General features: G+C 38.1%; 2 protein-coding genes across 2 annotated transcripts; one reads left to right on the forward strand and one right to left on the reverse strand.

Annotated features, from left to right (window-relative positions):
* The first annotated feature begins 83,261 nt into the window (after positions 1–83,261).
* Positions 83,262–145,840, forward strand: IMPG1 (interphotoreceptor matrix proteoglycan 1). The gene is given in 19 exon segments (XM_050894919.1): positions 83,262–83,328; positions 97,096–97,329; positions 100,939–101,105; positions 101,319–101,347; positions 103,739–103,806; positions 104,848–104,919; positions 104,922–104,938; positions 107,937–108,083; positions 111,126–111,184; positions 112,982–113,002; positions 114,403–114,656; positions 116,110–116,186; positions 116,691–117,228; positions 137,625–138,196; positions 138,939–139,158; positions 142,916–143,126; positions 145,019–145,195; positions 145,298–145,479; positions 145,809–145,840. Coding segments are annotated over 19 exon segments (3,144 nt in total).
* A 6,141-nt stretch (positions 145,841–151,981) lies between these two features.
* On the reverse strand, positions 151,982–237,043 carry MYO6 (myosin VI). Its single transcript, XM_050893805.1, is given in 36 exon segments — positions 151,982–155,429; positions 157,018–157,236; positions 159,446–159,472; positions 163,029–163,160; positions 164,511–164,614; positions 168,022–168,060; positions 168,527–168,556; positions 171,825–171,985; positions 174,221–174,299; positions 174,678–174,886; positions 176,249–176,399; positions 177,646–177,736; positions 179,531–179,660; positions 180,599–180,676; positions 180,826–180,956; positions 183,008–183,101; positions 184,724–184,762; positions 188,453–188,469; positions 188,472–188,625; positions 190,690–190,785; positions 191,853–191,980; positions 194,406–194,478; positions 194,954–195,045; positions 196,620–196,777; positions 204,938–205,082; positions 207,664–207,844; positions 208,755–208,763; positions 210,506–210,586; positions 216,937–217,101; positions 218,940–219,037; positions 221,254–221,309; positions 223,218–223,323; positions 224,327–224,456; positions 226,567–226,640; positions 230,622–230,691; positions 236,883–237,043. Coding segments are annotated over 36 exon segments (3,864 nt in total). The 5' UTR covers positions 237,000–237,043; the 3' UTR covers positions 151,982–155,229.
* Positions 237,044–280,343: the final 43,300 nt, after the last annotated feature.

The following is a 280,343-nucleotide window of genomic DNA, read 5'->3' on the forward strand; positions in this document are numbered from 1 at the left end:
TTACTGTGAAACACAGGCAATAGGAAAACCCCACTAGTTTCAATGCAGTCTGACATCACAGTATTTAGGGTTTGCTTAAGAGTCCTGGAAGCTTTAAAATACACACTCGACTGTTGCATTACTGAATAAATTAGGATGGCTGAATATATCTAAAAAAGTATTTGATGAACACTTAGAAACATCTATCCAATGTTAAGAAACAAAAACAGGAAAGGAGAATTTTTTTTTTCCACAAAGCAAAATAATTTACAAAACTGTCTTATTCCAAAGATGATTGCAATCTAACTCAGCTATAGGTGATACTAGAACAGTTGCACAGAATCGACATACATACTAGTAAATAAAATGGACTGGTGACCATTCTCTGGTGCTGAAGGCCAATTGGCACAGCACAGCTGGTACCCTGCAACTAAACCTTCCCCCAACCCAACACATGGTGGTTTCATCTACATAAACAATTAGAAGCACTACACTACTCCCCAAGAAATGCCCAGATATCCTTTGTGAAGATATAAGTAGTCAAAAGCCAAACCCATACCAAGGAGTATACTAACAACTCATCTGTATGGAGACTAATGGAAAAACACTTAAACATCCACCTTGTCATCTCAGTATAAACACAAGCAAAGGTCCCCAACCATGTTTTGGTTTGCTGAATAGTCTATGTTGTTAATATTGCAATCCCTTTTCTAATGCAAGAGCCAGCCTTCCTTCATCAGGCACCAGCAGAGGTGAAGTTCTCACCAGTTACTCCCCAAAGAGACACGTACTTTAAATGACAAGGGTGACTTGGGTTATCAACACTGATCTAGATGCTTCAAGACATAGTACATAGTCTACCTCTGCTTTTGGAAGCACAGCCTTGGTGTCAGGAAGCTTTTCCAAATATATTACTCTCAAAGGAGTTCTCAAGAATAATTTCTAGAGGAATAAACCAGCAAGCAAATTCTCCACTCTCTGCCATGACTCCTTCTCAAAGAGCATAATAAAACTAACTGTAACAGTGCATATAGGTTAGGATTTGTTAGCTCGGGTGTAGCTTTGTCTAACATGACCTCTCCACACACAGACATGAGTCCACGCAATATTTGCACAGCAAAGGTCTCTGCTAGGTTGGGGTCTTCGTACCACTCTCCATTTCGTGGTGTAGATTTTCCCTGGAGGTCGCAGCATCAGTAAGTACTGCTTCCTTGAGGAAACTGGCAAGGGTATCGCAAAAAAGTTTCTCTTAAGTCGTTGAGGTTTATAGTATTTTTCCACCTATGTAGAAGGCAATTTCAGCAATTGGTGATTGATTTTCAGGCAACTGCAGCAAGTAGTTTTGACCACTGAAATCAGGAGGGCAAAGACAGTGGAGTAAGCACAAGCATTGCAGAGAAAGTGGAAAAAGACTTTGTATGAAAGCAATAACAGAGTCCCCTGCTGGGTAAGCTCCTTTATTACCTTACCTAAGCTCAACTGCAATGTAACTGAAAGCAGGCCTGTTTTCTGCAGGCAAGGTTTTAGCTCCAGCCTGCCTCTTGCGTGATCTGCCCTGTATCTGTGAGACCACTTCATTCTTCAGCATTTTCCATACCTACCCATTTGCCATAGATCCCAGTTTTGAAAATCTTGCCTGTAGCCCTGCTCTCCATGAAAAGGGTCTAAGAGGTATTTTTGTCATTTATTAGTTTTAATGAATGGGTTAAGGACATTGTTTATACATTGTTTCCTGAGGAAAGCTTTCACACATGTGAGCAAACAACTTCCACTCTTGCATCTTAACATTCAAGCTATACAAAGGTGAGTTAATTGTCATAAGCTAACATACATTGTACTATAAAACACAACTATACCATCTTTTTCACAAATTCTGTCCTGCCTACTTGAAAAGAAGACACAAAAATGGGCTAGTTAATTTACAGTTTTATTATCTGCCTCTAATCACTCACACAGCTGTTGGTGAGAAATTTTATCTTTGGGACTGCCACAGGTATTGGCTTAAAAGGCTTTGGTCTATTTTCCCATTACTGTTCTTCAACAAGCTATTCATGGAATGAAACCAAATTTTACTGCCACTTACATCAATGGGCAGAATTTGAACAGGATGTTCCCCAGGGTCTTATTCCTATGTGCTTTGGACTTGTCATGTTATTCCAATCTCTTTATTCATCTATTGCTTTACATGTTTGGCAGTCTCCTGGCATGAATTGAACTTATTACTTTTTTCTCTTTTTTCCTTATTTTTCTTTCACTGTAATTAAAGTCTGCCATGAAACAGTCTTATTCTGCCTCCACTCTAAAGCCTTTAGATAGCCAGGTTCAAATCACCTTCTCTTTCCCTTCACCTGGGCTTGCCTTTTATTTCTTGGGCTGGCAGAAAATTATATAAGAATCTTTTCTTCTGCTCAGAAACATGGTATATTCTCATTTAATACACTTGTTGTTGACATATGTTGACACTATATTCAAAATCTGCAGTAAGCAGTGTTAATTACCTCTTAAAAATAATTTTGAAAGTGCTTTTCTTTATTTTCTGATGTCTGTAATGAAGATCTTGTGATCTTTTCTAGCTGTTTCTCTCTAGCCAGTTAAGAAAAGGGATGCAATGGAGAGCAGACAAAAATTATGTCCTTTAAATATATATTGACGTGTTGTAGACAAAAATCACTGTTATTTATTTCAGATATTTACTTTTCATTTATTTCATTCTTTACCACTTTCCCCACTTATCCTCCATGCTTCAGAGAATCATCTATGAAACTGTGCTTTGGCGTTCCCCCAAGGAATTCATACATATTTCATCTCTGCAGAAGTTGCCTAGCAAACGTAGCCCCCATATGTGAAAAATCCAAACTCTAAGTCCAGCAAGAGAACATAATAAAACCGTTAAGGACTGTTAAGAAATCAAATATGTGTGAAATTCATTCTGAAAAAGTGAGCAAATAAAGGTGCTAAGACTCGAAAAATGTGAATACACACCACTTGAGCATTGTACTGTTAGACATTCCCAGCAAGAAAAAGCCCACTGCTTTAGCCCTCTTCTATAACCTGCTCTCTTTCTCCCCTCAGAGCCAGTAGGTTACCTCCTCAGGACTCCACCGTAAACTAAAAGAACAAATCTGTTCTCCCAGGGAGCACCAGTGCTTGGGTTCATCTAACAGTGCTTGAAAACGGCATACTCACACTTTATTAGGATATGGATTTGGATAAGTTTAGTGTCTTCAGTAGATCATAATATTACAAGCTTTCAAATCTATATGTAGTCTAAGGTATCTTAATAGCTAAATTAAAGTCGGTAGTACAAATAAAGCCACATATCTCCACATGTGTTTATGAGGCTACAGCCTAAACAGCAATCCATGGTGCTTATTATTACTTTTTGATATGACTTTTGAACAGTTGGAACCCAGAGGAAGACTTTAGAAAGGTAAAAGTACCAGCCTTAAAGAGGGAATGAAGAGAAAGTATCATCTAATAAACATATCTTATTCTCTTAATGAAATAGTGGAGAAGATATTGAGATGAGTTATCAGTAAGTAAGCAAAAACTAACTGAACCATGTTTCTTAAACTGTGCAAAGTGGTGATGAATAAATCTTGCCAGGCAAATATGGTTAGTTCTTCTGATAAAATTAAATGGCCACTTACTACTATGTGGAGTACTTGTCTACTGATCAAAGCAGGGCCAAGGTATTAGGGAGCAAATATTGATACCGTAGATAAAAAAGATTTGATTGTTAAGTAAAGTATTGATACTGGATCAAAGCACTTTTTCACCATACTAGTTCATCTTAGTTGAAATTTTTATTTGCTTTAACAGCAGGAAAAATTAAAGTTCAAACTTGCAAAAGGCAAAGGATTACTGGAAAGTAATTGTGGATCTGAATGGCTACAATGTCCACATAAATTTGCCATAATCAGTGTTGAACCCAGCCTATTGCAGATTTTTTAGTAAGGATACACCAAGTGATGAAGTCATGCCTTTTGTTTATGAAAGTAAATGTAGATTAACTTGCCAGGACACACAAATGGTATACGGAGGTGAAATTACTTTGGTAGAAAATGCCAAAAAAAAGCTACAGCAACTAATGTCTTTCCCATTTTTCTGTTTAAATTCTTTTCACAAATGATTTGGCATATCGTTTTCTTCTCTGTGAAGTTCAACCTTTAGAACTCCAAGCATGAATATTGCTTGTTTGTAATTTCTTCTTTTTTCAAAAATTTAATCAAGTCTTGATCATTTGCACTTAAGTAATCACTTACTATTAGTTCTGTGAAAAAATATCTTCATCTGAATAAGAATTGAGTGCAAAGTTCTTGCCTGAAGAACTTGTCATTTAATTTTTTTTTTTACTTTCTAGAAAATTCCTAATACTAGCAGTATAAGCCCTCCTGAATATGTCGGCCAGATTAATGTTCTCCCTAATAATGGGTATTTTTTCCTGCTTCTTGTAGATGGGTGTTTAAATGATTGATCTTTCTGTTTTCCAGTCTGTGCTTTATCTATTAACACATTGATCTATGCACTTCTGAGATTATTTGCTTTAGAGTTGTCTGCAATTCTGGAACAGACAATGCTGTTTTGACATTCAGTGCCTCTACCCTTTTCTGTCTTGCCTGTTTGTCTATAAAGTCCTTCCCAGAAAAGGTTTACAAACTTTGAGTAATATTCCAGTGATGTTTGAAGATTTAGTGATAGCCAATAAGATCCACTTTACGCTAACAAAACATGAATTCCCACTCTGTTTAATGATTAGGTTTGTAATATTTATGAGAAAGTAAATAAAAATTTTCTTCCCTTCAGGACCATCAAAACCTTGATTTTCCTGTGACGTCTTGACTTTATCCTCCTTCTCTCATAGGATATAGATCATAGTTCCATAAAATCCTAAACTTTATATCAAGTACCATTAAGCTATTCACTTCTAGACTCTTCTTTCTTCCATACACTTGCTCCTAACCTAACGCAGGTACTAAAGTAAAGCTGTTTGTTTTGTGTTAATAATTGTTTCTAACTGCTTATCTATAGGCCTAATTTTCCTCTTCACAAATTAGGTATATTCCAGTGAATGCACCAGTGTCAAACAAGGGACTGAGAAGAATAAAGCCATTTATTTGATCCTAAATGGACAGAGGTTTGTATGCATATCCTAGGCACAGACAGAAGCAGAGGTGAGACAAATTTGGTTAGAAAAAATTTGTTTTGCATCTTCGTCTACCATGGCTGGGTCTAAGCAGTTATGATTTTCAAAACAAGAGTATGATGAAAATAATCATATTTGTATCCCTTCTCTGCAACAGTGTCGCTGGTTTTGGAGTCCAGAAGCACTGTGAAGCTATGGTCTCCAAGGTGAACCACAATGCAGCTGCAGAATCATCTTACAGACAGCTTGTAATGCAGCAGCATTAATTGCTGGTGTGTTAAATGGGCTGTTGCTTTATAGTAATGGAAAGGGGCTCAAACTAAAATAAAACAATGGTATAGAGAGGAATAAATACACTTAAAAGGGATCCTCTGAATGTACAATGCCCATGGCCATCTGAAAAATTGTAAAGCACAAATATAGACTTGCAACAGCAAGACAGAAACTGGTGGTTGGTGGTAGAACACTGAACAGCAGAGAAGTAAAATCCTATCATTGCAGCAACACATTTCCTAGCACTGCATTACATATTTATTAAAACTAACATTGCTTGTACTAAGGACTTCAATTCGTCACTAAGGAAACGTTTCCTGGCAGAAAGTCCCTCTTGTTTTCAGAAAGGCATGTTCATATCTTTCCTGACACTGTGCAATGAACATAGGCTGGAGCTGGTAATGGTTTGGGGTTTTTTTTTCACCATACAGTTTACCCTTCTGCAAGACATAATTGCCATCTACGTTTCGGTTTTACCCAAAGGTCGAAAGATTGAGGCTCCATTGTTCAAATGATGCACAAACACACAGGAATGGCTTCCGAATCCAGATGCTTATAATGTAAATATCCTGAAAGCTCTGGGTTTCCCCCTGCTGTGTCAGCAGTGCTCCAATGCAGGCTCACATTCAGCACATTCCCTGGCTTCAGGTGGTTGTACCCTCCACACCCTGAAAGTAGGGTGAGGCTAGATTTCAACTCAGGACTCCTCCCTTGATGATTCCCACTCTTTTTCTTCTTGCCTGGCAAAAGTTCCTCCACCTGTAAGCCATCGGGTTTGGTCTAGATTTGAATCAATCTGAAAACCAACACATAGACAGGAGGACCAGAAAGTCTGGACTCACATGGGACCTTAAGCAGCAAACTAAGATGACAACAGAAGGATACATCTACAGAGGCAGCAAGTAGCTGCCCCAATTGTCTTTTACTTCGTGCACTATTAAAGTGCACATGGTGCTGGGATGAGACAAGGGCCCCGCTGATGAATGCCCCTCAAAGCGAGAGGAGTGTTGAAGTCTCTTGCAAGAGAGGCCTGTTCCAGCTTATTCAAGGTGCCCTCAAAACCAGAGCTGCGGCACAGCCACCCTCCCTGCACCACTGACTGCAGCCCAGATGGACCAGAAAGCCTGGCTCAATTGGTAAACCTCTGGCTTTTCAGGAGAGGCTATATTTTGTGGCTTAGCTGTACCTTTCTATAAACAGGGAAGTCATTAATAAGATTAGCAGGCTTCTTGAGGAAAACAAACTGTGGTACCCAGGGGAAGAAAATAAATTAAGACATATGATAAAACTGGACAGGTAATAGGGAGGAATTCTCCCAGGAACATGAAGTAGCAAGCAGCATTGAAAAGAAGAGGCATCTACCTTTTCTTTTTATTTTTTATGTTCAACTATAGTAAGAATGTACTGCACAACTATCATGGACTGAGAAAATGAGATAGGTAGTTATAGTAAAAATCACTACTTTTCAAGAGTGATTGAACTCAAAACAAGAGCAAAAAAATGTTCATTACCAGTAAATCTGCTTCCTTGACTAAGGCTTTTATGTCAGAAGAAGAATTATCAGATTCTTTCATTTCATTCATCAGATTCATTGCTTTTCAAATATCAAACCTTTTTGATAACCATGAACATTTGAAAAATTTTCCACCTTTCTCTGATGATTTTTGCTGCTCGTGAATACTTCTGGATGTGTCCTTGCCTCTCAGACATCTTTTCTGTTCTTAATGACAGTCAGGTATCTGTCTTCCTCCTCTCCTGACATAGCCTTTTTCTTCCACAGTGTTACCAGATATTTAATATTTCATATACTGATATTTAATATACTGATTTATTTTTATTTCTGTGATAAAGAACATTTTAGAAAGAGTAATAAGAAAGATAGAAATTGTGCTTCTAGTTTCCTCATTCATGCTTTCATTTAATAATGCATCTGTTTGCTATACGTAAGCAAAGAAGAACAAAGACATTGAAAAGGAAGGCTCTTGTAGCATCTGGGATTACCTGCTAATTGGTTTGTCTCTTAGTATCCTATTGGTTAATCAGAACATTTGCACTCACTCTTCCTATCTGTGTGTTTTGGTTTTTTAAATAAAATTTTTACTATACAGGGAGAAGACCAAAATTCTCTCCCTTTGAAAAGATCTTGCTATTATTCTAGAAAGACTGGACTGATTTCTGTGCTGCAAGGTCAAAACTACAGTAGAAAGAATCATCCTCATTATAAAGTGATATCTTTGGGCTAGAAAATCATTAAATTCGGAAAATAAATGTCAATATGGTATTTAGTTAGTGAAATGTCTCACATTTCTAAGTGAAACATACTATATTTTTAAGTAACATACAGTATGCTACATTTGAAAAAATTATAATACAAATTTACAATAAGCACACAAAGTAGGATTGAAAATGTATGAAATTGTATGTATCCAAACTCATGAAAAAAAACACAGTGTAGAATTTTTTCATTTGTATTTATTTGATGTTGCAATCTGAACAGTACATTGCTATATGGTAATACAGAAATTTATTTACTAGGTTTGATGAACAACGGCAGTAATTGCATGAGGTGACTGTAGCAGGCACCTGACATATAACATGACAAACATAGTAGTATTTGCATTTGCAATGCAAAAACTCAGCTTTTGCCTCCAGCTAAATTTATTTTTTGAGCACAGAAGTATCTGAAAACATGACTTGGTCGTTCTAAGAGTAAAGTAAAATTGTATGTTAATTTTGAAGGATATTGATAATAGCTAAGCTATTGGGTAATCATTTAAGAAAATATCTGCTAAATCACCTTGTCCCTCCCAGCAGTGCAGCTGTTCAGTTCCTACAACTCCTGCAATTAGCCTGCCCCTGCTCCCTTTCTGTTCGTTAGTTTCTTGACACTGCAAGATACCATGGTCCAGCATGTGAAACGTCTTTTAGTTATGAGTAGATCAAACAGTCATCCAAAAAACAAATATGGAAGCTTACCTCAGTACCTTTGCTGTCATTTGGAATGCAGAATTGCTGCATATAATTGCTAGCAATTATTTCAGATAAATCAATTTGTGAAAATGAATATAATTTTCTCTCTGGCTCTGATATTCTTTCTCACTGTGTCTCTTTCTTACAAGACTGTTCATCTGCATAAAGACAGTTCATTTCTGTATCTGAGGGACTTCACAAACTGTTGTCACAGACATAATTTTAATTACTTTAACAACATAAAAACAAGATCAATACAGCACAGCAGGCAGAAATGCTATCTAACCTTTGAGCTCGTCTTGACAACAGTTAATGTCAGCATGCAGCTGGAGAAGGACCAAGCTTTGATGCTTTTATGCACTCTTAGCAAACACTGGGAGAGTCGTAATGAGGGTGAACGATGTGTGCCCTCTATACACAGGGCTGAATGCACTCCATGTTGCCTCACCTTCATCAGCAAACAGTGATGGTTTGCTACGTGCTTAATGGTGATATTTCCTAGAAAATCACAAGTCAAAGAATCACAATCATCAGCAACAACGGCACACCAGACCACAGACACCACCCTCCTGAAAAGGACAAGCCTTGTGCTTATGGCAATACCTGCTTTTGTGAATCCAAAAGTCACTTCCAAGCCCTCCAGCTCAGGTGTACATGCCACAGTTGAGACCTGGGGGGAACTCAGTCCCTGCCTGGGAAGGAAATGGCACATTCCCATCTCCATGGCTGGAAGACTAGGTAACACGGTCCAAAACCACTGAAAAGTTTCTGTGCACCCAGTCTTGCAGCTAAGCTGAGAGTTTGGAAGGAGGGAAAGGATACAGGAATGGGCAGCACTTTGACAACAAAGGATTAGCCATCCGAACTGAGACAAGGTGCAAAGAAAAGATAGCACAACTCCTTCTCTAGGAACCAAGGGGATGCAACATTTAATAAAAATTGGACCTAAACCCACCACTCTCTCACCCATATATTACACATTACCCCAACTTTTAGGGGAGCACCCAACTTCCACATCCATTTCCAATGCTTAGTGGAAAAACAGTGCAATGAAACTCCTACTTGTAAATGAATATTTGCTTAAGTATTAAAAAACCAAACTCTAAACCTGAGAACAAAAATGGCAATGTAAAGCTATATGAAGCTTATTCTGTCCCTTTAACAAAATTGATAACTTGCAGCTCTTGTTGCTCTACATGCCTGTTTCCAGTTATTTTTTCATTGCTCAAGTATTTTCCCAAATTAAAACTAGGCCATGCATTGTTACAACTGCTTACAACAGTAAACATGTCAACATATTTCTGCAAAATTTACATTTCTAATGCAAAACAAATCACCATAGTATCTAAAAGTTTTTTGCAAAACAAAAAGACTCACACTGAATCATTGCAACTATGTACAATATTCCTGAAATACAAATAAATTATTTTTACAAGTTAGATTTTCTTAAAATTAATGACCAAAATATTTACAGAAGAGAAAGAAATATGTATACACTTTCTACCTCAAAGCAAGAGGATTTTGATGAGTTTCTAGGATTTCTTGAGCTCAGAGAGGATCCTTGCTAATTTGCCAGCCATTATGTGGAAGCCCCAGAGGTGTGCTAATGTGCTGCTGTGCACACTCTCAACCACCTCCCAGATGAGACAAAGTTCTATATTTTCTTGTGGATATTCAACTGAAGAATTTCCTCCTGTCATTACTCGGGGTTTATTTGAATGACAGAAGTGGCCAAAAGGACTTTTATTTCCTTAATACTTTTTTCTAGTCATTTGGGTTTCACTTCATGTCACCTGTAATCAAAGACACGGCATGACTGTGGTTCCAGGAGGGAAGAAAAGAAAAAAAGCACCTGTCAGGTCATTTCATAAATAATAACCTTGAGCTTTTATATGCTTTTTTATTCATAAAATTTACAACATCATCTTTATTAGATGATGATTGCTTCCACTGCCAGACACTTTTAGTTGTTTTGCGGCACTACAGCAAGCTGTGCTGTGTTAGGCTCTTGTTTTAGCAGGGTCATCTCCTGGATTCACTTCAGACAAAATTTATTCACTATCTGCTCCAAATGATTCCAGGTTTTAGAATATATTTTACTGGTATCATGTCTGCAGTACTCTCAGCAAGTCAAATATGAAGTAGTTGTTGCTGCTTTTGTAATGTAGAAATATCAGTTTTTACTCTTGCCCAATGCACGTCTAAAATCTTATTCAGCTAATAGACAGAACAAATAACTGGTTACATATTTCTCAAAATCTTTGATGGTTAGAGAGGAAATATGTCTTGCAGTCACATGGGTCTCTGTGTCCTCAGTTTTCACTCATAATAATTATGTGTCTGATTATCTATCACCTTCAGCATCTAGCTGTAACAAGGATAAAATACTTTATTGAGTGATATTAAGTACCCTTAGTTTCTTGCTTAACATGACTTAGTTTCTCCTTAACTCAAAAGGGTGGAGACTTGATGCTTCAGTTCAATAATACAAAATCCATTCAAAGAGGCATTCAGGTTTGCTGCCCCATCTTAAACCAGCATTTACATTCTTTGTTAGATTGGAGTTTCAGTGCAGAATTTGGCAGCTTCATCCCCACTGACAAACATAGTGTCTGGCTGTGCAAGGTCTAAGTTAATCATTAAATACCGAATGTAAATGCAAAGAAGCATATGCCCAGTGGCTTCATGACAGCAACTGGGACAGACATAAGCTACTTAAAAAACACCCACTGGAATGAGAGCTATTTGTCTTCTGCTTTTCATCAACTTTTTTTCCTTTCAGGCAATTTTTTAAAAGATGCTGTAAGCTCAAGTGGCCTATTGAAAAGTTCTAAATTGCCTTAAGTAGGAAGATTTATCAGGCTCATGATTGACAGATGGTAACAAGTCTCAAAGGATTTATTGAGCGTGAAAGCCTTTGGTCTCCAAGAGCTCATTATATTATATTTAACATGTCAAGGGTACAGACTGCAAAGCAGGAAAATCTTTGAAGATTTTAATAAAAAAAAAAGTCCTGAATTGGAGCACTGAATGAATGAGACTGGACAACACTGGGGAAAGAAGGACACAGCGCACAGAAAGAACTTCTGCACATTATACAGTGTTCATTACTCCAGTGTCCAGCTTGCAACATTTTGCCTTTGCAGATGAATCTGCAGATGGGCTTTAGGTGATGAAGAGCACTCTAAAATTTATCACAGGAGGGGAGCAACAGAGACTACCTAAACTTAAACATAAGATGGTGTGTCCCCCTAATCCTGGGTCTCTCCAGACAGTAGGTATTTGAGGCTTCCCAGACCTGAACTCCCTCCTGAAAAAGGACATCTAAGTAATTTCTTCAAAAAGTGAGCCAGGTCTTTCATTCAAAGCTGTGTTTCCCTTTACCCAATCGATTTTATTCAGCCAGTGTTTGTGAGAGCTTCAGTTCTCTACTGATCTCAAGCAGATTTGGTCAAGCATTTCCAGTCTTTCAGGAGGGTGCAATAATTTCAGAGTATGGGGAATACCTGTTTGTTGACTCATGGAAACTATTTCCTCCCTCACAGTAAGGAAATGATTGAATGCTGCTACCCCACAATTCGTGCAGAAGGCTCTCATCATGAGGTTAATCAATGAAAGGGGGATGTAAGTAATTCTGGGAGAAATCAAATACATTGTAGGTGGACATGTCACCTAACCTCAGCTTTGTAAAAGTAATATTGTTATTTGAAAAGAAAAGATTATTAATATGACATAATACAACTTACCAGCAGTACAGTGTTCTTCAAACCTCACTGAATCCTTTGAGCGTGAAAGACAATTTTCTTTGGTCTTCTGTCAGCAATTGGAAATACCAGACAGTGGACATGAGAATGTGAATCATCTTTCCTCTCTCTTCCTCCACCCTATCAAAGATATATCTTTATGATTTTGATGCACTCCTACACTGCAATTTCCTATAGGCCACAAACGAGAGATAGGAGGTGGTCATCAATTGTTTGCATCTGCAGCTAGTGAATCCTAGCCAATATCCCAGTACAAAACCCATTAATTCTCAGCAAGGAGTAAATTCAAAGTTGCCTGGAGAAGTACAAAGGGGTGTTAGTACTACCACATTTTCTACAAGTATTCCACTGATTTCCTTCTTTTTCCTAGCTCTCTCTAGCCAAGAAGCATAGAAACTGTTTGTCCATGAGTGATGAAAATACATAAACTGAAAACAGTACTTTTTTTTAAATGAAAGAGGCAAAATCCCTGCAGATTTTGATTTTTTTCTCTGTGTGCTGGTATCAAAGCATAAATACACAGGCAGAAATTCTTAATTATGTATGACTGTTTCAATCCTTTTAAAGGTCTTTGTTGCTTCCAAGGCAGTGATTTCTGTTAAAAGCCAGTGACTGAACTAGAAGCCACAGGCCACGTAAATTGCTTATCTATTGATTAGTCAGTAGAAAGTGCAGAGTCACAAAGAGTGAATTGGTTTTGCATGGAGGCACCTTGAGTTTAACAATAAATGTCATGTGTAATTTGGGACTAAAAACAAAGAAGTGAGTGGCTGCCTTTAGACGCAATCTGACATCTCAAATATGTTTGTCAAACCAGAGGGAGCCTAATAACAACCTATTCAGGCAAATGTGACATTATCCGGCACAGAAATATGCTGGAAATGGTTCACTTTCTTTCCACACAAAAATGTTTTCACTGCCTTACTGATAGTCACTGGCAAATAATGTGGCAAACCTCTCCTTTCTTCAGATTTCTGCATTTTTTCTTTTTTATATAATATAATTATATAAAATTAATATAATAAAATTATATTCCATGCATGATATGATGAAATGGTTCTTATTTTTCAGTTGAAATATCCAGAATATTACAGTACTTCTTATTATACAGATAGTTATTGTGTGAAACTACAGCAGTCAAAAGTTAAGGCATTAATGTGTATTCTTGTCATCTTTTTTCTTACACAGACTTCACTTCTCTTATAAATGTTTCTGGTTTAATGGCTGATCAAAATAATGATGTTGTTAATTAATTTCAGACTGCGTCTACTCTTTACCTCCTGCCACATAGTGTTAATTCCTGGGTCTTTCCTGTCACCTCTGTCAAAATATATATGTCATGGTTTAACCCCAGCCAGCAACTAAGCATCATGCAGCCACTTGCTCACTCCTCCCTTCTCCCAGTAGGATGGGGAGGATAATCAAAAAAAAAGTAAAACTCGTGGATTGAGATAAGAACAGTTTAATAACTAAAGTAAAATAAAATATAATACTAACAATAATAATAATAAAAATTATAACAATAATAATTATTGTAATAAAATGAATATAACATTTAAAAAAAAAAAACAACAACCAAAGAACAGAAAAGACAAGTGATGCACAATGCAATTGCTCACCACCTGCTGACCGATGCCTGAGCAGCGATTCACCCCTCTCGGCCAACTCCCCCCACTTTATATACTGAGCATGACGTTCTATGGTATGGAATACCCTTTGGCTACTTCAGGTCAGCTGCCCGGCTCTGCTCCCTCCCAGCTTCTTGCACACCTGCTTGCTGGCAGAGCATGGGAAACTGAAAAGTCCTTGGCTTAAGATAAGCGCTACTTAGCAACAACTAAAACATCAGCGTGTTATCAACATCATTCTCACACTAAATCCAAAACACAGCACTGTACCAGCTACTAAGAAGAAAATTAACTCTATCCCAGCTGAAACCAGGACAATATAAATGTTGTATTTTATTGATAAGTATTATGGCACCGTACATGCTATCCCTGTAGTGCCCCTGTTCCACAAATCATGCGGAGCTGTACAATGTGTCTTATCCACTCTTGGAAAGCTACATTAAAACACAGTTAATATGTTTCTAGCTTGCAGGGCTGGAAATGGTTGTGACAGCTACAAGGCTGAGAAATACCATGTATAACTCAATATAGTAGATAGCGTTACATGTTTTTATATATCACTATGTACCACTCTGTTAAAATAAAATCACTGAAAATCTAGATGAGCATCTTTTGCTTGACCTTAGGCAAACCTCGAACACATATGCCTTGATTTCTTCCAGTAAAAAAACACTGCTTATGGCAGTTATTTGGCTGAAAATTATGGCTGTTGCATGGTTGCACTAATTCAGGTTTCTAACATGAGCAGCAAATGCCTGGGTTGTGGAAGATACTTTACAAATATAAAGCATCATTGTTGATACCTAGAAACCTTAATGCCGCTATTACATGCTCTAGTAACAAATTTTTAATTTCAGCTCTGTTCAATCTTGATGTATCTCTCTCCATTATGAACTGAGGGATAACCAACTGAAAATTCCTACTTATCAGCCTGATGTGAAGCAAGACTTGTCACCACAGCAGAGAGTCACGCCACAAGTTACTTTCAGGTCCTGTGCAGTCCTTTGCTATTTGCCCTGGCAACCCTTCACTTCCCCCTCTCTCCTACCAGGTGCTGCTGGAACTGCCCGTTCTTCTGCTGCAAGGACTGGCCTTGCCTCTCCTGGTGGAGATGGCAAAAGGAAGCTTTTGACTGGGAGAAAAACTACAGGGTGACGGGAAACAAAGTGACTGCGGTAGGGCTAGTGCAGGTCAGAGACAAAGCGACTGTAAATTCTCTAAAATCTGCTACTAAAGCAGCATCTGTAGGACTCCTGCTGCCTTGTTTCACAGCTGCAAGGTTGACAGGGAGAAACTGGAACTATGGCTTCATCCTGCTCCACGGCGAGGACTACACAGTGCTTCACAGCACCAGGCATTTTTCTCCTCTTGTGCTCAGAGGCCTGTAATTCCAGCACCCATGAGCTTGGTTTGGAAGACGTCAAGCACCCCTAATCCTACCAAAGTCAGTAAGAGCTGTGACCACTACCCTACCACTCCTCAGACTGGCCTTGTTAGTACAGATGGGCAAAATAAAAAGTTTGCGTTAAGAGCGAGTGTGTTATGGAGCAGGATTCAGAGCCCAGGTGCTATGACTCCCCATCTCACACCTTCCTTGCATGGTCACGCTTTCTTACTTCTTTCCGATCTTGAGGTTGAAGGCAGAGATTTCAGTAGCAGCAGTAGAAGAAAATGAACTCATGGAGGAGTCCAGCAACTAGGTTTGTGCAGGCTCAAATCACTGGCTACCACCACCAGGTGATAAATAAGAAGCTACCTGGATTTAGCTGAAGTGGAAAAGCAATACAGCAGCCAGGACACGTATAATAAAAGAAATTTTCTAGGCTGATATTGATCACCACCATCATTCTTTCTTGCTTTTGTTTCAAGCCAAATGAATTCTAGTAATTTCAAGCGTACTGACTTGATTTCTCTCTGGATTTTATTTTCTCTCCTTGCACTCAGATGGGTTTATTATGCAATAACTCTGCAATGAGTGCTAGGTGGGAAATAATGATTCATTTAATTATTTGTTTGCCTTTGATATAATAGCATTCTAGAATTTGTTTTGGAACATCACATTTCTCAAGAGTCTTAGCAATTATTTTAAGATTGTAATCCAGCAGGCGCTCAGATGGGGTGGGCTAGTAAAACCTGAACAAAAGCTTGGAAATAATGAATAACGATTTCCATTGAATAAATGTGAAACAAAATGGGCAGCTCTTTCTGTCCTTTTCTCCCTATGAAAAAAAATAAAGACCATTATTTATCTAAATAAAAAGCAAAAAGACTCCCAAATACCTCAGTCAGTACAGAAAGTTTTCAAATTAAAAAGTAACAGGCTTTGCATGATGTCAGCTGGTGACTTTAGTGTTAAGACTGACTTTACATGGGAACTTTCAATTGCAGTCTTCCCAAAGCAGCAGCAGAGAAGCAGCGTGCCATGCCTGTGCAATCCCGAACAGCAACTTCCAGCAGCCTCGTAGCAAAGCTAACAGAAAGATGATAAAGCCCACTGTGCTGGAGTCATGACCGAAATGAAAAGCAGGATCCTTCTTACATGGCTTTCTAGTTCTTCCAGCAAGAAACAGACAACTTCGTAAAATTCAGAATGATGACACTGCTCCTTGCAGAGCCAGCACTGCATTTTTGCGGGGATGGCCACGGTTACCATACTCACTGGGGTGTGAGGCTCACATTGGACCCAACTTCTCGTTGCCTGTTTTGGCAAGGAGGTCTCAGTCCCACTGTGCCATATCAGGCGTGAACGTCCTAAAACTCAGATGAATAGGCATGCAGTACAGAGACTCTCACCAGAAACACTGGCGTGTGGCGTTTTTTGTTGATAATTATTTTCCTGTGGCAGGAGAGCACCGCTCTAAAAATGCCCTTCTGAAGCCATTTCACTGTGTTCATGGTGCTTAACACTTTGTTTACTCTGGAAGAGTGGGAATGCCCTCAGAGCTCCTCAGAAGATCCTCACTCTCTCTCTGCCCAAGACAGAAAGGAGACCATGACCATATACAGTAAGCATTATTCAAAATGTAATTGATAAGAAAGATCCATGTGTGGTTTTAGAGCCAAAGAAAACAGTTTTTTCCTTATACCATAGCATGGATGATGGAAACTGTAACAATTTAAAAGTGGATAAAAAAATCAATAAACTTGCAAAATTACGTGCGAGAGAATAAAAATGGTAATTTTGCTTGGCAAAATCTGGGTATACATTTTTGGCTAGGTGCTAAAGTTTTAGAGACATAAGTAAGTTTGAAATAACTTAAAATAGCTATTTAATTTTGCCTAAGTCAGAACTATATTCATTACATTTTCTTTAGTACAAGAGATCATTGTTTTAAAAAGACTGCAATTGATTTTCATTATGCAAAGAGAATAATCTTCTGTAAGTGGAAAAGCTCTTGTGTACCACTGGTAAAAGTCACGTCAGAAAATGTTTCATACAAGAACCATATAATTGGTATATAAAAGTAATAAAATAAGAGGGTAAAATTGTAAGAGGGTAAAATCATCTCATCTGAGGAATATAAATGTGTATAGGAGAAATACATGCAGTATCTTTGGGAATAATCTACCATATCAGTCTAGGAGTCAATTCTGACAAGACCTTGTCATTCACAGTTTGGTATTTTTGTGAACATGAACATTTTTTGCTCTTCCTGCTTGAAAATCAGTGTGGACTTTTACTGCTTAAAGGACACTTCATAAAGCACTGGAAACAGAGAATCATATCCTTCCTGTTGTGAAGTTAACAGTTTAATCTCTGGCTTCAATAGGAGTGGAGACCTTCACACTTTTTTTTTTTTCTTAATTTAGCATTATCCCTTTTGTATGTAAACATATCCTGCCACATATCATTTTGGGAAGAATCTTCTTGTATTTATGACAGTTTAAGGTGATAAGAAAAACAAGGTTTGGAGGTGGAAGTAATTTCTTTTACAACACCAACTGGTACATTTGTAAAAAATAAGGGTCTTTCAGGCTCACAAGTCCTCCTTAAGGTCTTCATCACAATAAAATTGAGGGTTGAGTATGTAGTTATCAATAATAAAAAACCCCACAATATTGGCTTTTTAAAATTTCTTCAAAGTTTACTAATAAAAAGTAAAATATGAAAGTTGAATAAGCAGTATTATCAATATATTGCTTTTTAAATGCTTCTTGCCCCAAAGGATCATCCACTAAAATGATTAAAAAAAAAAAAGCAGAACAACTAAGTTTAGAACTTCATAGCTGTTCTATAGCATAAACTGACTGAGCATAAACTGACTGTGATGTGAACTAAGCCGGACCTTGCCCACAACTCTGAGAACACAGAACGACTCCAAAAGGAAGGCTGAAGTAGCTGGTTGTCTTTGCATGGTGATATATTTGTTTAAGAAAAGGGTATCACTCGGATTTGTAAACCTTTTTTAAAAAATTTTAATTCTAAATGTTTCAGTTTATTTTTTCAAAACCTCGTACAAAAATTATCTTAAAGAGCAATTGTTTTAATTAAGGATTTTCTCCAGAAAAAAAAAAAAATAAAACAAGCCTAAGCATTTTCAGCAAGAAAGAAATGTATACTTAACATTTTAACAATGATAAAATACTTTCACAATGAAACAAGTTACAAATTCCTGTCTGCACCCATTCATTTAAATCAGTGTCAGCTAGCAATAAGTTCGATAGGTACCATGGCTCACACAAAGGCAATAACACTGCTAGATGAGACCTATAGCCTTCACATGAATAAAACAGATAATATTGAAAACAAACTGCTGTTGGTTTGCCTAAAGCTATTTACAAATTCTTTTAGAACTATTTTTAATATTAATAACCCCATCTTCAGACACACTGAGATCAGAGTCCATGTGCAACTGCTCCAGGGAGAGCAAAAGGTCACTAAAAGCCTTGGCCGGTCTCAGGCCAGAAACCAAGTCTACTTCACACAGACTGGAATAATTCATAACATCATAGACATCCACTGGGGAACTTCTCCCTGCAGGACTGCACCAAGCACTGCAACCTGCATGACTGTATCTTGAGATGTTACCTACATCAGGCTTCCTTTCTTTAGGCATGAATATTAATCTGTACTCTAGTTCTGAGCAGCAGCTCTGCAAAACACATGCCATTTCCACCCCGGATCCAAAAAAAACCCCACTTGTCCTTCTTTTAGGAAGATATTCTAGCAAATATTTAACTTTAAGTACATGCTCAAGATGTACACAGACAACTAAAGGTTTCAGTATTTTCAGTAGAACGGAGAAGACGTGGAGCTCTAGTCAACAAAATCTAATCTGAACAAGTTAAATGTTCTTCTAGGGACTACTGGGTAAAACGATATGAGAATGATTTGACTTTGACATTGAAGACAATTTGTCTTTGTTCATTAGATAGAAGGGTAATGAGCCTGTTGTGTCATTTTGTTAGGACTGAAAGGTGTTTAGACTAAGTAGAATAAAGTAAGTTGATCTGATACTTTCAAATGATATTTATGAGACAAGTTGTTTTGACTTTGAAATAATTCAGTTGTAAGAATACAGTTAACTTTTTTCTTCCATAAATACAAATGTCTCTGTGCTTAAATCACCAGAATATGATGCCCTGCCTTTATCACGGAGTCATAATGGCCGTGTGCTATAATTTAACAAGTATATAGGCATGTTGGTGTGAAAATAAAAAGGAGTTAAGCACGATTCTTTGGAGATGTTCCCCAAAGTGACAACTGGATGAACTTTGTTCAACCTTTTGTTCTGTCATACCAAGATTTTGAACAATTTCACTGTTAAAACTGACTTTGGTTTAGCAAAGAGGAATACCTTTTATTTAGTTTGGTTTTTGCTGTGCAAACACAGGTCTCTACAAGGGATGTCAGGTAAGGTGTACATCTACTATTATTCCAAGCTAGAGAGTTGCTGAATTACTTTGGCTTGCTTGCTGCTAGCCTAGGACAGATAGATAACAGCCTCTAAGAGGCAGAACCAGGGGAGTTTCTGTTCAAAGCCATAAGGCAAGACTGCTTGGCACAGAGGACAGAAGAGTTTCGGGACCTGCAGAGAATACCTGTATCAAGATATCAGTGTCTGATGCAACTGTCGTCAGAGGACTGTCAGGACTGTGGATGAGATGGGGTGAGGCACTCAACTACACACTCAAGAGTAAATGGAGACTTATTTGGAAGTATAGTGCAAGTGTTCTCTGGTTTAAATGAAAGAACTTGAAAGGCAGGTGTTGGGAAATGGTGTCTCTAGTGCCTATCTTGTTAGCCTTTATGTAATTGATACTATCAAAAGCCAGCTGCCAGATTTTCACTCTCTCACTGACCAGAAAGGAAAACTTCCTTTTGTGAAACAATTAATAACGAGCACTAACTTTGCTTGAAGTCCCCCACTTTGGCTACCGTTCACCTCTCCATAACAGAAACATTCTTCTGGGCTAGTGTTGGAGTTTCTTTGGTATAAATCAAATGATGAGAATAAGGAGTCACACAAAGATTTAAACAAAGACACCAATAATGATACTTTTGCACCATCCACTACTTTCAAAAGTACTCATTATTGCTCCTCTAACTTATTCCGATTCAAAGACATACTTGCAATTAATTTATAGTGAGGCTTTGTTATGCTCACTATTCTCAGAGAAATATTTAAATTATATTCTTGTTCTTATAGCTTCCAAGGGCAGGATAACAAGGTGTATACACCAGTTGGGGAATCTTCTGCTAGTCATTAGAGATCCACTGATTAAAAGGATATTAAAATAAAAATCCTTCTTACAGTTGAATCAATCACTTGGTTTCTTTTTAAAGGTAGCTTTCTCTTCTTGATAATTATGAGAGGATTCAGATTTCTTATTCACAGTTTTCCAAATAGAAGATGTTTTTATTGGTTTGGCGTGCTACTAGAGAAGTAACACATACTATGTTGCACATTAGCAGAAGGAAAGAATGCAACAGAATGCAAAAGGAACTCCTTTAGATATGTTAAAAAAACCCAAACAGTTTAAGAACATCTAGAAAATTATGTTTGAGTATTCAGATAACATTTTGCCAGAATGCAAACTCCACTGAAGGACATATCTCCTTTAGAAAGAGTGTCCCCCTTCCCTGTCTGTAGAGGTGAACTGTTTCCTTCAAAGAACAAAAGCGAGTTTTGCTAAATTTTCCTTTCAGCATTATACGAAGATTGAAACAGCTGTTTGACCACAGGAAAAACCTGGTCCTTTTCTCTGTTGGACAACCCAAATTCATAAGATCAAAATCCAAGAAAAATCTACAAAAACTGCAAGGAAGTTTCTGGGTTCAGAACTGAATTTGAATCTCTAAGGACAAAATGACTGTTGTGTGCCAAAGAGAGCAGAAAAGGGTTATGATTTAGGATAGCATCTTCTATAAGGTCTTAAAATTGCATGTTTCTTAACCTTTTTTAAAGGGTCAGAACTAGTATGGAATTTTAAATGTGAAAATAGTTGAAAATGTGTATTTCTGTGATGACAACAGAAATACACATTTTGTGTATTCATCACAGAAATACACATTTTCAACCATCACAGAATGTCATCACAGAAATACACATTTTCAACCATTTTCACATTTTCCATAACGTAGTAGTTCTTTGAGGGAGCTCCGTAGAGAGCAGTGAAATGCGGAAACACTTGTGTCTGAGTGGACCAACAAGTGTAGGCTTTGAAAACATCTCAGAGCTACTGCTCTAGAACGCCTCTAATAGTCAATGGAGAGAGATTTCTGTGACCCTCTGACTCAGGTGTAAAAATTATGGGGGCAAACTATCCTATCCATTACCTATCTTTCCTCATTGATGTTAGGAGGTGCCTTGTCAAGAAGGGTAGGCAAGACACTTTTAGCTTTCAGATGGCTAAGCTAGGTGAAACTAATTTTTTCCTAAACAATGTGGAACATGTGCTTCCTATTTCCAGGTTTATCTGTTAAACTATGAGAAGCCACAGTAACCAATCAAAACTCAGAGATAATTCATTATAAGCTGTAATTATGTAGCAGTGGGGGAGTAAGTATACAAAAGGCTTTAAAACTCTAATTAACCCTAGGAAATAAAAAATGAAAACTGACTGAATGTGCATCGTAATAAATGCAGGATAAATTATGCTGCAGTGACAGCTCAGACAAAAGACTTCTTTTTCAGTTAAAAAAAAGATGATTTCACATTTAAACTGAACTCTCACTTTCTGAATACTAAGTTTGTAAAGGGAAATTAATATAGGATAGCTAAACTGGTAGTGAAATGCCCAGAGCTTTTATATTATTTTCTCCAGTCCAACACCTTCAAAATATTGTGACTCCTCCATCTGACAAAAGTCTGTTCACCTCTTGTTATCATGAAGGGAAAGATACTTAGGAGAATTCCAAGGTTTTCAACTGCAGTAGAAAAGCTCACCCTTATTCCTATTTTCCCATCTACCTACTCTCATCCCCACCTCCCAAAACAGGCACCTCCAGCTGCACCTGAATTTTGCTCTGTTTTTTAACTTCCTTAGTGAAATAAGAGGCAGTGCTCTGAGCTCCACCTCCACCACCTTGAAAAACTCCTCATTACAATAGCTCTCCCATCATTCATCATCTGCTAGTTTCCTATCTCCTGTGTGTCTAGGAGCACCAAGCTGGTTAGAGAGGTATAGCTTCTTTACCGTAGCATTCCTGCTTCACTCCATGTACCTAATGAATGGCATTCAGGGAAAGAAGCGAGATAATCTACTGCATTTTGGAAATGTTTCCAACTTAAATTGATCCTCGGCTCAGATTTTTCAAAATTCTTATGATTCATGGCAGCACCTGAATTCAGTGTGAAGAAATTTAATTTAACCTAAAACATCAAAATTCAAGTCCTAGGAACCACAAACCAGGAGATGAATTTAATAGAATGTGGTCTTCTGGATCAAGTTACTTGCCTATAAAATAGATATGTTCAGTTTCTGGAGTGGTGTCAATATGAAATCTTTTTGAAGCACTCAGATTTTATATGATGAACCATAAAGCTACTGAGAAAATGCATATTTTTTTATTTCATAGGACAGTTTGATTAGCATGCAGTAAATAATATATATACATGCATTATCAAAAAGCAAAATCAAGCATATGGAAATGTGTTTCCAGGCTTAATTTCAGCCTGTTTATATATATGTGTGTGTGTGTGTATATATAAAAGTAATACATATAAAATATATAAAAATATATATACGTTGTAATACACACATACATGTACTCTTAAGGTAAAAAAATTGTTTTGTTTGATCAAATATCTCATCACCATAATTTTTTGAGAGGAGCATTACCTACTTGGGAATTATGCAGGCAGTCCCAGAAAACGTTAAAAATAATTCTAATACAGTATTTTACATGTTTCGGGGGGGGGAAAAGCTATTCTAAAATGTTGGAACATTTTGGAGAGAAAATGGTTTATGAAAATCATTAGGCTTTTCTAACTGGAAAGAGCTTTGAGGAAAAGAAAATTACAGAAGATACATTTAAGCTATTTCTTAAAAAAAACCCCAAAACTCAAACAACTGATGTTTTCCTATTACAAACAACCCTGCTTACTGTTCCGTCTTTCAGGCTCTTACAGAAACAGAAGCGGAGTTGCATGGCCCTACTGGACATCCAGGAAATGTTACTGTCAAGAGATAAGAAGTCCATATTTTTTACTCTGAAGGGCTAATAGATACAAGATTTTAAGTTGTCACTTGTGCATGATTGAACAACGCCCTCCTGTACTCAGACCAGCTTCTTTTGGAGGTAAAATTCCTTAGCCGAGGGACAATCAAGTTTGATTTTTAAAAGATACGGCAGCTATTCAGAGCTGCTTAGAGACTTGGAGCACTAAAATTTTCCTAGCCGAGATAGGTTCGTACTCTTCTGTAGACTGATGAAGTGGATAAAATATTAGAGGCATAACAATTGCAGTTAATGATCTGACCCTGCAATTTATGATATATTTATTACTCTTGCCAATAGTCACTGTCTCTGTAATAGAAATAAGTAGTTGATCAGGCCAAAATCACAACAAGCCATTAAGCTGCATTCAGGGATTATTTTTAATGAACATACTTTTTTAAGATAAGGACACAAAAAAAAGTGGATGAACCACAATGTAAAAAAGATAGTTCTGACAAGTCTAAAAAGAGAATAGATCAGCTGACTTTGTTAGCACAGGAAAAGCCAGTCTGAACAGCTGATCTTTCTATTCCTACATTTTAAAAAAACTACCTGGATTTCAAGGAGACACACTGTGGTGGGTTGACCCTGGCTGGATGCCAGGTGCCCACCAAAGCTGCTCTATCACTCCCCTCCTCAGCTGCACAGGGGAGAGAAAATAATATAATGAAAGGCTCATGGGTCAAGATAAGGACAGGGACAGATCACTGACCAATTACCGTCATGGGCAAAACAGACTCGACTTGAGGGGGGGGGGGGGGGGGGGGGTTAATTTAATTTATTACCAGTCAAATCAGAGTAGGATAATGAGAAATAAAACCAAATCTTAAAAACACTTTCCACCCACCCCTCCCTTCTTCCTGGGCTCAACTTACTCCTGAATTCTTTACCTCCTCCCCTCCAGCAGCACAGGGGGATGGGAAATGGAGGTTGCAGTCAGTTCATCACACGTTGTTTCTGCCACTACTTCCTCCTCACACTCTTCCCCAGCTCCACCGTGGGGTCCCTCCCACGGGAGACAGTCCTCCATGAACTTCTCCAACGTGAGTCCTTCCCACAGGCTACAGTTCTTCACAAACTGCTCCAGCATGGGTCCCTTCCACGAGGTGCAGTCCTTCAGGAACAGACTGCTCCAGCGTGGGTCCCCCCACAGGGTCACAAGTCCTGCCAGCAAACCTGCTCCAGCGTGGGCTCCTGTCTCTCCATGGTCCACACGTCCTGCCAGGAGCCTGCTCCAGCGTGGGCTTCCCACAGGGTCACAGCCTCCTTTGGGCATCCACCTGCTCCGGCATGGGGTCCTCCACGGGCTGCAGGTGGATATCTGCTCCACCGTGGACCTCCATGGGCTGCAGGGGGACAGCCTGCCTCACCATGGTCTTCCCACGGGCTGCAGGGGAATCTCTGCTCCGATGCCTGGAGCACCTCCTCCCCCTCCTTCTTCACTGACCTTGGTGTCTGCAGAGTTGTTCCTCTCACATAGTCTCACTCCTCTCTCCGGCTGCAATTGCTGCTGCACAGTAACTTTTTCCCCTTCTTAAATATGCTATCCCAGAGGCACTACCACCATCGCTGATGGGCTCGGCCTTGGCCAGTGGTGGGTCCGTCTTGCAGCTGGCTGGAACTGGTTCTGTTGGACATAGGGGAAGCTTCTAACAGCTTCTCACAGAAGCCACCCCTGTAGCGCCCGCCAGCTACCAAAACCCCGCCATGCAAACCCAATGCACACACTGATTCTCATTTCTCCTTCTGAAGCAAAGATCAGGAAAACCCCACAATCTTAGTAAATGACATATTCATTATTGTAAATACTGATCAAATGTTTCTGACCTTTAAAACATACCAGGATATTAAAAAGCTAAATGGAGTGAGTTAATCTGAGTTTATGTAAGTGATTTAATTTAAGTTTGAACAATATGGATGCTACAAATCAAGAAATTCAGAAGTCGTTTGGTAAAGTCAAGTAGCAGACAAATCGTTAATCACCATCTCCCAGTAAATCAGTGTATTCAGTCCATTCTATCAATCCAGGGGAGAAAGCAAGTATAAGGTGCTGCACTCTCTTACACTCTCTTATGAAAAATAATTAGTTTATTTTACACTAGTTCCTAGAAGTCATAGTCCTAGACCAAGACCTGTACTAGAATCTGTGTGATACATAATGATAATAAACTTTTATTACATCTGTGCTTAAAAGTGCTAATCAGACTGAGGGCCTTCATTGCAGTCCATGTGGTACAAATGGAAAAAAGACAACATTGTTGTGGGTAACAACTATATGCCTGACTAGAAAGCACAGTGATTAACACATCGACAGAAGAAACTAACCAAGATCTTAAGAGCCTGAAACAATGGGAACACTAAAATGAAAGCTTCTCCTGGTACAGGGTCGGGAGTTGTAAGGAAGGCAGGAGGGAATCAGGAAATAGAAAAGGGAAAAAGAATGAACACAGCATTTGAAAAAGAAGATAAAATATGGAAAAACAGAACTAAAGCAGAAAAAAAAAAATGAAGAAAAGCAACATCATGTTGTCAGGTTCTCCAAAACTGCCTTCAAACTTTCCACCATCTTCTTTTATATTATTGATTTAACATACAGTAAGTTCAATCCTATAATTTTGAAGTACTCCAAAAGCCTCTTCCCATACATCTATGCCCATTTTTGCCTCATAAGAGATCAGTAAAGATAAAAACCACAAGGAGCCTTGGGAAAAGAGGCAGCTTGGGAAGAGAGAAGCAAAAGAGATGCTACGCACAACGCTGCTAAAAAGCTGCTAGGACTCTAAGAAAGGAGGTAATGAAGAGAGTGGACAAGAGTCACCTGGGCAAAAGAAAGGTCGGCTACAACCTGCAAGAGCAGAAAATATGGAGGCTACATACTCAGAGTAGCTGCCATCTACAAACACGGATAGTAAGCACTCTGTTGGCAAGAAATGAGCCTGAATTCCAGGTTCGCTCTAAAAGCTCCATTTTCCTTCCCTGACCTGTATTGTGGGACCTCAGGAACTCTATAAAAAAGGCAATGTCTTTTGAGTAGTATGGCAAAATTCAAGCTTAAGTCTGTTCAGATTATTTTAATTCTCTTACTCTGGTCTCTGTCCATATGCACAGTTCCTGCTGATGCAGAATATCAATTGATATTTACCATGCATATCTGTAAGCAGATTTATATTTAACATTTCTTATTTAACAGAAAGAAACACAGACACTAACACACTAACACAGTTTACTTGAAATATGCTCCTGCTACACAAATGACATGTTATTTATTCACCAACAACTTTTGCCTGTGATGTATTTCTGCACAAGGCAACCATCACTGTCTCGTGCCATGCAAGAGTGCTTCAGCCTGAAATGTTAGCTGTTAGCATCCTGACAGCAAAACACACAAGGCTGCCATGCCATTTTAAAAGGCATTTATCTGGTTGAGCAGCAATCACCAAATTTCCAGAAAGACCTTCTTAAAGCTAAGTATTATGTTAAGAACCAAAACTTTTAAGGAAAAAAAAAAAGATTATAGAAGAATATGCAGTCTATATGCATTTTTTAATTCCTTAAGGTTTACCAGGTCCTGCAACACTTACCATCATTACCAACTGCATCAAGTAACCTCTGCAAAGGTGTATGAAAAACTTCCTATTTCCTTCCTCTACAGAGAGTTTTCAACTATTTAGACTTCCTAACCTCCAAACTCACTTCAGATTAGAGTTTGGAAGTAAGCCACTGTCTATTATTTGCCCTCTCACATATGGTTGTTTCTCTTCTTCTCTCTCCAAGATGCTCTTATTAGGACAGACTATCACACTTCATAACAGAAAATGTAATAACCGTGTTCGATAATTTTACTTCACAGCCCATGCCATATGAAGTATTCATAAACCCAGTACAAACCAGCTTTACATTGCATAGCAGATCACACCTTAATTTCCTGCTTCTCTCCTTTTGCAAAGCATAGTCAACTTTCAAATGTAAGGAGGATGGTGGATCAAAGCCTTATACCCCTTCAGTATGAAAATTTGTATTTGTCGCCATTGTCCTTTTTCAAGCTGTCCAAACTGCCGTGCTTCTAAACAAAGGGTACCACAAGACAAACATATTCTCCAGAGGACAAACTCTTGGCTCAGCTGTTTCCACTACTGAGCCACTGAAAGACTTTTATATGGGCATGCAATCATCAGGATGAAAATATGTGACAAATGGGATTGTAGATAGGAGAATAAAGTTCTAAATGAGAAAGCACAAGATATAAATTTATTCCTGAAAATTCAAGTGTGTTAGTACAGGAAGAGTATTGTTTTCAGTTTAGTCCAAGATAGGTCATTTACAGATTGAATGAGTTTTAAAAACTCATTCCCAAAGGAAAAAGGTTTCCTTTGGGAAGGCTGTGCATATGTCAGCATTCTACCTGATCCTTTTTAATACTCAGGGAGAAGAAATGTATCAGTGGGTTAGGCAAGTAGATTATATAGCAGATAACAAGTTTGGTGAAGGCAGATTTTTCATGACAGTTGATGCAACACATCTGTAAGAGATATTACACATGAAAGTCCACACGCTGCTAGAATGTCTCATAAAGAAAAAGAAAAAAAAAGAAAGACTTTTCTCTAGCTTCTTTTTAGCATCTTATTTTATTTAGCATCTTATTATTGCAATTTATTTTTCATAAATAACTTGTCTAATTGTTTCACTTTTATTACTGAAGGCCAAATGGGATTGAAAAAAATACCTTATTAAATACAAAAACTAAAAGAAATGTGTCAGCCTGTTCACCAAGAATCTCCAGACAAGATGGTGACAATTTATTTACCAGTGCAAAGAAAAATATTTTCAGTGTAAACTTAGATCTTATAAAAACAGCTGTAAAAAACCTACCACATCAGTGTTACATCAGATAGATGTTGCATAAAAAGAACCTTTAAAATGGTTTGCAAATTAAATAATGTTCAATAACTGACAATAATATTAGGCATTAGTTGGTCGTTGTTGTTTTTTAAAGAGATACCTTTATCATGCCATGAAATCATAATGTAAGTGGCTACATGAATAATTTAATCTGAATTCATTGAAGACATCCAGTTTTATATGGCACATTTATTCTAAATCTAATATGTCTATATATATTTGCAATCAGTTATCACCACGGTTGGTTACCAGGGTTCTAATTTGGCCTTTATCTAGCTGCACATTTCCAAAGTATTATTTGTGAGTTGAAAACCTCAATTTTCTTATTTTAAAGTTCACTATTTAATATTCCAAATGTTGGTACACAGAGGATCGAAAAGTACAGCCTACAGGTCACATGGACTGTGAGAAGCATTTGTATGCAGGCGCATGCAAACACGTACCTTTTCTGGCCATCCTTCTGAAGCCATGCTTTTCTTATGCACCTTCATGTTACGTCCTAACAATTAAACAGTCTTTAATGAACAGAACCTCGAAGCCCACTCCATTAGCACTTGAATGACAACACATTCAACCAGCAAAATCCTATCTTTGCACCTGGCAGATAAGGCGTTATTTTTCAGGCATGCACACTCTTTGCCTCAAATGAAACAGAAAAAAGTCTTTCTGTATGCAGAGAGCATTCAAAACCAAGTACATTGACAGTAACACATTATTTTCATCCACAGAGCCCACACACGATGCCATACCCTTTTAGCTCACCTTCTATCACTGTACATCAGCTATCTCCTCACAGAAACAGTTCCCATCCTGCATCACATCTCAATGGCAAAATCCAGAACAAAAGCATATGAAGCACTATTACCCTCCTGCAAACTTTCTGGATAAAAGGAGCATGTATAGCAAAGGATGCACCTGACATTATTATTCCTAAAATACGGCAACTATGTATTTTGCAGTTTTGACGTGTGAGTGTTGGTGGATTCAACTTAGTGGCTAAAGATGCTCCTGCCACAAGATATCCACCCATATGTGTTCCTTGATTGCTGTTGCTAGACAGGAAGGTGGAATAGCCCCAAACCCACTGCAGCATAGTCATGTAAACTGGTATTCATGTTCAGTTACCTTAGCATGCTTGACTGTAAATGCTTCAGCTCAGGAACTGGTTCTTGTATGCTTCAGCTAGTACTGGCATTTCTAGCAGCAAGATCTGCTACAGAGCAAACAACAGAAAGCACCAGCTGCCTCAGACACACAACTTTAATCCACCTGTTTTCATCTGCATTTCATTAATATCTCACTAATGGATATAAATTCTCCCTTACTGCCATAAACAACAGAGAAGACATGTAATAGATGAAGAAATGCTGAATTCTATACATATGCAGTCTGAAAATAACATGAAAATCAGCAGAGTGCCAAGTAACAGTGTATAGAGCTGCTATGCACAGTAATCTGATTGTTCCAGAAGATATATTTTTTTGAAAACCATGCAATTTGCAGAGACAGAAACAAGATCTAAGAGCAAAATGGGAGACCACATTCTGAAATTCATTTACACTGAGAAAGATTCTGGGGTCATAGTAAATGAGCTAATTAAGCATGAACATTCAGCACAGTGCTACAGATAAGAAAATGACTGTGATTCCTGGATGCTTAAGCCAGCAAATGCTAAGATTACTGAATAGCTGGTATTTATCTCTGTAAAGAGTATTAGTGAGACCATTACCGGAATATTATGTCACGCTGTGCAGTGCACACTTCAAAAATTACTGGGTAAAAAGTTAGAAGGGATTCAAAAAAAGGTCTTCAAAATAACTTGTAATATGGAAAATCCATCTGTGAAAGTGTCAATAAACTCTAATCAGTTTATCAATTAGAAGGCTAAGATATGACTTGATAAGCATCTACAAATACATGTAAGTAAGTTTCCTGGCTTATAGCTCCTTACAATAACAATTTTTAAAATGTATAATGAGATCCAGTAACCAGAAAACAAAGATGAAGTTCAGGCTCAGGTTTACATTTCAACTGTGAGCCTAAAGAATCACAGGGAAAATATTAGGAGAGAGGTGCATTCTCAAGCATTTTTGTCTTTTTTAAATCATACCTATTTTTTCAACATATGCCATATCTTGTGCAGAAATTATGTGCAGCCTAGGGACTGTCACTAAATGAACACAATGGTCCCTTTTGCTCTTAAAATTCATGAAGCTCTGAGTATTCCTTAAATTGCATCGTTAAAACAATTTTTTTTAAAAAGCAAGGGAGTCCCCAGGAAAAATATGTTTATTTCCCTATATGTTTCTCAAGTGGATGTCATCTAGAACAGTATCTGATTGTATTTCAAAGTCTTCCACAGTCTATTCAGAACCTATTTGTCGTATTCAGTACTCAAAGATTAATTCCTAAAGACTTTTTAAAGAGGCATGTAAGCTGAGCATCAGGAATCACCAAAGACAATCGCAGACAACAGCAAGACCTGGAGCACACGGTGTAAGGCACTCACAGGCAGACTGAGTTCCAGCAGACTGTTTCTAATTAAACTCTTGTTTATAATGTTCTAAACAATGCCTCTGCTTTCACCATCCTAGAATAAAATCTTCCACTGCTATGCATAGATTGATTTTCAAAGCTTTGCACTTGTTCTTGTGAAGTCTCCCCTGTATAGGGTAGCAGCTGTCAACAGCTGGACAGCCACCCTGCTGCCTTCTTTCAAATTGCACCTGCGTGTCTGGGATGCTTACAAAAAGCTTGCGAACATTTAGGCTACTAAGACTCTGTAAAAATTTTCCTTTCTAGGTGAGCAGTTTTGTCTTAATGTACTATACTGCCCATTTATGATACCCCATTTTACCCATATGGTTAAACCCTATACTTCTGGGAACAAGGACTGCCTTTTTGCCTTAACTCTATACAGGCCTGGGCACATTGTACAATGTTTTTAAGTACTGTTGTTTCCAGCAAGTCAAGGAGTCTTTTCCTACAAGGAATACTATCCACTAAATATCACATTTAACAATTCAAAACAAACTTCTAATTTCTACTATCAATCTTCACTTTTTGTCCTTGCCTAGTTATTTGTACACCTCCTTTTCTCTAGGTTTCCCCTATTGCCATTTTTGTCAAGTTCATTGAGTCCAAGCATCTATTTCCTTACTTCACAGTCACCCCTTCCGCAAATACCTTTCCTGTCCTGGCATCACCATCTGCATCTGCTTCACATTCATTTCCTTGATTTTCAACACTCTGTATAGCTATGTTACTGCCCATATACTATTTTCAGTCACCTGCTACCCTTCTTTCCAATTTTCATGTTCCTCACATTCCTTCTGTTGACCTCTTTCAAAATCTCTTCCATTGTTTTTTGTCACCTGATCTCTGTATGCAGAAATGCTTTTGGAAATATGTATACACATAAAACTTCCACTACCCTCTATAATCTCTTCTCATTACCTGGCATTTTTCCTACAGTCTCCCCAGTAATAGTTTTCTGATTTCCTATAAACTGAAGAGTGCTGCCTTGTTCTTCCCTGATTCATGGCTCATAGCTCAAGAAATCTTGGTGTAATCATTTTTTTCGATCTGTAAGACCATGTCTAGTTCACTGATGTTTCTAAAGTTAATCCATCAAGATATATACCGTATGTAAATAACCATATGATATTGTTCCCACTATTTTCTTTTATTCTTACCTTGCATCTCAAATTATTTGTTATTCTTACTTGTTGCAGGATGTCAAAATTACACAGTAAGTCTTTGTAGATATCTCTATTCACTCTGTAATATGTTGTGTTCACTTTTGGCTGCCGCATAGGTGATGTAAGCAATGGAAGTTTGTATGAATAATATGAAAAGAATTTTGCTAATGTAAGGAGCGCTTTAAGAAAGCATAAATCCCAGAGGAAAAAAGAAATTTGAATAGTTCACTGCATTGGGAGAGGACTATGAGGTAGTAAAAAGAGACAGGTGGTTAATATCAAAAGCCTATTAGCCACTGATGATACAAAATATTATTTGGTAATATTCTCGTGCACACATGCATCCTCATTTTAAAGGAGTGAGCTATCACGAAGATACACAGTTGTGCTGTCAGCAAAAGGTAGCTATTATGCTCAACAACCAGACCAAAGTTGAAGTGGAATCTGACTCAGAACGTGAAAATATGAACAAACCAAAGTTGTGAAAAAAACATTTAAATTGGCCTTACAAGTTGAAGTACAAGAGATATTCCATTTAGTCTTTTATGTTTAAAAAGGCACTAACAAAAGTAATTAAAAAATGTATGACAGAGCATGTTAAGCTATTCACTATGTAAGGGGACATACTTTGGTACCCATATTTTACTGCTCACCTTTTCAAAAAGTGCTTTTGTGCATATAATTACGCTTGAGAAGCTAATGTGGGAAGTTTACATCTAGTGAGCCTTGTTGATTAGACATCTTCCTTTTACCCCTTGCATTCAACTTGTTAATCACGAAGCGTATTACCAATGCCATTCCCCCTTGGTGGTCACAAGCTTTCAGAACTTTTTTTCAAGTTACACAGTGCTGTAGCTTTGATAGATAATAACTGAGGTGAGCTCTTTGCACCATGTCCCTCATTTTCTTCTGTCTTTTGACCATTCTCCCACTGACATTAGGAATTTAGTTACAAATGCTATAACAAATATCAACACACTTGTTCTTTGTTTTAAAATTTGGTTTAACCAGACTTGATCTTGATAAGCACACTTTTAAGACTACAGGCTGCATAGCAGAGATGCATTAATCAAGCATGGTAAAAAAAGGTGATTTAACGTCAGTCTTGTTTTGCAAAAATAGGGGGCTCTTTAGACTCCCTGTTTATTTGCCACACGGAGCATTCAGCAAGACGGGGCTAATTCAGTGAAGGAAGGTTCTTTTTAGATGAACTGAAAGGAAAAAGAAGCTTTCAAGGGAAAACAACGCTCTACTCTTCATTCTGCACCAAATAACTGTGCAAATCTGGTTTAACTAACTTGCTAGTGCTACAAAAGTACAGCACACATAATAAAAGAAGAACTTATTTATTCATGGCTGTCTAGGGAAAGTAGGCAAAAAGCAATCTTTCTGAGTTCAGTTAAAATAAAGACAAAATTATTCATATATTAGTGTGCATTTCAAATAAATACTGAATTTATAAATAACATTATATCTCATTAGGTCTTCATCTTATTAATTCACTTCTGGTAAAAGATTTAGGGCCAAATTTTGAGAACCAACACCATCTGGACCTTAAGTTTATGTCCAGAAGGATAATTTCTGACATCAAATGTGTCTGGCATCACATGTGTCTTTATCTATCTTATCCCAGTATATTGAAAGTCAAAATCCTGTTATTTGTACCCACATCAATTATGTTCATCAGTGGATGGTGGCACAAAGTCAAAAACCTGGTTTTAAAACTTGTTCTAGAACTACTTTACATAAGCTGTTCTGTGAAAAGAGAAAAAAAGGGATAAACAAACAAAAAGCAAAACAGTTCTGCTACTTAGCACAGTCTAGATGAAATTACTTTCATATATAATTCATTAAAGCTCCAGTATTAAACAGGTTAAAGCATTTTTATTCAATGGATTTCAGTGCTATGAATCCTTCAGAATAGTAGTTAAAAATGGAATAATCTTGCATTATTTGTAACTATGGTGGAGATATGTGTTTTGGTTAATGCAGTTATAAAGGAACTTTCCTGAGCTGCAAATGTACTGTATTAAATTACCAGTTATTGCCATAGATGGATGTGCTGGGAAATGCTTGTTTTGCCCAGTCCATCCTGAGGACAGTGCAAATTAGAATCAATGAAGCAGCATGGTTCTTTTCAAGCTGCATCTCCACATTTCTCTTCTTGCTAATTCTGCAATCAAGAATATTCTAGACTATCTGCTGTACTATCTACTCTTCCTATCAAGAAATTAATTTCCCACACAAGCTTGTAAATCTATGATTCTGTCTCTTCAAGCAAATGATTTTTCATTTTAATGACAATTAAAAATCAGGTGGAAAAATTATGTATTTTGATCGGAAATGTAAATCTTTGTTTTCTTCAACAAAGAAAAAAAGCAGTGTTTTTTTATTATTTCAGGATGAATTAAGAGTCTCTCTTCTCCCATTTTTTTTAACACCTAAATATTAACAATCAATGGGATAGTCTAAGAAGACATTCACAGAATTGATGGGGAAGATGTGGCATCTTCTTTTTTTCCAAGCAGCCCAAAAGCAAGGCCTTTCAGTCAGATGTGGGACTCATGTTCAAACACATACCTGTTCTTTTTGATGGGATTTGAACCTTTATTTCCCAGGAGAGTATCTTTACCAACAGGTTTCAGTATATTTCTCAGTAAGTTGTTCTCAATACCTCTTCTTGACACCAACGCTTTTTATAGAAAAGTGCGATATATATTGCATTAGAAACCGAGTACAAACTATTTTACAGCTGATAGATAGCTTACTTGCAAAACCCAGTTTTCAGTCAGTGCCTCAACTAAGATGCATTTTCTGCAAGTGGAATAGCAGGAGAGACCATGAGAGATAGCATGCTTGCAATTAGCCTATGGAAAATTTGGACAAAAAATGCTACAGAAGAATCTTTGGTTAAAAAGTGCTGGAAAGCACTGCCTGCTTCTCATTTTTCTGAAATATTTCTTCTTCTAAACAATCAGAAAAATCCAATTCAAAAATCACAAACAGTTTTGCATTAAAGTAATTTTTAATATCTTAAATAAATAAAATCACCTTAAATTATCTACATCATGGATCCAAAGGCCATCCAGATATTTCTGAAAAAGCATTGTTATTTTGACAGTTGGAGCAAAACACTTGCAAAGCTGGATTTTAAGACACATCTATTTCACTGTCTTCAAATAGCAAGTTGGCTTAATACTGGCTCAGATATCTGAAAATATTACTGGTTTTAGTCAAAGTTTGCACTTGAAAAAACTTGTAAGGGTTTGCAGATGTCTGTCTTATGTTCAGCTATATTTTTTCCTCTTCTTGCTTGTTTTTCCTAGCAGACCCATATTAAATCAAACAAAAACAAACAAGAAACATTCCCACACCTTGGTCAATACACCACACTAGCAAAAGATTGCAGTGTGGCTCCAGATCAATTGTATAACCGACAGAGGCTACAGAAAGCTAATCACTCCTATTTTTCTGTTGAAGTGTGGAAGGAGCCAACATATTGACCAGCATGAATTAGCAGACAATATTTTAACTATCGAACTGAATCACATGATAAACTGCAGATGATGAAAAATTTGCAACTGCCAAAGGGGGCCTGTGAATGCAGAATAACGCAAGGCAGTGCAATCCCTGAAATAGCCCCAAGCCTCCCTGTATGGCAAAATGGCACAGGCAGACACAGTGAAATGATTTCAGCTACTGGTCCCAAAGGAGTACAGGGGTATCCCACTGACACTTGGTTAAGCAAATAAACTGTGCTTCATAAGCAAATAAACGATGCTTAACGTAAGTACTCCACTGCTGTGAGATGGCTACATTGCCTCCAGCTCCAGTTTGGTGGGAAGGAGTCAGGTGAGTACTAGTTCAGGATTACCTCTACTGGACTCCACCGCATGACATGGGCATGCTCCGAAGAGCTGAGGGACACAGCTCCCAGAGACTTTCAGTGGAGTTGCCATAGCCCACCCTTGTTTTCTAGGTGGCTGTGACTTAAAAGTAAATATTTTTGCATTGGTGCCACATTAGGTAGAACACATGTGAGATATACACACACATTTTAATAAAGAATGCTTCCCAAAGAGCTGAAGCAAGTATTAAAAAAGGAAAACATAAGCAGTACCTGTTGAAATTATTTCAGGGAATCATTCAAGAGTGCCCAAAAAGCAAGGCAACTCATCAAGACCCTAGCAAGAGAGCCAGCTGGCAAGCCCACCACATTTCCAAAGCAACAGCCAGAGTAGACTGTGGCAGCTGCCAGCTGATCAGATGTTGTTGCTGATGAGATACTATTTTCCATATATTTATATCTAACAACTCCACTACTATCTAAAACATACTTTTTGTTCACAAAAACAGAGCCTACAATGGAAAACTGATGTGAATAAGAAATTTAGAGGCAAAATTATATATTCGATGTTTAGATGGCAGTTAGACTCCATATTCCAAGAATGCACAGGGATCTGAACCATAGTTCACCACCTCTGCCCCAAATACTTCAAGGGATAAAATATATGAATAAACTTGAACCTTCAAAAAAAACCCCTTTATTCTACAGAAAGGCCTTGCACACTACCCACACAGAGCTCTGCAGAAGTGTTTTCAGGTACTGGTCATGGGAGCCCACCTGTGCAGATCAGATTATAAATTCAAAAGGAAACACTGACAGCTCTTGGGCTTGAAACCACCTTATGAGACAGCCTGAGAGCGGGTGCTTTAAGGTACAAAGTCAGGACTCCTGTGATAAAAGCAGCTCCTACCCTACCTCCCAAGCCAAAGTCCAAACTATTGCTTCCTCTGGCAAGGCCACCACAACTGCTTGAAGGCAAGGGCATGAATGAAAGGTGGCAACTCATGGTCTAAGTATGTTGTTCTAAAATCAGGTCCCTGAACTCTGCGCTGGCTCCTGGCCACTGAGCTACATGAACTTTTACACTGGCTAAAAATGGCATATTTGCACATTGTTAATTATATAAAGTGAACTAGCCTGTTTATACCAGCTGGTGGTGTTTGCAGTAATTTAAGCACTTCAGTGGCTTACTGGGCATTTATTTCTAAGCTTCTAGGAGGTGTACTAAGGAAAAGAAAACAGAAATACTGTAAAACACTAATCCTGTCTCTCAAGGCTATGAAATTCAAATGGCCACACAAGTCTTTTGATGCTGATGCTGTTTTACAGGCCATGATCAGGTAAAGGAAGTTAGCTAAAATCATGATGTCTTCAAAAAAGCATTACATGACAGCTTGACTGGAACGTTAGATGTGAACACCTCTTTTCCAAAGCTTTTATTAAAAATCTCAGTGTTCAAAGGCAACAAATTAAAAGTGCTACTCAAAGTTTATTTAAAGACAATTCAGCAGATGTGCACTTAGCCTCACAAGCACTTGAATGTGCAGCATAGGACAGGATACAAGACTCTTCAGCATAGTCATCCGAAGAGGTGAAGAATATGAAAGAAAAACTCTATTTAATTGAAACAAAAGATGATTAGAATTTCCTTGAATAGCAGCTGTCCCTGACAACACTGACTTAATTAGGCCCTAAGCAAGCTCTGTCACGGACCACTACTAAGACACTTCCCTCCCAAACTTCAGCATTCCCTGTACCACTGGTCCTCCCCTCTCCAATGCAACATGCAGTCTGTAAATCACACCAGCTACTGTGTTAGCTGTTTCATAATGTAAACAAACAGGGACTAGACGCTCAAGCTCTTATTTTTGTAGACAGGAGACAACATCCTGCTTAAATTGCATTCAGGGTGATTTTAGTGATCTTAATTCAAACCTCAGTTAAATCACAGAGCCACCTAATCCCATGATCTGTTTTTTTCTGTTGTACCTAATAGAATTTCTTCTGTTGCTCAGTCTGAAATTTTCACATCCAGAGTTGTTTCTCTGAAGTTGAAGTTCTCAAATTTTATCTCTTTGGAGAGGACAGCCTTCTGGAATGGTTCAAACTCTCAATCTATTGCTTCATCATATTTTTAATGCTATTTTCAGCTCTTCAGGATCTCCATGTCTACAGAATCTAAAAAGGCAATTCTGAGTTCAAGAGGATTTTCTTTTTTTCAAGGTCAAGTGCAACCCAATCGCCTTATTTCTTCCCCTTCCACACCCAAGGGATGGCACCTTATGGCACCTTAGGGAAAGAGAGCAAGTTACATAAGGAGGAACAAAGGAGTCTGAGATATTCCTACCTGTGTTTCTTGTAAGCCTCTGTTCTACTTTTGCAAAGATGAATATGCTATTTTGGCTATCTGTATTGTCAGAGCCTGCTCTGGAAGAGAGAGGGCGTGGGGAAGGGAGTGGAGAATAGTTCCTGCAGGGCTGCTTCTCACATCACATATGCCTGGAAAGATAGCAATGTATTGGAACAAGTGCAGAGAGAGAAACAAAGAGTTGGGGCAAATTATACTCCTCACCGAATGAAGAAGACAAAAGACACCAGATTAATCAGAAGCAGGTTCCCATCTTCTTGAAGCAAACTAAACAAATACATTGTCTCAGACTACAGCTAGACTGCAAAATTACAAATTAATGATACACAAAAGAATCTATGTTAAAAGAGCATTATTAAAGTTGCCATTCAAATGCTGGAATTCAGACTTAGGAAAAGACAGAACTGTCTGTACAGACATCATCATTCACCTCTCATCCGCTCCAAGAATATCTCATCTACAACAACATTTTGTTGCATAATCATACTCTGAGTGCCGACCTACCAAATCTCACAGACCAACAGTTAGACAAGGGGCTCACATCCCATTCTCTCCCACTGCAAGCTCTATACCTTTCAGCACAACATGGGACCTTCCTCTTGTCCTGTGACTTTGCATCAGGTTTCCCCAAGTGCATGGACCTGAGGCAGTCTGTGTGCAGCCCACAGATGAAGCACCGGGAGGAGTTGTGCCTGGTGGGTAATGTGCCACCCAGTGCTTCACCACTGTGGTCCACTTCATGTCATAGTGTCCAAATGTATCAGATTGAGTACACCGAGAGGGCAAAAAATTGAGGCATGCATCATTTCTTCAACTGCAGAACCTGTCTGATTTGATGTGCAGAATGGACTATGCTCAGCTAATGGGCTTGCCTATTTCCTGCACACTCTGCAAACCTTTTTACACAGGCAGTACGATTAACTTACTCACAGTTCTTCCTACAGAGGTCCTCAATAGAATTTCTGAAGACTTCCTGGGCATTCAGCCATCTTCCCAAAACACATCTATGAAAGAGGCTAGTGGCATTAACCTTGTACAGCTGAATCTGAAGCAGACAATAAAGTCATAGTTTTTCTCACACCATTCCCAGGCCTGGGATCCTGCCTCACTAAAGAGATCCCTCACTAGTAACCCTGTTCTATAAAATGGTTCCTGATGTACTTGGCCAGCCCACCTCATTCTTTGACTCTTCCACTCTAATTCCTGCTCTCATCATTCTGCTTTTGAACAGCTGATTCCCAGTTTCCCATTTCTTCCCCCTTCTCCAATCCTAACAGCAAGATCTCCATCATTCCTCACCTAGTTATCACAGTAAATTCCAATATTTTGTTTTCTTGTCCTAATTCATTACCAACTGCTTTTTCCAGTTCCTTCTCCAGTTTTCTTTTCTGACTCTCCTCCAGTCTCTGTCTCACCACACTTTGAATTTATTCCATTTCCCCCTTCTGCTTTTACTCTACTCCCCATAGCAAGAACAGACTACTTGCTCTCCTTGAGGAGACCAGGCTCACCAGAAATCAATTAAGGGGAAAGGCTTCTGAAACTCCTGTAGCCCTGACCTCGAGCATATTCAAATATTTTGTAGCAGCAACAGTTATTCAGCATGGTCATTTCTGAGCTACATGGACCATGTTCAGTTATTCTATAGAGATGATACAGATGTAGCTTGAGCATCTTTTTGGGATCTGTCTGTGGAAAATCAGTGTGAAGACAAATGGCGATTGAATTTTTTTGGCCATTTTAACTATGGAAATTCAAAAATTCTCCAGCTAGTATTTGCCAATTTCAGTTTTCACAGAGATTGCAAAAGGGTTCCCCCTGACAAAGAGAGAACCTTTTCTCCAAACATCTGGGAAGGCTAGAGAATTTTAAAGATATAATCTCAGAACATCACAGCATGGGCAAAACAAAATATCTTTCCTTTGATAGTATAACAGTGCGCAAGGAGCGAAGGAGAGAAAATGATAAAAGGAAGTGACTGAAAAAAATGACTGTATCATTTTGACTGAAATTTTCAAAAAAAAATTCAAACATGCAAAGTGAAAGTTTGAAAAGCTACATACCCATTAAGGTATCCTGCTCAGACCAGTTTCCAGTTGCCACTTATTGTAAGGAAATGCTGTAAAAGGTTTTATACAACTACACTTATGTACTTTTTAACTCCTGTGTTTCTGCGGGAATTAAATTATTTATTAGGAAAAATTTGTAACATTTTGCATACTATGTTTATAACTTAGATTATAAAACTAGAAACTCTATGTCTTTCTAGGTTCAACAAATATTGCTCAGGAATGGTTTGCATGCAGTTGTTCTTGACTTTGGACAGAAGGATGGATTCATGCTTTCCTAAGTTTTCTTTCAAATCTATTTTCTCTGATTGACATAACCCTTTTTACAAGTCCTACACCTACACACCCTTAAAACTACAAATACGGACATTCACATCATCAGTAGCCTAAAATAATCCCTTTTGCACCAGCAACATATAAAGAGAGGCACTGCTTGTGCTAACTGCAGCTAAATTTATCAAACTCTGAGTATTTTGCCTCTAGCCATTTCAGATACTACAAGTCATGCAAAGATACACAGAAATTAAAAAATCTGAGGACTGTTGAGGCTACATTTCCATTAGCAAGAGGTAGAGGTGCCAACAGAAGCAGATTTATAGGTGAAACTATTGGTGCTGAGGACCTACTGTTGGCAACAATAGACAAATACATATTTTGGGTGTTTTACTATGGACTAGCCCTACTCTGGTCCCATGGACAGTCAGTTAGCTGTTGGAGTGGAGCAGGTGAGTTCCTGGAGTGCATCTTCCGACTTTATTTCGTGAGAAAGGAGCTAGTTCCTGTCCAGTCTCTCCAACTGAGGGACTCACTTCAAAAGAGCACTCCTGGCCCAAACCAGGACCCTAATGTGGGCACATCTCGACAATGAGGTTTCTGAAGCTGTAGTACAAACCAAGACTGACCCTATTGAAGTTAGTGTTATGAAGGGACGTAAGCAAGATCTAAATCAGGACCCTGTAACAATATTACTGAGCTTTAAAACTGAATTACCAATGCTTACATAAAGGTTTATATTTGCCTACAAGGAAAAGGAAGGAAAGCAGACAGTTTGAGGTCTGAGCAGGTAAATTAGAGATGATGCTCATCAACATTTTAAAGAATTGCCAGGAACTGTTAGCTGGATAAGCTAGGTAGCCTGTAAATTCATTACTATCTTAGCTGAACTCTCCAGATATGCTGCAGGAAGAGAAAACCTACTTTACTTTTTGTTGGGGTCATGCAGGGCTGGATGCAGAGAATCTGGGTGGACTGTGTGACATGAGGAATTTACAAACTCTTGCAGGGTAGCCAGAAGCTACCAATTTCTAGATTCCCAGAAGTCCCTATTATAACTGAATTCTAAAAATTTAAGAGGAAACTGTGATGTAAACATTTGTATTGTTCTAGTTATAATGCCTGCAGCCCAAGTAACTCTTATCCAAATGAGGCATATAAATTAATTCTTCTGATGAGCAAGGGAGATTCTTTGCTTATTTATCCAGTGCAGGCGAAGGGACCTGTGTGTGTGTAAGAGTTTGGGGAGTTGTTTGTTTGATTTAATGAGTACAATTTCTGTATTGCATTTTCAAGCATACATGAAATTTCAAGTGGACCATTATTTCTATGCAGAGCCTCATGGAAGTATACCCTTACAGATCTTAAGAAAGAAAAGCACACTATATGGTTTGAGATGTTCCTCCCTCTACTTTTCCATAGAATGAAACAAAAAAAAAATCCTATAACAAAACCTGTAACTTTAAAAACCAGTATTCAGCAAATACGAAAAAAAATGAAGAAGATTCAGGCTCTTTCTCCATGACCAGCTTTTCTACCTTCTCGATTCAGCCAGCTAAGGTCAGTCCAATAAAAAGAAGTCAATGCTTGATCCAGATCCCAGGCCAGATATTATTTCTTTGACACATTTCCATCTCTGCCACAAAGGTTTGAAAGATTTTTCATTCTTCTGTTGTACCAGGGCCAGAAGACTCAAATGCCAAAAAAACTTACTCCAATAGTTAATCATCATTCATGATAAAAAGAAAATTGCACCTTGTTCATATTGTGTATTCTAATAATAAATGGAAAATCTCATGTTCTTTGTCTGTTAGGTTAAAAAGTTCCCTACTTCCCAGTATCTGCTCCCTTTCTTCCCTGTAGACTGTAGTCAAATAAATTCTTAACCTTTCCTTAAGATAGAAATAGATTAATTTCTTTAAATCCTATGAGTGTAATCCAGTTTTCCAGATGCCAAATCATTTCTCTGGTTCTTTCCTAAATATTCCCCAGTTTTTCAACTCATTTTTAAGTGTGAGCTCCAAAGCTAGACTTTAAACCAGAAGTTTAAAATATAGGTTTCAGAAGTGCCAAGTATGGGCAAAATGTTGTTATGTGAAGGCCTATATTGGGTTTGCGTGGCAAGGTTTGGGGGGGGGGCGGCGCTACAGGGGTGGCTTCTGTGAGAAGCTGTTAGAAGCTTCCCCATGTCCAACAGAGCCAATGCCAGCCAGCTCCAAGATGGATCCGCTGCTGGCCAAGGCCGAGCCCATCAGCGATGGTGGTAGTGCCTCTGGGATAGCATATTTAAGAAGGGGAAAAAGTTACTGCACAGCAGCAATTGCAGCCAGAGAGAGGAGTGAGAATATGTGAGAGGAACAACTCGCAGACACCAAGGTCAGTGAAGAAGGAGGGGGAGGAGGTGCTCCAGGCGCCGGAGCAGAGATTCCCCTGCAGCCCGTGGTGAAGACCATGGTGAGGCAGGCTGTCCCCCTGCAGCCCATGGAGGTCCACGGTAGAGCAGATATCCACCTGCAGCCTGTGGAGGACCCCACGCCAGAGCAGGTGGATGTGCCCTGGCAATGGCTGTGACCCCGTGGAGAGCCCACGCAGGAACAGGCTCCTGGCAGGACCTGTGGCCCATGGAGAGACAGGAGCCCACGCTGGAGCAAGTTTGCTGGCAGGACTTGTGACCCTGTGGGGGGACCCACGCTGGAGCAGTCTGTTCCTGAAGGACTGCACCTCGTGGAAGGACCCATGCTGGAGCAGTTTGTGAAGAACTGTAGCCTGTGGGAAGGACTCATGTTGGAGAAGTTCATGGAGGACTGTCTTCCATGAGAGGGACCCCATGCTGGAGCAGGGGAAGAGTGTAAGGCGTCCTGCCCCTAAGGAAGAAGGAATGGCAGAAACAACGTGTGATGAACTGACTGCAACCTCCATTTCCCATCCCCCTGTGCTGCTGGAGGGGACGAGGTAGAGAATTCAGGAGTAAAGTTGAGCCTGGGAAGAAGGGAGGGGTGGGTGGAAAGTGTTTTTAAGATTTGGTTTTATTTCTCATTTTCCTACTCTGATTTGATTGGTAATAAATTAAATTAATTTTTTTTCCCTAAGTCGAGTCTGTTTTGCCCATGACGGTAATTGGTGAGTGATCTGTCCCTGTCCTTATCTTGACCCATGAGCCTTTCATTATATTATTTTCTCTCCCCTGTGCAGCTGAGGAGGGGAGTGATAGAGCAGCTTTGGTGGGCACCTGGCATCCAGCCAGAGTCAACCCACCACAAGGCAGATCTTCTAAGTTGCCAGACTAGAAAAGAAAATCTGTCACCACTAAAATGAACCTGTTTATGAAAGTCAGACAAAGCCCAAGTGAAACAGAAAGGTACAAACTGTATGGTTTAAAAGCTCTCTGACAAAGGGGTCTCAAAAGCGCCTGGTATGGTTCTAGGTCAGCATGGTTCTGGTCTGAGGGATTCTACAAGCAAAAGGAGACATTTAGCATTGATGCCACTTACAGACACCTTTCCTGTACCTTGACAATGGGTTGATGCTGGCTATCCCTCTTGAAACTGATTATAAGGCACTCCTGTGTGGAAACACAGGAGATGACTGGAATTTACTGTGAGCTTTGTCATCATAGTTACCATACCCAAATCCTGAAACTCCTCAGCCCGGTTCATGCTTTTACAGACGTGGCCTTTCAGAGGCATTGACAGTAGGTCAGGTCAGACTGAGGAGAATGAAGCCAAGGCTTGTGACTAAATTATGGATGGTGTGCAGACTTGGGGTCCTGCTCTTAACATCTCCTGCCTATGTTTTTTCTATCCCTTTTCTGACCCTTTCTTTTCTTTGGCATACTTCTGTCTTCATTCAATAACATATTAGCTTAGCAGACCAGGAATATCCCTCTTGAAATTTCTTTTGAGGTCATGATTAGTGAAAAACTGGAAGTAATACTCAACAAAACATGTGACCAACATAAATTTGTTCAGCTTTGGAGTGTGCTATTGTAGCAATCTTCCAGCAATGAAGTTAAGAGTCATTATCATCCTCAGAACTACCTAAACCAAGTCAGCCAGGTGCATTTTTCTTCTAGAAGTACTCACTAGCTGAAGGAATAAAGAATTTTGTCTAAACCAGACTTGTATTTCACAGCTGTTGTTGAACTTGATGTATTCTTCAAGTGTTTTAACATCCATCCTAGCTGTATTAAGATGTAATGCTGGTCATCTACTATAAACCCTAAAAAAAAGTTAGTTTTTAAAGAGAAATCTCCTACCCCTTATGAGCGTTTACCACTGTACTGGCAGAATAGTCACTTTTTGACTCTCCAGCTCAAAAGGGGAGATGGGAAACTGGCTTCATATCCCAATGAACAGAGAGAGGAGTGCAGAGTTGTGCACATTCTGCAGAAGGGGACCATCAAGAAGAGAGGTGAGATAAGTTCAACTACAACCACATTGGAAGACCCCAATACAACTCCACTGGATCTCACACAGGGCCTGTGCTTTCTAGGACTACAATAAAAAGGGTTGGGTTTTTTTACCGTTTATAATTAGAATTGTTACATGTTACTAAAAACAACAGATTTCCACATAAAAATGTGTCATGGTTTAGGCCCAGCCAGCAACAAAGCAGCACACAGCCGCTCACTCACTCCTCCCCCCCCCGGCGGGATGGGGAGGAGAAAATACAACAAAAGGGCTCATGAGTCGAGACAAGGACAGGGAGGGATCACTCACCAATTATGGTCACAGGCAAAACAGACTCGACTTGGGGAAAAAGAAATCAATTTAATTTGTTACTAATCAAATCAGAATAGGATAATGAGGAATAGAACCATATCTTAAAAACACACCTTCCCCCCACCCCTCTCTTCTTCCTGGGCTCAGCTTTGCTCCCGATTCCTCTACCTCCTCCTCCCCCCAGCAGCACAGGGGGACGGGAACGGGGGTTGCAGTCACTTCATCACACGCTGTTTCTGCCACTCCTTCCTCCTCCGGGGGAGGACTCCTCACACTCTTCCCCTGCTCCAGCGTGGGGTCCCTCTCACGGGGTCAGCCCTCCATGAGCTTCTCCAACGTGAGTCCTGTCCACGCACTGCAGTCCTCCACGAACTGCTCCAGCGTGGGCTTTCCCTCGGAGTGACGGCCTTCTCCGGGCCCAGCCACCTGCTCCGGCGTGGGGTCCTCCACGGGCTGCAGGGGAATCTCTGCTCTGGCGCACCTCCTCCCTCTCCTTCTTCACTGATCTCGGTGTCTGCATGGTTGTTTCTCTCACATCCCACTCCTCTCTTCACTGCAGCTCTCCTCTTTCAGCAGTCCTTCCCCTTCTTCAATATGCCGTCACAGAGGCGCTACCACCATCGCTGATGGGCTTGGCCTTGGCCAGCAGCGGGTCCGACTTGGAGCCCGGGAAGCTTCTAGCAGCTTCTCACAGGAGCCACCCCTGTAGCCCCTCCCTGGCTACCAAAACCCCGCCACACAAACCCAACACAAAATGGCAGGCACGTACAGTCAGGAAGGACTATGTTGAGGCTTTTTGATAATTATCCATGAAACTTTCCAATTTCTCTTCTGTTTTCTCCCTCTTAACAAGAGGTACTTGACAAGTGGCTAAAAGCCAAAACTGTAACAATCAGTAAAAATATTTTTTCTCTTCTCAATCTCATTTTACCCAAAAGTATTTTGTTTTGTCTTTGGAACAACCTTTCAGTCAAAAAGCTACACAAAATCAATGGGTTTATTTTCTTTGTAAGGCACCATTTCTTGTTGCACATTGAAACCTTAATAACTTTAAAGCAACTCATCCTTCCCAGGGGAGGAGAACTTGTCAGCATCTTAAATCTACTACACGAGCTCTGTGCTGTATGATCTAGACGAGAAAACTGTTATACAATACAATGAAGTATAAATCTGTATTACATGAGCTTTGTTCAAGTGCAATTCTGTCAGGTTACCCTGAGATAGTCAGAAAGTCAGGGAGACCTCACCCAATACAGGAAAAAGAAGATTAATGGATAACAGTGTTGTCCAACTGGAGGCTTCTATCTGGGAACTTATGGAATAAGCACAAAAGTGTTAATAATTCTTGTTAAATTAGTTTGCAGGATCTCAGCCCTATCCCAAGGGGAGATCCCATGGCTGCACTTTTCATTCCATTTTGCTGTAACCTCCATATCCCCCACCTCATTTCAAAACCCGTCTTCTCCTAACCCTGTTGGCTGATCCACAGCTGACCTCCACTCCCTCTCCACTCCATAGCCCTACTTGTTCAGGCTCAGCCATGTGCTTTCATATAGGGGCCTACGATGATTGCACAATCATTAGAGCCCTTAAATGGCTTATGTCTGCAGGAGAGGTCACTCACATGCTACAAGCCCTCAGCAGGACCCTGAACCACTGAATCAACTATTTCCAGTCAGCACAGAGTGCTGTTGGAGCGCTTCAAGCTGTATCAGTGAGTGGTAATGGCCTGCATTGTATGGTATGAAGGGGAAGAAAACCCCTCTTTTTTAGACGACTTCTTTAGCCCAGACCATTACAGCACAGCTGCATGTCCTCCTCACACCCAGGCCTGTCCGCTCAGCTTTGTGAGGGGCCATTCACAGGAAAGACGTTTGGGTCTCAGGGCAGCCGTGTCCCTTCTAGTCCAAGGAAAGTGCCTCGCAGAGACATAAGCATTTTGAAATGTTTGGAAAAGCCTGTCTGGAAGCCTGCCGGTTTCTGACACTATGCAGCTTTGCCTTTTTACATATCCAAAGAGAAAGTCCTGTCAGAAAGATTTGTTCTGGCACAAGTTGTTTTGTAAGGAAGAACCTGGAAGCCCCATTTCAAGCATTCTTTCTTCTTTTATCTTTGTCTCGAGTACACTGACATGAAATTAATCTCATCTCAAAGTTTAAAGAACTTAATTCCATATTCTTTTGTGGCTGTTAAAAGAAAGAAGCAGCAGGCAAATTTAACTACAATGTGAGGTTCAATTATTTCAATTACCACCTCCTGCCTAAATGAAGTCTGTTCCTTCAAAGACATGTGCAATTTTACACTCATTTGCTCTTAAAATAGCATTAATTATAATAGTTTCACTGGAAATGATAAAAGAATACATGAACAAATTAAATAATTACTTACATTAAAAAGTTGCATACATGTTTAATTTATAAATTAGTTATTTACCTTACATAATTTATCATGCAGCCAAAAACAAGTCTAAACAAGTATCTCATGAATGTAACATAAGATTTTGTTCCCTTTTTTACACATATTGTAAGTCATATTAATATGGGATCCCAATCTGGAGGCCATTTCACAAAGCAGAATAGACAGATCTTAAGTGGTCGATACTTACAAAAAGCACAGTGAAGTGGTATAACTTACAAGGGAAACTATCATGCTATCACTTTGGTGCTTTTCTGGGATGGGGATGATAGGTGTTGGTGGGACTGTTCCTCTGTGTGGGATTTTGCTAGAGTGTGGATCAATGAAATGAAAGAACAAAGGGGGGAAAAAAGAGAGAAAAACAAAGCAGAGGAGGAGATAAGAGAACAAAAGATTGTTACACAGTCAGAAAAGGAGTGAAGTGACTGTGAAGCTGGCAATGGTGCTTCACACAGGGTCCCAGGACATCCACTGCAAAAAGCCTGCAAGGAAAAAGATGGATAAAGGCCCGCAGAGGAAGGAAGGCAGGTCTTCATGACATTTTCTGTAGGAAAACAGTATTTGTCAGTCTCTGTGTAAGGATTTTATTTCAGTTATGCGAAATGGTAGTGAATAAAGGCCTTACAGTGGAGAAAATACTTCAGTGTAGCAGTGAAGTGAGTTTTAGTTACAGACTACCCTGTTGTATGGTTGTTGTTACTGAATTTAGTCAGAACAGAAAATGAACTGACACAAAGGGGTATATTTCTGAACGATCCATTTTAAATCATAATCATGTTTTGTGTCTAATCCTAGGAAATTGTTTCTGCACCCAGAAAAGGCAGGTGCTGTAATTTTGAGGTGAATAAACAATAAAGTAATTTAATTTCTGCTTAGACTGCCAGATTCCATTCAACCTTACCTATGGAAATCACCCTCTATGTATCCAGACAGAAATGGAACAAAAGATGTATAATCCCAGCGTGAACAATCTGCATATCAAAAATTTCATTCCCAGACTTCAGCCAGAAAAACTACAGTGGGCATTGACAATAAAATAGTGCAAGGAACCTTTAATTTCTTTGCTCTTTTTACTGTTCTCCACAGCACAGATTGATGCCGCTGTTTTTCTGGGATCAGTGTCAAAGACACCCCTACTTATTTTCAGAATACTTCCGTGCAACATACTTACTGGCTTCCCAAGACACGTACATACCTAGGTACATACTGATTCTGCATTATTAGCTTGTAAGACTGAGTCAGGAAGACAGAGAAGAATATGCTTCATTTTTTTGCAAAACCATATTATTTGTCCTATTTAGATCTAAAGATGGAGTTTGTCATGATTCTGCAGTGGGTGTGGGTGACCAGGTTTAACAGGATGAATATTAATGGAACCAGACATTGAAATTCTCTGCACAATGTTGAAGAACCTCCTGTGTTAACATTGTACTAAACACAATGGCATCATTCAGCAAATAGTAATTAATCAGATCCCAGATGATTGCTTATCTCTAAATCAAAAACACATACATTGATTTTATTCCTCATCTGTAGAAAAATTCGCAATAATTTTATTCTGGAACCACAGTCTACATGTCCAGTTAGAACTCAGTGACTCTCTGTAGGACATGTGAAAGCAGGGACTGGACTTTTAAGAGTAAACCCTGAGTATGGTCAGCAGCATCATGGGCAAAGAAATTGTACACACATAATAAAGCTGACTTAAAACAGCTAGTGTATCTTGCCTATTATTTCAAGAAGTTAACTGGTAAGGGGGGCAGAAAATCTTAGCCTTGGGGACTCACTGAAGGCATATTTTCTTATTAGGATCTTGCTGAAGGAGGAGATTTAGTGCACCAGGGCCAGGAGATTACCCTTTCTGATTGAGTAGTGATTAATGAGTGATATAAAAAGTGGGTGGAAGCACTGTTGAAACTTGTGCTCCTCAGAGATGTTCTATCTGAATAGTGAGATTGCTAGATAATAAGAGGTGCTGGCTCCTTGTTCCTCTCCATCTCAAATAATTCCAGAAGTAAATCTTATATACAACAGCTCCCACTATCTGACCTCTGATCCGTTGATCCTCCTCTCTCTGTCTCTCCATTTTACTCTTTATCTTTCCTTGGTGCTTCTCCTTAGCTGTACATATCACAGTTGCTAAAATTCTGCAAGTGTGGCATGATAAAAACACCTAGACAAATAGCTATATGTTTAATCCTCAAACATTGCTATATTAAAAACATAATTTTGTTCATTGGACATTATTTCCCTCTGCTTAATCAGGCATTGGCAGAAATAGACAATGATTCCCAGAAACAAGAAAAGAACACTTTGTGCAAAAATCTGTCAGATTTTTTCCATGATTTTTTTTTACACAGATAAGGTAAAATTGTGGGGAAAAAACCTCAAATGCTTATCCCAGAATACCTTCATTCATTCTCCATAGTGATACAAACAGTTGTCTGTATGCCCTTAAAGTTATAGAATATAGTTTAAATAGTTTTAATATTTAAAAGGAACTTTCACAAATGGGAAAAATTTATAGAAACTGGTGATAGATTTATTTTCTGCTTTTCTTTTACTTTAAAGTTATAAAAGACACGGCATATTCCTTTATTAGTTGACAGCTTTTAAAATTGCATTTAAAAGCTCTGCCAATGATATCTAAGTAACTATCATGCAGAAATTGCTTTTTCCTGCATTGTCCTCATGAATGAACATTACTTCTAGACATGATTCTAATCCATGATAAGTTACGGATCTGAAATCTTGGACTGAAATACTGTGGCCCCAATTCTGTTGACACTTTTCAAGAATTACCAGTTCTGCTGTCACTGGAAACACTCATCTGAAATTTGCTGGCCAATAAGGGTGGACAGGAGTCTTCCTTCCTCTACTGTGGCATCACCATCTAAGTGACAGTGAATACCAGTGGTCCCAGGATAAAAGAGACTGGGATCTGAAGTGGTTCCCCTGGAAAATGGTCTTGTTGCCTCTTTCAGAGGACAGAGCAAATAGGATCTGGGGCCAGAGAAAGGCAAGAGCTAAATAAGCTATCTAAAGAGCCCAGCATTCATAGAGATACCTCCTTTGTCATTTTTAACCCATGATCCAGTGGTGAATTCCCTGATAAACTAATTTCAAAATTATCCTCTTGGCTACCTACATGAACAGCAGCACGACAGCTACATGGGCAACTTTAATTCTCACATGAATGCATGTGCTTCCAAAGATATGCCCACAGTATTTGCCCTTTCCCAGAATGACATGATGAGGTGGGAAGGCACAGGAATGGTGACAACATGAGGCTGACTGTTAACATCATATTTCAATAGAATATTTCTCCAGGGGCACACCAGCTGGCCTAACCTCCAGCATGCACCAGCAGATGTGGAGCAGAAAGAGGCATTCCCAGTAGGTATTCTTGGAGAATACCACTAACAAAAGGAATGGCAGACAAACTGTCCAGTCCTCCCTGAGAAGAAGACTTTGCATGGTCTGAGGCTTATGCCAGAGGATTGAATGCCCATTTAGCGTGTGTACAGAATCTGATGGAATTTAAGGGACAGACAGGAGCTGGAAACATATGGCAATGATCAGGGAGCTCCTGACCTGCTAGATGGGACATCTGAGGTACATTTCTAACAGGTGCCTATGGATCACATGAGAAGAAACTTGACTCAAGATCAAGGCATGACTCATGGCAGGGGGAGGCTGAGCGAGTGCAAGCAATGTTTTGTGCCTTCCTCTCCAGTGTGTCAACCAGGGTACCTCATGATATCCTCAAGAGTGGTCAAAGGGTTAGACAGTCTGGACACAGGCCCCATGACCTCCTCTGGAGTGTCTGTCTTGCTGACATGATCACTACTCTCTAAATAATCGTACAATCTGGAGATAAAGCAACTAACCATTAGAGTAGTCTAATGTATTGAGCATGTCATGAATATTCATAATACAAACAAAAAATACTGTTGTCATTCAGCACAACCCAAATCAGCAGCGGATAATTTAATAAAAAAAAAATTTGAACACTGCTGAAGATGGGCCAACCATATTCTGCATAATAAATCCATTGTTCAAAGTCCCCATGCAGATTCTAGGCCTTCCTCAAGAAAAGGAAGTACAAAGTCTCATTTCCAGTTCTCTGGAGAAGTCTAACCATTAGGCAGTTCTGTAAAAGGGTAGGCACCACACCTGTGCTGTTAGAGAGCACTGACATAGAGCATAGCGATAATTTTCATGCAAGAAGCACAGCGGCGGCATTGGCTGTCAACCAGTCTTCCCACTCACTTCTTAAGTTTTAAAGATGAGCCATGAGATTCAGAGAGAAGGAACTCAAAACCACGTATTTGAGCAGTATTTGCATTCATCTAGCTCAATGTGTGGCTTTTTGAGATTGCCCTAAAACAGCCCCAATTTCTTTATTGGTTAAAGAGGGAACCTAACCACTTGTTGATGCTGCTGGGCTCAAAACCTAGCTCTTAGGCACTGCAATATTTAAGAGTAACTTCACCAGGCAGAAGGGATTTTATGCATAGATCTTTTTTTCCTCAGTACTTTATCAACAAAATATCAGCACTTGTTTTAATTCCAGAGGTGATCACTAGCTGAAGAACAACCAGATACCAGGAAAATGAGGCAAAAAAAAAAACCTTTAAAGAAATATGCACATTTTTTATGATAGCTGCAGGTACATACACATCTTTCATTCACCTGGTCTCATCTACTGTTTTATAATCCTGTGCCATTCAGATGGGATTTTATGAAAGTATCCGGATCCCTGAAAATATCTGTAATGATGCTGTTCCTGCTGACCTTTCTGTCAAGGGACATGTTGACATTTTTTAAAGATGCAATTGACCCTCAAAACAGCATCTCTTATTATGCCAATATAAAGCAAGTAGATTTGTGCCCCAGCTCAGTTTCCATCCTAGTAAAAGGAAAAATGTAATACTTTTAATATCTAGGTAAGAAACCTGGTGAAACATAGGGAATTCTTTTTATAATTGTTACCGAACTCTTTCTGCAACCTGTTAGCAGATGCCTCAGGAATGGCCCACCATGGCATGTTACAGGAAAGAGCATTACTTCAATCAAGAAGGGTTTCAGTTGCTTTACTACTTAGATTTTTCAGCAGACCACAAAAGCTTCCTTAAGAAAGGAAAAAGAAACATAAATAATACACATACATGTGTATTATGTACATGTATTATTATGTAAATGCAAAGAATATACATAAACTAGCTTCCTTTTGACACGGCTTCATGCTTCCTAATCTAGCCCAGAACAGGAGAACAGGACCTAAGAAAGAAAAGTCATACAGTCAGAAACATCTTCCAGAAGCATTACAGAAAAGAAGACTCTCCATATGTCTGTCTATTGCTGTGCAAAATAATTAAGAGTGGAAGCTAAGCAACAACAACTTTCTGGCAATTGTACTTTCTGGTACAATTAGCTTTCTCTGGGTTTCTCTCAGTAGAAAAAGCCCTGTAATGTTTTTCACCGACCCCTTTTATATAACCGTCCAGTTTCATATATTTCTTCCAATTTCTTTTTGTCTTTGCTATTGCAGGTTTTCCGCATTTCCTCCAAGGCAAAGGAAAACTAGACTGAACTATAATTAAAGGACAATACTGAACTACTGTTGGTGGGCAGATTAGAAAAAGAAGAAGAAACCAGGAATATGTTAAAAATATTCTGCAGGTATTTTCTGTTTCCACATGACATTTCTCTGCTAAATGCAATTGTAGATACACTTCTGCAGAGTATAAGAAAACAATGCTAATATTCTACATTATAACTATCTATAGATATTATGTCTTTCTACTATTATTTCATTTCAGCCTTCCTTTGTGTTTACAGCAGTGAAGTCTTTGAAAGAAGCAGCTGTATGGATAGATGTATGCTAAAGAGATCTTGCCAGCCAACAAAGCCACACGGGTTGCTGGTTAGGTAAAAAATACACGTTTGAACACAGAATTAAGTAAAAGGCTGCTTGGCCCAGCATACTCTCTCTGCCCATAGGCCAGTGACCGTGGTTAGGGAAAGAATACAAGAAACAAGGTGACTAAAGATCGATCCTTTCCCTAGTGGATTCCCCAGCTTCCTGAAAAGAGCACATTGAGGGATTTCTTCAGTCAGAAGTTGTAGACAGACTATCATCTTTAACAGCTGCTTCATAAATTTATCCAACTGTTATTAAAACCTGTATAGTCTTTTGGCCTGTACAGTATCCCAATGCAGTAAATATCAAAGTTTAATTATGTTTGATCAGCAGCTCTTTTTATTTGTTTTGAACATGATGCCTGATGGTTTCACTGGATATCCCTTCCTGCTTATGTGAAATAAAGAGGAAGTATTCCCAGGTATTATTTTTACAAGCTGTGAGATCATAATGTTTAGTGTATTCTCATATAGCAACAATCCTGTACCTCTGACTATTTCATTATCCTTCATTGTTCCTTTTCTTCTATGTCTGGGGTGAACAGAGTGTCATTCCGCACATGCAGATGGAGTATACCCTGGTACAAGCAGCCCAAGATGGCAAAATTGTGGTTTCAGCCATCCTACTAAGCAGCAATTTTCATAATCCTAGCCTTCACCACGTCTGAGCTTAAGTATGAATTTCACACATAAAGTGCTTAAATAACAGAATTTAAGGCTGAGAAATGAACTGTATAATGAAATCATAGACATTGAAATTCAGTTCTCTCCCTCCCTCCAAGCTGTAGAATCATACTCATGATTTTTAGCGTTCTTGTTTTAACTATTAGTTTTAGAATAAGGTTTTCGTGTTTGCTTATTTTTCAGTAAGCATCTTTTTCTAATTAATCCTGCAATACCTCTAGTTAATCCAAGTTTATCTGAGAAATGACAGTCTGTATTAGACTGTAGTCATACGCAGAAGAATTTGCCTTCCAAGCAATAGCAAAAGGAGAAGTTGCATTAAGTCTTATCTAGGAGGGAAGATTTCTCATTCAAATATACATTTCAAAAAACACAAGTGGAACACAACAAAAAGTGAATTGCTTTTTCTGTCAGTTCTTTTTTTTTGCCGTGAAAGTACTTCCTCTAATGCATAAAATTCACCAAAAAATTGTTTTTAATCCTAAATAGTATGTTAAACACTTGACCATCAATACAAGTGTGTAAATTAGCTGTTAATGTCTGTACCACATATACTAAATAACAGCTTCACTGATTAACATATTTAACAAAACTTCAACAGCAAGCCACTGATCTAAACAAAGTAGAAGCTGTCTGATATTTTATGAGATGAGAGTGGCATGTATCTGTGTTTTCTGGACAAAGTTAAACATATTCAAAAGAGTGCTCTCAAATAGTGTTGTATTAAATATCATGTTGAACTCCTATTATTTTCAGGCAGGTCCATTTAAGTTCAGAATGCATTCATATCTAGGAGATAATAACATCACTGCTTGTACTGTGAACCCTGACACAGAGCAGTTTACACATGAAAGGCAGAAAACCCTCCAGGTTGATCCTTTCTATCTAGAGTTCACAATTTGTAAGCTATTCTGAGTGTAAGGACTTGAAAATAAAAATATGACACAATGCCAGCTTAAGAAACCACTAAGAATCTCCTCCCCCCTTAACGTTTTTTAATATCTTTGGATACAAATAACTGTTGTAGAGAAATAAAACTATGCTTTTACCATCTTGAGAGGATAACAATGGGATTCTGTCAACTCCCAGGTTGTAATTAAGTGACTGAGATCAATACATTTATTTCTCTTTTTCAAAAAGCTTCCATGATTATACAAATGCCTGAAGTGTGGCTTCAGTCATCTTACTACATAGAATTTCAATATGAATGCCTTCTAACATGCCCATAATTATCACAGACTCAAATACATTTTATAGTTGTGTCATTTATCAACCATTTGAAAATCATTCCTTCACATCTAATACAGATTAGTTATTACCAAGTAATAAAACATGAGTCCTAATGAAAAATAGGAACTCTATAATATTGTCCTGGAACTGACAAATTTGTGAGACAGAGCCTTTCTCATTTCTTTCAGAAGTAGCTATATCCCAGAAATAATTCCTCAGCAAATAGCTTCTCTGATGGCTTTGCAAAGATGGTCACAGAAAGGCTCAATCAAAAGGCATACAATGACAGATTCAACATTACCGAGAGAAATGGGAGCTAGTCCTAACTGGAAGAAGGCAGTCAATAGCGCTAAGCAAGTATGAAATAAAAACTAAAGCTTGTTCTATGAAGAGGAAGCCATAAAATTAATGTTTCTATAAAAACGCAACAACCACTACTAAACAAAACAGTTACTCTGAATTTAGAAAATAAAATTAAACTGGTTTTGCACATTTTTTTTACACGTTCGTTTGTCTCCCTTAGGCGGTGTTAGGTCCAGGCCATAGCAAAGCAGGGAACACTTTGCCACCATCATTGTGTGATACTGACTTCAGAAAAGGCCTTTCACTAGACAGTGACTTGGCTTCTTTTTGTGCTAGCAAAGGGAAAGGGAAAAATAATTATTACAGTTAGGAATATTTTCCAAAATGTCTAGGGATTGATGTAGTTGTTGACCTAGGCTGAATGCTGATTAAGTATTTCAGCTTCATGGGATGAAAAGCATGAAGTGCAGGATCTGTTCACCTCTAGGCTGATGTACTTACCTGTATAGGCAAAGGTAAGCTCCGTCTGCCACTAAATGCATCAGAAGTTCTGTTTGTGTTCAGTAATTGTGTGACCACATGCAGTGTACTGTGTCTGGTTCTAGGCTCCCAGGGTACAAGAAAAACATTAACACACTGGAGCGAGTCCAATGAGAGCCACCAGGACGGTCAGGGGCCAGAGCACAAGTTGTATAAAAAAATGGCTGAGAGAAATGGGCTTGTACAGCCTTAGGAAGAGAAGGCGCGGGGGAGATTTTATGACTGTTTTCAGCTATGTAATAGGAGGGCATAGAGAGGACAGCCAAACCCTTCTCAGACGTTAACAGTTTTTACTGGGCCACTCTACTTTGATAATGAAGACACAGCTTAGTGAAGGCTGGTAAACAGTCAGAAGCAGGGTGAATTTTCCCACAGTGTGCTCTGTTCTTACATTGTGGCTAGATCTATATCTTGTGGCTACATGTGTAGATGTGGTTTACATCTATGGCTGCACTGGCAAGATAGTGTGGGCCTGCATACAGTCACATGGCGATGACGCTTGAGATGAAATAACACTAATATGAAATAAATTGTCAGGCATTATAAGTGGGGAGGGAAATAAAATACAACTCAGAGTCATTGTACAGATTTTTCCTACATATTATTAGTAAAAACACAGAGGGCTTACTTTTAACCTCATTGTTCTACTTTACAGATAAAGTATATCCTGTAGTCCAGGTGCAAAACTGTTCAGTCCTTTAGTTGCAGCTTATATCAGCCTGCCAGATCTTTATCGATTCAATATTATGAATGCAGCATGCTAGCAGAGGAGATTTCTGAATGCTGGTCATATATTTGGCCTGCAATATAGAGGCTTTCCCATATCAGTCAAATGAATCTGCTTATAAAATATCTAAATTTTCCTTCTTTCATAAGAAAAACTTTAATTGACTTTGTAGTATGAATGACATCACTTCAAAATATCAGCTGACAGGCCTACAAAAACTGTTGTAGCTTGCTGCTGCTATGTTGGTTTAGCGAAGTGGAGGGAGCAAACTTTTCAAACAATTATTAACATTTCAAGAAACTCCAGTCTCTCCCTGGTACTTCAATATGTGGCAGAAGTCAATGCAGCTGAAATTCTGCAGGCCTTGAGGGATCCTTCAGTTTGTCGGATAGAGTTCTTCAGCTGATGATTTGATGCAGTCCGCTTTTCCCCTAGTTTAGTCTGACACTCTGGTTCACATTTGCTGTCTAATAGGAAGTGTAAGGGAAGTTTTGTAACACCAAAGAGATTTGTGCTTTGTCTTCAAACACACTCATCAGTAACAATACTACATTTAGTAATTCCCCAGCAGCTCCTTCAACATTAATAGAGCTATGCTCGGCTTAGAGGAGCAAGGAAGTGTAACTCTCCTGATAGCTCCACATATACCCTAAACTTGCCATTAATCACAGTGCTGCAGATCCAATTTAACAGATTTTAAGAACACATGGATCGTTTCCTCACAACAGTGGAGAAGTATGTTAAAAATCATACTTTGAAAATCTTCCTAGAGGTACTTTGGTAAATGTGGAAAACATTTGGCTCTTGTTATTCTGTACTAGTTCATTTTCATGCTGGAGGATGCAATAGATCAGGCAAGTTCTCTGAACTCTCAAGAACTCTGAAGTTTTAGAGGTATATAAATGTGAATAGGTCATCATTTGTATTTAAAAATGTATACTTAGATTTGACTTCACGTTTGCAACCAAACCAAGGTAAAAGGGCTCTTTACATACTTTATTTTAACGATGTCAAATTTAAGTATTGAATTAATATCATGTGTTAGAGACAAGTTATTATATCTCCCTTCTGAAAATACTGCAACAATCTGTACTGTGCATTCTTCAAACTAGTTTGCACTTTGTATGTGGGAGAACATAATTAAATTTGTATTTCACATTCAGTAAGATGAAAAACTTTTTACTTTGAAAAATATAAGAATGACTTCAGCATTTATTTAAATGCTGTTCAAGGTCCATAGACATAACAAAGAACTTTTCCCCTCCTGTCATTTGAGAATATGATCTAATTCCACAGTTCAACTGCTGAAGCTTTTAATACGTATTAATCATGAAACAAATTTATACATCTCTTCAGCAACCTTTAAGGGAAATAATAATCCTGATTCGGCTCTCACTTGCATAAGCACTAATAGCTACCAAGTTATTGATGTTTAATAATTTATTTAACCAACTTAGCTAAGAACACAAGGTCTGATGCAAGGAGGCACACATTATGTATGTGATCTGCAGTGATACAAAAAAATTGCCTAATATAAATTCTTAGAAAAGTAGAATTACTACATAGGTTGTGCAGGCATTCTTCAGAGCATATCCTAGCATTGCAACAGAATGGCTTGGGATGAATGAGTTAGTGCCATAAGAAGTGTCTGAAAAGTCAGGCTCAAACTAAAAACCATTTTGGTGCAAGAATATTCAAATTACAAATCCACTGAATATTCTTTTTCCCTTGAGGGGAAAGACTTTATGATTTGACTCTTTGGCAGTATATTATGACTTTTGTACTGTCTGCGAGTCACAATTGCATTCCTATGCAAGATTAAGTACATTGTCAGGACTCAATAATTAACGTTAATGGTAGAAAAAACTTATTAAAACAGTAACTCAAATAATCAGTAAATTAAAGCCAGTGAAAAAGAAGGGTGGGAAAGATAGCTGATATTTTTAAACACTGGGTCATGCTGAATATTTCTTTCCAACGTTTGCACTATTTCTCATATCTTTTAGTGTTGCAGAGTGACAAGGACCTTGTGAAAAATAAAACATCAGCACCTGATGAGTGAATTAAAAAACTTAGATTAATCTTAAGAGCTTGCTAGGAATAAGAATGAAGCAGAACTGGCCTGATGTTGGCATTAATAAAGTTCCAGCAAGCCAGTGTTTTAGATTCATCTGACCTCTGCCTATTACATTTCTTCTTGCAAATTCTTCTGAGAAAAGGTTATTCCTCATATTTTTTAAACTTAGACTGAAGAGTAGCAAGTTATTTAAAGTAAATTTTAAGAGGTGTGAGCCAGCATTCAGAAAACACACCCCATATCTCTGAAAAAATACTGGACAATAGATTTCAGTTTTACAGCCTTTCATTTATTTTCCCAGCTTATCGATTAAGTGCTAAGGTGTGCCTCTGTGTGTTTGAAAAAATAATTTGTGTGCCATCCAAAACTTCAAACCTGCAATCAAGTTTGAACATGGCACAAAATAAGTAGCCATAAAGTTAAATGATTTATTCTTCTAAGACAATTGCATACTGCTAAAACTTTGTCACATTTAGACATCACAGTCTCTGTGTCCCTTTCATCTATTTCATGAACTCAAATTCAGGAAAAGAACAATAATTTCCAAAGCATTACCTAAACCAATCTGGGTTTTCATAGCAATAGTCCTTGACATACCCCAGAGAAATGTCTCATCACCTCAATCTTTCACAACATCCAAACATAAGAAATGCTAAACAGCGATATTTCAGTGTTCAGTTATGTAGCTGAGGATTTAAGTGTTGCCCCTGAAGAGAAAACAAGAAAAACAAAGACAGAACACAAACATGAACTAGATTTGACAAATTTCTTCTTCCATGACATAGAGATCTCACATAAAACCCTCAATATAATGTTACCTTTCAAATTAAATGGTGATTTCAATCATGATGGTTTTTAGCCATCATAGAGTCAGAATTTACTTTCTTGGTTAAACAAAGTGATTTCATTAACCAAACCTCCACTTTCCATAAACAACTGCATAAAGAAACTTTACTCATAGAACATTTGCTGAAAAAAATATCAAAAAGATGCTTTTAAAATGCAATTCTGAAACCACAAAATGTGGATAAGTACTTCACCCAACTCCCAGTTTTCCCAGACGTGAAGATGTCTCCACTTACCTTTAATGACTAAGAAATGTATAATGCAAGAAAATAAACAGCCTGAAGCCAAGAATTTTGCAAGGGGCTGGAAACAATCTCAAGAAATTATTAAAACCAATTCTACTTGTGCTAGAATATAAACATTTGCATAATGCATTTTCCTTCAATGGCATGAAAATAGTAGATAATATATGTATATAATCTGTGTATATACTATTGAGAAACTCTAATTACAAGAAAAATATGCAGACTTTTTCTAGATTTAACAGATGAGAGGTTTACCACAACATACTTAGATAAATTACTTCCAAGTCATATTATTGCTTAAACGTTCCAGCAGTTCAGACTAAATCCTTCTTTAACAGGTAACAGGCAACCCAGCTGAGACCAGTGTCTAAGCACTTCTTCAAAGCCTTAGTGTTTCCTATAGTTACTTCCCTGCTACAGTGGACTGTAAAACCAGTAATGTCTTAAAGGGATAGACATGATTCAGACGAACTATAGCTCCAGTGTGTTACACCTCTGTGAGAAAGTCAAGTGAAGCCAGAGTGCAGTAGAGCATTAGCTCCCCTCAGGATGTGGCCTATGAAATGTTAGAAATGCAAACAAATTTAATGAAATCAACACTAATCCCCAGAAAAACAGACAGGGCTGTGGCATTTATTTCCCAGATATTTTCAAAAGAGGTTATTAACCCACCATATCAATCTACAAGATGAATAGTGGAAGGGAGACGGCACTGTGTTAGCGCTCCCTTGAGTAAGGCAACAAGTCAGACCTTGGCTAAGACTATGAAGTTCTCCAGGCCAATCAGACTCAAGGAGATTCATTTGAAAACAGCAACAGCATCAACAAGATCTACTGAACACCTTTTACTTCAGCAAAGCTCCACACAATTACTTGTACCTATTAATTCAACAGAGAAAAGAAGGCTCAAGGGGCATCTTATTGCTGTCTGCAACTACCTACTGGAAGGGTATAGAAAGGACAGAGCCAGACTCTTCTCAGAAGTTAACAGTGAAGAATGAAAGACAATAGGCAAAAGCTGCAGCAAGGGAAACTCCAACAAGATATTAGGAAAAAAAAATCACCATGGAGGTGGTTAAGTCCTAGAAGAGCTTGCTCAGAGAGACTGTGGAATCTCCATCCTTGGAGATATCCAAAACTTGATTGGTTCAGGTGCAGTGCAACCTCCTCAGACTGGATTTGTTTTGATGGGAGGGCTGGATCAGATGATAACCTTCAGAGACCTCTTACAACCCACATCATTCCATGATTCTGTTCAAACATATATCAGAGATACAGCACTAAAGAGTTTCAAATACGACATTAGAGAACTCAATATTAAAGGCGGTACACTTCCACACAGCAGCAATCACTGCATGTATGTGAAGATTTGTAAAACCGTAACTTGGTTTTGAAGTTGGTACCTTCATTGGTAATGAATGAGATACTGCTCATTCATTAAACCTTTAATTGTAGTGAGAAAAAAAAAAAATTTACTTAAGCATTGTGCTAAGTAATTTATATTTATAGCTATAGCTACAGCTGTACAATATATTTTAAGAAGTGTATTTATTCTATTTATACTGACTAACATCTTTTAAGATATTTATTCCTAAAGTGCTACAAACATCTAAAACAGATTTAAATTTTTCACAGTCAGAGACTGACAAGGAAAATAGTTAAACAGAGCTCAGGTGGTGTCTTACAGCTCTTTCATTGCAGCCATCCTAATTTGACCAACTAGGAATATTAACACGGTTTGGACAATGACAAAAAGCTCAAAATGATAATGATATTTGCAACTGATTCCATTTCTTTTAATGAAATTGGATGTGAATTCTACCAATATATTTAACAACTATTAAACCAGTATCTTAATTCCTATCATAAACTAAGTTACATAAACTTTCAACTTTATGAAACATAATAAACCTTCAAAACAATAATCTAAAATCTCTTTGAAGCATGAGGTCACTTACAAAGTCATATTCTATTGAACTTGGAACATGTTACTAACAAAGGAGGTGGCCACACTTCCCAACAGTAACAAAGTAAGATGCAAGAGTAAGATGCACTTTCTCAAATGTGCAGTAGTTGAAGAGATTCCTAGGCAGCATATCCTAATTTGGGTGGTAGCAGAAGCAGCAAATAAACTAGCAATATTTAGACTAAGCTAGCAATATTTAGAAAGAGGGAGCTTTCTTCTTACTCTAACTAGTGCAAACTCACCCACCTCCAAGCTATGGGCCATGAATGGAAGCATGACACGAAGAAAGAAATGAAATTAAAGAGTATTCTCCAATTTTATTTACAACCATAAATACAGATACCTCTAGGCATAAATCCTGTTGAGTCCATAGGACTACTTTGCCCTGAGGTTCCTAGATTTAATTTTAGCTCTTGCTGGATATGGAGCAAGGAACACAGTTCACATACACCTAGAGGTGTCCACCTTTTTTACCAAGCTAATGGTCCATTAGTCTGCCTCCAGGAACAGTTACTTATACTCTTAATATTTTTCCTTCCAAGGACTGGCCTTTGACCCTCCAGCTTCTCTGAACTTTGCACTAACTGTGATATGAGCAGTATGGACACCTCTATCCAGATACAGTATGTCTAGCTTTCTTTTCAATGAACTCAGTTCATTTAAGACATGCATTTAAGGCATGAGACTTGGTGACATTCTGTATGTTTCAATAATATGCACAGAATCACCCTGTAATGGCAAGCACAAGTTCTACAATAATTCTGCGTTGCTCTGCAGACTGCGTCTGTCCATGTTTCAACCTCATAACTGAAGTAGAAGTGGCTATTCCTATTGTAACTAAATTAAAATCATTGATGTTTAGTCGGATACACTCATTTCATCACTGCTGCCAACTGAAACCTAGTTAGCAGTCCCCGGTTCCATTGTATGAGTGGGGTGCTACCAGCCTGGCTCCAGGTTCTCAAGTGCCTCTGTCCAAACATATTGCAGAAGACCTGGAGCATTTAGGTCAATCTACCCTACATAATTGTTCTCAGACATGTGTGCCAACAACACACAGTAGCAAGAAATCCACCAAGCCATACCAAAATTGCAATCCTTCCAACTGATGAAGCTGTGCCCTTCATGATGAGGTGATTTATGTAAAATACTACTGTAGACTGTGAGGGACCCAATCACCCCTGATTTCTAAAACCTTCTTAGGCCTCAACATATTTCACATCAGATCTTTCTGCCTACTGACACCCATTTCAATGCTGACCAGGACCAATGCTAAGCTGCGTTGAGCATCATTGTGGCCTCTGAAAAGATACACAAAAGTTACTGCTAGAATTTTCATCTGAAACTGACCTGAACACCTCAGCAACAGAGTCTCCAGAACACTTCTGCCACTTCATGGTTTGAGGTCTCAGGCCTGAAATGACCCAGAGTTACTTGCCTGGCCTCCAGCTGCTGATCCAGGAGGTCACAGGTCTAGCAGAGGCACTGTGTCAGATCTGACAGTTTTGTACAGATGTTTTGGATGCCTTTGGGCACCTCCTATGACACAATACATATATGGGGTAACTGAATCAAGCCCTAGGGATTTTCTTAATCATCAGCTGAATTTTTCTGACTGTGCTGACTAGGTCTCCACTGTTGATGTCTTAGACACTTATCTCCTGTGTAGAACCCTACATTCAGAAACCTGAATTTCTATGTTTTATTCTCAATTTGAATCCTTTGCTTAAGTATGAAGGTGGTCTTGGCTATTTGTTTAAAAAAGTGGAAGCCCATAAGCATAATTTATGAGGTTCAGAAAGTTCTGTGGAGAATTACTACTACTACTAACTCTATTCTTGTACTTTGCCTCTAAATATTTGCCATTGGTTACAGTGGTGAGAGACAGACAATTCAAGAAAAATATTTGACCTGATCCATTATGTCTATTTATATCTATCTTAGTTTTTTTATGAAGAAAATGTTGAAAATTGAAAAAAAAAAATCCAAATACTGTGGTTTTTTATTTTGAACATGATAGTTTTATAATGTAATCAACTGCCTTCTTTTAAAACAGAATCTTGGATATAAGTTTTCATTAGAAATTTGATTTAAGATACTGAACTGTCCTTTAATAAAAAGTTTAAAGAAACATCAAAGACTGAGGAGATTCCTCCACTTAAGCAATGCAGTCTCCTTTAAATAACAACTATTACTATGTGTTATTTATGAGTGGTACTAGAACAATTAGCTGTATTTAAAAAAAAAAAGAAAAAGAAAATGAGAACTGAAATTCTTGAAATAATTCTTAGCAAGATTGTCCAGGAGAGATGATAATTTCATAATTCTTCCAAATTTTTCATAGCCATGGTGTTTAATGCTCTACTAGCTCATAGAAATGGCAGAGGTTAGTCAGTCACATAAAAACCAGTTTGAAAATGAATTTGTATGCACAGATAAAAGTACTTTCTTGAATTTTATTTTCAGCAGGTGCCTCATCAGGGATACTAGGATTTTACAAATGATTTATCTCATTTGGGAGGTACAATAGGTGCAGAATGAGCAGAAAACTTGTTTCACAGGAATTTCAGACTGTGGATTAACATTTTGAATCAATCAATATTCACGGTGTCTCTTTAAGCATTAAAAATCTTTGCCATTTTAAATGCTAATGTGATGTAATAATAATGCTCTGCACCTATTATATCACCTTCTCACTCGGGGTCTCAAGATAGTTATCAGGCATCCATAACTTGAGCCTCAAAAAATCATTGTTACATCAGATTATTTTGCTGGACAGGAAACAGGAAAAGAATGGTTCCATGTCTTGCTAAAGGTTATACAAGAAATGTTGTAGCGGAAAGATGACAGAACCAAACACAATATTCCAGGTAAGTGTATCCCATTAAGTTACATGAAAACTTTACAGAAGTTCAGGATTATTTCTCTTTATTATTTGGGGTATTCTCTAACCCTGCCTTAGTTTTCACTGAGGTGTCAACAGTGATGGTTAGGTCTTTGTATCTGGGTGGCTCTGTATCCAGATCCCAGTGAGAGATATGAGAAGTTCCAATTATTTCTTCTAACACTGACTACATTGCATACATCAGCCATGACTTATGTTTACCATCTTACTGCTCAACTTCCTAATTCCCTCAGGAGTTCCCCTAAAGGTTATTTATAGAATCATACACAAATATAATAGATCTGAGTAATAATGCTTTCTAGTGGCCAATATATCTGCATGTATTTTTATATAAATACATTGGGACAAATTCTGTTCTAATGTAAGATGGTATGTCTCCTTTGATGTCAAAGAAACTGAATACATTTACCACTATGTAAACTAAACCTTTTAAAATTTCAATCAGGAAAGGAGTACACCATTGTTGCCATCAATTCAACCCTTCTCAACAGAAAAGAATTATTATTAATATATTGAATAGTTTCCTTTTTTTTTTACATACATTCTTGTCTTTTAATAATCAACCATGTAGATGAACTGATAGTTCTGAGCCAGAGCATAAATGCACTTCCATAATATTTCTGCTGTCTGTGTCTACAGCTCTGTGTTTGCAAGGCTTCTAATAATTTTAGAGGGACAAGTTTGAAAAGAGTGCACAAATTGGATCAATGCATGTAAATACAAACAATCTCTCTGAGTCCAAAAGTAAGATTCCTATTCTAGTCTTTTGTAAACAAACTTAAAACAGCCCTTATCTTTTCTACAAATAAGCCATCCTCATAATTCAGGAACTGTTGAAAAGATGATAAAGATGATTCCTGAAAATCCATTTTATAAGAGAAAAACACAAACAGAGAGAATGTTGAAAGACAGAAATTTGCTTTCATTCCTCAGGAGAGAAATTTTCAAATAGATTTTTATAAGGAAAGAGAAATTGTATGGAGAAACATTACATCAGTGACTTAAAAGCAACAGGGAGGCCTATAAAGTATGAGAAGATGTCCCAAGAGTCCACTGACATTTCCAGCATAGAGAAAATCTGTCAGGGATTCTTTTTTTTTTTTTTTTCCTTCTGGTGGCCAATGAGAGTTATATAAATCCTAGAAAGATATTGAAGTTAAGCAGGCAATGACAGGCAGTCTTAGTAATATCAGAGTTCCATGAAATCTTTTATAACAATTTCCACTAATTGAAGAGTCATCTCCTGATGAAAACAGAACTGACCAGCTAAAAGTTTCTTTGCTAGTGCGTTTATTCAGATCATCAACCTTGACTTGAAGTTGTCTTGCCTGGTATCTGAAAGAATTCAGGAAAACTTTTTCCCCTATGCAAGAAAGGAAATCTATACTATTATGATTCAGTCAAGCATCTGCATGCACCTTTTGAAGGTATAGGTAAGGTCAGCAACTATGCACGTCAGCCTTCCAGTTTTGAAATGTCTGTGGTACTTCTCTTACTATCATAAAAGCACACTTATTTAACATGTTCACCCTCCCAATACTGCCTTGAGATAGGAAAATTTTATGGAAATGAGTTAGACTGATCAACAAAGCTCCGGATCATCAAAGGCTATTAAGCCTCTAACTCCCCCTGATGCAGCCTTGTGGATCTGACCCAAGGACTTTGACGAAGGTCACACAGATGCCTGTAGATGAACATAGAGTTCAATCCAGCTTCCTAGATACCCAGAACACTATTCTAATTACACTTCCTCGAATCTCTATGCCTTAAGTAGATGGCTGAGATAATTTTCCTATATGAGCGATACTCTGACTTTTTACATATAGATACATCCTGTCATTTTAAAACTACACACTGTTCAGTGGCAAAAATATGGGGGATGGGGGCTGTTGGTTTTAAGTTGTTTCAATTAGTTTTAATACTGCATTGGTCAGGATTATCTCAGTTACAGCCTCATTCAGGGTTTATATTCAGATAAAACTCATTTTATTTGGATTATGTAAGGCAATATTTGCATGTATGTGAGGTAATTTTCTGCACCCACCCCAGCCTCTCCTGTGTACACTTATTTCTTGTGTGCTCAGGTAGCCTGAGGAATATGTTTAGTTGCAGTCTTTGATTCAGTCATTAGATGTCCCTGTGCACTGTGAAGGATTCTGTGTGAGGCGTAGTCCCTGGTAAACAACATAAAGCTGAACTAGATCAGTTCTGGGAAGTCTGCTTGTTGTATTTATGCTTGTTACTATCCTGTTAGCAGGCCTCCTATTTAAGAAGTCCTGTTTACCATTTTGCAGATGTAATCCAGGTGATTACGTATCCAGAAACATCAACAGGCTAATCCTAGTTAAATAGCATAGTTCCTTTTATTCAGTAGGACAAGATGCTGTCAACTGTCCTTTAAGTCAGCCCTTTCAGTTTGTCCAGTTTAGATTAATAGCTTTACCAATGAGAACTAAAGATCAGATTGACTTCCTTATGTGCCATTAGCATCTTTGCATTTTCCTTTCCCTCTCCACTTGAGCCTGTGCCTTTGTACAGCTCTCTGGCTTTTGCTCTCTACCCATCCTCCTTGTGCAATGTGCAGTCTCCTGACTACTGGAGTAGATTCTGTGGGGATGAAAACCTGCTGATTTTCTCATAGGTTTGCAGTTTCTCATTAGATTGGAATTCTGGACTCAGCAATTTTATAACCATTCCCCCTCATATTCACTACAAATTAGTTAAGAAGCCTTAAAAAAGTAAACAATAAATCGTAAAATACAAACATGGGTATAAAATACTACATGCTGATTCCCTTGAGACCATAAACTACTTCAATAGGAGCACCGACTGCAGAATTAAAGCAGAACAGGCCAGTTTGTATTATATCAAAAGAATTAATATTATCTGCCATATCAACAGGAGGAATGCATTTTTGCAGTGCACTCAACAAACAGTGGAATTTTCAGCACTGACCGTCAGTATCAAAGTATCCATCCTCCATTTGTGGACATGAAATAAGCCTTGCAAAAACAGGGGAGAAAAGGTGCTTTTCTGCCCTATCACTTGGCAAACTGAACGAGTGCTGCACAATATTTTCATATTCCCTAATGCTTCAGTAACTCTCATGTGAATTTCACAAAGCCCTTTTATATTATGAAGTGGAAAATATATTCAGAAGCATCAGAATTCCCTGATATTAAATGTTTCTCTCTGTAATGAAGTCTCTGTAAATGTAACAAAAGCAACTACTGTAGCAACGATTCTAATTACTTTCCTATAGCACTGAAAGAAATGATGGCATTTTAATGGAAATTTAATCCCTGCAATTTAATAAAGATGCGTATTCCTATTATTTCCCTTATATTGCTTTATGTATTATGAACGTGTAGAACTGTGTAGGTTTCCCCACCCTCAACAAGCATCTCGGCAAAAAGATTTTGAGTCTTTCACTTGCTGCTCTTGTCACTATTCTTATATTCTGTATAAAATGTCATAAGTGAGCTATATATTTTTAAAGAGGTTCTGACAAAGTGTGTGTCATGATACATTCCCATCCTAAATTTGTACCAACCTTTGTAAACGCCAGATGCATTTAAATTCTTGTGTAAAAAATTTTAAGATGTCTATGAAACTACAACCTACTTTTAGAATCCAGTCACAATCCAAAACAAATTCAAAGCCAGAATCCAAAACAACTAGCTAATTCGGCTTGGTATATTATTTATACTGTGTCTTTGCCACTTATTTATCATTCTAAGATTTCCATCTCTGTAAATGGTAGCTGACAATCTATGGAGACTAATACATTTATTATGTTGAAGTAGAAAACTATGAACATAAGTTAAGAAAAGTATGTATCCAGGGCTTCAGTCACATAAATACATGCATGTGTGCTACATTTTGCTCACAAGTGGAATCGGTAGTTTTGATGAAACTGATCGTGTACTTTAAGTCAATTATTCATTTTGTAGAAGTCAAGCCAAAAAGCTGATGGAATCAAGTCCATTATTAAGAGTACACTTGGGACACTTAGTTACAGGACCCTTCAGATTATAGGTCTCCATCTGTTGTGTGTTAACGGGAATTAGAATAAAGCTAATTTAAGAGCTGAAAGGCAATGCACTTTCACTAAAAAAGCACAAATCCAGTCTACTAAGAGGGTTACGAGAAGAAGAATTGGTAATGCAAATATAAGATACTTATCTGATGTTGCTGGCTCTGTGCAATTTTCTGGAAGGAGAAGCTATCTTCCTGTTCAGCAGAAGCCCTCCCTTCAGTCTCTGTAAGTTTTCAGTGGAACTGTTTGTATTCATATCTGAATTCTATAGAAGAAAATGATTACGTCCCATGAGGGACTTTTCAGTTACTCTTATGGAACACTTAAACTGACAACTATTCTACAGCACACAATTCTTTGTGGAAAGTAATGTAATTTAACCAATGCAACAAAATTAAACATGTAGCATAATACCTAAAAATTTAAATTTATGTGACATTAACTGCTTTTCTGCAGTAAAGCAAAATATAATTTGAAAACATTTCTCCTCCATTGTGAATAAAGACCCAATTTTGAAGTAATGATGATGTATTACAGAAACCTTTCTGTACCTTTTGGTAGGCTCTGCAATATTGAATGAGGAGCTATGTATCTTTCTTTTATGCTTCTCAGCCATCCTAGTGGTGGTAGCCAATAGTTTGTTTTACAGACAAGGGTTAGTTCTGCCAGGTAAATCACTTATACCTCTAGATCTAGGTATATGCAATAAGCATTCTTCCTCACAGTGAATTCCATTTTTATCCAATCTGTTCCCATGAGACATGCAGCGCACATGGCTTCAATACAGCTTCTACAAATTCAGTAGTGAGATGTTTTTATTCACCAGTTTTGCTCATTTATTTATTTTGCTGTGAGATTTGCTGGGTAAGCAGTGTTTCCAAGGTGCAACAGGAAATCAATTTCAAAAGTCTTGCTGGGGGAATTCTAATGTATTTGAAATTTTTTTACCATGTTACTTAATCTATATTACCTTTGTTATCAGGAATCTTTTTGTCACATATGTGATAAGACTTTTTGTTACCCATTAGAAAAATGAATACTGATAAGAGGCTATTACAAATGATGAAAATTTGATCACACTGTCATATTGTAGCAGAACAGAAGCCTGTTTCTAGATTCAAAAAATTACATTGAGAAAGAACATGGAGTACACTAGCTCCCTTTCATAGCTGATATAGGAATATTGACAGTGGTCCTATCACAGATTTGTAAAATATTTGTAAAATATCAGTCCATGTCTCCCATCCTTTTGCCTGGTTTAGCAAAGTTCTAGGATATTTGAGGTAAAAATTACCTCTGTTTCCCAAGTGCCTATACATAGCACCATATTCCATTGCTTTCCATCATTGCTATTTCTCACATTGTTATTATTAAGTGTTTGCTACTACTGGACCTCCTGTTTCTCCTCTCTCTACCTCCTTATGATCCATTTTATTTCATTACAATATCTGCATTCCATCCTCTTTTTATTGTGTAGGTTTGTTGGGGTTTTTACACTCGCTTTCACATTATGCTTCTGGATGAAATCCTGGTCACCAGGAGGGATTTTTGCTAATCACAGTGGGATTTTTTCTAATCACTTCCATAACACCAGAACTCAGTCTTTTAATCTATGCAAATTAACATCTCTTTTCTGACCTTCAAGTGTTGTATTGCCTAACTTGTTTGGAGATTTTACTGACTTAGGTAAGTTACATCTTATAGCACAGCATTTAAAAACACATGTAATGTTTCTCAGAAGTGGCCACTGATCTCTCCATATCCTAACACAGTGTTAGACTTTCTGTGAAAGGGAATATCTCACACTTAAACCCATTCTGTGGTATAAACTGTGTCCCACTTCTGTGTTGCAGGAGTAGATTTGACAGATGTCTGACCCCAAATCCAGACAGCACTAATCCCAAAACTACAGTCCTGCAGATACCAGTACGGGAAACTGCCCCACTTGACAGCTAGAAAGCCTGACTATCAACAATTTGTATTGCACCCTGCCCTATATATATGACCTGAAACCCTGACCTGAAACTCAGATCAACCAGAGACATCCCACAAGCTCATTCATGAAAGCCCTTAGCACAAAAAAAAAGTTGCTTCTTACTAAGTGTTAAAGTGTTAATCTGTTTTAAAATCAGCTGTCTAGATTGCATTACTACTACTAAGACACAACAATGTCAGTTCAGAAATTTCAGCTTAGTGAAGCATTCCCTTGCATTGTTCTTAAAAAGGTGTTGGATTTCCCAAAATAGTTAATTCTTTCCAGCTAAGAACAGAAAGCCAATTTCAACACTAAATACATAGACGTATTTCCCTTGGATGAAAATGAGATCCAAGGAAAAATATACAGAAAGAAAAATGGGGATAAATAGGAATTTGATGTTATCTTCAACATGAAAGTAGGACAGAATGTTGCTTTCACCTTGTTCTTGTAGTCTAGACAATCATATGCTTATCACTTTCCTAGGGTAAAGCAAACACCCTATAGACAGAATTCCTACAAAGCAGGGCTATTTGACTGATGAACACTTCAAAGGTGTTTGAGCAAATGGCCCTCATGGACAGCCCACAAATTATTTTCAGAGAAAACTTAGGTCCCAAGAAAGCAGAAGCTTCTTCACATATGATGAGCACACTTACCCATTTGCAGACTGTAGGGCAAGACAAGACAGCTGCTAAAACCCTGCATGGGCTCCCCATGAGAAATGCTACCACAGACCCTAACCTGGCATTCCACCTGTTCTGTGCTTCAAATAAGGATGACCACGCTTGTTTTAAACTAGATAATTCAGTCACTGCCAAAAAAGTAATATGGAGCTTTGCTCTGCCTAGCTGCTTAGGGTTTTTTTGCCTCACTTTCACGGGCAATGCTGTGTGTGTGCTGCTGTAGCTTCACTGCTAGCTGCACGTAAACACAGATGGACTTCGGGTATTGCTACACAAGTTACAGAAGTTCTCAAAAATGCTCATTCAAACTGAAACCAGAGGCATCTGCGGTAAATGGAAGAAACACAGGGCAGGGGCATCCCTCCAAAGACACTGTTCTCTTTCTTTCATCCCAAGCTATGCAAGCTGTTTGAGGAAGTAAGTTGGAGCTGCCACCCAGTACCACATGTCCCCATGTCCTCATGTGTGAAGACACGTCAATGAGACCTGTTTGTTTTAAAGTGCTAGTCTAGAAAACGCTCCTGGAACATTTTCATGGAAGCTGGCACCCAGGAAAGCATCTGAGCCCCAAAAAGGCTTCCAGCCTGATGAGAAGGTGGTCGATTTCACAAGCAGGACCTGTTTGCAGAAGCAGGATCCCAAACAGATCTCAAACAGACAGCAGTAAAATAGCTGCCACTAGCACCCTCAAGGCATGGCAACAGCAGCCTTTGATGACCTTCAAATATAGCGTGATAGTAGCATTTATTACATGTGTTACCACAGTGCTTATGAAAGCGGAGCTTGTACAATACACACACGGCATCCCTACTCCACAACAGCTTCTTATCTAAATAGACAAGCAGATAAAAGCTAGAGGGAAGGATTAAATATACAAACAGAGCAAGAGGAGTAACAGCCTGCAAATTTCATGTCAGTTCAGCTACTTTTGTTTACTTGTCCTTTGGGCAGAGTTTAATTAGTAAGAGATTAGTTGACAGAAAGACAGAGGACAAGGGATGTTAAAGATAGGCATGAAAGGGACAATGCAATGGCCAGAGGGAGGGAGGAGAGGCACACAAAGTGGCTGAAGCGAGGCTGAGCTCAAAGAGTCTGTAAGAAAGGAAGCTCAGGGGGTTGCAGAAGGTGGCTGCATGGAACAGGGGACAGGTATTCATAACCAGAACTATAAAAAGCAGTCTGATGTCAAATGTACAGGGACAGAGGCACTATCTTGTCTTGCCTCTAACAAGTTCATAGCAAAGAGGCAGCCCTGAACGGGCAATAAGGCTACTCAGCCAGCCCACAGCGTCTCGCATAGCTGCTATACAGAATGTTTGGGGGTTTTAACTTCTTCTGTGTCAAAATCAGCCTTGAGCTGGCTCCTCCAAAACCATTTGTCTGGCTGAGAGTCGATGTGGTGCAAAAAGCTGATGCATCCCAGAGGGTGCCTCCTCTTTGCTGTTCCAGATCAGAGAGCAGAGGAACCGCAGGGACCCCCCAGTTCACTGCCCAGTCATCTCAGGGCTGAGGTGGAAGGAATCCACAGAACACATCCTCTTCCATCTGCATTGAGCAGAGCACCAAGTCCAGTTGACAACAGGGCCTGGTTTCTGGAGCCTGCTTTGGCTCCAGGAAAGGCCCTCATTGTATTGTAGCATGGGGAAGCTGGGGGCCACTGTGGGAAACTGAAGGTAGCAATGAAGAAAGAGGAGTCGGAATGAAAAAGATGTCTGAAAAGGAGCTAAATAAACCCTCATGTTAACACAATCCTATATAGGGGGTAGAAGGAAGGTACAGTGCTGTTGTTTATTTTTTCCCAATAAAAAGATAAGCTATTCAGTCTTTCTAAATGATAATTCTCTTGTGAATTTTGGCTGCAGCAATATATAGGTAGCTCCTGCCTCATCAGTGAAATACAGAGGGAAGGAAGGAGGAACTGCCAGCGGAGGGTGGTATTGTATAAGATAAAATAAGTAGCTTCTCCCTTCTTACCTTGGAGTTACCAACCAAGGGTAGCTAATAAACAGAACAATCCTCCACTCCACTCTTAAGCTTTCAAAATAACACACTGTAGTGGGCTGGAAAGCAACTTCAGGCCAAGGACATGGAGGAGATGAGAAAACTGTGGAAAGAAGCAGAATGAAATTAGGAGATGGGATGAAATAGGAAGGTCAGAAAGGAAAGAAAGCAGAAATGGAGAGGATGGAAACCTGGGGAAAAGAGACCAGACAAGAGGCCAGATGGTCACCAGGGCAAAGGACCAAAAAATGATGCTTGGGTAAAAAATAACTTGGTGGACAATGTGATTTTTAAAAATGGAGCAAAAGATCAGAGAAAGACTGAATACTTAGGGTTCATTCTGGACTGAAGGGGAAGGAACAACAGGATTTGTGCATAACAGATTTTCTGACCCAGCTTCTCCCTTCCTGCCATCCATACGCACCATCAAAGCTATGCAGAGGGTAACTGTACCCTAACTGAAGGATGCAAGTTATAAACTGGAAGTAACTTAACCACAATTGATCCTGTTTATACTGTGAAAACATTTTTGAACTCCTGTCCTATTACTTTGATCAATCCTGTGTATTCTTTTCTGGGAATGGGTCATCTTTAATTGAGCATTTGTACAGTGTGCCTTGAATTGTTGAAGCCTACTTTAGGAATCACAGTAAGAATGATGATTAAAAAAAATAAACCTGAACACACAATAGTCTATTAACACTATTTCTAATAACATGCACAAAGGAACTTTTGCCACATCACAGAATTCTGTTCCAGAAATGAACAAATTCTAGAATTTTTTTTCTTCTTAATCTAAAGTTTTCTTTCTTTAAAACGTAATTTCAGCTTTCTAGACTTGATAAACTCCTAACTGTACATGGAATAATTCTTCCTGTTCTGTGTGGATTATACTCTAAAATGTTTGTGTGTGAATACATTCACCACATCAAAGAATCCCATTGAAAATACTGTTTGGAGCTGAATGTGGCTTATAGAGGCCCTACAGTAGGCTGAAGTGTTCAAACGAATTTGAAAAATAGTTACTTGCCTCTTTACGGGGAGTTGTTTCTGTTCGCTCACTCTGAGAGTTACGTAGAACCATAGAATGGCTGAGGCAGAAAGGGGCCTCTGGAGATCACGTAGTCCAACCCCACAGTAAGACCAGGGTCAGCTCCAGCAGGTTGCTCAGGACTGCGTCCAGTTGGGTTTTGAGTATTTCCAAGAATGGAGACTTTACAACCTCTCTGGAGATCACTGTCCCAGTGTTCGATCACCCTCATATTAAAAAGTCTGTTCAAATGGAATTTCTTGTATTTCAGTTTGTGCCCATTGCCTCCTATCCTTTCGCTGAGCAACACTGAGAAGTCTGGTTCTTCCTCTTTACTCCCTCCCATCAGGTATTTAAAAATGTTGTTAAGATTCTCCCCTGAGTCTTCTCTTCTGAAAGCTGAACAATCCCAGCTCTATTCAGCATGCAGAGTAACACATGTATAATACATTTGGCCTTGTAGAATACTACACTGAAACTGCAAACACTTCCAGAAATACAGATCTGCAAGAAAGAAAAATAAATGGAAGTGAGAGGCAATTGGCATCTTCATAGAAAAGCAAGGTAGCAACCTTACTAAATAATATATGACAACTTCTCAAGCTGCTTAATGAAAGTGAAAAAGCAATTTTTAAACATGAGAACAACTTTACAATTAACACTTTTGGAAACAATAAAAATATACCTGTCTTCACAGAAAATAGTCAAAACATATTCAAAATTTTTCTGTTTGGAACAGACATTGACTAAGAACTCACCTAATTGATATTCCCTTGAAGTTTATCAATACCAAAAAATCAAAATGAGAAAGGGCAACTGAGCAATATAAACAAGAACTATAACATGGTTTGAAAGAACTAGAGCAAATATTTCCATATCCTTAGTCTGCATCAGCTGCATTTCCAAAAATGTAGCTATGAGATGCAGCATAAGGCCCAACTGGCACAGAGCCCTTTGGAAAGAATGTAAAATAATAATAATATAACTTTATTTAACAGTCTAAGATAAGGTGCCTAGTGATACAAGGAACAAAGCATGATCTGAATAACAGCAATGCCACACTGGTAATGTTACACTGAATAAACCATAAAGGAGTTTATTGGTGGTAACCACAACATCAAAGTTAACTCTGTGAGATTCCACAGATCCAGCAGCAACAGTACTAGGAAAAACAGCTTCTGCACATACACAGAATCCATTACGTAAACAATGACAAGTATGATACTGTCAGCTAGATAGAAAAGAGACAGGAATCTATCAAAAGCATAAAACAAGCTTGTTAGATGAGAGGTCAATACTTGTGAAGTGGACATACAACCTGCTTCTCAAAGCATCTTTGGCAGAAGACGTTTTTCGTAACATTTCTCTGAGTTCAAACATAGTAGGTTTATTACTGAAAGTAACTGAAACAAAAAGACCAATAATATAGATAACAGCAGTGTTCAAATTACTTAAATAATTCTCCAAGCCTTGCCAGACCTAGTTAAATGCAACCTCCACACTACTTCTTCCAATTTTCCCACATTCTGTTAAGAAAATATTGGAATTAAATTTGGATATTTACTTTTGCTGGAACTGTGTTATCACAGCCATTAACTTTGTTAATGACAGTTACCATCACACATACAGATCAGGAAGTTCCAGGGTATGGTCAGGTCCATAAGAGTCCTGCCGACTGTCAACTGTACCTTGCTGAAAACAAAATCAACACCCACCCCTCCTGAAAAAGGAGGGTAAGAAACTGTTAAGATAAGTATAAAAAAAAATATGGTTTCCACCATAAAGATAATACATTTGCACATATTTTTATCTTTCTGGGTAGGTTTTTAATTTCTCTCCTTTTAACAGCTTCAGTGCCACACAACACTGGTGCACACAGTAGGTTTTTTTGCAAGACCTTTTCTTGAGCCAAACACTCTTGCCCACCAGATCAGTCCTGTGCACAGGAAATATGGTCATTTCATACTTTACTCTCACATGGTAAATCTAGAAAGTAAAACACTGATGAACAAATGCAGCCACTGCGCATGGCAAGGAATAATTGAAAGAAAAACTGTGAAAGAAAAAACTGAGTAGTTTTTAGGCTACGCAATAAAGAGTAACTATTATCTCATGCCAAATCCCTCAAAGAGGGAAAAACTAAGCTAGTGTAAAGATACAAGCACACCTAACGCTTTAGATATCTCCCTTCTTGCCTTCTCACTCACTACTAATCTTCTCCCGTTACCATAAAAATAAACCGAGCTACCAGCTACTCCTGTTTGCTGCTTCTGTTTAGACAACACATACTGTAAAAGATCACATCTCTGCAGGCTTGCTTCACATACAGAGACATATTTGATAGCTTGAATTTTTTTATAGCTGATAACTACAATGTTCAACTGAATTTGCTACACTGCTGAGGACAGTTTTGTGATAGTAATACCATCAGTTAACTCTATCAGCTAAATCTAGAAAGATCCTTTCTGAGCATCAAAAGAAAAACAACTTGTCAAGCATGGGAAGAAACATGTTTCAGCTCATTACAGCTCCCTATGATATAAGCTTAAGCAGCTCCAGAAATAACAAAGTTGTGTATTGGTATGCAAGCAAGTGCATGAAAATCTGTTTGAGCAGATGTACTGTAGTCTTTATCTCTACTGACTGGAAGCTAATGGTCAGCTTCCTGTATCGCTGCCCACTAGAAAAAAAATCATTTTAACCCCATTTGCATGTTTGATGATACCAAAGAAAGCTCATGTAACTATCAACATGAACATAATTCGTTTATCAGTGATCATCCTGAAGCAGCAGTCAGGCTGGGGTATTTTCCTCATAATTGTGCTGAATTACTCAGTTAATACCATGCTTTTTTCATACCTTTATCTCCCTTATCACACTAAACAGCATCTAAATACATTAACCCTTTTAAGAGTGTACAGTATAAAAATTTTCAGAAGAAAGCACAGGTGATGGGGTCAAGCAGTCAGAGATATATCTGTAACTCATCATGTAAATGTATGCACACAGTACTTTTTCCCATTCTAAATAATAAGGGGTGCTAGGACTTCATAACTGTTAGTAACAGCAAAACAGCAAAGCTTTTTAAAGACCCCAGAGAATCTTGGAGATATCCTTCAATTGCAGAAGAGGTCTAGGCTTATGCTCATGAAAGGAGACAAAGAACTGCATTAACACATCACCTGCTTCAATTTTGTGTTCAGACTAGAATTCCACAATGTTTGCTGTAACTGCAGAACAGAGCATCAGGCTCCTTGTTTTGGAGAAGAGAGGTATCACAGAAAACTGATGAGTTTGCTACACCATTCAGTATGAGCAGGAGTTGTTAGAGCTACTGGGTAAGCTTGACTTTAATGGCAGGTTAGTCTGAGTTAGCGACTACAGCTCAGTGCCTAACAGTAGTCATGTTGGATCAGATCAAAGACCCAGTTAATCTACTATCTTATCTACATTTATGGCCAATAAATGGATAGTGATATAATATAAGGAACAGGCAAGCAAAAGTGATCCAGTTCCTAGCTTGCCCTCACAGTGTTTGACAATTAGTGATTAACGGACTTTGTGCAAGAGGTTGCAACTGGAAGAGCAAGTGTATCCCATTCCTTCATGGACCTAGTGTTCATGAATTGGTCAAATTCCTTCTTATTCTTATATAAAGGAAGTAAACTTTCATAAAATGCATAATTAAATTGGAAAATTTATTGTCCCAGCAAGCTGCAGAGACCAAAAATATAAAAGGCTCAGGAAGAAGGTAGACAATAGATGCCTGAAAATTAAATTCGGTATTTTCCTGTTCTCATATTACAAGAAAAACTAAGTAATTTAATCATTTCCTCAACCTTTCTGTCATCTCTCTTTCAGGCCAAAGACTCCTAGCCTGTGTAGTATTTCCTTATATGGAAACCATTCCATTCCTCTGATAATCTTCGCCACCATCCCATTAACATGTCTAGTTTTACTAGGTATTATTGCCATTGCAGGACCAGCACATCATTAAATATGCATGATATACCATTTTATTAAAAAAAAAATTGCTTTCCTTTCTATTAAACCACTAATATTCTGTTTCTCCTTTTGATCATGGCTAAAGATTGAGCTGCCATTATCAGAAAATTATTCTTTCAAACTCTCCTTGCCAAATGGTTATTACTAATTTAGAGCAAATAATTATCTGTTCATTGATAACATTATTTTTTTCCCATGGATATATTTTATCTGCAGCTTTGTTATCCACGTTCAGCAGCAGGACACAGGTCTGCATCTTTTCACTATTAGTGTAAATCTTAATAATACTGAGCAATTCTGTGCCATCAGCAAATTTTGTTACCTTATCATTTGCCCCCTCTTCCAGCATAAAACCTAATGGTAACAGCTAGCCTTTGAAATGTTTATTTCTTTCCCTTATTTCTCATCTTTTAACAAGCTATTAATACAGAAGATTTTTCTTTTTACTCCATGACAGCTTAGTTTCCTTAAGAGCAGACCTCATGAAAAACTGTTGGCTGTCCAAGGATGTTGTATCAGCCAGATCATTCTTGTTATTGTGCTTATTTCTTTTATTATGGTTTCTATCAATTTGCCTAGTACAGAAGTTAGCCTTGCTCAAGTACAACTCTCCAGATTTGTACCGAAACCTTTCCAAAAACTCTTTCCTTTGGTATAGAGGCTGATTTAAACACTCAGTTGCACTGTTAGCAACTCAGAACCTTAATCTCTGAGTTTCTTTTGAGCTCTTGGGTCACTGATATCTGTTATTGGCTATTTCTTGCAATTCAAATTTACTGCTTTATTCTAAACCAAATTATTTCTCCACTTCTGGCATTTACTCAGACTAAAAATGAACTTCATTTCCACAGCATTTGCTGCATTACTATTATTTTAATGACACCCCAATAGAAATGTAGTGCATTATCCCAATGCTATCGCTGTCTATGGCAGTCAAAGTGAGTGCTGGATATACATTCCAGGATATACTGGGTGAGTTCAGTTTTGAAGAATGTAGGAATTTCCAGAAGAAATAGGTTTTAAAGACCAATTGGTTTGAAAAACAAGAGAACATTTGCAAGCACAATGTCTGGACACTGATCAGTTCTTTCAGGGAGAAAATGTTTTGCTTAGTTTCAAACTGACTTTCCCTGATGTGATCATATTTGTTCCCTGCTACTAAGGAGAGACACCAGAAAGAGGAATTGTCTATGAAATATAAACAAAAACAGTAAACAAAACTTAGGTATTTTTTAACTGTCCTGAGAGATATATGTTTATTTTTCTTTTTTATTTGATTTAATTTACTTACTAAATATAAATCTTGTACTAGTTCATAATTATGTATCTCCCCTTCCTCAGTGTGGGACAGGTCTCTAAGGTAAATGCAGCATGGAAATTGTAAGGAAAACAGTTGGCTAGACCTGTAAGAGAAATTACTCAGGACAATTAAAACTAGAATTCAAACTTAGATGGTATAGACTCTGACGGTATAGAATCTGACTTGCTTTTATGGGTAACATGAGTTGGTTGGCGCCCTGATTTACATACCTACGTAGGGTACCTAAATTCAGCACTATGCATAGCAACTTTTAGATCATCTTTATGTGACAATGTCTTGAGCCCCAGACTTACTAACAATTTACATCAAAAGTCTTCTAAACAGAGTCCTTGACGGCCTAAACTGTCATTTTTCTGCAAGCAAAGGAAACAGCTTTAGTTGTATTTAAACAGTATATCAGTGTATTATTCTAGATACGTGCAGTGATTCGCTGAGGTGACCATTAACAGGTCTGATTTAACCCACTTACAAGCACTTATCCTGGGTGAATGGATATTTTAGGATACAGTTTTGCCCTTCCCATGTCTTGGTAGTATATTTGTAATGCACTATTGAATTTCAGTAGAATTTTTTAAATCGCCTCTTGAACAATATATAATTATTGTTGACAGCAAACCAACTAGAAGAAACATTTCTAGATTAATTAACAGTGACCTATAATTAAACACTACAGTACTTAGAGATGGAGTGGTCTCTAGATAATATTGCTTTAGCTTTAATGAGTGTTTATCATTCTTGTATGCTTCCACTGTGGCAGTTATCAAGGTTAGTTACAAAATTTCTTAATTAAATGGAAATACATAGCAGGCACTGCCTTAGCAGAAAACAGCTTGAAATATTAATGATTTAAGCATCATCTCAAAGTATGCAGACTCCTGCCCTACAAATTTTTAATCACAGTTTACCTATGGAGCTCAATATTTTCCTTAAGTCATACTTTGACGCTAAACACTGTAGAGTGTTCCAGGATTGTTCCTGTTCCTTTATCTCTGAAAGATAAGAGTATGTTTTATTAAATGTTTGCCTTCTCCAACAGTGAAGGACTCAAAAATACATTTTTAAATGAAAGCTTTGATAAAGGACTTCTGATTCCTGGCTCAGGTGTCACTAACAAGCCTCTGCATAGTAATTAAGTAAATCTCTTTATTGCACATTTTCAAAATGTAGTCTGATGCTAAATTAGATTCCTAATGGAATTAAAGGATCACATTCCTACCAAATTCCATAGTGAGTTTGTTACCTAGGGAGCTCTGAGGAAATAATCTGACTTTCGCCAATCCCGCACTTTCAGATGTTAACAGAAACAGCAGATTCCACCACCCTCAGAAAAATTCCCTACAGTTCCAGTTGTTGCAGATTGAGCGCTGAAGCAACTAAAAACATATTGGGGGGAACTTCATCTCTCAACTATAACATGCTTATAAATGCTTGCTAAAGCTTACCTAGTTCATAGAGGTAGTACTTAGATGACTACACTATATACCATATGATTATGATATATAAAATACGTAAAGACAAATATTGGTACTGCTAAAGAATGATCCTTACGTAATACTAAAATTTTCTCCAGTAGAAATCCTGATCATCTCCGCTGTTGCTTTGCATTGTGCTGCTGGCAAGGTAGTCTTAATTTGTTTTGTTAGAACAATAAAATAATGCGCATGAAACAATATACATAAAGCATTAAAATGAGTACTGAATATCAGAAAAAGATTGTGAAAATAAAAAAAAGCAGATCTTGTTTGGTCCCAGCCCAGTGTCTGTTCTAGCTGGTCTGGGTAGTTAAAATTAGACAATCGCGGGAAGGGAGGGAGGTTACCATTGTTTAAGTCTTAACTAAAAATAGAATACTGATTGGGTTCAAATGAAGGTTGTTCTTAAAGTAACTTGTACTTACAGATTCTTGCTGCCAGTCTAGATACTTCCTATGTTAAAGCACAGTTGCACAAAAATCTCTAAGGGGGACAGACCATTACAAATGCCCACCTGGTAGGTTTTTTAGGTGCAATGCAACAGTAAAAAAATGTTCTGGAAAACAAAAAGTAAGTATGGAACACTTACACATGCCAAATATGGAACCAGCATAGTTATTCGGGAAACTGGAACCGAGCTGTTTGAAACGTGTATTCACTCACTGCCAGTTCTTGGCCTGGTTATAGCTATGTGCTTGAAAGAGCATTTCCCACCACCGTTTCTTATTCTCCCTCCATACAGCACCTTCCCTCCCCCACTCCCAGTCTGGCATCAGATTGTGCCAGCCCTGACCACTGCTGCAATTTACTGCTGAGTCACATCATTTCACTGCTGTCACAGAACATCATCATCACTGCTCTGATAGGAATATTGCAACAACCTTTTGGTATGAGAAGGGAGAGAGGCTTCCAAGACATATGCAGTGGAAAAGTTGAGTATAGCATATTCTATCAGAAAAAGCTGTCTTCCTCTTCAAAGGAAGTTCCCCGGGGTTTATGTTCACTGGTTTGGAAATAGCACAATTAGCTCTCCCCATGATTTCACCTCTGCTCACATGCCGTACCTCTGGAACGCCCAAAGGATCAATGTTCGAAGGCAATGGGCACTAGAAGAGACTTCCGTTGTTTATCATGGTGCTGCTGAAGTCTTCTGGGGTTGACAGATGCTGCTCCAGAAGGTTAATAAGATGAAGAAAGCTCTTCCAGCTGGACCGTAAGAGGGATTATGTCTGAGCAGCAGATAAACAGATTATTCCAGAAACAGACACTGCTTTTTTTTTTTTTTTTTTTTTAAAAAACTTCGTCACTCTTGTCTTACCACTCCAGTCCCCCAGGCCAGAAGTGTGTGCATTGGAGGGGTTTGTCCAGCTCTTGCATTCTGGCACCTGTTGCACTCTGCCTAGTTGCAATTTAATGCAGTCCAAGGCTGGGGACACCTGAAAAATAGTAAGAGGAAAGACGTTTGGGGATTTTAGTTCTTTAAGAAAACAAATTTCTTCTACTTGACTTAAATATTCTTATTTCCTGCATGATTGATCTTGTAAATTGTGAATGATCAATAGACAGCATGCATTTGAAAACCGGATTAATATTTTTGATCATTTGCCTTGCTCTCCAAGTTCAGGGAAGCAGAGGTAAGTTCATATATTAAAGGTCTATATGAATTTACATTGTATATGTTGAAAAAAAATAAATTGAAAGATCAGGGTATTTTCACATTACAGAACGCTTTGTTTGGATTTGGTGTTTTGACGATTCAGCTGGAGACAGTACAGTTACTGACACTGCTATAAAGTTGGAAAAGGAAATGTTGGCAAGATTTCCTATGCGTGTTTCCGAGGCTTTACAATCTCTGTAAGAGATGCCATTTAGTTTCGATCTACCTGCATATGTTCTGTTATGAAAAAAATATAATTTCAAAAACCAGTTATATGGAAGGGGAAAAAAAGCTGAAAGAATATCTAAGTGCTGACATTGTTAAAGATGGTCTGTCATCCTTGAAATGAAGAGAAAGTAGTAAAGTATACCTTTATATTTACTAGCCATTGTCAGAAACAACTTCAAAAACTTTTAGATACACAAATTCTGGAGGAATAAACCATACTGGCAAATATACAAAAAATGACAATTCTAGTAAGGATTACTGTAACAAGAATTGTAAAATTATTTGCAAGAAAACAGAAATACAGACAACTCCTCTGTACTTAGTACAACAGCTAACTATTGCTCCTTTTAAAAACATTAAAAAGTTCATAGCAATTTTAAAGCTTCTTCAAGAACAATAAAGAAAAGATGGTGATGTGATTTTTTTCCCTGTTCAGTTCCATATTCAATAGATTTAGAGCTTTGGGGAACATGTCTAATTTTGGGGGAGATTTCTTACTAACTTTTCCATCTATGCTTTGATATTTATATAATTGAATTAAAAGCCAACATTACAACTGCTTTATGCTTCCCCAAGTCAATGACCTCCTATTTTATGTCAATCTCAGGCATGTTAATTAAATGCAGAGAATGTATTTAAATATTTGTTAAAGAATAATTTAAATATTTGTTAAAGAGACGGTGTGAAACATAGTCTGCTGTCAATACTACCTGGAAAGTTTTATTTACACTTTTTTTTTTTTTGGGGTCTTGCTTTTCTTTGCACAGATTTTCTTTAAAAATAAAGAATAAAGTTCTTGTATCTCACTGAAATGATGTAAATCTTCTCTAGTGGACAATTACAGTACTGAAAAAATCCTTGGGAAAAAGTAATGTATTAGTTAAGACTAGTATTCTATTGCTCTTTGATTTTACTTTTTAATTCCATGTAAATAGTGTCATTTAATCATTAATGATATTTTGGAAATGTGGCAAAAAAATGAGAGAATGAGTGATAGTTCATGTCTGACAAGAGTAAAAGTTATATCAAAATGCACTGCTTTTGCATTTAAGTTGCATATTCTATGATGGAAAGAGATAGAATGAATTCCAGGTAATTCGTGCATGCTTGATGGTATCACTACAGTCCATATTTATAATTATGAACTGAGAAAGTGATAATGTGAAAAATGGGGTCACACAGTTTCACCCATAGCAAATTGTAACTGTATGTTACAATACATTTCCCATAAAAGACTTCAGCAAAATTCAGAACCGTATATTATCTCCCTAAGAGATACAGTAGAAGTCTTGGTGCATAGAATGTTTGTCAACACTCACGAAACAATGACCAATAACAAACTTCACATAGCATCTTGCTTATGTAGCAGTGTTGGAATTTTCTCATTTTTGATGGCTTTCAGGGGTCAAAGTATTTTTTTCTATACATGCATGTGAATATTAATTGGAAAAATTCTTTCCCACCAGTTTTATAAAGTACATGTGGTATGCGTGAATGCATAATAATTACTTTTTATTGCCAAATAGTCATGCCATATATAATATTTTAAAACTACGTTATCTCAAATATATGCACACAGATCTCAAAAGACTTAATGCGTGTGTTAAGAAACTTCTTTACCAGAGCAGGGATGCTTCCAGAACTGTTATTTTATGACTTAGCATCAGGGTCAGATACTTACAGAAAATATTTTCAAAAGTACACAGGCTCTCCCAATAGTCTGAATACTTATATTAATCACTCAATAGTGATCCTAACATAGATGACTCGAGGCTTTTATGGCTATTCAAGTTTGCAGTACCTGTCAACTGTGACAGACTAGGAAATAAGAGACCAAGATATAAAATATTCCTACCTTAAAAGATAAAACATAGAGCTAATAATCTCTAAATATTTATAGGGCTAATCAGTCAATTTTTTTTTTCCCTCATGAACAAAACTATCTTAAATTCAAATTCCTGATTTACTCACGTCTATATTTAACAAAAAGTGGGTTAGCAAAAGTGGGGCTTGCTTAGTAACGTCTTTTGGTCCTTCCTCCCCATCCCTATTTTAGGACCAAAAGAGTCCTTCTCCCAGACATTTGGAGACTGTCCAGGAGCACCTCCAATTCCACAGTAAACAAACAGGAAACTGTAGGGAGCAAAATAAAGACTTTAGAGATAGAGTGTTTATCTTCGGCCATGACTAGTGCCAGAATCCAGGAAATGACCTCAGGACTTGAACTCAAGTCTTTGCCACTGTCCTGATACAAACTGTCTCTAACAATGGGAAGGGAAAGTGAGGGGATAAAATCTTTGCAATGGCAAAAAATCTGCGCACAAAATATGACAGTAATTTTTAACTGTTGAATTGTAAACCACTGAAAACCCAGACTAACTAGCAAAATACAAAGGAGCTTTGAACTCCCAAAACTATACATTGATTCTGGGTACATCCTAGCGCCTGATACTGAGAACGTAAGGGAGCCAGAGAGCATTCAAGGCTGTTTGTTTAGTGGGGGTTTTTTTATTCAGCAAGCAAATAGCTACTATTTACTCAGCCATTCTTTAGGACACAAAGGCTTTGTGTGTGCTCTCTGAAATCATTTTAATTCATTCTGACTTACCCCTTCCCGCTCGGCTGTTCCAATTCAGCAATAAATGTTGCAGATCTTCATTACTATAATTGCCCCTGAGAAGAGGGTTAAGCAAATTTGTGCCAAAAGGAAAGGGAAGTTAAAGAACATAAAGCTTCAAAGAAAGAAAGAAAGAAAAAAAAAAAAAAAAGGACATCTGCTTTTTGCACTAAGATTTTTTTCTACTTTCATTCATAAAATAAGAATTATCAAGTTAAAGTTAGCTTTCCTGATTCTGCTTAGAAACAAATGAAAAGTAAACTTTTTTTTTCCCCCCTTCTCAAACAAAGGTAACACTGGATTATATGTGGGTTTTAATCTTATCTATTTCCTGGCTGAAAGCCAAACTTGAATAAAAATACTAGAATATTGTCACTGAAACGTAAAGATTAATTCCAGACATAATCACACCCATACCATAGTGATTAGTGAACTATATGTGAACGAACAGTTAGATGTGTGGGACTTTTTCTCTGAAAATACCTGTGGACAAGATGATCACTATTAATAATAAAAGGTTTTCTCCCTTTACAGGACATTAATTTACAGACTACAATAAAGTAACTTTACTTGGAGTCTTAACCTGCTAGAAATCCAGATTATTGTTTATGCTGTTCTTCATTTCTCAGCTAATCGTGGTGTCCTAGTGGCTTCAGCAGTGCACTAAGCAATATGGCCAACATTCATCAGATGTAGCAAACACACTGTCTTCTTCCCAGAAGGAAAACTGTGTATGCATTCTACTGCATTTTGATGCTTTAAAATATTTTAAATATATGTTTTCCCCTCTGCTTTTTTACCTCTGTCCTATTTCCAGTCCCTTTGGGATTAAAATTAGTTTTCTGCTCATTCTCTATTACACAATTCTTCCCTTTTTCTTAGGAATTAGGTGCACTATCCTGCATATTCCATGCGCTTTGCACTTTGCAAGCCCACCTGTGTTTCAAGCTATTTCTTCCCCTTAGGAATGTGTGATATTGAACAACACACTTCCTAAAAAGAAATATCTATCGATCTGTCTGCTTGTATATACATATATACTGGAATTTAGTCACTATCGGCTGCTATTTACTGGACAGACTCTTCAGAACAGTAATATATCTGGAAAACATAAGATTAACAATCATCTGGGAGTACCCTGACACCTGCCACAGTCTAGATGTGTTTATATACCCTTACATAATTGTAGCACACCTTATCATTTTATGCAAGCATACCACCAGTTTTAACCTTACATTATACCTGTCTGACAGAGTAACACTACCGTCCTCATTTCACAAAAGTATGAGGACCTGAGGCGTAACATAGAAACTGAAGCCCTGACCTGTAAGAAGCATTGCAATCAAAGCAGGACACCAGCAGAGTTTAGCAGGCTGATTCTCAAAGCAACTGCCTAGTCATGTACATGTCTGCAAATCAGTAGGACCCAGACTCATACCTACAAAGCTAATTGTATTTCGGCCACGATGCTTATCTTTTCAGTGGTGAGGTTCTACTGGCTTTTAAATTTCTACTTCAGTGCAGAGCCAAAGTTACCTTCTTATTGGCCACTCTCAATCTTCCAGTACCTCTCTCAGAATTTATCCAATTATATATTAACAAACTTGGTAACCCTGTTTTACCCAAAATCAGTTTTAGTGGGTATGCTCCAGGTATACCTTTCGTACATATGAGTCAACACAGATCATAGAAGCCCCAGCAGTTTCAGGTAGGAAGCAGTAATGCACTCATCTTTCATTTTGTGATTGTGTTTACAGCACAAAATGAACACAGTTCTAATCAAGTTATTTTCCCTTTCCTCCTCTCCCTCAAAACTAAATCAATTTCATCTAGCTCAGAAGTTGGCCATGCTTAGAGCAAGGAATTGGACTAGGTGACCTGCAGGTGTCCTCCCAACCTAACTTGGTCTATGCAGCTTGACACATAACTAAGTTAAGTAAGGTTAAGTCCAAGTCACACTCTGTCAAAATGAGATGGAGGCAATTAGCCAGAAACTGTAGATTGCATTGCAGGATGAGTGCCCCTAAACTGTGAGCAAAATTGACCAGTTCCAACTACACAAGTTCAAGCAAAGAGATGGCACTGTGGCTTCCGGCTCCTGGAAGCTTTCTCATATACCAACCATCCCATTCAAACATGTTTGAATAGTTACCTCAATAAGGCCATTCTGCACTGCTACTCTGACTCACACCATCAAAATTGTTGAAATGTTGACATACATGGCAAAATATTGCTGGAACTTGAACTTATGCTGTCTCACTGACTTCCTCAGAGGATGGCTGTACGTCTTGAGTAAGACTGATTAGAAAATGAATAGCAGAGGTGCTCAAGTGAGTGTTTCATCACTGCAGATTGGATGCATCCCTCCAAGAACTACTCAGACATTTAAAGCATTTTCTTGCATCCTTTGATGCAAACCATATCAGATAATAGAACAGCATTTCAGGTCAAATGCTTCTAAGATGGCCAAGGAAATACAAATAGATACATGTTTCATATGTCAACACTAAAACCAATCATTCTTCAATGCTGTTTCTAGTCCAGGTCCTGGACCTTAAGCAGACTTACAGGATTCAGATGCTGGCAATGAAACCACAGATGGCCTTTGATATTTTCTATGAATTCCAGCAGCAGCTGTTAGTAGAGTTGATGAATAATAAGGATTCTTCACCAGAATTTGCACTTATATATGTCTGAAAGAGATGGTATATATTTCTACCTTAAATGAGACATATGATATCAAGGAAAACATGAGTTTCTTATGATGCTCTTTCAGGTAGGAAGGAAATGTGTCAAAATCACATGTGTTGACTCATAAAGCTTTCAGCATGTTCAATATTTGTGGTTGGTACGGCCTGCATTTATTGCAAATGTAGATTCACTGTTAGTCAGTATATGACGACTATATTCACAAAAGCAGGAGAATCTTACAAGTGGCATATTATGTTTTCTATTCTCATCTATAAGAGCTAGATAATTCACCATAGTTATTTTGTCATGAATTGTATAGTTAGCATAATTCAAATATGTTACCAAATTGTCTATTGAGAGGGATAAAAAAATATGTTTTCCTGTTATAAGGCCTAAGCATAAATTTCATAAAAATTGTTTCAAGTTATCTTCTTAGCTTTCTTTCTGAAGTTGGTTGATTTAACAATTGTGTTTCTCCACTTGGCATAGAAAACCACACAGATTTGTGTATCTGGGAGGAGGGGAACAGCTGAGGGATTATGATAGCTATTTTAGTTTCTCAGTGTTACCTACTTGCAGAAATGAAATTCTTCACACTTACTGAAATTCCAAAGCACATTGGTTGATGACAACAGTGATCTTTGGTACTGAAGTGTAAATCCAGGTTAATTTAAAGGGTTCTGCAAAAGAACGATTATCTAATGCCATCTCCTACCTTTGTATGTAACACCATTAAAACAAAAACGTTTGGGGTTTTTATTTAAATTTACACATTTACTACTGTCATTGCTATACCATACATTTCAAAATAATTTATCGCTTTCTCCAGATTTATTTCCATATATGTTCTGAGGTGTAGATTGTTTCATTACAACCAAACATTTAGTATTTTTAACATAAGGATAACAACAGGAATATATCACATAAGGATTCATGGGAGTCTTGCCTTATTTGAGTACTATGTTAACAGTAACTAAATTCTTCATCTTCCATAAATGTTTAAAGGAGCATCATCATGCATTCCTGCCAAGAAGCAGGATTTATGAAAACCCACCACTTTCATGAATTCTCAAGAAGGAAAATCTCTTGGTACAGATCTAATTCAAAACAAGAATATAGTCTTTAAAAGGTTGAAAATTACAGAACTTACCTTTTAAGCAGGAGCCTGGAGCTCCTCTCCCATGTCATAGAGAGCTTGAGCACAGCTTGTGAACATGCACAAGTGACGTTTTGCTGAATCCAAACAAGAGATACAGGGATCAGATGTATTTTGTCTTCAGTACAAAGTCCCCACTGCACAGGCAGGGCCTAGCACCTCTCTGACATGTAAGATGATGCTGAGTCTTGCATAACACAAGATATTAGTAGGTACATGAAAGGTCCTGTAGTGCTGGGTGTGTAGACACCAGCTTTGTGGTATTTGTGCAGGAAGTTTGCTAGTGGACATTGGTCAACTGAACACAGGGTCTTCCAAGCTGGAGGCCTGGACCTGGCCCCCATAGTTCCTTGCCACAATTAGATACCCAGGCCTCATTCCACAGGTAATGTTACTATTTAGTGACATTTAAAAATGGCATTCACACAAGTCAACATACCAAACAGGAATTATCAAGGTCATCATTGTCAATACTCATTTTGAGGAATTAAAATTAATTACTTTTAATATTAATCCCTTAGCCCTCTTCCTCTTTTTTAGGAACACAGGCATTCTCCTCTGGCCAGTGTTCATCTTCTGAAGCTAGGCATCAATGTCAGCTCCTTATCTTTCAGCAAAACATCCCCACAGTAGTGGATACTGCCCTCTTACCCAGCAGTTCACTGGCTAAGTGTACTAAACCTGAAGACATGAGATCCAAACTGCGTTCTCTCCTGTGCCTCAGCTACCCCAGTTAGCTCCCAGAGCTCCCAGATAAGACCTACGACCCACCAGGATGCAACAACTGTTGAGCCTGAGTCCCCTCAGCAATTCCTCTCAAAGTTCTTTCACTGTGTGCATTAAAAATAGTTAAAGAATATATTGGACCCAAAGATAAGTACAAGCAAGACATATAATCTTGTGGTTAAGGGCACTGAGCTCTAAGAGACAAGACCTGAGCAGATTAAATATTAGTACTAATTCTTCTAATATGGGATTCCATACTCTCAAGTTTTTAAAGTTGTGAGCCTTCACGGTTGTGAAAACAAGCTTGGAAATGTAATGCAAACACAGTCAGAGCTACAGCATCTGACAAAGCACTGGCAAAGCAGCCCCAAACATCAGCAAGAGTACAAGGAAAGGGCCTCTACTTCCACATCTGCATGGGAAGATAGAAGTTGTTGCATGCTTCTCTGGGAGAAGATAGGTGCTGCTCCTAGTACTCTCATGCAGGATCTAGGCTGCATTTGATGATAAAGCCATGCCATATTTTAACCTGTCCCTGCACATCTAAGCCCCTTCAATCCAGTCAGACCCTTCCCATGCAACTGGGACTGAGGCAATGTGGCATAAAAAAGATTGAAAAAGGAATATAAGGAGAGAACATGTCATGGACATCCTACCTGTCACTGGCAAGTGCCATTAGAATTTGGGGTCCTCACTATTCCCATGACCGTAGGAGACTGCCTCTAAGCAAAGAGTCCAGGATATTACCTCTCTTTGTACTTCCTATGCTCCGTTTGGTGCTTACATTGATAAGCCCTTTCAGAGATCTCAAGATCAACTTTCCATGACTAGTCATCCTTGCTTTTGTTACTGGTTGAGTTATCAACACAAGGGCTGTTGGCCCTGCTGTATATTTAATTGGATCACAACACCACATTTATGGGATCTTTGTTAAATTAACACTCTTTGATGAACTTTCCTCGTCCTATTTCAGCAGTTCCCCTTAAATAAGCATTGTCTTTTAATTAGCGGGCTTTTTTATTGTGCAGGCAATAGGTCTCATTTATCAATCAAGCATTCCTCTCTATCCTAAGAACATCCACTTATTTTTCAGACTAATCTGTTTTTTCATACATGTCAAACCTTGTGATGATTTTACTGATGAATTATTCAGACTTCAGCAGTTTTGTCCTGATGTCACCTTGAATTTTGCTGCCGAAATCTTTAGTTATATTTTAAATTCTTCTCTTTGTATACAGTGACATCTTAATTTTCTAAGGTCAAATAAAACTAAAAGTTTACTTCCAAATTAATGCTGTAGGTAAATGTTCCTACACAGAGATTGCCTACATTGCTGAAAAAAACCCAAACAACCCACATCAAAACTGGAGGCCTCCCAAAACTGATACTATTAACAGCTAGAAATTAATAAAGCTGTATAGAAAAACATCCACCACAGTTATACAAAAAAGTATGAATACAAGATACTTGCTCCTGTGTTAATAAAAGCAAATTTAAAAAAAACCAAAAAAACCCACCCAAAAAACGCTGACCAATTATCTGAATGGTTTTAAACTTTTTTCCTAAAATCCAGTTAAATAATGATGTACTTTTCATTTTTCATCATGCAGATTATTAAAAACACATAGGAACTCTCATCTTTGAAATCCATTTCTCCTGCCTTGTTTTTTTAGTGAGGGTATAAATTTGATAATGCAGGTCTCAAGAGACACAGGGGAGAGGCCTCGCCTAATTCTGAGGATTTCAGATTTTTAATTTGAGAAATGAATACCTTTTATCTGCCTGAAAACAAAACCTGAAGAACAGTACTATGCGCTTGAGACATCTGTATGGATGTCAAAGCACTTTGATTAGGTCCCATACGAATAAGATTCCTATATCATATTCTGAAAATTGCTTTATCATATTTTGAAAATCTTTTGTTATATTTATCTAAGTTCAGGACTAGAGGTCAGGAACTCCAAATTTTAATAGTGGCTGACAGTGACTCTGTAGATCACCTTGGTAAAACTACCTCAACTTTTTTCCTCAAGTATGCCACTTGGAAAATGGGGACAATGATGATGCAGATTCTTTCATGTGAGAATAAAGAAGGAGAGTTACAGCTTTGTTTAAGGCACCTTGGAGATTAAGCTAAAGTACAGTAAAATGTTACCAGACTTTGACCATTATCTGCCCTTCTGCCCTAGAACTATCAAAGAAAACTAAAAATCTTAGACATACCTTTTAAAGGTAAAACTGAGACAGACATGTTTGTGAAACAACAGAGTTAAATAAAAAAGTCAAATTGGGCAGAGTAAACACTAAATATATTAATTGTATATGTCTATTTCAGAAAAGACAATAAGAACAAAACAATTTAAAAAATTACTTATTTTAAGAAAAGTAAAACAGCCTAATATTATTGGGATTTTTTACATGATCAGATGATGTATGCTGCAAAATTTGCATCGCTCCAGTTTACTCGATTACTATGTTACAAGGTAAAAAGAAAAGGGTTCAGCTAATATATATGGGCTCAATTTCATAATAGCATAGGCCTTTTTAGATTTTTTTTTTTTCAACCCAGGACACTGAAAGCAAAGCATCTAAAAAGTTGTACATGGAAGCATATTATAGTAAAGTATATGGCTGAACCATCTGGGAGTCTTAGATAAAAATTTCCCAGTTCAGAATTTCCATGGACACAAGGGAAAGCACAGGTCTGAAGAATTATGAACAAATAGTGTTCGTACCAGAAGACAGGTTTTCTTCTATTCACATTCAGTAACTATTAGAAAATAAGTATTGGACAATTATGTTGTCGTGGTTTAACCCCAAGCACTACACAGCCGCTCCCTCACTCCCCGTCCCCCTCCCCCTGCTCCCGGTGGGATGGGGAGGAGAATCGGGAAAGAAGGCAGAACTCGTGGGTTGAGATAAGAACAGTTTAATAACTAAAGTAAAACATAAAATTAACAATAATAATAATGAAATATACTACTACTACTATTACTAATAATAGTAATGAAAAGGAATATAACAAAAAAAGGGGGGGGGGGGGGAAGGGAACAGTGATGCACAATGCAATTGCTCACCACCCACTGACCGATGCCCAAGAAGTGATCCGCGCCTCCCAGCCAACTCCTCCCTGTTTATATACTGGGCATGACGTTCCATGGTATGGAATACCTCTTTGGCTAGTTCAGGTCAGCTGCCCCGGCTATGCTCCCTCCCAGCTTCTTACACACCTGCTTGCTGGCAGAGCATGGGAAACTGAAAAGTCCTTGGCTTAAGATAAGCGCTACTTAGCAACAACTAAAACATCAGTGTGTTATCAACATCATTCTCGCACTAAATCCAAAACACAGGACTGTACCAGCTGCTAAGAAGAGAGTTAACTCTGCCCCAGCCGAAACCAGGACATATGTGGAGAGAGGGGCTGATGCTTTCTCCAATTCAAATTTTGCTTAAGTTTAGTAAAAAAGTGATTTCAAGAACTGATGATAACAAAAGTTACTCTAGTAAGGGAAATTTACTAACCATAAGATATAAATGAAATTAAACCTATTACAATAAGCATACTTAAGCAACAGATCCCTCCCACAAAAAAGTGGAAATTGAAGGGAAAGAATGAAAAGAGAAAAAATTTCCACCTACCCTGAATAGGCTAGCACAACAGTGATAACCAGAAGCAGATAATCTATGGTCACTTTCTCAGACTGAAAAGCCCAAATAGCGACCCTAATACAGAAAGTGTGAAATCATTACAACAATAATTTGAGAAGAATCTCCTTTGTCAGTGTTATGAATAGTATAATTCTTAATTCAAGTTAATGACTTAGGTGCAAATCCTGGGGAAGAACCAAATCCTTCAAGAAAGGCCTCTGCTCCATACAAAAGCTATCAAAGAGCTTAGTGACAAAATCTTCTGCCCCAGTTGGTCAGACTGCCTGGGCAGCTGGTCTATCACAGTTGATATACCTTGTAAAAGGTGACAGACTTACAACTAGCTACTTTCCATGTAGATTTTTGGTATTTTCTTCTAGAGGATTTCAGGGGTCTGCTTTGAGATTTCAATGGCATTGGATTTTCCACTCTCACCCCATATATCATTCAAACAATTCAGTGTCTCAACTGATCCGGGTGTTTGGCCACTTGTGGTTTCTGATGGACCCAGAGCCATGTTTTTACAGGGGAGATTCCTTTTATGCAGTTTATGGTTCATGATCTGACATTACTGTGGAAAATTTACTTCCATTTCATTTAATGACAAACACTATATGACTGCATCTTCATTTTAAATTACCTTGCAACAATTAGACAGTTATAGGCCTACAGGTTGCTGCCTCTGGCAGCCTTCATTGTATAAGTTCCTGTCGTTTATACAATATTCACCATAATCAAGCAGTTCACTTTTTTCCATATCAGAGTACCACTTACCTCATAATATATATGTCATTATTATGTTTTCTACACAGTAAGCATTGGACGTTCATTCTGAAGTTAAATAAGAACTGAGGCATATATACACACACACATATATATGTATACTGACATATATGGTAGAACTTTTCCCATTCTTTACTTCAAGCACTATTCTTTTTGTGACAGTATGCTTTTCAATTATTTTTCTCCTATCATTTATCTGCCCACTTTTCTTTAAACATTTAATTAACACAGTTCCAAATTGTCAAGATAATGTGTTTTTACCTTCCTTATTTTCTCTTGATTTGCCTAAGAACATGATAATTAGTGTTTGTTATATGCAGCATGACATTTCTTCTTTCTACAGCACACTGGTAGTTTTGATAGTATTACTCTCACCGAACTTGTTCCTTTTGAACCCTATTATTTCCTTTTATTCTTCTTTTACAAGTTTTTAAACCATTCTTCAACGCAATTTTTTCAGTTGATTTGTCAGCATTCAGGTACACATATACCATGTCTTTCTTACATTTTCTCCCTTAAAGTTTTCCAATTATCTACAGATTTTACACTTTTCTTTCAAAACAGTTCTTTCAAAATGTCTTTTATTCTGTTTACATTTTTCTTTGCTTTTCATCTGTAATGACTGTATCAAATGTATGAAAATGCAACCAAAAAAAGGTATTTCCAAATTAACTTTAACATCTTTATTAATATGTATGCAAAATTTTGGAAGATAATCTAAAAGATACTAATTGCTCCTGTCACGCGATCCTGCAAAATGCTATATTTCAGCTCATTTAAATGTGTACCTTATATGCTATTTTTATCATTAACATTTTTATGCTAAATTTAGCTGCTATGTCATGTAATACTGCATCACAAATACTTAGGAATTGGAACCAAATGAGTCCTGACTTTTTGTGTGCCTTTTAAGATGGGGATTCCTATGCTTGAGGCTATATTTTGACACCCTAGAAGCATTTCCATTTTTCATAACTGAATAGCTCCATAAGTAAAACTTAAGCCTAGATCTTCAATTCCCACTCACTGATTTAACTTTTTTCCTACTGTAGCTGTTCCACTTTGCCAGGGATAGTTAAAGATCTATTGAGATACAATGCCGGAGCATTCACAACACCTATCACCCAATGGCAAAGAAACATAACTGCAGTCTGTTCTGATTAATACTTCAGTTTATGTGAGGGAAGGATAGAGGAGTGCACTGTGGAGCAAAAGAGGGAGACTGAAAACAGCTCTTTCTTTCCCCAAAGACAATCAAATTCTTGTTCAGCTTTTGAAAGAGTTTCAGGGTCCAGTTCTTGGGATAGGTTCAAGACTATGAACTTGATGTGAAGGGATATGTGCCTTGAAGCCCAAAGGAAAGATAAGAATATCTTAAAAGGGTGCAGGTGTAAGGTACAGCTATTTCTCATTTTACTTATCTGCTAGCCATAGACACTTTTTTACACTGTAAGCTGATACAGATATGCTTCACTTTCCCCAAGCTCCAGACCATTACTTATCACTGTATTGTAAATTTCCCTACAGGGTAATATGCTCACAAATGAGATGCTGTAGCACGAAGTTCAAGCACTTAGGTGTCCTTTGTGGATCTAACCCAAAGATGTTTTTGAAAACAAGATTTAGGGCTTCTGAAACTTTTATCCTGTGTGTTCTGTGGTCGCGTGTTGAGATATAAGGAAATTAGTTAGTAGGTCTCTTGAGTCCCAGTTCCCCCATATGATCACAGGATGTTTCTCCTCAGCACATTAATTCAGTCAGGGCATTGACACCAATATAATGTAAGAAAAAGAACTCTCAGGTTCATGCCCATTTTCCAGACATGATCTTGCATTGGATACCTACTGCCTATGCAATGTATGTTTATGTACATGCTTACTTTTTATCTTTTCCAGAAATCCCTAATAAAATAAACCGTGGTGAAGCCAAACATCTTGCAGATACCTCAGGGTCAGACAAAACAGAAAGAACAACAAAGAGGTCCAGAATATCAACCATAAGGCGGATATTTGACATGGCAAAACACCGAACAAAGAGGTCATCCTTTTTCTCAACTGGTGTGAAAGTTTGCCCACAGGAATCAGTGAAGCAGATTTTAGCCAGTCACCAAGCTTACTATAGATTAAGAGGTAAAATAATGATTGTAGCATGTACTTCCTCCTTGAAAGTATTTCTTTTAATTGAAGAAACACAATAATTTTCCAGAATATTGTTCTTTAGCTCTAGACAGTGTTTATGCTATTTGCTTTATGCTTTATTTTTACATAGATAATCAAATGTTACATGTACATCAGCATGGCTCAAGACAGTCAGTTACCAGAACAGAATAAAAACAATGCACTCAAAGGACTAATGAACCCAGTGTAATTGCATAGTGTTCTAGCATGGCAGAACGTGAAGACCAAATTATGCTTGCACTACTGTGTAAAGATGTACCACCTTTCTCAGAAGTGCAGCAGGTACCATCATTACTACTCAGAATTAATCCCGACAGCTCAAGTAATGAACTATTCATCAGTCATTGCACAAATATGTTGGTGTATCTGTAGTCATATTAAGTCTGTGGCAGTGTTGGTATGCTACAAACACTGAGATAATTGCCATCAGCTCATGCAAAGACCTTAGTCTTATTTTTAAAAAGTCTAGAAAGTTTTTTCTGCCCTTTCCCAATTAATATCTGGTAGCCACATGAGTCTTACAGCCTGTGCCTCTCTGTGGGACAATCTTACATTCATTTTGTTCTGTAGACATACCTTTAGGTCCGTTCTTTTCTGTATCTAAAGTCTAGGAGAACACTTCCACCCCTCCAAGTCCCATGACACAATTAGAACTGTAACAGCACTGTGGATCATATCTGTCCTCTAGAGAATTTTACTGCTTCCTAAGAAAAATTACACATTTTTTTTTTTTTTTTACATATATATATATATTCTATGCTTTCAGGAATGAGCATACAACACAAAGCAGCTCAGATATAGGAGCTCAGACAGTTGCTATTGGATAACCTGATCCTGCTGTGACCCTATACCAACTCTGAAATAACACACCATAGCTTAAGTCACCATGAAGACAGTCCCTCATGTGGGGTAAACTGGGAGCATGCATGAAATCAGCTACAACGCCTCCTCAGCTGGCCATGTGTCATGTTTATCTAAACCCTGGTAACTGGATTGCTTTTCATCAGATAGTATATCTTTATTCAGCAGTTACTGCTCAGAAAAACAGATACCGAAGAGTTGTAATTGAGAAAAAGATGATAGAAAGTAGCCTTAACTGCTAGCTCATAATGAATAAATCTCTTCAAAAGACAGCCTGTTCCTTTTTAATAATCTGACCACATCTGCTCCACATGCAGCTGCTCTACTGGGAGGGCAGGTCGTTCCTGAGGTATTATTAAGGTGCCCTAACACAGCTAGGTGAGTACATCCCTACAGCAAGTTTAGAGAATACTTAGAGAAACTGATTGCACTAATTTCAGAGACATCGATGTTTTAGATAATGCAGGTAATTATCTCACGCTAAATCAAAGCGGGTATCAAGTACTGAAAATAAGTGTCCAACCTCACAGTAATGAACTTTGTAAAGTAAAGTGCTAAAGGCAACAGCTTTTAAATTGCTAGCAAGTTTTTGTTAAAATGGTTTTTCTAATATGTTTGAAAATCCCCTTGTCTAAAAGCGTTTAACTTTAAACAACATTTTGAAGAAGTGTGTTCCTTCATCTTGAGTGAGTGTACATTATATTTTCACAAAGCCAAAAATACAGCTGGCTTTGTTGACTCTAACAATACCAGAGGAATCAACAAGTAGTGACAGAGGCAGTCATCCATGAATGGGAAGGTATAGCAACAGCCGAGATAAACTGAACTGGTTCTGTTCAAAACACATCAGTTCTAGCAGTCACCGAGCCATGCTGGTTATCCTGCACAACTGAGTTCACAGACCCTGCAGAGGACAATCTCCGTAAGTGGCTATTTCTGCAGTTAAGCAAGAAAGTCCACACAGAACAGCACTGGCTGGCTCTGTGCTAGCTTGAGGATCTTTTTGGACCACTCAGTGATTTCAAACATGACTCAGGTGCAGCTAGGATTCATTCTATGTTTAGTTTGAGGCTGTGCAAAGTGAGTTAAGTGAAACCCAAAGACTTTGGGTGTGGGGAAGGGCTGCTATCTGAACAGAAATCCAAAGACATATTAGTATAGTTAGTCAGGTAGGCAGTAGCTGTCTGGAGGAGGGAACAGTTCATCCTCCAGAATATTTCAGATATGGTTTCAATTTACAAAAAAGAGGAGACTTCAGCAAGATGTTGGTAAAAGTGCACTCAGAAGTGTAGCCCCACCTGGTCATCTGTGACTCTCAAAAACTCACTTCTGCAGACGTATCTAAGACCTGTGTTATCAGAATCAAAGGAAAATAAACCCTATAAAGTATTTCTGAGCAGTAATTTTATAACCTAGCTGCTGCTTTTTCCCCTCCCTCATGTACTCATGCATGTCATGATCCTCACTCACAGTGCTAGAGAGCAAGGTCTTTGCAGCAGGAACTTCTCTTTTACAAGTTTTCCCTGAAATTCCTGACAGAGTTCTGACTGCTAGAAAATAGATCAAAAAACTGGATGCCAAGTCCAAATATGCATTCTAATATATTTTGTAACATCCTACAGCTGAACTTCACAGCTTTCCTGCATAAGGAGTGAACCAACAGCATACATAAAAGTATTAGTCTCCATTATTATATTATGTGTTTTACATAATCTCATGCAATTAAGTCAGTTTACATCCAGTAAATGAAGCTCCCTTGGAGCCATTCCTGAATACCACCTTTTCAAAATCTCCCCTACTGTCTTATTCTCTTTATGCTCATTTTCATTTCCCCAAATGATGCAGAATGCTACTGTTCTCTCTGGAGCCACAGTACCTGTTAATCTTGTCTGATGTAGCCTGGCATTTAACTGGGTGATTCATCACCATGGAGGAGATATGTAACATTGAACAAATGACTGTGTACAGTTGTGTAGAGAGGAAGGAAATCATGTTCTTTCCAAAGGAATTTTACCTATACTAAGTCATTTAATTTTTCCAGAGGTGTTTAAAGAAACATAAAAGCATGTACCTGCTGCAGAATGTCCTTAAGATTTTGAAAAGGCTAATTACACTGAAAATTTGGAATATAATCAAATCATTTTAACCTGCTGCATTTAAAAAATATTTTTTTCCATTAAAATGTTTTGTTAGGTGTGTGGGGAATATAAAAATCTTAAATATGTTCTGTTTAGCTTGTTCTATGCATAGTTAACCATACTAATGTACAAAACCTTTGTATACAGTTAAAATTATGATTATTCAAGTATGATGACTGCTAGATTATTTTTTTCTCTACCTCCCTGTTTTCTCTCACTAGAACATCCAGTATGTATCTTTGTATGTACATACCTTTGAGGTGAAGGAAGTGTGCTTTGTGTTTGCTCCTCATTCATGATGATGATGTCAGGCCAAGTTAATCTCTCTTAAAATGAGGGAGATTAGCAATCCTTAATTCAAAGACAGTTAATTCTTCAGTATAAAGGCAAATAACTGTCAACTCAAAAATACCTAAAAGACCTAAATATCTAAAAATACCTAGAAGCTGGATTTGTTTACTAAGTACGGTAAAATGTGTAAATCCCAAATCACTTCAAAAAGGTTATCAAGTTTACTTTTTGGTACAAAGCATCCATCCCCAGCCCCTTTCATCTTACTCAGTCTGCCAGGAAGCTGTGTGGGAAGCCTTTCGTATTTTTCTGGATCGGATTCCTGATACCGCTGAATATCAGAACTGGGTTACTGCCTGCCAGAGGGAAACCTTCTGCATATTCGACATTGGCAAAAACTTCAGCAATTCCCAAGAGCACCTGGAAATAATCCAACGGGTAAGGATTACTGATATTTGTTTAGAAACTGAGGGAGACTTCCAAGTCCCTCCTCATCTGCTTATATAAGGGCAACGAATTGCTCAGGAAGAGGAGGGGGCATGTGTTAGAAGGAAAACGTAAAAGTACAGTAAACGAAAGAGCTAACAGGCTTCTGCTCAATGGTTGGATACACCCACTAGTAAAATGCTGTTTTTCTTAATCTTTTCGCAGCGAGTAAAACATAGAACCTTCCAGGAAAGGTAAGTAGCACAAGCAGAACCCTGCCACTTGATGTTACTGCCTTTTTTGAAAAAGATATGTGTAGATGTGCGTGGATGTGAAGAGATATACAGATAGCACTGTGGTGTATTTTGTGTGTGCTGTGAGAGATGTGTATACTGTATGTATCATAGTACACAGTAATTGAATCACAAATAATGAAGGTGGCCAAATGCCTCAGTTGCCTGTTCACTTTGAGACACCACAGAATGTCTTCTTAGACTAATGTGAGCATGAAACCCTGACAGAGCCATGGCTTTGCGTTAGACTAGTGTTGATTGGGAGTATGACAAAAGATTACCCACAATTGCTATAATTCTCAAAAGGAAAGTCAGAGACCTTAACAAAAGTTTATCTGGGAGGCCTCATGAAGCGATAATATGAAAACTCTATGCCTTCACTTCAGCTTTCCCCTGTATTTTTACACGTCATGATAGTGTTAACCAATGTAATGCTTTATTCCGTAAACTCTTGGAATAAAAGTATGCTCCCAGCAATGCTCAGAAGTCTGAGAATGGCAGGATTAAAGTTACAATACTGAACTCTGTCTCTCTGCATATAAATACTATAGTACAGCCAGACAAATCATTGTCCACAGTTTCTCTGATTAATGTATTACTTTTTCCTTCAAATTTTCTTAGATTTTCAGGTGTAGCAAATAATCTTTTCCATTTGTAAGTTATACTGTCTCATGATCACAGAGGTCTTATGAATCTTTATTCATTACGACATGGGAGCTTTGAGTGCTCTTCTTTCTCAGAAATGTATTTTTAATAATGTAGGGCCTAATTAAACTCCCCTGGAAGTCCAAAGGGAGGTCTTTTCACTCAGTCTAGTGCAAACAGCAGCAGCAAGGCAGTAAGTGAAGTGACTGATCTCAGAGTTCTTATGCTCTATGTGAACAGTACAGTTTTCCCTAGACAAAATTCAGAAGGTGAAGTAAATTCTATGAAATTACTCGTATTTAGCTGGAAATACAGGCAGCCGTGATTATGCATTGTTGGACGTCAACTTTACTACTGTGTGGTTTGGGAAACATTTTGTATCTTCTGTAGATGCCATGTAGAAAGATCAGTCTCCAGTAAAAGACATAACACACATTGTGAAAACATTACAAATAATACTTTAGTTCTCACCACACAAGATATCCAGAGGATGTGGTAAATCAGGATTTGTTCAAGTTCTTCATTTATATTATTAAACATCTAGGTTGGTCCTGTATAGAAATGCAGCCCAGCCATCTTTTCTGTCTATGCTACAAGCTTCATGTTGTCTCAATTAACACCACACTATGCATTTGCAGTGCTCTCAGTTCTTTCACTCATATCAGTTTTCACAAACACTCCACCTGTGTGCACTGCCTTAATAATAGCTATTTCTATAGAAATTTTGAGGAATTCTATCCTTATTTATTTCCATGACTGGGGTTTTATTTTATGCTGTGTTTTTTTCACCACACTACTTAGAGTCCGAAACAACTGAAATTCCTCACCCTCCAATTTCAGGAAAGAAAAATCTCAAAATGTCACTTAGAAGATTCTTATCTAAGAATCTAAATGTTTCCAAAAAGCTACAAATGAATAAAAATTTGATTTTAGAGCAGAAATTATTCTATAGCCTTAATTGCAGGAATCTTTAACACATCTATTATAAAATGTACTTATATATACATAACACTTCTGCTTTTCAGGCAAGCTAACAGTCACAGTTACAAAGTTTATTCATCAGCACACAACTGTAAAACTTACAACAGAAAATAATATCAACAATACAAAAACAAATCCTGTGATGCAAGGCAGACAATCTGTATATCACACCCACCATATTCTTACTTGAGCTTTCAGGTGTCTGCCATGGGGACCATGGTAGGCATTAACCCATGAATATTACATCCGGATCCAAACATAAACATTCCTACAATTCATAATAATCTTGATCCAGGAATCTGATTTGAAACTATCATTACTTGGAAGCGTCCTTATGATATTATAATGCAGGCTGACAACTGAAAAATAAGTCCACCCATCCTCTCCTCACACCAAACCATATGAAACACCCTTGGAACCATAAAATGTCCATTGGCTCTAAAATTAGAAGAAGCCCAAAGTCCTCACTGAACTATCTTGATAGGATGAGATATAGCAAAGGAGACAGTAGTTGGTTTAGATAATGTACAAGAAGTCTTGCTTCCATTTTAGTCAATCAAATTGACTAAATTCCATTTTAGCTTATCAAATATTCCATTAGAAATAACTTATTTTATTTAAAGTACACCTAATATAGGGGTCATTTCTACTTTTATTTTTTACACCTTTACCATTGCCAGTACAGCATGCTGATCATTAAATCACTCATTTCTATTTGATTGATAGGAAAGATGAAATATCCTCAGAGAAAACAGGTGGCAAAAAGCTGGAAGACATTCCTTCCATTTCTACAGGTAAAATCAAATCTGCTTGCTGTGCATCTGCCTATTAAATAGAATTGCTAAAACCAGTGATTCATAGATCTTAGAAGGCTGTAATTTAACGAATGCAGTAGAAGCATGACAAGTTCAGTGAAGTACGATGAAAATGCTTTAGCAAAATAATCTATAAGAAGCATTTTTTGATTTCTTTACAGCATGTCTGCTACTCAAATGTAGCATTCCAAGTTTGTTTCACAGTCTTTAAATGCATGTGTTTTCCTAGTTTCACCTGTAGAGAGTAGAGCTAATTTTGCTTTAGTTATGAAATAACATTTAGAGTGTCAGCTGCTGCATTTTGTTAGCCAAAATAAGCAAGCAGATGAAAATAAAGAATGACTGTAGCCAGAAAGTCACAGAGACGCCAAGACATTAATTTGAGCAGATTATTCCAATTAGACCTACGAACACTGTTGTGTACTACATTTCTTTAAAATAATGTTAGAAATTTATGTAGTGATAAAAATCTGTAAATATGAGCATTTTGGTTCAAGGAGGAAACATCCTGCACACATATTTTTGAGAGCCAAATATGACAGAATCTTATTGATAGCGACTGCCAGCATGGTAATTTTGCCTCTAGCTGGAAAACTCTGTCAAAGCCTCCTGTTACTTTAAATTGAGCCCTAAAGAAAGGTGGTTATCATAGAGACAAAGATCTTAATTGGTAAAATCAACCTTAGACATTTGGTGATATATAATGCAGTATGACAGGAAATGATCAAATATTATTAATTCACACAATTTCATTGATGCATAGTCAGTGCCATTTTTGCCTTCACACATGCAACGCTACTGACGTTTTGACCTGGAAAGAAAGGCCATCTATTGTATAAAAAGCAGCTGCTTTACCCATGCCATAAGTCACGACCACCTTTCACTGGCGCAGGCTTGCGCTCAAACAGACCCTCCACAAGCAAAGCTTCTCCAGTGAGCTGACACCTGACCAACAGAGAAAGGGGAAGATTTTTGATGTGCAAATCTGTTCTTGACTGATTTTACTTTAAACCCCCACAGGGTCCCCTGGCACATCCCTCTCTCCGTATGCACCAGCACCTAACAGCACGCTGCTCAACGAAATTGTTAACGACACAAGACTCCTGTGAAGGTGAGGGCAGCCTGTTTTCCTATCCCACTTTTTCACTCACCTCTTCTTTTTGAGCTCAGCTAGCAAAAAAGAGGGGGAAGTCTTATAAAAAATTAGTGCTTATAAAACATGAGTGCTCCCCTTTGTTACTGCTAGTAGGACTGCAGGGTTTTATTAGCATCTGTTCTGTAGTGGAATAGTGCATGATGTTTCTTGTGTACATGGTAGAAAGTATAAAAATATGGCAACCAGCTTTTAGGCAAAGTCTTTGTTCTTTTAACGAGGGGCCTGTTGCCTATTTTGCACCATTCTGTAACCTTGTTCTTCATTAAATAATGTAAAAATGCATACCTTCTGAGCTTTCCACAACACAGGGGATAGGACTGGACCTTCTTGCCTTTTTCTTGCCAGACAGCCAGCTGTCAAACAGGGGATCTCTGCTGATGTCTCCTCAGAGAAGCCATACAGCATGGCACCAGGGGCTACTCCCTCCTCCACAGGCTTGCAGCAGCTACCACAGGCCACAGTCTATGTCTGAGACAGGGGTGGGGGTGATAGGAGGGGCTGTAATTTTCCCTGTCCTGGCTGCTGTGCCTGGGGGTGGCAGGGAGGCAGCCCTGGTCTCAGCACAGCTGTGTGGCTTCAGGGAACCTTCCGGAACCTCCCTCTGGAGAGAGACCAAGGCTTCACCAGGGCCCGAGGGCCCAGGGTGGACCCTGCTGCTGAGGAGCCCCAGGTGTGAGCTGGCCCCTTGCATTTCCCCTCTGCTTTGCTCTGAGATTTTTTTCAATTTCTAAAAAGTTTGCCCTTCTAGAGCAGCTCCTCGAAAAGCCACTCTGGGGGTTTTTTGTTGTTAGTGTATACTGGCTGTAGGAAGAGGCTCATGCCGCTTCCTCCCCACTTGGGTGAACTCAAGGTCTCGGTGCTGCCGCCGCCAAGAATTTGAGGGCAGAAATGCTGGCCAAAGCCTCACCCATCACACCCCTGGCAAGTTGCCACCATTCTCCATCCCGCCTCTGCAAGCTTCTCAGCTCCGGCACAGGAATCACACTGGAGTTATCCCAGATAAATGCTATTTTTACTGTCCAAAACGATCACATCCTCAGGATCTAAGAAAGCAAAATAATATTCTCAACTGTGTATTACCTATCTGTATCATAGCTGTTGGAGCAAAAGAGCAGATAGAATATGAGGGAAAAATGGTTTTAGAATCACTTATTTGTGATGTTTGAGATGTACGGGAGATTGGCGTTAACCAGTTCCTTCATGTTACAGGTCTCCTCATTCTTTCTCGGCCCAGTCCTTTGTGACCAGCTCCCTAAAGACTGGCTCCTCAAAAGTCATAGGGCAGCAATATAGAAAGTGCGTGTTCCTTAATCTTCTGTTTATATGATAGAACATTACAGAATGCTCTTTCTCTAACTGATGAGCCATATTTTTATACACAACACAAAACATACATTCTTCTGAGGCATCCTAAGGAATGACTTAGCAGAGCTGAGTTACGCAGGATCAATGGGTGCAGGAAGTGTTCTCTCCTGTTTCACTCATTCTTTATTATATTAACATCTTATTTTCTCTCTTATTCCCTGACACACTGTAATCGCACATATTTCTTGTTCTGCTTATTCTTGGAAGCTATCAAAACCTAGGTGTTATGTATGGGACAGATGTCTCTGGCAGCCTTGTGCCAACCCACCTGGCAGCAGAAGTGGAAACCCCACCTCTCTGTGGGATTCAGGCTGATGAGCTTGCTGCTCTTTTGGGCCAGTTTCTTCTTCATCATTGTCTTGCTCCTGTTGTGTTTGTTTGTATATCCAAGGTATAAAAAGCCTGGCTGAGGGTAGAATTGTCCTTGAGCAAATAAAAATATACAGAAGTGTTTAAAGAATACAGAATATGTAAGTATTGCTAATAAGTATAAACATGCAATGTATATGCAGTACATGCAGTAAAGAAAAACTTGTTTTGTGTTCTAAGACCTTCATATTTTTAACAGGCAAACTTTATAGAACCCTGAGAGGTTTTATTCAGAAAAAAACAAAAGGCTTTTTTGTGTAATAAAATACATGGGCAGTGGAACGCAGGGGTGGTATGTGTTAACGTTAGTAACAAGATTCGTGACAAGTACTGAGAGATTGGCAGAAGGCAGGAGTTTCCTGGGTGGCCTCTCTGCATCACCTCTTCAGGTACTTGTGTTCCAAGACTTGAAATTTGAAGTTCAGTTCTGTTTGTGAACAAGGAACAAGAGATCTTAAAGTTAGCAAATGCGTAACTTTATATCTAGGATGAATTAGGAAAGCTTTCTCAATGCACCCATAGTGGCTTTCCTCCTTGCGGCCAGCACATCATAGCCTACAAATGAATTGGCTTTTGGAGTTTAACATTATTAAAGGAAAAAATTAGTAAGTGTAGGCCAAAACTGCAAATAGTGTTGGGAAACAGCAAACAAAATAAGAGTACTTTAATAGCAGTAGTCAACTGCACAGGAAAGGTGTAACACAGGTAGGGCTAATTCGGCTTTATTAGCAGGAAAAAACAAATGCAAACATCTGAACATGAAACAGTAGCAGAGGGTCTGGCAGTCTGCTCTGGCTGACCATGGGTTTTCTGAGAGTAGGATACCAACTACCTTTTAGCATTCGCTTGTCACTCTCCTTGATGTCACACACTTTCCTCCAAAGTGGTGAGTAAAGCTATGTGACTTTAATGATGATGGAAACAAGAAGACTTGGTAAAACTCTGTGTGCAAGAAATGGCTTGATTCTCTTCATCACCTTCATTTATGCATATCAAAGGCAACTCTCAAGCCACAGTAGTAGAAACTTGTTAGGAAAGGCAGAAGAATTAAGCCAACAGATGTGGCTAGGAACCCTCGCCTTTTGTAGGATATAGTTCAGAAAGTTATTTTGGGAACGGGCTTAAAATGAAACCCTTCTACCTATTAAATACTGAAATGTGGGGAAAAAATCACTTAGTTTTATTTCTCCCCTTTTTTTCCTCTCCTCTTCTTTTCCAGGAGCTGGGAACAAATACAGTCCCAGAACTGCCTGTGGAGCAAATGGTAGAATTCAGTGTCACTCTCACTGATCAGGAGTACACAGCTGAACTTAATGATCCCAACTCCCTCCAGTATCGACAACTAGCTGCCAAATTTCAGCTACAGGTAAGGAGGCTGAGTGAATGCCAAAATGTTGGCTTTGTACCTTGGCTGAGATTCATGCTATGAAAGTACCTTTACCATGAAACAGAATTAGAATCTACTGCCCTCACTTGAAATAGATAATTCCTGTTGTCTCAAGACCTTCAGTTTTCCTTCATGTGTAGTCAGTTTTTCCCCTCGTTTAGGCCATCTGTTCAACCACCAAGCTAACAAGCCAATGTCTTTGTCAGCAGTAGAGCCTCAGATAACTGATGAACAGAGTAACTTTAGGAATATCATTCAGGCTTAATCAGGAATTCATGGACACTGCTTTGTCATAATTGAATTTCTACAATAAACCTAATGAGAAATGTAATATAAATGTTAAAAGTAATTAGCTACTGTTGTCTGAACTATTCTTCAAAGGACTTTCAGTCATTTTGTTGTGCATTACCATAATTTCTGTAAGAACTGGAACATCTGTGGTGTTTTCATATAATTAATAATATTAACTGAATGGTCAGCTATCAATTTAATAGACAGCAGTTAATGACTTGAGGTTCCCAAAAGGTTTTCTTAGTAAAATTAACTAAAGCTTCTCATCAGTTTCACAAGCATTCCTTGCTGCAAGCCATTTCACTATCCTGGTTCAGTTTCCAATATGCCTAGAAAAATGGTGAAGGATGTGTTGGCAGAGTTGATAAAAAGTGGCTTCTCTGGAGATTTCCAGTATTGTCCTCAAACAGAACTGCCTGCAGACTTTGTTTACTACATATATAATGATGTAATTCAGCAATCTGACTTTTAAGTTATTTCATTAATTGGAGGGGGAGAAATGCAAGGTTTCTTGATTGTTAAATTGTTTTCCATTGTCACCAAGTTTTATCTGTCACTTTGAAGAGTCCAAAGCTGTTCTTGACATGCAATGTTGAATAGAAAATTATTTGTAGTCCAGTACCATGAAACACACCTGATGTGCTTTCCTCCAAAGATAGGTCACGGAGGAGGCAGAGGGCAATCTTGATACAAGACAGTTTTACAAGTGCACTCAAAGGATGAGAGCGAGGAGGTTAGATTCAGAATTAAAACCTCGTCCAGCTACGTGAGCTCCTGTACAAACTCCAGAGAAGCCTTTGTGAAGGTTGAGGCTGTGGAGTTCCAAGCTCAGTTTCTAATTCATTCCAGGACACGGCAAGAGGGAAGTTACAGCAGACTTTACAGTACATCTGTATACGACAACATACATTTAAAATCACATGAGAAACGGAATGCAGATTCAGATGCTTACGCTACTCAGTAGATCAAGATTCATTTGGCAAAAGTAAGGAATAGGAAGCTACATATGTGCATACAGTTAAAGCATCAACTTCATTATGATATAAAGAGAACCATGAAGAGACTGAACAGAGCCCATGCCAACAGTCAGCTGGCAGAACATGGCTAAAAGGGGATTCGGTTACCTAAACACGGATATCTGGTGCCACTTGAGGTGCCCCAGGTATATCCAATACATTTGCAAGGGCCTCTCAAATATGAGAACTGCACTCTTTTGAACCAGCAACTGAGCAGAAGATAACCTTAAGGCATTGAAAATTATAGTGCTTGCCTAAGTTCACGAAAATTTATTGCATCCTAGTGATTTAGGCCCTTAATCTCTGGTACTTTCAGTGAGCATTAGTCACATGAGTAACATTTAAAATCTTCCCACAGTCTAATTGCTACTTCTGCACCACTTTTACTAAGTCAGACCAAGCTCAAAATGAAGTATTTACCTCAGTTCCTTTCCTACCGTCCTCTGGCAAGAGATGGGCAAGGGGAGTGTAAATGGCAGGCCATTTTCTGTGCTAGAGATTATCTTCTCTTCTGCTTGCTGCAAAGACATCTAGGCTTATACAGTGTGGCTGATACCTGGTATTGTGATAACATACTGAGCTTCTGCTACTTCTTCTTCACTTAACCTACATTAGAGATGCAGAGAAAGCTGTGGGTCTGACCACTCATTCCCTACCAGTTCTGACAAACTCTCATGCATGAATGAATGAGTTTTAAATATATGCTGGGTTTGTACAGAATCATATAGCTAAGGAAAAGGAAAGATCGCCACTTAGTTCATATACTTTTTAAGTGATATGCTGAATTAAAAGGACCTGATTCCTCAAAAGGCTTTTTCACTTCTTTTCAAAAGTGCTGAATTCCCTCAACTCCACAGGCTTTGCTTGCAGATGAAAGGCTTAGATGATGTGTTACCTGGTACTTAACAGGACCAGGAAGTGAATCAGAAAGGAACTGTGGAACTGTATGTTTAAAAAAAATCTCTTTCCTCTGACATAGTAGATGTACATAAAATATTTCATTTGACTTAGCTGTATACATGTTGCTACAGTTGGAAAAGACCAAAACATCAATCAGTCAGCTAGATCTCAAAACATTGTTAATTCTTGAGGTGCTGATAAAAACACTTATTATCCTAAAGTCTGAAAAATGTATACAGAATTCACCTTTTCTGCTCATTGTTTATTCTTCATACTGTCTCTTCTATTCAAAGCCATGTAATTGTACAATTGTTTACACTAGAATTAAAAATATATGAAGTTATTCTATTTGTACAAGACAGTTAAAACTGTTTAATTCATAAATGATTTGTCAAATAATCTAAATCCATCTGCATTTGGTTAATATTTCTAAATAATTAACAATTTACAGTTAAGGTGACTTGAATCACAAAATTATTCATGAACCAAAACTGCTGAAAATGAGCAAACCATTTGATTCATGTTGTTTGACTTGCTCTATTATGAACTAGATTATCACTGATTTACATAATTATGTCACTAAAAAAAGCTGTATTTTGTACTTCATTTTGCCTGTTAACAGGTAATACAGGCAGTGTATATAAACCAAATATTGTGTTTAAGTTGAGCAATGATAATAGCACAAAGAGGGCAGTTGAGACTGTTTCCTAAAGCTCTTTCTGAAATATGAAAAATATTGTCTAGGTAGTCAACCTGTGCTTGCTTTTTAGCAGTAGAACTTACACTGAATTAATGATTTTATGGTTTTCTATAGATGCAAAAAATATTTGAGAAACTTCCAGGATTCAAAGAAATCCACGTATTAGGATTTAAGTAAGTAAGAAAATGGGACTCATTTTTCTATTGGCTCCTAGGATTCTCCTCTTCCTTGTTTCCCTCCAACATGAAGAGACCTATATAATAGTGGGGTGTGTATTGCTATAAACAGAAAATTGTTTTCTGGGAACAATACAGAGACAATATGGAGAGAAGTGCAAACACATCCCAAGTGAGACTATGAGGTTTTGAATTACTAAGTAGAAGTAGCTTTGATTCCCTGAGGGGTGAAGTAATAAATAAATCCTTTGCAATTGTTTGCTAGCAACATTGTATTAAGGACTTTCTTAAATGACAAGGTAAAGAGAGTTAGGAGTATGATTATTTAAGTGGCTACTTTTTTGTATGTGGATCCTGTGCCCTTCATAGATCACAGTGAAGGTGCCTTGGCAAGAGAAGGTTGCAGGAGGATACATGTTCACACATATAAAACTTTTCCAATAGGTGTTTCCCAGGTGTTTCAAACAATTAAAAATGTTTCATTTTTTAATAAATTTGTGACTGTCTTGCCATTTCTTTTAGTTTTAGCTTCCTTGTATGTTTACTGCTAATACAAGCTACTGTGTATTTTTTCAATAGAGAATCTACAGAGGAGGGGGGCATCAAATACTGTTTGATATGGTTATGCTTCGATAGATAAGACCACATTATATAAAGGATCAAGGGAAAAGCAAATTACTAATAGTAAGAAATAACATAAAATTGAAAGGGAATAAAGAGCAGGAAAAAAGACGTAAATTCTTGTGGGCTTATGGCACAGCATCAGGAACATTCAGTCCTTCTAGTAATATTTAATACATGTTGAAGAACATTCATATTGCAATGCAATTTTAGACGAGAGCGTACCTCTTCCTAGCTTTTCTCTCTGCAAAATTGCTGGGGAAAAGGACAGAGAAGAGCAAAATAGAGTGAAAATTAGTTGCTTACATTTGATAATGAAAGTAAGAAAACAAAAAGCTGGCTACTGCAGAACAAGCAGAGAAAATCTGTAGTGGCATCTCATAGTTACAACTTGCAATAACTAACCTCTTTCAGTTGTGACTCCAGGAGATCTGGGATCCATTTCTGTTTAGTATCTTGGTCTTAGGAGCTGATATGAAAGTACATTCATCAATGTGGAAGACCAGGATTGCTTCCCATCATCTAATAATTTAGTTAGTTCCTGAGACTTACAGATCAGCAAAGACAGGTGTTGCTGTCCATTCTCCATTAGCCATATTGCTACATAAATTAAACAGCATTTCCTTACAAGGCAATATGGAAGGACAACATTAGAGATATGCTAGAGAATTCATCAGGGAAAATAACAGGGCATTACATTACAGAAGGTCAACATAGGCATGTCTTCCAGAGGTAATTTATAGGTCAAGTTACGCCTGTGACTGGGATCTGAGTAGGCACCATGTGTGGTAACAGTAATAGTTGCTACTACTGTCACAGGTGTTCATTGCCACCATAAAGATATAGATTAGCAATGACAGTGCTCAAATTGCACCATTTGTAGTGGGAAATAGGAAAGCAGATATTTCAAACTATCAAGGTAAAATAAAATTCCTGTTTCCCCACTCAAAACATGGAGATTCCCATTGTTTGGAAAGGAAAAAGTGAAATGATGGAGAGTAGGCTGTAAATTTCACACAGAGATAAAAATTATAGACAACACATAGAAGATAAGAGAAATTGTCAAAAGATGTTTTTGATGTACAACTGATTGATTTACCGGTATACATTAATCTTTGTTTTTCTTTCTTTTGCAATCCTTTATCATACCCTTTCTTCTGTGATGAAATGAAGACAGAAGAAGGAGAAAGATGGGTAATTTGTCTGTAATTCATAATTAAGATCAATCGTTTTATAGACTATTAGATGTACATAGATACATTAATAAATGTTCTTTATCTTGATGTGACAAAGTGAATTGATTTGTGTTCTGCCTAAGTACAAAATCTGTGATATAAAGCAGCAGGGACAGCTTTTACCTTAATCTGAAAGGTTCATGTAATCAAATTTTGTCAGGATCTCTCTGAAGGAAAGAAAATTGTTTGACCTAAGAAAATTCACATTCAGATGACTAAAGATCTCTATTGGTCAGAAACTGAAAGTGAAAAAAAACCAGGGAAACTTCATATTTAAATTTTCATTTTTGATCTGCTGTTTCCTAGCTGTATTCCCATATACACATTATCTTCAATAAGTATGTAGAATTCGATTTGTTATCATCTCTGTTATCAGGCCAGATAGAATGACAAAGAGACCAGTTACTAGCTTGATAAAATGCAGGGAGCTTTTGACTGGTAATACAAACAGCTACAGAATCTGTTGTTGTTGCTTAAAAGTGCTGCTGGGCAATAATTTGTCTAGCAGTTCCCAGAATTTCTCTTTTACTCATAGTTTAAAAGGAAGAATTGTCTAATGCTTTTCCTGAATTCTTGCAATGTCATAAAAATGTAAATACATAGTGCATACTAGATAAAGTGAAATTCCTCTCTGTCCAGTTATCTGATATTATAAAAAGCAACACAGTAGAGTACAAATGTTTAACAGTGTACTCATTATTTTTCATTTTAATTAGATGAATTTAGCAGTTATGAAAAGTGGTGTATTAATAATGGTGAGAATTTGAGACTTCTGTTAAACAAGTACATCTAGGGAAAAGCTATACACGTTCATTTGGACTTAGAAAAGCTAACTCCCATTCTGAAAAGTGATTTGCTTGCCACATTAGCTTTCTTGCTATTCTTCAAAAAAGAGTAAAAAATTGCCCTAGATGTGATAGGATTTTTGCTTATCTCTAGTTTTATGAACTGCCTATTCCCTTTTCATACATTCCTGCATAATTAATAGGTGATTATGGCTTCTAGTAACCCCAGCATGCATTTATGACTGTTTGAACCAATAATCAATGACTTCAAATTATATTACCAGTTCTACACGTCTCTGAGTAGTCCAGATTATACTGGATTATGTTAGAACATTTTTATAATTTTCTTCAATATTGGAATTTTTATTAAAAATTATGCATAGAAAAAAAGATTTAGGTATAGCAAAAGTAATTTGAAGATGACAGTCTCATTAGAAAGAAGTATATCTGCATTATTTTTACAGAAGATAATATGTTATGGTTGCATATATTTTTGTTTGTTTGTTTGTAAAATCAGTCCTCAGCCAGTAGCTGATTTTGCTGCACTGGGCATTTTTGCATCTTCCCCTTGCAGATCAAGCAGCACTATAGCACGATATGTGGTAAACTTTGAGAGAGATGGCTCAGAAATCAAAAGCACAGCGGATGACATCTCAACCATTGGATCTAACAAAGTTGAAAATGAAAAAATTCCACTTTCTGCAAAGGAAGAGAGGGAAATATCAGCAACTAAACTCACAGTAACAGACCTTCAGCAACTGGTTGCCATAGCACTCCACGAAGACCAGTCCCTGCCAATGGACCTTGGAACACTTCAGTTTACTGATGGTCAGTAGGCAGGCTGGTGCCAGGCACGAGTCTGAACCTTGCCCTTTCAAACTGATGCAATTTCAGTAAGGTCTCCTTTGCTTCTCTAACAGATTGTTTTCATTTGATGTATCCCATTGTCCTAAAAGTGTTGCATAGCATCTAAAGGATGCACAGATCTAAGTTAAATTTTATAGCAAAATGCGCCTTTGTAATTGTACAGCCTAACTTCCAGTCATATTGGAGGATCTATTTTTCTTGGCTGTTTGTTCAGAAAAGCTGGATATTTTGCACACTAAGACAAATACAAGGAGAAAAAAAAAGAAAGACTATGAATATTCACTATATCATTTTAATTTCCCAGTATGGACGGTCTCCTTTCTTTAATAAGAGAAAAAGTGAGGGCTTCCTCTAACACAAATTTAGCTTTCTGAAAGCTAAATCTCGATTGTAAGCAAGCCATCTAACCTCCCAGTCAAGTCAGAGAGGCAGACACCTTAAAGAGCATTTGATCCCAAGCTAAAATCAGTGGTGTAAAGGTGCATTTTGCCCTCTGAAACACAGAGGGAGTGTAGATGACAAGCTGGGCATGAAGACCTCCAGCAGAAGGCTGAAGGGTTGCATCCTGTTCAGTAATCCAGCTAATAAATATCCCCTTCTAGTCCATCAATGATTTTTTCAAAGCTAGCATTGCCCTAGTTTTGGGGAAGTGGGTTAAAAATGGGGAAAATAATTTTAAATATTTTTTCATATGTATATTTGCTAAAACCATCTTAAAACACACACCAAATTTTAGCTGTAGTGTTTCACTTACAAACAGCAGCATTTTCTTGCGAAAAAAAATATTTAGATGAACTAATACTTTCTGTAAGAATAAAATGTCATATTTTAATGTAGATTAAAAGTCCCAAGAAAAAATGTCATGGATATAGAACACTTTAATAATAACTATTTTAATCAACTTTTTCCCACTAGTTATTTTTAATAACCAGTTTTAGAAAAACAGCTTGCATGCAAGTGCGTTTAAAGAGCTCCTCTGAGGGCGTGAAGGGAGCAACTGGGCACTAAAGCCAAAACAATGAGAGTAACAATGGTGTGGACTCTGGGTAAAACTGAAAAGAATTTAGGCTTAATGAACAACACAATATAATGAGTCATCATAGCCCATGCGAATTTAACTGAGCGGTTCATACTTCAGCTGATTTTAAGCGTTCATCCATGGTTCAGCTCTCTGCAGACCTATCCCATTTATACTAAATAAAGAGTACAAAGAATACTGCATATAAAATTCCTGTTTTCCTCATAATTGCCAGTTTAAATGGAAATTTATGCCATGGAAATTTTTTAAAAGTATTTTTTTGATGGAGAGTAGTTTTAATACTGTTTTTTACTGAGTTTATGTGTGTTGATCAGTTTTCAGTGTGCCACTGCTGAAATGTTGTGCTCACTCTCTCTAATTTTTTTTTCCCCCCAGAATCTATTATACCACCTAGTGATTTTGATAATGATATCCAGGCCATGGTCACTATTCCTCTGGCAGGCCCTGATTTGGTAAGTTAATACTGGTTGTTATATTTATTTATTTCTCCATGAGAAATGAAATTAAACGGTGTTAAGATGTACATAAATATACAGAAAAAGGCTCTTATGCTAAAATACATATCTGCCTTTTATAAATGCTGTAAGGATGAATGTGGTGTTGTTATACTGCAACAGAGAAACTGTTTATAGCATTTACAGGTGAATATTACTGCTTGATTACCTTTTCCAGTTTTAATTACGAAGTAAACAATGTCTCACCAGTTCAGTAGTACATCTCAATGACAGAAGGAGAGCAATTGACAGGGATAGTGAAAGTCATCTTTCTTTCTTTGACCATTTTTAAAATTACAGGCAATGTGATTAGGATCACATGCACATGCCAAATATTTTATGCATCCCATGACTTCATGCTGAGTTAGCTGTTTGCAAGCTCCTGTGGCTAAAGATTAGTGGTCCTTTTAGCAATAAAAGTTAAACATAATAACGAAAACTGCTTTTTAAAAACTTTTTCAGGAGGACTCCATGAGTGTGGAACTCCCACTAGGTTACCCCAGCCCAGCAACAGTGGACCAAACAGGAGACATCTTGGTCAATGAATTTACAACTGGAATCCCTGTGCTAAGTGGAGAGATCAGTGCCCCTGAAGACTTTAATAATTTTGTTTCATCTGAACCTGTGTTCCCAACCAAACCCTCCAGAGAACCATTTCAGGACAAATCTCCTCCAGACACAGAAGCTATCACTACTGACCACCAAAGTTTCACAGTGCCTTTCAATACTCTGGATAGCACTAGCAGTCCTCCAAAACCAGAAGATTCCTATTTGCCTCCTCCAGCAGATGATTCTGCTAGCAATGACTTAATCACCGATGGCTACAAGTCTCCAATGGAGCAGGCTATCACACTGGCAGTTTATACCACAGGTAGCTTTACCCCACCTAACCTCCTGCAAGTCGGAGATGAGAATAGTGAAGCTGAGGAGAAGAAAGAACTGACTGATATAACAGAACCATCTTTCAAGGAAGCTGACCAAGATAGTCTGTCTGGACAAGGTAAGACACAACAGAATTTTCCATGAGAGAGTAAGAGAGATCCAGTTGTTATTACACATACAGTCACATATAAGTACAGTAAGCATTCCTTTCAGTTGTGACAGAAATTTTTCTGGACCATCAAAATGAAAAATTTACATTTCTGATGCCCACTTCAGGAAAATCCTAATGCACCTAATTTCAAGGTTGTCAAAGCAAAAAAAAAAAACCCAACCCAACAACAAATGCCTAAGGATAAGGTACGCTTTGTACAGGGTATTATGGTAAAAATTCAAAAAGGCAGAGCAAAAAGACATGTCAGGGAAAAAAAAAAAAGGAAATCGCAAGCTAACGCAAAAAATTGGGGTATTTAAAACATGGAAGGTAAATTACTTTGGGTTCTACAGACAGATGTGGATGATAACAGCAAGAGTATCATGAAATAATTTATTCCAAGCAAAGAGTACCATGCCTCAGAAAAGTTTACATATCTACAGGTCTGATGAATGTGAAAAACTTTTAAAATTTTCTATTTTCCATGTTTGTTTATTCAGTTTTATCCATACAGTAGGGTTTTTTAGAGGCACCCAGATATATGAGAAAAAACACATAATAAATCAAAGAAGTATATACATACATCTGGGTGGAGAAAAGTCTGTATAATTCAGCCTTTAAAATGAAAAATACATAATAGATGTTTCCCACAGTTATCAAAAAAGTGTTGACCCTGCAGATGAAAAAAGTTCAGACAAAGATAGTAGGGTCAGTGTTAGGGCACAGGCAAATTAGGCTTTCCCCTAGAACAGCAAAATGTCAGTAAGGCTACTGCCTCCATCACCTCCATCAGCACCTTGGAAAGCCATGCTAGACACTGGGGAGAACTATGGTGTGTGGATAACTGGATTGTGTGGGACAGCAGCCTCCACTGGCAAAGCAGCAAGAGCCAAGGTTCCTGCCGTTGCCCTCCATCTGTCCCAGTTCTTGTCTGCTCCCTCTCCTGCTCCCCAACCTAGCCTCGCGTTAGGTCAGTAAACTTTAATTTTACTTACACTTCTAAGAAGCCTGTGCTAGCTGTGTAAGATGAAAGAGGTCACTACAAACACATGGGAGGAATTAGTTCTTGGATGAATATTCAGATGTGCTTTGTCTCAGATTTTTGACTGACCATCTCAACAGAAAAGCAGAGGCCAGGTAAGAACTTCATAGGGATCAGCAGGATTCTCTGAAGTCCCCATGTAGTCTCTAAGCAATACTAAAAAATCTGCAGAGAAAAACAAAAAACAAATTCAGGGCAAAATTCCTACAATATGCATTAGCTTGCACAACCACACTCAGTGTTTCTGGATCCCCAAGAATGTCATCCTCAAAGCTTGTAAGTTTGCTCCCTGCTTCAGGAAAGTCCCCTGCTCCCATAGGAGGATCTACTCTGTCCCTGTTCCGCCAGCTCCCTCCTTGCTCAGTCCTTGGCCTTTCATGTCCCACCCTGCACTCCAGAACCCTCTTGGAGCGAGCATAATGAACCCTCCTCCCCCTTTCAGGATGTTCTTCCTGACCCAGCATGCCCAGAAACAGCAAGAAGGCACCTTCATCCCTGCTGCCCAGCCACATCCTGTAAGGCAAACAGGCAATGTTTGCATAGCTGATCGGAAACACCCCACTGCATGGTGATAACATCCTTTCACAAAGGGCCCACACAGCAGAAATGTGAGAGGGGGGAATGCCCATGTAGCGTACTGTCTATAGTGTTGTTCTTTCTGGATCCAGTAAATAACAAGATAGGCATTTTAAAGAATAAAGAATGTAAAAGCTGCCACGTGGGATCACACACTAATCAGCTCCGGACAGCTAAGAGCATAGCATATTCCATGGTCATGTTGTTGCACCTGGTAGTTCATGTACTGAATAAGAACTTCCCGTTCTATAGTCTTGCCTTTATACACAGAGTTCTGAACTGAGAGAAAGGCAAATACTTTATGATTAGCAGAGTGACTTAAATATTAGCAAATCACTTATAAGAATCAATTGTCAAATGTTCCTGAAAATAAAGCTTATGATGAAAAGCGTTAAACACAACTATTTTCAAATGCATGCTGAGAAGTCTTGTAGTGCTACTGATAAAAGCACAGCATACCTTCAAATAATGGTACAGCATACATTTAAATAACATTCATTATAACTGTGGAAAAGTGTTACATTTTCACAGGAAAAAAAGTCATCCGCACTTTTCATTCTATTCACTCATTTGGTTGGGGATTTGATGTCATAAAACCCACATAAAACCACGTATCTATTTTGCAATTTGCTAAATAGCTGAAAAACCTTGTAGCCTAACAGCTCCAAATGACCGAAGAGAAGAAGCAGAGGGTATTTGACTCACCAAAAATGCAGAGCAACTTATGCTGAAGATACTAGTTCCGTTCTTTTTCTTCAGATCTAAAACTGTAAAGAATTTGTTCATTGCAATTTATTACAGTTACTGCCTGACTGTTTTTCACTGAATGGGAGGAGGGATACAGGAGATGGACCTCTCTCTGGCCCCAAGGTTCAAGCTTGCTTGATTGTTCCCCAGTGACAGTGTAGGACCACAGTTCATTTGACTCTCGCACAGGCTCTGATACCTCATTTCAAAATGGGGATTAGATTCTGTGTTTCTAAATGATCCTCAGAGACAATATATTCCATAGTTTAATGAGTTTCAATGTCATCAAGCAAATATCAGGACCAAGGGAAATTTTAGGAAGGATAATACAAATAGAAAGTTCACCACTTACTAACACAGATTTCTTCAACAAATTTTTCTTATATAATTTGAAATTCGGTAAAAAATTTCTTCTTCCTAAAGCCATTATTGCCTGTGCCCACAGAGCATGGAATTGTTCACTTAAAGAGATGTGGATCTTCTGTGAGTGCAAGTTTGATCCTGTAAGCACCTGGTACTGACTCTTTAAACACTATTTTAAGAAATTATTTGTTGCACATTTGGGTTGGAACCTGTCAATCTGCAAAACAGAACAAACTATCTAGAGCTGTAAAAAAAATAAAGCCCACTATCTTCTTCCTCCTTCTTGAACACAAGTTATGTCTAAAACAAGTACTAGAATATAAGAATTCCATCATTATCTCTGCAACTGAGTAGCCAGAGAAAAATAGTTGTTCCCTGTCTAAAAGGAAGGGATGCCGTGTTAGCACGGCACAAAGCTGTAGTTATTGTATTTACTTAAAATCTTATAGTACACAAAACATACTGCATGCTTAACAGAAGAGAGATGTTGAAAATCTATTATTTACTGAGTTCTTAAAAGAGTAAATATTGTATACCTTTTAAAACTTTCTCTCTTTTTATAGCTTTTTTCAATTCTGGCAGTCCTGTGTACAGCATTCTCTGTATTCTTTTATTTCCCTAGATGTTGTGTATTTCATAGGAACTGATAGAATTTCATCTGGAAATTCAGGACTTAACAACATTTACGACAGAGGTTTTATTAAAGTCAACAGTGTCAGTGATATTAATTTTAATATGCCAAGCAGAATTCCTCACTAGCAGGTACAGAATTTTTCACACTTTGTGCCTGGCTGCATTTCATAGCCACTTTTCTTAGTAATATTTAAAAAAAAAAACAACCTTTTAACTGTTGCTGGTGTGAAACAGTAGGAACTACTTAGTGCTGTATGAGGTTGGACAGAGGGTTAGGGTCTAAACAGTTGCCTGCAATTCTGCTACATTAATTTCCAGCCATTTCCTCACCCTACAGTCCAGAAGATGGAGCAAATTTTCTTCATCATATGTTTAGAACCCTGAATTCACTCCTCTTTACCATGAAAGGAAGAGCTGGCTACCAGAAATAACATAGTCTGGGATTCTTTTAGGTATCCCCATCAGCTATATGTTTCACAGAGGGTCATTATTGCATTGGTTATCACGTGTGTGCAACTACAGACTGAACATTACTGCAGACTCCTGAACATTGAATGTCTACAACCTACACCAACTACTTTGTGCCTACCTGAGGTCACTGAGCAAAGCAATAAAAAAAATTCTTTCACAGCTCCCAAAAAGATAATCAGACTCAGCCTCACACACACAAATATACAGAAAGTTCTGCATACAACATCTAGGGAAAGGAGAGTAAAAAACAGGTGAGGGACAAGGATTCAAACTAATGAGGGGTGTCCTTTTAAGCCATGCAGGATAGGATTTGTCAGGCTTGGGCAGCCAGTGGGAGGAATGAGCCAGGAGCCGGTGTGAAGCTTCTTTCTGATGGTACTGTGCTCGTTCTGGACAGTGATGCTGTCCATGGGCAGTGAAGAACAGGCCAGTGAGGATTAGACAGCCGTGCTGGCCAGACAGTGATGGCAGTTACTCCACCCCTTGAAGTAGCCCAGAACTACTGAGTAGGAAGATGCTAAGCTGTCTTTAAAGTAAGCCTGACCTTTGAATTTCAAATTCTGTTTTGAGATTTCACAATAGAATTCAGAGAAAAACCCTGGTACAAATTTCCAGACCTCTTACTGAAAAGTTCTGAAATGCCTGGATCAGATGTCATGGTTTAAACATTTGACTACTCAAAAAGGTTTTTCTTTGCTGTAGCACCTTCAAAATCTAGGCTATTTCCATTTTCCATTTACAACCAGTGCAAAACCCCTGTTTTTTTCTACTGTCTGAGATGATACCTGTTCACTGTTCTCTAGCATTCCTCTTTCTTCTTCGTATGTTTTTCCTCTCTGGAGTTAGCTCATCACTATATCTTCTGTATGGTTAAATTTCTTCTCCCTCTCTTTGTAGTCTTCCTGTGACTCTACGTAAAACAGCATGACCATTCAGAAAGGAAGCCACTTGTGTAACGTATTAGACAGATTGTTATTTCAAAACCCAAGAAAATTTCAGCAGTAAAACAAATGCAAACAAATGTATAAACAGATAAAAGAGTTCTTGAAGTCTGCAACAACAATAATGATACACTTTTACTTCCTAAACAGTAAGAAGAATTCTAACTTATATTTGTTTTAGTTGTAGCTACTAACAAATTATACAATCCAGGTAAATGGTTATCCCAAAATCCTGACCATCATGGAGGAAGCATTATTTCTGGAGAAGTTATTCCAGAAGCATAAGACAAAATAAAGCTAGCAGTAAAATACTTCAGCTATTCTGTTGTAGTACATCTCAGTCTCACCAGCCTGGATCATCCTCAAGTTCTCAAGAAAGAGACTGAGAGAAGAAGAATCTGGAGGGTGTATCACAGAGTTTTTTCTGTGAGAAAAAAACACTGATGAGGAGTAGACGGTGGTCACATCTCTGTGTGTGTAACTGATAAAAGCCTCATTAATTTCCATAATTGCTCTCGTATTCACATAGCCTTGTTGTGAGTGGTCCCCTTTAATATCTTCCTCCTGCCCAAGTGTTAATTCTGTTATGCATTCCTTACTACGATTTCTAAGCAACCTCTAGAAAAACTCAGTTTTCTGGATGTTTGGGGATTCTTTCTGCCTCTGGTTCATCTCCAGCTGCCTAAGCACCATCTGTGCTTAGCATAGCTTTCTATTTGGCATAACCAGCATTGTCATGGAAAAGAAAACCCCATTACTTCTTGCAAGAACTGCTCCGGATGTTCCCAGAATTGGAATTCACCCATTCTTTGTGCCAGGAATGCTCACCGGTTTTTTCACATCAGTGGTTATACAGGGTAAGAACTCCTCTGTTTCCTTGCATGTTTTTCTGTTTTTCTTGTGTTTTCTTTGACCGTAAACTGACAGGATTTTCTCAACATTCTCCCCCATCAGCTTCTCTCTGTGCCCTTTCACTTGTCTCTTGCTGCTTCAGATGTGCAAAGAATGCTTTTCATGGAAGTGCTGCTTCAGTCTGATGCTTGGAGAAGTGAACAGGTAGGTCTAGCTATGTCATTTGCTCAAGCATTATACACAATATTGATTAGCCTAAAAGTTATCTGTGAATTGAAGATGAGGCTGAATGCAAAAGTTTCAGCAGGCTCATATTAGGATAGGTCAGATTTAAGAAAAAGTTCATAGTATGTTCACTGTTGTGTTAAAGTTAGAATTGTGTACTCGGAGTACTACAGGTATCCTGAAAAGTCCTAAACATATTAAAGTGATTAGCATATGGCCAAAATTTAATGATAGCCTGCTGCTCAGCTGTCTCTGTGCTGGGAAAACCAGGAACAACCTGAATAGAACAAAACCTGCATCACGTCCTCAAAACTTACTTAAAAATGCTAAAATGAAATGACTAATCCAAGCAAAAAGGTATAAGAGAAACAGAGCACTATTTTCCCAATTTAACACGTCACTTGTTTAAATTATTAAGCTATCCAATCACTTCCATTCAGTTTTACTTTAAGGTTAAGCTTTACCTCCTTCAAATATGGTTTCTTATGCCTCCCCAATTACACAATATAAATGCACGTTAACCAAAACAAGTGAAACTTTACTTTATATGCAATTGGTAATTTCAATGACTCATTACTATGTGAAGTACAGAAAACAATTTCTATTTCCACTAAGAAAATTTGCTTATCCGGAGGCAAATCTTCTGAGCCACTTGTAAAATGAAAAAATGTAACACCTCTTTCTCCACCTCTATAGATAGCAGGAAGATACACCTCAGTGCTCTGCCGCTTGTTCACTCATACTTTTTACTCTGAAGTCTCTTCCCCAGACACAGGCACACATTGCTATCCCATTGTTTCCACATGTGCACACCTGGACCAGATGCTCATATTCTACACACACACTTGGGGTTTCTCTCTCACACAGTCATGACTGTATATTGCTAGTCAACTCCATTGCCTCCTGCAGCTCATTCTCATTCTCATGTACCTCACATGCACCCTTTTAGGCTCTCAAAGCTCACCATCTTTTGGTACCTCTGTTTCCTAAATGCTGTCACTTCTCCTGTAATTAGCATTCCCCTGATGATTGTCCCCTTCCATGTTCAATGCTATTTCACTCCAAACTAATCATCTCCCTCCCTCCAAATTCACCATAATACTGCCGAGTTAAAATCACTCCACTAGTCAAAACTTAAGCTTTTCATTCATTGCAGGTAACCCTCCACTATGAGTGAGACGTAACGTATGTAATACAGGCTTTCATACATTTCAGTCTCAGATCCCATCTTGTCCTAAAACCAAACCTTTCTGCCTGTGTGCAGAGACAAGATCTAAAGCTGAAAAATGGGTGTTCTCTTGCCTGCTGCCTAGGAAGACAGGAGCAGCCACAAAGGCTACAGAGACTCAGAGGAGAGGAGGGATGGAGTACTTGCCATATGATAACATTGGTAACCTGACAAGTCTACAACCCACCCATATTTCTTCTCCATCTTTGTTAGTGTGCATGAAGGAGCTCTCCCTCCAGGAGGGACATGTAGCTGTTGCTGCGTGTGGTCTAATTGCACTTTGTTCCAGAAAACAAATTTTCTTTAGAACCAAAGGGCTAAAAACTTCTTTGAGGAAGTTTACAGTCTTCAGGCATGTTTACAGTAGTTCTAATCCTCTAACAAAAAAGGAATACAAAAAGGCAGGAATAAGTTCAGAATTTGAAGAGTCAGTATCACAAATAACTTTAATATATTAATGCCCTGAATAAAATTATTTAAAAGCCTGTGACCAATACGGTAGTAAAATAAGAAAAATATTTTAAAACAAATAATACAGGCTTTTGGGCTGGGGATGAAAGATTACCCTTTGCCAGGTCATAAATGAATGAAACTAATGAAGTTTACATGTCATATAGTCCAGTTGGAACAAGTAACAGGTAAAGTGGCACTGCTGAGACTAACATGCCCTAAATAATGCATTTCCCTCACTCATTAAAAATCCTTGGTCTTGCTAGAAATGCTAGCTTTGAGAAATAATGTGTTATGATCAAATTGTACCAAAATTTTGATTTTCTAAAATTATTACAGTCCTCTCTTTGGAGGATTCAGTATCCTTCCAGCGTAAGAAAGGCCATCTGAGCTCAGCCTGGAATTTTTAATAGTCAGTTCCTTGTTAGGGGATAGTTCATGCCACCTGCATTAGACTATTATAGGCAAGTTGTAACTTGGGTGCTCTGAATCACATCTCTGGATGGAGTTTTATATCTCTATCTACAGAGAGGGCTTGGCCTTCCAACTCTAATTCTCTTGGCCATACGTGAGATGCCTCACGTAGATGGCCCTGATGTTAATATCAATTTAAGCTGCTTGTTCATCAGTTTGAAAGATGCCTGTCGTGGTTTAACCCCAGTCAGCAACTAAGCACCACGCAGCCGCTTCCCCCTCCCCTCCCAGTGGGGTGAGGAGGAGGAAAGCAAAGGAAAAAAAAAAGTAAAACTCGTGGGTTGAGATAAGAACAGTTTAATAACTAAAGTAAAATATAATACTAACAATAGTAATAATGAAATATAATAATAATAGTAATGAAAAGGAATGCAACAAAAGAAGGGGGGGGGGAGAAAAAAACCAGTGATGCACAATGCAATTGCTCACCACCCGGATGACCATGGTATGGAATACCTCTTTGGCTAGTTCAGGTCAGCTGCCCCGGCTCTGCTCCCTCCCAGCTCCTTGCCCACCTGCTTGCTGGCAGAGCACGGGAAACTGAAAAGTCCTTGGCTTAAGATAAGCGCTACTTAGCAACAGCTAAAACATCAGAGTGTTATCAACATCATTCTCACACTAAATCCAAAACACAGCACTGTACCAGCTACTAAAAAGAAAGTTAACTCTGTCCCAGCCGAAACCAGGACAATGCCATAGTATTTAACACTAACAAACAAAAATACATAAAAATCTTAAATGGAGGCAAATTTGCAATAATGTTTATACTAAATTTAATGGGGTTTGTGTTTGTGAAAATCTAGAATGTGCAAAACTCCTGCCAGGATAGACCTCATATATTTGCACGTTGCAATTTAAAAAAAAGAAAGGAAAAAAAAAAAGTTCTGACTTCTGATTGAAGACACCATGCATTTTTTCCAATAAGTTCTTAACATTATTTTCTCAATATAACTTTATAGAAAGATATGTAGAGGAAAGGAATAAACACAATTTCAAGCAATGATACCCAGGTGTAAATTAGAAGGAAGCAGAAGTTTCACTTTCATTCTGTAGAATGGTAAGATCATTATGAGCATCAGTAAGAATATAATTAAACCAAGCCTGGATGCAAAAGAATTTGTTTCTTGTTTAGGTTTCTTTTTCATTCTTCCCCAGCTGGTGGATTTTTTTTTAATTAAAGTATTGTAGAATACAATACTTGTAGAATAGTAGTGCCAATAACAGATAACTGAGTTTACAGTCAAAATTTTATATGTGGCCAAACATTCCTTTAATAACCATCTTTATTGCCATGCAATTTGGAATGACAGGCTTTCAAGCAGAGTGGGAGGAGGGTACTGTTGGCATAGCAAAACCCGCCAGGGGTTGACTGAGAAAACAAATAGTATTATTCATGAATGGCATCTTCATACTTGAGGATTTCAGTTCCTAAGATTTACCTTTCAATAAAACTTGCTGTTGTTTGATTTATTTTTCTAGAGATCAGAAGGAATGAAGTTGGAAAAATACTGCAGCAGAATTACATTTCAGTCCTTTCCCCTAAATGTATATGTAGCCTACAGCAGTGGCAGAAGACCTGGCTTGTCTTAGATCATTAAGATAAGCCCAAAATTCCATTCTCATCCCTACTAAATATCCTATTCCCCATTTCAGAATCAGGCACTAACTGACACTCTAAAGTGAAACAATAAAAAACAAAATTATGCTGAACAGTTCTTCAAGAACTTCACAATATGCCTACATGATACTGCAAAGCTCCAATAAAGAAAAAAGTAATGTGGCTTGAGGTGAATGCATGCCCAAAAGCATCAGGACAGACAATTTTGCTGGCAATACATGGCAGGGCAGAAGAGAATACACTCAGCATCAGCTGCAGTTACAAAAAAAATTTTTTTCTTCCTGCAATCCAGTTTTCTCCCCTCTTATTGACAAGTTCTTTTTAAACTATTGTAAGGTTAGTATGAGTTATACTTAGTATTTCTTTCATGTGGAGGGAGAAGGGTAGTTTATGGACAGCTAACTAGGTTTTTTTCCCTTGTTTTAGTTTCCCATTATATCTGTAAGTTCTATGAGCAGTTACTCTTTCTTTTTGTTACAGTAACAAATAAAGTTTCATCTTTGTATTGTCACCGCTACTCAACAACAGTTAAAAAAGTTAAATGAAATCCATGTACCTTACTCCAAATGTTTTATGTGAGAACAAGCCCAAATATTTATTTATATGTCATTTTTTTAGAAACTAGCGTGTGTCTTAAGTCATATGTCATATAACCCCAGTGTTATATGAAGGTCTCTTAGGGAATTTCAAAGCAAACATACAACTGAAGGCTGTATGGATTCATTTTACTGTACTGTGTAGTTATTTCCAGTTTTAACATTTAAACTGCCTGCTCCCTGACAACAGTGCTCTGGCTAGTATGAGCTGCTCGGATTCAGAATCCAACCATGATGGATGGATTTAACAAACCAAGTCAGCGCTAAGGCATCTGGCCCGAAGTTGTAATCAGTATCACTAAAATTGAAATGTATTCTTACAATGCAATAGTGTAAAACCAGCAGGATCTTCCCAGTTAAATATCTCCTTCCATCTCTCTCACACAGAGCCACTTGTTCCATTTCAAAACTATGAGAAAAATCAGATTACCTACATCCAAGGCACAACAATTTAGAAGAATAAAATACTCCTCATTCTGTGACTTTCATTCCATTAATTCCATGATATTCATATACAAGTGACTATATAGTATATACAAAAAAAAAAGTGTATTCAGTGTTTTCATTTTTCTTGGCAAGTTTTAAAGTGCTCATATGATGACAAGATTTTAAGAGAGTCACGGGTTTTAACTTTCTAATTTCATGTTTGTCTTTTCTGGTTTTAGGTCCTTGGGTCAACACATTACTTGAATTTATATCGTGTGACTTCTACTTTGTTTTTACCATTTTGCAAAATAATAAACTTCAATACCACAAAACCGTCTGATGGTCCCATCACCTACCGAAATTTACTCTTTTTTTTCCTATCACACAGTTGAGAAAAATAGAGAAAGTGGGCGGGGATTTGGAGGGTACTTTCAATTCTGAAGGATAGGTATTGTAACCTGTCAGATTTTGTTTATAATCATTCTAAAGTAAAATAAATCAAAACTAGTATTCCAGGTTCTCCATTTGGGGTGCTCCAAAATTGTTGCAGTGGCATGCAGGAGTATTTGCAAAGTTTAGATGGATGCTTCTTTATGTCTCCAGCTGTTTGTAAAGCTTTAGGTTATTTTCACACAGATTTCATTATTTTAAACTCATGAAATAAATTTTTCAAATTTAATTGTAGAACAGTCAACAATGGGAATAAGAACTGTTAAACCTCCGGAAGATATGGTTTTAAGCGAGATGTTTCTTATTCACCTTTGATTCCATTCCTTTGCAGAAGTGTATTCATATTTGCAAATTCACTGCTTCTCGTTTTGCTTCTCTATTTAATTCATTGATGTGAATACTAATCAAGTCGAGACTTCTCAGTTTAGCATGGTATCTTGTTTAAGATATATTTTAATATGATTTTACCACGGTAGCAAATAGTGCAGAACTTCAATACAAAACAGCTTACAACAAATAATAGTCACAGCGGCCTCTGGCATTTTTAACATATTTTCATTGTAAATGTACTTACTAATTCCCTTACTTCACAAGAGTATTCTAATCTCAGTTGAAGCATTTCTTTAGCAAGGATTTTAATCAGAAAACTGATTTTTAGAGCGCTTGAGCACTAGTATGTCATTTTATCTGGCAATCTCTGTAGCAGATGAGATAAAGGTTTTGTAAACAGTAAAAAAGTGATTTGTCATGTTATGGAAATAACCTACCACTGACCTACTGCCCATACAAGGTATCTAATTATACACCTGTCTGTACAGTATTCTTATAAAACGCAGGAACACTGCCTCAACATCCAACTTTATAATCCCCTAATTACGAGTGTGAATACTGTTAACTGCCTAAAGCAATTAATATGGAAATATTGACTTTTCTTCTGCTGTAGTCAGAAGAGTGCTGAGGCAAATGGATGTTTCTGCATCTTTTCCAAGTTTTAACTTAGAGAAGCAGAACAGTCACTGTAACCAGATGCAGCAGCTCTTGAAGTCAGTGGAGAGATTGTAGTGGGATGATGGTTCAGACCCGGGTTTAACAGATTATCACTGACTGCTCTCCAGTCTCTTTTCCGCAGATACATTCCATTTCCATTGCATAGTTTCAGTGCAAAATGAAGTCAAACACTGCTACTCAGAGCTTTGGGGATGCTTTAAACACCAGCTATTCCTGTATCGTTCAAAGTACTTCTGTGTTTCTGAAATGCTTAATCCTCTAGAACTGCTGAAACATAAGAATGCCAAAGACAGTCATTAAAATTTAACAGTCAGTCAAACCTCTTAGTATATGAATTTGACACAGGTCTATAAAGTAAGCTTACCTAATTAATTGTATATCTATTATACGTCCAACTGTTGTACTTAAATGACTACTCTCAAGCTGAAAAAGTTTTAAAAAATAATATATTAAATGTATTTATTGCATTATTCAAAGCTTTAAAGAAAAGGTCTTGTTCAAAAAACATGCAAAAAGCTTTATTGAGAAAACTATTAGCAGATAGCTAATTGAAGTAAATAAAGTCCTTAATGAGACAGAAAATGGCAAGCTGAATTACTATTTTTCGGCCATGCCTTGGCCAATGCATGTGAAAATGATAATCAAAGGAAAAATGAATTTGTAATAGCACAAGAAACTGATATTTCAGAGGACTCTTACAGGTACAGTGAGCAAACACATGAAATTGCTAACTGCATATGTGACTCCCTTTTGCTACTGACTGACTTCCATGAAGCCTAAGGGAGCTTGCATTTCCCAGGCAGAGATGGATCAATGAACAGCTATTCCATAAAGGGAATTGTTTCTCTGTATGGAAGTAAAAGCAGTCAGGCCTTGGCCTTGTTCTTAATGATTTACTCTAAATCTTTATGCTTCTTTGAAGAACAAGTGAAGAATTCTTTGCTTTTAAGTTGTTTCTTCAGTCATTGCAGAAGTATATGATACTACTGACATCCAAAAAAAGGAATCACGGTAAAGATCCCAAAGTGAGATGAGGGCCATGTCATAACTCTGGGAGCAAACATGTCCCAGATCAAGCACACAGTCTGTTGCCCCGGTCAAATTACTCAGCTAAGCATAGAAGTCAGTAAAACAAGGTTGTCCAGATTGTCCAGTTGTAACCAAATACATGCCAGTGTGCGGAACCCGACTAAAGAAGCACCCTTGGAAGATTTTTTCATAATGAACATACACAAGATTAGTAAACTATAGTTGCTCAAAACCCTGAATTCTGCAGTGTTTTAGCTTTTCGGGTCTTGATTTTGCAAATTTTATGTTATCCTCTTAGTTTTCAGAGGTAAGGTAGAACTGAATTTTTCTGAGAATAATTATAATTAGAGATGATTATCATTACTAAGTAGTATTTTATTGGAGTACAAAATACTCCTCTTGTGACATCATGTCAGAATGACATTTGTTTGCTTCTTTGGTGGTGAGAACATGATGACGAAGCACAGCTGCAAGGTGTGAAAATTTTGAGAATAAACTGAAGGTTTCTTAAGTTACACAGAGCACTACACGGTACTGGGGCTAGAGCTGTGGCTATCAGGCTCCTCTGTGAAAAATTAGACTACTCAAAAATTTTCAGCCAGGATGCGGAAGAGGAAAAGTCAAGAGATACAAGAATTTTTAGGACTGGAGATGGTGAAGAGATGGGGTTTGCTCCCAGTGAAATGAGGTTCACTGAAGTCAGCGGAGAAGGAGTTCTGTTGGTTACACTGGACACTGGACCTGGCTTCTGAGGAGTTCATACAGACAGACAGACTGACAGCCATAGATCATTCTGGCTCTTCTGGCTTGGCCTTGCAGTTAAAAAGGCAAACTTAATCAGTAATTATGTGCTGCAAGACATTTGTTGTGACACGTTAGGTTAATGATCCTCTTCCCTTAATTCTCTTAATCCTCATCTTACTTGTGCCCTAGTTAAAAATGAAAGACCTCAAACACAATTCGGCACTTTATCAATTTACTTGTATACAACAGTCCTGCGTCTTGGGATTTAGTGGCATTTCAGGCACCAACAAAATATGTAAATTTGAATCCAGCTACTTGCTGTACCAGTCCATCTGGTATTTATATCAGCAGAGCTGCCCGTAAGGAGATTCTTACCCTGCATTATGGACCAATCTCTTAATTGCACACTTCTTCCTTCATCAGTTATTTTCTTCAGCCAGCAAGTGTACAAATATATACATATACATTGTAATACTGTAACTTTCATATACAGAACAATATCTGTTAGTGGACTTGGAAAATTTGTCCATTGCCAATAGGAAATGTCAACGCTTATTAAGCTCATGAATGAGATGAAATGCCAGGCCCTCTTAATGTTCAACCTTCTGGGTCTGCTTATTAATGCAAACCCACTAGAAAAATTTTTCATGACAATTTGACCTTTCCCAAACAATAATTCCTTATTCATGGTCAATTAGGAGGGTTATCCTCACTTAAAAAAATATGAGAGGACAAACTAATTAGATACCTAAAATAAAGTTGTTGAAATGGCAGTTGATTTTTTCCGATAAGTCAAATCTATGTATTTTACTCCTTCAGCGGGGAAGAAATGCCCGCATGCAGCACTCTTTTTACAAAGATTTAATGTAGCGATGCACCCAGGAAATTGCCTCTTAATTTAGTGTTTACATATCTTTGCCAACAGCAGTTTAATTTTAGATATAAAACTTTCCTCAGTACAAGATTGTGCTGTCTTGTCCATGTAATACAAAAAAACATCTGGGGAGTTCAGTGAACATCTTTGTGGGAGGGTAAATGGTGGCTGAGAGTTAGAGTTGAGTTTTTTATTGCTAACAGCAGTTTTTAATTCCATGCCGTTGTTTAACCTTCAATATGGTTACTCTGGGGGTATATTTGAGTTCAGCATCTTATTTTGTGCTCTCTGTGGGTTCCCTGCACCTCAATGATAGTGTTGTAGACCGAACTGTATGCTGAAATGAAATATGCTGAGCTAAGAACGTCTAAATCTTCAGTGTTTGTGCTTTTAGAGGTTTCATAAAATAATTGCCTGTGTTTTTTCTAGCCTTCTGCTGTAAAAATCTCATCTACAAGGCAAACTGGATGAAGTATTACAAATAATTGCTTTATGATGGACCAGTTCAAGTGTACTTTGTGTTCCATTTCAAAGTTATATATATATCTGCGCATATAGCATCATAGAATAGTTTGGGTTGGAAGGGACCTTTAAAGGTCATCTAGTCCAACCCCCCTGCCATGGGCAGGGACATCTTCAACTAGATCAGGTTGCTCAGAGCCCCATCCAGCCTGACCTTGAATGTTTCCAGGGATGGGGCATCTACCACCTCTCTGGGCAACCTGTTCCAGTGTTTCACCATCCTCATTATAAAAAATTTCTTCCTTATATCTAGTCTGAAAACCAATATATATCAGTTTTATATGTAAAACCAATATTTTAAGTGCAAAGTGGGTTTTTTTTCATTCCAAATGTCTAAGTCTTCTTTGTTTCATCCATAGTTTTTAACTCCTTAGGATTGATTTTTATCAGTCTCATGTAGACAGTGGAAAAGCTTGGCAAAACCAGTTGCAAATCATTTTACTGCTGATCTCAACATGTCACTTGTGCAGGCATGTCTTGCAGCAGTAACGTGACACGTCTTAGACAAAGTGCAACCAACAGAAGGGGTCAGTAACCCTGGGTTTGGGACTGGTGCTGTGCTTCAGGAAGCGCTCAGCAGCCTTTTAGGTGAGCCCGTTTCCTTTCATGTTGCAAGGGAGTAACGCCACCTCTGTGGTCAGTCACTGTCTGCGTCTCAGCTGGAGAGACAGTGACTGATAAGTAAGAATTGGCAGCTTATGAAAACAGGTGATACGTGCACAGAGATCATCTTGGTATGCCCGCAAGGCCTTTTAAGTTACTGTGCTTGTAATAAGAGGATGCCAGAAGACCTGTATAGTCTATGTATAGCCTATATATATACACACACACACACACATATACACAGCTATATGCCAAATGTGTACTATATGTATGGTTATTCTGCTTCATGCTTGCTGCAGTTTCAAAGCCATTTCAGTACTTCTTTCTCCTGTAGTTACCTCTTTCTAAAATATAACCTACCTAACAAATATCATCATGATCATATGCTCAAGTGTATGTTGTCATGCTGAGAGAAGGTTGCTCTGTGGAGTTGCAGGTTCATCCCATCAGTAGATCATCCTGCATTAATGCCTCAAGCACTAATGCTAAGAAATCTTTTCTGAGTTCCCTTAACTAATACGTGACTCTCACTCCTTATCAGCATAACAAGTAACAGCAAGAGCTTTGTAAACAGAGAACATCACTAGGCTTTGTTTTTCTAGTCTGTCCATATCCTTGATTACACAAGAAACAGGAGGACATGACAAGAGAAAAGTATCTCAAGTTCTCAGTGAACTATTCGGGCATCAAGTTGTCGTGCAGCATTTGGTGTTACACCCTGCGTGCACAACCCCGGTTCCATACAGCACTTCTTTGTTATTCTCTTTTGGCTACTCTCTAGGGCTGTAGGGATTAGGACTGTAGCCCTTGTATTATACTGTCAGCAGTGCAAATTACATATCACAACAAATAAAAGGAGACTGTACAACTGTGCTAGTTTAAATGGGAATTTAATGGGAATTTGCTGCACCCACTTCATGGTCCTGATGTTTTCTGCATCCCACACAGATGCTTCATATTCGCAGTGTACCTCAGAGTCTTTTCCAGAACGACCAGTACTCTAAGCTCGCTTGTTATTCTGTACACTTAAGTCATGTACAGCCACTGGGGATGTGGGAGGGAGGTGGGAGGAGCTCGTCATGTGAAAGGTAAGGAACTATTTTATAATCTGGCAGAAAGCTTTTCCCCTAAGGGCCATAGGACTGGGCACTCCTGATCTTCAGGGCAAATCCAAATATCCTGATCTCACTTGCTCAGGTTTTATGCTACCACAGTTCCATTGATTTCAGTGAGTTTACTGCTGATAAATATGGGATTAGAACTCAACCCTAAATATCAAACCCAAAATAGGTGAAATATAGTCTCTTATCAGGTGGGAATTTTTGTCATCTAAATCATTCTGGTTTCCAAATATTCTGCCAGTTAAAATGAGGCACTTGGGGAAAGATATTTTCATGCATGCACATGAAGGCAACAAAATTGACTATAAAAATTTGCCTTGTCCAATATGGGAAAGGGATACTACATATTGACAGAGATGAGTGATCTTCAATAACTTACCATCAGCCAGATAGTGTTAAGGGTAAAATAGGCACCCCCTGTGGCATGCCACTGCTTTACAGTTGCCTCCCCTAAAACCTGTCTCTGGAAAACCTTGGCAGCACCCAGCTCCTACTGATTTGTTCCAATGTGCCGAAGTATAACAAAATGTTTGTCCGTCATCATCAGCTGTCCAGGACAGTTTGGGAACTGTCTTTGATGACTGCTCTACTTCGACCTGCAAGATAACAGGGGAATCCTGCAAGAACATGTAACAGTAGCTAATAACCTGGTCTTCAAAAAAGGGGGAGCATCTTGCAAGGCAGTTGCCTTACAAACTTGCAGTATTTTGTGCATCCAGAAAGCAGCAAATGTGGAAGGTGTCCTTTCTCTGATTACCCCTGTCAGAGTAGTCCACATCTGGTTTCTAGAATGTTCTTTCATGCGTAGCTATGAGAACACGCACTGCTGCTGTGATAAACTCTGCTCTAGCAAGAATTTGCCTGATATTCCTCAGCACCTTCCTGAAATACAATGTTAGCATCTGTTACTCAATACCTGTTAAAAAACAGTCTTAAAATACGTTGTGCTTTCAGACAGATTTATTTGTAACAGAATAACATTTGCACTAGTTACTGATGTAGTGACTGCATAAATAGAAGCAGATGCAGTAATGATCTTTCCAGGCTGCTTTATCTGAGGAGTTCTGCTTCAGAGTATCCAGGTTATTTTTGGAAATTATTTCTAGAAGTTCACTTCCCCACAGAACAGACAAAAAAAAATCTAGTTCTTCCGTTAGCCAACGCATGCAAAACACTTGTAACAAATGGAAAACCTTAGAACTGAGAGTAGGAGGAGGAACACTCCAGTAACACCATGTCACTGGTATTCCAGAGTAAAATTCACTGGCCCTTCACCAGAGCCAGAACCACACTGCCCTGCTGGTAGTGTGAAACTACGACACAGTGGAAAGTGTTTCCCTTTTTCAAAAAACTTCCATAGTCCTTATCAGTCTAATACTTGAGCACCTTAGAGAAATCAGTGAACCTCAATAATGCTACAAGGAGCTGAAGAGATTGATTTAGATAACAGAAACTATGTAAGGGGAAAACCAGGCATCTTACATAAATTCGTCGTGTGTGTTCTGAAGTCAACAGAAAGATATAGGCACTTCAAAAGATCCAGCATCTGTTTGGATGGTTTTCTTCAAGTGAGATAAATGTCTCTCTATTGACTAAAAAGGGACCAAAGATGACTGGCTTAGAGGATGCATCTCACTTTTAAATGCTCCTAGAAGTGAGATCAATACCACACAAAGGCGTATTCTTAAGACCTCTGAGGAGTTTGAAGCAGAACCAAAAAGTACATCTAGCGCTCTCACAGCCTACTCCAATAGTTTAACCACTGGACAGTCTATTATGTGTTTTATTTATATTATTACTATTGATATTATTTATTATTTATATATATTAATATTATATATATTTTATATTATACTATTATTTTTATATTATTAACTTTATTTTATTAGCACGTGTTGTGTTTATCTCTTTACTATCACTGAACCACCATATATATACTACAACATACATAATAAAAGAAATGGTAAAGGGGGAAAAATATATATGTAGCAGCTCTTAACATAAGTTTATGCAAAATGGTAACCAGATGGGAGAAAATTCTTTTTAAGCATCTAATTCTAGTAAAACCACATACTGTGCCTTAGAACAATTCTTTGCTGTTTCGAGAAGTGTGGTCAGCTTAGCAGAATGGGGCTATATATGGCTATATAGAAAATAATCCACATTAGACCAAGGCATTGTATCTGCAGGGAGGAAGCAAAGAGCTAGTACGTGCTGTTAAATTAACACTGTCAAGAAAATAGACAGCTATCTCATATTAAGCTTTTCTTTGCTGAAAAAGTACATTTGTTCCTAAAAACAGCAATACAATAAGCAGAAGATTTGATTTAGAACAAGGAAACAGAAAGGGACGCAAAGAACATCCATGGGCAACTCGTATGCCACGGACAGGATAGTTGCCACCTCCTTCAGTCGAGGTTATTCCCAGTGCAAGTGTTTGCTTTCCTTTAGTACTTTCATTGGCCACTGGGAGGAAATTAGTGCGTGGGGAATGGAAGAGTTCATCAATTGGAGAAAAACGTCTTTGCTATCAGCTGATAAGTGATTTTGCCTGCAGGGGGCTGCTAAAAGTCCCACGTGAAGAGCCCACAGAAGTATATCACTGGAAAAGGACAAAGTTGTCAGCTTGGGTAGACGTCTGTTGCTTGGAGGCCATCGTTTTCTGTGAAGTCCTTGTGGCCAGGTAGCTGCAAGCCAAATTCAAAGAGTCTCGTTGATCACGCTTTAGATTCGGATTTCAGCTACAGCTATCACACATCCTAGATCCACGCCAAGCCCCAGTGGGGACCTCATAAAAGTTCAGCATCTGGATCAAATGGCTGCTTCAGGTGCAGCCGATGATTTTGTAAGGTTTGAATTTGTTTTCACTAGTGCTGTTGTCTTTCAGGTAAATCGACACAGTTTGCACGCGAAGAGGCTGTACTGTTTTTCCTAACCGCATTTTATGATTACTGGCAAATAATAGCTTTAACCTCTTGCAGAGAGGAACAGAATGACTCTGGCATACAACTGATCTGAGTAGACAGCTCAAAGCTGCGATCTACTCTTTCAGTCAATATAAACTGACAGTGTGATTATGTACCTTCAAAAGAGGAATGCGCTTTGGAACGGCTCAGGAAATACTTACCAAGTGTAATTATTATTTAAACAGAGCACTCACAGAAATCTCATCACTCAAACATGTGGATGAGGTGTTATATCCTAGTAGTCCTTCCTTGGTGATGGAAATAACATTTTCATGTTTAGATAGTGTTAAAGCTTGTTTTTAAAAATGCTTCAGTGGAAATACAATAAACATGTTGTTTCCATGCTTGATGTTTGTTATGCTTGCTATTCAAAACAGCTATTTGTTTTTCCCGTTTTTCTGCAGCAGTTAAGATCATGGATGAACCAGAATCATCAGGTGATGACATTTTAGTTACAGCCAGCACTTACGAAACATTGCCTTTCTTTATTGGTTCAAGTGATGTCTCTACCACGCAGCCTGAGGATGTTATTACAGACGTGCTACCACCAGACCAAGCAGCACCGCTGCCTGCAGCAACCAGCCCATCCTACAGCCACTCTGAGATCATCGAACAGTCCCTTGAATTACCAGATTCCTCAGTGCCCGCATCTGAGAGCGTTCCTCCCGATGGCACTGGGACAGGAGTGCAGGATATTGCTGCCGAGTTAGATCACGTCGGTGTGATGAGCACAGCAGCACTGGATGAAGCGGAGCATGGCAGCGGTTATATCTCAGTGCTGACAACTGAGCCTGCAGAAGCCACCCCAGCTCCTACGCTGAAGTATGTAACTACCAGCTCCATGACAACCGCAGCCAAAGGCAAAGAGCTAGTGGTTTTCTTCAGCCTAAGGGTAACCAACATGCACTTTTCTGATGACCTCTTCAATAGGAGTTCGCCAGAATACAAAGCACTAGAACAACAGTTCATGCAATTGGTGGGTGAAAATCAACTTGAACAACATATGCAATAGTCTGGCACAGTTTAAAGAAATACACTGAAGAGCACAGTATTTTAACAATATCAGATCCTACTACAATTCAGTCTGATAAGCTGTATTTTTAAAGGATCCATGAGCCTGGGATGCTCTCGGGGTATGAAGAAAGAGTTCATGAAGTCAGTGATGAAAATTTTCACTTGTTCAAGAGACTCCAGATATATGCCTGGCCTGTAATTTATTTGGCTTTTTCTTAGATTCACGTCAACAGTATAGCAGTGCTGATTACATCTAAGGCTTGTGTCTACATGCTGGATTTAAAAATAGGTCTTTTAAAATATATCATAGCTTAGCAGGGGGAATGTGATTAGATATGGATTTTCTCTATGGGTACAATAGTGCAGCAGGTCAGCTCAGTAACATGCCTATTATACTATGCCCTAACCTGCCTGGATTGAACGTTTGAAAATAATTAAAGTTGGCTTTTGAGTGAGGTGAATTTTTTCTCTTCCAGACGAATCAACTCCCCAGCTGCTGTGCATTTCATTACAGGGGAAATTGCTACCCATCCATCTCCATATATTATGGAGAAAGACACAAAGTCCAGTTTAACAATTGTATTAAATTCAGAGAAATAAGTGTGTAATGTGTGTACTTCATAATGAAAAGTGGCTATAAGAAAAATTAATAGCAGGTAGACATTGACAGTAAGTTAAAATAAAGGCAAATTTCTGTTTTGCAGCTACTTCCATACCTTCAGTCGAACCTTACAGGTTTTAAGCATCTGGAAATACTTAACTTCAGGAACGGAAGTGTGATTGTGAATAGCAAAATGAAATTTGCCAGGACAGTGCCATACAACATCACGGAAGCAGTACACTGCGTTTTGGAAGATTTCTGTGATGCTGCGGCCCAACGCCTCAATTTGGAGATTGACAGCTATTCCCTGGATATTGAGCCAGGTAAGATTGCATTACTATGTGTGTGCAGAATCAAAACCAAGCAGATAATCTTTTCCAGATTGTTACAGCTTCAGAAGTATTACTGTTTTGGAAATAACAGTATTAGCAATAGTATCCCAGTGATCAGGAGTAATAAGAAAAACCAAGATGTTGCAAATTATCTGCAGACATATTTTCATACTATAATGAAATGCTGGGTGGAGGTGTTGGTCTGTGCATGTACACCAACTGCTTTTCAGAGCCAAATACAGTGAACTAAAAACTCTCTAGAATAAGGGCTGGGCGAAGACAGGTATAAAGAATGTTCACGTGCAGTTTACAGGAGTGACTTATGCAAATCTTGCACCTGAGTATGTAAACATAATTTCTGATGGTTTTTGCAATGTTGTAAGTAAACCATAGTTTAGAGCATCGTTAAATGTATTTTTAAAGGGCTACAGAGTTCTAGACAGAAGGAGATAATTTCCAGGAATAATTGGGTTCTACGGATACTCACTGACCAGAGCATGACTATATGTAGCACTCCATAGATTTGTAATTCCAGAATCCCTCCTGATTTAATACCTTTCAAGTCTGTAGTCTTTGTTAGTAGGAAGTCAGTAACAACATATGTGGACACTATTGTAATGTCAGAAGCTTAAAGTTTTCAAAAACTGTATTGTTTTATAAAATTGAAGCCTGGATCTATTTTCAGGTTCTGGTAATTATTTCAGGGCTGCATTTAATTTCATTGGCATGGAGAAGAACCATACCAATACCTTAGCATGCAGATGCCTTTAGCAGTTTTGCTTAAGCTCTCTTTTTATGTACAGGTCTCTGACAATTCCAGAAAAAAATCCATTTACAATTCATGCAGGCAGTTTCTAATATGTTTTCATTTTACGTATCTCCTTGTGGCCACGAAGAGCATAGGTAGTGTGTGGTAAAGAAAGTTAACAAAATCACAGTATTCAAACTTTCAAATACTGCCATGATAAACTGATGTTTTGCTGAATAAAGTATTAAATGAGTTCACTAGAAAGAGTGAACTTTGGGCTACCACACATTCTCTGCTTTGGTAGTAAATGTTCATTAAATGAAAATTAAAATAAGAAAGTTGCTAAAATGCAAACACAGAAAAATTTAAAAATCTTTCATCTTCATCTGTATCGGCTGCTTTACTGATGTGGTATTTCAACATTAATTCAAGAAAACGATAGCACAATGAGTTTGCTGAGGGAGCTGTTCTTTCAAGGCTTATGAGCAGTAGTAAAATGTCAAAATAGGAGAAATTACGTTTAGAAAGCCAGTTTATTCCCATAGAGGTGTTTCAAAGCCCTACTGGCTTTTCACTTCAGAAAAAAACCCAACCAACAAACAAAAAAAAACCCAACCTGTTTAGTAAATAGAGGTCATTTAAGCAAATTCCTATTTATTGTGAAAGTAAGAGCCATCTAGTGGTAATAATATTATACCAAATTGAAACACTGATGGGAACTGACAGTCCAAAATATATATCAAGACTCAGCAGCTGCAAAGGGCTGACTGCATTGGTCATAAATAATGCCATAAAGAATAACACAGTGGGCTTTTAAAACTACCTGCATGCATTATTTTTGTAGTCTAAACAAAGTGAAAACACAGAAAAGATGACAAAGCATGGCAGGTACGTAGCCCAATGCTTTATTAAGGAAAATGAAACATTATCACAAAAAAATGACCTCTAACCCAGCGAAATGCTCCTGCCAAGCTCTACTTGTCAAATAGAAACACACTGAGGCCTTTCCGCTTCTGAAAACTGCAGGGCTGTGGCACACAACGCCTGGTAATGTTTAGACAGAGCCTGTGTCTCCTTACTAGCAGTATCAACCTTTATTTCCACTACTATAAAGGTAAACTGTGACCATCAAAACTGGGGAGAGACTTACAGGGGACATGCAGTTAATGCGGCTGTTACTGTTCTAATCAAGTCCTCAATCATACAAACTCTTTTATTAGCCATTTTTCCTTTGGAAGTGTTCTGTTTTCGCTTGGAGTGCAATTCTGTATGGGGTAAGAAAAGAATCAGTAAGAATTAATATCCCCTTTTGATTTGCCAGTTGGTTTTGTTTCATTAGAGACTAAACTTTGTAATTCCCAATCAGTAGTATCAATGACCAGGGCAAAGTACTTGGAATTTTTTTCTTGGGGGTTTTGGTTTTGGTTTGGTTTTTTTTGTTTGGTTTTTTTTTTTTTTTTTTACATATAAGCAAGGGTTTGCCTGACAATAAAGTTACTTTGTAATTTATCGTATTACTTTGATGCTCAGTTGTTAGAGTTTACATGTACCTCCATTTACAGTCCAGGAGCAAAGCAGATCCCAAATCAACACGCACATTGTATATAGCAAACGGAAACTGAACATGTTAAAACTCACTAGTCTAAAATTCAAAAAAAGGAACTAGCCACAGAATTATAGAGGGGTTAAAAGTGAACAGCTCTGCTGGATTAATCTCTACCAGTTAAGCATATCCTAGTGTGTGTCTGAGATTTCCAGTACTACTGTAAATAATCCAATGCTCATTTTTCATTGAAATTAGTATTACTGAGCATCTAGTTCGGAGCATGATGTAGCTCCGGAAGAAAATTCTCAGCCCAGTTAGTACCTACAGGTACTAGCTGCAATATCCCATACAAATCTTCTTTTTAAACTACAGATTTTTCTTCTTAAGAGATTTTAAGCCCACATAACTAAAAAGGGCTGTGTAGCCCAGCTCATAGCTGGATATCTGCTCTCATTTCCTTCTCTGTGCTCTCTTTTCTCGTTTTTGTACACTTTTTTTTTTTTTTTGGCGCCTTTCTGGATTCACACATCTTATTGAAACTGTTTGCTGGCAAGAACAGAATTTGTATCCCCTGGTCTGCTTCTCATCTTTTGCCTTCTAAGGGCTTTACTCCACAGTACGCAGGAAACTGCCTCCATGAGACAAGATTGGCGGATGCAGCCCTCCTCCTCATCACCCCATCGGCACAAGCTGGGCAGAGCACTGGGTTAAAAATGACTCCTGCTGGGTCTTTTTTTCATTTCTAGTAAGAAGCAGAGAATGGGAATGGAGAAGTAGACTTGTGTGACAGCTGAAGTTAGGAATTTAAGCTGTCTCTGATTTGGGCCTTCCTGTGAACATCAGCAGGCTCATTTTCCCTTAATCTCACAGAGGCATCCCTTACTAATTTTTAAAAAACAAAACAAAAAAACCAGCAAGTTTTCCCAATGCTAACACATCACTTAAAAAGAAAAAAAAAGCCCTGCAAGCACGTATTTTCTCTAGACCATGCCAGTATTTCTAGGTTGCAGTCCTCATAGTATTGTGCAATATTCAATAATCTAATGCCCTCCCCTTGTCATGTCCTAAATTATGTGTTTAAGATCATTACAGCTGAAACTATTTCTTACACATATGCAAGGCTGTAGCATAATATCCACGAGTATAAAACTAGCGCTTACAGTAAAAAAAGGATAAACATATCCAAATGTGAAAATCCTTGTCAGTGAGATGAAAATAAAATCACAGCTTAATAGTGATGGGGTAAACAAATGTAGAAGTAAATATAAGCTTGCATGCTTGCTGTGTCATCTGCAGAAAGGAGGATGTGCGTCCTTTTACGCTAGACTACATCCTCCTATTAACATGCACAAGTAGCAGGCCGGTAAATGTGAATTGTTTTCTCTAGCTGCCACAAAGCCTGCCAAGTTACTTTGGGGTAACGCATCAGTTAATGATTTACCCATCCTTTACAGCTGATCAGGCAGACCCATGCAAATTCATGGCATGTGACGAGTTTTCTGAATGCATAATGAACGAGTGGACAAAAGAGGCCGACTGCCTTTGTAAACCTGGTTACGCAAGCCAAGACGGATTACCCTGTCGGAGCCTGTGCGAGTTGGAACCGCATCTTTGCGTCAATGGTGGGAAATGTGAGTTAGTTCCAGGAAGAGGAGCTGTCTGCAGGTAAATAAATGGTGCTTAACGTGAATTCTGTCAACAGACCCCTGATATGTCTATTGCATGAACAAGTAGGGCTGAGCATATATTTTTCAACAGCATAAACTACGCTAGTAAGCCAAGATCTCAATGTTCAGACACTTTAAGCTACATTGCAATACCCTTCTTCAGTATAAATAGTCTCACTATGGATAAATCCACTGCTGCCTGCTAGTGCACACAGAACATCATGATCTAGTTATTTTTTAAAGATGCTTTAGAAATTTATTGGAAATTCAGCATCATTGGCAGAGATGACATGTACAAAACCATGCATTCTTTTCAGATTTCCAAATATATCTTGGAAAAATGAAATAAACATTCACAGTTTTGCTATTGATTACATAGTAGTATTTCAAGAAATTACATTTTCCTAAGATGTATTAAAAAGGAAATCTATATTCTTATAAACACCCCTGTGAGCACTATTCTGATTCCAGACCATCCAATAAAGCACATGAAGGCTGAGGCTGCTTTCAGGGCTTTCTGGGAAAGACTTGAAGATCAGCAGCTCCTCCTAACTGCAAACACATTCCATAAGGATTTTTACATGAAATGATGTTAAGCCAATATTGAGAACTACCACAGTACTTCAACACATGAATTCTGTTTTAAAAGTATCAAGTTTCATCTCATTGCAAGACTAGAATATCCAGAGCCTTATGTGAAACTGTGTACTAGACTGCCACACGGTAGTTGACCAGCCACGTGTATAAGCAAGAGAGAAGTTACAATTCTTGCACTTGTTTATTCTCTCTTAATATTGACTTTAGTAGGTTAATGATATGTCTTTTAGCATGCTTAGGATTAATGTCAAAAAATAAGACTACTGAGCAAATTATTCATATGATAATTTCACTGTAACAACATAACTGCCATAATTCATTTTCTGCAGTGGGCGTCACAGAAATTATAATAGATTATATTGAATTCACTGCAGTTACTGCTAAATTCCTGACTTGCAGAGTCACAGTATTGCAGCTGCAGTATTTTGTACTAGAAATCAGCCTGAGCGCCAGAGGTCCTCTTCAGAACTTCACTGAAGTAGCAAAGGGTATAGCCTACTCCTCCAACACCAACGCACTAAGGAAAATAACACCCTTCCATTTCAGAAAAGCCCTGACTTGATGTACAGTAATAACCAAACCATCATTTGGAATGATAAAAGTATTAAAAATAACAAATGAAACTTCTTGTGAATAATAGCAAGTTACAAACAAACTTATCGCCAGTCTCAGACTGACAGCTTGCGCAAACTTGTACAGTCTGCAGAGAGAAAATTATGGCCTATTATTTGCTTTAGTCAAGCACTTGTTTTGCCTGTGAATTTACTCAGAACCACACTAGTTTTCCCACTAACTGGAACCCCTGTGTTATATAAAATACGGCAATCTTCTCCCTTGCTTTCAAGGGAGCTATTTGTAGTAGCACTCTTATTTCAGACCTTGCTACTCAGATTAAAATCACCAATAAACAGAATATAAGCTTTAAAGATGTGTTTAGACATTACTCCAAAACACACCTGAACTTCTAAGGTTCTAAACCGCAAATGTTATTTCAACTTCACCTGTGGGGCTAGACATTTGTCAGAGATGTTCCAAATGCAGAATTTCCTTAAAATTTGTAGGTTAGCAAAGAATAGATCGGTGTCTTTTTATTTAACACTCACTCTCACAAATCTAAGAATATTCTCTCCTCTATTATCAATCACATTATTTCATACAGACACATAACAATTAATTGTATTGGGAGTACTGTGCTTATATTTAATTGCAGATTTTCCTTTGTTTTCATTTGAGGTACTCTGTATTTTCTGCCTTCAAGTTCTGTACTTTTTTCTCTTCCTCTCCCTATTTTAGATGCCCTGTACGTAGACACGAGCTTTACCAAGGACAGCGCTGTGCAAAATTTGCTCCAGAACCCATACAACCCTTCATTTTTAAACCTCTCATTCTTGGCTTACTAAGCCTTGTTTTTCTTTTCATCATTTTAATTATTAAGTTAAGAAGAAAAAGCAAAAGAAACTCTAATTTGCAGTAAGCTGCTCACGATCTTTTTCTTCACATTTCAAAATATTCCTTTTTTTTTTTCTTTTGCAATTGAAAATCTTACCTAAACAAAAATGTTCTGCATTGTAGAAGTCCTACTCTCAACAGCTGCAGTTCAGAAAATGCTGTAAGGATTAATCCTGCTTTTGAACATGACGAACCCATAACTAGCTTTTGTCATACGGCTTGTAGCGTAAGTGCTTGTGTCAGTTCCTCAGAGATCACTGATCACGAAGCATTACATGAACTTGAAAACACAATTCAGCGTGGAGGTAAAATGCATGGAAATCCTTTTCTTACCCCTCAACAAACAGCCCCACCTCAAATAACAGGTCCCTCTTCATGTATTAACTCTACAACTAAATCAAATTTGATTCTAATCTCTTGCTTGGCAATTTCAGAACTAAAAATACTAATTCATTTATTTGTGTTCCACATTTCCTGCTGTGTAGGTTTCATAACAGGACTGTAGAACTGCTTTTCTTACAGCTCTCTTGCGTGGCTTTGGTGGTCCATCCTATCTGAGTGCTTTTTGTGATTTAGTGAAATAATTAATCTAGTGGTTTTCTGTTTTTTTTTTTTTTTTTTTAAACTGTTGTAGGTCACCAGACCAGTTTACAAAGCCAAGACTGACAAGTTAGTCTCTGAAATTCTTCACTTCCAGCATCAGCCAGGCAAAACCAAGGTTTGTGACTATTTTCAAGAGCTTTAAATATCTGTTGAGTTTCCTGTTTGTCAAGGTTACCGGGAAGCCTCTTTGTACTAATCCCATACAAAGAGAAGCTCGGGTGTTTTGGATGCTTGATATGACAACAACAATCCCTTCTTAAGTGCTTTTATGCAACAAAGTTCCATTCTGTACACCCATTTGCTAATGTGGCAGTCACTGAAACACAGGAAGGAAGAAAGAATATCTAAAATGACAACACAACACAAAATGCAAACCAAAGGGGAGGTTTTAAATAGCAGTAACAGATCATTTAAAAATAACTTGTGCCTGTTTAAGCTACGTAGAGTTTGAACAAGTAGGAATTCTAATTTGAGCAGAATACTGCTCATATCTCAAACATTACTTCAAGTTTTGCAACTTGAAACCTCTTGTATCCTGGGGGGGGGGGAAGGAAGGGGGGGAAGACAGGAGAAAAGCCGAGTCAAAAAATTCTCTAAAATTGCCAGACTGTCTCACTTCTGATGTATCTGAGTACGCTCTCTTGAAAGGTAGACGAAAAGCTTTTACTTTGCCATTTTCATTTTTCTCAATCACAGCCCAATTAGGAACAAAAAGGGTTTACTATAGCTGTTAGTACCCATTATTATTGAGGGGAGTATCACTACAGGATTGCGCCAGCACTACCTATATATTATGGGAGACAGGATACCGGGCTACGTGAATCTTTGGCACTTGAGACAGTACATTGTTATGTAAATAAAGGAACAAGTAATGATACCATATAGAAAGATTTATTTTCATTGATCATCATACTCAGGTCTGGTCTCTTCCAAGTACTCCAGGTCACAGTTACAGACCGAGCTGACAGTGGGGGGACTGGAACGCAGTGATAGAGATTGACAAGTCAGCAGGGAGCAGCAGTTCAGAAAAGCTCAAGAATGAATTGGCTTCACTCCTGATAAAAACAAGAGCATAGACGTCTGCAATTAGTATTTTACACCCATCTTAAAAGAAATCTGTCTGTGGGTAATTGTAGACCAATAAACTCTCATACCAGCTGAACTACTTAAAATTACTACTTACAAAAGTATTAAGTATTTTATGAAAGGAATAAAATGGCACATCTGTGGGAGAAAAGCAGGCCTGTGTCATCTAGATTCTATTTGAATTGTCAAAAGTAGATTGACAAAACTCAAGATCTAGTTAAGGAAATTTAGTGAGAAGTGAGGCAACCACAAAATAGAAACGGGTTTTAAAAAAATTAGGTGGTTTTGGCCTTTTTTCACCATTACGTAAGTTCAAAATGAGTGTTTACATCAGAGCCCTTACGCTGAACACGTTTTTAATGATTTGAAAAAGTCGATGGAGGAAGAAAAATGTATGTAGAACACAGCTTTCGTTAGCTGAAACTAAGAGCACCACTTCCATATCACAATCTAGAAAACTCCTTTGGGGCTAGGATTTTTAAAATAGAATATGGCACTTGAATTTTCAGGAGGAGGTGGATATCTAGAACTCTTAGGCCAAACTGAAAATTCCAGTCTTTAAATTCTGTTTTGCAATGTGTAATGACAGCAGTGCCAGCTTTTTAGGACATACTATCTACAGTACAGCTCTGTAGTTATAAGGGCGTATAAGAAAACATGCATAAAATTCCAGTAGAAGCTAAAATAACCTTCAATTCCTTCCTAAGCACAAAAAATGTCTCCAGTTTAGTTATAGGGTCACTACACAGAAAATGACTGCAAAACTTGGTTATCAGAGGGAGTTTTGTTTGGTTGGGTTTTTAGCCAATGAGTCATCCAGGAACTAAGAAACATGTTTCACGTCCAGGTGAAGAACTTGCTCTCCTTCTCTCCAAGCTCAGTAGAAAACACAAGTTCTTGCAAGCAGCTGAAAACCACAGCTACCTCTCTACATGGTTAGGTCTCTGGGAACTTGGTGTGTCTTGCTCCACAAATAGTGTAATACCAGGAATAAAATGACTGTGAGAGTCATCTTCCCCTGGGCCAAAGCAGAATGGGACAATAAGCTAGAATTTACACATTCAAGTGGATCACCTCGTTCAGACTGAGACATAAGGCCAACAAGTCCACAGCCAGTTGGCCTACTATGGCTGGGAGTCAAACACGCCAAAGTTCTCTAAAAATGATCCTGCTGATCCGACTCTGCTGCCTACCTCACCTACACATGCGCTCTTCTGCTCCTTTGAGATGAAAGCAGAAGACACAACCTCATTCAAAATGCCACTTCTCTTTTGTAGTATCTGCTGTCCCTGTTAGTGACTGTGCTGGACGTTCTCCGTTCAGTGCAAAAGGTGCTGAAAAATAAAGCACATTGCTTTTCAGCTGCAAAGGTCTTAGGTCAAGCTGTCCGTAGAGTCTACTATTTTTCAGTCGATCTAATGGATGCTATTCTAAAAACATCGTGTATTTGTGCTCGTACATGGCATGGGTGAGTAGGCTTCTTTTTCAAGATGTTATCTGGCAAAATTCAGTAATGGATCTAAACCTTGAAAAAGGATCTCATCTAAAGAGTCTTCACAAACTTTTCTAAGCTGGCAAAAGAACTGTGCTGCAACAGATACCACAGAAAATCAATTTTAACAAACTTAGATAAAACCTTAGAGGATCCAGAAATATTTGACACAAAATAGCCCAGAAGCATTAGAAATAAAGCACTGGATAAGAGGATGGTAGAATAATTTGTTTCATAATGCTGAATCTAATCGGCATGGACAAAGACCGCTTCATTTGATGTAATTCATATGAAGCCTAAAAGTCATTATAGACTCTCCCCAAGAAATACATAAAATACATCATTCTTTGCTCATCAAAACCAGTAACTGACACATAGCACGACCCTCTGAAAAACTGACTCTCAGCCACCAAGAAAGATGACTGACATTAAATTTGAGGCGAAAACAAAGACTGCCATTTGTTTCATTCTCATGTCAGTCACTTGGATCATCAAGCAAACAGTACTTTGGATTAAGACAATACAACAACAATACAAGTTAGCCTGTTAGATCTCCCCAACCAACATCAGAGATTTAGTGTTTCATGACCAGAATCACGGGGGAAAGACGACCTAAAATACCATACAGAGATGGAAGTGCGGTGCCCTTAGTTCGAGAATACCAGGCGACAGGTTTTACAAATATACAAGTTTGCACAGCACAGTTGCCACTCTTACACTTAAAACAACACATAGAAGCTGAACATCCCAAAGATTATTTTGTCCCACGTCTGCTGTAACTGTGAATCTTGTAGATACTTTAGATATGGCTTCTTTTGTAGCACATTGCAGTCTAATTATTTTACAGTCAAAAATATGTTCTTCAGATTATGATGGTATCCGTGGTACTTGTTTGCTATTTCAAGCAGAAGCACAGCATTGTTATACCAGGGAGGAAAAATAGTAATTTTACTCTGAGCTCAATGACTTAGTATGTAAAAAATAACTTCAGGATTAACTCAATTCTCCTTAAAATGGACTGGAGATTATCTCAACAGATTTTAGTGAGATCTTGCCTATTAGCAGTAGATAAATAATACATTTTCAAATTCAAAAATGCTTTTCAAATATCTTAAGAGAGTTTCTCTTACAGGTATTAAAAAAAGAAGGTCTGCATTATTCAAGACTGGACTTCAGGTTGATTATGCATATGAAGAAAATTCAAGGATTCCCAAAGATATAACATTTTAGCTCTGAGTACACATTAAAAAAATTTGTTTTATTAAAGAACAACAACATGACCGAGTTGACCAACTATTTCACCATGTCTAAAATTTGCCTAGTAAGAAGTCACCAGTGTTAAGATGCATGCATTAAGCATCCAGTGCTTACACATCTTAACTGTATTTTTATTTAAGAGCCGAGTGGTAGAAACAGATTTTGCTGAGAAGTGACTTTTTTCAACGTTGTATGTCACAACCTTTCTGGTAAAACATCGATGGAACTTTACCGCAGTTCTATACCCTTTTATTAACCTTCCTTATCTACACTAATATAAGTGGCAAACACGGAAATAAGAGCTGTCATTGACCAAAGGCCACATTAAAAGCATTTGGGAACTTTTTCATTCTCTCCCTACAACGCTCCCATTGCAAATCACACAGAAGTTGGGATTAATTTTTTTTAATGGTTTCTATGAACATCAGATTCCTCTTTTTCTGTTAATAAACACATTATGTATACATATGTACATATACACTTCACTGCTTAATTTCTGGTGACAGGTAAACTGTCAGGTTATCCTAAGACTTCCAACTTTTTGCTGAGGCACAATACCTGCAGTTTCATCTTTTCAGAACATGAGATTTATATTCACAAGCACCCTCCCAGTACCAAGTAGATTACAGAGTCGCACATAAGCACGTACGCTTTAAACTCAGTGTACACACAAATAATTTTGAGAGGTTACTATTAGTTTTTGTAGAAGAAATCTAAGCAGACAATGGGCAGCCATTAAGTATTTTATAGGCTTAGTAATTTGTGCTCTATGGATCCACAATCCTGATTCAAGTATGAGCATTACTTCACCTTGAACATCTTTTTCCCGAGCATATCTTTATTGATATGCTGCACCAGTGTTGTATGAATATGCAGGCACTGTTTGCTGCTTGGTGCATACCCGAAGTTGTACTTACAGCTCAAACTGAGCTTCTGCAAAGTTCATGACTATACTGGATGACAGCTCCGCATTCAGATGTGAAACCTGTGTGTATTCTGGATAGTAGCTGGTTTTAGTGACAATTCTTTTTACTTCGTACCACACAGTTACCACAGCAAAGACTGAACTTTAGTTTACCTTATTACGTACGCTCAAAAGAACTGTTGACAAATTCCAAACAATTAGCTGCACAAACAGATTTGCCTGCAGAACCACCAAAACTGGTGATTGTGTACAAATGAAGGCAATGCACCAAGAATACAAGGTTGAGTTTCTACAGCTGAAATAGTATTTTTACTTACTTTATTTAACTAGGAAAAAAAAAAAAAAAGAAACCTAAGATGTGGTTTTACACAGTAACACTTCAGAATAAAACTCTTAAATACTTCTTGCAGGGCACTGGAAGTCATCCCTGCCAACAAATGTTAGCTTTTCACTACTGCTCATGTAAGTTAAGAATGCATTAAGAATGCTGAAAGCATTCCATTTTTTTCCATTACAAATGTATTTTTGTATGTGTTTAGTATATTTCAATTCATACTAGTTATCACTAGTCAGATTAAAAAATAAGTAATTTTAAAATGTGTATTTTAATAATGATTATTCATGATTGTATTTATCACTCTCAACTATTCATTACCAAATACATTTGCTGGATGTAAGCCTTTTGTATTTCAATAAAATACAATAAAAATATTTACTTGAAAATTTCACAGGGAATTGAATTGGTATTTAATCTCACACTAAAACATATCATGTTATCTTAAAACTGATGTAAAGCTACAGTTGGAGATGAAAGCCATAAGGGAAGTGAAAGAAAATTGTATCTCCTAGATATCAAAGTCTGAATTACTTCAATCTTCTTAAATTAAAAAAATACCACTCTGATTTGGCCCTTAAGACAAGAAAGTTTGATAACACTTTTAAAAAAAAAAAAACAAAAACAAGACAAAAGCAACACCACATCTCCACCCCAAACATAAAGCTTTTCCTGCAGCATACAAACTCGAAGCATCCTAAGTGGTTTCACTAGTCACTGATTGTCATGATCTAAAATGAAAAAGATGCAAACAGTACACAGCACAGCAAATGATAAATATGCTGGAAGTGACAGCTATAAAGGTTAAAAAAATAGTAATAAAAGTAAAAAGATACTTGTTTCAAATACTGAGAAATGAAGTATGAGACTTAAAGATAACAAAATCAGAATTTTTTAATATCAGAATGTTATTTTAGAGGAGCACTTACCTTAGAAAGTAAAGACAAAATCTTTACTAGAGTAGCTTTAAGCACCATAAACATCTGATAGAAAAGCAGCAGGGAGTACCAGCACAGAAATCCTTTTATCCTTCTCATAACTTAATTTACCCTTACTTATTATGCTTTAAATCTTTAAAGACAAAATTGTAGGAGAGATACAACTGAGATTTCAACATGGAATGTATTTATTTTTTTAAATTTTCAGTACAGTATTAGGAGGTCATTTAAATACTTTAAATAAAGATTCTGGAGAAAAACCCAAAAGATTCAACTAGGTAAAGAAAAACAATCTTATCAGTGGATGAAAGACAGGTATTTAATGACCTTGTGATCTTCAAAGTAGCATTCTCTAGAAAATTCATATTCCTGGGCCACCTAGTCAGGAATGTAGCCTAGCACGGCGATTCTCCTCCTCTCCTTTGTTTTGTGGAGTGTTTCATGCAGAAGATCTCAACTATAATGCACAGCTTCACTGAGAGGCAGGGAGATTTTCTTTTAAAAATCAAACACACAGAACCAAGCCAACATGCTTACCTCACCATTTTCCTTTAAAAAACAAATTAAATTTTCCTCTATAACCGTAGATCAGAAGGGCATTAGGTAATACTACAATCCTACAGATCAACTCCCTCCTCCCCTTTTTTATTTCCTCTCAAATCAACCAACAGTATAATTATCTGACACAGTAGATGGGACAACAGAAACAATCGCTAAGCAGCTGAATATCGCCTGACGTTAAAAAAAAAAAAATCTGAAATGAATTGAGAATTAATTTTGTTGCACAAAAAGATCAGTAAAATAGATGCTGCTTCTGGTGCAAGGAAAAAAAAAAGCCTGCTACTGTGCAAACTAGAATATCCTGATTTTTGGAATGTGTCTTCTGCTTGCCTCAGGCATACTGCTGGAGCAATGCAGAGAGGTGGGAACATCTCATTTGAGAACATCCAGCCACCAGTTCCTCTTCCACTATTTCAAAGTCAATTTTATTTTCCTGATAGCTCATATTTGTTAGTCATTTAGTTAACAGTAATTCCCATACACCCCATTCTGAAAAATAAATTTTCTTTCTGATGCCAGTCAAGGAAATCCTGGCATAATCAAAGGAACAGATTGGAAAAATTCAGTTAACAATTTTATTTATTTTATGTTCCCCACAAGTATGTTTACACATATATATACTAAAATATTTAAGCATATATATGCGCATATACATAGACACACACTTAAGCATTAAGGTTCTTTGCTTACCATGTTCAGTCTCCTAAGATCCATGTTATATATCTCTCTAAAGCGAGACTGAACGTGTTAAGTCAAGAAGCTAAATCCAGACAGTAATAAATACAGGGTAGGGCATCTCAGCCCTATCAGTGCAGTGATTTTTCTTCCTTGTATCGCATGAACGATCATAGCTTCTTGCAGTGTTAAGTTTCTGGAGACTGGAAGTTCTGAAACTTTGGTTCCAATTCAGTAACACATTAAACCAGTAATCTAAATTTCATAAGCAGCACCTTTAAACTCATGCAAAACCGTACAGGCTTGTACACAACTTGCTAGCCAGCAGTCTGATGCACTTCTCCTTTCATCTTCCAGGCAAAAATTACTGCTTCAGTGAAGGATTTGGGTAAAATGAAAACATTTTCTCGTTTGCAATGACATGACCAAAAAGCAGAGTGGGTATGTAGTGGAAGCTGAGATTCCCTGATGCAGCAGATCCATACAGAGTTAATGTATTACTCAAATATCTCCACACGTATTACAGTAAGGAGTGCATTTATAACAACAAGCAGACTGTGGCATGCAAGCACCACCTCAGGTCAGCATGGATGTACGCATCAGGAGCTTTCTCTGTGCTACAGAACTGTACCTCTTGAAAGTTATTAAGTAAGTATATTTATACATTTAAAACCTAAAGTTTCCAAGAGGTTTCAAACTGAGTAAACAGTGAGGAAATTATTTTATAGTGTAAGCAAATTTTGTCAATTCATAGAGCAAGACTTCATTTTTAAATCAGGTTGAATAAGTAATTGGACATCAAGCTACTTGTATTTTGAAGTCCTATCGGAGAGATAATAAATAATCAAGTTTGATCTCTTGAAATAATGGCCAGCATGGTGAAACAATGTTCACATAAGCGAACATGATGCATCTTAAAACTGTATGAAATTAATAATTCCCACCCACAAAAACTCCCAAAACAAACTGCTTAATAAGGGAACCGTTACAAGCTATGAAACTTGACAGAGGACATTAAGATAAAGCTCAGTGTCCGAATCACTACGATATTCCAGTACACTAAAAATTGTAGCTATTTCATCAGCACATAGTATTAAGATGATGCATTATGGTATTGGACCAAGTTTTTATACAATCTAGCAAAAGGTACAGACCTTGTGCATCTCGTTACAATTAAAATAAACAGGATGTCTGAGGCTCAGGCCTCAATACTCAGTTAAGTTATACTGCCACCAAAAAGCTGAACGTATTTCCCTTATGCTATCCTTAATCTTATATGCGTCCAGATACAAGTCTTGGACAATTTTGCATAATATATTGAAATTACACTACGTGGATAAACAAACTGTCCAAGAATTCCTAATGGAAATTTGGTCAGAAAAATAAAAGTCTAAAGGAAATTTGTACTTAAAGATAAAAAAGAAAAAGAAACTAAGAGAGAAGTGGTATAAGCCCTAAGGAGCGGTACATTCTTTGACTACCTCCAATATTACACAATATTGACATATATGAATGCTCTTCTCAGCATGTACAGAAAACCATTTCTCTTAAACCAAGACAGAGAATGCATTAAATAGGAATTTATGGGTCTCAAGTTTAGGAGGATTTCCCATCAATTTCTGAAAAAGTCAGTAAATACAGACACTAACCAGTTTTCAAATCAGGACATAAAATGTCTCGGATTACATAAAAGCATACTCCAACTTCTCTGGAACAGAAGTCAAAGCTAAGGCCTCACAATTCCAGTTATTAGAAACAGCATATCTTCTTTACTAGGCCAGCACTTGAAGCCAACTATTCAGTGTTTTAAAGAGGGGATTTTATAACAAGGTGGTTGCAATGCAGTTCTTTGTAATATGTACTTAAGTACAGACAGATTGCTTAAAAGTGTTAAGAGTTATAACAGAAACTGTTGAAGAAAATGCAACATATAAACAAAATGCAACAAACTACACTGACTGAAGTTTCTTCAAGGTCCTCATACCTAGTAAAGTTCACTACACAAATTAAACATCATAAAGTACAAATTAACAAACCACATGATTAATAAAATCTGTTCACTTTATATTAAACATCTCTAATATGATTATAGAATGTTTACGTCCTCTGTTGCACAGAGGAACTCTTCCCTTTGTATCATGGGCAAGGGTTCTCATCTCGAACGCTACTGTGCAAAATGACCATTTATTTCAATAGGTTCTGCAGCATAGCTGTAGCATATGTAGGACGAGCTTGTCTGCTTTCAATTGCGTTTTGAAGATACTGGATACCTCCACAGCGCTCCCATATTTCTTCAAACTGTCTCGGCAAAATTTCAGCACCTCGCTTTCGAGTTAAGCCAGTCTCTTCAAGATTAAGCTCACACATATCCATATCATCCTTACCTGAAATGGTAAAGGGAAAAAGAAAACTCTTTATAAAGCTTTTACATCATTCAAAGGTCTCACTAACAAAGATCTAATCTTTGTTAATTAGATTTCCTCTCCCAAGCTCTGGTTTGTTAATAGACTTCAGACCTTATGGGGAAATCAGTCCTCAGACGCAGAGGTTTTGGGGTTTTTTTGTTTGTTTGGGTTTTTTGTTTGTGTTTTGTTTGGGGGGGGGTGTTGTTTGTTTGTTGGTTTGGGGTTTTTTGTTGGTGGGTTTTTTTTGTTTTTTTTTTGTTTTTTTTTTTTGTTTTTTTTTTTTTTTTACACACACGGCAGAAAAGTGGTATAAGAATAAACTAGTATCAGATGCTACAACTGACAAAATTGTGCTTAAAGAGCAAGCAAAAAGGAACAAAGGAAAGAAGCTGAAAAGATCAGCATCTTGATATATTCTCCTGAAATCCACTACAGGATGACAACTACATTTGTTTTACACATACTTTCAGTTTTACACAGTTTTACAGTGAACTGCTGTTACTATTTCATTCATTTAAATGTAGCAAAGTGACTAAGAACTCGAGACTTTTGATCAAGTAGCCAATATTCTTGATCTGTCCACCTTCCATGCTAAACAAACAGTGTTTACCAAATGGGACTGACACAGGGAATCCAATGAAATGGTAAGTGTAGCTCACTCGCTGTATTTTAATCTTATTTTTAATAGGTGATCCATTGAATGTGGTATTCATGACAGCAACGCTACTTTTAGCTATAGGCTTTGACACTGAACAGGCAACAGCTGGTATAAGGAAATCTATTAAAAATAATTAGCAGAAAACAAAGGAACTTTTGTTGCTAGTAAAGCATCACTCTGAAGCTACACAAACTGGTTATGGCCTTTTCCTCAGTCCCCACGTTAAATACGAAAACTCAAAACACAGAACTGTAAACAGCATTTCCCCAGTGTTTTCTCCCCCTTTCATTATCCTCCAGAAAAGGAGGATACATTTCATTACCAGATAAATCTCCACCTAATCCATTGCCACATTTAGTTTTTATTTTAAATGTTTAAGATTAAAAAGCTATCCTCGCATACTAGGCAGCATAAATATGGTAAAAGCATCAGTTTGCTACTAGCACCATACCATGGAAAGACATTATATCATATGTGCAAATTGTTTTGATACAAACTGCTGTAATTTTTCAAAGCTAACTAAAAACGAATACAATGATGAGTAGAACTTTCCCAGATAAATTGTGATGTTTTATCTTCATGCTGTCTCCAGTTCAGTGAATAATCTGAGGACACTTAATAATAAAACCATTTACATTTGGATTCCCACTCTGTCTGTGGTTTCTCAGATTAAAGTATATGTACACGTAAAACACGTGACCAGTTACATCTCCAAATGATACTCCGTAACATTTGGCCACCATCAACAGCAGTTCCAAATCCTCAAATTCTGCCCAGACAAGAACTGCTGATGAAAAAAAAGAGGATACAACTTGGGAAACTTGTATCATCAGCCTCTTTTTCTAAAGTAAGTTCAGAGTTGATAACTCTGAATCTTTTCAACATTTGAATTTTGCTTTCAATACCAACCCGCTACAAGGAGAATGGGTGCCTTGTCAGGATGAAGTTCCATTTGTCGAGCAATCCATGGCCCATCAAAATGCGCATACCACCAACCCTTCTTCTTGTTCTGGGGATCTTTGTATTGGTCCGCGGGACGGATGAAGGGAATGCGGAAGTAGCGCTGTTGTCTGTTTATTTCAATCTCTTGTTGTCTGGCTGGTAGCTGGGTTGTTGGGTTCTGTTGAGCTATGATACAAAAAAAAACCAAAAACCAAGCAAACACAAAAATAGAAAACAAGAAAGCCATATTAAGACTTACTTGATTAATAAGCAAAGGAAAAAAAACCAAAAACCCCCAAAACCAAACCAAACCCCCCAAAACCTGGAAGATTCTCTCTGAATACAAGGTCATCTGAAGTCTCATTAAACCTAAAAAGTACTCCCATCTCATGTAGTACACATTCTTTTAATCACTACAGCTACAACACTGGTGAGGAAAGGTTCATGTTAACTATTCTATCTATATGTTGCTCTATAGGTTGCTCAATAGCATCAGGTATGTTTAGACAAAACAAAGTGAGTAAAGTAACACATTCTGCTTTAAATCAATATTTAAGGTAAAACTTCCCACATAAAATTTCTTACCAACCAGAAACATTAATCAGTAACTGCTCTAGTTCAGTCCATCTCTTTGTAAAACAAGGTCACAGTGCAAAGAAGCGTTTTCAGTTACAAAAATACAAAGCACCACTTGAAGATTTCTGACAGTCAACACAGAAGGGCGTGTAATACTGTTAGCAATGACTAATTTGTTAATAGAAATGCTGACAACAAACACTGCTTATTACAAAGCTGCCACCTAACATAACTTTCTGCCTAGATTTCTGTGTACTGAACTCCAGCATTAGAACTACTCTCTGGCTGCTTTCTTTTTTAAAGAAATTGTTTATTTCAGACCATTGAGGTCAACAGACCAAATTTCTAGAGGAGACAGAGTTATACGAAATCTTTTAAAGCTTCATGCATATTTTTCGTAAACATTTCCCATGTGCATTTTTGGACTCCCTCAGAGTCCCACACATTTCAGAGTTTGGAGATAAACTTTCTTTAGAATAAAAGCAAATACGCTCTCTGTTGACTCATCAACTGATCGACCTTCTTAATGTTATGTATATGCTATCATAATCAGTTTTAAATAGTAAATGCTTTTACAAGCAAGATCCTTTCCTTTAATAACTGCATCCTGCAAAAGTTTATTACTGATCTTGTTTTAGTGGTTTACGATTCCACTGTTACAAATACCCTGTTTAAGAAATTCTGAATGTGAGTCTATGCCATCTCTACAAAAGAAAATCAGCATTAACAGTTCCATGTTTCAGCATAAAGGGAATAATTAAAAGTTAATTCCTTTTTTGTCCATTGTCTATTAAGCAGCAAAGCTAATTTCTGAGCTAAAATTTAATAAAGTGAAAAATGACAATCACTTCTAATAATGTATTTTTAGAGTTATGAACAAGACTAATAGACTAGCAACTGCACCTTGAAATTTCTTCCACTTAGATTCAAGCAACAATAGTTCTTCTAAATGTGAAGAGCAGAATCTTAAAAAAAACCAATCAGGTACTATACAAATCATACCCTGCAATTTTTTTTCCATGTCTACATAAACAAAGAAAAACAAAACAGATTTTTTTAGGCGAATGCTGCTTTTATACATCAAGTCTGATAAAGCATGTATTTTACAGGGTGACACAGTTTACAGTTTGTAAGAAATTAATTCTATTTTCTGCAAATTGTCTGAACATCTATCACAGCAGATCAGTGCCTTAGTATTATGAAACACTTTTTGCACTGCAATGGTAATTGCTACGGCTTATTTCTACCCCTATGCATACCTAAATCCAAGAGGAAATCTAGAGGACAGGAATGCTAAGCAGCCAATATAGCCTCTACTTTTCAGTGCTATGGAATTGTAGTTCTTTATTCAAAAGAAACCATCACCTGAATGTTAGTTTGTGTGCTAGGAAAATAGCTGTTATATTAAGTTGATTCCAGAGTTTTGCTACAACAAAAAGCCATGTGCAGACAGTAAAAAATGTTCGAACAAGCACGATATTTCTTGGAGGGGGATGGGGGGAGGGAAAAAAGAGAAAAAAATAGGAGATTATACCTTCAAATAACCTACATGAAAAGGTTATTTCATTCTCCCTTCCCATGACTTCTCAAATGGCTAGGATATCATGAAGATAAGCAGTAAAGTACATTTGTAAATTACTAGAGTAACGTGTAATTACTATCAGTTGAATAACATTGCCAGTTTGTAAAATAGAGGGTTTTTTAACCATTAAATTCTATGTACACGTGTAGCAAAACACTGGATTAACGAATGTTAGTATAGAGCTCTCAAGTGTTCCTATTCTTCAAAGTTAGCTGAAATAACCATCTCCCCACTTACGTGAGTTGCTCAAAAATGGTGCAAAATCTGTGAACAAATATTACATGTTGAGCAAAACATAAAAGTGCTGATCCTTTATAAGTTATAGTTTCATTACCTCAACATTTTTCACTAATGCTGATGATAGACAAATGGAAATTCTAGTTACAAAACAAACACAGATGTTGAGCTAAGTATTTCTATTCATTTTCTGCTCACTGACATACATAAAATGTCTCCTTTCCTCAAGTTTCACAGATTTCCAACTACTTCTGTTTTCATCAGGATTTAATTTTGAAATTGACTACTTCAATGATTTGCGATGCCCGTTACAAAACCTCAGTTGTATACATGCTAAGCACAGATTGCTGTAACAAATCTGCTAGTTAATTAAGGTAGTACTTTTAATTTTTGACATTTCTGCTAGGAAAAAATTTCCAGACCTCTATTAATACCAAATCTGCCTATTCCAATAATGATACACAAACCAGTGTTTAGCTTCTATACTGAATGTATGAATTTAATTAAAGGATACCTGTAAAATTATGAGAGCAGTGAAAAGACCGAAAGAAGAAACTACATCATTTGAAGCACACATCCACTAACACTTGAAAGACTTTTAGCTTAAACATCTAAAAAATCAGAGTTCCTTCCTACTATCTCAGATCATTATAATACATAGATGTGAAATGCCCATGTAGTATAATTATTTGCAATAGGAAGAATTACTTCTGACATTAACAAGAGCCTCTAAAGGTCACTATCAGTGACTTTCTTCTGAACCGCAATGTTCTAACTTTTCTTCAGAAATATGAAGCTGTATTTCAAGAAAAGTAAAAAAATGCAATAAAAAACATTGAAAAGAATGCTGTGTTTAAATGTGATGAGATCATGAATATTCCAAGCTTTATTTGCACAAATCCAAAGATTTTCTGCTCTTTGATACTTCCCATCAGCAATACTGCGCATGAATATTTATTTTACCCATTTAGCTCCAGACAGAACTTGCGAGCTCAAAGCAACTTACCACTCTGCAGAAGTGCTTCAAATGCCTTTTCCTGCTGTTTCAGTCGTAAGCTTTCTTAAGCACTTAAAACTGCATTACTAGGCATGGCCACAAGGACCCATTCTTTGATAACATCTTTTCCAAGGGTCCAGATTTCACCTGCCATATATCTGTACCAAAGTTCCCTGAAAAGCTCAAATTCTCAGCTAATACTCAAGCAATGCATAACTCAGTAAATGAATCAAGGGGAAAGAGACACCTTTGTATAAGGACTAACACTGAGAGTAAGTAGGGCACTTGTATCCCCTGGGATCTGTATCCCCCATGTCCCAGGACAATGCTCTAATCTCAGGGTAATGGGACTTTGGGGAGAGCATCTTCTCCCCATCTTCCCTTTCCTTTGCCTCTCCCACTAACTGTGCGGCCAGGAACACAAGAATCATGGAACCAGAAGACAGCAGGAAAGATAGGACTAAATTATTATATCCATTTGCTGTGATTCTGTTCATTTCTTAGATTCCTTTTATAACAGACGATTACTGGACTTGGGGGGTGGGGTAGCAGGAAAAGAGTAACAATCTACTCTGCAAATACCACTCCAGAAGCTGGGCACCTAATTCTCAGGTCTGGCAGTGTTAAACATGGTAACTCCTACACCTTCTTTTTGAATTTAAAAGGCAGTCACTCTCATTAGTGCATTGCTTTGACAATAAACACTCATCTGTGAAATCAGCAGAATGACAGTCTAATAAGAAAGCAGGGACTATGCAAAATTTGTCATCCCAGAATCAAAAATTGCAATAGCCACACTCATAGAATTTTTAAAAAGACAATGTAACCTGAAGTATATAAGGCTTACAGTGATGTGAGGAAATTATTAGCACCTTTTAAAAGTATCTACATCTATGTCTATATATCTGTATCTTACAAAAGAATAAAAGCATGAGAAAAAAAAACCCTTATCACCAACACTTTTTGTTTTGTCTGGACCCCAAATGTAATAGTGAATTACATAACAGAGCATGATTCCTTCCAATCTTGTTTTTTATAGCACCAAAAAAATCACATGCAATTCTCCAACAGACGGACTATTTGAGAACGGTCACAAGTGGTGTTCCCCAGGGCTCAGTATTAGGGCCAGTTCTGTTTAATATCTTTATCAATGATCTGGACAAGGGGATCAAGTGTACCCTCAGTAAGTTTGCAGACGACACCAAGTTGGGTGGGAGTGTTGGTCTGCTTGAGGGTAGGAAGGCTCTACAGAGGGATCTGGACAGGCTGGGTTGATGGGCCGAGGCCAACTGTATGAGGTTCAACAGAGCTAAGTGCCGGGTCCCGCACTTGGGTCACAACAACCCCATGCAATGCTGCAGGCTTGGGGAAGAGTGGCTGGAAAGCTGCCTGGCGGAAAAGGACCTGGGGGTGTTGGTCAACAGCTGGCTGAATATGAACCAGCAGTGTGCCCAGGTGGCCAAGAAGGCCAACAGCCTCCTGGCTTGTATCAGAAATAGTGTGGCCAGCAGGACTAGGGAAGGGATCGTCCCCCTGTCCTCGGCACTGGTGAGGCCACAACTCGAATCCTGTGTTCATTTCTGGGCCCCTCACTACAGGAAAGACATTGAGGTGCTGGAGCATGTCCAAAGAAGGGCAACAAAGCTGGTGAAGGGTCTAGAGCACAAGTCTTATGAGGACCAATTGGGGTTGTTTAGCCTGGAGAAAAGGAGGCTCAGGGGAGACCTTATCGCTCTCTACAACTATCTGAAAGGAGATTGTAGCGAGGTGGGTGTCGGTCTCTTCTCCCAAGTAACAAGGGATAGGACAAGAGGAAATGGCCTCAAGTTGTGCCAGTGGAAGTTTAGACTGGATATTAGGCAAAATTTCTTCACTGAAAGGGTTGTGAAGCATTGGAACAGGCTGCCCAGGGAAGTGGTGGAGTCACCATCCCTGGAGGTATTTAAAAGACGTGTAGGCGTGGCACTTAGGGACATGGTTTAGTGGTGGACTTGGCAGTGCTAGGGTTAACAGTTGGACTCGATCTTAAAGGTCTTTTCCAACCTAAATGATTCTATGATTCTAACTATTTTTAGAATCTCTATTCTATCCTTAGGCATAATTCTTTGTTCTGAACTATCACTAACTACTCTCAGAAAGCAACATTTGTAATTACAGAGGTCAGAACTAGTATGAACAACCTTAAAAACAAAGTCCCAAAAGTCTCAAAATGCATACCACAGTTTCATAAATGGAAAATGATCTTCCTTAGTCTTAAGTAGCACAGCAATGAACATTTAGCAAAAATGCCAGCAACTGCAACAGCAAATCAAGAACTATTTTTAACAGATGTGAGTTGGTACAAGAAAAGGTTTTAGGGAGAGCTATTCAGTACATGTATCTGGGTCTCCTGAAAGTATTCTACTTTCTGCAAAGTATTTGCCAGTTCCAATCTTTTCAAAATATTTACCTTAAATCAATATAAAAAGACTCTTTAAAAACCCAAGAATTTTCTTCAACCTAGCAAAACCAAAATTCATTCTAGAAATGTTTTCTTTAGAAAATTGTCACCAATATAATTATAAACACAAAATTATCTCTCCTCACCATAGTCTGTGACTGATTTGGGAGCACGCTGTTCTGTTTCTGCATTGCGTTTCTTATTCTTGGATTTCCAAGCATGATATACCTTTAGCCTTCTGTGAAACTCTTCTCTGCAAGCCGCCAACAATTCAATATCTGTCTCAAAAATGAGGAAGGAAGGGATGAGTGAGAAAAATCAGAAAAATTATTTATGAAATGCTTTTCTATATTGATAGGTGAATAATTTTAGATCACGTTGTAACGCTAATATGTTATAATATAATATAATAAACTCTCATTCCCCGCAGCAACAGGGCCTGTGTTTATGGCCCAGAAAGTCCCTTGGAGCGCTATATATCCTCTTCTCCTTCAGAGTAATGGCAGTCCCAGTGTGAGATTTGGAGCAGTGAAATGCTACAAATAAAATTTTCACTTCACTAAATTTGCCTGTTGACATTATCACAAGCCAAGCAGTACAGAAACAGATAAAATTTCACCACTGAACTTCATTTCTGCAACTGAAAAAAAGAAAATCAGCAATTTGACTGCTCAGATCTAGGTTCTTTTTCCACTTTATTAAATATATTTGTAACTTTGCTGAATTTCGTGATACTAAGAGACTGAATGATTGAAAGGCTTTTTCATTAGTCACCGAAGAGTATCCAAACTGGCTTCACTAGGGATGAACACACATTAGCACCATGTATTGCTGCACCACCTATTCAGCTGAAAACATTGCTCCAGTCTTGCCTATGTAAAATAGAGAGACAGAATTTGGAGCTAACTTTGGGTTTTAAATACAAATAGAGAGAATGGGTTTGTTTCCAATTTCTACATCCAGGGAGAAATTCCGAGTTATCTTAAATCAGAAATTAACCAACTGCTTTCAATCAGAAGCAGGAAGAAACAGTAATATTTAATAAAGGAATAATTCTTATCTGTTTCTATCTTCATAACATTGGGGGAAAAGTAATTAATGTCCCAACTGTGAGCTTCCCAAATGAAGTTACACATTTTGAAAATTAAAGAATAATGTGAACATCTAAGACAGAAAATATTTTACACGGTGCTTTACATGACATATTTGCTTTTTTGTGATTTGGTGACAGCAAGAAGTGACAGCAAAAAATTTCTTAGAACACACAAATTCTAGGTAAAGCATAACAACTTATTATTCTCTTTGTGGAAATACAAAAAATGAGACAATTTAATTACGAAATTATAACATATTTTACGGCCCAAGCAGTTTAACATCCTAAATACATAATCAGTAAAGGAGGTAACAAAGGAAATTCTGTTTCCTCAATATGGAAATAGCTTAGTTTGCTGCTCTCCTTGGGGTAACAGAACTTTTTTAAATTAATTTGACATTCATTCAAGCCTGAATAAATTCATGAGCAAGTTTTTACCTTTGTCATAGGAAGAAAGCAACACCTTTCATACAACTACAACTTGACTTCTTTCTCAAATCAGAAAAAAAAAACCCAAAAAAACCAAAAAACTTACCACAGGATGTATTGATTGTATCGCGAAGCTCTGCATATTTCCACTTACTGAGATCATGCTTCTTAGTACCAGCAGCAGCTTTCGTGGCTTGAACTGAAGGACCCCTACAATTATTAAAAAAATATGTATGTATTTTTTCAAGTACAAAACAGGAATTGTTACAACAGGAGGAACAGATCCCATGATCAACACTGCAGCATGCTTATTACAATGAAAATCAGCAGCAGAGGGACTGAATTCAAAGGCAAAATACCATATTATTTTCAAGATGTTCAAATGATTAAGAGAAAGTGAAAGCATCTTTTACATCCAAAATCATGTAATAATCTGATTGGCTGCCTAGAGATTAAAAGCAATTGTCATTAATAGTTAGCGCTTATGTGTGAAAAGATGCACATTCTATTTATGTGTACCTCACCCCACGCTGATGTACATTTTTTAGTACTAGTCAAGATGCAGAACACAGACAACAAAAGTCAAGATGAAGAATACAGACAACAAAGAGTGGCCATATACATTTTTAGTTCCATTTGAAAAACAGACGAGGAAAAATATTTCTGAAGTAGACAAGGAGAAGGAAGAAAAGGCGTTTCCTCTGCGGTTTAAAACTGGATTAGGACAAAATCCTTGTTCCGCGACTAGAGAAAATATTCCATGTCTTTGACAAAAGTCTAATTTAAGAGAAGAAATCAAATTAATTCTATATTAATTGTACAGTAGCTGTCTGAGAACAGCCATATTTATTGGGGGCGGGAGGGGAATCATCAAGAGATACCAAAGGAAAAAAGACCACTCTCAGAAAAAAGGCTGACCAGTATAAAAAGACTCATCCAGAAACAGTGTTTTTCAAACGCAAAAGGTATTCGTCATGTAGGTAGTATGCAATAAAGTCAACAGCAAATGAAAGTGAGAAATTATTACTAAAATCTCCATCATCTTTAACAGTATGTATAAGGTTATCCTGTAACAAACAAAGATTACATGTATACGTATAAAGATAAACATGGAAAAAGCATTTTCTTTTTTTTTTTTTCTCCTTAAAAATGGTATGGATAAGAAGTGGAAAAACTCTCCCTTAGGAACGGCAAACCTCCCATGGATTATCTGGATACAAACTAAGTTCAAAACACTCCAACATTCAGTGATGATCAGAACACTGTTTGAACACTAAGAAATTCAAGAACAGAGGCATGATTTTACCAAACTCTGCCAATGTCCCTGACTAAGAACATGAGGCAAACTGAATTATCTTTCAGGATCTGAAAGGATTTGTTCAGAAGAAACTGGATCTTTAACAGGGTAGCAAAATACTTGATTCGATATGTCATATTAAAAATTCACAAGAGAAAACCAGAAGAAATCAGGCCTTTTCCTTTAAAGTCTGTTTGTGCAGCAATATCTTTGTAGGACTGTTACATTATTACAGTATTTATAATCCAGTGAATATTATTTTAAAGTTTATTTTTCCATAAAGGTCTCACGTGGTACTATGAAGTTTTATGTTGTGAATTTTCCCTTTTTAGTTAATAGGTTATAAATACATCTTCTGTGAAAAAACCTTCTCTATGTAGATATAGCAGTTTTGAAAGCATAGATAACAAATGCAATTTAAGTTTCATAGCATAAAACAATCTGTTTAACCACATGTTGTTCTTAATAGCAACTGAACCATCTCTTCAAATGTAATTAAAACTATAGAATCTTACTGTTTATTGCAGCATCAGCTTAATTGTGCCTACTTATACTACTAATCCGAGTCAACACACAGCTTCCAGTTACGGTATGTGAGAAGTCTGACATAAAAAATTACCTCTTTGACTTTTAATCAGCACATAGCTAAGGGACAGGAACTTTTCCGCACTACTCAAAGGTGTAAAACAAATCATGAGACAGACAGTCTCCTTCAAAATATATATTTAAATATTTTGTTATCATTGGCATACCTGTAGGACATTAAAGAATTGCTGCCAAATGTAATTTCCGCTGCCTGGTGTCTAACCTTCTTGAACCTAATTTGACAAATCCTAAGGATTTTCCTTATTTAGCAACACTACCCACCACTCTAAGAGTTTGCTACATAATTTAGAGCAGCAGAACTAGGCTGTAAGATCTCTGGTTAAACTAGTAATCTTTAAGAATGCTAATCCAATTGAATGGCTTAGTCTTTCCATTACAGTACTACTCTGCACTCTGCAGATTACTCTTGTTTTCTACATGACTTTAAGCATAACAGTCTGGCAGTAAGAGCAGCATCATACTTGACAACCAGTCTTCACCGCTCAATCTGACAGTTATATATCATAAACAGTATTTTCAGACTTAAAAAAAAAAAAAAAAATCAGTCTCAAAAGTTTCCAGTATATGACGAGTGAAAAAAACCTAGCGAAACAAGCATGCAGTAAGAAGTATTGCATTTTGAATTCAACCAAAACACAGAGCCTCTGATTTTGCCCCAAAGTTTTGCGATTTTTTTGCACATTAAGAATTAGCCATTGTCATTGGAACTATGTCAATATATGCAATACAGTCTAGCCATCTAAATTCACATGCTAACTTAATTACACATAACATTGTTTATTCCTATTCTTAAAATGCCACTGCAAGAAACAAATTTAACAGCTGCATTCCCAATTATCAATGCTACAACTAGAAAACTCATCCATCATGCGAGACTGATCATCTTCAGACTACATATAGACAGCATAGTAGCTTGTTTAACAACAGATTCACTTTTAAAAACTCTAAGCAATTTCACTACTTATGTAAGCTTCAGAAAATGAATGTCAAAAGATTATTTATGTCCTCAAGTTGCACAAAACACTTTCTAATTACTCACTGATATGGAGGACATTATAACAATTTCTTTCAACAGAGAATTAGTATTCTAACACAAATTAGTATGAGACTGTTCCAGCAGAATTGTATTCAGATCTAAACCTGCATTCTCCTTTCCTCCTGCATTGTGCATAAAATCTTGCATTAGTATTCAAAAAAAATCTCAGAAGGGGATTTTGTTTAGATGTCTGAAGAGGGGTTTTAATATGCTTTTAACATGGTAATTTTCAAAACTGCTTTTATTTGAAGGGAACTATAACTAGAATATTTTCTTATTAAAAGCACTAACAGTTACATTAACATTAAATAACTTCATTAACTCGGTGCTGAATCTGTAGAAATACTGCTTCGAAAGATGTGGAGCCTAGTTTTCTATTATCATTGTAAGAAAGGTGAAAAGAGAAGAGAGTTGGAGGAATATTATCAAAATTACACAAAATACCACGGTACGTGAACTATTCTTTTTTTTTTAATATAATCAATTAAAATAGCAGAAAAATAATTGCTGAAAAAAGGTGCTGATAAAGGAAATTTATCTGAAATAAATAATTTACTTATCTGCTTAGCACTTAAAATCAGATTCCGTAATTTTTCATTCCATAATAATTCAACCCATTTCATGTGTGATTTCTTTTTATAAAATGATTGATTCATTTGGTGTTGTCTTCTCACCTACCTAGACAATATTTCTGACATTTCTGTGGCCATTTGTTCCCTATAAGAAAATTGATAAATAAGCATAAACCAAACATATTAATATAAAAACAGCCTTCATAACTGTGAAAGTCTCTTGCCAACCAAACTGAAGCTAATTCAAGTGCACAAAAAAATGGCTACTTATTTTAAATAATTTCCATTCTAATACATATACCCAGTCCTTATTCTGTAAAGAGCAATAAATCACACAGGGCAGTGAAAAATGGATAGTATGTGAAAAAGTTTATACTAATTATATAATAACTTTAAATAGACATTATTAGGTATATTAGATTATTAACTTATTAGACATAAGCAAAGTAGTGGATATAAGGTATTACAAACTGATTTACAGTTTACAGATGCATGCTAATAAAGATTATTGTGGGGTATTAGTAAATAAGAGGACAATATCAATTTCCTTTGAATTAATCAGTGTTGCTTTTTTTTCTATTAGAGCATTCAAATGGAAAAAAATGCCATACGCAGTCATTTGCAGCTTTGTTCCATTGGCTCTGCAAATAGAAGATATTTATGTTAGATACACTATTTCTTAGCTACCTTTCTAACAATCTGAAGTGAGAAAAGGTGGGTCATAGTATTTCCTGCTCTCTCACATCTTATTTACTACCTTATGTTTTCTTTTTATTTTTTTTTTTTTTTTTACTGAGAAACAGGATTATACAGACCTTTTTTTTCTTCACCTTTCTCATTCAATCATGAGTGTTAAATTATTTTTAAGAAGTTAAATTAAGATAATCTGGAAAATATGTACAAGTGAAAACTTCCCCCACCCTTTCTCCCCCATCTTTCAAAATCAAAGCTTTTGAGACATGCTACTGATGTATTTTATGCCTGGATAAGTGTATCACAAGAAATAACAGCAATCCTCATGTAGCTACTCTGGGAACAGGACAGGTAGCTTCTTCACGTAAGCTGTGAAAAGATACTGAGTCTAACTGCCATACTGAAGACCCACATGTACGTACAAATAGCACTGAATACGCTACAAATTCGAACTTACTTGGATGGTTCCAACACAATGCACAGAACAGATATACTCACAATACCTTCACTGAGGCTAGCTTATTTTGGTGCTATATGCTATACTGTATGTTTCAATAAGCCACATACATTAAAAATATTGCACAGTGGAAAACAGATATCTATTATTTAACTAATTTTTTACTTAAGTGCTAAGGACTTCTGTTAATTTACTCCTAGGTGCAGTAAGTCCCTTACTAGACATGCTTTCAAATTGTGGATGAGTAATAAAACTGGATGAAGCTAGGAGAGGTCCAGCATATCCAGCACAGAATAAGCACAAATAAAAATTCTGGATCTACTGCCAGAACGAACAACTTTTCTTCTTTGACAGGAGCCAACAAGTATATTTTTCAAAGAAACTACTAATAGTTACGAACCTTTAAATATCTATGAAAACTAATGGTTAATGCAGCAAGGTATTGAGGAGAAAAGAAATAAAGTAGAGGCTACTCATTTTCAAATATGACAACACGCAAATATCACGTGTTCCTTAAAAATGAGCAAAATACAAGAGTTCCTTCAAAGCAGCACAAAAAAAAAATCACCTTGTTCTTACTATTTTCACTCAACAGGTAGTACAGCACAATAGAAAATACTCTTTTATTCATGCCAATGTGTAAGCATGAAACGATTTTTTATAAAATTGTGTGAAAACACTGTAGAACCAGTATACTGCATGAATTCAGTATGGAGCAATACATGCTTTATCTTACCACAGCAAAATTTAACAGAAAAGGGAAATATACATACATAAAAGTCACAGTGATTTCAGCGTATCATACGGTACCATGCAAGTTTCGAATCCAGAAGACAGTAGAATATAACTTGCTTAGACTTTATTAAAATTTTAATTGGTATCAGTTAAAATAAGTCCTGAGAATTTATGTGTAAATTACTGAATTACATGTTTTGTTCAAACCAACAAATAGTTTTCATTTCAGAGAAGAATTCCCACAGTTTCTACCTTTAAACTGATTCCTGCAGTTACGTGGAAATCTACCCTTGGATTTCAGTAGAAGATACTGGGGTCTGGTGAACATTTTAGTTTGTTTTTAAACAAACCAAAACAAAATCAAATCAAAAGGTGAAATTAAAAGCATTTTCTTCAATTTTTGGACATGCTTAAAACTCTTTGAAGTAGACTGCAGAAACAGAAGGAAAAAATTTGCTAATGAGCTAAAAAGAAATCTCATACAAGCAGAAAAATCTCTCTTTTTTCTAGATTTATATATTATCTTGTTCAAGAAAGGATTTACATCACTATATTAACTTGTTCAGACCATTCTGCACTTTCCAATCATTCAGAAAAGAGTCTTCATTCTCCTACTGCTAGCTACACAGTGGAGAGGAAATGGCAGTCGTAACTATCAGGATGGTTAGTTCATCACGCATTCCGGGGCTACCCAAGGAAGACAAATACCAGGATCACCCGTGAGCAGTAGGAAACACTGGAGATTAGAGCTTCACTGACAGAAAAGTTATTCAGTTCTCTGAGCTGCTCTTGTCTGTTGCCCTCCTTCTTTCATATTTAAGAGAAGTTTGCCAGGTTGCAATACTAGAGTGACTTTGGGTTTACCTTCAGAGTATTGCACCAAAATCCAAACAGGGAAAGTATGAAAATCTCCAGAATGCTGTCTGTGAAGCACTTGGCCATCCAACCAAGCATGTTAAAGTCTTATCTGAGACAATATGATAGCTATTGTATAGCTGAGGGCAAAACCACAATAATTTTAGTGGAAGTGTCTAAAAATCAGTATTGTACGTGACAAAAAAATTGCCCAGCTATCTCACATAGGCATACAGTTATTAAAAAAAAGGTATACATCTAGATAAAATTTGAGTAGCAAAGAGAACACATTGGGGAGCTTGACATTCCATGGAAACACTTGGGATTTTCTTATACTCCTCCTTTCAACAACAACAGCAAACTGAGTAGACTAGCAATAATGAAGTCACCAATCATGTGATCATGTTCATAGGTCCCTTTATGCAATTTGACCAGTAAGTACCATTTTTACTGGAACTTCTAAGTTGCTTCTAAGGTATCACCCTTTACACATGAAGAGCCCTTGCTTTGCAGGCAGTGTGGATCTGTATACCAAAAGCCGAGTACTTCTTGTGGCACATCAAAAAATTCACACAAAACAAAACAAAACATTTAAGACAACATTTAATTTTCAAACCCATCTATGTTAAATATATCCATTCCACTTTAAAAAACCTTACCATTCAGGACACAGAAATAGCTACTATTTCTGCATTCAGAGAGGGCTTCTTTTTAAAAAAAGAACCAGACACAAATTCATACTATACTACTGGAACCATCAAGTACCAAAAAGGGTATATTTTATTACTACTTACCACTGAAGAAATTCCATTCACTACTTTAAATGAGTCATAAACTTCATAATTTAAATTGGTTGCCATCCTTGCCAGAACTCAAAACCAGAAAGAGAACTGCAGTCGTATTCACAAGCACCTACTAAATTACTGATGTAGCAAGATGCAAAATGAAGAAAGTCTTTAAGCAAAAGCAATCCATTTCTAACAAATTTCACAAGTTAATTTGAAAAATATTCCAATACACTGACTTAAAAAGTCCATTTAATTAATACAAAAATACATAAAACCAACAAAAGCATAGTCTTCTCAAAGGGAGCAGGATAGGAAGACAAAAAAAAAAAAAAGACAGACAAAAAGAAAGAAAGAGAGAAATGTAACTACTTAACCACATACCTGCGCAATCCTAAATCAAGCTGAGCCTCATCACTGATAAGTTCTGCCTCACTCTGGGCAATTCTCATTGCAAGTTCATGATCACGACGTTCCTGTTCAAGCACTGCCTGGTGCTGGGTTTCCTCTTCTCGTTCTCTAGCTAGTTGAGCTTCAATTTCAGCCTGTTTTATAAAAACACACCTTTAACCTTATCCAATCAAAACCAAAATGCTACATTAGCAAATGGTTAGAAAAATACGCCAAGTAGTATACTTATAGCTTTCAAAACATGCAAAATTTACAGACCTGAAAAAGTAACAGCATTAGTATGTAGTTTGACCCAAGAAAAACAGAACAGCTACAGATTACATCTTGGTTTTCATATAGTTTATCAAATCATTATTGTCCACCACTTGTATTACCTTTTCAATTAAAGTGCCAATTAATTATTCCTTATTTAAAAAACACATGAAGCTTTTTGTTAGCTATTACGAAAATTAGACTTCAAAAGTTTTTTGAATCATTAAAACTCAGATGATACAGAGCAATATGGTTACATAGCACTAACACAATACTCCCTTGGTATTCTGCACTTGGCATTATAGGATTTTGCAACAGGCATTGCTTTGCATATAGGTCCGTGGTTCATTTTGAAAAGGGATCAAGACAAACACTGGAATGCTCTGTGGGCCTGATCTGGCTTTGAATTTAAGCAAATGGTAAAATTCCGACTTACTGCAACGCAGAAGCAATCTGGATACACTGCCTCTGCAAAGCAAAACTATAATTCCAGTTTACCATCATAATTTAACAAAGGGTCTTGCACACACAGTAAGTAAAATGTGACCATCCAATTCATACTTCTGAAAGTCATACACACCAAGTCTTAGCAGTGCCTTTCTTGGTGCCCAAAAGTCAACAAAGGAGACTAAGTCACTTCCCACTCATCATCATGAATTTGCACCACTAAAGCAGTGCAGTAACACCAGTGACTTTACCCTATGAATCCCATTTTAGACTAGCTGATAGTAACAACCAGCAGGAAGAGAGATAATGAGTAACTAACTGTATGTAGAAGAAAGAAATACCCTACTGGATTATATATCTGCTTTGTATCCAAACACAGCGTTTCTGTAAAAGTGTAAATTGCATTCTGCATTGCAGATATCCACATCTCAGAAACAAAGAAACATAAATAAAGACAATCCCTAGAGATGCTCATAGTCCTGGCAGACCAAGTTTTTAAGCCTTCTGGCAACAGGCCATCTTGCTTCCTCAGTGGACAAAGTTTAATCCATTTAAACTGTCCCTGAATGGAAACTTATCCTATGAATTTCTCACAAAACACTAGGCACATCTGCAATGGTCTCCAAGCAATGATTTAGAGACTAGCCAAACAGCAGCTTACTCTTTTTAATGTTTAACTTCTGCAAGCTGGTAGTGCTTATTATTCTGATACAGGTGACAGACCCAATAACAACAGGAAAGATTCATTTTTCATCAGTTAGGCTATAGTTTCTCTGTTAGTTCCAGTGACTTGTTTATCAAGAACAAGGGTGAGGTGATAGAAAAGAGTATGCAGACACTAGGAGGATAAGCAGTGCTAGGCTAACTCCAGGGATAACAAGATACAGGAGAAAAATTCTGCTTCTGATTAATCATGGACAAGGCTTAAAACAGTCTGTAAACATCAGTGACCACGGCTACAACTGCACCTACAGAGAAGGTTTTTCTCTCTGAGACTGCTCTCCCAGGTCACACAGGCAATCTCCAAGACAAGAGGAAAACAAGGGTATAGGGTCCAAACACACCTCAGAATAAGAGTTCATGATGGGATCAGTAAGAAGTGTCAGGAATCAAGAGGGAGGGGTGGAGGAGCAGGGTTTGAACTGCATGTATTTATTCTACATGAATGTAGCCAAAGGGGCTACTAGAGACAGCCCTGTATCCTCTCATTATTACCAATATTCTGAAAGTGTTTACAGTTAAGCTGGTACATGACCCAGCCTGAGTCCAGATGTGACTTCTAGTAAAAGAGTGCCAAACTTGCCTGACATGGAACATCTGCAAAAACTTCAAAGGCTAAACTGGGATTCTCCAGTGTTGTGTATTTTTAATTTTAAAATAACTTTAAAAACCCTTTAAAAACAAATGCACCTGTACTCAGAAGACCTGAACCTGCATGTGAACTAGAAATAGGTGATCTGTCTTGGGATGCCCTAATCATGATTTTCGCCTTACATTTACTACTAAAGGAACACGGCTGAATGACTCTGAGACATGCATTTATAAAATGAAGCCATTAAGACTCAATGGAGAACCTAAGCTGTGAAAAAGATTTTAAAAAAAATTAAAAAAAAATAAAAAAACCCACAACAACAAAAACCCCAAAACCCACACACAGCTAAAACATTAACCTGAATACGCTTTTCTTCCTCTTCCCTCTTTTTCCTCTCTTCCTCTTCCTGTTTTCTCTTTGCCTCAATCTCAGATTTCCTATTACAAAAGAGGAGGAGGAAATGAAAACATGTTATTATGATGCAAGTGAACAAGAGATATGAAAGCATCTTCCATAAAACTGAATGGTAATCCAGAAGTCAGTACAGTCCTGCTGACAGGACACTACATGTAAAGTCAAGAAACCTTCCAAGTCCGTCTGTATTTCCAGCGGCATCATATCATTTCTTCCATACTCTATTCTGACTACACTTACCTGTAAATCACTGGGAAAGGAAACGTTTTAACATGGCATAGCACACCAGGAGTACAATCCAAGTGGCTCTCTTTAAGCACAGGAGTACTAAAAACGACCTCATTAAAGTGCCTTTCTTATTTTCTTCTCATTCTATAACCAGCAACTTATTCAAGACTCACAGACGTCTTTCCTCTTCTTCCCTTCTCCGTTGTTTTTCTTCTTCTTCACGTCTCTTCCTTTCTTTTTCCATTTCCTCCTGGATGCGTCGTAGCCTCTCTGCTTCCTCCTCTTGCTGTTTCTTCTTTTGCAGTGCACTCAGAAGCTGCTCTGAGCTTCTAACTAGAGCGTCATATTCTTTCTGTATCTGTTCCCTAGTCATTATAGTGGTCTGCGAAATGAAATAATAAGAGGGGATTATATTCTTTTACATTGGTACTTCACTTTTAAAAAATGTATATTGAAAAAATATTAAGGGAAATGAGAGCATTGAGCAGTATAATTAAATTATATATACACTTCAGGGTGCGGGAGCTTGAGCACATCCTTCCCTTTCTTCCTAAAATCCTGGGGATCCATTACTCTCCTCTCATATAAAACCATAAAAGTAATCTCCATTTTATCACTGAAATTAAACATAACTTCTCTTTAAAACATGCCGTCATTTTTTAAACCTTGCAGTTTTAAGCAACAGAAATTAATTCTTACCATGCTAAGATGAAAACTAACGGCCTCCTATGTGCATTTCGTATCACGTTCTTAGCTGACATAGTGGTTATTTACAGCTCTGCCTTTTATGTCATAGCACAGAATAGTTTTTACTATGTGTGCTAGCACTCAGAAGAAGTATTGGACTGTGCTGTGACTTTTTTTAAAAAAGATAGTAGTAAATAACAGGTTGAAAATACTTAAAACAATAGCCTTTGCTACGTATGTTTTCAAGCCTCATTGATAGCTACAATTTAATTTCATTTTACAATTCACATTGATGTATGCTAATAAAACTGTGATATGGGGTGTTTGCTGACCTTTTCTGAGGCTGTATCATGATGGTAATCAAATTATCTTATTTTTATTAGAAAAGAGAACTATAAGTTGACAGGTTAACTCTATCAACTTTTCAACTGTGATTTTAAATAGAAAAATCTTAATATTGTACACTAAGCAAGCTATAATTTTGCATGAAACAAAAATTCAACATATCAAATTTTTTCTAACGTTAATAAATCCCAGTGTGGTTTCATTCTGTCTGTGTGCTTTTGTGGTAAGAAATTGAGAACTACATACCCTGAAGCATAATCAGCAAGCTGAATTCTCTTTACTACCAAGTCTGAAAAAAGCCTCATAACTGGAATATAAATCTCTTCACTCTGTGATAAATACTTGTACTTTTCAGCCCTGATTAATTTAAAACATTGCTAATGTGCATTAATCCAATAATAAAAGCAACAAGCAAATTATTAACAACACTTGTCTCACAATATCAACATGCATTTTTGCTTTAAATTCTCCAGCGCCAATTCTGAAACACAGATAGTAATACCAAAGTCTAGACGTATGCACCCAGTTTTAGGATTAACTTCAGTTACATTCACAAATAATTTTAAACAGGATTTACCCAGTGCCTCTGAAAATTAAGACCTCTATATTAAAATGTCTTTTCTATTAAGAAAAATACATTGGACTTCTACTTTACATTAAGTTTTTAAAAGATTCCAGTAATAAGAAACTGTTTCTCTGATTATTATCATACCTTAATTTTGGTCATTGAAGCATCAATAGAATACTCCAGCTCCTTGACCTGTTTGCTTGTCTCTGCCTTCCCCTCCTTCAGAGCACTTACTACTTCATTAAATTTATCCAGTCTCTTCTTCAGCGTACGCACTTTTATCAGGCCATCAATGCTGTGAAGGTAAGACAGTTTATTTGTATCTTGAGATGTTTTTACAAGGTGATCTTTTTAGAACTACCACTAATCACTCACTTTAAAGAGGTAAATAAGGGAGACAAGTTATGCCTTCTGATAAAACTCACCCTCTTTTTTTGAAATTCAAACATTATCACATGAAGTAACTAAGCAATGGAGCCTTTTGCAAACAATAATTAAAACTGATTGGCAGACGGTGACTAAAAATGAAAAAAATAATTTTTATTTTGAGAATTAACATGCGTTGTTCCCCCCGCCCCGGTAACAAATCATTACTATCTACTAGAGGATTTGACTGGAGTGGATAAAGGTTGAGTTGTGCCACTTACTCAAAAACCAATAATGGGACTGAATCAGATAAAACTTAACCACATAGCAGGGAACCCAGTCATTAGACCCCACAGGTCAAAAAAAAAAGTCTGGGGAAAGAAGAGTCCAGGAAAACTTGGAGCTTTTTAAAGAATCAAGACTGAAGGCCACACATACAAGTTACAACTCTGCAGAGACAGTCTTCCCAGAAAGAAATCACTGAACTGGGATTCAGGAAAACAACACACAAAAAGTAGAAACTAAATCAAATCATTAAATATGAGTACAGAACAGCTTAAAAATATAGGGACATGGTCAGAAATGCCAAGGTACAAAATGAAACATAACTATCAAAGGACGTAACAGAAAACATTTTGTAAGAACCCCACTATTAAAGAACGGAGGGTTGGATGTCTATCAAAGAACAAAAAGGTGTCAGCAGAGTGTTTTTGACCTAAGTGTTTTTTCCATCAGTATTCCATGCAGTCAGATTAAAGCTAATAGAATTACTTAATTTCAAGAAGAGACAAGACAGACAGAACACACAATTATTTTTAAGATAAAAAAGAAAAGGGGCCTATAAAGGAAGGTGTGAATGGGTAAAGGACAAAAATTAATGAGCTTAAATTTAATTTAGAGAGACTTAACTAAGGATTTCTAATAACTAGGCTATCACTGAAGGATTTTATGAACAAAGAGCTAAACAAACATCTCTTAGGAAAGGTTCAGATTTAGTCTATTCATCCTTGGGAAGAGAGGAGGAACACGGCACCTCTCAAAGTCTCTTTCAGTCGTACGTAGCAACATTCTATGGCTTCAGATACATTTAGTCAAGCATAGTAGATCTCCTCTTTACATTCGCAAGAAAATATTATTAAAAATCCATTTTCTTCAACTAAGGAATATCCTCTTACCGTGGTTTGTGCTTTCTCTTGCAAAGCCACATACGAATAGTCTTTTGTATTTTAATGCAGGCACTGGCTCGATATTTTATCTTATTTTTCACTGTAAACACACAGAAGATACTGAATCTCAATGGTTTATACAATTTAACACAACTCCTATATTACTCACATACTTGATGGCTCAAAACTGTATGTAGACTATATGTGCTTGAGAGCTACGTCTATACTCCAACCACAACACTTAAGACAGAGCAGACAACAGAATTCACAATCCTGAGCCAGGCATAGAGTCTCGCACCCAAAACAGGAAGAATTAAGCACGTGCACAATCGCACACATGCACCCCCGTCCCCAGATTCACAGACATCAGTAACCTCAGTGAAAAGTCACTGGACCTAGCAAGAAGGAAATGCTCAGCTCAAAGTCTAAGTCCTGCGCTGAAGGGTAATCAAGTAGCCAATACCTGCTAGAGATAATAAAGTGGCTGCAACTTTGCTGAGCATTTCTCTGCAATACTGAAATGAAAGAACACAAAACAAAACCTCCAGCTGTTGTTGTTCTAATACAGTCTTCATCTAAAGACTCAAATGATTGGGACCAGGAGGCAAGTTAAACAGAGAATAATGTCAAGGCACAGGCACAATGCGTGCTGAGTAGCTCAGAAGCGCAACAATAAATGCAGTTTTTACGTATCTACTAGAGGAAGCATAGATGCCTAAGGATCCATGCTGCCTTTAGTCATCAGCTGAGCACATGGTTTGTGAACACAGTGATATTTAACTACTGGACTTAGACGATCACAAAGATGCACTCTACTTTTTGTGTATCTATTTCAGCTTTATTCTGGGGATAAAATTATCTTCTAATTTCCCATAAAACACTAAAAAAAAGTAAGGCACATCAAACCAGCATATTATTTCCCCGGGGTTCTACTTTTTGGACACAGTGACAGACTTTCTGTCCTATCTTTCTGAAAAATAGACTAAACAGTATAAATTTGTAGGTCAAAAACATGATTTTAGTGTCACAATTTCTGATGTCTAAAACCTATATGATAAGAATTCATAAATTCTATTTGCCCCAGTGTAAACAGCAGCAAATAGTATCCAATCAGTGACAGACACAGATGTCACGACTGTGCTGGCCCAAATGCACAGCCATAAGACATGAGGCCTTTATGCTTTTCTTCCCCATCTTAATGTATACTTTCTACCCTCCATGTTGTTATAGATCCCTGACATCCTGCATCAGACCTTTCCCCATCTCCCAAACATCTTTACTGAAGCACACCACAAGCACCAATGTCTATTCCACACCGCCTCACTCCTACTCTGCACAGTAAAGTGGGCAGGCCAAGCACTTAGAAACTGCATATAAATAGTGACAGGCATTTATTTGCTGATCAGCAGTAATTGCTGGAGCGGAGATGTTTGCCCCGTAACTCGCGTCAGTGCTTTCAAACCTGCAGCTTCTGTCTGGAGGTGACAACCTCTGTGCAGGCACTTCCCAGAACTAAATGACTCTATGTTGTCAGCTGAGAGCTGAACTACTGTTCTTTCCTGCCGATGTAGAATTCTCTCCCCTGCAAGACCTGTGATAGCTAGTTATTTCTGTGCAAGCGTTTACCCAGGCTTCAGTAAGCACCCAAGCAGACTGGACACGGGAGATTGGTGGTGGGCTGTATGTCCCACTTTGAAAAACCTCTGCTCTAAGCTGCCCTATATGTACCTAACATAAAGCATAAAAAAAATCTCACCAACCTTGAAATCAATTACTCAGACTTTAATATGTAACCATCTGCTATACACGTCCTTGGCCACATTTCAAGGTGATAATAATTGCTTTGCTATGTTTTTAACAAACATTTTGATTTAATAAAACATAAAATACGTACATTTAATCACCGAGAGAGAACACCATTGAACTTTTTTCCAACGACTGCAGATAAGCCAGCGATTCACTCGTTTAACTAGCTCTGCTAAGTGATCCGGATCAGACTTCATTATCTGATCAAACTCTGCAAACTTTAATTTAAAAAAAAAAAAAAAAAAAGTTTTACAAATTAGGAGAACAGAGAGTGTTAGACATTATTATTTAAGAGCATGTTGAGTTAAAAAGGTAGAATATTTTTAATGTAAACTGTATGTCATCATTATATCAGCTTTCAATTAATTTAAGCGAGCAGGTGTCTGGCATCACTTTATTCTTTCACGATAACAGAAATGACTACTGGGGTTTTTTGTTTGTTTAACTGATGTGCAACAGCATTTTGAATAATCCAACCATTTATTAATCACTAAAAATATTTATTGCCAAATTTTTTAAAAATTAATTGTTTCTCTACATCCTGAACACTTACTCTGGCCTTCAACAACTTCAAGACACCTCTAATTCTGTATCTGGGAAAAAATAAAGCCCTGAAAGCACTGCTCAATTTTTAACCTTTGTATAAGAGTCCAGCTAAAGGCAACGTTTTCTGAAAATCCTGCACTTCTACTTTTCAGTAATTATGACAGTAAGAACATTCTTCTGGAACTACAATAATTTTCCTTTCTAGTCACAACAGCTCCCTACTTCATCTCCTTTCTCTGCACAGAAGCAGCGATGCTCAGAATCACAGAAAGAGATTTCAGCTATAAATAGATTTTACTAGAAAATATTTTTTCTTTGCTCTGACTTGCTCTTTTTAATAGTCAACATAAGTCTTAAGCGACTGGTAGAACATCTGGGAATACAAACATTGCACTAGGAATACAGCAGCATCAGCAACAAGACTATGAAACCAATTATATCAGTATTAATACTGATTTTTTTCATAGAAAATGAACAGTATTTAAAAAAAACCCTGGGCAACCTTATTTAAGTTGGCCACACTCGTGGTGAACAATGTCACCTTCAGTAGGTCCTTTCCAACTGAAGTTATTCTAAGATTCACATTCATGAACTCCAAGACAAACATTACCTTGCCAGGTCTAAAAAACACCTTGGTTAGCCCAAACTTGTAATCATTTTCATTCAGTCCCAAGGCTTTAAATAGTGCCTGAAACACAGAAAACAATTAGGATTATTTATATAGCCTCATTCAAAAAAAAACCCCAAAAAGTTCAAAAAACACCCCTACCCCACCCCCCACCCCCAATATATTTTCTGTCCTGGATGATACAGAAGAAGAATTAATTTCTTTCTTACCTTGCAAAAGAGCCTAGGATCCAGTCGAGCCAATTTTTCAGGCAAGTATTTCTTGTACATATTATATAGTTCATGAAAGGAAGCTCGTGAAGGGAAACCACCTTGCATCAAATCCAGAACTGACACCATTCCTAAATTCATAGAAACACATGCACAAAAGCTGGTATCAGTAAAATGCAAATGAAGCAGGGATTTTTATGATAACCAACAGTTTATGACATAAGACTCAAAGACATTGTTCAGAGACTAAACCACAAAGTTCAGCTGGGACCTGATCCAGCCTCTAACATTTCTTGATCATGTGGTCATTCACAAAAAGTTAATACTGAACAGATGAGAAGAGCCCATACAATTTTCTACCTATTTGAGAGGTAACACCCAATCATGGAGAGGATTTTTTTCCTAATATTTCTCCTAAATATTTTTTTCTTTTTAGCAGACTTGACATTTTCATTTTTAAAGAAAAAAAAAAAAAACCACCAACAAATAATGCCCAACCAGGCTTTTATTTTCATCATGTCAATGATATTTTCGAGATGTGGTGCAGATGCAACGTCAAATACATATGCAGTGGTAGAACATTTAGTGTACTTGCAGTACTAGGTACTAGCTGCTAAGATGTAATTTTAATGTCCCGAATACTGTTACTACATTTTGGCCGCAACTAGGACATCAGTAAAGCACAGACACAAAGTCAGTAAAAGGTTCAAATTACTTCAAGCAGCACAGGCCATGCCAGTTTTTGCCCGCTGCTTTACATAACCCTATCAACAGATTTTGCGTATAAGTTTTTAAGTTAGCCCTTAAATTGTGGTTGCTGTCTTTAAACTTAATCTTTTGCATATTTGCTTTCAATGGAAATTGGATTTGTTTACACTAAGTCTTTCTTCTTCAAAAAGATTTTATGACGTTACATCCTGCTCTTTTAATATTACATGTTATAATTTTGCTTTACTAGATTAAGCTTCATTTACTGTTGCTAAAGTAAGCACATATGGAAAGGTGAGCTTGTAAGACTACTGTAAAACATTGCAGTTGTTGGGGGGGGAGTTAATTTGGTTTTTTTTTTTCCTCTCCGACATGCCAAATGCTGTTAACCTGAAGAAACCTACCACTAATGATGTTAATGGAATTCTAATTGCTGAAAAGTTGTTAAGCTTTTGCAATGATAACATGACACGTTAAATATGTGGGCTTGTCAAAACATCAGCTGCAGAACCTGGAAGTATCCTGACTTCAAAAGGAGAAAAAATTAAGCACAAGGTACTAAAAGTACAAAAATACAGAAAAGGGAAAAAAAATATATATTGAAGTACTTTGATGAATAAACACCCTATGAAGAACAACAATAACAGTACTCTAATTCCCAAACAAGCAGTTCCTTCCACTGTTCAGTGGGGCATGAGCAAAACTGCTAATATTCACTCTTTAAAATAAAGCTGTAAAATTGGAAAGCGCCTAGCATTTCAAAAATAATGAAAACGCAGCATTGCAATTTGTAGTATACAAAGCAACAGGAAAGACTATGCTGAAGTGCCCTCGCTGGAAGTTCAGCTCCAAATGAAATTAACAGTGGTATAAAGAAATTTTGAAAAAGTAAAACAATATTATTCAACTCTATCATAGTATCTATAAAATCAAAGAAAACAGGTGTGTTTCAATTATTAGATATCTCAGCTAATACTGACTGCCTCTAAATGCACACAGGAGTTTCTACCACTTCAACTGCCACAGTAATTTAAAGGAATTCTATTGTTCTGGACTGAACTGCTGCCCTATTAACATTGTGGTCAACACAAAGAGGTGGGATTCAGCTCCAGGTCAGGAAACCTAAATTTATGTACCAATATATGGCTACATGGCTTCTTATATATGCACCTAGTGTCTGAACTCTCATTATAATCAATGGAAAAACAGTCGATGGAAATTACATCAACTCTTCTTGCGAAGAAGAGACCTTATGGCTGTTCAGATGAATTATTTCTAGGGATCTATTGACTAAAATGAGAGCTAAGTTACTAAGAATCTAAATAACTGTTCCCAAGGCATAAATAAGCTACCTTCTAGAAAGCAACAGTTCAAGCAAGGAAATATTGCTTCCATCTCACATATTTCAAACTTAGGTCAATCTATAATGCCCAAAGTAATAAACAGAGGGAAAAATATCAGAGGCATACATTACCTGAACACTGAAGCTGAGAGAGGATCTGTCCTCCTTCAAAATGGTGATTTGTCATCTTTAAATTAGGTTTGATACAGCGAATAAAGCTAGACCCCTATTACCAAAAAAGAAGTTAGCAGAATCTACACAGTTTAAACCTCCTGAAATAACATTTAATCATTTAAGAATTATGGGTGGAAAAAAAAGATACAAAATAATAGTATTCTAAAAGAGAAATGCTGACATCTTTTTTCTCTCATAGATCAGCTTTGCACTCTAGCCTTGGTCTTGATGTAACTGATCTCAATGCTCAAGCTATTAATTAGATCCTCAACTTTTGAGCTTTCACTCACTCAACTGTTCTTCTTAACATCAGTACAATCTAATTACGATTTAGCAGTCTAGATTCTACTACCCTCATTATCTTCCACAGTCACATCACCTAAATGCCTCAGTCCTCCAGACTTCACATCAATGAACATGCTACCAGCCTCCTGACATTAGAACCATGCCAGATGAACTTGACCTTCCTTTCTTCTAACTTTTACTTTTTAAAGTTTCTTTTGGCTCATGGCTTCACTCTCCCTTCCTCCATGTTGTTCCAGTCTGCTCCTCTCTTATCACCATGTGTGCTATCTCTACAATTTTGACCACTGCTTTCTCTGACCATTTCACATTCATTAAGGATGACATTTTTGCAGAACACCATCCAATTATTCAGATTTTCCTATAACAGGTGGCTGCTAATGACAACCTACCTTATATACTAAAACAAAACTGGGACTGACAAAACATAGTATTACTCCTCGTTTGCAGCGTCTTCCCTCTTTGTCCAGCTCTCAGCTGAGAGTGAGAGAGCACCTGCCAAGGGAGCTCTATATTAACAATACATCCTCAGTGATGGGTTAGCTAAACTCAGAGTACAGCAAGCCTACACATACTTTTTGCCTGGACTCAGTTCCAGAGTGTTCTGTGTGAAAGAGATCATCTTTCTTTCAGACCAGCCTCATGAGTACAGTAAAATCTTAATGTCCGCTACACTCCAGCACCTGTCCCGTTTGTTTCCCATGTTTTTCCTCCTTTTTCTTTTTTTGACAGAGTATAACCTCATATCTAGAATTGGTTAGAACATGCGGTCAAGAGAAGCAAGAATGTGTTCCTACAACTCCAAGTTCTAAAAAAAAAAAAAAAAAAAAATGGGTATGTTGAACTACATGGAGAATTCCACAAACTATCAAATTACATCAGCTAAATTAGCAAATATTCATTAGGGGAATCAGGTTCTTTGACCATCTGTGCATTTACAGCCTATCACAAAAGTGAAATGAAACATTTTATTTTTAACAGCTTTATGGAATCTGAAAACAGTAATTAATAATAAATTACCATCTGCCTTCTAAATAACATCTCTAAATCTTCTGCAAATTAGTCATCAATGATAACCAGTGAATGGAAGGAAGTAAAAGTGACAAAAAAGGAGATTGCAGCCCAGACAGATTTCATATTGTTTACTCAGATTGTGTAACTTTCATTCTACAATAACTTTTTTAAAGGTGGTGGTGTTTTTTTAAAGTAACTCAATAACCATCACCTGCACACCAAGATATTTCAAACGTGCCACGTAACTGCAAATTCTAAAGCAATTACTTATCACATGTATTATAAGCCATATTGTTGACATAATAGATTATGACTTATGTCAGAAAATTATGAACCTGCATCTGTATATATACTTACAGTACTGTGAAGCTTCTCAAGAAGCAAATTTAACTGAGTCTGTAAAAGAAAACAGGTGTTTCAAGAGTCTGACCATGACAACTACAGAAATATACACACAGAATAGTGGTATAGCATTACTGCATGCATGTTCATTGTTAGTAAATCAGACAGAATTGATAAATCAAACAATCACAAATTTTAACAGACAAAATCATGCCAATGTGCATGAATGGTCCTGAGGAAATTGCTTGTGTCTAATTGTACAACAATACTGTACAGACTAGTTACTACAACATAGTCATCAAAAAAAGGTGCAAGTCCATTTGGGGAAATAAAGGAAATAATGGATAAGTAATAAAATTATAAACAAAATGAGACTGATCAGCAATAATTTAAAAAAAATACACTGAAAATTTGTGAAAGTCCAAATTTAATCTATAACTAGCATATATTTGTATGTTAAATAATTAACAGAGAAAACAGATATGCTCAGGGTTTTCTTGGGTTTTTGAAGCTAAGTCAACATTCAGGTGAATGAATCTGCATAATCTCTTTTTAGTTCCAAACTTCAATTTTTTAATTCTCTGTTGATGACAGTAGACTATAATTTTAAAATCACATTTACTGAGGCTGGATTTAAACATACTGTGATGAGAAAAGACCACAGTCCTATGATTATTTGGAGGCAAGTCTACAGGATCACCAGAGACTTAAGGCTATCAGGGAAAACGAGTTACAGTTGCTACTGAATGTAATTGGTAGGGACTTAAAATATTCCAGAACCACATCAGGAAAACAGCTATACTTTTACTTTACAGATGTGTCTGTTTTACCACATAGATTACTGCTGTACCAGCCTTTCTAGTTTACTACCAAGCTTTAAGTATATAGACTGAAGTCAGACAGAATTTTCTATGTCCTAACATATTCCTCATTTTCTGTACTGGAACCAAAATTGAAAGGATCTGACTTTTGACTAATTTTTTTTTAACCAGATCTTTCAATTACCTTGAATCCAAGAAACCAGATTTGTATGGGCAATATGCGTCACCTACAGCTGCCAGTCGTCCTTCCAGTGGATACAATTGGTTTGGGCTTTTTTTAACTTATCATGGATATGGTTAGAAAGAGAGGAGTGCCACAAGAGGCATGACAAACACTAATAACCTCCTGCTCAGTTCTCATTTACACATACACTCTATATCTCTACTTGAATATAATCTTTATGGTTTTTTAAGTTAGAAATGCTTAATTTTGGAAGGGACAGCCCAATTTCCATCAACAAAATAAATTTCTGCTAGAGGAAAAAAACCCCTTCCTTATACTCTGTGATTTGACAAGAAATAAGCCAGAGCCATTCTCAGGTAAGTTTCACTAATGAAATGATCATATGAATAAAACATATTGCTAAAACTACTGCTCTTTGAATTATCACGATTTAATCCATCATTACCATAGTAAGGTAAAATCATCCCAAAGATTCTTGAGTAGATCTGATGAACTAATTAATCATTATTTCCTCAACTGATTTATGAGAATTAATTTTAATTAGTTATAAGGAAGGGATGTGTGAAGGATTTCATAAAGAGAAGTCCCTGCAACATCATCTAATAATTGATGTAATTAGAAGAATTTGAGACGTGACTGACATACTGACACACTAAGAATTCTTACTCTCAAAGAGATGAAATTTCTACTAAGATAATAGAACTTATTTTGATGTCATCTGAAGTGAAATTTTCAAGGCTATTAGTGTTCATCAGCATGTGTTGTGTCTGGGAAGGTACCACTAAATGAATTACTGGAAGTAACACATACATTCAAAATGCCATGAAACTTGAAAACATTGAAAGAATTATAGATTGATGGGCCAGATCCAAAGAGGACTTTAGTCATGTTCTAGGTGTAGAGGTGAACACCAAAGTCCAAAAGGCAAACCAAAAAGTTCCCCACTCAATTGCTGCTTAACTTAAAAAATACCTCCCTTTTTACTTCAGCCCTCCTTGGACAATGGTATCATTCACATGTCCACATCTATTGGATGTAGGGTGCTAAATCCAAGACAAATTGAAAACCCAGATGGAAGAAAGTGGAAACTATCTCAAAGATCCCACAGTTGGTTTCATTTTGAAAATGCAGTTATAAAAAACAATGGATCCTAGTTTCACCTGCAACAGACTCATGGTTGCAGGCTTGGCTCAGGAGATGGCTTATCTGTATGCAATTCCATTTTTCAGTCTGCCTTCTGATCATGCATTTTATATTAAACCAATTGCTACAGTTTAATTCTACAACCACTATATAATAAGGAGGAGGAAATAATCGTCAGATCAAAATTCAAAGAGAGCAGGCTGCCCAATTCCCAGTTAAATACCAAAACCACTAGCTTACAAGTCAGGCTCTGTCTCCTACTCTTCCTGACGCACCAAAGTTTTATTTTTGGCTACATAACAACCCATCTCCAGAAGGGTACAAGGAGAATCCCCTTTGTCAGACTGACCAATAACTTGGCACTACAGGAAATACAGTAGACATAAAACACTGAATACAGTATAGACCTGAAGCAGAGTACTGCTGCTACACAAAAAGCAAGTGCTGCTACCATATCCTTCCTGTTCTTCAGCCCCTGCATTTTTAGAGAACAGTTCTAATCACTAGCCAAAAAATACGATTATGTAAGAAGGAATTTATCTTGCAGTCTTGATTCAGCACTTAACCTTGACATGGAGCGGAAATGCAGAAACACTCTTCTGCTCTTGGCAGTGCCCCACTCTACAAGAAGGTTTGTGGATTGTCTAAGATACCTGCTTTCCCCAGGGACTGCATAAGGAGTCTAGCTAGGAACATGATGAGGGGTTTTAGGTGCCCTAGGTAAGGTAGCATACCAAAAATGTTGCAGCACTTGACTTGAAGGCATACAAATCCTTCATTGGATCTGGCCCAGATGCGTTGAGAAGAGCTCTTGCTGGAATTGCAGCAGCTCTACCAACAGTAAATCCACGAGATTGAAAAATTTACCTGCAGCCCATGGTTGTGCCTGCTTTTCATCTCTTAATTCCCCTATAGTTCTCTTTCTAGCCATCCTGAGCTGGAATAGTCCAGCTAAAATAAAACTGCTGAATGAGAAAAGGATGCAGAAAACATTTGGAGAGGACAAGGTTTGAAGGTCAGCTTTACAACAAGCAGAAGAAAGGAGAAAATGAGGAGAAGCATCAGATTCAGGTATTGAGAAAGGAAACATTCAGCACAACGAACATCTTTCTGTGAAAGCCATGACTATATTTTAGAAGAGGAAAAACAGTGGTTAGGTTAGGTATTGAGTTTTGAGAATGGCAAACTGTAGCCAATTGATACACTTTCTAGAATGCACAATTAAGACAGGATGGAAGAACACCTTTTGTCACATTTAGAACCTCTTAAAGTCCACAGAATCCAAATTTAGATCTCAAGACTTTAAATCTTTTGAATAAAGACTTCTATGTGGCTTTGCAAAATTCTAACTTAAAAATTACTGTATAGTCTCTGTAAAGACTACTATGAAACATCTTTTTGACAGAAACACATAGCACATAGCTTGAAGATACTGGTTTCTTATAATTCAATAGAAAAAACATCTATTTAACAAAATTTTCTTTGTCTGAATCTCAGTTACCACTAGTTGTCCCAACTTTAGGTTCTACTTATTTCAGGTAACTTAAAAGTGGCATATATTACAAGAAGATAAAATTCTTTGCTATATTATGTTACCTTGAATTTGTTCCCACACTGATGAAACTAAGTTTCCCAGCTTTTTGTTTGGGATCCTTGTTGTTGTTAGTGTTAGATTCAAACAGCTGTCGAACAAACTTGTCCTTGGATTCACATATAAGAGATTCAAGGGACATGTGCAAAGCATCATTGTTTTTTTCCACAAATTGCATCTGAAAAGACAACCCAAGAAATAACAGCACATTTGTTTCACTGCCCCAGTTATTTAAGTCTTAAAGAAAATTAAAGAAAACAAAGTTATATACTTAATTCAAAAATCAGCAAGAATATGTGGGGTAAATATTCATACAGTATTTCAAACAACTTTTCAACTGGACACACAAAACACTAATGACAGAGAGAAAAGATATTCTTAAATTTGAAGGATGTTGTTGGAATCATGAAACCCAAGGTAAGCTTTAGTGCCTTTTAAGAGATCAGCTGTGTTTTTGTCAATGATTATCCTCCTTGTTTTCATTTCCAGCACTCAGCACATCATCACTTGGGAGTTCTGAGAAGCGTAATTATTCACCGCTTGTAATATCACTTAAGATCTGTTGTGAAATGGGAATTAACATGCACACTTTAATTGGTGCATCTACGCGGTTTGGAAAATGAAATGAAAAATGGTTATTTTAGTAGTACTATGACTATTTAAGAACAGTTGATTTAATAAAAGATATTGTCCCTTCCTACAAACCTTACCTCTGGTTTATTTAAATTGGCTCACTAACTTCTAGAAGTTAAGAACAATACATTACACTGAAATTCAGAGATCAAGACACTAGTATCCAATTTCACACTAACAAAATTCTCAATAGCTTTTGGTGCAACTTTAATAGTGACTTTGATATTTATGAACAGAAGAGGCCAAGATTAATTCGAAGAAAATATGAATTTGCCAGATATCCCAAAGAAGGATCTAATGGCGATGAGAATCAAAGGACAAATACAGGCCTCCAAAATTCCCTTGGACTATGAAAACACAAGACTGGAATATGAATATAGCTAGATGAGCATCCTCACCACAAATCAGATTGTGAGAATTGCCACAAGTGCAGTGAGAAAGAGAAACAAGTAACAGGTGAGATACAAAGCAGCTATAGTCCAAAAGTTTTATGGCCCAAGCTAAGTAAGTCCCTCTGAGGAGGGGATAAATTAGGTCAAGCATATTAGCATAGCTCCTGGACCAAAGTTACCTTGTATCTGATTAGCTCTGACAGCAGAGCTTATGTGCTCACATCTGACTCCTCTGTTCCTGAAGACACTCAAAGGTATTATCAATATATCATGATGAGGTACACCGTTAAACGTACAGCACTTGGAACAAATGTGTTCCAATTTTGTTTATTATTTTGATATTGACTCACTGAGTAACCTCAGAAAAATCAGGTAGGTAACACACAGACTTCAATCTTCTTATTTGTAAAATGACCTACAGAATGTGCTTATTTCAAAACAGCACAGCAATCATTATCTTTCTTGGAGTATTTTGAAATAAATAAGTACAAGCCCTTAAAGTACACATTTTCAAATGACAAAAAAATCTTTGGAAGTAGCTTCCCTCTTACACACTGGAGTTACAGAACAGAACAACGAAGCATTATGGATCTTCTGCTTATCCTAAACACTTATTTTTTAAAAAATCAGGTTTTAGATATTGGCTTCAGGTGTTTCAATGTTTTTGTATGATGAACAGTCAAAAAAGTACAAGAATCTGGAATGTATTTTGAGGTTGGCAATTTCAGGTATTTCGTATTCTTACATGAATGATTCTATTCCCAGTAGAAATGGAAAACAAAAAGTATAAAATGTGATTCTTAATATAACATAAACAGTGACTGCATACAAAGATAAGCATGCTTCCGAACAGCTACTCAAGTGTAACAATACTTTTATATCACGTAGTGTATTTCTCTCCCCAAGATGCAGACGTCTGTTGATGTTAAGATATGCAGTAGATCATGAATCAATATATTTAATATTGACACTGTTACCTATAGATTTATAACAAACTCTTACAAAAAGTATGTCACCAGAACAGTCTGTAATGTGAGAAGTTAAAAGAAACTGTCGATTCTGTCACTTACTCACAAAATTAGTTTCAAAGCTAAGACATATCAACTTTTTAATTTCTCCTCTGGTGAAAGGAAGTTTTGTTATTTAACCTATATACACTGAAAAACATAAAAGTACTACAAAGCGTAACAAAAACAGGCTTGCGTAAGTAAAATTACCGTCTCATAGCATACTGCTCCTGCAAAATGTCGGATAATAAAGCCTTCATCATCTCTGATATTTCTGTGAACAGCCAATTTAGACTTTCTAGGAATCTGGAATTAAAAAGTTGAATTACAAAGAAGAATAACACTGGAGAGTGAGAATAAATTTATTCTTAAAACATCACCACAATTCTGCTGGGAGCACTAGGTGTTAAAAGTGACACTTCCTGCAGTACAATTGTGATGACGACTACCATTCCTGTTCAAATCAAGATATTCCAAAAACCTATTTTCATTCTCATTCACACCCTTAGATATGTCACATTCAAAATAAAAGTCACCAGGATTGCTAACACCAGCTAGTTGATTTTCTTTTTGCCTTTCATCAACAATTTCTAGACCATTCATTCCACAGCTGATGAATAGCCTTGTCATATGAATAGGATTAGACAGAAGCTTTAAACATGTTTTAGATGGTATATTTTAAAAGGCAACCACCTAGCTGATGGTACACATATGGACAAAAATGTTTCATTGCACAGGAATCCAGTTAAGCAAGATTAAGTGGAAACTTAACAAAAGGTAAATGGATGACAATTTTATTTGGCTCCCTTTGCTTACATTTTTTCAGCAGGGAATTAACTTTTTTTTTTTTTTTTTGCATTTCAACAGAAGTCCTGTACATAAATTGCAATAATTTGCATTAATCTTCCACAGAGTGCTGTATGTTGAAGAATTAGCAACAAAAAGGTTTTCCTTGTGTGTTCCCTATTTTCATCTCTGAAGTGCTAGCTAGATACTCCATGTGAGTCAAACATTCTCCAAAGCAAGCAATTTTTGAAAGGAACAACAAAATAGCTCATCTAATATGAAATAATCTAAATCAAAATGTGTTTTTATTTCCTTTTCATGCATCACACGTTAACAAACTTCAAATGTAAGAGAAGAATACGGCTTTAGTTTCAGCAGGATATTAGAATTGCTAGAAGACTTAAGCCTTCAGTGAACTTTTCAACAAACCTAATAACCAAACTTGTCCTTAACAAAAGAATATGGATTGTGCAGACTGGCATGGTATGAGATTTCTTAGGAAAGGTTTTCATTAAATTGAAGTGTTACTATCAACTGTTCCAAGAACTGTTTTATTAAAACAAGACAGACAGCAAAAATAAACCTACAGAGAGCCTGAAATGGTCCTTGTGTTTCTGGTGCACAACTGAAGTAAAATGCTGGTCACTTGGTTGGGGAAGACGATTTTCTTCATCCAAAATATCCAGTACACCTATTAATTTTGCTTCAATCAAATCTATTAATAAAACAAAATAAAACAAAATATATTTACAGAATATATAAACTCATACCAGAACTGAACATTACATGTTTAAAATGCTACTGATCAAATTCTCTACAAAGGTATCTAGGGAAAGCTGTTAACACAAAATACAAAAAGTCATTGCAAATTAATTCTACATTTTGGAATTGTTGATTTAATCGATATCCTATACGTACCAAGTTCTAACTCTAACACAAGGAACACGGGGAAAAAAAGATAAGGCACGGATTGTTTGATTTTTACTCTCAGTCTCAAGTTGAATTTAGTCATCTAATTCCCAAAAGGTGCCTAAATGTTTCTGTGGTATGACCATAGGTCTTTATGGGATAATTGCTTATATTGTGTTGGGGTTTTTTTTAAGCTTTTCATCCACGTTTCACCACATCAAAACTAAAAGCATGAAAAGGCATATCCTTCCATTCACAACAAGATCCAGGGAGAAAAATGAAATGTATTTGTTTTAAGAAAGACAGATCAGACTTGAGCATACAGTAGTGGTTTCACAACTTTTTACAAGTGTATTGCCTTGACCTTTCACATACATATACAAAAGCCCTTGAAAGCTGACATAGAAATTCATGCTCTTAAAACTATTAGACACAAGAATTCGCAGCTTTTAAAACTTTTCTGTATTATCTACAAAACTGTTCCTCTAAGAGGAATTTTTACTACCTACCTTTTTTTCTGTGGAAAGGAAGAAATGACTAATGCTTGCACTGCAGCAATGCCTGTGAACTCTTACCACAGACTGCAAACAGTATGAGGCTATACATAAAGCACAAAGTCCCAATGCAAAGAATTTACGCTTATAAAATCTGAATAAGCTGATTTAGCTACAGAGATGACTACCATTCCATCAAAACATTCTAACATACTAATGCCTCTTTCTAAGATTCTTCCATAGTGTTAAAAAATTGTCCATGTCAACATAATATCCTTCTCTTTTGTGACAGTTAATATTTCTACATGTTCACTGCTGTCACCAGCGTGGTCCAACACCTTAAACAAAATCATATTTTGACAGAAACCAACATTATTTTTCTCACTCACTTCAAAAGGCAGTAGAAGATCCTCTTCTGCTGACTAAGCAAGAACAGAAAAAAGGCATACATGCTGTAGTTTAACTAAGCTATAATTTATTAACTTATATAAGAATAACTCATACAATGAAGAAATGTGTCAAATGTGTGGTGGGGTGTCATATGTTGGTTGGAATAGTAAAAGGGGTCATGACTGAGGGACTGCTACTTGTATTCTTAGGTAAGCTGTCCAAACCTTTTCTATGGCAGGAAAAAGCAACAACTTGGCAACAATCTCCACAACCTGACCCATTTTCCCACTGTGAGTCAGACAGAGACCTTTTCTTCCAATAGGCACCAGGGAACTCCCTTTGATCCTGAGATATGTTTCAAAAAAAAAAAAAAAAAAAAAAAAAAAAAGCAGCACTGGCAGGGGAGCAACCCTTTTCAGAGAACAATGACAGTCTCTAAAGTATAACAACATTTTTGGTAACAGGCTCAGGCTCATATACACATTATTAAACACATTATTAAACCACTAGAAGAGATAAGATTTGTATTCATAGAAGTCACTTATTTCCTGTTGCTATGCTTTTGTTCCCTCCTCCAAATACCTTCCTGTTGCTTTTTCACAAGATGGCTAGAGGTCTGCTTGACAAGAGCTGTCTTTAGTTAAGTCAGAGTTAGTGCCTGTACAGTCCTGTCTGACAAACTGAAAACTTCTTCAGCAGAGCTACAGAAACTCAGAAGAACCAGATATTTTGCAACACATGTTGAATTCTGTCATTCTGAATCCTCTACTCAGCCAGGACTGACTAGTTACCATAAGCAAATTACTGTAAATCCGAAAGCAAGATGAACTTTTGTTCACAATACACCATTTTGGAGAACACGAGTTAAACGCAGAGAAAAAAACATCATCATCATTCTTAAGCCTCTGGTATATCAGTCTGTGGAAACATAAAAGCAGCAATAACATCTACAGCCTGTTGCCTATAGTTCATTTTGTTTCTTTGCTCACTGGCTCAAAAAGAGTGGGGGGAATGGGATGGGATTTTTTTAATTCATGGAATATTTTTCCCCAGACACCCTCACACCCTTCTTCACTTTATTTACTCTATTTAGGTGTTTTAACTAGTTTTCTAGGAAAACGCACAAGAAATTCGCAAGTCCCAGCTGCAGTTATCACACACTGTACGACAACATGGCTCTATTACCAACCAGAACTGCAATGTTATACAAAGCTGGAAGAATTCACAAGGTTGCAACAGTCATTAAAAGCATAAAATTACTAGTGCTACGCATATTTTGCCTCTCTGCTTGAAGCTTTTTTCTTCCATTACGCTAACGAATAGCTTGACATTTCAAGAAGTACATACCTATACAGTCCTGATTATCTACATAGCGCACTTCATTAACCCCCAGGCCTTCTTTTTGGTAAAGTTCTTGTTCCTAAAACAAAACAAACAAAAAAACCCACCATAATTGAAAAGAGAAAACACCACTCACCATATATTTTTTTACCCACCAAAAATGTTTTTTTAAATAAACATGAAGACATTTTTAAATACAGCATGAATCTACACACATTTTAGAATTTCCTTCCATAGCTTAATATATTCCAACTTCACCTCCTTAATGATAAGCCCATGCAATTAGATTGTCCCATTAGGTATGAGATATTGTCCAGTATCTGGATGCCTCATTTTAATGAATGGTAAAAAAGAAGAAGAAAAAAAGATTGTTGGTTTTCAAGAAGCCATACTCTTTTCTTGCACAACCAGTTGTCACACAGCAGGGAAACAGTTTGTCAACTGAATTTTTTTTAATCTAAGCGTAACGTGCAATCTTATGGAAAGCAGTGCTACTTTAAGTATCTCTTTACTAAAAAAATAAATCCTCAAATATAACATTAAATATAACGTACCTCTTTCAGAATCCTTTCATTAAAAAACTGCTGCAGTTTTTCATTACAGTAGTTAATACAGAATTGTTCAAAACTGTTGTGTTCAAAGTATTCTGAAAAACAGAAGTTAAACTTCTACGATAAACCAGTGTTCCAAGAATTTACATTACTTAGTAGATAAAGAGAAGCTTCACAGTGCTAATATTTAAAGATGTGTTCAGATACATATTCGTTTCTTTCAGTAAAATCAAAGCTTTTACAGATTTTCAAGTTGCACATAAGACACATATAAAAATACTGCAGCAGGTCATATTTCTAAGACAAATACCAGACAGTTATATTTGGCAGCAGACCAAAGCAAGATGCTACCATACACTGAAACTGTACCAACACACCCTCATGCATCCATGTTACAACAGGCTGGCACAGGATATCCTAGCTCTAAAGACCTGAAAACCGAAGGTTCCCTTTTTCACTGTTCTTGGACCACCTTAGCAGAGCTAGAGCACACCACAAAACATGCCCTATTCTGAATCTCCGTGAGCCAAACAGGACAAAAGCTTTACAGGAACTATCAACACCCACCACTTCCCGGGAGCAATGAAGAGCCTGAAGTCCCACTCTGTAACAGAACTATCCATCCTCCAGGAAACAGTATCTTAATTCAGAGACTTCATTTGCCTGTCTGTCAGTATGCAGTGATCTTCTCAGGACTGGATGGGAAAACAGCATGCATGTGCAATATCTTTCCTAATTTTACTGGGTGGCCACAGTAAGATTCCATTCCAAATTTTTAGTCCTTTAAAAGCCATGTCTACGTAGACACTACAGGAATCTGAAACCATTACAAAGATGCTCAGTTTCACACTAACGCTTGTGTCCTGGTTTCAGCTGGGACAGAGTTAACTCTCTTCTTAGTAGCTGGTACAGTGCTGTGTTTTGGATTTAGTGTGAGAATAATGTTGATGATAACACACTTATGTTTTAGTTGTTGCTAAGTAGCTCTTATCCTAAGTTAAGGACTTTTCAGTTTCCCATACTCTGCCAGCAAGCAGATGTACAAGCTGGGAGGGGACACAGCCAGGACAGCTGACCCGAACTAGCCAAAGGGATATTCCATATCATAGAACGTTGTGCCCAGTACATAAACCAGGAGGTGTGGATCACTGCTTGGGCATCGGTCAGCAGGTGGTAAGCAATTGCATTGTGCATCACTTGTCTTTTCTTGGGTTTTATTTCTTTTTTTTTTGTTACATTCCTTTTCATTACTATTATTATATTTTTACTAGTAGTAGTACTATATTTTATTCTACTGTAGTTATTAAACTGTTCTTATCTCAACCCACGAGTTTTACTTTCTTTCCTGATCCTCCTCCCCATCCCATTGGGAGCAGGGAGGGGTGAGCAGCTGCATGGTGCTTAGTTGCTGGCTGGGGTTAAACCATGACAGCTTGTTAGTGTTATTAGGTCATCAGGAGAAGCTCTAGACCTCCTCTACATTCTTGTATCTCAGGAAAATGAGGCTTTATCTGCTCTCTTAATATCTTCTTAAGCCCTTGTAACCCATCCCACCCACCACCACCGAAAAGAAAGCCCTCCCACTCTCCATTACAGAATTTATCATTGAATCTTTGGTGGCAATAATAGACAACTAGAAAATTAATTAATTTTTTTTAAGTATACTTACCAAAACCAGCTATATCTAGAACTCCAATGAAAAAAGAAGAAGTCTCAAATGGAAAGCACTGGTTTACCCTGTTCACTACATGGTCAAACAGATGACTATACACCGTTTTAGCCAAGGCATCACGAGCATTGTTTGCTTGTTCCACTTTCAAGGGTACCCTAAAAAACAAAAATAGAGATCTTCTTTTTCAGAATTCCTTACTCTGAAATACTGAGGTTAGACCCTAAACTTAAAAAGAGCCTTTCCAATTATTGTAAATCAGGACACAAAAAAACCCTGAGCTCTAGGCCCAGACAGGAAACAATCTTGCCAAGTTAGATTAACTATCCTACCCGTAAAAAGAAAGAATAATGTTTCACTGTCCTCAGTAGAAGTGAGATGCAGATGTTTTCATACTCGTTTATTAGATAATTAGAAACTATACTGATAATTGCCAAAGATATTTAAAATATATACATGCCCATCTACGAAAAATATTTCAACTATTTATTTATGAGCTGCCTCATTACAATAAAACCTATAGTCCAGTTTTGCTCTGACATTTTTGTCCCTATGCTTTCATAAGGGTTATAACTAAGGCTATAAGGCTGTAAGTTAATCGGTAACAAAAGTAAAAAAACATAGATAAGGGAGTGTGTTCTCATGGTGAAAGTGAGATGCAATCCCGAAATAAGGATTCATTTTAAACACTGGAAGAAGAGGCCTTTTAAGAGATGAGAATTTATTCTCTCCCCCCCTTATTTATAAACCTTTATACCACATTGTGACTATTTATTACAAGTCTATATCCCAGTGTAGCAGTTAAAAAAAAAAAAAAAAAAACAACAAACCAACAAAAAAAACCCCATGAGTTACAACTGCAAAGCCTATGAAATGCATGACAAAACTGTGGGAATATCAGGCAAATATAACTACATATTTAGCTATACTTATAATAATATATATCTAGCTATTTCATAAAGTCAGTATGACAGTGACATGCTTAGAATGCATTTATTTCAAAGCACATTTAACCACCTCATTTCCTGGATAAATACATTCTACGAGCCTTTTTGCTTTTTAAATAGGTTTCAGATTAACAGATAAGAGTACCAAAACCAAAAAACAGTTACACTGTACACAGCTGAGGAAGCACCTGTAGAAGTCTCCAGAATAAGACAATTCATATAAGAATACAGCCTTAAGGAAGTGTTTAAGAAACAATGTGAGAGAATTATGAAAAATGAACTTTCAGCTTTATGGTATGATTGCAAATTGCACTTAGATCCTAAACACGTTGCCAAATAATTCAAAAGCGAAAGTCCCACCAATCTGAACAGAATCAGACCAGAACAGAATCAGACTGTCAAAGATCAAAACTCCAAAGGATTTTTACATGTCAATGAAAAAAATATAAAGGGAAAAAAATTAAATTGAAATACTGATAGCCCCTTGACCAGACAGTATCAAAATCTCATGCATGAAAAGACGCCCTACAATTAGAGCAACTATGGGTACGCAAAGGCTTTGAACAATACTGTATCATGACATACAGATATATCCAATGTTAAAGTAAATCAAAAGAAGAGATTTTTAGGGAGACAGCCTTTGCTAACCAGACTGATAAAATCTGCAGGGAGGAACAAGGAGAAATAATGTCAAGATTTTTATCACACCAAGCCTCTTTGTCATGAAGAATACAAGATGATGGCTGTATGCCAAAAGTTCTTATGCCTTCTCTAAATATCTCAATCAGTTGGCTTAATAAAATAAATCACTTCTCCCCATATAAATCCCTATATTACTTCTCCCCATATACCTTGCCTCTCATATCCTTGGACCATCAGTGCTACAATAACAATTAACAATAACCAAAGAATAGACTGTCCAGCTAAGGTGGTGGATAACCAGTTATGGAACTTCTCAAGTATGCAGCAAATCTACGCTTCAAAAATACCTCTTATCTGAGCTGTTTAGTAAGCCCTATGTACAAGGTTCAAGATGTCACTGCTGCAGAACTGCCCTATCGCCCCCTCCAGGTAGTTTTCTATACACGGGAGTACAAAGAACTGGCAGGTCAGAAAAGCAAAACTGAACACTACACAGCTTACCCATATTGCATCATTTCCTTCATTTCCCAGGATTCAAGCACTACACTAACTCAAATTTATTATTTCTGTGTTTTTTCAAGGATGATACTTCTGATGCAGAAACATGAGACTGATGGAGATCACTTTCTATTGTGACTGGTAAGTCAGGGAACCAGAGACTCCGTTCACTAAGGACACCTGCAGCTACATTTCATTAGATAGTAATTAGCTTTAACACACAATCTTGTCTTCCACTAAGTATCTCCTGACTTATCTTACGGTAACGAGTACTGACAGAAATCTTATCTTATAAATAGAAGGAAGGTACCTTTACATTCCATTCTGATACGTTTAAGAGATCAGAATACTAATTCCCACGTCAGCTGCAGGCCTATTACATAATACAATACACTAAAATCATTTATGCTTTCAATTTACTTTTTTTAAACAACATGGCAAACAGTCATACTTCCACAGCATGTATTTATAAAATGGCCCTGTTCTTCAAAAATAACAAATTCTGCCATTATTAAGCAGAGTTCCAGAGGCTGCACAAAATCCTATTGTTATTTTAAATTTCACAGCATGCAGCAGAAACACATGGAAAGAAAATGTAACCCTGTGATGCATTTTGCACAGCTGACAGTACAGAACCACAAAATAATGCTGAAATTGCACTGAGCCAGTAGATACAGAAGAGCCCTATTACAACCCTGACATTCAGAATGAGTAACTTCCTTCTCATGAACTTGCTTTCCTCAGCTCCTCCTTTCCTCTGGTCTGCACACTGACAAAGGAATCTCTTTCCTCCTCCTGTTTCTTGTCTGAACAGGAAAAGATATATTTTCCTTCCTCCATTTCACCTTCTCCCCCTCTCCTCCATCCATTAGCTACTTGTAAGGAACAGGGAAGAAATTTTTCCAATTTCTAAGCTAATTGGTAAGACTGCAACAAAAACCCTTGTTTGGTCTTCATACTAATTTCTTCAGCAAGGTTTCCAGTGATCCACAGAGTCTGAGGTCTAGGGGAAAGCACTCTCATGGGCTGGATTTATCCTGTGGACAATTCCACGCAGTCCCTAAACATTTCCCAGAACAAATAAACTACAATTAAAATATGTATAATTTGCCTGTGGTTAACAACAATTAAGGGAGAGAGAGCAGGTGAAGCGATACCCATCAGCTACTGTCATCCAATACCATTACTGGTTCACAAATAATATGGCCTGGATGAAATAACGCCAGTGAAAGGCCTACGTAATTAAAGAATATAAGCAGCACATTTGTAATCTGAGAAAAGTTGAAGTTCCAAAACCTGTAGAAATTTTTTTTTTTTTTAAAAACACAATGTTTTTCTAACAGAGGCTTCAGTACCACCACCACCAAAAAAAAAACGCATTTTGGTAGAAAATGTACTCCAAAAGAAGCTGGAGGACCTGGAATGATGCAAGTTAAATTTTTCACACTGTAAAATAATCTACTTTGTGATGACGGAGTCCTCTTTGAAAGTCTTCTTGGAAAGGAAGAAACTGAATAAGAGAGTAGTACGGTGCATTTACAGTCTAAGACGTGTACCGGATTTTGAATACTAACACATTATTTCTCTCTGTAAACACACTTTACATGGATGGCAAAACCATCAGCCAATAAGGTGATCATTATGCTCTTTTGGGGACACTAACAAGGACAGATAAATGTAGTGCAGCTGTCAAGTCTCCCTGGCAGTCCACTGCACATTAGTATGTAATAAAATTCACAGAAATAGCATTTAGCATCACCCTCCTACTGTTCCTTGTTGGCTCCATTGTTGCCCAGCAGAACAAAGCCTTTGTTATACTCTGAGCACAGTGATTTCAGCCGAGCTATTTATTCACTGTGACCTATTAGGACTCACATGATCTACTTGCACACAAAAGGTCCCTAAGAAAGAGAGAGAGAAATGAGTAGCTCTTTGGGTTGCTGGAACAAAATAAAACAATGTAGTTGTCAAAACTCTAATATTGATAGCAATCAAATAGTTTCTAAACTACGCTACCACAGAAAAACCTGGTGGCTATTTAATAAATATCTAAAACAGTCCAATCCACTTTCCTTGTACACGCAGTAAGTCACATGAGAAGAAGACATTAGTGTATTTATTAGCGTATGTTTGCTTTTAGCTGCACAAGTTTAGAAAAGGCTAGAGAAAGAGGCTTAATGCTTTAATCCTTTGAGATGGTGGAAGGAGTCCTCTGAATTTTTTTTTGCCATTCACAAACTAAAACATTGGGGAAAAATAAGATCTGCTGGCACAAAAACATAGCTCCTTGTGTTTGCAGACTTTTGAAACAGTACACTGCTAGCAATGCCCCAGGCTTATCAGGATAAATATGCTGAACAGAAAATCTTTACAGTCTTAATCCAAAGTGAATTTGAATGTGTAACAAAAATTGTCTTTGTTTTTAAGAAACCTTCCTTGGCAGCGTCACTTGAGATGCGGTGAAAGGGAAGCAGTATATTATGATACACCTTTGCTTTAGCGCTTGGTATGTCCCACCAAACATTCTCAAAAGGAAACTATACAGATATGCTTTATCTATATGTTATGTGTACAACAGCCAAAACTAATCTGTTGTCAGAGGCTGAGTCAATAGTTCACTGAGAGCATTTCCAGTGGGGTGCCATGTGAATCTGACATGGATGCGATTTGTTCAAACCCCTTCTGCTTCTAGTTAACACTTTCACTTAAAAGGAATGTGAAAGTAAGGGTATTTTCAAAAAACAGTCTGATAATACTGAACTAAGAAAGCAGAAAATCTTGGTAACAAGATTAGCATACAAAATCATTCTCACAAATTGAAGATATGATCTAAAAATCCACAAGATAGATTTTGGTAAAGGAAAGTATGTGGTGGTAAACTTAGGAGAATTCAAAAATACAAATGCAAGATGGAGAACAACCAAGTAAGCTGTGAGTCAACAGAGAAAGATCAGCAGTTATAGTGGATCACAAGATGAATTAAGTAAAAAATGCTACTAGCTTTCAAAACCTGCAATTCTCATACCGCCATGCGTTAATATGAGTACCATCTGTACTGTATAATATATAATTTTCTACTCTAATGTTACCCATAATGCTGGTAAAGGTTCTCATGAATGAATATATCAAAGATTTTTCTGTCAATTTAGACATGGTCTGGAAGAGAGCAAACAGTAAAACTTGGAAAATATTGGCCACTGGAGGCACTTTGTCCTGCAAGACCCACGTCTTCCTACATGTAAAGGTTGTTATAAAGAGAAAAATTATTTGTAACTTTCCATATCAGCTGACAAGGCAGCAAGATGATAGTGATTAAGAGTCCCCAACTTCTAATAACTGGGGGGGGGAGAGGAGGAATTTATAATCACTTTCCAGAAATGTACTATTGAATATATTATAAAGAGATCGAGATCTTGAGCTTTTAACTGAAGGCAGAATAACCCCTCCCCAATCATTGCCTACCATTTATCACTGCATTGTAACTTTTTCCATGGTACTCACTATGAAGTTCTAACTCTTGAACATCCCTTCTTTCAAAGTACAGAAATAAGCAGACCACCAAGAAGTCTACTTGTTTGCTCTATCTAGAAATACACCTCAAAGGTCAGCTATTCAGTAATAATCTGTTACTGGAACAACAGCCCATACCCATGCTAAACTAGAGACTCCTGAATATGAGTTAATGCAGAAGAGCTTCCTGCGTTCCCCTAAAAAAACATGATGTTCAAACAGCACAGGCTGTCACTGATGGTTTATTATGCTCAAATTTTGGCCAGGAAGATCAGTTTCACCCTGGAGATCAGGAAGCAGGCACTGAACAGTATTTCCACTACAGCTATTCTCCTTTTAATTTATTGTTATTAGTTAGAATTAGGTAGAGATCAAGATTACTTCTCTTGCACAGAATGAGCTCTTGACCACTGGAAACCTTCATTACTCAAATCCATTACATCCCTCGAGGACTAAAAAAGCCAATGCTCTCAAGTGCTCAAAGATCAACTTTTCACCTCATAAGTCTGACATAACCTAAGCATGCATTAACTAACACCTGCCACCTGTACTGGCCACAGTGACATACCAAGGTTAAATCAATCAGCTGTTACTTTGTTTCAGCCCACAAGTTTATGAAATGTTAACAAATACTTGGTACTATAAGACATAAATATAAATAATAGTAATAAAATTCAAAAGACATAAAACATGCAAGGAACTTATATAAACCACATTAATATAAATAATTAATTATGGCTTTCATATATTATGCACATTACACCAGAAGTTTAAAGTTGTATTTCTGATTCACTAAAACAATCTGATTGTTTCCATAAGTCAATAAGAAGCATGTGTGCATTCTTCCAATGAGTGTAGTGAATGTTAATTAGTTTCCTAATTAAAAGATTGATGCATTCAGCTAAACATTGAGAAATACTTTTAATGTGCTCAAAACTGTTTAGCCCAAGTTCAGTTTTTGATGTGGTGTTTTCTTTAACTCCAGAAAATACACAACATAGAAAACCAGATGTTAAAACACACAATTCAGTTGCATGCAGCTTAGCTAGCATCCCTGACAGCTTGTGTGCTAGAAGGATCAATCTCAACAAGAGAAAATTTGTGGTGAAAGCTAGAGGTTTTTCATAAACAAAAGGCAACTGTAGTGAAATCTTCTTCATAGAACTCAGTTTCACAAGTCGTAACTTCCATAGTATTGAAATGTTATCATCAGTACCATGTTTGAACATGTTCTTCGTACTTATTCCTTCTCCATGTGCATACAGAAAGAAATCACCATCCTAATTCTGTGTCTAGGAAGTTACCTTGATAACAGCTTCTTGTCAAAATGAAAGGGATAATCATTCTTTTTTTTAAGGTCACTATTTACTTCCATAGTGATACATTCTTAATAACTACAGGAAAAAAAAGAAAAACTTTCTCTTAAATTTATCCTGTTCCACTATTTAATATTCTTTCATAGAAACATAAAAACTTTGCAGTCAAGATTAAATGTTTGTTTACCAGCAACAGCAAGAAGCAGCACATTTCTGGATTATCGTTTGCAGTGGTGTTTTTAAAGCTGAAACTTGATTTCAGAAGAATTAGATGTGGCAAACACAGGAACACTGCTCACCCAGACACTGAGAAGGGTGGATATGCTACCCTCTAACTAGAGCATCCCAGACCTAGTATCACAGGGCAGCAGTCATGGGAGCACTGTGCAGCCCCCATGACAAGAAAGATGCATCCAAGTATCTTCTGAAATACTTTAGGCACAGCATTAACATTCCTTGATACAGTATATCTGTTAAATCTATTAGCATATCTAATTTTCTGCGTAGGTTATGGATTTAACAGGTTGACTGCTATACTTTCTTTGGCCACACAGCGTATGCACTGACACGTGAGAGGTTTTATAAAATGTGATAGTGACTTACTCAAAGCTGTCCTTTTCCTGAAAAAAAAGGCCATTTTAGTCAGACATTGTACAACTGCCACTCTTCCAAATAAAAATAAAAAAGCTCCAATTGACTTAACAACAATGAAACAAGCAAGCCCAAGCATCTAAAAATGTGCATTTGGATCAACTGTTTTAAAAAAAAAAATAAAAATAAAATCAAAGCCCTGTTAAAAATTTGTCATCTCAAAATTAACACTTGCATGACAGAAAAGCATAGCACATTGCTTCTGTTTTGAAGGGACTAACAATGTAAGTCTGCCTCTGTTTTGAAGTGACTTAACAATATAAGTCTGCTAGTCTTCTGCACTCTCATATTTTTGTAGTACTAGGTTTTTATACTTGTATTTTGTAAACCATTAAGTAAGCATTTTAAACAGCCGCACTTACGCTACCGGCAACTCAGTTCATACTTGCAAATGGTCAGGCAGGAGTTTGAGGCCGTTTTTCCCTTTTCCCCGTGGGTAAGAAAACAAAGCCTGTGTCAGGAGGCAGATCCCAAAGGCCTTGGGCAGGGGGCGGAGGTTGGGCAACGGGTTACCTCAGCACGCAGCTCGCAGTGCCGGGCCGGGAGGGGTCGGCGGTTCCCAGCCCCCGGCCACACTCACTTGCAGGCCCCTCCGAGAACACACCGGGGGCAGTTCGTTTCAGCGGCGTTACGACAACACGCGTGTGTCCCCCCCCGTCCCCGTCCCCCCCGTTCTCCCCCCCCCACCCCCCCCACCGGGGCCGCCGTGCCAGCGGGAGCAGCGAGAGGGCGGCCGGCGGCGCGCGGGACTCACTTGATGACCGTTCCTTTGGCGCCCCCTGCCGTGGTGAGCATGACGCGCGTGGTGAGGCTGCCGCGCAGGTCCTCCTGGTCCAGCCCCAGCAGCGCCGCGCAGCACTCCAGCGCCGGCTCGCTCCGCGGCCTCAGCGTGCAGCCCCCTGCGAGCAACCGCCACAGGCGTTACCCCACCGCCCCCCGCAGCGCCTCCTGTCCGTCAGGCCGTGCCCAACCGCAGACAGACGCTGACAGGCCCTCTTATTTCACAGCGTGCTTTCTAATGTCAGTGCAACAGCTGCCCGTTTGGCGTTTCTGTGGAAAATTCTAGGAGAAGTACTGAACTGGGGATGGTCTTGCCATGACGACTAGAAGTAACATCAACTTTGAAGGAATTAAAGTTTGCCTCTGGAAATTACTTCGTGTATTAAATGTGAAGAGTCAGTTCTCAAAAACAAGAAAACCCCCAAAACAAACAAAAAAAACCACCACCCAAAAACTATGCATGAAATTCTGTATTTCTAGAACATTGTTCTAAACATGGGCTGTTCAAAAGCTAACCTACTCTTAAGTGAAAGAACTATCCTGAAATACAGAAGTGCTGACACCTAGAAACTAACCGTAGTGATTTAAACTTTTGGATTTAGATATTCTTATAATCCTCCAGACTTCCTTGCTGTGCAACAGCAGTGGCTGGCACGGCAGACTCCTAGCACTTACGTGTTCTGATAATGGTATGTACATTTTTCCAGGTAAACCTCTTCCAAGCTGAGAGGTGTGCTTCCTTCTGCTCTGCACCACACCCTTTGCGCCAGAGCTCGTCCAGCCACTACGGGTTCATATATCTCTAGCTGAAGCGCTCAAACACTTCAGCAAAATCTAACAATTACATATGCCAGGATCACAACATATATTCCCTGTTGTTCTCGGTAAAATTTATTTCTACAGGTAAGTGAAGAGACCAAAAGGGATAAATAACTAGTTTAGTTATTGAATGCCTTAACTCTACAATGACACTAAGAAAAAAGAAAAAAAAAAAACAAGGGGGAAAAATACGGGGGGGGGGAGAAAGTCCTTAAAAGATTAACGCTTTTGTGACTTGATTTTGGAAGCTCTGAAACATCATCTGACCTGTAGTAAACAGCTTTTGATTGGTGTTTCCCAGGTTTTTGAAGCAGCAACAGAACTTTAGAGAGTCTCTGGTAAGAGACATACTGCCTGGAGCAGTTCACACGCACACCCTGGGTGTACACAGGTGAAAGCAGCATAAAGCCTGTATTTGCAATGAACATTTTAGAAGTTCAATAACTCGTTCCAGAAAAAAAATGGGTTTGAATTTCAACATTCAGAGAAAATAAGTTTTCTGGTGTCTTCCTTCTCTTCTCTAAACCCTGACTTTCCTCACTGTCTGTGGTTCCCCCTCTCCTTGTTCGTTTGCCTCCTGAAACTGCCTCTCCACTCACATTTGCACCTTTTTCACTCTGTCCCACCTCGTCAACTCCAAAGTCCCAACTCACAGAAGGCCCAAACAGGGAAGCTCCCTGCCAGCTTACTGCCAAGCCCCGTGAAGCCACTACCCTTCTCTACCCCCATGTCTTCCCAGATTCATTCACATTAACCATGTTCATCTCAGTCATCTTCATGACAATGGCAAGATCATGAATTGACACTGGGGAGGTTCCGATTTGACCTAAGGAAAAAAAAAAAAAAAAAAAAAAGAAACAACCCACCTTCTCTCTGACAACCCTAAGCTACCCGGTCTGAATTCAGTGTTGGCCCTGCTTTGACCAGGACACATTGGACTAGAGACCTCCCACGATCTCTTCTGAACAGAATGTTTGCACAGTTCTGTGGTGTTTCTGTGCTTGGGGCAGGGAGCTAGTGAACCTATAAGGCTCATTTAATTCATCATTCAAAACACCTTTTACAATTTTCTTTAGTATGTCCTTCCTAACAACTTTACCAAGTTTGGCAACAGCTATACATACTTGAAGTAGGACTAAGAGGAACCAATTTCACTGTATCTTGCGTATGTTGCAACTCAAGATAAAGATCTACACGCGTATCTGTTCTACTATAGTTATATTTGTAGTACGTCCAGACCAGGAGTTTCTTCAGTCCTTCAGGAATATATGGACAGCAGTTCTCAACTTCGAGAGGCTGATTTCAGTAGTAAGGTAAGAACGACCATTCCCAAAATACTCATTCCCCTTCCTCAGCCTTCCTGCACATTCTGCTACTAAGTCCCAGCTACACTCGTACCAACTCATCTTGTGAGTGACATCTTAAAATTAGGAAGTTTACATTTACCTGAGTTTTTGCTATAACTTTTTTTCCTCACCTCTCAAAATACTAACATGATGGTATTTTTGGAAGCCAAAGGACATAATGCCTTTCCCTACAGATGGAGTTGTAATTTCAAGATGTTTACATGACATTGGCAACAAGTTGGACTTTCTAAAATTATTATTAAAATACAAAAATGTCTTTTCTTTATCTCAAACTTTGCACCGAACAATTTCTTGAACAATTTCAATGAGAGCCTATTTGCTTTCAGAGCATGTAAAGTAGTACAACTTTAAAACAAACAGGTAAACTTGACCTCAAAATGGTGTGAATTAAGACTGAATTACCCGTGAATACCTGGCAGCTTTCTAAAGCAGTAATTCACAAGGAAAGGAATCATCTATAATCAAGAGACATTTTCAGTATTTTTTACAGAAAACAATTTATGTTTCATCTAACCTGAAGTGCTCCCAGCTTCCTCAAAATCAATATTTCCAAGGTGAAGGACACCAGCCACTACTCTAAAAAGATCAAGTTTTTCTGCGTCATCCAGTCCAATCTTTTTCATTGCTGTGCACATTCTGTTGAAATCTCCATGATCATCTAAGAGTGGATCCTTCAAGGAACCTGCTTTGAGATACTATAAAACAACAAGATAAACCAAAAATTCAGTGAGTGATTTTAAAGTAAATGTAAACTATTATTTCCAGTCAAGAATAAACCATAACAAAAAGCATAAAAAACCATGCAAAACCAAAACGAAGTAGAAAGAGATTAGAGCTCTTCATACAATACAGGCTTTGCAAGAACCCTGATTTGTTTTCATTTGTTGATACTTTGAAGCATGATCTTCAAATTTCAAAGCAAACTTCAAACTTTTCAGAAAGCAGAAGTTGGAGAGTGTGACAGCTAAGGATGGGAATACAGGATAGTGAGCAGTGGAAAAGAAGAGTTTGGCTAAGGAAGCTATCGAAGCACTTACACCCAGGAGTGCTTCCAGCCCCTAGCAGCTGAAAGAAGAGTGAGGTCCTCATAATAGGATGACAGAAAGTTTGACAGGCCATGGGAAAGGAGTACAGGAAAAAATCAGAACTGGAAGAGTTATCCCTATCCCAAACAGACTTATTTAGAGAAATATACTTATTAAAGTTTGCTGGTGATTAAGAAACAGTAAAGTTGTTTGCAATGTTCTACAGGTTAAAAAAATACCAGCTACGTTTTAAAATACCAATTTAACATCGTGCTGATTTTCCTAACTTAAATACATCAAAAGCCATTTTAATTATTAATGGTTTTAAATAGTAGATAGTAACACATCTGCATGCAATCAAGCGACTAACTGAACATGCACAGACTGATCTAAGGTTTGACAATTACTTTAAAATTTTTTCAGCTAAAAAGAATAACTGTAAATAGAAGCCTTGTTAATGTCAAATAAGCTAACATTTTTATCAAAACAAAACACCACATGCATCTGAAAAATTCACTTCACACAACATTTAGACACATCAATAAAATTAAACTACATCTTAATTATGTAAAATGATCACCTCATCTTCCTGATAAGGAAAACACAAAAATAAGTATTAATTCACTATTCCAGCTACTTTTATTAAAATAAAAAATCTTAATATTTTTCATAAAATGACAGAGCAAATATTAAATTTCTGATTTTAAAAACTGAACAATGCAATATATTTCCTGTTTAAGTGGCTAGACTAAGTTTTAATATCATTGAAATTTGATCATTTATTGCACCTTCAAATTGGCTGTAACATACAGGTATTATGGCATCATATGTTCCACTATTTAATGTCCAATACATATTTTCAGAATTATTCTTTCAGTATGTTTTAGTTTAGACAAACACTTATTTCAAATTAAGTCCCTTAGAGGACACATTTTATGGCAGAACAGCTGCCTGTAAATCACATCAATAACAGAAAATTGCATAGATTCATCTTCCAGTAGCAAGAATAAAAAAATGTTGATACTTTATGCCTACATAAATTACCAACTTCACTATAAATCTTCATTTAAGGCAAATTAGGTAAACTGAGGCAAAATCTCCCAACCATCTCTTAGCCTATATGCTTGACAAGAATTCAGTATCTACCAGCTTTCTGCCTCAGAGTAATATCAAATCAGCATTTCTGTATCTCACTCTCCAACATCCCCAAATATAGAAAATAGCCTATATTCAAGCAAAAGAAATTGGCCTTACGTGTTCAGCGTTACAACATATAAACACTAGAAATCCAGACTTTACAATGTTGACCTGAGCAAAGGAAGTATCTGTACTGCCTTTCATAGCTAGGCACGAGCTACATACAAGCTCAAGCCCAAGTTCTCAAAGGTAAAAGAGATGGCACCGTCATTGGGGCAGAGAAGCTCTTGAGTAAACTTATCTTTGTATTATGCCACATGTATATGCAGCTTGCCCTGCTACTGAATCCCAAGTATGGATTTGATTAAGATTTGAAATCTCTTCCAGCTATACAAATGCAAAATTAATAGTTTAGGTATGAATAGATGAAAACTGTATTAGAAAGCAGAGTAGAAGTTTAATGAAGTGTTTAAACTACTTCCAATTCACATATACCATTAATTTGGATTAAATTCTTTAGTGTTTTCATGAGAACAAGCTCAAAGGCTTAAATGCTACCAATTCAGGTAATTCCAGTTTTAAAAAAATGTAAACAGAGATGGAGCAAGAGGAAAGAAATGTTTTGAAGTTTCACACTTTCTTCCAGGAAATGCCACGTTCTGCTGTAAGTAACAGTTCATTGCAAGGGGACAACAAAAACCAATAAAGAACGCAGTGTATTGGGGAGGGGGATATACTCGTCCTGGAAGCGAAGTTGCACTAAAGTTTTATAAAACAGTTTGGAGCATCACTTCAAAAATCCAGACAGTAAAAATGGCTTTGGAAAAAACTACTGCTTCTGACCTATTCCTAGCAGTAGAAAGATTTAAAAAGAAAATGACAAAAAAATCTTGGATTGATTTTTGTTTTCCACAGAAGACAAGCTGCACTATTAAGTGTTATATTATTTAAGAATGGAAAGGAAACAATTTTATATACTGTTCCATTTGGGATTTTAAGATGCATGTTAAAATGTATTTCTAGGACTGCACTCCAAAATCAGAATTCTGAATATACCAGCTTTGACAATACCCATTTAGACCTATAAAGATGTGTAAAATGAACATTTCATTCCACACTGTAAAACTGTAATAATCGTTTTCAACTCTATCTGCGTTAGTTAACAATATAAACTAACTGAAGATACAAACATACCTCAGGACTCTTGCGATTTTGCAAAATCTGCTTGTCTGTTTCTTTGCTAGCAAAGTATCTGGTACAGCCTCGATTTAAATACTGTAACAATAAAAAAGTGGAAATACATACTTAAAGACAGAAGTAAAGAAAACATATGCTTTTATTTAAGGCTTGCTCTACATAGTTTGATTTAATCATATGATACCAACAACATTGCTAGGTATTCAGAATTCATTCCTTGAAAATTTATTTATTTACATCTACATAATTACAGAAGTGCAACAGTAACAAAACTTCTACTGAAAGCTTCTCGATTTTGACAACTGAAATACTTTTTGACGCAGTGGGATATTCATTTTGTTAAGTCCCACAACCTTTTCTTAACATTTGACTCTACTAAACCTATTAATGGAGTCCGGGATTACAGAAAAGACAATCAAAATTAAGAACCAAGAAAATAAATTTTCTGGCCTATGTGTAACACCGAACTTTACTCCAGCAAGCTGTACAGAACATCAGAAAAAATTCTCAATAATCTTTATGTTTTCAGCAACATATAGGTTTTATATAGTATATCCGGGGGTGAGAGGGGTAGGATCAAAGAATTTGTGGTACTAAGTCCAGTGTAGTTTTATGGTCATTTTTTCCTCACCAGTGAAATATTTCTATAGGGAGTAAGAGACATAGCGTTGTTAAAAAGCCTGAAGAGTATTGAAAGCTTGTAACATGGTACAACCAGAAGCCTAATTCAGAATCTGGCTTCTGATATCAATCTCATGTTGTATAGTAAAGGGAATAGACCAGGCATTCAGATAATGACCGACACTTCCAGCAAAATGGGATTGCCAGCTTCTTTCTGATTTGTTCAGCTGAAAGTAGGAACTCTGTCCAAACGCTTGGACAGAGCCCTTTGTCTAAAGGAAGTGAACTAATTCTTTGCTCTAGCCCATGAACAAAGAAGATGTTTTCAACTAGGTGATTACAGATAAATCTACACTTTGATTAAAATTTATATACAAAATTTTAAAAACCAAAATAGTCTTCAAAGCATTTCTAACAGCAGAAGAAAACTAGGTGACAAATTTAATATTAAAACAAAGTGACAAGAAACACTGTTCAAAGTTAGCTTGATGTTTAACAAAATATTGAAAAGTTTTCTTTATCAGCCAGTAAGAATGCAAAGCACGGCATATTTTAAACACAATAATATATCCCTGTATTAGAAACACGATCCCAGAAACTGGGGATGGGAAATTAAAAAGGTCGTACTTTTCAAGAAGAGAGTGTGGAAACTTATCTGACAGGCTGAGAATGTGAACCAGCATTGTATTCAATAATAACCTATGTAGGAGACATTTAATCACAAGATAATGGCTTTCATTTGAAAGCTAAAAATTCAAGTAAATTTACATATTAAACCTAGGAGAAATTATATTTTTAAAGCACACAAATACACAGCTTGAGGTTATCATGTATAACATCTAAATACCATTGTATTTTTTATTTTTTTTTTTTTTAAAACTCTGAAGTACAACACCCCATTATAACATCAGTGACCCAAACATAAAGCAATCTGATTTCTGTTCCGGAAATTAAGATCTGAAAAAAATTCAGCTTCTCATCTCCATCAACTATACTCCAGGTACACGTCTACTGTGCAGCTTTACTTTCAAAGCCATGTGGTGCAGTCCAAGGCACCTAGACCTACAAGGTTCAGCACAGGGTTACCTAATGACTTTGAATTTCTGAAAACTTCTGCACAGCAACCTAAACCACAAGCGCTCAGGACTGCACGCTTTTGTGTGCGTGTGCTCAGAGGAAAGGCATGTAAGAAATGTGCAACTTTTCATAGTCCTTTGCCAAGTCAATTCATGCTTCCCCAGCGGAACTGCAGGGGAAGGATGAACTAACAGAGAGGTAACCCCCATCAGTGCTGCTGAAATCCGGACGACAGGTCAGGCAGGTGCAGCCAGTGCAGTTGTCTTGGTTCACATGCCCAGAGCAACTGCGTGCCTATGCCAAGATGGCCACATGCATGGGGAGGAGATTACAAGGTATCACTTAAATCAAGGGGAAGCCAGCCTACTAAGGGGAAAAAAGAGCATTAAGTTATCCTTCGTCCTTTAATATTGTTTCACTTCTGTGAAAGATTAGAATTACCTTAGATTTGAGATAGTCCTAGTTTGATGTGAGTGTAGTTAAAGAGCAACCAGACATTGAGCAAAACACACTTGAGTGTTAGGACCCAAGCTGGCCCTAATTTGGACTTTGACTTGATAAGCTACAAGGCACAAGACAAGACAAGTGGCACAATAGAGCTGATGCAAAACTGCGTCTTTAGGGATAGATTTTTCTAAATAACCAATTTAAGACTATGATAATTTTTCCTGAATGTTTTTCTTGTCCAAAAAATTAGCATTACTATCAAAACACTGATCAATGATCAAACCTTGTCTAGTATAATATCACCATCTATTATTACAAGCTTGAAAGACGGTATTTCCATGAAATTTGAACCAGACAGACATGCAGTCAACAAAAAATGTGGTAAAAAAGTGACACAAGCATGATTATTCAGAGCCATTTTATGATAAAACCTGAAGCAGCAAATGAGAATGAAGAACACAGGAAAAAATAATCCTGACAAAAGTAATACAAATTTAGGAAAAAAATTAACCTTTTACAGTTTTTTTTCCCCCTAAAAATCTCCTATAAAGTGATACTTCATCAAAATTTAGTGCAACATGACTAATAACCTTTAAGTATATTTATATTAACTTATATACATACAAAGATGAAAATGATCCTAAGGTTTTTTTTTAATTAAAGATAATCTAACTTCAGCAGGAAAAATTTTCTAAAATATTTCAGAAGTTTTAAAATTTTTTAATTTAACATGCAGAGTGGATCTTTCACATGCAGCAAGCAACTCAGGATTCAAATACTAACTTATAGTAAAGCAATAAATATTCTTAATGGAAATGAAAGTACCTGCTGCAAACTTAGTAGAAGTCAAAAAAATTACGTCATGGTGTGATAAGGCTGGTGTGACTGTAAACGCTTTATAATTGAAACAGGCAGGTGAGTGCCTTCTGTAAAGGCACTCAGGCTGTTCAGTACTGTACTGCACCAGCCTGATTTTAAGCAGGTTATAATTCTGACCTTGACATCTACAACCTTGTGTGCTCTCATGAGCAGAGTTTTTGATTAAAAAAAAAAATCCCCAACAGTGGGCACGCAACATATTCAGTTCCAGAATTAAAAATCTATTAACTATAAGAAATAAGTTTTAATGGAAAAGTGGCTGCACAATAAAAATGTATTTGAAAATTTGTTCAAGATTTTAGCTTTGAAACATACAAGAGAATATTGCATAGAATAACTGCACAGTAAAGAAGAAAGTTTTGAAAACTAGCTCCATATTATATGAAAATAAGTGGTGTTGGGGTTTTTGGGGTTTTTTTTGTTTGGTTGATTGGGTTTTTTTAAGTATTGCGTTTGTTGGGTGTTTCAAAAGAAAAGCTTTCCTTCTAGAGAACAGAAGCAGTTCCTTCTTAATAAGCATCAGACCAAGTTTCCATCACACAACTGAGTAGAAACAGATGAACTATAAGAAGATACAAACTAAATGTTTAAAGAAATAATATAAGGCCTATAAAGGCCCCTAGGAACACCTCTGAGGAAGTAAGGAACCTTGTCCTAAAATACTGCCATGGCTTTTAGGGAGTAAGGTCATCTAGATATCACAGTACAAATGTATGATGTGCACAATATGGAACTGCAGCTCTGTGCCCGCCTCCTGGCTCATCAGTAAGCAGAGACTGACTTGGCCAAGCCAAGAGGTAGCAGCAACCTGTTTGGTCACCAGTGTACACCCGCCTTCCCTACAATGAGTGCACCAATTTAGGTGTCACCTATGCAACCCCTGTTTTGCACAAAACTAGTAGGAGCTTTGTATCTTTAAGGCTTCTGGCCCTCTGCTGAATTCTGATGAAACTGAGTACAAAAGATTTTGGGGAAAGTAACAGATAAGCACAGTCCAAGTTTTGTTTAGAAAACCAAGTAGGAAGATACACCAACAAAGAAAAAAATCACCACAGTAATGTAATTCTTTGTTAGCAGTGCTCCTCACCCTGTTTAAGATCAAGGAAGTCTAAAAAGATGACAGTCAATTAATTTATATCCTTGTAATTGCATATGCTCTCCAGGGTTGTGTCACAAAAGCCTTCCAAACCCGTGCAGGGATTTGGTCTGTGTATCTTAGAAATACACAAAATTCTGCTTCCATGAGATTCCAAGCCAGGCATAAGCCAAGAGACAGTAAAGAGATGGAGACAAACGACAGAACACAAGCAAACAACTGACCAGTATTTACCAGTAGGATTTGATTTGCCAATATTTTTCTTTTCAATGCAAGTCAACAAAGCACATGGTGATATTTGTAGATATTTACAGTTCAAATGTGATTATCAAAAGGAGAAGAAAAACAGAACAAAACAAAAAGCTACTGATATATTTATACATAATTAAAGAGCAGGAATGAATGCTTGAAGGCAAGAGTCTTCACCTTACTAGTAAAATTGGTGATGACACTATAAGATGTGAATAGGCTTAGAAGGACTTTTGAAGGGACAGCAAAGGCTTGCTTTGAAGAGAAAGAGAAGGGACAATCAGGAAAACAATGAGAAACAGCTGTATCAGTAAAGCTGCACTGGTTGGCTAAGAGTTCAATAATACTCAAAACCACTATAATAATCGAGATTTAACACACTGAGAAATTAAAAGAGAATTTAAAAATAAGGAAAATGGGGTTGGAGTCACTCAGGCAAACAAAACAAAATAGAGAAAAAAATTTGACAAGAAAGCAAGCAAAAGGAATCGTCATGTTATTTGTCGATCATTTCTGAAAACAATTCAGTGAAATCTGAACATAGAGAAGGGGAGGAAAAAGAAGGAAAGCTGGAGAAAAAGTTAAAAGCTAAACTGAAGTAGTAAAACCGTTCAGTGGAAAAATGGGAGGAAAAGAATGCAAGAACATAATGGTAGGACAGAAAGCCAGCCTGTTTGTGGGATTGCTACTAGAAACATAACACAGAATCAGGGTTAATCAGGAGAAACCACATAATCTCAGAAAAGGGCAAAACCCCTAAAAATAAAGCATGGGGAGAAGAAGGGAAGGCAGTAAACAAATCAGAAGTCATAAGAACAGGCACATTGGATCAAATTAAAAGGCCCATACTGTCCAAGAACTTCTTTTCAACCATGACCTCTGCTTCACCCAAGGATTTTACTATTCGTTTCTGAGTTGGGATGACAAAACTGTGTATGCTATTTACAAATATGGAAGTACATTGCAGCATAACTCACTATTTCATTCTCCTTTCCTTTCCCAACAACTCCTAAAATGCTTTTTCCCTGCCACTGAATATTAACCTAACATTTTTAAAGAAGTATGCACAATGATTCAAGTCTTATTTCCCTGCTATTTATTTTAAGTTCACTTTCATTTAGGTATAATTAGGAGTGTTACATTCAGCACTGATTTTATTTGCATTTTATTGGCTTCTCCATTACTTGACTCTCTGGACCAGTAACAGGTTGTGGAAAGATAGCCAAAACTCAGAAATAGTAAGTAGTCCTCAGGAAAGAATAAATCAGGTGAAGAAAAACCTAAGAGGGAGAATTATGCTTAATGAATAGAAGTAATCTTGGCAGGAAGAGCTGAGCATGGGCTTTGGGTCAATTGGAGATAAAAGGGTGAGCTTTCAGCTGAAAGTGACTTGTGAGTCTTATCATGTAACCTGGAGTGACCAGGAATGACAGAGGAGTATGACGAGAGGAACAGGAGAGGTTCAAAACTGGAGCAGTACAAATGAGTATAGTATGATAGGAACAAGGTGCAACAGAGTAGAAAAGACAAGTGATGTGAAAGCACATGGACTGGAACAGAGAAGCACAACCACCTTGTCACCGTGGTCTGACCCTTGGTGGGAAGCGTAAGGGAAGAATAGTTTAAGAAAGAGAATCGTGGGACAACTCCTATATCTTCCTAAGCACATGGTTGGAATAGGAAGAAATAAATGCAGTTTTCAGGACTTAAAAGATGGGTTACTCACAGAACAGTTAGACCACAATCAAGAAATTCACACTTTACACCTCTAGAAGAGCCCATAACAACATTACTAGCAGCTGGGTATGCAACAGTACATTTTTGGAAAAAGCAAAGATTCCTCAATTTTAAGACACAAAGTACAGGAAATCTTCCAATAAGGAAAAATGGCAGGCAGCTTTATTTCAGGATCAAATAGATTTAACAAAAAAAATCTTCTGATCTTTGTAAGAGGAAAGAGTCTGTCAAAGATAATAAATAGAGATTTTAATAAGATCTATTGGAAAAATCCATGTATGGCAATATGAGAAGCTTTACAAACACTGACTCTGATACTCACCCTGAAGTTGTCAGGAGAGCTTAGATATAGTTTTTCCCTAATGTCTTCTGGAGCACCAGCACAAAGCCTGTAAAAGATATGATAATTCCTCTCTTCTTTGCCTTGCACACAGATCCTAGATTTCTCCAGAAGGTAATGTGATACAAATCCACCAACCACCGAGTTCTAGGAGGAAGAAATATTTTTCTGATTATCTGAATATTTTTTGCATTATTTGAGATTCAGAAGTTTTCCATTTACATTTGTCTGATCATGGCGTGCTCAACGGACACTACTCCAAAGAAGATAAAAATATATCTATAACTAATACATATTAAGCTTAGAAAAGAAACCATTGCCTTTACCATAACTTCTCCCCCCAGCTCATATATTGCATATACATAACATTTCTCTTAAAAGAAGGGTCTGCTTCACCCCAACAAGCAGAAATCCTTGATAGAATTCCAGTAGTTCCTGCAAAGAACACTGCTGCAGCCACCCTTACACTTTCTGGATGGCATTAAGTGCCATTACCATGCTATTACAACCTTCTCTAGTTGCATTTCACTGAGACTCTTGCAAAGGAGAAGGAAGGATTAAAATTAAAGAATACATATTTGGACAACATCTTAGGCAGACTAATTATGAGTGAACATTTTATTTTAAACACTTGCACTTCTTTTCTGAGATGGAAGTCTAACACAGATTTCAAAAGCCATTTGTTATCTGGCCTATGATAAAATTCCCTGTGCCTAGACAAATCTTAACAGCAAGGAAATTTCTGAGCTTATGGCCATTACAGCAACTAAGAAGGACTTACTGACTGACAAATTTGACTATGGTTATGCAGTCATTCACTCATTCAGGAGGCCCCAGTCTGTACGTATATTTCTTTGAGAAATTAGACCTAAGAAGGTCACCACAAAGTGAAGTCTTATCAAGTATGAAGTCTTGTAAAAAAGGGGCTGAAGTAAACAGGCTGATCTTGCCCTGGAAAGCTGAAACAGGCTTTTAAGCAGTTTCTGAAGATATTCTGAGTGCTATTTGCTTCAGCTGAAGCAATTAATCTGAAACACCATGTAAGTGTTGACAGATAAAGTTGACAGGTCATGAATGCATTATTCCAAGTAGAAATTTGGGTTCTTTCTGTAAGTCTATTAACACGAACTGGACGAACAGATAAAGTCCCGCTACCCTTAAAGGAATTTAGTTATTTACTATCTAAACTATTAACAAAAGTTCTGAAGTCTAGTTACAAAACCAAGGGATGAAAACTTAGGAAAAGACCACAAGCTGAAGACCAGATGATGAGCTTAAACTATGCCGGAAGGAACTGCAAGAATTTGTTTCTTTATGTCCTCAATCACAAAGATGAGGAGGCACGTACATAATCTCTACAGGGATCGTCGACAAAAGTCTTCAACTTGGACATGCTGGACAGCTATATAGTCATCCTTAATTGTGGAATGTGTGTATACATATGCTATCCAAGTAAAACTACACCCAAACAAGGAAAATTTTTCATAAGCTACACAGTGAATAGTACTTCTGACAAAAAACAATTCCATGAATTCTGTCACATACGTAATACTAATGTGAGGTCCCAAAATTTCATACAAATATATAAAAACATCAATAATTCATTTGAAGTATTAAAGCATTAGAATACGTTTATATCTGTTTATATCTAATATGCAACTCACACTTATTTGTGCATTAAAGGAATGCATACTTAACAGCAAGTAAGTTATTCTTTACACATGCCTTTTTTCAAAGAAGGGAACAATTTTTATTCTTTTGTGGATGGAAGCAATGGAAACTCGACCCACCATTTCCAGTAGTGACACAGTACTGTGTGGCTTTCGTTTTTCTTTCAAGGTGATAGAATACAAATCATATCTGTAAAGCAGGACAGTAGCTATTTGGTGCAAGATAAGTAAGTCTATTCAGCCTACTTCCAGTCTAGCCTTACCATTTTATGGCAAAAAAATCATCACTGGTTATCTGTATCAAAATTCCAGTACCTTTTCATTGAAGTGAATTTCTACAAATTTCCCAAAACGACTACTGTTGTTGTTGCGAACAGTCTTTGCATTTCCAAAGGCTTCTAATAGGGGATTTGCTGTTTAAAAAATTAAAATTTTTAAAGTGTTAAAATTTGATCAATAAACTACCAAAAAGAAAGAGAGAACAAATACATATTAATTATTCAGTGAACTTCTTGGGAATAAGGTTTGAAAATTAAAGGAAAAATATTACCTATTAGGAATAATCAGTTTTGCAAATTGTACTGGATATACTGACTTAAATATCACATAACACTGAAGTATTTGAATCAATACTGTAAGAAATTCAGAGACAAACACCAAAAATTATTCAGTGATGTTCTTCTACAGCAAGTAGGTAAAATAACTGATACATAAACTATATGAGACAACACACAGTTTGACAATTCCTAATGAGTTGTTATTCATAAAATCTAAACTACCCACTTATCCCATAGACAAAAGTGCCACTTAAATGTCATGCATGCAACATGTTAGATTGATTAGGGAATAAAAAAAGACGTATTAGAAGAGTGTGTTGATTTCAAAAACAACTTAAAAATGCCCTTTCAAATTAGGTCAATTAAGTGATTGAGTGATTTTATTTTTTACTGGCTGCAGTTTTCAAGTGCCTTAAAGCCCATACAGAAAGAGCGGCAGCAATCTAAAGTGTGTATATATATATCTGTCTCTCTACACATCATGCACAGTTTAAGCAGTTTGAAAATGCTTAGTAGTTATGAAACACAAGGTCTCTGAAAGACTGCATTTAGTAGCTCTGAAGATCAAAGAAAACCGATTTACTGAATCGTGCTAACAATAAACTATTGAAAATATCTGCAAGATTTTTTAAGGCTTTTAGCTAAAAAAATATGCATTGGAAACTAAGTGAGCAGAAACTCAGATTTAAAACTCCACTGACCAACCAATCTGCTCCTAGAAAAAAATAACGAAGGAATAACTACAATGGTTGGATAAATTATGGATGACAATGCATCATTTAGTAGGACAACATCAGAATTAACTTTTTTTTTTTTGGCTAGGTTTTCGGGGTTTTTTAATGGTTAAAGCGTATGAAAATGCAAATCTGACTTTCAAAACTGATTTCTTAAGAGATCTTTGATAACTGTTCAGGTATTTTACATAATATTAACAGTTTTGAAGAAAAGATTATGAATAAAAACAAATTGCAAGAGGTCTTTCAGATAGGTTAAAGGTTGCTGTAGTAATACACATGCTGTAAGCGTGCTCATTAAAATTGTGCCTAAAAAACTTCAAAATTAATGCATCAGATGCTGTTTTAGATTAAAAAACTCAAACTTTTCTAAGAATACCTACAAGTACCAATTAATTTTATGGCATACTGCGTCAGGCATTATCCAACTCTTGGCCACTTTCTGAGTTCCTTTAGCACACAGTGGATTTCACTAAGGAATTCGTTTAAGCAAACCTACAGCAACAAGAGATTAAAGCCTGCAGTAGTTCTCTTGAACAATCCAGTGGCTTGAATTTGAAAACAGAAAATTTAAAGCAAAAGTAAAAATTTTTTGTTTAAGAAAAAGACAGTAATGAAATTCTGAAATAACTCTACTATATGCTACAGAAGACTAAAACTGACATATGAGGCATTATTAGATGGCTGAAGGTTGGGGTTTTTTTGAGATATTTGTATTTTCTCAAAAAGTTATTTTCTGTTCAATTAGGAAGTGCATGCAACATTAAAGAGGCTCAAATGGATGATCAACAGAATCTCTTCGGACCTTGTTTGGGAGTCTATTATAAAGACAGACACAATGAAGGTGTTAATCTGAATTATGTGCTTTCTGACAAAAAAAAAGTAACAGAAAAATGACCTAGAACCATAATTTAAAAGAACTTCCCTGCTTTATCTGACTTTGAGAACTTTATGGTGAGGAGGAGGAATTACTCTTTCCTGGTACTAACAGATAGTAATGAGAACATAATGTTGTCCTTGCAGATTTCATACAGCATAAAATCCAATCTTGGGTACACATGTGTGTGAAGTTCAACTCAAACACACACTTAAACATTTTATAGATCGAGGACTATATGATACTACACTAAATAAAAATAAAGTGAATTACAAATAAAAAATATGTTTTCAGAATTTAGGATCAAGGTAAACTACCAGTAAATGATGCCCTAGAAAGTCTGATAGTATTCCCATCCTAGCTTTTATTTAGTTACTGTTGATTGACATTTCAAGTTGGGGGGGGGGGGGGAGGGGATTAAAATATTGGAACCTTTAATTCAATTAAAGAAAATTCAATACCTTCTACAATTCTATCATCAATATCTTGTCCAGTACCATAGGATTCTGTCAAATACCTGTAAAGCAAGATAAAAATATCGCTATCTTTCATGTGTCAGGTTACCTCAATTCAACAGGATTTAGCATGTCTGTGCACCATACTTACTAACCATTTACTAAAGGGAAAGCATACTGATTACAAATTCCAAATACCTATATCTTTTAAAATAAATGCAGTTTGACTTTTCTTTTTTGTTAAAACAAAAATATTCTTGCAAACTTTAGATTTTTTTCAAGACACGCTAGAAATTTCTTCTAAACATGCATATGGAAATTACACTTTTATACAAATATAATGAAACTATTACTGTACTATCTGTATTTATTAATAATCTTAGTAAAAACATAAGGTTTCATATGTATTTCCTGAATTAAGGACTGTTTCCATGCATACAGCTTCTGTGTTCATAACTATCATTGTTAATAAAAATCCCACATGGAGGTGGTGAGATAGGAAATTGCAGGTGCATAATCAGGGTAAGACTCAATTTAGCAACTGAAGAAAGAATTTGAAAATAAGTCCACAACATACTTGCTCCAAAGTTGCAGCTTTCTTTTTTTTTTTTTCTTCCTGCGCACAGTGCATGCTTTCTGGAAATTCACAAGTAAATCTGGGACGAGTTAAAAACAGTTCTCGAAAATGGGGCCTTCCAAAAAAAATTTAGGAGCACTAGCAGAGCTATATTAGTACCTTTTGCTTTCTGATCACACAAGGGAAAAACCTTCCTGCTTTTAAAACTCAATGATATTTTGTACACGGACTCTATGGGGGGCAAGTGGTGGGGAGAAGCAGCAGCAGCAGCAACAACATTTGCCTGCCGTGTAATCAGAACTTGCTTTGCCGAGAAGCAGAAGAATAACCTCCTTTGAGAGCATTCCTCAGGAGATGTTCTCCCAGTGCCTGCCATCTTTTTTTACTCTTAGCAGGATCAAAGTTAGGATGTCCCCTGTAAAAATCATTACCAGCACCTTGCAGCAATTCTTACAGCTATCTATTAAAGGTTGCACAGGGGCAGAGAAGAGCAGTATGAAGGACAGACAGCCGTGACAATTCTTCCTAGGATGTGGAAGATAATACCACTACTGTACATACATACTAGAGAATACATGATGTCAGGGAAAAGGGAATTAGAGATCTATACTGGGAAACAAGGACAAGGCGGGGAAGAGATCTTATTCACAGCGCCTGCACTGTGCTTCCCTGGATAATCAGGCCACCTATGATACAGGTGAATTTAATGGAGCAGTGCTTTCCAGTTACAGTGTTCCAGAGTGATATAAAGCAGTTAAAGTATAAAGCAAATACAGTCAAAAACATTAAAATCATATAAGAGGAAGCAAGGCTGATACATATCAGCAACATGGCCTCCATGTAGTTTAATATGCTTGATTTAGTATCGGACATACATGAACATCAATAAATAAATAAATCCCATTATTCAATCTTATTCAGTAAATTAGGGTAAAGTATTATAGAATCTCTGCAGTGATCTCAAAATCAAGAGTTAAAAACCCTGGATGCTTAAGCAAACTAAAGAAACAAAGACAGGGAAAACACAGAAATGCACATTTATGGCAAAACCAACAGCGTCTTGCAAGATACAGTTAAAATGCCTAGTTACGTTTTTATGTACCACAATACCAGATGTGCAATACCAAAATGACTGCATCATAAACCATAACTACTACATGATGTCACTACAACCAAGTTAAGGTTTCTGTGAATATATAGCCATTTCCACATGTTATCATGTCAGCATTTAAGTTTAACCCTATGAATTTCTTGTATTAAAGTGTACATAGAAGTATCTTACTGAATTGTGGCTTAAACCTACTGATTACTTTACAATTTGTTCTGTTTGTATATCAACCAAATGCATCAACACAAGAAATTCAATTAATAACTTTGGTCCGAAAGCACAAACCTCAAAACAAATTTAGTGTTTTCTGTCTTGCCAGCTCCTGATTCTCCAGAGACTATGATGGACTGACTCAGCTTGAGCACTTTCATGTCACGGAATGCTTTATCAGCTTAAAAAGAAGAATATGTTAAACATGACAAAAATTAATATTCAGGAGAGTTGCAAGCATAAAGTTAAGCTACAATACAAAAATTAAAATGTAACATTTTCAGGAATAAAAAATTAAATCTTTACAATTGAGTGCATTACAACTTATTAAAGTCTGTTTCCCTTTAAACTATATTATAGTTGCTCATCCTCAAACACTGATGTGTAAGAGCTTAAAGTCTTTGAAAACAAAGATCTACACAACTATATTCAGGACAAAATAGAACAAAACCCACCACCTAGCGCTAAATCTCTTTAATTAAATGTATTTACAAAATTGTAACCAATCTTACTTTAATGTGTCCTTTAAAGGGAAACTTTCAGTTGCACTTCGTAACATCTGAGACAAGGAAACTTGGAAAAACATGGGTAGTTCTCTTGTTATGCAAAAGGTACTAAAACCCCTGCTATTTATACTTTTGATTACAAAATAAAATGCAACACGGTGAGAAGGCTTTTAACAAGTCAAATGTTGATCTGTAGCTTCCGAATTTTTTTTCTTAAACAAAGTGACTGAAATCAGGTTTATCCCATTAGTAACATTTAAATGCGCTTTCTGCCTATAACACAAGCATATAAAAAGAAACAGTGCATGTGCTCTGGCAACATAATAAAAGGCAAAGGAAATCACTACACTGAAAGTGCCAATCATAATTATGTCATTCTTCACTTCTAAAATCTGAATTTCTTTTTTTTCTTTTTTTAAATGGTTGTAAATTATATTTAAACCGCTTAGACATAAAACACTGGAGGTACAGAATAACAACAGTGTTGCCAGCGTTGCTAATTTCCAAGTTCTTCAAACTGCATATCAAGGATGAGAAGATTTGCAATTTTAGCAATCAGTGTTTTTATTTTATAACAGTTTAAAGTAAATTAATTACTGTTACAGGTGGCAATTTATGGATAACTGCAAAGTATTTAATGTTTGTTTTGTAAAAGACAAATACAGGCTCAATACATACCAATAGCAAAAACATGTGGTGGCAATGTTCCAAGTGATTTACCCTGGTACTTTTTTATAGTATCTGAAGAATAAAACTTAGGTATATCAAAATACGGATTCACTGCAATAAGAATATTGGCTACATAGGTCTGCAAAGAAAACAATTAACAGCAAACTGTTAGCTACTATCCAACCAAGTGGTTAACAGCAATTTTCTATTACTATTGAACACTACAGCCTAAGTATAACAATTACATTTACAATTCTCTCCAGCTAATGCAGATACAAGATGGGATATATTTTCAGAGTTCCTCTAATTATCTTCTCCGGAATTCTATGAAAAAGCACTTCTCGGGAGAATTTCCTAACCACTGAGCTGTGGAGCATGTCCTGAATTTGACCTTTCTCCCAATCTCCTTTTAAATTATTTCCTATTGTCCAAGTTACTGGATCAAGGATAAGACACCACAACCTCCTCCTCAAAAGTGAATAAACTAAGCTCCTGGCTAGCATAACGCACTCTCCTTCAGTGAGGAGGATAATTTTTCAATACCTAATGGAAGCAACTCAGCAGGAAGGACTGACAGGATCCTGCCTGGGAACGCACTCAAGCCAGGCAATAAAAGCATTCAGCCGAGAGAAATTAGCTATGGCTGCTTCCACAGTGAGAAATACAGAATGCAAATGTTCTCTCACAGAGAAGGAATTTGAGAAGAATCTCAACTGAGACTGCTTTTTACCTTTCCATAGGATAAGGAAGACTGAAGATAAGTTTTTTAAGGTTTTTGAAAAAAACTTTCATAGCTTGGTTACAATGGCCAGATTACATGCAAGGAAGAACAGATGTCTGAATCATGGAAAAAAGCAGATTTGCAGGAAAACGTCTGAAGAAAATCAGATAAACCTTCAGCTGGAATAACTTATTTGGTTTGTTGTTACTGAGCATATCCCTAGACAACTGAAATTTGGACACTATCATGTTATGTTGATAGAAGGCTGGATCACACACAATACATGAATTTTCTTAGATGTTTCTGTTTTCAGCATTTATTTCACTGAAGGAAAACATATGCACAGAGTTCTTCAAGAGGCGCAAGTACTAGCATTAGTTTTCCTTTTAGTGACAAGACAAATACTGTTAACTAGCATTAAACAAAAAGCAAAAAAAATTGTTGATTGTTGAATTGTTGATTGTATCTTAAAGTTATAAGGGAAAGGTAGTTAAAATATAAATCAAACCTCCCCCCCCGTCCCTTCCCCCCCCCGAAAATACACCTGCTCAGGACAACATATTAGTAGTATTTGTTTAAAATGAAGAAAAGCTTTATGAAGCTAAATACTGTCCTACCTCATAACCAGTTCAGTTTTAGAAATTTACTTCCTTGGAGGTTTTTTTTTGGATTTTTAATTATTATTTTTCGAGAACATTGTTCAAATGGCCATTTTTATTTAGTTAGTTTAAAGTTGGTGCTTGATCTTGAGCCATAAAGAATTTACAGCAATGTAAAATTAACTGCAAAGGAAAACAACTATACTTTCTTTTTTTATATCTATAAAAAAAGGGTTTAACTACAATTCATTTTAGAACAGTATGGTAACACAGAAGTTGATTATTTTAACACAGACACTTAGAAAATATGTAGAACTGTTTTGTATTATCACTAGTCAGCTTTCTATTAGAAAAAAAATAAGGAAGAAAGAAAACTTATCTTCTATTTCACAGCTGTCAGTGTTCGGGCAGATGGCAAGGACAAAATGTAATTTAGTCAGAATTCATTAAGTACAATTAGGCAATTTGATAGCAATATAAAAGATTAAGATGGACATCTGAGCTAGGAGGTGTCAAAGACAGCACCTATTTGCTTCGTTCAAAAATAATGAAGAAAGAAAACCATCTTTGTTAACAGCTACTCTACTGGCGAAGTAAGTTACCTGAAGGAACAGACCTTTGTGATACAATGCTGTACTATGGTTGCACCGTCACGTAGAGAAAAAAAATCTATTGCTCTGCCTGGTAAAAATTAGCTAACATTAATGTGATTAATGTGATTCAGATCTCAAACAAGGGATAATATTAAAAAAAAAAAAAACAACCAAAAAAAAACCCAACCCCAAACCTAAAACCTCCTAACTTTCCAATGTTATCATTTCTGTTTAGTTTCTGTTACAGGAAAAAACCAAAATTGGAAAGACTTGTTTTGGTGATATTTTAAAAGGAGATCTATCATTAGCCTGGTTGTCATGACACGTAATACTTACGTAAATTCTGTCCTTACTGTACCGAACTTTGATATTGTGAAGGAGAGTGGCCTCGTTTAAATACATAAGGGAACCTGCAAGTAAAAGACAATCATATACTATTAAGAGCTCAGGACTACCTTCGTGTACAGACAAAACACTAAATCTTAGGATTAAGGAGAATTTTACTTCCCCTCTCTTTGGTTACAGTTTAAACCTATCAATCTTTTTTTTATACTGTCTTGAGGCAGAACTGCTGACTAAATGTACACTTTAAAAACCATAGACCTGCTCTTTACTGTACAACTGGAGTTACAGAAAGTTGCTGAACAAAGAGTCAGACTCCAGGAGTCTCGACACAGGCCCTGGTCAGCGTAAGCTCCCTTTTACCAGCCTCAAACACGGTGCATCTCCGTCCATGCTGGCCCGTAAGCGCAGAAACCAGTGCCTACCAAAACCCCTAACATCGCTTCCTTGCTCCCAGCTCCCCTCTCCAATCTTGGCCACAGTGTCCCCAGGGTAATGCCACCTAACTGACGTTTAGCATAACTGCTGGCTCCTGGTGATTTTTAGATGCTTATATTCACCGATTCAATCGGGAAATACTGTCTAAAGGCGGCAGCAGGCACCACTGCAACACCAGGCACCAACACAAGCTTTTGTGTTTCGATTCTGAATTTTGTTGCTACTCGGCCTCCTCAAAGAAACTGTTAGGGGAAAAAAATGTTAACACAACAAAACCTAGCTTTATTTTTCTCCTTAGCTCATTAATATAAAATAACTGAACCAACTCTGCTGAAATATTACAAGGTGGCAGCTCAAGGCAGCGAGCAGGCACCCACAGAAAGCGGTGGAGGCACACAAGGCATGCTTTAGCTTTATGCTAAGCAAAATCTCCCTTTGGATCACAACAGCCTTGAAATCGGGCCTGTGCACGATACCTTCATGAAGCCGCAGGCTGGCCCAAATCACCATGGCCTTTCCCCTGCCACCCCAGCAGTCCTACATCCCCCTCCCTAACCGCACAGTCGCTGGTACGTGAGGCAACCGAGCGCAGGCACACGGTGCTGCACAGCAGGACTTCTCCTCTCCTCCCCAGGCACACTCAGTCCATGCGGCTGAGAAAATGGCGCTGGGACCACAAATTGCAGGTCTGCCTCCACAGACCTCTTTCCACCTCCACCTTTTTTAACAAGGTCATCCCAAGAGAAAGAGACATTACAAGGAAATGTGCCAGAAACAGAAACTCTGGCTTGCTCTAATGAAAGTTAAAATCTTCTTCCCTGTGTATGCCTTCGGGGCGGGGGGGGGGGGGGGGGGGGGGCAGGTTGTTAACTTTTGAAGTTTGCTAATTTTAAGTCATTTGGATTCTCAGTACTGAGTTGAGAAACTACTACATAGTAATTGTCTACATACGCTTAAAGAAACTATCCTCTCCCTTGACTGTATCTTCATAAGAACCTCTCAGGGTTTGCAGTATGTTTTCAAGGAAACAACCATCAGTTAAGCATCCTGATAAAAACTTGGTAATTATCTAAACAACAAAGGACCCCAGATTTCAGTGTGTCCCCAGTACTCTCTTAGCAAGTCCTTGTTAAAGCAGTTATACCTGCAGACCTGGTGCATAATGGGAGCTTGCTCCCTGAGGGAATGTCGCAGCCTTCGCTCAAAACATGCACACTAAGGCTTATGTCAGCAACTTCAAAATGCATCTTCTTTGGAATAAATCCTTTAAAAGAGGCATCCATATCCAGAGGCAAAGAAAGTCACCAGAGAGAGAATTCTGAATATTCATATGGCTCATGCCTAAATATAACCAGTGTATGTACGTGCATTTAATAGTCCATATATTTACTTATACACACACACAAAGTTCACAGAAGTGAAGTCAGGCACTAAAAACTAGGAAATATCCATGCAAAATTTACTCACACTGGCTTTCCTGTGCACACAATGAAGCAAGGTTTGTATGGAAAATAATTTGATCATGTAATTGCAAGGCTCTGCATCTGCAGAACTATTTTTTTTTTCTTAAATTCTTATCTGATACCCTGCCCCCCTTTATTTTTTTATAATTGTTGCACCCCAGAAATAAATAAAAAGATCTTTTTCTTGGCCATAAAAAAAATAAAAATTCCACATATGGTGACAACCCTCCAAAACTGAGTGGGGTTGAGGGGGCAGAAGAAGAGTGTGAATCACTAAAAAAAAAAAAAAAAAAAAAAAAAAAGTAAATGCTTTGTCTCTGCACTGTTTGCAATATTTACTGAAAATTCACATTTGAGGAAGGGCTAGATTCTCAAAAAGGTGTCTCTTGCAGCTAGTGCATTTGGGATATGGAAGACTAAGGGTGCAAAAAAGCAATATTCAGCGAATTACTTCCTAGAAAGGAGTTAATCACTAAAGCATAGGTTAGAATGGCAAGTGTATTACTAACTAGTTTTTTCAGGATTTTTCAGAACAGTATTTTAAGTAGAGACTGAAAGCACTCAGTATTTTATAAAGTTTCTTCTTAAAGATCAATGATGCTCAGTACAAATGCTCTCTGACAGCAGGACAATGAACTTGGGTTTCACACATCCTGGAGATAAATCTCAACTAGTGAACAAAAAGTGAGAATACGTTAGAAAAGTCTCAAAATAACGTTTGATACAGAAAGGATTACTGGACAAAGCATTTTTAAGTTTTATATTTTACTCAGTAAGCCAAAGAAGACATTTTCTCTGTTAGGAAGACTGGTTTAACTTAATTGAATAGTACTTTGCTGGAATCTCAAATTATTTCCATAATCTCATTCCAAATTTCAGTCCCCTGACTTGGACACTGAGGTGCCAGGACATCTCAGTAAAATCACTGTGGCAGATGCACAGATTAAATGCATTTCCCTAATAATCATCATGTGCCGAGAATACAGGTACCAGCTCTGAAAAGTTTCAACCCATGTAATGTTTGCAAAAATATAAGCAACTGGAAACAAGGCTACCAGCTTGGTTCCACTTGTAATGACACTGCACCATCTAAATCAGATCATATGCCTCAGGTCTCATCATCTTGTTCCTTATGGAGCAGCTGTAGCAGCTGTATTTCCTGTCACGCGATATAAATACTAACCCCTATTCCAAAACAGGAACCACCTAAACAACTTTCAAAGTCCTAGCCTCTATTTTAAAGGAAGAACAATAGAAGATACTGTTGCCCACCATTTACAAAGTTATCAGTATTTTCACCAACCAGTAAACACCATAGGAAACATTTAAAAGAATTGCCTTCATCAGGTTTTCAAGAGAGGAGAGTCTCTGCCATTTGCTCACACAGACCAACAGCAGCAAAATATTTAACAGCTCTCTAAAAGCCAATGCTAGCGCTTACTCATCTTTTTCTCGGTACTCTCTCCCCTCTCCTCAGATCTGAATACCGTATTTGCTTCCACACATCTAACTATAAAATATTTAACAAAGTAAAAGCCCTGCAGATCAACACCGAAGTTTATTACGCAAGTTCACCTCAAAACTCCTTCTCCAGCAGCACTGTTGTATCCGATTCACTAGAACCTATCTCCTTTTCCAGCGGCCCTGATGAGTCCAGATTCCCGTCTCCAGTTTTGGGAAGGTTATCTTAAAATTTATTTTCAGTTACCTGTACTTTCACAGGAATGCTATCTGAGAAATTGGTTACATGCAGGAAAATGCTGTACAATACAGTTGCTGATAAAGCAACTAATTCTTTTGCTGCACTGTAAAAGATATAGTTAACCCCCATAATGCTGAATGCAGTTGATCCTGATGCAGTTAGGTGACACCTGATACATATCTGAAGTCAAGTAATAGTTGTATGTGGGAATAATGTAACTATGAGTTCCTCTAAAGTGTTCAACTGAAAACTAAAAAATGAAATGATATTTTAAATGGGCTTACTTCAAGAAGTTTAAAGGACTAGTAGAGGTCATACATAAATTCAAGCAAAGAAGCAAAACAAAGACTACAAGGAAGAAACAGGAAGCTTGTAAGGAAACAATATTCTCTTCTACGCAGGTATTTTTTTCAAATGCATAATTTATTTTTAAATTCATAACTTACAATTATCTTCTACATCCTTTTTGCTGTCCTCTTCCGCAGGAAACACTTGATTGATAGCAGCCTGGAAAGTCTATTAGATGAAAAATATTAACACTGTCAGAATTCCATAAAAGTAGAAATATAGTTCAAAGATGTCTGATGCAATGATACAAGTGAGTACAGTGTAATTGTGCATGGTTTAAAAAGAAGCTGCCAGCTCTATACTTCAGCACTGGAAATTTTACTGAGTTACTAGATGCAGATAGGAGCTGCTACATTTACATTACTACACTACATTATAAAAATGCAGTCACTGTAATATATATTTTTATTGCAATAATATTTGATGCTTATTTCCAAAATTGCATGTAATATTGTAATATTGTGTAATATAAAAAATAAGGATTAAAAAAAAGTAGTGCAAAGGGAACAGCATTGTAAAGGACACACAGCTTCCTCAGTTTTGCAAAGAAGCACAAAGAATAAAAACCAAATTATTAGTTCAGTCAAAGGACTGTGCTGTCATTATCATATGCTGTTTTAAAACATTCCTACTTAAAATATAAATGTCCAATACATAATATCCTCTGTATCCCCAAATACTGTAGCTTTGGTTGTTGCTTGCTGGCTTTTTTTCTTCAGTAAATCAATACTAAAGTAAAACAAGACCTTCCTTCAACCCTTGTATTCCAGTTATACAAAACACTCATTTATCAAGTGTTCACGTCCAACTGGAAAAATTCATAACAAAAGCAACTTTGTTTCTTCTTTATTCTCCAGAAATCATAATTTATATTGTTGTAAAAAGGAAGGAAAAACATCCTAGCACACATGCGTTACAGCACTTGCACAAAAATACCTATTGTAAGAGGCAGGTTTTTAATTATACTTCTTTGTTTATCGTAGTAATAGCTTGTTTGAGCTACCTATGAATGAACAAAAACCCTGTTGTACCAATTAAACACGATAGCCGCCATGCTGCTGCAGGCACAGGCTCCTTTTCCCCATGGAAATGGAGACAAGAAGTCTAGTCTAACATTTGAAAAGGCAACCAACTGGATCTAAAGAATGACCTTAATAAACAAGCATGTTTGCTTGTTTAACATTGTACTCGGCAAGATAGTCCCATGAGAAACATCTCACAAGAAAGTTTAGGATAAATACAGCAACTTGCTTCATCTTTGCTCCAGTACAACAGACACAATATGTGAGCTCTTGTAGCTTACACCATCATGAACAGCCACAAATTCCAACTCCCTTTGAAGTGGAAAGGGTTAAAAATGTCAGAGCAGATCTAATTGCTGCCAGTCAGAAAACAGTAAGTCTATATGAAAACTTTGAAGGGAAGGGATATCAAAGTATGCAATTTGTAGTCATAATAAATTATACTTTGTCATCCCCTTATCAGGATCTAATGGAGAAAAATATGCACAAGAAGCTTTCCTAAGGGAAATGGAGCTGCTCGATGACTTCAGAATGTCTCAACATCCATCAGGCCAACTTCCTCCAAAATATCCTTTATCAGAGCTTGGTGGAGCCGTGGAGGACCTGAATGTCTTTAACCTACCTCAGAAAGTTGCCAGCTGCTATTCAGAGTTTTAGCAGGGCAGAGATTCCCCCCTTTTCCCCCCTCTCACAATACTGCAGTTAGAACACATTATCCTAATAATTTTCTCTGCAAGTTTGTCAACGATTAAGGTGTATCTTGTTAGGTAAAGATATATTTGCACACAACAGCTTCCCACGTAATCAGTTCACTGCGCATGAACGGTGGAAAAGTTTAAAAAGAGCATGATTGCCTTCACAAAAATCTAACTTCACTTCTTGTTCTTGTCTGCTGACGTGTAACCCAAGTTCAGCCACTAACAAAGAATTTTGTTTCACAGGAGAGAATGAACATGATACCCAGCTATTCTGTAAGACTCTTCACAAATGTCTGATACTTTAACATTTCATGGATTTAAAGCCAGCCATACCAGATCTATCCCAGAAGAGGAAGGAAGAGCTTTTCCAATGTCCTCACCACTCAGCATTCTGATCCAAGATAAATTTCAATGAAAAAAATAATGAGAAGTCATGCTGTATTATGTCCTCCTTCATTTTTTCACTCAATGTGAATTGTGAATTAATTTCTAGAATATTTCAGAAGTGATAAAACAAATACGCAATATGAAGAAGACTTATCTGAAAGCTGATGTTTTTCTGCCGGGCTTTTTTAGATCAGAACATGAAGCCTAGTTTCAACTACACCAACAAAGAATTTCACTGCTGTATGTCACAGCTGGACTACTGCTTTATGTAAGGTGATTACTTGTTATGTAGGTAGGTACGTTAGCTAGATGTGCAGAGCTCCGAGTATCGCCAATTACTATTAAAATATAATATATTAAATAGGAAAATGGGTAAGGTATCTCAGGTCTATCAATAAAAAAAAATCCAAAGAAATCTTTACTATGTCGTCCCATTTTTTTGTTTGGTTTTTTTTTTTTTTAAACATTTATTGTAAGGAGAAAACACTTCAGGCATTTGGTGGAAGACTTTTGCATTAAGACATAGCTTAGGACAAACTTGTTCTAAGAAAACGGAGAGGATATTAATCTTACGAGACACTAAAGTGGTCTCAGGAGGCAAAACAGAGGGTTTAGGGGTTTTTGTAGGGTTTTTTTTTTCCTCTTTGTAATGAAGCAGCCCTTGAAATCCAATGGCAATCTTAACTATTCTCCCAGAAACTAGATGAGTGAAAAAAGATATCTTTCCATTCAAGCAGGATCTTCTTTCTACCATGTAATCCAATACGTGTAACCATGCCTCCCTTTATACCTTCCAGATACAGACAGGAGACATCCCTGCTCTCAGCTGTATTTCACAAACCAACCCAAAGCAGTACAAATGGTGTGTAAGACAGACAAGAACACATCTCATTCACGCAAGCAAGCTGCGCTCACTGCAAAAAAAAAAAAAACCCTTAGCTTGAAACACTGAACTTTGGACATTCTGATCCTTACTTTCAAAGTACATTTATTCATTTATACTTAGCCCAGAAAAATACCTTTCTGGTTATTCACAGCATACCAGAGCAGGTGCCCCATAAAGCCCTCCATGACCCTTCAGAACTGGCACTGAGCCATAAGGTGCCTCTCAGTTGACGGCAGGAGGGGTGCTAGTGGGTGCCTGCAGCACCACACGCCTTCCCAATGACTGCCAGTATCTCATTACTGCTGATGCTCTAGGAAATGCTTGCCCCCCACTCCCCAGTGCCGCGAGGGTCCTGGGATGGCATCTCAGGGTGCAAGTCCCTCCGAGGCATCTCTTCCTAATGGCTTCACTTAGATTTGCTACCTCCAGGAAAAGAGAAAATTCCCTGTTTGGCAATTTCACCGTCATCTGCCTTCTCCCTGTTACAGCACCAAGCAACACAACAAAATAAGATATATGCAACAGGATCTGAGGTTAGGATTCCCAGTAAGTTCAGAAAAGTACACTCCAAGTAGAAGTGTAAATGCAATACTAGTTGAGTTTAACAACTGGCTGCTCTTCTACCCGCCTCCTTCCTTGTACACCAGCGTGACTGCTGGTGGGACACAGGCCAGGCTGCCAGCCCCGGCCCCCCGGTGAAGTTTAGAGCCCATTCTCAGGGCAGCGCTCCAGCCCTAGGTGGGACCACGCTCATTAGCAAACCACTCTCCAGTTTCTGTTTTATTTCCATTCCTGGCATTTATCAGCCTTGCAAGCCGATGACCTAGTTTTCAAGGAGTAGCTCCCATCGTGTAACACATGCATCCTCTGTTCTGATAACATGCTCCTGCAGCTTGCATTACTCTTCTTTGTACAGTGCAGGCTGGGTGACTCAGATCTCCACCTCTCTTTAGACACCCAGCCTCCGCGCAGAAATGTAAATGCTGTTGTTAACTCTGTATGGGTTGCGGTACCCAAAACTGCTATTGCTGGTTTATAAGTGAATCAGTGTGTTGGCCAACTACCTTCACCCAGTCTGGACTGGGTAACTTGGTTTCATAATACAAAGCAATCTACAGCACGCTGGCCTCAGGTCCTCCTTCCTCCTGCCACTGCTTGCTGCCGTCCTGAACACTTTCCACTGCTGCATTTTTAAGGTGGATCCATTCTCTGACCTCATTTGCTGTGTCACGCACAGCTCGGCGGGCAGAGCTGAGAGGGTGCCACTCTGCAACGCCAGAGCTAGCTACGGTGGGGAAGAGAGGGAAGATTTTAAGACATCATGAAACTGCTGCCTTGCAGCATTTATTGCAGTTATTAATAACATATTTTAAATAACCATGAAGTGGTATAAAAGCCAATAATCAAACATATGCATACACATTTCCTTTTCAGCCTGTGATCTCTGGTAAGCTACCAGCACCTACAGAGAATACATATGACATGTTAATGACCCAGATTAAAAAATAATAATAAATTACACTGCCCGGATATGTTTACAAGATCAGGTTACTCCTCTCCTCCCTGTAATTATCATGGCCAACCCTGGAGCTGCTGGATCACTCCTTCTTACTGAAGAGCACTTTTGAACTATCATTTTAAGTAAATAAAGTTGATAATAATGGGTATTAATGCTGACTACTTCAAATTAATGGTCTAAGCGCACAAGAACAGAGTCTTCTTAAAAAGACAAAAAGCAATGAGAAACATTTCACTATAAAAAGAAATCAATGACACCTTGAAAAGACTGAGAAGGTAATCAAGAAAATGTTTTACTCCACCTCTATTAATATAAGGAAGCTTGGTAATTAGAAATATAGGACCATAATCTCTATGGTATTTAAACTGTGAAGTGTTTGTTCCCTTAGATGAGCGAACATTAGGCCCTTAATTGATCTGCTTAATTCAAGAAAACAGCCAACAGCAGAATAACAAACTTTCTAGACACGAGACTGTTTGTTGTGAAGCATGAAGCGAAATATTTGTATTTTAGGATCATTTTTTGTTTTCACCAAAAAAAAAAAAAAATTATATACGCTCCTTGAAAGGAGCATATTTCAGAAATAAATAGCAACTCAGGAATCTCCTTATGGCCTGTTTCTGTTTCAATATACAGACTTTTGCTCTTTATCACATCAGAACCATTTGGGGATATAAACAGAAATAGTGGTGGGGGTCACAATCATTTTAGTCAATTAAAGACTACTTAGCCATAGCTTTGGAATATTTAATATTCATGTCTGAATAACTTTGCTCTTCCCCAAACTGAAGAATGAATACTACTAATACTAAACCTACAGACTTTATCTCTCACACACAAAAATCAGACATTACACTTGCTTTATATTTCTAAGGAAAGCAAAATCAACTTCCTCTCGAAGATGCAGAAAAAAGAAAGCCTATAAACATTCCCCCAAAAGGAAGGACTGCTGCATAACCTTTTGACCTGTGACAAGGCATTCTCTACTATTGTTGACATGAAAAAAGAAGTTACAAAAAATATTTTGTCTTTTCCATACCTGAAGATACAGAAAGGACAAAATTTTAGAAAGGGCACATATCACATATTCACAAAGACCAAAATCACAACTTTTAAAACAGTGTCTGATCTTATTCCAGCTAGTAAAAACCAGGATGCTGACCATCTGAATTAGGATAATTGATAGATACAAGGTGCTTCCTGTAAAAACTGACTTTTAATTATGACATACTGAATCTGAAAGTTGTCATGACAAATGAAGCAGTTGGAACACACTAATTAGGATGAATTAGGACTTCATTTTAAAAGTTACATTTATTTTGCCTTTAATTTGGTGTAGCAATTCCATAGGACCTTTGTTTGACATCGTGTTACTTCTCAAGCTACTTGAGGTAAGAGGATTCATCTCTCAATCTTCATCAGTCCAACAGTAAGGTGTCTAATCTAAGCTAAAGCCTAGCACACCCCTGCAGGACACTCTCTATGCATGTAAGGGAAAAGAGAGAAACTAATCTCAAGAGCAGATTCTTAACCAGCCTCTAATTTAGAAAAATAAAGTATACAGTACTGAATCAAATGGCTACAGAGATTCAATCCTCCTCTCTTTCAGGAGCAGTACTCAACGCACGTGCAGATAACTGACAGAAAGCATGCACTTTTTATCAGTGGGATGTTGCATTTGCAATGCAAGCTAAAGCTAAACACAGATCCTTAGCCAAACAGAACAGAAAACTGATTTTCCACTCCTTCAGGCTGCCTGTAATTGTAGATATTGGCAAAGATTTGGCCTACAGGTAAAACAGCTTTTTTAAGGTTTTTCTCTGTTCCTTTGTTTGTGAGACACTTACCTTGCCTTTCTGATTCAAAGGTTCAATAGTTAAGTTGTCAGTGCCAATGTCCACAATCATCCCCATCTGAAACCCATCAGTTGGGTGTGGAGCCCAAACGGGCTTCCCGTCCTCCATTGTGAGATCTATCCAGTATTTCCTGTAAGAAAATAAAAATAAAAATAAAAATTAAACAAAAAAAAATTGTATACAAATTTAGTAAGCTATCAGGATTCACTATACAGACTTCAGTTATTATGTTTATTCCTATTATTCAGTGTGGAAGGAGCCAGCCTGCAGACTGGAGCCAGCCTGTCAGGACAAGATTCTTTCAGCCTTTTTCCAACCCACGACGCTTTGCTTACAGAGGACACCCTCAGACTTGAGTATGGAGAAGATTCAAGAACAGATCAATTTTGGGGGGGGGTCCACAGACTGGTCCCTGCAGCGCTCTCGCCAATTTCCCTAACTTGTGAACCAAAAAGGGGGTCTATCTCACAATCAAAACAGAAATACAAGACAGATTCAAAGCTAAGACTATACTAGGAGTGTGTATATACACATGTCTATACACATGTATAGACACACACATATATATACACGTGCATGCAGTGGGTCATATCACTAACGGATACTTGTCTGTACCTGATTTGGTGTACAAATATTTGAATTTCTGTAATGGGCACATGTCAAGGCATGGGAGCAGAAATCCAGTCTCTTGTCGTTTGAGACGAATGAACGTGCTCACTCTTTTCGCGTGGCTGGGCACACGGCTTTTAAATAACCCACAAATATATTCGGTCACGATTTATCATACTATAAGCCTTTGAGAGACTGACCTCTGATACTGTAACATACTACTCTGACTCTTAAGGAACACCAACCTTACTTTCTATAAAAATATGATATGAAAATTGTTTCAGAGGAATGTGATGTACAAGTGAAATACATGCAAAGGCCAAGACATTCAAATCTTAGGCTCTTCAAGTTATGCAGCTAAATAAGGTCCCAATTAAAAGGAGTATTTGATTGCATGCAATGCTCATTGAGCTAACCAGGAAAGTTGCCAGGATTGGCACACTCTGAATGGCTAACAGTGCCATTTTAAATATGCTGAATTAGTCTTTTTTTTTTTTTTTTTTTTTAAAAAGCCTACTTTATAGTTCTTATCCTAATAAGAATAGACAGTCCACGCAGCTTGAAAGGCTCACTTCTCTTGGCTGTTTCTTACTCCTCTCCAAAACTCATTCACATACTAAACTGACATGTTTTAGTGATTCCAAAATTTGTAAAAAGTATCTCATATCAGCAAGGTGTAACCTGCCTCTCTCAGCATGAACGAAACGAGCCTGCCAAGCAGCAAAGAAAACACTAGCAGCAAACTCCAAGAGTCTGTAAACTAGGAAACATGTCCCACATTTTTCTTTTCCCACATCTGAAGGAAAAAGGAGCTCCAAAATTTCTCACAACCAACGAAGGCTGCAGACCCCTTTGCCATAAGCAGCAGCAAGGAAAAAGAGTCATCGGCCCACCAGAAAGTTGTACAACCACGAGCAGAAAAGGACACTTGCCCCACAGAGGATCTGCCAGGACATGCTGCACATGACCTGCTTTTTGCTGCCTCCAAGGACTTCAGAAGCGTTCAAAGAGAAGGAAGAGGCTTGCTGTGACCGCTTTGAGAATGCTGCTGGTCTTAGCATCTTACTTGTCAAGGAATAAGACAATTTGCTGTTAACTTTAATGTGAAATAATAGAAGATAAAAAGTAATTCTAAAGCAAAGACTCAGAATGCAAAGTCGAATATTTTTTTAAATGAAGCAGTGTTCTGAAGAGACTTTGAAAAAACTAGCTGTAGAGTATTTAATGTAGTGTTGACGTCTGGTTTTGTGTTTAAATTTACTCAGTTAATCAGATTTTTTTCCCCCTGAATACAGTTCAGGATGCAAGAAGCTCATGAAGATTTTAACAAATGTTTCTAGTGTATTCTACTCACGCAATCATGCTATTTAAAACATTATATTTAATACAGGAAAACTTGTGGCTTACTTTTCCCCCATGAAGAGAGCATATTAACTTCTTTTAACTACTCATAGAAAGGTTATGTTCTAAAACCTCGAGTGTCACATTCACTTCTATTTACTTCAAACCTTTTGCCACATCCCATGAACTCTACAAAACAATCATCTTCACCATGTGTTGCCAGCATCATACGATAAATCCTGTAAAACAACATCTGTATTCACTCACAATTGGCTGTTGGCCATTTTTTCTTTACTTTAGGATACCATAAATCGGATCTAGTATACACCACAGTTTTATGGATTTTTTTTTTTTTTCCCCCCCCAACCAGATCTGACCTCTGAGTACAACTGCCATCGCGGGCAGAGTTGCTAAACAGCTGAGTTTATTTCTGGATATAACCAGGCCTTCATTTCTTCACAAGCCTATCATTTGCTTTTAAAATGCTAGTTCAAATTAGCACTTAAGTGATATGTCACACAACCACTAAAAACAAGGCTCTCTTACATCCCGACTAGCATGGCCAGGGCTCCGGACATAACCATGTCACAGAAGAAACAAACCCTGAAATTACTGCCAAAATTTCTGCCAAAAGTTAGAAACCGACCTCCCCAATTAGCATCCGGAGGCTTCTGCTTTGCTCACCGACATGGGCTTTTGCATTCTTACATATTCGTAAGCCTACTTCATAATTTATTAATAAATTACGATGGGGGAGCGTCACAAGCTAAAAAAATCCTCTTGAAGGACAGAGCAGTGATTGAATTCAGCCACCACCAGGAAATGCATGTTTAAGAAAAACACCTGAGGCTTTGCAAGCATGTAAGAAGCCATTGGGTGAAAGCATCTAAATACGAGTGTAGTAGTTATTTACGGGACAATTACTTGTAATAAATGCAGTCTTCTGCCTGAGAAGTGACACAAAACCAGTTGTAACATTTTGGTTTTGGCACCAATCCATCTCTGTCAGCTGGGACTCTGACAAGCAGCACATTAAAATTGGATACCGAAACCTATCAGGTCATACCTGATATATTATCTACCCCTCCATCTGATGTGTATGCCATTGCCCTTGAGACAGATGCATGAAGTCTATTCCTGAACCCTCTCTTGAATAGCCAGTTTCCAGCCCAGCATTTTACGGTGAACAGAAACCAAAAAAGTTTAAAGTTCAACTATCTGATGCAAGTCCTTTAGAAAAGGAAAACAGCATTTTTTTAAAACATGAAACTATGCTTTACTGATTAAAACATACATATCACAGAGTACAAACTGAGGAAAAAATATAGATTTGGATGGAGAACCTTCCAATCATATTTTCCCCATAAAAATACAGCCCCAGTCTGGTTACAGACTATTCATTAATAGCTATCAGTGGGAACAAACTTTTTTTTCCCATGTGCATCCATCTAAATCCAATCTACATGCAGCCAACTTCACTATATTTTCGAAAGAGCACACTGTTTCTGAAAACTATGAAAGCAAAAAGACTCATGTCCAGGCTAGAAGCACTAAGGCAACAAATTTGAGAGCAACACCACCAAACACAAGGAGTCACCTGAATGATGCTTCCAAACAAAAGGAGGCCAAAATGAGCCATCTTCCACATTTGTATTTGTATATGTGTACTCAACATATATTAAAGATTGAAGTAGTTGATAAGTTGCTAGGTCATTTTGGTCTTCACAATTATGACTCCTTCCAACATGAAGGAGAGAATTCACAAAGGTTACGCTTACAACCGGGAAGCCAGCTGCCCTCTTCTCTTTCTACAGTCAGTAGAGAAAGAGACCAGGAAGCCTGTACTGGAGTTCATCTCTCCGTTGAGCAGGAGAGGGACAGTAATAAAACAAGCCTTTGTCTGAAGTTGGTAAACTTAATAGCCATTCCTTCAAATGTCAGATTTTATATTTTCATAATTGGCAAGCAGTAATAGACCTTGCCTCAGTTATCAGTAATAGTATTCAACACATTCAGCACTGGCTAAACCCTAGTAGCCAGCAGTTCAAAGAACTTGCAAGGCAAATCTATACTGCACTCTCCAGATTACAATAGCAAGAAAAACACCCGCCAGCTCTTCTTTAACCTTTTCTGCACTATTATTCCCTCTTTTGGAGAATGTTTAATGATACTGTTTCTCAAAAAAGATTATCTACATAACACATTGAGTATATGAAACAACCAAGAATTCCTCAGTTGAAAGTTGGCACATTATCATGCCACTTATGTTTACTTAAATTTTATTGATTTTAAAAGAATGTAATACAACTACATTTTGATTTTGTAGAGTATTCAAAAGGAAATCAAACACTATCATCTGGTGAAAGAATTCTAGGAAGGCAAAATATAGTAATGCAAATTTAAACTTGTTACCAGAGCCCAGAGGTAGCCATTTGCATGATCTGATCCTATTCACTATCCTATAAACAGTTTACTATACCAAGGCACTGTACTGGTTGCTGAATTAACTAATGAAAACAAATGAAAAACTAAACTTCATTAAACAACTGACAGTATCTCATTAGGTTGGCTAAATCCAAGGAGAATAAACTAGTCAGAATAGGTATAGTAGCAAATTATCACAGTAAAAGTAGAATTACATACGTTATTTTATATTAAAAAAAACTCTACTACTTGTGTGTTTAAGAGCTGCTCAAAATTCTGCAGATTACCCTGGGCACATGAGAATGCTTTGGGAAAGGTCCTGTGAACATACAGGACAGACTAGATAGAGGAAAACATTGATACATAGTGGTAGCTTACTGTCAGTCAAGTTATTTTTTCAACCCCAGTTCACTGTTTTAACTGAAACTTCAACAAATGAAAGCTTAGGCAGCATTCAGCAGTCTACTGCAGGTGACAATATTTCAAAGGAACTGCAGATATAGTACAGAGGGGTTTTTTTTGGAGCTAAATGCAATACAGTCATAACTGCATTGTTTAACTGAATATTAAACCCATTCAATTTTTATTTCTTATTTACTTTCTCAATTTACTATAAAACTTCTCTGCACTAACATGCTCTGGTTTAGCCATACCAAACTGCAGTTTTTTCGTACCTACTTAAAATAACATCAGCAAGGTAACTGCGTCAAGCAGAGACTTCTGCCAACCCAGAAAAGAAGAAAATGGGCTAGAATACAGCACAGCACAAAGGTATCTTCAAAAACAATTTGCCTTGAAAATGTTAATGCTGACTTGTTAATTGCCAATATGTTTTGTAGATGTATGCAAGTAAAACAAAGAGTAATATTTCACACATCTGAGAATTACTAGATAAAAACTTTTAAAGCTACATGCTTTGACTGCCGGAGACAATTTGAGCACAGCAGCTGATGAAATTATTCTCATGGCATGCTCATTTTCTTGTATATTTGCATGTATCAACATGTTTTCAATACCGAGCAGCTAGAAACCGATTTCTGTAGTACTTCCATAAGAATCACTCTTTTGTATTTGTATTCACTTTGTATTTAGCATTCAAATAGGAAATACCTACTCTGCTGTTGTGTTTACTACTCAAAACATTTAAAAAAAAAAAAAAAAAAAGTCCAGCCAATCCCTCATGCTTAAAGCAGAAGAGAAATCTAGTTTTATTTTCTCCACATTAAATGTGGCAATTCCAAATTACAAAAAAACTGTTCTGGACCTCAGTAAAGCAAGCCTGCAACGCTCCACGTATCATTTCTGACAGCTTCACCTGGAACATCTGTGCTCTCTTTCCACTTCCCTCACTATGGGAAACATTTACGAAGAAGTTCTGAAATTGGAAGGAAAAGACGCAAGTAACTCCAGATATATAGCCCTGAAGAACAAATTTTAAGGCACAGAGGAAGGGGTGTGGTAGAGACAGGTTGGCAAAAGACCAGTACAGCTTACCCTAAACCATCTCACCTTCCTGTGTCTTAACTGCTGCTCGAGCCAATTCACCCCAGCTACGCTCCCGGCTTTGGTCCCTGCTCCTGCCTCTTCCCCTCCTGGCCACCTCGAGAAATACTGATGCAGGGCAGGAGGTGGTCTGAGTAAGAACAAGTACTTTGAAAAAACACACAACTACTTTGTCTACAAATATTTAAATGGCTGTTGCATCCAAATAAGCTCCTAAAAAGAATCAATTTGTTAACTCAATTAACGGTGAGAAGTTTCCTTCACAGCCACTGAATGTTTCATATTTATCACCATTCTGAAAATGAAGTGTTACATGTGTTGCACTGTAAGCAAGAACTCTTTCAGTTTTGAAATACATTTGTTTCATGCTTTTTCAAATGCATCACGTTTAATCAGTTATCACTTTTGTATGTATATGCATCTTTCAAATAACAAAAATGTAGCCCATTAAAAAAGGATGAGATCATAAAAAAAAGGACCTATCGTAGGAAGCTCATCTAACATAATTTGTACTTTAACTGAACAGATTTCTGAAAGGCCAAGTGCCTTTCAGCTGTTGTTTACTAAGTGCCAAGAACCTCAGTACTGCCTAAGAAACAAAAATAAATATTCCATGGCTAAGGAAATCTGCCATTGGAGGTTAAAGTGAAGCTCCAAGAAATCCAAAGGAAGGAAGGTTTGGGCGATTACAACAAACACACCAACTCTGTGGGTATGGCAGAAGAAACAAGTCCACAAGAGGGGCTGGAGACAGAAAAGGATGGCTCGTTGCACAGTGGCAGAGGAGAAGCAGCAAATACCCTCACAAACTGTACCATGTGAGAAGACGACAAGGAGTGGAGAAGATGGAAGGTCGAATGAGACTTAGCAAAGGAAGACAGCAACATACATTTTATATTAACTACCAGACTGATATTGGCTCATATTAAATCTTGAGGTAATCATGACCATGTTTGTACTTGACATGATGTACTTCCATGAAGAAGGACCAAGGCATATATGAAGGGGAAAAAAGAAAAGCTGATTTCTATAAACCTTAAAGAATAAATTGAAGGGAACAAGCAGCTTCCATCTGTCATCAATGCCAACAGATTTAGCTCTCAGCAAGCTGTAGTATGGAAGCATTTGCTTAGACCTTTAAAAGAAAAAGCCATCATCTTATATGAAGTTTTGTTTGGGGACCCTATAAAAATCTTAACAGGAGTTCCAGCTTCAAGAATTTCAAATCTACCAAAAAGCAACATCTCACTTCTACTAAGCCTAACCAAAACGGCTAGCTGCAAAAACCTCGGTGGAAAGTCTTCCCATCTGCCAACAACGGGGGCTGAAGGAGCACATGCTTGTGGGGAAAGCTTTCCAGTGGACTCTGCCCAACGGGGCTTACTGTTTTTTTGGAAATGCACCCCTCACCAGACCCTGTGAGCACCGTAGATCTTTGTGGCACCTGACGTAACTGTCCCCCACGCACACTGTGCCCACCTGCGCTCCCCATGGCGAGTACTGACTGGATCTGTCAAGATGTGGCTTATGCAGTAATATCCTATGGCAGCAACTGTTCAAAATGAGAACAAAACAAACAAAAAACCCCCGTCAATATCATGAAAGCTAGGCTGAAACAGCTCTTATTTGCAGCAATGTAGTTCTAGTTAATTTCTTAACAAAATTCTACGTAGTTTTAAAATTCTGTCGAACGTTAGTAGCCAGTATTTGTCCAATTCCAATTGCCATTATACAAAACCGAGATGAATTTTGTACAACTTGTAAGCTTGTAAAACTCTAACCACAGAGGTTGTGGTCTTTTGACTATGACATTGGGAAGTTAAACTTGATTCGTATTAGGATCAACGAGGTCTGATGACTTCCTCTGTGATTCCTGCTCTTCTGCCAGCTTTTTAAGCTACTGTTCTCTCAAGAACATTGTTCCTATTTTAGTTCCTACTAACAAAATAGAGAGGTTTCTGTCCCAATTCTTGTTAATTAAAATAACCTGAGTGGAGCTTCCTGACAAACCAAGGAATAAGTATGCCAAGGGGATCTGCACAAGCATTTTCAACCAACAGCAATACCTAAGCCAGTAATAGCAACAAGCAGAAAGAGGAAAAGTAGCAAAATCCAAAACACAACGTCAAATTTCAGCAAGACCAAAAAAAAAAAAAAAAAAGCTGAAGTTAAAACTGAAGAAAGAACTCCTCAGTTGTGGTCTGGACACTACTTCAGAAGCATTACAAAACAGAAATGAGGACCAGAAAAACCAGGAGAAAACCAATATGGCTAAGAGACAGAGTTTGAAAGAGGTTGTTCAAACCAACCTAACTCTTTCAGACTGTACAAGTCAGCCCTAGTGAAACCAGGGGGCAGTGAGAGGGGAAGAAAGAAAGTACAACGCAGAGCTCAGCAAACAGATAAAGGCATCAAAGCAAAATCAAAGGCATCTTAAGCCATCTCATGATAAAGTATAAAGAGCACATAGGAGCAGACAGACACACTTTCCTGCAGATCTAGCTGGAGTAGTTCAAGCTAACGAGGTGAACTCTCGAGTTAACTAGCCCTATAGCTGAGAGACCACGCTGTGTGACCACTGGTAGCAGTACTCAAGCACGCTAGCTTAAATCATATTCAATGAACAGCCTCAACAAGGGTAGGTAACTTTAAACCCCTTCAGCTAGCACTTTAACGCTGTATTTGTTTACACCTTCATGTGCCACATTTTCCAAGTGTGAACATCAGAAAGAACAAATACTTCTTGAAGACTGACGATGACTCTCTCTAAGCTAATTACGTTTAAATTCTCCTCCAGTTATGTCATTTTCCAGCCTTCCCCACCTATTCATCTTCTACATCTCATACTCTCCTGCCGTCAAATTAGAGTGCCCCGTCTCCCCACCCAATGCACCCTGCTGCCAAGCTATTGCTCATCTTCAGGTGATCTAACACAAGAACTGATGTGTTTATTCTCTTTTAAGACTATGCACCCATCAGTTTCTCTTTGAGCTCTGTATACAAGAAAAAACAAAAGCTACCAATCGGCCTCAAGTCTGCCAAACACAAGAGACCTCAGGTCCAGCACAAAAAGTAGAAAATCAGATTATGCAAGTGAAAAAAAAAAGTAAGGTAAGAAAGTCCTTCCTTTGATTCCCAAATACTTAAAGGAAATGCTATCACTTATCATAAATATTGGTTTGGTATGTAAATATCTGGTCACTAGCTTCCATAACCTGAACTGCAGAAGCTGCACATTATGGTAAGCAATTGAGACCCCAGAATTTTAATCCTCTGTAGACCATCATAAACGTCAGCTAAAAGCACATCTTGGTGTAACCAGCAGGGGCTCGTACCAGTTAAAGCAAGCATATATTGCATTTTACATCAGCTTTTGCCAAGCTGATTCAGAAAGAGGCTGAGGCAGACTGAATCCCCGTAATTTATTCTAACTCCTATGAACACAGATAAACCCAACAAAGTTCATCCCCTCATAAGAAAATCAGAGGCATACTAACCACCAATTTAAGATGGGGGGGGGAACACCACAACAACAACACAAAACTTTTGCGTGCTTCTGAACTTTTGGTAATTCACCAGCAGTTCAAGAACTCTCCACAACTTAACTAATTTTTGAGAAAAATACTTGAAGAAGAAAGCCTACACTAACTAGTGACAATACTACACATTTTGTACTTTTAGATGAATCACGCTCAGCCCCTGAAGTTCAGGCAACCCTACAATTCCAACAGAGAAAGTCAAGAGCTGAATCGTAACCTTAAGCCTATCAGTAACTTTGTTCTCACCGGCTGCACTCATGAATGCTTTAGAAATACTCCGGGGACTCCCAAGGAGTAACCAATGCACAACTCCAGCCCCTTCCCTGAACTAATTTGTCGAGTTTTGAACTGTAGCTATATAACCCTCTCGCTGCAGTGTAATAAAGCAAAACTAAGTAAATAATTAAATACAGAGATAAGCAAGAAAGCAACCTGCACTGAGTTTTATCAGTTTGATAAATACATACGTTTATAAATAACAGAACAGAGAGACACATTTGCATAATAATTTGTTTTTAAAGTCCAGCAATAAGAAAATATTGCCAAACACCACTTCCCGGTACATATCAGAGTGAAAACGGAACTGATATTTTAGAAAAACAAGAATACATACTCAGCCAGAATCCAAGTCAAATCAAATAAACTAAGCATTGCAGATGGCAGCATCAAAGGCTGCTGGAGGGTCTGCAGAAAACCTCAGATGCTTGACCTCAGGCCACCGCAGAGAAACTGGACAGGAAAAAATACAATTGTACTTTCTGTCTTACCACCAGAATAACAAATAGCAAGTAAATCAGAGGTTTCCAAATAGTACCAACTTTGATTTGGCCACTTTATTAAAGGAGAAAATACTAGAAACTAATGACAATCAGCATCTGCAGATTAACGGGTATAATCCAGGAACTGTTTATTGCCATCCCCCTCTGTGCAGAAACCATACTTCTTTCAGAAACAGAATTAGTTCCTAAAACCCCTTACTTTACCAGTTTCAATCTCCTTTTTCATCTCTCCATATCAGATTGTACTTCCTACAAAAAGTACGGGTGTAATTTATAGGCAATGGGCTGAAACACAGACAATCCTCTACAGATCACAGTGAACTCAGGAGAAACTCCCCCTTCAGGAACAGGTAACTAAAAAAGGAAGATTATTGTCCAAATCTACTCAATCTTGTCTACAAAAAAAAAAAAAAAAGACAAAAATCTATAGCCAAGTTCACAGATGTCATTGATAAAGTAATTCTGAGGGACAAGACTGAAAGCTTTCTCTTAACAGAAAAAAGCATGAGAGCCATTTAAGACAGCCTTAACAGCAAAGCACAAAAAAGCTACCCAGAGAAAGTGTCGCAGAACATGTTTTGTCAGCAAATCCATCGGTTTTCTTGGGAAGATAAGTATAATGGGCCTGTTACTATGAAGCAAGAAAATAGTAATTACAGTGAAAGACAGTAATTGCAAAGAGATCATTTACACTATCTCAATCTCAGAAAAAGATCTGGAATGTATGCTTTAAGAATAAAATCCACCTAAAACCCACAAAAATGATTAGAGGGCTGGAGCACCTCTCCTACGAAGACAGGCTGAGAGAGCTGGGGTTGGTCAGCCTAAAGAAGAGAAGGCTCCACGGAGACCTTACTGCAGCCTTTCCATATATAAAGGGGGCTTATAAGAAAGATGGAGAGAGGCTTTCTACCAAGGCCTATACTAACAGGACAAGGGACAACAGTTTTAAACTGAAAAAGGGTAGATTTAGATTGGACACAAGAAAGAAATTCTTTACGATGAGGGTGGTGGGACACTGGAACAAGTTGCCCAGAGAGGCTGTGGATGCCCCATCCCTGGAAACATTCAAGGTCAGGTTGGATGGGGCTCTGAGCAACCTGGTCTAGTGAAAGATGTCCCTGCCCATGGCAGGGGGGTTGGACTAGATGATCTTTCAAGGTGCCTTCCAACCCAAACCATTCTGTGATTCTAAAACAACCTTTAATTCTTGTACTATTCCAGAAGAGTTCGTATTTTCACAGAAGGCAAAGCGCTGTCAAGGCTAGGCATCTGAACAGCAACAAATCAGACAAAATCTGCTATTAGCACTGACAGGATCTCGGCAGCAGGGAAAACTGCAGACCGTAACAACTTCCACATTAGCCACATCCTGACCACAGCTCAACTCTCTCATTTTTTGGTAAGACACTAGCTCTCTGCAAGGTTTGAGAAAGTCCTGGGCTTCCCTAAACCTTGGTACGGGGTCACGCAGATTATGGACTCCGGATCACAGCTAATCTTTGCTCAGATTTTGCCACAGCCTAAGACAAACATACTCCTGCCAGACAGGCTGTTTTTCTTACCACTGACTCAGTGTCTCAGGGAGCCACAGAAAGTGACTGATGCAGCTCCCATAGCTCCGTACTTTTACGGACCACGAGTTGTAAGAAATCCAGCTCAAGAACATCATGCTCATTTCTTGTTCAGAAAATGGTTAGAAGATCTAACACAGAAGACTGAGATCAAAGTCCAATTGTATTTTACGGACTCATTTTAAAACCTCAAATACATCATCTGAACACTACTCCCCATCCCCGCCACGTATAAAATGCGATTTATTAATTTAACAGGAATGCTGCAAGAAAGTGCATCCTTGCTCAAAGGATTCTGTTAAAGTCAACAGTGACTAAAAATTACCAACCAACATTACCACAAAAATCGTTACTAATCTTCTGTCCAAGTGTTACAAGGTCTATACAAGACACCAGGCTTGGCCAAACTCATCTTTCAGAAGAAATCTGGGGTAGCTTTAAGGCTTTCAATAGGAAGTCTCGTGGTGCAGGCGATACAGTGAACACACTATCTCTTCACACACAAGAGAGCCATCTGAGGCTGGGAATTGTACTAAAGCACAGCAACCACAGGCGCATGTGGTCTCAGTAAATCTGATATGAAACTAAACTGAAAATAACTCATGCAAAATCACAGCTACCAGGACCAATCCTTAAGCATAATTACAAATTCTGTACAGAAGCTCATGCAGAGGACAAACCACTGCAGTCACATGCTAAGAACAGCCTATTTATTTTGGCAAGGAGGCCAGAAGTGGAGTCAAGGAAAGCTTTTAGTCAGGTTGTAAATTCAGCCACAAAATGTGGCTCAGGTGTTTTTAAATTCAAAACTTCCTGAGCAATTACAGCGGGAAAAAAATTTCTGGGAGAATGAGCACTGTCATGCTGCCACTGCTACTTCCCAGTTGGACTCACACCTTGAAGATGAGAGCATTTATCCACGGCACTTGAGCCTTTGTTTCAGACTATGCAAAATACTTTACACAAAGAGCACACCTCCAGAGGTTAGGAAACTCATCTAAGAAACAATACCAGGTCACCAAGTCCTGCCTCCACGCAGTCTTCATTTAGATCAACTGGACTAGTGTCAATCTAGATGTCCAAGACACATCCATCCGATGATAATCTGATGGTTAGACACTTTTAAGGGGGTAGTGGATCTAAAATCAGACGACAGAGTGAGCTGGCCCTCTGCTAAATAAAAAGATACTGCAATCATCATGACCACCTCTTCCTTTTCCTCCTTCAATTACATGAATATTTAGTTTCCATTTCATTTTCCTTTCTCTAACAAATATCCCAGAATTTAACATTGCGGTGGGGCTAGGATCATATTACATTAATTTTCATCTCAGGAACAAAATGAAAAATGAAAACACCAATATTATTTTCAACTCTAAGTAACACGCTTCTTCCATTTTGTTGCTTTTTAGCCCTTCCTACAATATTCTGAATTAAACTGCATACATTGTAGGGCAAAACAAATTAAAGTATTATGCTTTCAAAACCAAAGATGTCTTATAGAAGTCCTGTATGGTCAATTTTAGATATTTCTGGTTTGGATTTTTTGTTTTTCTTTTTTTACTAATTGTAAAGATTTGAATAATATCCATTATCTCAATAAAAGGAGAATTTCAGAAATGGAGGGCATATTATTTACAGATTTTTTTCAAGTTATTATTTGTCCTGACATAAATCTGAAAGATAAGTTTTAAACTCAATGGATACATCTCTGTTAGCAAGTAACACAGTACAATAGGAGCAAATTTGTACAGTGAAACAGCAGCGCTGAGGGGCCAGTGCTCATACTACACATATTTTGAGGGTTTTACTAGTTCTAGTCTGTACCAAGTATCTCTAGTCTGGTCCCCCAGACTGAATATGAATTCACAGCTGGAGAATATCAGATGTTTTTCTAAGGAGCATCTTCCACTCTGGTTTCATCCAAATGGGATCCAGTTTGGTGCCTGGGCCTGCAGTGCAGTAAGTGCAGACAACCAGGAGGTTCACTACAAGAGCAAGCTCCAGAGATGAACTAAAACACTAATGGAGACGCATGTCTACTCATTCTTCATCCAGCTGTTTATGGTTCCTGGCACAGGAAAAGACAGAAATTGTAGACCGTTGCTCTAACATAGTCATGGGCCAGGTTAGGGCATTTTTTTCCCCTTTTTTATCTGCATTTTATCTTCAGCTTTACCATCATTTCAATCATCTAAGCTTTATTCTTTAATACTGAGCATTAGTGATCATATAGCAACCAATCATACAGCATTGCTTAACCAGCAAAAAAGGCCTTAAAACAATGCAGAGACAGTTTCTCTTTTTTTTTTTTTTTTAAATAATGTAAGCTAAGTTATTCTTCCTTCTTCCCTCCCCAAGGACAGACTATTGCTACTACAACACAAAAATTTTGCCTTAGACCTCCAAAGTTCAATACTTTAAATGTATGCTTCTTTTAAAAAACAGAGTTCAAACACCAACTAAACCAAGGTTCCCCCTTCAGAGCTTATATAAGTGCAGTGATCTTGCTCTCTAAAAACAAAGCATGATTAAAATTATATTTAGTTCCCTCTAAATTGTCCCAAGACGATCCAGCAGCCCCCAGCCTGTGAGCCACCACCAGGCAGCTCTCCCCAGCCCACCCATGGGCACTGCGCTCCAACAAGCTCCTGACAAGCAGCCCTCACCCCGGCTGCAGGAGGACACCCGAAGATACTGTTGTCTAATCAAACAACAGGTCTCAAAGTAAAATATCGCTTATACGCTCAGCTGGTAACTTACCACCGGCTCCCCGTCAGATGATGCTGTGGACCGGAAACATGGAAGCAGCAGCAACAGGAATGCGAGTAAGCCCTGTTCCTGCATGTTTCAACATAACCCTGTTCAGCAGTCCCGAACAAAGGCTTGTGCTTATTCAACCTACAAATAACTTTAATCATCTTGTTTTGTCTAAAACTGGGGTATGGATTCCTCTCTCCAGAGGAGATTAATCTTCCTGCTGCTTGTCCGACAGGAGAGATTTGAATTAGGGCTTTAAGCCAAAAGCACAGCTAACATTTGCTGTTGTGCAGATCTAATCGTGTATCGAAATATCTGCTCCTGTTCGAACATCACATTATAAAAAGTAAACTTTTCTTTCATTTATGGGCAATATATAAAATGTAAATCCAAATTGTTTTAAAAACACACTGGAAGACACTATTAAAAATACCCTTGAGGACAGTGTACAAGGCTCGCACACAGAAGTTCAAAGTTCCCAAATACAAGATCAGTGCAATGTTAGTCTTCCCCACAAACCACAAGCAAAACCCTCTTTCCCTCTGCCAGGACAACTCAGCCCCCTTACTCACTATGTAATGCTCCACTCACAATGAACTAGGAAACTATCAAGAGGTATCCAGGACATTTTGTGACTTAGGGAAGAGCTTCCAAAAAAACCCCACCAAACCAAAAAAGCAGGTGAGGTAATTTAACAGTTCACTGCCCCGAAGACAAAAGTCACGTTTCCCATTTCCCGGTCCCCTCCTCCCCAACTCAGGCCGTACCAGCCCCGGTGCCTGCGAGCCAGCTCACTGCACTGCAACAGCAGAAAAATATCTCTGCCAAAGTGCATGGTTTAATCCACTTAAATAATTCCTCCCAGTTCAAAAAGAAGATGGGTGAGCTCCACTGCCAGCATAAGACAGAAGTAGAAAGTATATCCACGAGAAGGCAGAGACGAGAGCAGAAACTCCTCGAGGCAACAGCAAGTTGTTACCTTGGAACTCCACATCTCTGAAGATATGTGCAAAGGATGCAGTCTAAGAGAACCAATACAGACCAAATATCTGCCTTTTCTAAGGCACAAAAATGAGTCCACTTGTAATTCAAAGTTCAAGCAGACTTACTCATTTTTAACATATAATCCTTTCTTAGACAGAAAAGTTTCCCTTTACTAAAAGCAAAATACTTGATGGAGAAATACGAAGAATATCTGAAACATTAATTAAGGGTATTTTTCTTAATGATTCAAGTTAAAAATTCAGACCTTTCTAAACCTAACAGTTTTTCCATAGCTTTGAAGATTTTGTTCAATATTTCTGAAAAGTCAGCAGGTTTTCTTGTCTCCCCCAGCTGATATTACCTGTAACATTTTGCAAAAAATCTCAAAATACATACAAGCAAGGCCTGAATTATTTGGACACAGCTTGAGTTCAGATGTTCAAGGCCAATCTAGAAAATCGTGACTTTTATCTTCAGAGATTAAAGATGCATTTTTAAACATTGCAAAAAGAAGAAAGTACATATAGTATTTACCAAACAACTGTATTTTTTGTTCTTGTGTTTGTGCAACACAAAGGGAAAAAGGGAAAACATAACAGAAACTCCATCAGCGGAGCTTCTGGAATTGATTACCGGCATTTCTTTGAGCTATCAGACGTCAAGGACGGTTGACACCATGTTTCCCAACTGTAAAAGTAGGGCATTTTATGTGGATCACAGAGATTTGGCCAATATGATCTTTAGGATTTAAGTAACACTCTTCTAGAACAGTTATTTTTAACTGCTGGTTTGGCAGCCCCCAAAAGGGGATTAAGAAAAAATAATATTCCAAAGACCCCACAGATGTGAAATTTCTGACAGAATCCAGCTGCCCAGCAGAAACTTCAGGGGGTCCAGAAATCAAAAAGACTAAATGATTTTTACAAGGTAATGAGCAAAACTGACATCACAGCTGACATAACAGGTTCAAACCATGTATCACCTCCACGTCTACACACACAAAGTGCTGTCAATACGCTCGATATCGAGACCATCAAGAAAGGCAATCAAATGGAGTTGCCTAAATGAGCGAGAAAGACCAGATGTAGCTGGAGCAGAAATGCACTGAACAGCCATTTCCACTTAGTACTTTTATCTAATTAATGTTCTTGAAGAAATTTCTAATTTTCTCAACACCACTCCCAAGAAGCAGGCACAACCCAATTTAATGCAACCTGCTATACATCACTAGGATTCACCCAGGTGACACAAGAGGAAAAACCAAACTTAATTAGATCAATTTAGATCAGTTGCTATAAAATCCATGGGTTTTGTTATTTGGAACATTTAAACCTATTATCCAGTTAATCAATTAGAGAAGAGGATAACGTGAAATAGTTCTTAAGCATGCTTCAATGATACTTAAATCTTCTTATATTTTTTTTCTTTTAATTCAAACACGTTCTGTGATAAAGAGCAGCACCTTTAAAGCCTTCTTCCAATTCTAGCCCAATCTAACTGAATAGTTTCAAAATCCTTCCCACTAAAAAATACATTATTACTAATTTCCTAACCTTGAAGACACATCCCCTTGTTCTTCCAAGGCCGAGGCAAAACATTTTCTTCTTGTACATCTTTACAACTTTCTTCTATATGCTCAGTACCAGCCACACAGAAATTCCATGAAGTTTTAAACAAACCCTTTGCCAAACAAAAAACTGTAAGGATCATGTAATCACAGGTTAAATATATACAATATTTACATGGAAAACAGACTACAGAACTCTTCAATCTAGCAGAAAAAGCTGTAATACACAGTCACTGGAAACAGGCCACACAGACTAGAAATGGGCACTATTTTAAACACAAAGATCATCAATCATTTTGAATATCTTTTGTAGAATTACGTTTAACCAATAACACAGATTTAAAATTAGGAGTAATTTTTTTTTCTTCCTAGTTCAATATTTCTCAATCTGATTTGCAAGACATCACACCCAGTCTGCAAAGCAGCTGCCTTTTTTATTTATTTTCAGTACGTATACAGACACAGCCAAAGATAAGTGCTAGTGCCTTCTGCTAGAAACACTTGAGTGTCAATTCCTGGCTGGTTTCAGCATTTGCAGATTTTGCAAGTACTCAGAAACGTCAAGAATGTCAATCAAAAGGTCTAGGAGACAGTTCAAAAAGTCACACGCAAAGTCCTGACGATAAAAACATTTAATTAATGCATTTGTGATTACAAGCAAGACCCTCACTGCTGACTGCCAAACAGTAAACCACAAAACAGCCCCTGAATTTTTTCATGGAAAAACTAACATGTTACTAGTTTTTAAAGGATGAAAAATACAATTCTAAACCAAACAGACTGACCAAAGATGCAGAAGGGACTGTGCTGCTATTGAGGGAAAGACTGTGGGATCATGTGAAACTTATCAGCAATGGATCCACAAGAAGACAACCTGATGACTCCCTTGCTCAGGGCTTTACAAAGCATCCTCTTCAGCTTTCTGGACTTCTGGTCTACAATGCTCCAACTCAAGTTCACTCAAGCACTCTATTTGGGACTCCAGTGGTCTTCAGCACTTCCTATATTCTAGTAAATATATTTTTTACTGCAGACACACATAGTCCATATATCTTCTTTGTAAATTCATCCAAAATTTGAGCTCCATAGGAGCTTAAATTACAGTGATCAGGAAATTCTACATGAAAGTCAGATAGGACCAATTCAAATTCCTCCTTGTGAACAGAAATATTTCAAATCTGCTTTCATGATGGATATTTCTTCACACTGTTGAAGGACCTGAGCACTCTCTTGGAGGGGCAGGGGGGGTTAATACTAAACTCCTCATAGATTTTCCTGTATTTCCTCTCTGCAGTAAAAATCTTCCTCAGGGAAGAGTTTTTGGTTTTGAATTATTCACGGGAACTAGAAAACTAAAAGCTTATAAGTATAGTTGTCTTACAACATCATATGATTAGAGATCTTCTAAGGTCATAGAAAAAATTCAAAACACAGTGTAAAAGAAACAATTATGTGTAGAACAGGGATAAATCTGACTACAATGAAGAACTCACAGGGTTAATTCAACTCAGGCACTTCCTCAGGAACCAGAAAAGCCCAATTCCTTTGTTTGGTGCGGAGACAGACAGAGCAATAAACACATGGGGTTCAGTCACCTTCCAGAGACCTATATGAAGTCTTGAGGCAAGAACTCAAGAATAATTGAGTTCAAAAAGAGTAAGATGATAGTACAAAGCAGCCCAACTGACACAACTCACAACACACTGAACTAAAAAAAGCCAAAACAAAACAACAAAACACAACCAACCCAAAGACCCATTTTGCAAAATGCATCAACAGATGAATCAGTACCCTCGTCACACCTTGTTAATGGAGACTCCACCTCTCTTTACGAAGACTCATGTTCCACCCTCCACAATAGCATACCTGTCTTCAATTACAGGGATATACATGTTTCCTTTTATTGATTGAAGGACACAAGGTCTGACTAATTATCTTATTATTTCTATTAATAAATAGAGGATATTTAAAAGCAGCACTGAACTATAGTTCAGAAGACTGAACTATAAACCTGAAGTACATTTTTGCCACAGTATCCCCCAAAAACCAAAAGCAGATGGTATTTCTTTCTCACTACACAGAAAGAAAATTAATAATATTAACCATCAACCTAACATTGCATTTCAATATCAATGCTCTGTTAAAAGGAAATTCACAACTTCCAGAGTTTCTGCTTTATTGGGTAACTAGTAAAAAGAACTTGGTAGCTATAATGGTTTACTCTGACAAACTTAAAAAAAAAAATACATGCTTCTTGAATAACTCCAATAACTTGGGAACAACAAGGAAAACAAAAAATTAATCAAATGCCTTCTCAAATGCCTGCACAACCAGCAATAGCCGTTTCCCATACTCCCTTCACGGACAAGGGTGAGCCATGCTGGCTAACCTCCCAGTGTTATGACCTGTGAAGGATACAAATCTAATTTTGCTAAAAGAAAAATACCACTGCATCTGGTCTGTTAAGAGATAATAATTTTATTTTTTTTTTAGAAGTGATGAGTTATCAAAATTTGCTGACATTCAAGTTTAAGCGCACAACAGAGAAGCACTAGAATATTTCAAAGGTTATCAAAAAAGTATTTGGTTTTTCAGCTTCTACTCTATAAAACTCATTCAAGTTTTACTGGATGCTGTAATTTGACCGATTTCTTCACGCATCCAGCAGCCTGTGCTGCATGATGATCCTCCTCTGATATAGAAGCTTTTGACATCATTCTGGAATGGATACAGAGTGTGTCCTGTAATAACAGCATAGGAAACCCTAATACAACAGGTGTGGCTTCGGAGACGAATCCTGAGCCACCCAGGCAGTGCTCTAATAATGATGGCAGCCTTCCTGTAAGCCTTTACTGCTGCAGGTCTCTTGAACTAGTTTTATCCTGAAAAACATAAGGGAAGGGAGGTATAAGACAGAGGACTAATTTTTCGCCTGGCCTGCCCTTCTATTGTAGCAGTGCAATAAAAGATAGGCCTTGACTGTAGTGAATGATTTTCATCATCTTTGACACTCGGCTTCTCTCCTTTCTCTAGGCATCCCATAGTTTATCTCTTCTCCCAGCCTCAAAATGCCTTTTTTTTTTGTCTCTAGAGAGAGACTGTAAAGTTTCTCTTTGTTCTCTAGAGAGAAATTCACATTTATTGTTAAAACTGTCAGCTATCAGAAAGTCAAAAACCAGAGAAATGGCAGGATTACTGAAGATATTGAAGAGAAAACATGGCAGCAGAAAGGGCCAATCCTAGAAAATCACCACTGATGCTATTTCACGTAAGAAAAACTCCTTGAAATGCTCTGCACTGCTTTTGGTTTTGGGGAACACCAGGAGGCCAGGAGCTTTCCATCCTGCCAGGGGAGCTGTGCTGGTCCTGCACCGTGCTGTGCCTCTGAGCCCAGCTAGCCAGCGAGGCTCTGCCTGGAAGGCAAACCACATCTTCTCAGCCTCCTCCGTTCAGCATGTCCGCAACTCGGCAGCCACTGTTCCAGATTGTGCTTTCACTACATCACGTGGCTTCTCCTGTCTATACCACCCTGGTCATCACCAGCATTAATAATTTTGTACCTCTGGTAGTTACTCCCCTTCTGAAGTCCTTCTACTCTAAACTGCCTCCCCCTTACACATTAAGCTGCACCTAAAATTAGCTTGTAAAGCAGATCTTCATCTCAATGCAACAGTATTCCCCCCACTTCCATTTTTCCCAAAACAGGAAAACAGATTGCTCCTTTGGTCTAGGAATCTAGTGAATCCACATACATTTTGGGTGGTAAAAGGCATAGGGCTTTCTTTGCTAGGGTGCTCTTGGCATGGTGACGAGGTGCTTCTGCTGACCCAGAACAAGATCAGTGCGATATCATCCCATGCAAGGACCACTGTGAGTAGCCAAAGGAGCCCCCAGCAGAGCAGCAACCCACAATAGCCTGCAACAACAAAAAATACTCCTTCCTGCTGATTTGCACGGGGAGCAAGCATGTTCTACTGCAGGGCTTCCCAGGCTGTGCTGGGCACACAGGAGCAAAGCTTGCCGTGAGAGGAGTGTTCCCCACAGTAAATGTGTCCTCCATGTCCCTCTCCCAACCTCAGGCTGATGAGAAGGGTTAACTGTAGGTTGACATGTTCCAAGTAATTACAGCCATCCCCAATCCAGCACTTACTGGTATGACATCAGTCATCCTCAACATGGGAAGGCAGAGTAGAGAAAAATATGGATTTTGATTAAAACTCTCTTTCCAATCCTTAAATTCTGCTTCCACCAGATGTTCTGCCCTGCGTCTCTCCACTACCCTTCTCACTAGACATCAAGCCTGGCCACCAAGTAAAACAAAAAACAGCATCTCTTTCATCCTCAGAAAACCATACTGATGCAGCCAGTTTTACTTGCTCTATTGTACAAACTCCATTTGCAATCTGTCTTGATATATGCAGTCCACAAAGAGCACGCAAAGCTGCGTGCTCATTTGCAGGACTGACGCCATGCAAAACCTTCTCATTTCCAGCAAGCTGTGAAACACAAAAGGCAGGATATCCTGGAAGCAGCAATGTAAAAGAAAAAAGAAAAAAAAAGACAGGTGCCTTGGGAATAACTTACACAGGTCTTCTTTAAGGCCAGCAGCTGAACCTGAAAAAAGAAGTCCGGTTCAGAGGAAGCCACCTTGTGAAGCCGCCCACAAACACCTGCACTTGAAGCACCAAGGATCCAGACCACACCTCCGCTGCAGCCTGGATCCCAGAGCAATCCAGGCAGATGAACGATGGGCAAGACACAATGCAAACCAGGAAGCCAATCCAGGTGACATGCTAACAGCATATACTGGAGTATTCATTATGTTTTATGCTCTGGTGAACTCCAAATGAACGCTATCACATGCATCTGGGGCAAAATTTGACTGCCATTACATCCAACAGTACAACGAGGTGGTATCAGCTGTCACCGAACCAAGGTCTGCATCCCACATATGACTCACTACAGCCTGAAGCACTCGAGCTCCACACCAAGCCATTCCTGTCCCAGCTGGGTGGGGGCCCTTGGAGGAGAGCCCTGGTACCTGAAAAAGGGGAAATCCTCCCTCAGCTATAGGAAGATCTTTAAAAAAACCCTCATTCTTCTCCCACATTTTCTGCTTTGTTAGTATTGAAACATATGTGAAGACCTTGACAGAGGTACAATAATACAGAAGGTGCTTCATTTTTTCTAACTTCCCTAGGTACTAGTACAAGCTTTTAGCTTATATTAAAAGTTCAGCATACTCCAAACACTGGCAGGAGATGCTTAAGGGAAATGGTGATGTGGCAGAAAAAAGGAAAAAAACACCCTTCTTTTTCAACAGTAGTAACTTGAACACTGCTAAAACATGAGCTTCAAAAATAAACAGCCCCCCACACCAACCACCAAACTTTGTTTAAATGTTGCTTGCTAACATCACTAGGCTAATTCCTCCCAACATGTTTTTCCTGCAAATGTGGCTACTATTTCATATTTGACTTGGTTCTCCTGTATGTTCAGGTGTGTGGTAGTTACACAGCTTTTCCTCAAGCAAAGGCCTGAAAAAAGTAGAATTAAATACTTGAAAAAAGTCCTGTATTTATCATACAGATGTGCTTACCTCATTGTCAGACTGGAGACTACCAGTTAGAGTTTTGTGGGTTTGCCTGCCTATAAGATGTTCATCACAAAGTTAGGCCGTGAATTTAAAATGGAGCAGCTGATCAAACTAAACAAAACAAAGCCACACGAGCCTCCTGCACAGCTGTATCTTGCCCGTTCAGATTTCTCCGTAAAGTATGTACAGTGGAGGAAGTAACAGACCCTTTCAGAAGGCTCCTGTCTTACCTGGATCCTCTCAAAACTCCTTGGCCATTTCCAACAAGATGACTGATGGAAATAAGAGAGGCTGCTAGAGAGAATGCGCCAAGTGCTAGGAAAACATGAGCCAATTAGCTTTCATTAATTACAACTAACCACACCTCAGCACACCTTCAGATGTCACTCCAAAACCTTTACCTGTCTTGGGGTGAAATACTTAGTCCAAATTGCGAGGCCTCATGGTCTTCTTACACCCACGGCAGGCACACCCAGGGTCAGTGCCTGGGCATGTATGGGGATCAGGCAGCATCCTTCAGTTGAGGAGGAAAACATGGCTTTAAAGTCCAGCCCAGGCATGGTAGGAAGGGCAACCCCTGATGCTAACCTGTTTTGCCTTCAGGGAGTCAAACCAGCATTGTTCTTCCACTACAATCTTCAAGTGTTCCCTCTTGAATCTGCTGGGGTCCCTTTGGTCCTCTCAGCTCCCCAGCCTTTCCCACCTTGGCATCGTCCTTTAGCCTTCACGTGTTCCTCAAGAAGGAGGTCACCTCAAACTACTCTTCCTCCTCCTGCTAGTTTCCCTCTGCCCTGCTTCTACCTCCTCCCTAGGGCTAAGGCAGCAGAGTCACTCAGCAAACACGCCAGCAGCATAAAGTGGCCTTTGTCCGCCCTCTTCCCTCCCACGGGGATTCATAAAGAAACCAGGATTAATAGAGAAAACAACTCATCTCAAATAGCTGGTTTCTCTGAAACCATACAAATTTCCACTTCCATCTGATGCACTCAAGTAGTCAGTATTTATTACTCACATGAATTCCCAATTTTTTACTAAAAAATTTTTTTAAAAATCAGGAAATAATAGAACCGCATTTTATTAAAGGGATAAAAAAAAAAATTCTCCTTCTACAGAGCTCAGTAACTGATCCAAGACCATAACAGAAGGGTTTGCAACAGAAGCTACAAAGGGCAATTTAAAAAAATGTCTATGAACCAGCTTAATATCTTAAAACCCCTGCTAGGCTGACTATTACATGAACAGACACACAACTCTGTGTCAACAGAAATAAAGAAGCTGAAATCCAACACTTGTTAAAAAAAAGTACTTTCAGTTCCAAGTTAAAAGAAATCTGATGTAATATTTTAAAAAATACATGTATGCATGAAAAATTGGGAAAGGCTGCAAGGACTTAAATTGAAAGAGAATAATCCATAAGAGTATATGGTCAACATATTATTCATATTTATCATTGCTGCTTTGGTGTTGAATATATATAATTATAATTTAGCATGTAACACAGAAATACCCATAGCATCAGATGCCATATCATCGAAAGACTGTATTTTCATTTACAGCAGGAAAGACTGTTACAGCCCCAAGAAAAGCAGCTACTTAGTCCACTAAACTGCAAAAACCATGTTCTGTGGGTGTTGACCTTTTGAGCAAGGCATGACTTGTACAGCATGACAACAGGCTAAGAAACTTCCTGTCTAAGATTCCTCTCCCTAGGTTAGTAAGAAATAATCTTTTTCTTTGAAAGGATGTAGAACTTCAAAGCAAAACATAAAACAAGATCTAGAATTTGTTTCAGATTACCATCAGAATATGATACAAAACGTATTTGAAAAAGCATCCTTCCTCTAACCAAAGCTTAAAATTTGTTCTTGTATAAATGATCTAAAAAACCACTAAGGTGTTACACTACTTTTTCAAAAGCCCATAATGCATCTCCAAACAGCCAAACAAAAAATTAGTTTAATATATGACATTGATGCAGTGAACCAAACGCTATTTCAAGGGCCATATAATGTGAGATTGAGTGTCTGACCATGACTAATTTCAGATGCTTGAGAAGATGCAAGAGTACTGTAATGGGATGACAATTAAAGACAAAGATCATCACACTGTCTCTGAAACTTGTTTCTTCTGTACACTTGCAGTTAAATGCTTTGTTCCCAATGGTTCCAATTCAAGACAACTATGACAGACAAGCCCACTTCCCTTCTGTTTCCCAAGAAATGTGAAGCAATGCTCTTAACCATGGCCACGAGAAGATCAGTTACTGAAATCTATAAAAACCATTAAAGTCTCTGAGAAATGATCCCAGCAAAGAGCAAACAAGGACAATAAAGTGATGATGCACCATGCACATGTATTCCCACAAATGAATACACAGGTGGCAAGTCTATTTTGGGGGGGCGGGGGGAATTAAAAGAGAAGGAGAAAACGGGCCTGGCAGCATGCTCATTGAAAGGCAAGCCAACAAGTATTAGAAAAGGAGAAACAGCATCGTCCCTGTAGCATCCATGTAAGTAACACTCCTTACAGCAGAGCAGAGAGATACAATACGCTGCAGAATGCCATTCGTATACCCAAGCACATGCCGAAAAGGCTTGCTGCATAAACACAGCAAAGGCTTTAAAGCAATCAGCAAACACTGCAAAAATAACAACTTACTAGGAGCCCATAAAACAAGACAAAGACTTATCTCATTAGTTTTCCTGTCTTTGTAAAGGATCCCAGGTAAGGGAAAAAAAAAAAAAACCACAAAAGAAATTCCTCCCCAGCCCCAAAACCACTACATGTATTAAAACCAAGTATTCTCATCTTTACACAGTAATAAAAGTTCGTGTTATCTTAGGGCCCTCTGAAGTCCCTGATTTTTTAAAATCCTTTCCGATCCTACTGCTATGACTCTGAAATTCCCTACGTACTCTCTTTATGTCCACATTTCTCTCTGCAACAGGGCTACTGGTGGCATTTGTGTACCTTTTGGTAGAGGAAACGAAGGGTTACACAGGTTTAAGAGACTGCAAAAAATGCTGTAGTTTCCTGAGAGAGGGTGAGCTGAACAGGTAACAGCTTACCACACTGAGAGGGGTAAACCCCTCATCTGCCTCCCCTCGTTTCTGCTCCTCGCTACATGCTCCTGCTGCCCCGTTGCATAAGCTCTGAAACACGATGTCCCTCTGCAGCAGGGATATGGAGAAGAGAAAGGCGAAGGGTTTTGTTGCTTTCTGCAGAGCCAGCAGTTTGCACTGAGGTGTGGAAAAGCCCAGTGACCATCGGCGCTGCTGGGAAGGGAGCAGAGGGGAGGGTGCAGCCGTGGGAAGACGTCCTCCTTTGAGGGGGCCAGCAGGCAATTACCTCAGCCCAACTACTCACAAAATTGCAACCCTAGAGAATCATTAAAATTGAAGTTGTTAAAAATATTTGTCAGATTCTTCATCCCTGAATGCTTTGGTCCCTGTCCTGGAAACTTTGCACTATATAAGCAGGGCCAACAGCACAGGAGGTTACCGCACACTGTTAAACCTCGAACCAGCAGAGCAGGTACAGAGCATCCCCCTCCCAAAACTCTCCAGTGCCTCCCCTACAACAAGCAGAGTGCCACGGTGGGCAGGTTCAGCATGCCTGCACACAGCGTTCACCCAGCTGAGAAAAAGGAAGATGCAGCAAAATAGCCAATCTTTGCCATGGAGGATTTTGTGGAAGATTTTTATTGCTATCACCTCCGCCACTACAGAGCGGGTGAGATGGGCTGCACTTGAATCAATCAGGAAAGAGCAAAGCACGGATGGGAACTCAGAAGGGGGTGTCCTCACCCCATTGCAGGCATGGCCTCCCTCACAGGTCGTGCCAGAGGACTGGAGAAGGACACGCTGCCCTCCCACGGGCAGCTTCTTCTGAAACACGGCTATTACAGTATCACCTTTTAGTCAGGTTGCTTTGGATCCCAGGCACTAAGAACGAACCTGAGATGACCAAAACCTTGCTGAGTGTCATGGCAACAAAGAGAGTACAGCAGATGAGAGGGATGGAGTTCTGGACCATACCAATCACAAGCTGGACTTGCTCAAAATATGAAACGTAACAATACTTACACGACTTCAGATCAGGCCTGAAGGATCTTAGATATAATTCAGAAAGTTGCTGCTACCGATACAGCCAGAGATCTTGCTGATATCAGAGAGATTTTTGTGAACCACTGACTTTGTTACATTCCCTGCTTCTTTTTTTCCCCCAAATTTCAAATCAGTCTGCTAAATCTTGTTAATTACAAAGAAAACAAATTTGTTCACAAAACTAAATAATTATCCACTACATAAATAACACTCTTAATTTAACTGTCTGTTTAACTACCTTCACAAAATAAATTCAGCAAGCTCTTTCAAGGCATGTTGCTTCAAAAAAACAAAGAAAAGTTTTCTTCAATGTTAAAAAAGGCCTTTTGTTGAGCATTTACAAATCCAAGGTTCACTCAGACTTCCAGCTGAAGACTCTGGGAATTTCTCTAACTATTTTTCTGAGAGCAGACCAAACCCCGGAAGATGCACGTACAGATGTGGCCACCCCAGCTCTAGTAGTGCTCATGACACCTCCGTTCAGCACTGCCAGGGCCAGGACCCCAGTTTGGAGACTGGCCCCCTTCTGCCATACCAGCTCAGCACTGCGAGCTGCACATATGAAAAGTGAGGTTTAACTCCAGATGCCTCATCCATCTCATTCCCTGGAGCAAGCAGAAACTACCCTTCCTCCACCCACTCGCAGAGTGAGAAGCAGCATTCAGCTGACGAGGAAAGACCCCTGACTTGACAGAAGTGCTTCAGGAGTCACATAAACCCTGGGTATGACCTGCAGCGTAGCCACAGCAGCACAGATACCAACCCCTGCTAACCAAGCGTTTGTGCATGCCACGCTACTGACAGTAGCTGCAATTCAGCTCGCAGAGCTCCAGCGTGCCTACAGGAGCTGCAGCCAGCACCGTGTCTGCAGGGTAAACGCTGCCTGCCTGCAACTCACTCCCTTTTCACTGGGAAGAAGTCAGCGTGCTGCAGGGGCTCCCAAACCACCTTCAGAAGGCCATGCTAAGTGGTCCACAGGTGGCAACAGGCTTTGCCTTCGAGCTGCGGCACGCAGCACGGCAGCAGGACCAAACCAAACCAGCCCTCCCTGGCCCCATGGCCCTCTGCTCTATTTTTGCATGCTGTTCAACAACAGAAAAAGCAAGAACTTGCTTTGGCTAAATCCATTTTTTTTAACTGGTACTCTAAGATAGTCGCTTATTGAAAGACAGAATTAGCATGCTCTTTCCAATAAAATACATACTATTAACTATGTATTACTGGTCATTACTTACAGAAATCATTCTGCCAAAGATTAAAGAGCCCACAGATTTATCTGTCTTTTTCTTGCCATCAAAACCTTAGGAAAATCCATGAAGGCTTCTGATACTTCATACTTAGCTTTGCAAAACTGATATTTTATGGGGAAAGAAGAAAAAAAGGTTTAATCCACAGACCAGTTCAAAAAGTTCAAAACCTGTATTTTTTCTGTGTGTTCTTTTTATTATTATAGAGCCTATCAATACTCCAGAAACATAAGTCTCAGTCACCACTATTTGCTACAAATGTAATACAGTCAATCCAAGAAACAGCAAAGCAAAAACCTAAATAAATGGCATGCTATGTTAAAATATTAAGTCATTTTTATCTGCCCATGCGTACTTTAAAAAACAGATTCAAAATGAGGGTACCTAAAGAAACATACACTACTTAACAAGTCTGATTTCTTTTTTTTAAATAGGCTGACAGTTCTTTAAAAGTGTTTCAGAACAGAAGATGCTGTAACATTTGGACACAGGTTATGAAGCCACATACAGTATATATTACAGTAGATGATGAGTACCTCAGGTTTTATCCCTCTGATTTTCCTGGTTTAAGTCCCAGTATGATCCTACACCTACATTTCCTACAGGATTACAGGCTACACTCCTAAAACACAACATTTTGCTGCTGAATGCAATAGTTTGCCTCAACACTATTTTAAAACCAAATGCATTAAGCTGTAACATCAGATGACCAGCAATAATTGAAAGATTCTAGGTCTTTATTACAGAAACTGCATTTCTTTTGAGCACTAAAATTACTTCTTCCACATAAACTCAGGCCAGAATACAGACAGCACCTGAAGAAATCATCAAGTTCAACCCCCTGTGCAAGAACAAGTAAAACAGTCGTGAGGAAAGTCTTTAATATATCCTCAACACAAGCCCTATTTGACTTTCAAAAACCTTCGCAAAAAGGAGACTGCAGAACCTCAGCTTGTTCCAGTCTTCCCCAAAGCATAACAGATTTTAAGAACTACATCAAATCTTTGGTACAAACTAGTTTCATCTTTTTCAATACAGTCACTAACAGAAGGACACAGACCACTTCTCACTAATTCTAAGACTGTAGCATTTTCTTGTCCCCTCATCTCATCCTCTTTCTGCTGGAACTGAGCTTGTCTAGCCTTTGTAGAACAGACCTTCCAAACATGCGTGGTCTCCGTAGATGATGCTTTCCAAACACTTCCTAACCCTTGATGACCATTTCTGCCGGATTGAGACGTTTGCATTTATCTTTCTGAAATGGCTGTGGCCAAAACTGAACACATTATTCTGTTAACTTAAGCTTCACTAGTACGAAAGGTTAAATGATGAACTTCAACAGTACTGCATCCCACTCCTTATCATGATCCCCCATAACCCTCAGATCTGCTTCCACGGCGCCGCTGCCAAGTTGACCTTACCTATCTGCATTATGGGATCTCCTTCCTGAAAATAGTATCTTGTACTTTAATATAGCCATCAAATATATCAAAAACCTCTTGTCCTCCAAAACAGAGCATCAAAAATAAGGCCTGAAACCCCTACTCGGTCTCCTTCAGACTATGCGCTAATTCTGTTGATCAAAGACATCACTGACAACACCAAGTACAGAAGTGCCAGAACTGCCCCCAGCACCACTTAAACTGACTTCCCAGTTTGATGTCGACTCATAATCACTCCGTGAGAATAATCACCCACAGTTGTTATCTCTAGACCTGGTCCCTTTGGCTCAGCTGTTCTCGAACACTTCAGATGAATAAATAATTTTCCTAAGAGCAGCCCTACTGGGTCAGACAGCAGGTCTGTTGTCTCCAGTATGCTGCCTGCAGTAGTCAATGCCAGAAATAAATAAAAATTTTCATAAATACTTGACAATACTTTCCCAGTATATTCTCCCAGGCTCCATGTGCAGCTCAGTGACTCCCTGAGCTACAGCAGGTACTCTGTACAAGTCAGCCTTAGTGGATTTTTCTTCCGTTAATTTGTCCGGCTGCTTTTCGAGTCCCTGTAAACTTTCAACATCCACATGCTTCAGAAAGGATTTCCAAAGCTTAACTAACTACACATTGGGTGAAAATCAAAACACGCCTCTTTTGTTTGTTTTGAACCTGCCAGCTTAATCTCACACTTCCACATTTTGTACTGAAAGTGACACTAAAAAGTTACTCCCTACTCAACTTTGCCACATCGCTCATGAAATCATCAAAATTTCTAAAACCTCAAAGCCTTCCTCAGACCAGCGTTATCAAAACCCAAGAAAATATGAAGGTTAGATTGGGTCACAAAGCGTTCTCCACCCCTGCAGACCAGGCACAAGGAAGCACTACTTCACCTTGCTTATGAGTACATTAGAGTTAATGGGTCAAAATATTCACCCAGTATCAAAACAAAGGCTCATGGTGATCCCGGATCCTGAAGGACACAGTACTTAGTGCAGATTATACATGAACGCCCACTTCGCCCACTTGGGCTACAAATATGGGGGTGGGGAAATTAGTTCGACTTACAATTTCTGCAAAGTAATACTGACATGGTTTTAATTCAGAAAGTTATTAAGCCTCGCAGCAAACTTTACTGCCTTTATGTGCACGCTGCTGGCTTTATAGTTTCACAGCCAAAGACATAACTGTACTGTCACTAAATAGTTTATTAACTTACACACATTAAAAACACATCCACTAAAAATACAGTCAAGCTAAATCCTAATTTCTGCTAGTAAAAACCACATCGCAAAGGTTTCTAACTTGTGCTCTGACAATTTCGATATTTACTCTCCCACCTGAACAATACTCAGATCCTTCTTTTGCAGTTATTTTATAAACCGTACACTTCACAGTTAACTTGTACATTAGCACAGTTTTACGATATTTAAACAAATACTGCAAGAAGACATTTGCTTATACGTTTAAATTTGCACAAGGATAATTTTAATCCTTAAATCATTTCTATTATTAAGTTTTTTTCCCTAGCATTCCCCTCTGTCCTGCAAAGAAAAACTGCAGATGACATTTAACTCACAAGTTCATCTCTACCCTGTTAATTTGTCACGTCTGCAACAGAAGGAAGACTCAGCCCCGTGGTCAACCTTTGTACTCTGATGGCTGTGAACGCAGTTCATAGGCTGCCCTGCAGCCCAGCGATGCCAACCGAACTGTAAGAAATTAGATTGCCTCAAAGGTCTTTTCCTTCCAAGAGCAAGACAGGACGCCGAGTCTCGACACACTACTTCTCTCCACCTTTGTAAAAAAGGGCTGACGATCAGCAATATTTAGATGAAATAACAGATAACAACCATCCTTTTATACAACCTGTAATCTATTAATTTAGCTATCTCAATCTTATGGGCCTCTGGTGGCATGAGGATTTACTAGTTAGGAATCTGAGGGCCAAGTATCAGGCAAGCATCAACAATAAAGACGCTGCATTGCAAGTTGTATTCAAGTGATGGCCCATTAACAGGACGAACCTTTCTAAGTTTTCCTGTTCAGTAATGAATGCAAGTTACAGGACTTGCATATCAGTTTGTGGTAGTACATCATGCTTATGCATGCTGCTCTCCAAAAACACAGCCTGCAAAAGTACTTCAACGAGGAATACTCCAAGAGAAGATGTTTTTCAATTGCGCTACTGGACATACTGTGTTCGGCCAGTCAAGGCTGTAAAAAATTTCTCTTCCGTGACAAGGACAATCCTCCCAGCACAGAAATGGTTTTGAAACAAGGAGAGGAGCTCAGCTGTAACTCATCAGGGATGGCATTTTACAGAGGATGATACTAAAAAAAAAAAACCAAACCAAAACCCCAAACAAACAAACAACACAGGAAAGAAATTCCCATAGCAGCTCATTTAGGGAAATAAAGAAAAAAATCACTTCAGACTGTAATTGTATCTCATCGGGAAGGTCTGGGTACAGCACATCCATCACCCCGCGGAGCAGCTCTTCCCAGCCCGCACCAACAGGTCGCTCCCCCGCAGCTACCGACCCTCCCCGAGCCCGCAGACCCCGGGGCCGGCGCCAGGACGCATCTTTTGTCGGCGATAACGTGTTTCCTTCGTTACCGAGGCGTGTAAGGTGAGAGCTACCGGGCGCAACAGCCGCCGCCGCCCCGCTTCCTCCCCGGCGCCCCTGCCGCTCCGTCCCGGTCCTCTCCCCGCAGCGCTCGCCCCCAGCCCCGAAGCAGCCCTTAAAGAAGTAACCGCCGCTGCATGCCCCGCTCCCCCCGACGAAGCCTCTGGCGAACGCCCCGCCGGGGAGCCGATCGCACCTGCCGGCGGGCCGGGCCGGACCGCGCCGCCCCAGGGCTGGGGCGGGAGGCGCCGGCGGGAGGAGGCGACGGGGCAGCGCGCCGCGGCCAGGCCAGAGGGCCGGAGCTCCCCCGCCGGGCGGGAGGAGGACGCGGCGGGGCGGCGGGGGGGGGGGCCAAGGGCCTGCTGCGCCGACCGGCGCCGCGTCCTTACCTGCTGCTGCCGCGCTCGGCGCCCGGCTCCCAGCCCTGCCGCAGACGGCTGCTGCGCTGCTCTGCGCCGCCTCCCGCCGCCCGGCCCGGCCCGGCCCGGCTGCCCGGGACGTCACGGCCACAGGGGCAGGCCGGGGGCGGGGGCTGCGCCGGCGAGGGCGGCGGGAGGGGGGGGAGGAGGAGGAGGTGGTGGCGGCGCCAGCTGGGAAGCCCGGCCCGGGCCCGCCGGCCTTCCCTCCGCACCGGCGTTGCTTGACAGGGAGCCCCGGCCTGCCGCCCGCCCCGGGACTCCCAGCGGCCGCCCGGCCGGTGCGGGCAGAGCAGGGCCCGGCGCCCCTCGAGCAGCCCGACCCCGCGGCCTGCGCCCTCCCGCCCCAGAGATGTTGTTCAGGGGGCTGGTTTGGGGATGCGCCTGGCTTGGGGCTGGCTCGTGGTTGTTCTGGGAGAGGTTGGGGTTTTTTTTTTTCCTTTTTTTTTTACTAAGGCAGTTACATAAAAGGTCAGTTTTGGGGTTGTCTTTGTCTTAATTAACCATTACCCCATAAAGAAAGATACAGAATAGGTGGTGGCTCTCCTGCTGCGGCAAACCTCGGAAGTCAGAGACTGTTTAACCCCCATTCCTTGCCCTGAGCTCCCCCTGGCCCAGGCCCTGCGGTGTCTGCCCTCACAGGCCCATCCCTGGGGACCTGCCTTGACGGATTTTACACGGGTGGGAGCGGCGATGGTCGTGTCTGCTGCTCAATGGCAGAACAGCGTCCGCCTGCCCCAGCCCTGCGCCCAGCAGCTCCCACGAGGCAGCACAGAGGCCAGCCTGCCTTCCCGCCTTTCTGCTGGCCTCCATGGCGGTTCTGCGGGATTGCCCTGGCAATTCTGCGGGATTTCCCTGGCTTCTGCCCACACCCAGCTATTCCTCCCCACCTGCGGCGTCACACCACCGACGGCACCCGCAACCGCCCCTCCCTGATGGGACGTGCTGGAGTTTTGTGTCGCCGCCCCGGCCCTCGGCTTTACAAGCATTCATTCCTAGCATCGCCAGTTGGTTTGTCAGCTTTCCTGTAAACACTTTGCTTCCCTTCACACAATACTTCATGAGTAGCACACTGACCCTGACTGTATGCACAAAACCTCCTTGCTCTCCACCTGATGGCCGTAAAATTCTTGTGTATTTTGCTGACGGAAGGAAACGAACCAGTTCATACTTCAAAATCTCTCATGTTTTCATTAATCTTGCAGCCCTACCTACCTTTCTTTAGGCAGGGTGTGCTTCACTGCATCCTTTTTGAGTGTTTGGACAACACCAGGCACATTGTGAGTACAGCCGCTAGCTAATAAATAATTTGAACAAAATGTTTTCTTCCAGCCATATCAACCCCTGTAGATACGATAGTCGTAACGATGCCTTGGCGTCTTTTAAGGGATAAAGAGAAAACTCAGGGGGTTCTCTAGGGAAAGGGTTCTGTCAAGGATCAGTGTGGATGTACACATGGAAAGGAAAATGGGAGTACACAAGGTACCTGAGTAATCCTGCATCCCAGGCAAAGCATGGGTGGAGTTAAATCCTGCGTCCAGATTAACATTCCTACAACTCCTGAAACATGCTATGAGCTTGTTTTGGTTTTTAAAGTGTTCCACATGCCTGCAAAGCAGCAAGGTGAATTTGACAGTTGCATCTTCACTTGACATAATTTAGGAATGTTTAACAGTTTGGACAAATCAAAATATTGTATAACTTCTAGAGAATGGGAGTTTGCCTTTGGCATTACCTTTCAGGGCAGTACTTTGTATGTTCAGCCTTACTTTTATTTGTAAAAGACAGATAAGGATAATTATTATCTGGGGGGAAAAAAAAAAAAAGACTGGACAACTAAACGAAAATGTAAATTTGCTGTCTGGATAAAACCTCCTCTGTTAGCAAAACAGGATACAATGTCAGGAAATGGTCAACAAAATATTTTCAGCGTAAACAAGCCAGTCGGTTCCACGGTGCCGTGGAAGCCGAGCAGCGCTGAGCACTATCTCACCATCTGACGTGCCGCTCCCTCATCAAGAGGAGCGCATCTCTACTCTCTCCCCTCTTTTCTCCTTGGGAAATCTAAAAATAACCCGAGACGCAGCAGCGTCTGTTCTGTAAATCTTCTGGGAAAATACAGGAAAACTCACACACAAGTAAAATCTGAGTGCAAGAACTTCAACCTAAGCAAAGGGGGGGGGGGGGGGAACGGGGACAGAAAGAGAAAACAAGGCAAAATGTATTTTACTGTACCTCTTGCCTGTATATAAGGAAATAGGCAAGAAGCATTTCCAGTTTCATTCCTAGGAAAGTTGGACCAACCTCTGTAATTTCAGTCTAACCAAGACTTTTCAGAACACCAGGAACAGTGTAGCTAGGTTGGAGACGCCAACCAATTTCTGCTTAATAGCTGTATAAGGGACAGACACAGCTTGAGGCTGGGAGGGAGAGCAGAGTGCCTTTAGCATCACCCTCTTCCTCCTGCACCTCAGTGTGTCGGGCAGGGGAAGCAGCAGCGGAGGAGCATCTATTCCCAAGTTGCAACGCACAGATGAGGTCTGTCGGCATAGCTTTCACTCAGGGGCAGGTTCACGCTGTACCCGTCAGACTACGAGGGTCTGTTGTGATGAACGAGAAATATCACGAACGAGCAATATATGTTAGCACCGCCTTAAATGTGCAAACACAATATTCTGGACAGCCTACCAGGAATCCCGCGAGCATGCCAAAGGCAGAAAGATCACCAAGACAAGGCAGCACGACATTTTAACGGGACTATCGACATGCTCATGCGCCTCTTTGCTGTAGCCCTGCTGCAAAGAACTGACGATATTCCAGATGTCCACGGTGTCTTTGTTCACCCAGATATTAAAATTGAATATTTTAATATGAATTCAGGTTGTTACAGATTATAGTAAACAGTTTCTGCCACATATTTTTTAAAAATACATGTTAATTGTATGAGCCACTGTATTTTGTCAGAGCTGATGAATTACCATTCTTGGTACCTACCTCGGTACCAAGCTTGGAAGGATGAACAGGTAAAGGACCCCAGGTGACTTCTCAGAAAACCCTGGGAGGATATTATGTATGTTTTCATTTCAAAGAATATCATACAGTGTCCTGGCTATTTAAATTTCTATGAAAGCGAATTCTTATGTATAATTCAGTCGATCAAAATTTAGACCATTCAATGTAAATACAAAAAGGTAAAGGCTCTCACACTTGCACGGCTAGAAATTTCACTCCTGAGATGGTGATTCTCAAGTGGTTAGTATTGTGAGCGTTGAGTTTCTCTCCCCACACTTTACTATGAAAAATTAAATGCAAAAATCAGGTTTGACATCGACTACAAGCCTTTACTGTATGCATCTGTTCAGACGGAAAGCTGGTGTTTAAATCATGTTGGTATTAGCTGGGTTTCCCCGTGGATTACATGTAGCTACAACTGTTTTACACATCGCATGTAATGGGTAAAGTTCTGCCTGTAAAAATGTCCATGGGCGCTGACTTAAGTCACAGCCAATGACTTAATGAGGCCAGAAGTTCATTTGCTTTACATTGCTTTGTTGGCATACTCTAAATATATATGAATGTGATGTAATTACACTATACTGTGTAATGTGGTCGTGTTAAAATGCCTCACAGCTTGTCAGCATCAACTCTTGGAGTTTCCTGACTGTTGAGTATTTCAGTTTAGTGCCTTGATACTCCCTAAAATGATTTTATAGTTTTGCAATTAATTTCTGAAAAAACTAAACCTAAACTCACTGGTTTTAAAACTGTTGTGGAATTACCCATGCAGAGCTTCCAAATGTAGCTATTGTAGCTGCCAACGTAGTCCTGCCAGCACAATTTATCTGTTATTTGTCTGGATAAAGAATAGCTTGCTTATATGTTTGCAAAAGAACATTTCTAACTGGCTCAAGGTTTAGCAGCTTATGTTCAGAGACAGAGAAAGAACAAGAAAATTTACTGGGATTTTAGCAGTAGTATGCTTACCGACTCTAACACGACGTTCCTTTCAGGATCAACCTTTGGTTTCTTTCCAAGGAGGCTTACTCTAGATAAGCGCCATTCATTTCCTTGTCGTGTAAATTATTTACTGGAAATTGGTGTGTAAGTCTTATTTTATCTGCTCCCTTTCACTTAGTGTTATGTGCACATACAGAGTTCTCTGATTTTGACAGCTATGAAATGGTCCTTTTTTCCCCTCCCTTTTTCTTTCCAGTAGACTTTACATGAACACCTATTTTGACTAAACCTAATTTTTTTAATATTCTGACTTTTCCACAGGCCTTCTGTATTCCAACAGCTTTGTTCAAGTTACATTTAGACATTATGTTTTAAGGCAAGAGCTCCTATTTAAAGTCTTCCTGTTTCATTTCAATTGGTAAGTGGTTTCTTCTTTTGTGTTATCAGAAAACGTGTTAGTTAAGTAAGGTTGATGGTTTTGCATTTCCACCCCTAGCAATGTGTGACCGGTTTTTGAAGCTCTGTTTTTTGACCGGGAATAAGTCTCTTGGACTGGCCCCAATCTTCTATTTCCTCTCCTTAAAGGATAATTCAATTAAGCAAATCGATTATTTTGAATTGTGGGTAGCTCCAGAGAAATAGGGTTGCATAAATAATAGCATGAAAGGAGGTAAGAAGAATCCCTAACTTGTCAGCTTATCCTTCTGAAGTCCATTGCCTTTTGTTTTACTTTTGTGAGCAGATTCATTCTATGAACCCAAATGGTGAGGACAGGAAAATGAGATTACAGTACCCAGAGTAGCTGGAAGATATTCCTGGAGTCATCCCAGTATTTGAGGACAGATGGATTCCGTTCCTGGTGCAACATGCCCTGTGCCTCTGGGGAAAGGATTTGCTTTTGTTTTTGCTGAAGCTTCTCTCTGGCAAAGATATCATGGGCCCACTCTCATGCATATTAAAAGTAGAATGGGCCCCACCGTTTTAGGTATTTCATCTGAAGGACACGGAGGAGCTGTAGTGTAGGAATGAGAACCCAGTAAAAGCCACACAGATAATGCACAATAGCAATTACCATAGTTTTTTTCTAATTTTTGCTTCCTGCCCCCACCCCCCTGCCACACGCCACACTCTGGTGATGAACAGCAATTGTCGATAAAATAACTGCAGGCTCATCTGAAAAGTAGCCTGCAGTAAATAGGTAACCTATAGATGTCAGGCATAAGGCTGTTCTTCCTTCACGGAGCAGAAGCTACTCACCTGCAGTTACATGAACTTCAGTATGGATTTGGTAGATCACGGTACTGATAGCTTCTCATAGCAGGTATCAAAAATTGCTGCGTTTTGCTTTCAGTTGCTTATAATACCTTCACTAACCTTCAGCTGCTCAGTTTAAAATTTTCCAAATTAGCTATTTGCTGCAAATTGAATGCTAGCTAAAATGGTTCTGCTCACAATGTTAAAGAACAGTAACACTGATTAAGCTTTGCAAGAAAGTTTCCTACAGGCTTGGAGCATAGATTTAAATTTGGCAAGCAATTTGTCTTGTATGCCAGAGATGTGCCTTTTGCCATTAGTCTTGCAATGCAACCAAATTTAGTCAAGCTATGAACTTTTGGTGAGTGTTACCTATGGGCTGGCCTTGACCCCTGTAGCTTCGTTCTCAGAACAGCACATCCGTAACTGCAGCATTCCCTCTGCAGTGCTGCCCAGGATTTCCTTTGCAGCCACCTTGCACCTGCCAGGTTTGTCACACCAAGTACAGGAACTGAGAGCAAGCTCACAGAATCAGAGTGGTTGAGGTCGGAAGGGACCTCTGGAGGTCACATCTGGTCCAACTCCCTGCTCAAGCAGGGCCACCTAGAGCCAGTTGCCCAGGACTATGTCCAGATGGCTTTTGAGTATCTCCAAGGATGGAGATTCCACAGCCTCTCTGGGCAACCTGTGCCAGTGCTTGATCACCTTCACAGTTGCCTCTGGTCCTGTCACTGGGCACCACTGAAAAGAGCCTGGCTCCATCTTTGCATCCTCTCTTCAGGTATTGATACACATTGATGAGATTCCCCTCTGAGCCTTCTCTTCTCCAGGCTGAACAGTCCCAGCTCTTTCAGCCTTTCCTCAAAGGAGGAATGCTTCAGTCACTTAATCATCTTTGTGGCCCTTTGCTGGACTCTCTCCAGCATGACCATGTTTCTCTTGTACTGGAGAGCCCAGACCTGGACATAGTATTCCAGGTGTGGCCTCAGCAGTGCTGAGTAGAGGGGAACCTCCCTCAACGTGCTGGTGACTCTTCCCAGTACAGTTCAGGATACTACTAGCTTTCTTTGCAGCAAGGGCACATTGCTGGTTCATATTCAACTTGGTGCCCACCAGGACCCCCAGGTCCTTTTCTGCAAAGCTGCTTTCCAACCACTTGGCCCCCAGCATGTCCTGGTGCCTGGGGTTGTTCCCCACCAGGGGCTGGACTTTGCGCTTCCCTTTGACTGTTCCTGTCAGCCCATTTCTCCAGGCTGTTGAGGTCCCTCTGGATGGCAGCAGAACCCTTCACAACCCTTCAGTGTATCAGCCACTCCTCCCAGTTTTGTATCACCTGCAAACTTGCTGAGGGTACGCTCTGCCCCATCATCCGGATTGCTAATGAAGATGTTGAACAGGACTAGACCCAGTATTCACCGCTGGGATGCACCGCTAGTTACTGGCCTCCAACTGGACATTGGACGACCGATCACCACCCTCCAGGCCCGGTTGTTCAGCCGCTATTCAATATCCCTCACTGTCTGCTCATCCAGCCCATACTTCCTCAGCTGCTTTGCTGATGAAACTCCTTTGGCAACACAGGATCATGGAGGAAAACGATAGCAGTGGCCATGTTTCTGGAGTGTGGATTGAAGAATTGAGCTTAGAGACATGATAAAAGATTAACAGCTGTAGAGCCAAGAGAGACTGGGAGAAGAACCAGTGCAGGAAGGGTATCATCTGGGGTTTGGAAGGAAGGAAAACAGCAAGGGACAAGTGGTGCTTGGGCAAAATCTGTAACAACCACCAGAACAAGTTCTCCCTAGAACAAAACTCAGATTGAAGTGCATCAGTGTTCCTCTGCTGTCGGCAAACAACTGGAAAAGTCACTGGGATTTGTGCACCATGTTTTCATCTAGGTAAGCAAGAAAATGACAACATACTATGACTGCTTATGGAGTAACAAAAATCAGAATTGTGGAATTAGTTCTGCGAGTGACCATCATATACTGACAATGGAAGTCAGAAAACCCAAATGTGCAAAATGCGAAATACACATTAAGTGAGACAGTTACAAATACAACCACTAAAAAGGTAGGAAGCATCCAAAAATTACTAAATTGTCCAAGGAACCTTAATTTAGTCCACTTGCGCACACAAACTTCTATGTGATCGCATGTAATGTTTTCTCCAGATACCACCTCTCTCAATGAATGCTAAGTCTAGTGCTTACGGAACTTAAAATGTCACAGTAAAGACAACTATGAGCTGTATGATTCCTGTTGTTCCATGAGAAGGTATGATAATGAAAAAAAATTTCTCACTGTTAAACCAACTAAACACTGTATTTCAGACATGAATACATGACCCATTGCTACAGGAAAATTATCCGATATTTGGCAAGTTACGTAAAAGTATTTTCCAGTGGTCATTAGCTATGTTCTTATTTTCAGGTCCCCAACTTGAGATGCTTAGGGTCAGATTTGCAGGAGTACCAAAGAAATCAAATGACAGCTCTATACATGACAGCTCTATACAAGTACTGTAGAAAGCACTCACCTGTGTAAAGATCAGAGCAAAAATTGGAAAACAGAATTAAACACTCACTTCAACGCTGCCTTCTGATAATCTCAGGTCAATAAAATTTCAGTCTAGGCAAACAGTCCTCCTAACCACAAAATTGTTTTCTCTCTTCAAGTAGCTAAGTAAACAGCAAGCATCTTTTTAAGCTTACTTTTCAACACCTACGAGTAGCTGGAGCATGCATTTCAGCAGTTTAGTTAGAGTAACTTAGCTTAGCTTAAACTAAAATGCTTTTAACCTCTTCCCTTGAACGTCAGCACTCAATTTGCAAAATGGAGATAATGACATCAAGCAACTCTGACTGTGGACAAGATAAAGAGTGAAGCCAAGTTCACCCCGTCTAGCTCCTAACTGGCCTGAAAAATTTAGTGTCTACATAAAAGCATTTGAATTAGACAATGTCTGTATGAAAAACGGAACCTCCTTTGACTCAGAGAACTAACTTACTTGTTTTACACAGACGACTGAGACACAGGGATGCAAGTTAGATACTGAAAGCAGGCTGACTACACTGCATCCGAATTCATTAACTATATTTGAAAGACTGAGAATAATTGAGAGTAGAATGAAAAGCTCACAAAAATAACTGTACAGTAAGGTGTAGAGCAAAAAAGAACTAATAAATTCATTCAGGGAACCCTTCCTTTGCAAAACGAAGGCCTGGTTTCCCTGGGCAAAAAAAAAGCTGTATCACTTTCTAATTAAATACTGTATCATCAGCTGTCCATACAAACACATTCAACACATGAATCCAGACATTTGTTAAAAATGTCTTCTTGATTCTGGAACCTAAACATTCACTTGCAGTGGAAGGAGGCAGTGCCAATTTTGTTTTAAGTCTAGAAATGTCAGTGGTCTTGTAGGATGGGAGGAAGCTGTGCAACTTCTCACGGCCTTTTATTGCCCTTTTGTAACACGGACAGATATTATTACAATATTGTTTACAAAGCAGTTTAGGTTTCAGAACGAAGGAACAGTTAAGTAAGAAACATATTCCATTTGTTTGCATTCCAGTGCAACTTATGTCCTATTTAGTGTTGTTTTATGTGAGAAACATGTCATGCTTTTAGGAGTGCTCTTTTGGGGTTAGCCTGTCTGATTGTCCTGTATTACAGAACTGATGCACTATCCGGCATATTACTGATGTATAGTACGAAATAAATTTCCAGGCCTGAAGCTATAGAATATGAAGTTCTCTAGAGCTAAAATAATTACTCTGTTTTTAGCCTGCTGCATAAATAGTGCACTCATCCTAGAACTTTAAATTCCCAACCAAGTATTTCCTGAGAGTTCCTGCAATCAAGGTTGTAGGTTTGGTCCAATATATATTAACGTCCCTATCCAGGCTACCACTGCACTCCTCCTTACATACACGTAAAGATAAGGGAAACACAACATTAGTTTTCCAAAATTTGAGTTAGGAAGGACAAACCTGATGTAAACAGGCACTGTCACAGAGCTTGATTTAAAAACTGTTCTATTTGGAGGACAACCGGGGTAGAGGTTTGTGTAAGTTTGCAAACTACTGCTGTGAGTTGGCATCAGTATATTTAGTTATATTTAGTAAATATGTATTTAGTTGACATCAGTATATGTGCAAAAGTAAACTAAGTTCCTAAACTTAGAAATATGGTTAAACAGATACAGTTTTGTGTAAATAGTGGATAAATTTCACTAAGTTAAACCACTGGGGAAATCTAACATGTTTTAATTTCTGGATTAAAGACCAGAGTCTAAACAGACTCTGAACACAAGAAGCTCAGGCTGGCTGGAGCAGGGTGCTCTTCCCTTAAGTGGACTACTCACAGCTTACAGGGGAAGAAATACTCTGCTGAAACAAACCAGTCGGGCTCCCATTAACCTTAAAGGTATTCAGTCAGCTTACAATAAGAGAATCTCGTCCTGAAGATGGAATTTATAAGTATCATCTAAACCTATGATATTGCGCGAATGGACACATATACTATGTGGATCTGACTATTCCATTAAAATAAACCATCTATTTATAAAGTACATCCAGCTTTTTTGTTCCTCTTGTTTTTCTCATATACAAGAATCTTTTATTTAAAAAATAGCAATAGTCTTCTTTCCTCCCTCTTCTGAATTACTTACCATTATATACTCATGATTGTTTTGGGTAGAGTCATAACCCAAAGAACTCTAGAGAGAATCTGATCACAAAACCCAACAAAATAAGGAGGGAGGAAGAAGACCAAGGGAAGGGGAGGAGAAAAAAAAAAAAAAAAAAAAAAAAAAGGCAGACAAGGTAAGTCTCTCTCTTGTTTACTGGAATTTGGATACTTTTTAATCCATATAACCTTCTGTTCATATATATTCATCTATGAACGTAGCTCATATATCTTTTTAAGCATCATGCATCACAAACAGCGCCATTTACTCTCCCCCAAGAACATCAACTATGAGTCTCACAGAAAAAAAAAAAAAAAAAAAGAAAGAGAAAAAAAAAGACCTGGTAAAGAAACAGCCTGACTGTTTGAATCTAGGTTGCGGCTAGCAATTATTCACACAACTGAATAAAGAATCCCTGAGGTATGGTGTACATTACCAAGTTTCTTTTTGTAACCACAGGTTTGCATGAGTCCACATGCAAATTCGTTAAAAGCAAGCAAAATCTAGCCTGTCAGAAAACGACAACAGACCACAACAGAGAGAACAGTCACTTTCCAGACTACAGCCTCACTTAACCAGACTGGAGCTTGCAAAACAGACATCTTTCATCACATCTTTGAGGAGGCATGATTGAGTTAAGCAGAAAGCATTTGGTTTAAAAATATGGCAGTGAAAGATAAGTAAAATGGCTGTTACCTCACTCTTACTGTTTCAAAGTTGCAGTTTGTAACATCAGCTGCCCTTTGATTTCCAGAAGTAGATGGGAAGAATCAGAAGACTTGGGAAGATGAAGCACCTCTGTGAACCTGTCACTGCACAGACATTTTTTAGGGGTACTGAGTATGTAGAATTTAAGAAAGACTGTTATAAAAACTGTCATACCAAAATGAAAGAAAATCTTTTATCCGGACTCCAATCTCTCTCATCATTGTGGCCCCAAGAATCAGGACTCCAAAGAACAAGCACCTTTATAGCTACTTTTTCTGTTCACATGCTAAAACACAAGTATCACGTTAGCAACAAAGGGCAATGTAA

Source organism: Gymnogyps californianus, chromosome 3 (genome assembly GCF_018139145.2).
Source record: "Gymnogyps californianus isolate 813 chromosome 3, ASM1813914v2, whole genome shotgun sequence".
NCBI lineage: Eukaryota > Metazoa > Chordata > Aves > Accipitriformes > Cathartidae > Gymnogyps > Gymnogyps californianus.